Genomic DNA, 288,358 nt, shown 5'->3' with positions numbered 1-288,358 from the left:
TGCCAGGGTCCCAGGAAGCTAAAGGAAGCCTTTTCTCAGGACTCTGTTGAGCACAGGCCTCCCCTCTCTCCTCACCCCTGAGCATAGCCACTCCACAGACATTTTTATTTTGTAAATTCACCTAACTCGCTTTCAAGAGTGACTTCAAAAGAGATTTTAAGCATCTGTATTTACAAGGCAATTTTATCTCACAGTATCTACTTTTAAAAATGTCTTTTTAATAAAAACATCTGGCATATTTGATTAGTCAGTGAAGGGCACCCAGCTAGGTACTGATGAAGAATGCTGAAGATATTAAATGTGATTTCTAGCTTTTTTTAAACTGGAGAAAAATTCTGTGCAAAAAAAAAAGAAAAAATCAACAACATCTAATCTACACATCCAATATAGTAGTGTATGGAAGCTCAACTAAATTTCTCAAAGTGGATTAAATAAAATATTGCAAAATCAGAGCATAACATTCTATCTGGTGAGTGTCCAACAAATGTTGGCTTTTATTCTAATCAGCCTCATATGATTGTTACACATGATTTTAACCCTATGCTTGTAAAACACCTTCTTGCTCTCGTTCTCTCCTTTCCCTGACTCTCTTCTTTTCCTTTTTCTACTACTTTTATGGCCATCCTTCCTGTCAATAATTCCACCAGACAAGTAGTGCAAATTTGTAAATTAATTTTTTTATTCCTATAAAATAAGGAAGTATTTCCTGTTAAATATTGAGGTATATTATTAACTTTAAGCATAAATTATTTAAATTACATATCAGTTGAAACTAAGAGGTCCTATCTGCTAGTATAAATGCATATCACCGGGTTATTATGCCTTTAATGTTCATGGACTGACTGCCCAGCGAGGCACCAGGCCGCATCTGCAGCGCAGAGCAAGGCCTGCAGTGCTTTCCATGGTTCTGCCTTTATTCAAAGTAAGGATACTTCGGGATCACTTGGCATTTTCTTTCAGTCTACTTGACAAATGTGGAGCATGGGGGAGGACATCTTAGCTCATGCTCATCTTATTTCTTTGCTCAATCAAGAAGTTTCTAGGAAGAGTACGTCCAATACCCTTTTCTATAGCACTACGTTTCCTGGAAATAAATATGCACTTATATGGACTCAAAAATCAAGTCCCGTGCTGTTTCTGGCATCTGGGCCATCTCTCAAAGACACTTGGTGATTACTATGTGAATGCCTAAAAAATGGTTTAGAGCTTTTTTCCATGAATGCATTACCTTAACATGCAGAATTAAGATCTGCCTCTCATTCAAATATCAAAGTATAATCATGGAAACTACTTTTTCAGGAAATTAGAATTTCTTGGCTGAAACCATGAATCTGATTTTCAATGAAGTGTCTGCACATTGACAATATCCTAAAGGAGTACAGAGGTTTTATTTGGGTGTTAAAGAACACCGAGGGAAGGGATTGTTTAAGGTAGGTCTGATTTTGCCAATGAGTCTTTAATATATAAAAAAAGAGATAAAATATTTAGTCTTACTTCTCTGTTACCACAAGATAGCATCAATTTTCTCTTTTTAATGTTTGGCACTTCTCTGCTTTTGAGTTTTGCATTTGTTTTCAAGAGTACAATGTGTTGCATGGGATTCAGTTATAATCTTTTCTCAAATATGAAATCACAGACTATAAAACTGAGGTCACTGACTTAAGTAAGAACCCACAGGTGGAATAAGGTTTGTGATTTGCATTATTTATCCCACAGCTTCAAAGTAGAGGGAGTGACTCTAATGAATAAAGTGGAATACTGCAGTAATTTTGCTCACAAATCCGACATTACAGAGTAAGTTTCAAACTCAAAGCCACATATTGGCAATTTTGTTAGCCTTTTCTTATACAAATGCATCAGATTTGTGTGTGTGCATGTGAAGAGGAGAGAACAACATGACTACAATTATCCACAAGCCATTCAGTACAAAGTAATAAATATTAGAAATCAATTTGCATGTTTCAAATCCAGCCATATATCTACGTTACCCATTATCTAATGCATTAATGAGTCTGGATGTCCAATGTCCTTAAGCAAAGCAGATTGCATTCCAGTTATCCTATAAAGGGAATTTAGATTCCTCAACATGACTACAAAATAGAATTGGGCTAGACATTCCATGATCACATTTTCTGAGGTGTTGGTTTTTAAGGAACTCGGCACTGTAACCTCTTTTTGTGTTGGTTTTATAGCTCTGAGACTGACTCCTGGTAAGTGCAGGACAGGACCTGGCAATGATGGGGTGGCATCAGATTAAGCATGTCTGTTATCATTTTATTTCCTGCATCAATTTACAAGTGTTAGGACATCTGCTCCGAAGGACTTAAGGCAAAGGTGGAACTTATTTTCTCATTTAACTAAAGAGTCCAAAGGTAGCCTGGCTTCCAGGGCAGTTGGATTCTGGCCCTTCATGCTCAAATTCTCCCAAAGCATTGGGTCTCTACTTTGATCATTCTCAGTTTAGATATTTCTTCTCCTCAATAGCCAATCCCTCTGCTTGTAGTTTTTTGAGTATATTTTATTGATTATGTTGTTACAGTAGTTCCAATTTTTTCCCCCTTTGCTCCCCTCTGCCCAGTACCTCCCTTCCTTCCCCCAACCCCACACCCCTTAGTTCATGTACATGGATTGTGCATGTAAGTTCTTTGGCTTCACCTTTTCCTATATTATTCTTAACTCCATTCTGTCTATTTTGTACCAACCAATTATGCTTCTTAATCCCTGCACCACTTCCCCATTTCTCCCCCTTCCCCTTCCCAGCTGACAAACCTCCAAATGATCTCCACACCTATGATTCTGTTACTAATCTGGTTTGCTTAGTTGGATTTTTTTTTTTTTTTTAGATTCAGTTGTTCATAGTTGTGAGTTTGTTGTCTTCACGTCTTCTTTTATGCGTTTGCCGTACTCAAGCATATCTGTCAAGCCTGTGAGCATCTTTATCACCAGTGTTTTGAATTCTGTGTCTGTTAGGTTGTCTGTCTCCTCATTTGTTAGGTTGGCTATCTCCTCATTGCTTAGTTCTCCCACTGGAACCTTGATCGGTTCCCTCTTTTGGGCCATGCTTCTCTGTCTCCTCATCTTGACAGGCTCCTGCATTTGTTTGCCTCTGCGTCTTAGGTAGAGCTGCTGAACCTGTTATGTTGTAAGGGGTGGAGCCTTAGATATTCGTCAGTATGGGTGATCCATTTCTCCACGTTGTGGTGCTGTATGTGGGGGAGCGGTCTGAGAAGGAACAATGCCGCTTTCCCAGCATTCACCCCTTTTCCAGGAACTTTGCCCACTTCTGTATGGGACTGACACTCCTCTAGATGTTGCACTGGCCGTCGTTCGCAATGTTGATGGGTCTATGGATGTTCTAGAACTGTGGGGGCCCTTTAAACAAGCAGACTCAGCAGAGATTGGCAGTTTCTGCCTCTGCCCCAACCCCCACTGGTGTGCACCGTCAGAAGCAATGAGGCTTTATTTTCGCCAGGGCTGGGACAGTGAGCTGCGCGGTCTGGTGAGGAGCTGGGAATGCTCCCCAGGTGTCCCTCCTGACTTTTTAAAACCTGTATCTGTGCTTTCCGCCAGGCTGCCACTGCCGCCGCTGCAGCCGCCACCACACCATGTCCTCTCCGCCCCAGCCCTGCCCTTCCTACCTGTCTGTATGAGTAATTCTTCTTTATATCTTTGTTTGTTGGACTTCCATGCAGCTTGATTTTCTGGAACTTCTGATCATTTCTAGTTTTGAGGTAATTGTATCTCTTCTTATTTGTGGAGGGAGATGCAGCATATCTGTTTATGCCTCCATCTTGGCCGGAAGTCCTCATCTCCCCATTTGTATTTTAGATTTCATCTTTCTGTTCTTTCTGCTGTTTTTTACAATATTCATAAGCCGTTGTCTAGTTTTGTAACTTTAGGCTCAATTCTCACCAAATCCTCCCATTAGCTTCTAAGTATGTTAAAGAGTCTCCCCCTCATAAGTCAACTTAGGAGAAGTGAGCAAATGCAATGTTTGAGAATAATTTTATGCTGGGTTAGCCGTGAGGCACTAGAAAGCGGCAGCTCATTTCTTTCTTTCTTTCTTTCTTTCTTTCTTTCTTTCTTTCTTTCTTTCTTTCTTTCTTTCTTTCTTATTTTTCCTGTTTTCTGTTCTTTTTTTTTTTAATTGTTGACATTATTACAGATGTTCCCTATTTTCTCCCCATTGGACTCCTCCACACTGCCTCAACTGCCCCCATTTCCTAGCCTTCCCCACATTGTTGTCTGTGGCCACGAGCCATGCCTCTATGGATGTACATTCATTGACTAATCTCTTCCAGTCCTCCCATCCCCCCCCCCCCCCGATATCTATCAGTCTGAGAACAGTTAGATTTTAAAGAGATGAGCTGAGACCCAGTTACTCCAGAAGACCCTTAGATAATCACATATTTCAGTTAAGGGTCCTTTTGGAAATTTTCCAGGTGACAGTTTTTTTCATCTGAAAAGACATGAGATTGATAAACTGTCACTGTTAGTTCTGAGGTTACAAGACTCTGTGAGTCTCAAGTGATACTTGCTCAAATAATTCTGACATTTCCTTTATGGTTTCTGCCTTTTTATTCTGATATTTAGAATCTTTTTCATCCCAAAGTTATACCGATATTCATTTTTTTTCTTCTTTTATCTCTAGACTTTTATCTAAAATGTAAATCTTTAATCCGCGTAGAATTTGTTTGGGAATAAATAGTTTGGGATTTATTTTTCCAAAGAATTAACTGATTCTTTCAACATTTTCCTTGAGTAATCCATTGATTGTTAATGGTACCTGGTTTCTCCCTACCTTAAAGAGTGCCATCCAGAGAAGATCCCTTTCTGTCACTTTTTCAGACAAGTCATAAAATGGGACCTCAAAAGAATTTGTAGCATTCAGCTTAAAAATATAGATTTCATTCTAAATAGTCTATTCTATTCTGTTCCAGATATTCTAGGGGTGTGTGTGTGTGTGTGTGTGTCTGTTTCATTTTATAGATTAACTGGAAGTTTACTGAGGTAAAGCTACTCTTAGCCAGTTGCACAGCTAGAAAGAGAAGACAGCATGGGAATCGTGCTTTTCTTACTCACCCAGTATTTTTTCCTCTATATCCATGATTCAGGCAGGTACATGCTTCATGTGTGAAGAATTAAAATCTTGTTTTGTTCTATAGTAGCTTGCAGACACGTAAAACACAAAAGGAGTGAGGCTTTTTCTGTTTTCACAGAATTTCAGCTGAGGACAATGGGTGAAAGAATTCTTATTTCATCCTTAAGTTTCGGTGACTGTCATTTTCCAACAGTGTAAAAAGAGAAGGGTAGAGATTTATTGAAGTATTCTTTGATGGGAATGCATAGGTAGAAGCTCTGGCCCTCTCCTTTCTCCTCCCCCTGGTGGAGAGACTAGGGCATGACTGTTGCTTTAAGAATTCTAAAGGCAGGACTTTGGCAGGAGTTATCCACTATCAGGGCCAGGAAGAAAGGCAGCAGAAGAACATACCATTTGGGCAACAAGGATCTGTGATGTTATGGATCAAGTGAATATTGCAGAAAAGAACTATGCTTAAGTGAATCAGACAGGTCCCTCTCTGGATGGCAGACAACCTCAACTGGAGTTTGTGTGGCATGAACCATGATGGGTCAGCTGGAGAGTATCTGCATTAGAGAAAGAAAAAAAAAAAATCTATGGGATCCAAGAGGAGGAGTAAGAGAGCAAAGTAAAGAATGAACATAACTCTCTACCCTATTGCTCTTCTGGTTTCAGTGCCAGCATTTTCTTGCCTTTACAACTAATTTTGAGCAAAATGGTTTAAAAAAAACTACCTTAAATTTTATTTTTTTAATCCTCACTGGGGAGTTTTTTGGTTTGTTTGTTTTTTATTGCTATTAGGGAAAGAGGAAGGGAGAGAGAGAAACATCCATATGAGATAGAAGCATTGATTGGTTGCCTCCCATTCACACCCATACTGGGGATTATCGCCCAGAGCGAAGATTCTAGGTGTCTGGATTGGGGGTTGTATGTGCCCAGCCTGGACCAAAGACAAAACCTGCAACCTAGGTATGTGCTCTGACTGAGAGTCAAACCTGCAGCATTTCAGTTACAAGATGGTGCTCCAACAAAGTGAGCCACACCAACCTGAGTACAATTTTAATTTAATTTATTTTTTAAGTATATTTTATTGATTATGTTGTTACAGTATCATAATTTTTCCCCCTTTGCTCCCCTCTGCCAAGTACCCGCCTTCCTTCCAGCAATCCCACCCGTCTTAGTTCATGTCCATGGGTCGTACATATTAGTTCTTTGGCCTCACCCTTTCCTATATTATTCATAACTTTCCCCTGTCTATTTGGTACCAGCCAATTATGCTTCTTAATCCCTGCACCATTTTCCCATTTCTCCCCCTCCCCACTCCCAGCTGATAACCCTCCAAATGATCCCCATACCTATGTTCTGTTCCTATTCTGGTTTGCTTAGTTGGATTTTGTTTTTATTTTTAGATTCAGTTGTTGATAGTTATGAGTTTGTTGTCATTGTAATGTTCATAATTTTGATCTCCTTTTTCTTAAGTAAATCCCTTAGACATTTTCTATAATAATAGTTTGGTGATGATGAGTTCCTTAAGCTTTACCTTGTCTGGAAAGCACTTCATCTGCCCTTCCATTCTAAATGATAGCTCTGCTAGAAAAAGTAATCTTCGTTGTAGGTCTGTGCTTTTCGTCACCTTGAATACTTCTTGCCAGTCCCTTCTTGCCTGCAAAGTTTCTTTTGAGAAATCAGCTGATAGTTATATAGTTATCCCTTTGTAGGTAACTCTCTGCTTTTGTCTTGCTGCTTTTAAGATTCTCTCTTTATCTTTCACCTTTGGCATTTTCATTATGATGTGTCTTGGTGTGGTCCTTTTTGGGTCTAGCATGTTTGGGACTCTCTGTGATTCCTTGTCTATTTCCTCTGCCAAATTTGGGGAGCTTTCCTTCATTATTTTCTCACATAAGTTTTCAATTTCTTGCTCTTTCTCTTCTCCTTCTGGCACCCCTATGGTTTGGATGTTGGCATGTTTAAAGTTGTCCCAGAGGTTCCTAAGCCTCTCCCCATTTTTTTCAACCCTTGCTTCCTCATTCTGCACTGGTTGACTGTGTTTCATTCCTTATGTTCCAAATTATTGATTTGAACCCCGGTTTCCTTCCCTTCACCATTGATTTTGTGTAGGTTTTCCTTCATTTCATTTAGCATAGCTTTCACTTCTTCCCTTATGAGTTTGCCATGCTTAAGGATATCTGTCAGGTGTGAGCATCTCTATCACCTGTGTTTTGTACTCTGTGTCTGTTAGGTTGGCTCTCTCCTCATCTGTTAGGTTGGCTGTCTGCTCATTGCTTAGTTCTCCCACTAGAACATTGATCCATTCCCTCTTTTGGGCCATACTTCTCTGTCTCCTCAACTTGACAGACTCCTGTGTTTGTTTGTCTCTGTGTCTTAGGTAGAGCTGTCACACCTGTTTCGGTGTAAGGGGCAGAGCCAGAGGTATTTGTTAGTACAGAGAGACTGGTTTTACCTCTTTGTGGCACTATATGTGGAGGAGGGGTCTGAGAGAGAACAACGTCGCTTGCCCATCACTCGCCCCATTTCCAAGCACTTCTCCCACTTTTGTATGGGACTGGTGCCTCTCTAGCTATTGCCCTGGCCATTGTTTCCAGGGTGGGTGGGTCTTCAGATGTTCTAGGACTGTGGGGGTCTTATAAAGAAACAGACTCTGCTGAGAGACCAACAGTTTCTTCCTCTTCCCCAATCACCACTGGTTTGCACAGTCAGAAGCAATGAGGCTTTATTTTCCATGGCACTGGGACCGTGAGCTGTGAGGTCTGGTCTGGTGCTGAGAGCACTCCCCAGGTTTTCCTCCCGACTTTTTAAAATGTGTGACCATGCTTTCTGCCGGTATGCTGCTGCAGCCGCTGCTGCTTCCACCACACCACACCCTCTCTGCCCGGGTTCCTCCCCTCCTACCTGTCTGGGTGAGTATTTCTTCTTTATTTCTTTGTTTGTTGGACTTCTATGCAGCTCAATTTTCTGAAACTTCTGGTTGTCACTAGTTTTGAGGTAGTTGTATTCCTTCTCAGTTGTGGAGGGAGACGCAGTGTGTCTGACTAGCCCTCCATCTTGGCCGGAAGTCCACAACATTTAATTTTAAATGCAGTGTTTCTCATACTCAAATCAATGAGTTTCCAAATCTAAAGGGTCAAATTGTATTATCTAAGAGGTCAGGCTCCTGCCTTAGAAGTTTTGTTATTCACATGGTTCTTCATTTATTCACCTTCAATACACCTTCAGGATAATAATGTATTTAAAAAGTTATATCCTTTGACATTTGAACACTGTTAAGATATCACTGTTATAGTTTAAAATGAATACCACTGACTTTAGGAGAGTCTTACCTGTCGGAATAAATATCACACACACACACAAAATATGTCAAGGTCCTGTCTCACATTGTGTACAGGCATAATATGATTCTTCACTTTTGGTTTTGTCATTTTGTCCTGGGGCATTTGTTGTACTACCCCAAAGTTGCTCTACAACTTTTAAAAATAAAACACAGTCCCTGTGGCAGTAGATGCAATAATTTTTTTCTGCCGTCAACAGACATCATCCCTGTATAAAGTAGTATTTTTCTGTGCAAGTCCATGGCAGGTGATGACCAAGAGAGGAGGCAACTTAAAGGAAGGAAAGCTGCGATGATCATTCTTTCATAGGCTGGCCGCCTCTACTCTTTTCCATAGGCACATGAAGGATTATCCAACTTAGTACTTGGGTACTAAGACTATGTACCCAACTGATTCACAGCACAGCCAAATCCAGAATAATGTGATAAAGTAACATGTGGTGCAACGTATTTTAAGTTGATCTTGGATCTCATCTATGCACCTTTTCCTGCTGCCAGCCCTCAGGCATTTGAAGCTTCTTACTTTGGTCAGAGGAAGATGAGTTAGCCAAATGAGGCAAATAGCCACTGGTGATTAGAAACTTCCAAATCACCTTTTCCTGCTAAGAAATACCAGTGGAGACCAAACACAAATATGTGAGTAGAGCTTTATTCGAGAAAAACAATCTGCTGAAAAGCTTTTGGTCTCAAAATGTTGTTAGAAAAATGAATCAACTGGAGGCAAAATTCATACCAAGAAAGTAATAAATCTTTTCCTTAGAGAACAAAACATTTCTTAACATTCCTGAAGTTACCCTGAAATTGTATGCATTTTATCACATTTCAGCTGGAAAATAAGAAAGGGCTATTTGGCAGTGGTTGGTCTTGGACATATTTGTCTATGTGAGGATGAAATAGGCAACAGTTGTGTAGAAAATATGTAAATATTATTGAAAATAGTATTGAAGTTGTAGGTTACACTTATTCATGACCTACTGGCAAAGGAATTGTGCAATGTACTAGAACTAATTTATTTTATTATTAATAATTGTTGGTAAAGTCTTCAGGATTGTATTTTCTTGTAAACAACAAAAAACTATTGAAATGAAATGTTATTGTTTATATTTAAAGTTACTATATTTCTATTCCAGAAATATTATTACCTTCATTTTAAATAGTATTGCTAATATAGGAAATAAACTTTATTACTTAGACAACAATCTGAAAAATTCATACCTTGTCCCTGCTACAACAGTTGAGCCTAATAGCAGAAGTTTGCTCACACAGAGTTTCTACAAATCAGTTCAGTATTTTATTTTATCACATATGACATGTACATTTCTGTATGTATATACCATACATGTATATTTGTATATTTATCCTATATATTTACATATAGCTTTATAATACACATGATATTTCTATCACATACTTATGTAATATATAAACATCTTTAAACATGTATTTTGTATCCTATTCAAACATGCATGTCATATATTTGGTTTTTATCATAAATGTTCTATATTCTATTATACATAAACATATACATATATAATAACAGATATCGGTTAAGGATTGAGTTTCAAATCAAAGTAATAATTATAAATGCTTATTTCTTCACTATAGGTATAACTGTATTATAATTTCACTCTTTTTTTTTTTTTTACTGAAGTATAAGTAACATAAAGGACTATATTAGTTGGAGGTATACAACATAATGATTCAATATTTAAAAATATTGTGAACTGACCACCACAATAAGTCTAGTTAATACCAGCTATCACACAGAAGTACGTATTTTTTTCTTGTGATGATAACTTTTAAAATCCACCCTCTTAACAACTTTCAAGTATATGATACAGTATTGTTTCAAGTATATGATATGGTATTGTTAAGTATCATCATCATATTATATATTATATCCCCATGACTTACTGATCCTATAACTGGAAGTTAGTACCTTGGACCACCTTTATCTATTTCACTCATTCCCTCCTCCCCTGCCTCAGGCAACCACCAATCTTTCCTCTGTTATCTGTGAGTTCAGTTGTTTATTATTTTTGGGTTGCACATATAAGTGAGATCTTATAGTATTTATCTTTCTCTGACTCATTTCTTTTAGTACTATGTTCTGAAATTTCATGCATATTGTTACAAAAGGCAAGATTTCTTTTTCAGGGCTGAATAATATTCCTGTGTGTGTGTGTGTGTGTGAAATTATATATATGTAGTATATTTTAAGTACATTTTATTAATTATGTTGTTACAGTAGTTCCAATTTTTTTCCTCTTTGCTCCCCTCTACCCAGTATCCCCGTTCCCTCCAGCAATCCCACCCCCCTTAGTTCATGTCCATGGGTCATGCATATAAGTTCTTTGGCTTCAACCTTTCTTATATTACTCGGAACTTCCCCCTGTCTATTTTGTACCAATCAATTATGCTTCTTAATCCCTGCACTATATCGCAATTTCTCCCCCTCTCTCCTCCCGGCTAATAACCCTCCAAATGATCCCCATACCTATCTTCTGTTCTTATTCTGGTTTGCTTAGTTGGATTTTGTTTTTATTTTTTAGATTCAGGTGTTGATAGTTGTGAGTTTGTTGTCATTTTAGTGTTCACAGTGTTGATCTTCTTTTTCTTAAGTAAGTCCCTTTGACATTTCATATAATAATGGCTTGGTGATGGTGAACTCCTTTAGCTCTACCTTGTCTGGAAACCACTTCATCTGCCCTTCCATCCCAAATGATAGCCTTGCTGGATAGAGTAGTCATGATTGCAGGTTGCCTTTCATCACATTGAATACTGCTTGTCAGTCCCTTCCTGCCTGCAAAGTGTCCTCTGAGAAATCAGCTGATAGCCCTATAGGCATGCCCCTGTAGGCAATTCTCTGCCTCTCTCTTGCTGGGTGCAGGGAAGCAATAGGGAAAAAAGGAAGTGGTACAAATATAATAGAAAAAGAAACAAACAAAAAACTTTAATAGGGGGAAAAAAGAAAATATAAAGAATGGAAATGCAATTTTAGTGAATATTAGAAGGACAAGGATTTTCCTTCACACTGTATATTTTTCTCCCTACCTTATCCCTCCAGAATTTGGCATCCTGAAAAAGTAAGTAATGACATAAGGTTCTTTGCATGAAACTAATAAGACCAGTTGTTAATAGAGGTTTTGTTGACCAAGGCTTTGACTGAAATGTCATACCTAAAGGAGACATGCTTGGGCTCTGGTTGTTACCAAAAAGCCCTGAGGAACTAAGGTTGACCTTAGAAGGTAATAAAAGCCCATGATAAAAAAGGCCTGGTACCCAGGTTGGATGTGTGGTCCATGGCAATCTTTCCAGGAAAGGAATGAAGGTTGCTTTCCTAAAAGATGGCTAGGAGGGACCTTAAGGCACAATGGAAAACCAGAAGGACTTGGAAAGGACAGGTGTTTACAGGAAAGGATGAATAGTAGGTATGTGGCTCAGTTTCTGTGCCCTGAAGGGCAGGCTGAATGAAGGTCACCCTAAATGTTCCTTCTGTAAGTCCCAGCAAAGCAGACTTGAAGATCATAAGTGATCATTTGCTGCTCTTGTGTTTATGCAAATGAACAGGATAAATTAAAAATGGACCTAATGCAGTCCCTTTAATGACAAGGAGGGTAATCTTAGGGAGAAAAATCATGATCCAAAGAAAATCACAATGCTCAGTGGTAGACTATAAAGTAGTGCAGCTAACCATCTTCAAAGTTTCTTTTCATTTAAGGTTTCCTTTCATTTGTAAGTTAAACTAGGTCTGTGTCATCATCAAAAGTGCTTAATTTACAGGCAAGAAGAATGTCAAATGCCTTGCAACTGGATGTCTTTCCAATAAGACAGTCTTACAGATTTAGAGACTGGTTTGTGGGTTACGTTGCATAAATTAACATGTGTTTCCTTATTCAAAGGACATAAGCCTAGGATCTCATTACCTGAGTGATTATCTGTACATATAGGCCTCACTTAATCCTGTCTGCAGCGCTGCCTCCTGAGACTCAACGGTTTGGCTGAACTAAGTGGCTGGGTTGGTGAAGAATAAGGTGGTCTGTTGGCTTCAACTTAAAACGGGTTTCTCTTCTCTATCCTAATGGCTTGGACAGAAAGGGCCCAGAGGTCTGACAGGGGGGAAACCTAAAATAGTTCTCTCAGCCCAAGCTGAGTATAGTGGACAAAAGGGTTTTGGACAGGTATGATGTCCCTGGCACACCTTTCTCCAAAGAAGCCCTTCTTTTTCCCCTAATGTGGGGCATTGAAAAATTAATCCCTGCCTTTTGTCATCTAGTGGTTAGGGATTGAATGATGCCTTTTAACCCTGTTGCCAAATCTGTTGCCCCCAGAATACAACAAGGATGCCAGCATGTTAAGCCAAGCATGCTGTTCTCTGGGGACAGCCAACCGACCTGGAGTCTGCACAATCCTTCCCCATGTGGGAAGGCCACCCCCACTCTTAATAGGGATTTCTGGACCCAAGGGTTGGTAGGACGACGGCCATGTCCAGCTTGAAGCAGCTAGAGGAGCATGAGACCGTCGCCCATTGTCCTCTATAAGATTATAAAGGATCTCAAGTATGAGAGGGGGGAGTGTTATAAAAAATCAATTAATTAATTAATTAATTTTTAAAAAATAGTAGTATAGGAAAGGGAAAAACCAGAGAGCTTGTATCAGTGACCCATGGGCATGGACTGGTGGGGGGGGATTGCTGGGGGATGGGTGTGCTGGGCAGAGGGGAGCAAAGGGGAAAAAAATGGAACTATTGTGACAATATAATCAATAAAATATACCTAAAAAAAAAACTAGACATATTAAATATTATAAGGTGGTATCTCTGTAAATGAGATTCTTCTCCCTCCTCAGGTTTTTTTTTTTCTTTTAGATTGTAGCTGCTTGTTTACTGACTTTTATAAAATATTTTTATAAGTCTGTTATCTTTACCATGTGTGATCTCTTAAATTGCTGCACCTATAGATGTTTTTGCTAGTGTTTTAACATGAATTTACTTAAACATTAGAAGGCAAAAAATAAAAAGATATGAGAGAGAGAGGTTAAAGAAAATAAGAAAAAATAAAATGGCCTTTATGTGACCTTTGCATAATTGCTAGATAAACTTCAATATCAGCAAAAACTAATAGATGATCCTATTAAGGTTACACAATATAAGGTAAGTATACCAAATTCAACTCTAATACTAAAATAACAAGAAAGGGATTTAAAATTAGTATTATTTTAAGTGCCATAAAAATAAAAATACTCAGAAGTAACTCTAACCGAATTAATTAGATATTTTTGAGAGAAATTAAAGAAGACAACTAAATGGAGAGATAAACCATATTCACAGATAGAATGATTCCATGTCGTTAAGATATCTGTTTTCCTCAAATTGAACTGCATTTACCATAATCCAATCATATCCAGAAGGCTTTTTTAAGTTATATTTTATTGTTTATGCTATTACAGTTGCCCCAATTTTTCTACCGTTGTCCCCTCCAATCAGCCCCTTCAACTCTCCCAGGCAATCTCCACACTGTTGTCCATGACCATGAGTCCTGCATTATGTTCTTTGACTACTCTTTTTTCTATAACAGCCCCATGACTATTCTGTAACTATCAATTTGTACTTTTTAATCCTTTCACCTTTTCCACCCATCCCCCAACCTCCATCCCCTCTGGCAACCATCAAAACATTCTGTCTATCTACATATTGTTTCTGTTCTGTTTATTTTGTTTTTTAGATTCAATTGTTGACAGATATGTATTTATTACCATTTTATTATCAATATTTTTGATCTTCTTCTTAAAGAAGACCCTTTCACATTTCATATAATAATAGTTTGGTGGTGATGAATTCTTTTAGCTTCTTCTTGTCTGTGAAGCTCTTTATCCTTTGATTCTAAATGATAGCTTCACTTAATTGCAGGTTCTTGCTTTTCATCACCTTGAATATTTCTTGCCAACCCCTCCTAGCCTGCAAAGTGTCTTTTGAGAAATCAGCTGACAACTATGGGGGCTCCCCTGTAGGCAATTAACTGTTTTTCTCTTGCTTCTTTTAAGATTCTCTCATTATATTTAACCTAATTATGCTGTGTCTTGAAGTGGGCCTCTTTGCATCCATCTTGTTTTGGACTCTCTGTGCTTCCTGAACTTGCATGTCTATTTTCTTCATTATTTTTCATTCATTATTTTTTCAAATAACTTTTCAATCTCTTGCTCTTCCTCTTCTCCTTTCTGGCACCCTTATGATTTGAATGTTGGTGTATTTAGAGTTGTCTCAGAGGTTCCTAACCCTCTCCTCATTTTTTTTCAATTCTTGTTTCCTCTTTTTGTTCCAAGTGAATGTTTATTTCTTCTTTTAGTTCCAAATCATTGATTTGAATCCTGATTTCCTTCCCATCATTGTTGGCTCCCTGTATATTTTTCTTTATTTCACTTTGTATAACTTTCACTTCTTCTTTTATTTTATCACCATACTCAATCATTTCTCTGAGCATCCTTATCACCAGTGTTTTGAACTCTGCTTCTGCTCAGTTGGCTATCTCCATTCCATTCAGTTCTTTTTCTGGGGTGTTGTTCTGTCCTTCATATGAGCTATATTTCTTTGCCTCCTCGACTTGGAGGCCTCCCTATGTTTGTTTCTGTGTATTGAGTAGAGCCGCTTTGATTCCATGTCTTGGTACCATGGCCTAATTTAGTAGGTGTCTTGAGGATGCAGTAACACAGGCTCTCCTATAACCCAAGCTGGGTACTCGAGGTGTGCCCTTCATGTGGGCTGAGTACACCCTCCTCTTATAGTTGAGCCTTGGTTGCTGTTGGCACATCAATGGGAAGGACTTACCCAGCCAGTCAGCTTCAAGGATTGGCTGTGACCACTGACCAACAACCTATGCCCTCTGCGGAGGATCAGCTGTGCAGGGGTAGGGTGGTGGTTCTCCAGAGTGGTCTCTTGCTGTCCATTGGGTGCGCTGACCCTGGGTTTTTTTGGGTGGTGCAGGCTAAGGTCAGCCCCCATTTGTGTTTTGCCCAGGGCACCCTGCCTGAGCTATAAAGCATTCTGAGATGGCTGCTGCTTGTGCTGGGCTTGGAGATTCCCAGGCAAAGCCAAGCTATGAGTCTAAGTTGGTTGCTGCTAGTGCCAGGCCTGGAGCTCACTGAGGCCAGCTATTGCTTGTTCGAAATGATTTAGGAAGTTGTGAAGCATGAGCCAAGACCAGCCATTCATATGGAAAGGCAGCTTGGGTGGGCCCATAAGTTGGGTGGGGTGGAGTCTCTGGGCAACCTCCAAGGTGAGGCAAACAGTGTTAGCCAGGTTCATGGAGTCTCAGATATGGCACCAGCCATTGGCTCTGTCAGGGGAGCATTTATAAAAAAGACAATAGCCTCTGCCTTGATGCCAGACACTTTGGTTTCTCTCTATATCACTGATGCCTTTCAAGTTGCTACCTCAGTGCTTTAGTTAGAAGGAGTAAGTCTGAGTAGATGAGTCTGTGTGTGCGTTTTTTAAGAGGAACTGCTTAGGGCTCCAGAAGTTTCCTCCACCGACTCAATCCCCACTGGTTTTTCTAGCCAGAAGTTGTGAGGACTTACTTCCTGACACTGGAACCCTGGGCTGGGAGACCTGGTGTGAGGCTGAGACTTCTCACTCCTGAGAAATCCCTTCCAAATTTTTATCCACTACACGTGGGTGAGAGACCAACCAGTTCTGCATCTGCACCCCACTATTCATCTTGATGAATGTGGTTTCTTTAATTCCATAGTTATCAGACTTCCATTCAACTCGATTTCTGACAGTTCTGGCTGATGGTTTTTCTATATTTTAGTTATAATTTTTATGTGGTTGTGGGAAGAGGCAAGCCATGTCTTCCTACACTACCACCTTGACCAGATTCCCAGGTGTATGATCTTCTTAATATATTGCTGGATTCAGTTTGCTAATATTTTGTTGAAGATTTTAACATTTATGTTTCTCACTGATAGTGGCCTATAATTTTCTTTCTTTGTTGTATAATTACCTGGTTTTGGAAGTAGGATAATGCTAGCTTCATTAAATGAGTTTGGGAGTCTTTCCTCCTCTTGATTTTTTTAGAATAGTGTGAGAAGGATGGATCAGTTCTTCTTTAAATATTTGGTAAAATTCACCTGTGACTTTTAGTCCAAGAATTTTGTTTGCTGGGATATTTGATTATTTTTTGTTTTTATAAGTTGTAATTGATGTGTTCTGGTTATCTGTTTCTTCTTGGTTCAGTTTTAGAAGACTGTATATTTCTAGGAATTTATTTGTTTCTTCCAGATTTTCTAATTTGTTGGCATATAGTTGATATAATATTTTCTTATAATACTTTGTATATCTCTAGTGTTACTCGTTACTTCTCTATCATTAGTGATTTTATTTATTTGGGTTATTTTTTTTTTTTTATCTTCTTGATCAGTCTGGTTAAAGGTTTATCATTCTTATTTATCTTTCCCAAGAACCAGCTCTTGATTTTATTGATCTTTTGTGTATTTTTTTAAAACTCTATTTCATTTCTTTCTGCTCTTTGTTACTTCCATTCTTCTACTCACTTTGGGCTTTGTTGTTCTTTTTCTACTTTCATTAGATGTCAGATTAGAATGTTTATTTGAATTTTTTTCTTTTTTTTTGTTTCTTTTTTTTTTAAAGTATATTTTATTGATTATGTTGTTACAGTAGTTCCAATTTTTTCCCCTTTACTCCCCTCCACCCAGTGTCTCCCTCCCCCAGCATCCCCCCCAAGTCCATACCCATGGTTCATAAAAAATAACTATCCCTCCCTCTCAGATATTAAGACCATTTGTAATCTTGTAAAGGACAATGGGCGAAGGTCTCAAGCTCCTCTAGCTGCTTCAAGCTGGACATGGTCGTCGTCCTACCTACCCTTGGGTCCAGAAATCCCTAATAATAGTGGGGGTGTGGAGGGGAGGGTGGCCTTCCCACATGGGGAAGGATTGTGCAGATTCCAGGTCAGTTGGCTGTCTCCGGACAACGGCGTGCTTGGTTTAGCAGGCTGGCATCCTTGTTGTGTTCTGGGGGCAACAGATTTGGCAAAAAGGGTTAAAAAGCATAATTCAATCCATAACTACTAGGTGACAACAGGCAGGGATTAATTTTTCAATGTTCCACATTAGGAGAAAAAAAAGAAGAAGAAGAAAGGGCTTCTTTGGAGGAAGGTGTGCTAGGCACATCTCACCTGTCCAAAACCCTTTTGCCCATTATATTTAGTTTGGGCTGAGGGAAATAGTTTATGTTTCCCCCCTCTCTGACCTCTGGGCCCTTTCTGTCCAAGCCATTAGGATAGAAAAGAGAAACCACTTTTAAAGTGAAGCCCACAGACCACCCCATTCTTCACCAACCCAGCCATTTAGTTCAGCCAAACTGTTGAGTCTCAGGAGGCAGCGCTGCAGAGAGGATTAAGTGAGGCTTATGCATACAGACAATCACTCAGGTAATGCGGTCATAGGCTTATGCCCTTTGAAAACAGAAAACACATGTTAATTTATGTAACATAACCAACAAACAAGTCTCTAAATCTGTAAGACTGTCTTATTGGGAAGACATCCAGTTGCAAGGCACTTGACATTCTACTTGCCTGCAACTTGAATCTCTTTGGTGATATCACAGATATGGTTTAATTTTCAAGTGAAACCATTTTTTAAATGAGAAGAAACTTTTAAGATGGTTAGCTGCCCTACTTTACAGTCTGCCACTGATCATTGTGATTTTCCTTGAATAATGATTTTTCTCCCTAAGATACTCTCCTTGTCTTTAAAGGGACTACATTAAGTCCATTTTTAATTTATCCTGTTCATTTGCATAAACATAACAAGAGCAGCGAATGATCACTTATGATCTTTAGTTCTGTTTTGCTGGAACTTACCCAAGGAACATTTAGGGTGGCCCTCAGTCTGCTCTTCAGGGCACAGAAGCTGGGCCACATACCTGGCATTCATCCTTGCCTGTACACACCTGTCCTTTCCAAGTCTTTCTGGTTTTCCATTGTGCCTTAAGGTCCCTTCTAGCCATCTTTCAGGAAAACAACCTTCGTTCCTTCCCTGGAGAGATTGCTGTGGACCGCACAACCAACCATGGCAGCAGGCCTTTTATTTCGCGGGCTTTTATTACCTTTGAAAGTCATTCCCAGTTCCTTAGGGCTTTTTGGCAACAACCTGAGCCCAAGCATGTCTCCTTTAGGCTTGACATTCCAGTCAAAGGCTTGGTCAGAAAAAGGAACCTCTATTAACAACTGGTCTTATTAGTTCTATGCAAAGAAACTTAAGTCATTACTTACTTGTTTAGAATGCCAAACTCTGGAGAGATCAAATAGGGAGAAAAATATACAACGTGAAGGAAAATCTTTATCCTAATATTCACTGAACTGGCATTTCCATTCTTCATATTTTCATTTTCCCCCACTAAAAAATTTTTTTTGTTTGTTTTTCCATTACAGTTGTTTCACTTTTTTTTCCCCCTCTTGCTTCCCTGTATCCTGCCCCTCCCTTGCCCCACATTCAGTCCCCACTCAGTTGCCCATGTCTGTGGGTCATTTATACATGTTCTTTGATTTGACATTTCCCCTTCTTACCCCCTTTTCTCCCTCCCCCCTGCCCCCTTGTTACTGTTAGTCTACTCCTTGTTTACATACCTCTGGTTCAATTTTGCTCATTTGTTTGTGTTGTTCATTAGTTTCCTGTAATAGGTGACAGCATAACGTATTTTTCTTTTGTTGCCTGGCTTGTTTCGCTAAGCATAATTCTCTCTAGTTCCATCCATGTTGTTGCAAATGGTAGAAGTTCCTTCTTTCTTTCTGCTACATAGAACTCCATTGTGTAAATGTACCACAGTTTTTTGATCCACTCATCTACAGATGGGCATTTAGGTTGTTTCCAGCACTTAGCTATTGTAAACAGTGCTGCAATGAACATAGGAGTGCATAAGTTCTTTTGAATCGGTGTTTCAGGATTTTTCGGATATAATCCTAGCAATGGAATTGCTGGTTCAAAAGGCAGTTCCATTTTTAGTTTTTTGAGGAAATTCCAAACTGTTTTTCATAGTGGCTGCACCAGTCTGCATTCCCACCAGCAATGCACCAGGGTTCCCGTTTCTCTGCATCCTCTCCACCACAAGTTGTTTGTTGATTTGTTGATTATGGCCACTCTGACTGGTGTGAGGTGGTATCTCATTGTGGTTTTTATTTGCATCTCTCTGATGGCTACTGATGTTGAGCATATTTTCATATGTCTATGGGCCCTCTGTATGTCTTCTTCGGAGAAGTGTTTGTTCAGGTCCTTTGCCCATTTTTTAATTGGGTTGTCTGTCTTCTTGTTGTTGAGTCGTATGAGTTCTTTATATATTTTGGAGATCAATCCCTTGTCTGAGATGTCATTGGCGAATATATTTTCCCATATGGTTGGTTTCCTTTGCATCTTGCTGATGTTTTCTTTAGCTGAGCAGAAACTTTTTAGTTTGATGTAGTCCCATTTGTTTATTCTTTCCTTTATTTCCCTTGCCTTAGGAGATATATCAGTGAAAATGTTGCTATGTGGGATATCTGAAATTTTCCTGCCTATCTTTTCCTCTAGGACTTTTATGGTATCACGGCTTACATTTAAGTCTTTGATCCATTTTGAGTTTATTCTGGTGTGTGGTGTAAGTTGGTGGTCTAGTTTCATTTTTTTGCATGTCCCTGTCCAGTTCTCCCAACACCATTTGTTGAAGAGGCTCTTTTCACTCCATTTGATGTTCTTTCCCCCTTTGTCAAATATTAGTTGACCATATGAACCTGGGTTTATTTCTGGGCTCTTTATTCTGTTCCATTGATCTATATGTCTGTTTTTATGCCAGTACCAGACTGTTTTGATTACCGTGGCCTTGTAGTATAGTTTGATATCAGGTATTGTGATTCCTCCTACTGTGTTCTTCCTCAAAATTGCTGTGGCTATTCGGGCTCTTTTTTGGTTCCATATAAATTTTTGAAGTATTTGTTCTAGGTCTGTGAAATATGTTGCTGGTATTTTAATAGGGATTGCATTGAATCTATAAATTGCTTTGGGTAGTATGGACATTTTAATGATGTTGATTCTTCCCATCCATGAGCATGGTATATGCTTCCATTTATTTGTATCTTCTTTAATTTCTTTCTTCAGTGTTATGTAGTTTTCTGAGTACAGGTCTTTTACCTCCTTGGTTAAGTTTATTCCTAGGTATTTTATTTTTCTTGTTGCTATGGTAAATTGAATTTTTCTTTCAGTTTCTATCTCTGAGTTTTTATTGTTGGTGTATAAAAATGCCTTTGATTTCTTAATATTGACTTTGTATCCTGCTATTTTGCCGAATTCACTTATTAGGTCGAGTAGTTTTTTTGTGGAGTCTATAGGGTTTTCTATGTACACTATCATGTCATCTGCAAATAATGACAGTTTTACTTCCTCTTTTCCAATTTGGATGCCTTTTATTTCTCTTTCTTGTCTGATTGCGGTGGCTAGAACTTCCAAGACTATGTTGAATAGGAGTGGGGAGAGCGGACATCCTTGTCTTGTTCCTGATCTCAGGGGGAATGCTCTCAGTTTTTGCCCATTGAGTATGATATTGGCTTCAGGTTTCTCATATATGGCCTTTATTATGTTGAGGTATGCTCCCTCTATTCCCATTTTGCTGAGAGTTTTTATCATAAATGGGTGTTGTACTTTATCAAATGCTTTTTCTGCATCTATTGATATTATCATGTGGTTTTTGTCTTTCATTTTGTTTATGTGGTGTATTACGTTTATTGATTTGCGAATGTTAAACCATCCTTGCATCCCTGGGATGAATCCTACTTGATCGTGGTGTATGATCTTTCTAATGTGTTGCTGGATCCGGCTTGCCAATATTTTGTTGAGGATTTTAGCATCTATGTTCATCAGCGATATTGGCCTGTAGTTTTCTTTCTTTGTTGTGTCTTGACCTGGTTTTGGAATTAGGGTTATACTGGCTTCATAGAATGAGTTTGGCAGTCTTCCCTTTTCTTGTATCTTTTGGAATAGTCTGAGAAGGATAGGAGTTAGTTCTTTCCTAAATGTTTTGTAGAATTCACTTGTGAAGCCATCCGGTCCAGGGCTTTTGTGTGCTGGGAGTTTTTTGATTACTGCTTCAATTTCACTAGCTGTTATTGGTCTATTCAGACTTTCTGCTTCTTCTTGATTCAGTTTGGGAAGACTATAGGTTTCCAGGAATTTTTCCATTTCCTCTAGGTTGTCAAATTTCTTGCCATACAGTTGTTCATAATAATTTCTTATAATCCTTTGTATTTCTGTGGTATCAGTTGTGATTTCTCCTCTTTCGTTTCTGATTTTATTTATTTGGGTCCTCTCTCTTTTTTTCTTGATGAGCCTGGTTAAAGGTTTGTCAATTTTGTTTATTTTTTCAAAGAACCAGCTCCTACTTTTGTTGATCTTTTGAATTGTTAGTTTAGACTCTATGTCATTTAATTCTGCTCTGATCTTGATGATTTCCTTCCTTCTACTTGATCTGGGCTTTGCTTGTTGTTCTTCCTCTAGATCTTGTAGCTGTAGGGTTAAATTTTTTATTAGATATTCCTCTAGCTTTTTTAGGTAGGCCTGTATTGCTATGAACTTTCCTCTTAGGACTGCTTTCGCTGTATCCCATAGGTTTTGGGTTGTTGTGTGTTCATTATCATTAGTTTCCAGAAACTTTTTGATTTCTTCCTTGATGTCATTGTTAACCCATTCATTATTTAATAGCATGTTATTCATTCTCCATGAGTTTGAATGTTTTTGAGTTTTTTCCTTGAGGTTGATTTCCAATTTTAAGGCATTGTGATCTGAGAAGATGCTTGATATAATTTCAATTTTCTTGAATTTGTTAAGGCTTGTTTTGTGTCCTACCATGTGGTCTATCTTTGAAAATGTTCCATGTGCACTTGAGAAGTATGTATATTTTGCTTCTTTGGGGTGAAAACTTCTATATATATCGACTAAGTCCATTTGATCTATAGTGTTGTTCAGTGCCTCAATATCTTTGGTGTTTCTTTGCTTCGAAGATCTGTCCATTGTTGACAATGGGGTGTTAAAGTCCCCTACTATGAGTGTGTTGTTGTCTATATCTTTCTTGGAGTCTTTCAAAAGTTTCCTTACATATTTGGGTGCTCCTAAGTTGGGTGCATATATATTTATAAGGGTTATATCTTCTTGATGGATTTTTCCCTTAAGTATTATGAAATGCCCTTCTTTGTCTCTTTTTATGGACTTTGCTGTGAAATCTGTTTTGTCTGATATAAGTATTGCTACCCCGGCTTTTTTTTCATGCCCATTTGCTTGAAATACTTTTTTCCATCCCTTTACTTTCAGTCTGTGTAGATCTTTTGTTCTAAGGTGGGTCTCTTGTAGACAGCATATATGTGGGTCATTCTTTCTAATCCATTCAGCTACCCTATGTCTTTTAATTGGAGCGTTTAATCCATTTACATTTAAGGTTATTACCGATAAGTACTTATTCATTGTCATTTTTCCCCTTTGTACTCGTGTTCTTCTCTGTCTTTCTCTGTTTCTTTATCTTCTTAGAGCAGACCCTTTAGCATCTCTTGCATTGCTGGTTTGGTGGAGATGTATTCTTTTAGCCTTCTTTTGTCTTGGAAGCTCCTTATTTCACCCTCCATTTTGAATGAGAGCTTTGCTGGGTATAGTATTCTAGGTTGTAGGCCTTTGTTTTTCATTGCTTGGAATATTTTTTGCCATTCCCTCTGGCTTGTAGTGTTTCTGCTGAGAAATCTGATGATAGCCTTACTGGAGTACCCTTGTATATTATTAGTTGTTTTTCTCTTGCTGCTTTTAGGATCCTCTCTTTGTCTTTGAATGTTGCCATTTTAATTATGATGTGTCTTGAGGTGGGCCTGTTGGGGTTCATCTTCATTGGGACCCTCTGTGCTTCCTGGACTTGCGTGACTCTTTCTCTCGTCATGTTAGGGAAGTTTTCTGTCATTAGTTTTTCAAAGAGGTTTTCTATCCCTTGCTCTTCTTCTTCTCCTTCTGGAATTCCTATGATACGGATATTATTACGTTTCATGTTGTCCTGCAGCTGTCTTAGAACCTCTTCAGTCTTGTTCAGTCTTTTTTCATTTTGTTGCATTGTCTGGGAGTTTTTGTGTAGGTTGTCCTCCAGCTCGCTGATCCGATCTTCTGCTTCCTCTAGCCTGCTTTTAATTCCTTCTACTGTGTTCTTCAATTCAGAGATCGTATTCTTCATTTCCTCCTGGCTCTTATTGATAGCTTCCATGTCCTTTTTCATGCTCACGTAATTTTCTGTGAGTTCCTTGTAGTTTTTCTGGAGTTCTTTGTAGTTTCCGCTGAGCTCATTCAGCTTCTACATAATCCATGTTTTGAATTCCATATCTGATAGTTCGCTCCTCTCTATTTCATTTAGCACTCTTTCTGGGGATTCTACCTTTCCTTTTGATGGGAGGTTGTTTCTCTGTCTCCCCATTTTTTTGACTCCTATTGTTTGTTGGTGCTTCTTAGAATGATCTGCACTTCCTGGATCTGCCTCTGGAGGCGTCAGATCATGTACCAGTCTGGCCCTAGGCAGCCTGTTGGAGACTTCCAGGGATCTACTGCTGTTGTCTGTCTTCTTTGATTGTTAATCTACTCAATCTGTGATTAGCTATCAGGCTTAAGGACTGTGGGTGTGGCAGCTTAATTCCTGTAGGCAGGGCTTTTGCTTCCCCTCAGGCTGACGCCACTTGGAGGGGAATGGTCTACCCTCAGTACTGGGGATGAGTCAGCACTGGGACCCAGTCGGCCGCTTCCCCAGCTCTCCCTTTAAAGCCACCGCACCAAACTCTCCCCAAGTGTCTCCAGTCCTCTCTGCCTTCCCTCTGCTTGAGCCCAGGGTAAGTGGTGGCCAAAATATTTCCGTATGTGATCCACTTAAGAGCTCTTTTTCTCCTGCAGTTTCTCTCCGGCTAGCAAGAAACCCTGTGGCTTTTCGCTTTTCACAGCTGATACTATTTTACTTTCCACTCTGTTGCTGTAGGCTGGGAAGCCCAGCTGGGGGTTTAGACCCTGCCCTTCTCGGGGGGAATCCCCGGCTGCTGAGCTGTTTCTCAGTCCCTTCAGCTGCCACCCATGTGAGCCCAGCCAGCCCTTCCGCGTCTCCGCACTCCCTACCGGTCAAGTTGTGATGTAGCGGTCTTTTCTGTCTCTCCGTGGTTATAAGACTTCTTTCCAGCTAGTGTTCCGTTGGTTATTCCAGATGATTTCTCCAAAATTAAGTTGTAAATCCAGACTGGTCCTGGGAGGAGGTTAGTGTAGCTTCCACTTACTCCTCTGCCACCTTGGATCTCCCTTTTTTTTTTGTTTCCTGAGATAGGCCTGTATTGCTATACATTTCCCTCTTAGGACAGCTTTTGCTGTGTCCTATAGATATTATGTTACTGTGTGTTCTTTTTCATTTGTCTTAAAGTATCTTTTTATTTCTTTCCTTTTTTAAAAAAAATCTACTTGTTTATTTATTTATTTATTTATTTATTTATTTATTTATTTATTTATTTTTAGAGAGAGGTGAAAGGAGAAAGAGAGGGAGAGAAACATCACTGTGTGGTTGCCTCTCACGTACCCCCAACTGGGGACCTGATGTGCAACCTAGTAATGTGCCCTTACTGGGAACCGAATCAGCAACACTTGGTTCACAGGCTGACATTCAATCCACTGAGCCACAGCAGCCAGGGCTTTGTTTCTTTCTTGATCTTACTGTTAACCATTTTTTGTTTGTTTGTTTAGTAACATGTTATTTAGCCTCCATGTGTTTTGTGTTTTTAAGTTTTTTCTTGTAATAGGTTTCTAGTTTCATACCATTGTAGTTGGAGATGATGCTTGATATGATTTTAATCTTTTTAAATTTCTTAAGATTTCTTTTTTGTCTTAACATTTAGTCTACCTTGGAAGCTGTTTAATATGAAATTGAAAAATGTATATATTCTGATCCTTTGGGGTGAAATGCTCTGAAAATATCAATGAAGTCTATGTTGTCTAACATGTCCTTTAAGTCACTGTTTCTTTGCTGATTTTCTGTCTAGAAGATCTATCTATTTACATAAATGGAGTTTTCTAATCTCCTAATGTGATTGTATTACTGACAATCTCTGCCTTTATCTTCATCAAGATTGTTTTATATAGTTATGTGCTCCTATGCTTGGTGCGTAAATATTTACAAGAGTTATATCCTTTTTTTGGATTAATGTCTTTATCGTTATGTAGTGTCCTTCTTTGTCTTTTATTATAGCCTTGGTTTTAAAGTCTAATTTTGTCTGATTTATAATAAGTATTGCTATCCCATCAGCCAGGCCCTCCACGCTGCTGATGGGTCTGAGTGTGGACTGGCAAGTACATCTAATGTTCAGGTCATTTTCAGGTCTTCCCTGGTTTTGCTTTCTCGTGGGCCTTTCTGATTTTTCTTGTGCATATATGTAGTCTTTGGTAACCATGGGTTTGTGAATGGCCTGAACAAGCTTCAGGTTCTGTTCTTCATTCCTCTGGTAAATCTGGAGTATGTAAAGTGTTATCAAATCCAGATGGCATCTGACCTTCCAATACTGCCAGTGAAATAGCTAGCTACTCTATCTGTTGTTTGCTTCAAACAGGACAACCTCAGGCTATCAAACTCTGTTTGCTTACCATGGAGATCACCATTCTCAGTTAGAATGCATCGAGTAAAGTGGGTCTCCTCTGGCAATGGTAACAAGCCCTGGCATGGGTTGTGGGACCACAGCAGCAGAGACTCACACCATTTTTACCCAAACTTCAGAGGTTTTCACAAATAAACACTTCTTAGCTTGTTGTAGGTCTTCGGTAGATTTCCAGAGTGCTAAAACGTATTTTAAAAGAATTTTGTCTAACTTTATAGTTGCTTTTCAAAGGTAGAGATGCTTTGTCAAATTCATCACCTCATCAGGATGAAAGTGAAACTCCCTGACGAATCACACTCCAATAACAACAGTTTTATAGAAATGGACATTGGAAGGAGTTGTAAACTTTTCAAAGCTACCAGGTACAAGAGTTTCACATGTAAACTACATTTGTTGAATTGATTATTTTTTGTAATCAACAACTCTTATTTTTAGATATTCTTTGTATTTATTTAATCTACATTTTAAAGTAAACACTGAGTTCTCTTTGAAGAAGTGTCTATTCAGTTCCTTTGCTGATTTCTTTATTGCATTATTTGTTTTTGGTGTTGAGTTTTGTAAATTTTTAATAAATTTTGGATATTAACCCCTTATCAGATGTATCGGTAAGTATGCTATCCCATTCGGTGGGATGTCCTTTTATTTTGTTGATGGTCTTTGCTGTGCAAAAAGTTTTTAGTTTGATGTAGTCTCATTTGCTTATTTTTTCCTTTATTTGCCTTGACATATAAAAAGATGCTCAATGTCACTAAACATCAGAGAAGTGCAAATTAAAACCACAATGAGACTTCCGGCCAAGAAGGAGGCCTACACAGACATGCTGGGTCTCCACCACAACTAAGAAGGAATACAACTTCCTCAAAACTAGAGACAACCAGAAATTCCAGAAAATCAAGCTGCATGGAAGCCCAACAAACAAAAATATAAAAAAGAAATACTCATCCAAACAGGTAAGAGGGGCAGATCCCGGGTGGAGAGGATGCAATGTGGTGGCACTGGCAGTGGCAGGCTGGTGGAAAACACAGTCACACATTTTAAAAGTGGGGAGGAATACCTGGGGAGTGTTCCCAGCTCCTGACAAGACCACAAAGCTCATAGTCCTGGCGCCAGGGAAGATAAAGTCTCATTGCTTCTGACTGTGCAAACCAGTGGGGGTTGGGGCAGAGGAAGAAACTGCCAGTGTTCAGTGGAGTCCACATCTTGAAAGGGCTCCCACAGTCCTAGAATGTCTGCAGACCCACCCACTCTGGGAACAATTGCCAGGGCAACAGCTAGAGAGGCGTCAGTCCCATACAAAAGTGGTAGAAGTGCCTGGAAAAGGGGCAAGTGCTGAGAAAGTGGCATTATTCCCTCTCTGACGCCTCCCCCACATACAGTGCCACAACGTGGTGAAACTGGGAGCCCTGTACTGAGGAACACCTAAGGCTCCACCCCTTACAACGAAACAGGTACAACAGCTCTACCTAAGACATAGAGGTAAACAAACACAGGAGCCTGTCAAGATGGGGAGACAGATAAGTATGGCTCAAAACAGGGAACAGATCAAGGTTCTAGTGGGAGAACTAAGCAATGAGCAGATAGCCAACCTAACAAATGCAGAATTCAAAACACTGGTGATAAAGATGCTCACAGGCTTGACAGATATGCTTGAGTATGGCAAACGCATAAGGGAAGAAGTGAAGGCTATGCTAAATGAAACGAAGGAAAATCCACACAAAACCAATGGTGAAGGGAAGGAAACCGGGGTTTAAATCAATGGTTTGAAATATAAGGAAGAAACAAACAGTTAACCAGTACAGAATGAGGAAACAAAAATTGAAAAGAGTGAGGAGAGGCTTAGGAACCTCTGGGACAACTTTAAACATGCCAACATCTGAATCATAGGGGTGCCTGAAGGAGAGGAGGAAAAGCAAGAAATTGAAAACTGTGAAAAAATAATGGAAGAAAACTTCCCAAATTTGGAAAAGAAAATAGACATACAAGTCCAGGAAGCACAGAGAGTTCCAAACAAGCTAGACCCAAAGAGGACCACACCAAGACACATCATAAATGAAAATGCCTAAGGTGAAAGATCAAGAGAGAATCTTAAAAGCAGCAAGATAAAAGCAGAGAGTTACCTACAAAGGGGTGCCTGTACAACTATCAGCTGATTTCTCAAAAGAAACTTTGCAGGCAAGAAGGGACTGGCAAGAAGTATTCAAGATGTTGAAAAGCCAGGAGCTACAGCAAGATTACTTTATCCAGCAAAGCTATCATTTAGAATGGAAGAGCAGATAAAGTGCTTCCCAGACAAGGTAAAGCTAAAAGAGTTCATTATCACCAAGCCATTATTATATGAAATGATAAAGGGACTTATTTAAGAAAAAGAAGATCAAACTATGAACACTAAAATGACAACAAACTCACAACTATCAACAACTGAATCTAAAAATAAAAACAAAATCCAACTAAGCATACCAGAATAGGAATGGAATCATAGGTATGGGGATCATTTGTAGGATTATCAGCTGGGAGGGCAAAGAGGGAGAAACGGGGAAATGGTGCAGGGATTAAGAAGCATAACTGGTTGGTACAAAATAGACAGGGGGAAGTTAAGAATAATATAGGAAAGGGTGAAGCCAAAGAACTTATATGCACAACCCATGGACATGAACTAAAGGGGGTGGGGGGTGGGATTGCTGGGGGAAGGGGAGTAATGGGTAGAGGGGAGCAAAGAGGAAAAATTGGGACTACTTAACAACATAATCAATAAAATATCCTTTTTAAAAGAGCCAGAATGAAGTATCACCTCACACCTATCAGAATGACTATTATCAATAAATCAAAGAACAGCAAGTGTTGGTGAGGATATGGATATTAGGAAATGCAATTGGTGCAGCCACTGTAGAAAGTATTATGGAGTAACTCCAAAAAATTAAAATTGTACTGCCTCATGATCCAGAGAATTCACCCATGGGAATTTATCTGAAGAAACCCAAACCATGAATTTGAAAGAATATATGCACCCCTATGTTCACTGTTGCATTATTCACAATAGCTAAGATTTTTAAGCAGCTCAGTTACTCATCAACAAAGGAGTGGATAAAAAAGCTGTGGTACATTTTTACAATGGAATACTACTCAGCCATAAAAAAGAAGGAAATCTTACCTTCTGTGATAGCATGGATGGACCTGGAGAACATTATGCTAAGTGAAACAAGCCAGTCAGAGAAAGATAAATACCTACCTATGAGTTCACTTATATGTGGAATCTAATGAACAAAATAAACTAACAAACAAAATAGAAACAGACTCATAACTGTCAGAGGGGTGGAAGTAGGGGGGATGGGTGGAAAAGGTGAAGGGATAAAGAAAAAAATTTCATACACATCAGTATGGTCATTACTAGGGGTAAATGGTAGTGGGGGGAGGCAGGAAAGAGTAAAATGGGGATAAATGGTGATGGTAAGAGACATGACTTGGGGTGGTGAACACACAATACAACATACAGATGCTATTTATAGAATTATACACCTTAAACCTATAATTTTATGAACTACTATAACCCCCAATAAATTCAATTGAACAAATGAAAAGGGAGAGTAACTGAGCCCTAAGGCAGAAATAGGGAGAGGGAAATGGTTGAGTGCTTAAGGAAGTCCGAAGAGCTCTGGTCTAGTCATCTGTAAGAGTGAATTTAGATTCTAGCTACTGTGTGACTTTGGACCAATCACCAATCTCTCTGGGCACCAGTTTTCCCATTTATGAAATGAAGGGGATATAAGGGAGAGTAGCAGATGGGAGAGAGATTGCAGAAATGTCCAAGGCATGGTTTCTACTTAGCTGGAGAGACTAGCCTGAGAGAGAACTACATTTCTAAACTGTGGTAGCAGTGGTGGTGGTAGTGATAGCAGTGAAAATATGAGGAAGGAAAGGACCTTAACAGAGGTCTGAGCTAAAATTATGATCTCATTTAATACCTTCATTCAGGATCTAGACCTGTGCTGTCCAATATGGCGGCATTTAGCCACATGTGGCTACCGAGTACACAAGATGTAACTAATCTGAATCAAGATGTGCTGTAAGTGTAAAATACATTCAGGGTTTTAAAAACTTAGTACAAATAAATGTAAATATTTCCTTAATAATCTTTAAAATATTGATTCAATGTTGAAATGATAGTATTTTGGATATATTGGGTTAAATAAAACATATAAAAACATTTAAGTATATACTGAGTTAATTCAACCCAACTAGTTATGCACATATTTCTTAATGTAAGTATGTAAAATATAATAAAATATGTAGGAATATAGATATCATCTTTAGAATGAAGAAATAACACCTAGTCATAAAACTAAAGATTTTATTTCTGTGTAAGTTCTTTCCTCACCAATTTCTGTTACAGATGAATCCCCATTTTGTTAGGCAAAAATGTAAACACCCACTCCATTTACAATAGAAACTTAATTAGCATATATATACATGCTACACTGTTTTCAGTCTTGCATCATATGGTAACATAATGGTAATGGATCTGTTCAGAATTTGTATAAATTTGAAAATGCATTTTATGAAAAAATATATGCAAATATGCCATACGGAGAGAAGCAAAGGGTACTTATTTCTCATGAAATCTAGTTTGGTGAGTTTGATATGTATCTGCAGTTCTGGAAACTGGGGTTTGAATCACACAGCTAACCTGGAACCTGAAACAACTGGTAAGTTGCTTTGGCTGATGAAGGGAGAATAATTGCTAATAGTTTTAGACTTATCTGCATTCTTGGCATTTATTTTGACTAAAATTGCTTGAGCGTTTATGAAGGACCAGATGTTTGTCAAACATAAAAGAGTGAGCCCTTATGGGGAAGCCATTTTAGATACTGTACAAAAAATCTAGAAGTTTAAGGAGGCCTCTGAAGACAATGATCCAAAGTGGATATCTTTATTTCCTAAAAGCTAAGAAGAAATAAAGGCCAACAGAATGGGTTGCGTTCACTGAGGTTAAGGGAGTTCCAGATGAAAACAGCTATGGGTACAGAAGTAACCCTGAGAAGAAGAGCTAGCTTTAAAATAATCACCAGATCCAGACTGCTCAAAACCATTTTATAGTATCAGCCAGAGAAGAACTCAACTATGCACCCTAATTTTGATCTTGGTAAAATCACCTGGGGGTGGGGGGATGGAATTAAGCAGGAAAGAGGAAAAGTACTGCATCTTCCTTGAACCCCTAATGCAAGTGACCATGAAGTCTGGCCTAGCTGATCAATTTTGACTTTGGGCCTTTTTATAGTTATGTGGGGTTGGCAATTCTGTTTCAGTTCTTTGTGAGTTAAAGCAACCCTATGGACATTTTATTACTTGACAGTAAGGTTTTTCAACCTGGGTTGGGAGAAAAATATCTGAATATTTAAAGGATAGTAGGAAACAATGTTTCTTTCTAATAATATCCCAAGAATCAAAAAAGTGGTTACAAATATTAATGGGTTTTTGTTTGAACACTTTTTGGTGATATGATTGTTCAAAGCTGAAATATTTGCATAATTTATCACAATGCGTGAGATGTACGTGAATGTCACCTTTAAATTAACTTTTGGAAAGAAACTATTGTCTTTGTATTTTATATAATTTTGATTATACTATGTCATGGCTTAGTATTTTTCCCCTTAAAATTTCAATGTGTATACCAGTCAAGATGGCAATGTAGGTAAATGCGATACTCGCCTCCTCCAACAACCACATCAAAATTACAACTAAAGTACAGAAAGAAAAAAAAAAAAAATCATTCAGAACCACCTAAAATCTGGCTGAATGGAACTTCAACAACTACAGAATTAAAGAAGAAATGACCTTAAGACTGGTAACAGTGGCAAGATGTGGAACACGCTGGTCCCACATACACATGTGGTGGATAAAAATCAGGAGGGGGACATTTTGCTTGCCTCCTTGCACAACTAGAGAAAAAAATTCAACTAGACTACAAAACATATCACCCAGAATTGTCAGAAAATTGAGCTATTCACAAGTCCTACAACCAAAGATTTAAAGAAGCCACATTCATCCAGACAAGTAGGAGGGGCAGAGACGTGGAATGACATGGAGAGGTGCAGAAACATGGAACAGGCAGTCTCACATCCACATTTGGTGGATAAAAATTGGGAGGGATACCTTTGGAGTGAGGGATCCCAGCCACAGACCAGACCACCCAGCCCAGGGTTCCAGTGCCAGAAATAGAAGTCCCCCTAACTTCTGGCTGTAAAACCAGGGGGGATGGGACAGTGGAAAAAACTGTGGGATTCTCAAGAGACTCCTCTTGAGAATGGACAGCAATGAACTTAGGACTCACACAGACCCACCCCCTCTGGGATTCAGCACCCGGGCAACAGCTGGAAGGGCACTGGTGGCATACAGGGAGAAAGTGAAACGACTGGCAACAGGGCAAGGGTCAGGAGAGAGCTTTCTCCTGGGCAAAATTCCAGAGGCCAGGCAGTAGCATTGTCTCCTCTATGAGCCCTCCCTCACAGAAAGCAACAGAGCAGTGACATGGGTTGCCCCATCCAGGCAATTACCTAAGGCTTCACTCCATGCAAGTTAACAGATTCACTTTTCTATAATAGGTCACTCTACTAAGACAGGGAGTCAAAGCAGCTCTACCTAATACACAGAAACAAACACAGGGAGGCTGAAAAAATGAGGAGACAAAGAAATATGGCCCAAATGAAAAAACAGAAAAAAATGGCCCAGAAAAAGAACCAAATGAAATAGAGATAAGCAACTTATCAGATGCAGAGTTCAAAACACTGGTTACTAGGATGCTCTAGGAATTCATTGGGTACTTCTACAGCATAAAAAAGACTCAGGCAGAAATGAAAATTACATTAAGTGAACTAAAGAAAGAAACCTACAGGGAATCAACAGTGGGGAAGATGAAGCCAGGAATCAAATTAACAATTTGGAACACAAGGAAGAAAAAAGCATTCAATCAGAACAGCGGAAGAAACAAGAATTCAAAAAAATGAGCATAGGCTAAGGAGCCTCTGAGAACTTTTACCTATACCAACATCCAAATCATACGGGTGCCAGAAGGAGAAGAGGAAGAGCAAGAAATTGAAAACTTATTTGAAAAATAATGAAAGAAAACTTCCCTAATTTGGTGAAAGAAACTTAAATATAAATCCACAAAGCACAGGGTCCCAAACAATATGGACCCAAACAGGACCACACTAAGACACATCATAATTAAAATGTCAAAGGTTAAAGATAGAGAATTTTAAAAGCAGCAAGAGAAAAGCAGAGAGTTACCTACAAAGGAGTTCCATAAGACTGTCAGCTGATTTCTGAACAGAAACTTTGCAGGCAAGAAGGGACTGGCAAGAAGTATTCAGAGTGATGAAAAACAAGGACTTAAACCAAGATTACTCTATCCAGCCAAGCTATCATTTAGAATGGAAGGGCAGATAAAGTGCTTCCCAGACAAAGGAGTTCATCATCACCAAGCCATTATTATATGAAATCCTAAAGGGAATTACATAGGAAAAGAAGGCAAAAATGATGAACATTAAAATGGCAATATATTCACAACTATCAATAATTGAATCCAAATAACAAACTAAGCAAACAAGCAGAACAGGAACAGAATCATAGATATGGAGATCATTTGGAGGGTTATCAACTGGGAGGTTATCAGAGGGAGAAGGAAGGTGAGGGGATTAGGAAGCACAAATTGGTAGGTACCATATAGACAAGGGGATGTTGAGAACAGTATAGGAAGTGGAGTAGTCAGAGAAATTATATGCATGACTCGTGGACATGAACTAAGTTGGGGAGACTTGTGGAGGGAATGGGTGTACCAGGTGGAGGGGGTCTATGAGGGAGGAATTGGGACAACTGTAATAACATAATAAAACATATTTTTTAAAAATCAGCAGGGATATCTTAGCTGTGGAGTGCCCACCTAAGGAGCAAGGGGTCCCAGCCCCACACCGGGCCCTCCATCCCAGGGGTCTAGTGCCAGGAAGAAAAGTCCCCATAACTTCTGTCTGTAAAAATCAACAGGTATTGTGGCTGGTGAAATGGAGGGCTTCTGGAGTCCCAGGGATTTCTTCTTAAAGGGTCCACACACACACTTACTCGGACTAACTCCCTGTAAGTTCCAGTGCTGGGGCAGCAGCTCAAAAGGCACCGGAGGCATGTAGGAGGAACTGAGCTGCCCCACATCATAGCAAGACCTTGGGGGACAGTTTTCACCCAGACAAAAGTACTGACAGAGGCCATTGTTTCTTTGATGAGCCTTCTCTCCACAGAGTGGGCAGGTGGGTGCCATATCTGAGACACTATCAACCTGGCTCACACTGTTTGCTCCACCCTGATAATTCCCTAAGGCCCTGTCCTACCCCAATTTTGGACACACCCCAGCTGTTTCCTGTGACTTTTCCATACGAATATCCTGTCTTGGCTCATGCTTCAAACTTTTAAAAATTCTTTCAAACAAGCAGCATCTAACCTCAGCATGCCCCAGATCTCTTGCAAAGTGGCCCCAGGCCTTGCACAAGCAGAGTCAGCCTTAGTTCTCAGCTTAGCCTCACCTGGGCAACTCTAATCCCAGGACAAGTAGCAGTCATCTGCAAATAGTTTTATAGCTCATGCGAGGTGGCCCTAGGAAGAACACAGGCAGCAACTGACCTTGACCTGCACCTCCCAGGAGGCCCCAGAGCCAGAGCCCATAGTGGATAGCTTCAGACCATGTCAAAGCATCACCACCCAACAACTTTCACAAGTGACACACTCAGGGTGTGGACTCAGCAGGCAACAGGGACCTGCTAAAGTAAGTCCTGCTCTGTGGAGTGGGCCCCTGTACAGCTGATACTCTCTGGTGGTCAAAGTTTGGTGGTGGGTCCATGCACCTGATCATCCTGGGTATAAATCTCTCTCATGGACAGGCAAACAGCAAACTAAGCTCAACTACAATAAGAAGGTGTATACAGTCCACACAAGGGGTGCACCTCTGGTACCCAGCTCAGGTAATCAAAGAGGATGTGCCACTGGACCCGACAGGACACCTACAACATTAGGCCACTCGGAGATATAGCAGTTCTACCTAACACATAGCAACAAACAAAAGGAATCTGCCAAAATGAGACAAAGAAACACATCCCAAAAGATTAGAACAAAACTCAAAAAAATGGAGTAAACAAAGTGGAGACAAGCAATCTACAGGATGCAGTGCTCAAAACACTGGTTATAAGGATGATCAATGAATTTAGTGAGAACCTCAACAGCATGAAAAAGGACCAATCAGAAACTAAGGATACACTAATTGAAATGAAGAATAATTTACAGGGAATCAATAGTAGAGTAGGTGAAGCTGGGAATCATACCAGTGATTTGGAGTATAAGGAAGAAAAACACTGAACCAAAACAACAGAAGAAAAAGAATCCAAAAAAAGAGAAAGAGAGAGAGAGAGAGAGAGAGAGAGAGAGAGAGAGAGAATAATGTAAGAAACCTATGGGACAATTTCAAGTGTACAAACATTTGGGTAATAGAGATGCTGAAAGGAGATGAGAGAGAGCAAGAAATTGAAAATTTACTTAGAAAAAAACAACAGAAAATCCCCCTAACTTGGTGAAGGAAATGGACATACAAGTCCAGGAAGAACAGAGAGTTCCAAACAAATGAACCCAAAGAGGACCACACCAAGACACATTATAATTAAATTCCCAAAAGTTAAAGGCAAGGAGAGAATTTTAAAACAGCAAGAGAAAAGCAGTTATTACCTACAATGGTACTCCCATAAGACTATCAGCTGATTTCTCAAAAGAAACTTTACAGGCAAGAAGAGACTGGCAAGAAGTATTCAAGTGATGAAAAGCAAGGACCTACAATCAAGACAACTTTATCCAGCAAAGCTATCATTTAGAAAAGGACAAATAAAGAGCTTCTCAGTTGAGAAAAAGCTAAAGGAGCTCACCACCAAGAAACCAGTATTATATGAAATGTCAAAAGGCCTTCTTTAAGAAGAATAAAAAGACCAAAAATATGAACAATAAAATGGATATATATATGTATACATATATATACATATATATGTATACACATATGTATACAAACACACACACACAATTCAATCCAAAAAACAAAATAAGCAAGCAAGCAGAACAGAAACAGACTCATAGATACAGAGAACATTTTCATGATTGACAGATAGGAGGGGGGTTAGGGGGATGACTAAGAAAGGTCAAGGAATTATGAAGTACAATTGGTTGTTACAGAATAGTCATGGGGATGTAAAGTACGACGTAGGGGATATAGTAAACAGTATTCTAATAACTATGTATGGTGTCAGATTGTTAACAAAAAGGGATTGACCTGGAGCAGGTCTGCCTCATGCAGGCATAGAGTGTGTGGATTCTTCATGTGGGAAAGATTTTACAACGCAAGCCCTGTTGATTTTGAGAATATGTTTATTAAAGCTGGGGAGAGTGAAACAACGGAAGGACTTAGGATAGAAAGAGTAACAGGAGAGAGCCTAGGCAGTGCTCTGTTTTAACTTTCTAGAAACATATACGGACGGACGCAGTGAGCCAAGGTGGGGCTGCTGTTGGCTCACAGGGAAGTGAAGGTCACAGTTTCAGAAGTTAGCCCTGGGATGGGAGTGCTGCTTTTAGCTCACTCTGAAGTCAGAAAAAGAGACCCTTGGAAATAGGATCAGGGGGTAAGCCCAGGGTGAGCGCCACTGCCAGCTGCTCCCTTGGCTGCAAGTCCCTTGGGAACCCTTAGAGTTTAGGAGGAAAAATTTCATGCCTGGGAAGGGCATGGGTGTACTCCAGAGCAAGCCCACAGTGAGTCTTTGTCCTGAGGGCTCTCTCTCTTCTTTCTTTCTCTTTCTTTCTTTCTTTTTTTTTCTTCTTTCTTTTCTTTCTTTCTTTCTTTTTCTTCTTTCTTTCTTTCTTTCTTTGTTCTTTTCTTTCTTTTCTTTTTTTTCTTTCCTTCCTTCTTTCTTTCTTTCTTTCTTTCTTTCTTTCTTTCTTTCTTTCTTTCTTTCTTTCTTTCTTTCTTTCTCCTTCCTTCCTTCCTTCCTTCCTTCCTTCCTTCCTTCCTTCCTTCCTTCCTTCCTTCCTTCCTTCCTTCCTTTCTTTCCTTCTCTCTTTTTCTCTTTCTTTCTCTCTTTCTCTCTTTCTCTCTTCTTTTTGCTAGCAAGAATCCTAGGAGAGGGTTTGAGTAGACTCTTCATCAGCTTTCCAGGTACATTTTTAATATGCTGATGGAGTCAAAATGAATGTATAGAGAGGGTTGGGATTATTCTTTGATCTGCTATACTGTTTTACTTTTATCTTGGGTCTGTCTGGCTTTTAATGAGGTTTTTGTTATTTATACTCCTGACTTTATCTGTGCTTGGGTTTAGCTGGCAAAACAGCATTAACTGGGTCTCTGTTCTCTATTTGCCAAACCAAAGTGATTTCAGCTATGTATTTTCTGGTTAGGGAGGAGAGGTAGAAATCATTTGCGCTCAAGTCCTTAGTTAGGGGAGATAAGGTCTTATGATTCACCAGCTTGCTGTGAGTTCCTTAAGCTGTTTAGCCTTAATTTTCTTATCTCAGTTTCCCCATTCCATTTACCCAGGAATTTTCCTAGCTTTTAACTATTCTGTCACAAGATGGGCAAGAGATTCATGTAATGTCTAATCAATGAGATGTACACCTGAAACAAATATAATATGTGTCAACTGTAATTGAAAAATAAAAATGATTTAAAATGATAAAATAAAAAATAAAAATAAATATGCCCATAACATTTTTTTCAGTGAAATTTAGTGGTGGTATTTTTACATAATTATCAAAGTTAATACTGTTAAGACTGAAAGAGCTAATCCAGGGTTCTGGTAGAATTATCTGTTTGTAATACTGCTCAGTTAATGAAGACAAAAGAAACCCTTTCTGATGAATACTTTAGTTTGTTATAGCTCTCATTTCCTCCTTTATTCTGTTATAACAATTCTATGATGATGTTAAAATTTAGGAATTATATTGTGGGTTTTTATTCTTTACTTTTCCTTTCATATTAATAAACTCTACAATTGTATCCTTAGTCCTTTTAGTTTCTCTCCATATTTTTCTACCATCTGTACATTGGTGACTTCTTAGTCTTTCTCTCCCACCTTTTTCTATTTAAGCTCTATGTCCAACTGCTTTCTCTGTTTCCCTACAGCATTTGATTGGTACTTCTGTAATAAACTGTTCTCTAACTTATTGTTTCTAGGTCTGCATTCTCCCACCTGATGGTGCGTTCTAGGAAGAAATTGTGAATACTTTTGTATCTCTAGGACTAAAAAGAGTGTTTTCTAGGTCATCAGCTAACACTATTTCAGTGAGTTAAAGAATAGGTATTCAGTAGATTAATTATCCTAATTCTCCCACCATCAGGCAGAGCAAGGAATAGATGGATCAACTCACTTTAGAGGGCTTACTATGCTATGTAGATAATGAATATTGAATGACTCTTTCATCTCTGAAAATATCACAGTGAGAATAACTATAAAGGAGATATCCTTTAAATGACTGAAGTGTTTTTCTTATAGAGGAAAATCTGATTTCTTTTTTAGAAAATACAGAAATGCAAGGAAGGATTGTGTGTCAGTCTAACAGAGAACTATATCTGAGTGAATATGTTTCACTAAAATGTGCTGTATCTTTCATGTTTCCTACTTTCTGTTCCATAGAAATGATTTCAGGCTATCTCCTCAAATTTTTCTACCGTTCAGTTTTGAGGAATGTTAAAGACCAGTTCTTCAACCTGAGACATTAGTTACATCTATATAACTTTGCCAGGTAATGAAAAGAAGCAGAGGTAGGAGAAAATGGAGGAAAAAAGGGAAAAAACAAACAAAAAACATAGAACAACTGGAGAAACTGGTTGCAAAAAGATTTTCAGAAAGAACAAAACAGACTCTATTTTTATATTGTTTTAAAATAACCATCACTTCAGGTTTCCTTAATAGATACAGCAGAATGCATGGGAAGACATCGCAAAGAACAAATTAACCAGTTGTGGAAAAGTGTTTGATTGTTTTGTAGTAACATTAACATGAAGAAGACTTTAATAATAGCGTTTGAGTTAGAATTGGAAAACCTTAGCTATGGCATTTGTTAAGGCATCCACCTCCGAGTTGTTTTTCATGACAAAACAAATATCACTCTACCCATTATTAATTCCGTTAGCATAACTATTAAGTGAGAGTGCAGGAGAGCTCAACCAGGGCATTATCTGAGTGTTAAATAGGCATGAGAGTTCTAAGTAGCAACCTTCTACAGGTCATCTGCTGTGGATCTGAAACTAGTTTCCACAGAAGTCTGGGAACAGGCAATCCTAAATTCCTGTTGCATTTGACAAAGTAACACAGAAGCTCAAAGTTGGTCTAACATATACTCCTTAAGTATCTTTGGTCTGTACGAAAACACTAGTGTCAACCAAATCTCTAAAACTGACCTGGAGTCTTGGTGTGTGGTTCCTACCTCTCCGTAGCCTGGTAATGTCTTCGAACCTCATTACAGGCTGTTTCAAAAAATGTCATATTCTTCTCTTCAGATGTCACTACAGAGAGTCTTTACTGGTCTTACAGGTCACCCCAAGGAATACTGAAGGATTTACATAAGAAAAAGGCTGCCAAGAACTGATTAGGGAGATAAAATAAGAAATAAATTAAGAGACATAATATCTATCTGGATACACTGATTCAACAGATTTTCAGCTTAAATTAATTTTCAACCTAAAAAATCTCACTAAGATTCATCTCAAAAAATTTCGACGGAGCGGGGAGAGGGGAGGGAGAGAAGGGGGATAAGTAAGGGAAGGGTCTAGTCAAGGAACGTATATGAATGACTCATGGACATGGACAACGGGGAGGGATATAATTGTGGGAGAAGGGATGGGCTGGGAGGGGGGAGCAAAAGGGGAAAAATGGGACAACTGTAATTGAATAACCAAAACATAAATTAAAAAAAAAATTTCGACGTAAACATTGCCGGGAGAATACTGAATAAAGAGGGGAAACTTTGGATCTCTAATGTATATTAAAATACATCTTATAAAGAAGTTCAAATACTGGAGTACTTTTGCAAGAAGTATATCATTCAGTGGAATGGAACAGAAAATCCAGAAACAGAAAGAAGAAAAAAACAAAAACGAAACGGAATATTTAATGCAAAATAAAGTGGTACTTTAAATTAGGTGAGAAAATGTGGTTTGCCACATGTGAGTAGCTAATTTTTTAAAAGTTCTTGCTGTTGTTGCATCTACCTAATTCCATGGGGATTGGCTGGGGCCCAGAGGGATGTGGAAGAGGAATGAGCTGAGGGGCAAGGAGACATATAGATTTCTTTTAGGGGAGTTTCCTGGGGGAGGAGGCCTTCAGCACCCCAGATTTCCACACCACTCTAGCCCCAGACGTAGGCAAAGACAGCTTTTCCACTGGGGTGAAGCTAAGTTTTGTAGCTGTCTCAAAACACTGCCAAACTTCCGCTGACATTGAGACGGAACCCACACTACCCACAAGCAACGCTGAGATTTTAAAACGTCTGGACCTGGCACATGCGCTCTGGGTATCTCTGACTGCAGGCTTCCGTGCTCACTGTCTGTGATGTAATCCCTGAGGCGCGCACGCGCAGTTGTGTTTGCGGGGGCCGGGGGTGGGGTAGTTGCTTGGTTACGATTATTCTGAGCTGAAAGGTTCTGAGCCCTACTACCCTGCCGGGCTGTTGTTCCGTGAAGACGTTGGCTCGTCTGGAGCGGTAATGTGGCTCACCAGATGGTGAAAAGCGGAGGGGAAAATGAGGCTGTTCTAAAGCCCTTAGGTTATCCAAGATGAAGAAGATGTTTGGTTTCCGGAGTAGGAAGGGCGTGTCGCCCATTGTCAAGTCGGACACCCCGGGGAGCTGCGTGGGAGGAAGGCATTCCCAACGTAGGCACCACCGGGACAAAGATATGGGAAAGATCCACAAAGCTGCCATTGTGGGCAGCGTAACAAAAGTGAAGCAGATTCTGTTTTTCCGGATCAGTGGCGTGAATGACAGAGACAATATGCACAGGTAATAGGGACCGCGAGGCCCACAGCCAGGGGTGGACCGGGAGGAGGTGGTGTGGACCTGGGAGAAGCGCTCACCTGCTGGGGCTCAGCCAGGTGGAGCTCAGCCCTCCTGTCACCGAGGGCGCTGGGCTGTCTTCCCTCCCGCGGCTCCGTAGCACCTCGGTGGTGGAGACCTTAGGTGGGGTCTTGCACTCAGGCTGACTTTAGGAGCAGCAAAAACCAAAACTTAAAAGACCCATTCATAATTCCTCTCACAGAACACTTGAAGTATATGCAGCGTTTTTTATTTGATGTTCACATTTTTATACCGTAATGCTGTATACTATAGAAAAGTGCATAGTAAGAGAAATAATTTCCACAATAGGTCAACTTCTGGGCCAAAAATTCTTCGGATAAAATCCAATATCCGTTTTATATCAGTGTACAGTGGTGTATATATGTTCTTTGTTGAAGGACCTCAGAAGGGAGTTTTGAAATTGGAAGATGGCTGTGGTCTTAAATAGGGAGAATCGTTTTTTTTGAATGTGTGCTCTTCCGATCATTACCAATTTTACATAAATTAAATAAAAATTTTGAGTTACACATGCTGTCTGTTGTTGTGATGAAATTAAGAAAATTACTGTATACAGTAGTGAAGATTTGCCTTTCTAGACATCAACATGTGCTATCAATTTCCACAAATTATTTACTTACCAATAGATGAAAAGACAAAGAAAGGATTGGAACAGAATAGAAATGCCCAAACATCCAAATAGATTTAAGTCTTTAGAACTTGGTACTGTTAACATTTTATGTTTACATAAAAAGATGAATCATTCATAAATGGAGAAATAACTTAAATATTTGGAGAAAACTAGCTAAATTTTAATCTCAAAAAATAAGTTCCAGATGGGATGTAGACTAAAATTTTCAAATATACAAAATGCAAAAATTATCAGAAGAAGACAGAACATATTTATATATTTTTTCAAGTTGACAAAGACTTCAAAATTTTGCAAGACTTCTGGTGGTTGATTGAGCAATATAAAAAAATTAAAACTCAGAAATTAATATTAATAAAATAAAAGAAAATGTACTTGCAAAATATTTACAACATGCATATCAGAGAAAACATATATCTTTATTTTACATAGGAGATTTTGAAATCAACAAGTAAGAGAACTCTAATTTGAAATTGGACAAAGTACTTTTAGCATATCTACAAGTGACCAATGGACATAGGGGAAAAAAACAAAAGGAATTTATGTTGAAAAGTAGTGAAATACCGTTTTCCATCCACAAAGTTTGTAAAGGTGACCAGCAATAGTCCTTATACTGCTACTTAAAGTTTAAGTCACTTCTGACTTTTCAAATAGGCAATTTGTTTATAAGTACCACATTTAAATATATATTGTTTTTTATCTATCCTATTTATACTAAAATATTTCCATAAAATAATTAGATAAATTAAATGCAATTTGTTTTTCTCAGCACTACTTAAAGTAACAGTGTATTAAAAACTCATATAAATGGATTTTGTTTAAAAATTGCAGTGCATCTGTAGGATGGAATAATATGTGACCATTAAAGGTGGACTAGATAATAGACGTATGTTGACATGAAAAGATGTACTTTGGTAGATGAGAAAGGGAGACAAAAATCAGTTTGATTATATATACACACAGACTATGCCCTTATGTTAACCAAAAAATGTGCAAAATGTGATCAAATTTATTTCTGAGCATTTGAATTATAAGGGAAAATTTCTCTTCCTTTTTAAAAATTCTGATTTCTACAATGAACATGTATAGAAATTTTAGTAAAATTTTATTCTGAATGAAATAATCTTGGTGAAGAGCAGGACTATGAATCTTGAACGGATAAAAATAATTTCTCACTTTATATTTTTTTAATGTTTTTTGAGGAGTCATATATTTTGATAACTTTTAGCATCTTCAAAAGTAAAGGAAGCCCTGGCTGCTGAGGCTCAATGGATTGAGCGTCGGCCTGCGAGCCAAGTGTCGCTGGTTCGATTCCCAGTCAGGGCACATGACAAGGTTGGTTGCATGTCAGGCCCCCAGTTGAGAGCGCGAGTAAGAGGCAACCACACAGTGATGTTTCTCTCCCCCTCTTTCTCCTTTCCCCTCTCTCTAAAAATAAAATAAATAAATAAACAAATAAATTGATTAATTAAAAAAAAAGTAAAGGAAATCTTTTTATCTGTGCCTGTAGAGTTTATGCATATATTTAATTATATGCATATGGTTTTTATTTTATATAGTTTTATTATGCGTAATATGTAAATGATTATAATCATTTTAGTTGTGTTCTTATGAAAATAAAAAATCAAAGCTAGCAAGTATAAGAGATTATTATATTGCAGAAGGATTGCTTTACTTTATAAACATTTTCTTTAAGAATATTGAACTCTCAAACTATATTTACCCATTCTTTCAATTTACTTATTCATGAAATATAACCTGAATACCTTTGTAGCATGTGTCTTCTACTCAGGGCTCTTTCAGTCTATCCTCAGACTCTTTTCCTTTAAAAACTTCGTGTTGCTCAGTATTAGCAAAGTAAGAAATTTAAAACTGAAGTATTAGGACTACAGCTAAAGCTTTTTCTCCCTCCTTTCAAACAAAAGTATTTCTGAAGGTAGGAAATTGTAAAAGATAACCTTTACCTCCCCTTTTGAAATGTGTAATATTATTAAATACTAATAATGATCATTGGAAATATCTAATTTCCATACAGTCTGTAAGTCTAAATATTAAATAAAATGAGCCATCCTATTCACTTGAATCCATAGTTCCCTTTGGCTTAAAGTTTCTTAAACTTTAAAAAAAATTGTTCTCTTGTTTTGTCTTTCCCCATAATGCTTTTATGAACTAAAACTGATTTACATACCAACCATATGACTAGAACTGCAAAAGATCTGTTATGTTTATCATTACTTCACTTAATATAGGGCACCATGGATGGTATGATGCCTAATATTTTATGAAGGAATTTTTTTTAATGCTGCCAGTTATAGTTGTAAGACATTCTGAATTATAAATTGCATTCCAATATCAAAGTATGAGATGTTAAAGTGTGAGAAAATAACATCTTAGAATCACTGAAATACAGTATATCTTCTCATTCTTAAAACACATCTGCAAAGTAGGTATCATATTACCATTTTCTTAGTTGAATATCTTTGTAAAGTTATAGTAATAGTAATAATAAGAATCTAACAATTACTGAGATTTTTTTTGTGCTAGGTACTGTAGTAAACACTGCATAACTTTTCATTTAAGCAAACAGTGTTCTATGAGATAACTACTATTTTTAACCCCATTTTGTTGATGAGGAAATTGAGGCACAGAAAGGCTAAGTGATAGCTAATAAGTGACAGGGTTAAAATTGGATCAGACCCAAGCTGAGCTGAATTCCCAGGTCATGGTCTCTCTATTCCATTAAGCTGCTCCTTCATTAATGTGGTGAGTAACAAAAACTAATACATATTGTACTGTCTTCAGGAAAAAACTAAATATTTGTTTTGAAGGCATAGGGATAACTTTTTTAAAAATTTATTAATAGTTTACATATAATAATAAATGCTTACTTAATCATTTAACATAGAGCCTGGTAGATATTGTGAACTCAATGAGTGTATACAACTTTATTATTATCTTCATATTATAATTTTTAAACTATTAAGTTCTAAATGTAGATATTTATCATTGTAATGAAGGATTATTAAGTCATTTTGTTGTTGTACATCCCTGTTTACATTTCTTTTGGGGGGGGGGATAACTTTTAATGTTTGCAATTGCATGAATAATTGTATGTTTTGAGATAGTGCATTCTAGGTTCCTAAAAATGTCTCTCACTTGCACAGAACTGCTCTACATTTGGCCTGTGCCAATGACCATGCGCGAGTGGTCACTCTCCTAATAGACAGAAAATGCGAGATGAACTTCGGTGACATTGATGAAAGGACAGCTCTGATTACGGTATGGAGTAGCCAACTATGTCAGCATGAGATGGGTTTGATTTAATTACTTAGAATAAAAATGAATTTATCTCATTTAGCTGTAAGTTATTGTTGAACTGTTTACTTTGAACTCCTAGCATTTATGATCTATTTCTCGGCATACTACTGACAGGCCGTACGATGCCAGGCGGAGGAATGTGCGACTATTCTGTTAGAACGTGGTGCTGACCCAAATATAATGGACATCGAAGGCAACACTGCGCTCCACTATGCTGCCCTGGGTGACAATACAGAGATAGTAGCAGAGCTGCTTGCACATAATGCAGACATTGAAGCAAGAAACAAGGTATAGATCAACCGACTTTATTTACAAAATATTTGAAATACATGGTTTTATTTTTTTTTCTCACATGGATATTCTGAATATAATATATCAGGCCCTGTCACCATGGGAACAACTCCAAGCCAGGTCAGGGAGGGCTGGAGAATGTAGTGTCCAGGGAAAAGGCAAAGCACTGTCTCCAGCTACCCTTCAGCCCAGAAGGAAAAAGTTTCTGTTAGTGCCTGGGACTGGGTGATAGGCTGAGAGCCCACCCAGGACTGAAGGCCTGCGGGGAGTGAAGTGAAGGTGGGGCTGGCTCCTGTGCAGGCAGGGGCTTAGGAAACGGGGGCTGCTGGGGATGGGTGGGTGGAAGAGACCTAGTACCCAGCAGGGGGAGCTGGGTGAGTGCAAGTGAGAAGGGAAGCAGAAGTCCACAGGCCCTGAACATTCCAGAACACCAGAGTTTGGAAGGCTGTGGCAAGAGACTCAGGCCATGTCTTGACATTACCAAAGGCATCCACTTGTGCTCATAGCCACTCCGCCAGCCACACACCTCCTTGGGATTTTCCACGTGAGAGTGGACCTCCTGCTCAGCCTCGGGTGGCTCCTCAGTGGGGTTGTAGCTGTACACAGGGCGCACGTGATGGCAAAGCAGTCCACCCAGTTTTACTCCTGGACACACATTACCTCTCACCACTGCAACCCTGACAGGAACAGCCTCGGCGGACACAGGTGGGGTTGATTTTACATATTTGGAAGCTGAAGCATTCTCTGAATGAAAATATCTTGAAATAACTTAATTGTATAAGATTTCACTTTACATAATGATACTTTTGAAGAAGCAGTAGAGGATATAGCTCTCTTTTATGCCCTGCTGATATCTATTTATGAAAACAATTTATTAGAGGTAAAACTTCTAAAAAATTTTTTTCAGCCAAGTTTTTCCCTAATTAATGTCAAACAACACAGGAAAGCAAAATATCCCATGGAAATAGGCATTATCTTAAAACTCAAACAAAACAAAACATTTTATACTAAATATAAATCTTGCTGCTATTGACAAGTTTTTATATGATAAAGAAGTGATTTATATAAAAGTGATTTATCATTGGCCAAAGCCTAAGAGGGAAAAAGGAAAACGAAAGAGAAAGAGGAATTAAAAATACCGAGGCCAATTTGGAAATATGTTGATTGAGAGGAAATAACCAGAAAAGGGTTTTTTTGGGTTTTTTGGGATTTATTTTTTGTTTTTCCTCTCCTTGCAGTTTATGTGTTTGGATAAAGCGCTCTTCATTTTTCAGGGACAGTGATTTTTAGTTTGGGAGGGTGCATCAGTGAGTTATAAACTTGCCTCAAGATCAATATTAGGAGGCTCTGAGGCCACCAGACTGGCATTGAACAGTGATCATTAAGTGGGGCCCAAGAGGAAAGGACAGGTGATTAACTGAGCTATTATCCTATTCTGGCAGAAACAGTCACTTAGATAAGAGTCTGAAGTCTGTTCTCAAATCTAGAAGGTCTTGATGGGAAGTAAGGAGTTTATAAATAATGAAATCGAGTTGCATTTTGAGTTTAATAGTCCCTTTTGACCCCTACCCAGGAAATTAAATGCCGTTTTGATAAGTTATTTATATCTCTTACACTTTTAGTTGTCCCAGTCCTCAAGTGACAGAGGGGTTTGGCCAGGCAGGTGAGAGACGAGACTAAAGTGACTGTGTACTTTACTAGTTCTCAACTTGAAGTGTGCTGGTGAACCACAGTCACCTGATGGACTTTAAAAAGTTTTCAATTCTAGGCTCTTCCTTAAAGATTTTGCCTGAGTAAATCTAATAATCCTGGACATGTGTATTTAGAAATATTTCCTTGAGATTCTGATATAACACTTGGTTAAGAACTACTGAATGGGTAAGTGTAATGTGTAAATTCACAGATCGCACAAACTTAAGCAATCTCTAAAAGACTTGGAATTTGATAGGTGAAACTTCCTTAAACTCTCTCCTTTCCAGCAATATTGGCCTGACTTTCAACTGTTGCCACCTCTTCGCTTAAGAAGTTACTGGGACCATTATTGGCAATATCTACTGACTTAAAGAACACCTTTTTCCTTTCAACCATCCAGTCTTTAGATATTTGCTTATGGGTCATCTGTTAATTAGTAGAATCGGACCCTTTAAGAATTTTGCATCATTTGTTCTTGTTCAGATCCTTAGATCAGCAAATGTTTACCACAAGCAGGATTTTCCTGCAATAATATTAAGTCTTGAGGCTTCTTTTTAGTTGAAATAGTGTGATGAACTGTTTCAGTATGTGTTAAATTCATAGAACCCTGGCATAATCAGGATGGCAGCTTTAAACATTAAAACATCAAAAACCATGAATTTTAATAACAATGACGATGAGGATTGTTCCAGTAATTTAGTTTCAGCAGTTCTATCAACTAATTATCTATTTGATTAACAATTTCAGAGAATTAAATACAAACTGATTATAGTTTTAATAAGTATTGGCGAATTTTTGTAGTGGGTATTATTAGTCTAAATAATTATTTTTATTACATACATGGCCCGAAATATTGGTAAGACATATGATGCTAATGAAAGAAATGGGTTTAAATATAAATATTTGTTTTATACACAACCATTTAAAAACATAGCAAATAAAAACACAGGTGGGCTCTAGCCTAAATGTGGGCCCTGAATGTTTATTTTGCTTCCATAAATTGAGTCAACATTTAAATTTAGGAGACTCATGTGGAAATCTGGATTTCAAGCTTCTCTTAACGAATCAAATATGGCACCCCATAAGCCCATACTGCTGTTTGCTATGTTGTGGAGAATCTGACCCTTTCATATGAGACATGTGTTCTCTAGTTTGCTGCCATCCCTACCTAGATTATTTTCTTACTTGAGTTACCTACTTTACCTCTATAAGCACTTGAGTTTACAATTCCTGTATTATATTTTATTAAAGACATCAATATTTTCAAGACCATCTGCATTCATTTATAATATATATATATTTATAGTGATCTTTTAAGAATGGGATTGAATTTTTCAAGTTAGAATTTATGTTATTGTTTTAAAAAACTTTTCCTTTATAGGTCCTATAAATAATCATATTCTTGTTACTGCACAGGGACCAGCCTAGAGCTGGTCTGCATCAGGCCAGCTTGTAGTGTGTGGTTCTTGAGTTCATGTAGGAAGGATTTTGCAACAGCAGTCTAAGTGATTTTGAGAGTACATTTATTATAGCTGGGGACCGTGAAACAAAGGAAGGGCTTAGGGTAGAAGTGGCAACAGGAGAGAGCCTAGGCAGTGCTCTGCTTTGGTTCCCTGGAAACATTGTAGGGAGGAAGTGAGCCCAGGTGGGGCAGCTGTTAGCTCACTGGAGAGTCAAAGAAAAAGAGAGCCTTGGAGAGAGGGTCAGGGGATAAGCTCGCGTTAGCTGAGGGTTAGCTGCTGCTGCCCGCTGCTCCCCTGGCTGTACGTCTCATGGACACCCTTAGAGTTTAGAAAGAAGTAAAAAATTCATGGCCTGGACGGGGCATGGGTGTGCTCCAGTGCAAGCCCGCAGTGAGTCTTTGTCCTGAGGGCTTTTTCTCTTTTTTTTTTTCCCATGCTGGAATGAATCTTAGGGGAGGGTTTCAGTAGACTATTCAACAGCTTTCTGGGTGCATTTTTAATATGCTGATGGCGTCAAAATGAGCATATAGAGGGGTTTGGGATTATTCCTTGGTCGGCTATAGTATTTTACTGTTACCTTAGGTCTGACTGGCTTCTAATGAGGTTTTTGTTATTTGTACTCCTGACTTCATCTGTGCTTGGGTTTAGCTGGCACAATTAGCATTAATTGGGTCTCTGTTCTCTATTTTCCAGACCAGGGTGATTTTGGCTATGTATTCTCTGGTTAGGGAGGAGAGGTATACCATTTGCTCTCCGGTGTCCTTGGTTAGAGGCAATAAGGTCTTGTGATAACCAGTTTATTGTGAGTTGCTCACACTGTTTGGCCTGTCTCTTAATTTAGAGTCCATTTTTTTAGAAACCGTTTTGAAGCAGGAGTGACTGACGTTGACATCTGGGATCCTGATAGCTTTAGTAGAAGAGAGTCAAGCAACTGTGTATAACCTGGAGAAAACCTTCACCTCTGTTGCAAAGCTCTCAAAACTGTATCCATGCAACTCTGTAATTTACAAATGTTAATGTTTGCCACAGAAAACTATTGACAAATTGGGATTAAGCGAAGTTAAATACTTTTTTAGTACTGAGCATACAATGCACAGTTTTGTCATATTTTTTAAACACGGGTGATCCTTCTGGATCCTTTTTCTGCTGGGACATAGTGCTACAATTCTGGCAAAGTAGGGTACATATTCTTTGAAATACAATTTAAGAAACACTAGAGTTAATTATTTAGGTTATTAATTCAGTAAAAGTATTGAAAGCATTTACTACTATGTTTTATAGTTTGGAAATACAGAGATCAAAAAATAGCTTCAGCCCTCATGAAGCTCTTGTTTTAGATGGGGAGCAATGAAATAACGCCAGCATCCCATGATAGGTACTGTGATAGGAACACAGACTCTTGGAACCAGTACTGTACGTGTTTGAAGTGAGTTCTGGAGAGTGATGTTGCAGTTAATCTACTGAAGAGGGAGAGGTGGGCATTTTAAAGAGAAGCAGCAGCCGGTGACAGCACAGGGGTGAAAAGGAAGGGGCTGCTTTTTTTTCTTTTTAAAATACTTTATGTATTTGTTTTTAGAGAGAGAGAGAGAGAGAGGGAGAGAAACATCTCTGTGAGAAACATCAGTCTGTTACCTCTCATACTGCCCTGACCAGGGACCACCGCAACATAGGCATGTTCTCTGTCCGGGAATCAAATCAACTGAGTCACACTGGTCAGGGTGGAAGGGACTACTTTTATTTACTTTCTGTATTATGTGTTTAAGTTCAGAGGATCTTTTATAAGTTTTAAAATTTGGTTGGATATATGTTATTTCATAAATTATAAATTGTTTTTGCTGCTTTACAGGAGGGCCTCACACCACTTTCACTTGCTAAGCGTGAACACAAAGAGAAAATGGTGGAATTTTTAGAAAACAGAGATGCAAAAGTCCCTCAGTTGGAAAGGTACAGTTGTTCATTTTCTTTATTGTTTTTGAGTGGAACAATCACTCAAGTCAGAAAGATTAAATTAATAATAAGAAGATTAATTTATAATTATATAGTGAAAAATACCAAACATAATCAACTAGGTAGAAAAACAATTATTCCGACTAGGCAACTGGAAGGAGAGTATAACATGGTTTCATATTCATTTATAATATCGAGTGATGTCATTTGCAATCTGATTTTTTGGTTATATGATCTCAGCTAGAGGGGTTTCCTCTTGGTTTTATTAGTTTTATATTATATGGATTCTGTTAGTTTAATATTATGATACAATATTGGATTTAGTCTCCCTGAATAGTTTTTTTTTTACTTTTACTTTGCATATAGTTTTCCTTAAAAGATGTATATTAGAATTAAGTAGGAGTTGATTTTGTCTTTTGGATGACCCTGCTTTACATTTCTCTCTCTGATGAATACTGGTGTTATTAGATTATCCCTAAGTGGCTATGAATTACTGCTGCTAGATACTATGTACTCATCCTTTTTCATTTCTAGTATATTTTGATGTTTTTATTTCTAATTGGTATGGTAGAAGGAAGGAAGATAACTTTAATTGAATAAACTTTTCCTTTAATGAAGATGAGTCATAGGCGGGTGATAAAGGAAAGAGATAAGCTTTCAGGTCACTTGAGACTGGGTTTAATGGCTAGCTTTCCTTCTTGCCAGCTGCGTGACCTTGTCAACATTACTTATCATCCCCAGATATGTTCCTGATATGAAAAAGAGAATCCTAATGTATCCCTCAAGGCTGGTTGTGTGTAAGATTATCTAGCATTTAACTTCGTGCCTACCTCATGCTTGTCAGCATCAGTAACACTATGACTAGGTGTGGGGAGCATGTCGAGGGAAGTCAGGTGAGAGGGGAAAGAAGGGAGAGGGAGGGAAATGGTGCAGAAATTAAGAAGCGTAGTGGGAGGATGCAGAATAGTACGGGAGGATGTTGAGAAGGGCTTTATGCCCAACCCAAGGACATGGATTAAGTCAGGGGGACTGATGGAGGGAGGGCGGTTGCTAGGTAAAGGGGAGCAAAGGGAAAAGAAATTCGGACAGCTGTAACAGCATAATCAATAAAACATACAAAAAAATAACACTATGACTATTAACATCATAATTATTATTGATATTATTGTTTTAAGCCTGCCAAAAAGCTCTTACTTACCTGACTTCTAGCTGACTTTGAAGTACAATATAACAGACTAAGGATGAAACAGGAAATTCTTTTAAATCTTCACCTACTTCAGATTAGTGACCTCAGCATAGTTTCTTATCCGTTTGAGGATTTTAAATTAGCAAATTCTACTGTGTAATATCCAAGTGGTACAAGAGGCTTTCTTTTTGTCCCTTAATTTTAGCCTTGGAAGTAATTTACAAAGATAAACGCTTAAGCATGTGAATGATCAATTCTACACAGATAAACAGGGTATTGACTTGATAACATATATCAAATTAGATGTTTAAATGACTTAATTGAAGTTCCCGAGGGTGAAGTTTACCTCTTTGTTATAATAGAACAGCCCTCATGCTTGCAGTAAATGATGAGTCCACAAATAGAGTCAGGCTTTTTCTTCAGCACGGCACTGATTTCTTTTTTCAAGATAACTATGGATGGACTACAGAAGAATATGCTTTTGTTAGTGGTCTTCATTTGTAAGTGTTTACACTAAAATGCTAGGTATCGCTAAACGTAGGTTTAAAATAATTTAACCATTACTTCTTATGTAAAAGGTAAGATTTCATAGTTTGGTTCAGGCAGTCTGGGAATGGCACTGAATTAGTCTGTGCCAGCAGCCAGAAACCAAGCAAAAGACTAGACTAGTGAGAAGCAGCAATGGGCCAGATTCTTTAGCTCAGAACTTTTAAGATCTTTATTGTTTTGGATCCTAATATTACCCATTTCATTCTATGTAGAACCCTATGTATGGGGTAAAAATAATGTCACATCTCTGATTTTTCTAACTAGTTATTTGGGACCTTGAAATCTTAGGTATAGCCAAAGATTCTGTATTTTCTGGGGGCGAACTCTTATAATCTCATCTTTGAATTTTTCAACAACCTAAAGGGTTCCGTAAGTCCAAGGGAGCCAGTTATCTTTTACAGGTCAGATGGAGAAGTAAAACAAAGACACTAATCATTTGGTTGTTTCCATTGATTCTATTGCTGCAGACTTGCTATTGAAACTGGTCCTACAGTCATGATAGATCTATGCTCCTAGGTTACCCTTGCTGATCCAGATTCCCAAGTCTTCACGTTGATCCACACTTGGACTTGAAAGTTACAGCTTTTTTTTTTAGTTTACATACATATGCTTGTATGCTCAGCCCTTATTCTAATTACTCGTACCTTGTTCTGGCAGCTGAGCCTCCTAGCTTTAGACACCCACAGTCTTCCACACACATTTGAAAACCTATGGAGAGCTCACAACTTAGTCCAGACCTTTGTGCACTAGTTATCCTTTGAGCATCTTATTTGCTTTTTTCTGTTAGCAGGTATTTGTTGGAAGCATTCTAAGCTGTCAGAGAGGTTCAAATAATGTTGCAGGAAAAGATCAGACTTTCCTTTCTTTTTCATTATCAGATTTCTAGCCCAAGGCCACTTTCTGTCCTGTAGAGCATCTTTGTTTAAGTCAAGGAAGGTCCCATATCACCTTTCCTAGAATAATAGGCATCAACTTGCCTGAGATTCTGTAGTTAAGGTGGACCCCTCAAGTGGTCTGTTTTCCGTAACAATGAAATTCTCCCAACTGCTTGAATTTACCTCACATATCAAAATATTTTAATTATGCCTCATGTGGAAGTCAGTAAACAGAAAGCTCTTAAGTCAAAGTAGGTTATTGGGTATTAGAATTGCTAAAGCCCTATCCCTGACTCATCAGTATCCATGATTGACAAGTAGGATTTTATCTTCCAAGTCTATTGGGAATAAACAGGGAGATTAAGCATCGTTCTCATAAAGATCTGCTGGTTCAGAGTCTGAGCAGGTGGAGAAGGATGCTAGTAGTCCAGGCCAGGTCCTGACTTCTATTAATTTTCTGCCATTTGTATGATTAGCTACAATAAGAGGGGAATATTATGTTATCTGACTTAATGAAGTAATATATTTCTAAATAAATTTCATTGCAAGTTATATAATTGCTGAGATGCCCTGAATTACAAGCCACAAAGAAGGAGCAGCTAATAACTAACTTAATTCTATTTTCTGGAAACTGCAACAGTTAAATGTTAGAAACTATGAAAAACCCACTTTGGGGTTGATTTGCGATTTCATAGTAGGTTCAACAAATAAAGTTCATGAACAGATTTTACTTTTACTATGCTGTTTCCCTAAGCATCTCTTCTTGGTGTATTATCTCATTTAGTCAATCATCCTAACAACCTTGTAGAATAAGGCAGTAAGATTCTTATATTGCAGAGGAGGATTTCGAGCCAAAGAGAAGTACTGTCTTAGAACAAATAGCTATTGGTTACAGACCTAGGACTTCTGAGTTTAAGACACTTGCCATTATGTCAAGCTAACTCTAATTGATTTACAGAAGTGTATTGCCATCAAGTCATGACTGTTTCATGTTTTTATTTTCCTTAATAAAAAGTTTGTAGAATTTACAAATTTGAAATGTATGGTATGAAGTCTTGATATTAGCTCAAGATATTATCTGAAATACTCTTAAGAATTTAATATATTTGAAAAATATTTTTGATATCAGTATTAAGGTAGTAATATTATTTATCACCAATTTTATGCACAGCAATCATCAACTAAGTTGTGAAAATACGGAAGAAAGGAGGTCTAAAACGGGTTTCGAAAGTAGCAAAAGTCTTGGTAAGACATCTAGTAGTGAATTACTTTTGGCAGTCCTGCCATTGATAAGAGTGAAGAAGTTTTGATAAGAAAGAGCGGTGAAAAAAAATGTGTAAATCTCACGTACAGTTTTTCTTTCATAATTTCTTTCTTAATAGAATAGTATTCAGTACTGCTTAAACAGTTTATTGTAGGTAATTCAAAATCTGGGACAGTATTGTCTGAAAAGAAGTTCATTTCTTTAGTCATGACCCCTAAATTTTCATATTATATCCTTATGTAAAAACGAAAAAAGATTTTAAAGTTAGGATGTTGTATGTTTCCTCTATAATCACATGATAACAAATTGTACTTGTTATAAAAATGGTTCTTTTGTTTAGTTTTTACAACAAATGGATTATATTTAGTAAGTAAATACTTGTTATTATGTCCTGATTTGTCTCACTAAGAAAAGTAACTAAAACTGGGAACTCAACAATACCTTCCTAGTGCCATAAACAAATGGCAAGCGGTAAGAACTACAAAACTTAGCCAGTGTGCAGCATTCCCAATGAGATTGTTTTTTAAAGATATCTACCGATAGATAAGTCAGAAAAGCAATGCCTTGTTGAGAAGCGTAAGTTATTCTATATGTTGTTATACGAACAGGGTCTCACTGTTATCAACTTCCTTTCTCATAGGTCAAAACAGAATGAGATATTTTGACTTAATTAGAACAAGATGTTTCCTTCTGTTTGTTGGATAATTGTCATGATACTGTAATTTCTTTAGAACAAGATACTCTGTTGCCATTGGTCAAAAGATAATCAAAATAAATATTCAATAGCCCAAAGTCAACACATTTTTAATAAAAGTATAAAAATGCTTCACAGTAACAAAAATCGCTGGTGTGCTAGCTGGATGTGACACCTAGTGCATCGCGCAGCCTGAGCTGTATGAGGACGCCTTTGACTTAGTAGACCTTTATCAAAGGACTTGCGTAGGTTGTTTTGCGAGTTATAAGAAACACAAAGATGAAATAGAGTTTTGATATTTAAGGCATTCATAATGTGATAGAGCTGTCCTTGGTTTATTTCTGTGGTTTTTTTAAACGTACTTTTCAAAGAAATTTTCAAAGTTCATTTATTCATTTGTCTGCTTAATGGTGTGCCATTTAACTCTCAAGTGCCTTAGGTGCTAAGTATTACTCTGATGTTGCAAAATACAAATATTTTAAAAACACAGTCCCTGCCCTTCAAGAGGATGTTGTTATTGTCATTTGTATTACTTACTATACTTTATTCAGTGCTTACTAGGTACCAGAGCCCACTAGGAATTTATAATTATCATTATTTATTCTTTTCTATTAATGCATAATATGTCCCATACACTTTAAGTGCATAATGGGGAATTAGGGTTTTTAAAAAGTGGGTAGAATGTTTTTTCAGCTACCATCAGTTCTTTATGAAATTTTCACCTATCCATGTTGAAATAAAAAAGCCAGGAAGCTTCATTTATTCCACTTAAAATGTGCTCTGTTTCTAGGCCTACATGTTTTTTATTTATTTCCCTTAAAAAATCTTATTCATTTAAGAAATAGCAATAATAGTTGGTAGTGTTTTTTTCCCTTTGAAAACCATCTCTTAAGAGCCCATGATTGACTAGGGCAGAAGCAGTGGCAAAGTAAAGCAGAGACAGAAGAGGTCTAGTTAATATGATTTAATGATGACTGAATTTAAAAAGTTAGCAGGGAGAGAGAAATCTTAAGATGATTCATAGGTTTGCAGGTTGTGCACTAGTATTTTAATTGGACAGGAAGACTAGGACTTTATCAGATGAACAGGGAAGACCAGCAGGTCAACAGAGAAGACCAGTTTTCTTTTTCCATACGTGTTGAGATGGAATATCCATGGATAACTTATGTACATTTTGTAGACAATTATTTTTGACTTTTTGCCTTGTCCTGTCAACAAATGCCTGTAATAGTGAGCTATATTTTTAGCATAATAAGAAATTAAGAAAAAATTGGGAGCAAATAGAATGAGTAGCAGGGGGGAAGTAAAGGCAGGACTCTCACCATCGCAGTCTAACAAAGAACTTAATAGAGCAGGCAAGAAGCAGAGGGAGACATGTCTCACCCGTTGACCAGTAGTCGTGAGCCTGGTCCGATAAGGCTGCCAGGCATTCCAAACTACAGAAGTAAACTATGATAGTGCAGGGGGAGCCCTTGAAAGTCTGTGCGTATCATCTCCACTAGCTGGGAAAAGAAAAACCTTGAGACAGGTAGTCATCCCAAGGCCTGGAAGTGGGGAGGGGAGGGGTCTACGGTGTCCAGAGAAAAAGCCCATACAAGAATTCAGTTAACTGCCTGCCTTCTGTCACGTATGCAAAATGAACAAATAAAGTCTGCAGCGAGATAAGGTTTGGGACTAACAGACTCCCACTCATACCTACATTTGGGTAGTCACATCTCCCTGGGGGAAGCTGGCACCATCTTTACCCATCAATCAATCTGTAATTCCCTCACCCTCATCCCACCTGGCCACCGGGGCTCTGGTCACATGGGTGCTAGTCACCCGCCTTTGGCCACCCTTGTTTTTGCCACCCTTGCTTTGGCTTTCCCATTCACTGATAAACTTTGCATGCACACTTCCAGGCTCGCTGATCTATAATTCTTTACTGCATAGGTGAGAAGAACCAGGGTCCGGTAACCATACTACATATGATAACTATAGCTATCACAAGTGATTGATGCACAGTTATTATAAAAAGTTAAGCACTGCTTAGTTGGAGAAAATTAACAGTGGTGTTTTTATTTTCTTTATAGGAAGTTTCATACTATAGAATGTATTGTCAGTCATTAGAAGTCTTTATTTCTTATTCTGATTATAATAGGATTGTTACTGGTTTCACATATTTTCTGACATCATTGTTTCCTTTATTCCTTTTATGTCTTTATTCATGTGGATGTAGATCTACTGGAATTTCGAAAACAAGTATCAACACAAACAAATTCAAGGACAGGTATAACACATCAGCCCAAATAATGACTTATCATTATCACCCAAAGTTCATAGTTTACATTAAGTTTCACTCTTTGCGTTGTACATTCTATGGGCTTTGACAATGTCTGATGACATGTAGCCACTATTATAGTATCCTATAGAATTGTTTGACTGCCCTAAAAATCCTTCATGCTCTGCTTATTTATCCCACCCTCCCCCCTAACTCCTGGAAACCACAGATCTTTTTACTGAATGTCATATAGTTGGAATCATACAGTAGGTATTTTTTTGAATGTTTAAAAAATTAAAATTTCCAAGGTAAATAAATGTAGTTATCCAAGATGTTTTTTTGTCCTTTATGGGTTGTTGCTGCTGTTGTTGTTGTTCATCAGTATAGGATCTGATGATATATGCCTTACAAGCTGAGAAAGCATGATTTCTATAGGCATTTGTCACATACTGGGGAGAGTTGAGAAAAATTACATCACGCACTACTGCATAGCGCTAACTATTTGGACCATCCTTCTCTCTGAGGTGGGTCCAGATAGATTCTAGCCATGTAAGGAGACTGTCTCAAGGGGCTATACTTGATAAAACTGGAACCACAAAGTCTGTCATACTTATCCTGCGATGGGAAATAGGGCCAGAAAGTGTCTGTTTCCTATGTTTTGCCATGTGCAAAGTGTACTGCCTGTAGCCAGGCTCCCTTGTGATAGAGTGGACAGAGCTGAGAAATTGTATTGTATTACAGCAAAATAAGTATACTCTCTTCTAACTAAGGGTAGGAGTCTGGAAAAATTATTCATTTCAAGTTTGACATTGTTAGTTTATGATACTGATTCTACTAATGATACTATTTTCTGTCAGTTTGATAGGATTTGGTTAGAATTATGATCATTGTAAATAGCAGTTCACTTGTAGATATCAGATTATGATCTCCTTCTTTTTTTTTCTCCTGCATTTGATATATATAAAGGAGGAGAAGTAAATATTTTTAATGTATTAATTGCCTACTAATAGTATCATTCATATTCATTGTAGTATAATGTTAGGTCCCAAAGGACTACTTTCTAACAAAGCATCAGTCTGGTACTTTTAAAGTTCTGGATTTTTCCACTGTTGATTTAAAATGTATTTTACTTTTTTTTAACAGTGAGTGAGAAGTCTGAAGAAGACTCTTTGAACAGGTAGGATTTTATGGATTTTTAAAAACTATATGTTAGCTAAGGGAATGCACAGAAAAGAAACTTAACATTTCTTGAGCGTTCTGCCCTGGGCTGGACACTATACTATGGAATTAACATGTGTTATATAGTCACCGCAATACCTTTGCAAAGTAGCTATGCCCTAATAGCCTACTTTTCATTAATTAGGCAGCTGTGGTTCAGGGAGGTTGATGAGTTGACCCATGATTCCATAGTTAACAAGTGGCTGACCCATGGTTGGAGTGTCATTCTGCCTGGCTCCCAGATCCCTTCTGTTGTCCTTCAACATACACTGCCAAGTTTCTGTGTGGCCCTGGCATCAAGATACAGATACAAATCAGATCACCTCAGAATGTCAGATCTAGTTGTGTGTTAACTGTGATTTAGAGTTTTCCTAAGAAACCCAAGCATTTGTCTTAATATAGTCGACAATTGCAGTGGTAACTAGTACCTTGTTTTTCACAACAAAGACTTTAGGGCACATCATGGTTAGCTATGGCCACAGAACCATAGATTTGACCTAAGGAAAACCTAATCAGGCAAGTGTTTTTAAGTATAATAGTATCTGTTCTTCTTGATATGAATTATTTTTTGTAAGTGAAAAATATCTGTGTATAAACCATGTTATGTTAATTAAATTCAGCATCTATTTAAAAGATATTTCTCAATGATTTCTCTACTCACTGACTTCCCAGTCTGGTTTTCTCTTCAGGCCAGTAACTTGGCCTAGTTGTAGTTTTTTTCTTTTTCATAGAGTCCTTTTTTCTTTCATGACGTTTTAGATTTTTAACTTTCTTCTCTGCCTTTTTTGGAGTTTCTCTCATTGTGTTAGTTTTTTCCACTTTAGCCTGTTACGTGTTCTCCATTTTTCTATAGATAGAATGAAGAGCACATAGAATTGTAGGACTTTAAGGAATCTTAGCAATTAAATAATCAGAACACCCACTAGTACTTCAACCTGTGTTTAACATTCTGGCCAACTGGTTGCTCACATGGAGAATTTGAAACTCAAAGAAATTAGAGTGACTTACTTGGATGTGGTAAGTGGTGGAAGTGAGATGTAAATTCAGATTTCTAAGCCTAGTAGGATTGGGTTTAGTGAATGCAGTGAAAGAAGACAGAATAGAATTAGCAGGGAAATCAGGAGGAAAAACACTGGGTTGGGATAGGAATAAGGGTTTTAGAAAAGAGATGGGAGAGATCAGATAGGGGAAAGAGATCAGAGTAGAGGGGTTTATGACAAATTAAAGACAAGTTACAAGAAGGAAGGCCACAGGATGTTGGGAGTTTTCTAGAAAGGCAGATTAAAATAAAGGGTTCAAGAGAGTCCTGAAGATGTTCCTGTTCTTTTGTTTGTTTGCTTAATTTGGAAAACTAGCAAAATTCAAGGTTTCTGTTGAAAAGTATTAGAATAATTTAGAAAGATTCTCCTTATTGCAAACAGGACTATGGTATCATCTATCTGAACCCCTACTTACAGAGTGGGGCTTTGATCCCCTCGAGTCGTAGGGGGCTGGAGATTGCTGAACTATATAGATCTGTGGCCCACGGCAGGTGTCTCCTCACCTCTGCCCCTTTTCCCAATTAGCTGATAGCCTTCCCATGTAGGAATGGGGTAGGAAATGGGTAGGACTGGCTGTTAAATCAGTAATGGAGGTGTGTAGTTGATAACACGCCTATGTTAGATATGGATGGCAGAATCCATTTAGCTTGTTTTCCAGGAGCAGGGAAGTCGAGAGCTCTTACTCTTGGTTATTTGAACCCATTCTTGTTTCAAGAGTGTGTGCCTCTGTAGGCTGAAGATTTAAAGCTTGGAGATGGTCTTGGAGGCTGCAGAAGGGTAATCTGGGAGTGGGAAGGCTAATGTCATACACATTTGTTCTTTGACATTTGGACATTTAACTTTTAAACATTTCAAGAAACTCCCTGTAGTATTCTAGGGTAAAATGAAGAAATGTTGTCACCTTAGTAAGTTCCTTCCTAAAGAACCTAGATTAGTCCTTTGACGGACATAGTTTAGTTCTTGAACCAAGGACAATGGAGAAGAAACAGTCTGTCTTTCCACCTTGATTCAGGTCATCAGATCTTTTCCAGTTCAGGAGTCAAAAATTATGTCAGCAATTTATTGGATTTTTAATTCAGGCTTCAGGACTTCTGGTGAAAAATTAACTTCAGGCTTTGCCAGTATATTGGCTGTCACCCTTTGTGGGAACTTAGAGCATATCTCCATTGACTAGTTCATAGATTGGGAGAGGTGAAGACAGAAATAGAGAACTGACAGCTTTTCTAAAACAGGCCAAATTTTAATTATATCAAGAATCTTCATTTAATACACAGATAGCTGACCTTTCACTCAGGTTTTTGGTTGGTTTTTTAAAGAAATGAAAATTTTTGTTGCCTATTTTTACTCTAAAGGCATTCCAGCAACCCTGGCGCTGACAATTCATGGACTGTATCAGAGGATGAAGACTTCCGTTCTGATACCAAAGTAAGGTGCTCCTTCATGAAATTAATGTTCCTGCTCTTAAAATTTAGTAGTGGTCTAGCTATCGTTGTTTTATGTTTATAACGAAAAATTAGTCAAAGCAAACCATTTTGGTGGAAGTATGATATGTTGCATATTTTTTAACTTTAAGTATTGAAGGTGGGGGGGCTGCGAAATATATAGTGATAGAAAAATTATATTGGAGGAAAGTTTACCACAAAAGAGGAGGTAGGAAATTTGATCAGAGATAAGGATTTTTAATATGACTTCTAAATCATACCAGCATGATTTTTATAATACACATGTCTAAATGATTCTTTAGTGGATCCCATTACTTACTGTAATAATCAAGAAATCTTGGTGTCTCTCAGTTCCAAAACTATATATTATATAATATATAGTTTTTTTTCTCCTTGGACTGCTTTTATTTTGGTATCATATTGTTAGGAGAGAGTTTTATTTTGTTTATTTCTAACTTGGTTAGAAATAATATTTATTTGAACTGAAATAATATTACAAAATGTGTAATTTTAGAAATTTAAATTGTCTTTCTCAAAAGCTGTATTGCAGCTTTAAATCATTCCATTGTGTTTTAAATCATTCCATTGAGAGTCTTTTAAATTATTTATTTAATTAAAGAATACATGTTTTGCTTAAAATAATAACCAGCTCTAGAAGCAGAAATTCTTAATAACCAAATAGTAAAATATCAAATTTCAGAAAACTTGTTGTTGCTTTTTAAACTTTTTATTTCAGTTAAAATTAACGTTCAGCCATTGCTGACACCTCAACTGCCAATTAAGAGAATCACACCTTCCCAAATGGAAACTTGTGCTGTTAGGGTACAAACAATAACTTTCGAATTTATTTTACATCAGTGTAGAAAATCAGTAAATATTATTAAATTTTTATTCACTCTCATTAGTGAACATTAGAACACAAGATAACTATATCAGTACATACGCTATCATAGTATATTATTTGAATTAAAATTTAGGAATTTGCTTTTCTTGTTGATTGATGTCAATGATTTTGGCTCCTAATAATTTAAAGCTTGCCTTGTCTGGTTATTATTCTTTTTAAAAATTTTTTTTGTCTTTTAATTTTATTTTTTAATTGTTTACATTCATTATTTTTTACTAGTTTCAGCTGTACAGCATAGTGGTTAAATAATTATATACTTTACAAAATATTTCCTTTAATTTTTTCCAGTGTCCACCTGGGACCATATGTAGTTATTACGATATTATTGACTATATTCTTTATGCTATATTTTACATCCCTGTGACTATTTTGAAATGACCGCTTTGTTCTACTTAATTTCTTCACCTTTTTCACCCAGTCTCCCAAACTTCTCCCCACTGTTCTCTGTATCTATGACTTTGTTTTTCTTCATTTATTTACATTGTTCATTAGATTCCACATATATGTGAAATCATACAGTATTTGTCTTTCTCTGACTAATTTATTTCACTTATCGTAATACTCTCCAGGTCCATCAATGCTGCTGCAAATGGCAAGATTTCACTGTTGTTTTTTTTTGGCTGAGTAGTATTCCATTGTAAATATGTACCACCACTTTTTTATCCATTTGTCTATTGAGGAACTCTTGGGTTGCTTCCATAGCTTGGCTATTGTGAATAACGCAGCAGTAAACACAGGGGTGCATATATTTTCTTGAAATAGTGTTTTGGGTTTCTTCAGATAAATACCCGTAAGTGGAATTGCTGGGTCATGAGGCAAATCCATTTTTATTAATTATTTGAGGACAATCCATACTGTTTCTCATAGTGGCTTTACCCATCTGCATTGCCACCAGCAGTGCACATGGGTTTCTTTTTATCACATCCTTGCCAACACTTGTCATTTGTGGATGTATTCATGATCGCCATTCTGACAGGTGTGAGATGACATCTGCTTGTGGTTTTAATTTGCATTTCTTTGACAATTAGTGACATTAAGCATCTTTTCTGTTTGTCTGTTGGCTGTGTGTATATCTCCTTTGGAGACGTGTCTGTTTAGATCCTTTGACTGTTTTTTAATTGGGTTGTTTGGGGTTGGGATTTTTTTGGTTTTTTTGGGGGGGTGTTTTGATTAGGATGAGTTATTCATAAATTTTGGATATTAACTCCTTATCAGCTGTGTCATTAGCAAATATGTTCTCTCATTCAGTAGGTTGTCCTTTCATTTTGTTGATGGTTTTCGTTGCTGTTCAAAACCTTTTAAATTTGATGTCATTCCATTTGTTTATTTTTTGTGTTTTTTTCCCTTTCTCATGGAGACATATCAGAGAAAATATTGCTAAGAGTAATCTCAGAGATTTTGCTGCCTATGATTTCTCCTAGCAGTTTAATGGTTTCAAGTCTTACCCTGAAGTCTTTAATTCCTTTTGAGTTCATTCTGATGTATGGTATAAGAAGGTGGTCTAGTTCCTTCTTTTTTTTTTCTTGCATGTATCTGCCTAATTTTCTCAGCACCATTTATTGAGTAGACTGCCTTTACTTCATTGTATGTTGTAGCCTCTTTTATCAATGGCTCTCTATTCTATACCATTGATCTCTATGTCTGGTTTTATGCCAAATACCATGCTGTTTTTGTTACCATGGCCTTGTATTACAGTTTGATATTAAGTAGTGGGATACCTTCAACTTTGTTCATCTTTTTTCAAGATTGCTGAGACTATTTGGGGTTTTTTTATGGTCCCGTATGAATTTCTTGGACTATTTGTTCTAGTTCTATGAAATACACCTTTGGTGTTTTTTTTTGTTTGTTTGTTTTTTTTTTTTTTTTACTCTCCTATAATTATCTATTTCCTTTATGTCTACCATAGTGTTATAAAATATTTGATGCCAGGATTCTGCTTTATTCATGTTTATATCCCCAAGTATCTATCAACTGTCAAGAATGTAAAAAGTATTGAAAGTGCTGTTAAAGGTTCAATATCATATTAGATCTTTTCTATACTCTTCTAAACATCCATCTTAAGATAAAACCTTACTGAAACTGGAAATAGTAAAATCCTAGATTCAAATAGGATCTTACTAAGGTCAAACAGTCTAGTTTCACTTTCTTCATACTATATCCCTGGTAATATTCTCTCACCTCAAGAAAAATGTTGGAAAGAAAATAAGATGAAGCTTATCACTCATGAATTGATTATAAAGAAATACAGAATTCCAGAATTAAATGATGAGATTTATCAAATCAGATGGTATTGTAACCATCTGGCTTTAACCTTCATACCTAGGAATTTGTTAGGCTTAAAAAATATATAGGGAAACCTGGTAGTTTGTCAACCTGTAAATTCTTCAAATACGACAGCTAATGTCCATTCCCAAAACAGCAAATTTGATGTAATTTTTTTATAGCTACCAGCTGCAAGGATTTTTTTAAGCAGTTAAATTAACATGATATGAAAATGACCCGCGGTACTCCATGATATTGCAGAAGTTGAGTATAGTTAAGAGTATGCTAAATGTATCAATCAAACATATCAAAAACACCAGCAAAAAGAAAGATAAAATCTGTACATTACTTAAAATGTAAAGCATTCTATTAAAAAATCATCAGGTAAACATTTCTAAAAAGCCTAAAAACCTTTTCAACTCTAACACTGACTTCTCAAACATTAGTACATGCCAAACCTTGTAAGCAGTATGTACTATGAATGCTAGATCAATGAACAGGTTATATGAAGAAAATTCTGCTTCCATATTTACTAAGTGTCCATAAGTCACAACTGTGCCCTACTCAGACTAAATTTAAAATAGAGAAAGGCTGAGGAAAAACACTCATCATAAGGGTTCACAAATTAGGGTGTTATAACACTATAAGCCAAAAAAAGCTCTTAAAAATGAGCAGTGCACAGCAACACAAAGCTAGTGCCTGCCTCTACAACTCCAAGCAGAGTTGACTCTAAAAGCTTCAATTTACACCTCTTCTAAATCAGTCCATTTGCCTGAGTTTTTAGGATTTTAAAATATCAAGTCCCTTCTATAGTATATTATTAAAGAGATTTTTTTAAATCTATTTTCTTCTTTCAAAAAAGGAAAACCAATGTGTTTCTTCAGAAAGCAATCAACACTTCACTTGCACAACTGTGAAATTATTACCCAAATTCTATTTCCTTGCATTAACTGTACATATGACCTAACTATTGTTTTCCATAGGTCTTTTGCCTAGCTGGTTAAGCTCTTATTGGAGGTACAAATATTCTCTCAGGCCTTAACACAATTTAAGTCAAGATAGTAAAACTCTAAACACTTTTTCCCCACCCAACTGTAATCTCCAATCTTCCTTAATGAAAAACAACACACAAATTCAGTCTAGGATCTTGCATCAATTTAAAGAGGTAGCAGCATTAAGAATTGTTGTGTAGGGGAACCAAACATATGGGGAGTGGGGCTACAAAAAAAGAAAGAGAGGGGAGAGAGAGAGACAGAGACAGACAGAGAGACAGAGAAAGAGAGACAGAGAGAGACACAGAGAGACAGAGAGACACAGAGAGAAGAAAAAAGAAAGAAAGAAAGAGAGAAAGAAAGAAAGAAGAAAGAAAGAAAAAGAAAGAGAAAACTGTAGAAAAGACAACATGCTGTTTATCATCGTGTACTTGGTAAATCACAGCCATTCTCGGCGGTGCAGATAGACTCTTAAGAAGCTACACCATCGTCTCTCGAGACGGACGGCTGCCGACGACTTGGTAAATCAGAAACTTTCATTCCAGTGCTTGAAACATAGTGGTGAACTGCAGCCTATACGGGGCAGTCAATCTCTTGAAAACGTTGCCACCCTCATAACCAACCACCTGACACACCTACCCCAAACAGGAGTCTCTTTCTTCTAAACCACACTATCCAAGAAATCCGCACACATCCTTCCTTTTCATAAGTACTGGTAAGACTTCGGGTTTCATTTAAGATCTCATTACACACTGAAATCCAACAGCAGCCTTAAGTACCAGGAAAAAAGTCCTAGATAACCACACCCTGAGCAAACGTAAATTTTGCTTCTCCACCTTCGCAGGCAAGTAAGAGTCTTCGAATGAATAACGTCCGTCCTAAGGCGTTTCGGTATTACCCAAGGGCAAGTAGAGCCACTCCCCAAAGACTGGTGGCCTTATTTTGTCAAATCATCGCCTTCTGTTAATGATCACTTACGTCCACCTCTCTTGTATGAAAGATAATTTTTTATACAATCCTTAACGAGTAGGTTTTGAGTCTCTAGTACCTAGGAACAGAACTTACAAAGAGACTAGCTCCCAAATGTGACAGGAAAACTGTACCATAAGCACCAGGGAAGAGATGGGGAAGTGCCACGGGGTTTGTTGTGATCAGAAGACCTGGGCACAATCGATGCCATCAGTATTTAACACATAAATCGAAGGCCTGAGGACAAATAGTGTTTGCAAAACTAAACACTGGCAGTATGAGAGACGTCCCACAAACGAAAGCAGCGACGGGCTCAATACAAAGGCATCCAGAGGCAGCCAGGGCAGAACCAGGCCGGAGGAGCGGCAGAAACTGACTGTAGGGGATGCTGCAGGGTGGGCTAACATGGTACCTTCTCCAGGGTGGAAGGAACAGGGAGGTGGACCCGAAGGCTTCTTCATTCCGTCGGACTCTGGCCCCAAAGGTGTTTGGGCTAACAGCTCAAGTTTCACCGAGGAAAAGGGAGGCGACAAACGTGCTTCCCAGCACCTTAGACCAGAAGTCCGCGCTCTCGGCTTCCGGCTCCAATTAGCGAGGAAATAACGGTCTCCGGGGCACCCACGGAGGAATCCGGGCAGAAAGCAGCACCCACGCACCCGGGCCGTCAGCGCGGCCAGCTGCGCGGCTGCGGAGGAGGGCGGCCGGTGTCGCACTCGTGGGCCTGGTCCCGGCCCGGTCCCGGCCTCGCCCCGGGCGCGGCGAAAAGTTTCCAAAGTCCGCGGCACCCGCTCGCACAGCCAACCACGGAACGCAACCGCCTAACGGCTGGGGAGAGAGGCCCGCGCCTGCCCGACCACGGCGCCAGGACCCTGGGTCGCGCCTCCCTCAGCCCACACCAGCCGCCGAGGTTCACCCACCACAGAGCCGAGAGAAGAGCAGCAGCAGCGGCGGTGGTGGCGTCGGGGGCGCCAGCAGGAGGCCGGCCCCCGGGTGGAGAAGCGAAGGAAAGTTGTGCTTTGCCGCCTACGGGACACAGCGGAGCCGGTCCCGGGGTCCGCGCCATTCCCCACCCTCCCCACGGCCCGCTCGCACGCTCGCCCGCCCCCACCGGCTCCCCCGGACCCGGCGCCTTAGGCTCCGGGAGGCGGCAGCAGCGGAAGGACCAGCGCGCGCGTCCCTAACTCCTAGTTCTTGAGCCTCCGCGGCTGGCTGACACAGAGCGGAGCGCTCGCGGCTGCCTCGGCACTGCCGTCGCGGACGCCACTCCACCTTTGGTATTTTGATAGCAATTATGTTGACTCTAGATTGTTCTGGATAGTATGAACATTTTAATGATGTCAGTTCTTTTTATCTAGGAACACAGTATATGCTTCCACTTATTTATAACTTCTTTCATTATTTTTTTTCAGGATCTTATAATTTTCTGAGTACAGGTCTTTTACCCCCTTGGTTAAATTTTTCTTAGATATTTTTTGATGTAATTGTAAATGGGATTGTTTTTGTAGTTTTCTTGTCTGATAGTTTATTGTTGGTGTATAAAAATGCAACCTATTTCTGAATATTAATTTTGTACCCTTCTACTTTACTGAATTCATTTATCAGTTTTAGTACAATTTTGGTAGAGTGTTTAGGATTGCCTATGTACAGTACCATGTTATTTACAAATAATAACAGTTTTACCTCTTTCTTTCCAATTTGGCTGCCTTTTCTTTCTTGTCTTGTCCGATTGCTATGGCTAGGACTTTAGTACTATGTTGAATGATAAGAGTAGTAAAATTGGACATCCCTGTCTTGTTCCCAGTTTTAAGGGCAATGTTTTAGTTTTTCTTTTCAGTTAGTCTTCAGTTAATTATTCAGGTTGATTGTCCTGTAATTTATCTGTAATTTCACTTTGATCCTTGGAGGCAGTGAATGCAACTTTCACCTACTCTTCTGCCATCTTGAATCACCACCCTCACCCCAATTCTTAAATGCACTTTAGGGGCTCACTATTTATGATACACGCCAGTCAGGGCAGTGAGATGAAATATTTTAAGTGAGAAAGACTTTGTAACATTAAAATTTACCTAGTAATTTATATTGGATAGATTTAATATCTAATGAATTAACTAGTTCCAATAGTGGCAAAATTAGGTTTGCTGGATTTTTGTTTCTTTGTTTGTTTTTAAGTTTAGACCAAGGCAAGTTATTTCTCACTCTTAGTTACAATCTAGTGATTTGGGAGTAGCTAAACAAAGATTAAGAAGTTTAACAGTTAAATTTCAATTATAGTGATAGTGAGGATGTGGAGAAAAGGGAACCCTAGAGCACTGTTGGTGAGAATGCAGACTGGTGCAGCCACTGTGGATAACAGTATAGAGTTTCCTCAAAAAATTAAAAATGAAACTGCCTTTTGACCCTGCAATCCCACTTCTGGCAATATATCCTAAGAATCCCGGAAGACCAATTTGAAAGAACCCCAATGTTCATAGCAGCATTCTTTACAATAGCCAAGATCTGGGAATAGCTCAAGTGTCCATCAATAGATAAGTGGATAAAAAAAAAATGGTGGTACATTTTCACAATGGAATACTACATGGCTATAAAAAAGAATGAACTGTTACCATTTGCGACAGCATGGACAGGCCTGGAGATTATTTTGCTAAGTGAAATAAGCTAGCTGGTGAAAGACAAATACCATATGATGTCATTTATATCTAGAATCTAGTAAACAAAATACGCTGATGAACAAATTAGAAACACAGGCATGGATACATAGAACAGATTGACAGCTATCAGAAGTAAGAGGGGAAGGAGGGACTGGATGAAAGAAAGTAAAAGTAGTAACCAAAGAACATGTGTATAACCCACAGACACAAACAACATTGTGGTGATGGTCAGAGGAAAGAGGGGAGCAAACGTGGAGGATGAGGTGTGCAAAGTAGGGGAATACTGGGACATCTGTAATGGTGTAAACAGTAAAAATAAAATAAAATAATTTTCATTCTAATTTTTCTTTATTCGTACTTGCTTACTTAAGAAGAAAGTTACTTCACAAACATGTACCCCAACAGAAAAGACATCTGAAAATTAAACCAAGAAAATTAATCTTCCACTTTTACATCAGGAAAAGATGTCTCAAGAAGCAGAAATAGAGAATGTGACGAAGATAATATATCTGCATACTTGGGGCATCCTCTGTGCAACTGTGTGAGGAATATGGGTCAAACAAGGCAAATTAGAGTGGAGGAATAATTTACAAAGCTGAGTTAAAGCAGAAGTTTGGAGAAATTTGAGAAAAATACAAAGTACTGCTTGTTTGGAGCTGCTACATGACAGCTCTAAACAAGGAGCAAGCTTAAGACAAATACCTTCTACTTCGACAGATAATATACTTGATTGTGAGGGAAAAGATGCTTTTGGAGTGTTTCTGCAGTATTTCAGACATTTCCTGAACAAAGAGAACCCACTCTCAAGAATATCTTTCTCATTCATATTCTGGGCACTTGGAATACCCTTGCTGGTAATCTTCTAAGCTTTGTTTAAATGAATACAAATACACTATAAAAATGATAACAAACTGGATAGTGAATTGCTTTTAACACAAATGAGAAGAGTTTTTATAAGGATATAAAAAATACAAAAACATAAAAATAAAAAAAAACCCAGTAGTTAAGTTTGAAATGAAAAGACCAAGAGCTTGATACCCAAATGGCAAAAAATAGGAACCCAAATATTACTAACTGGAAATTATCATTGGACATACATCTCAGTCTTGTGATCTAAAACGTGTTTGTGATTTGTGGCTTGCCTGCTGCAGTGAACTGAAACATGTGCTTTAAATAAAAAGGCAGGATATTTCTGCACTTACAAATACTTATACAGAAACAAAACCAAAATCAAAAGTTGTCCTCAAGCCATTATATGAAGCTATTTGCTAATAACTGTAAAAGCATGGAACATGAATTAGAAAATGTGAGTTTTTCTCTACCATATAATGACAGGACATCTGAAAGTTATCTAAATGAAGAATCACAGCAAGATAATACAGAGTTTTAAGAATGAAATAAATATGTTAAAATTAAGAGTTTCTTTCTAGCTTTGGAAAAAGAAAGATCAATTTCAAAAAGAGGTAGAGGTTCACTTGCTGCTACTACTTTTTTCCTCTTATTAGTTATCTGATCCATTCTATTTTTTGCTTAAAAAAAAAGTTTGTAAGATGAGTTTGGTTGAATTTGTAATTGAGGCTAGAAGTTGATTATTTCTGCAATCTAAATAATAGGAGCTCAGGAAAACAGTCTCATAAGTTTTGTTCTTTAATCAACTTAAGTCTCTCTGTCAGTCCTCCATATGAACTGGGGCACTAATTTAGCTATGTACCATGTGACCTTCTGAATCAGAAAAAGTATAAGGAAAATTGTTTTAAGATGTAATAAGCACTAGAGATTTTTGTTGTTGTTGTTTAGTTTATTGGCTTCAGTATAAATTGCATTCCATAAACAATAAAATGAGAAGGAAGCCGTGACTGAGGGAAGCAATATTGAAAATATTCCCAGCTAAACTCATCTATTATTGTGCTTTAATGTGTTCAATTTTATATGCTTTACTTCCTTGGAGCATAGAATTCCAATGTGACCACTTTGAGATATTTTCAATAACAAGCACATACTTCCACATATATTTAGTTTATCATTACTGTCAGATGTTTTTGTAGAGTCAAACCTTTATATAATGTTGTTCAATAGTATGGTATATTTTGACATGTATAACATTATCATATAGAGAGCATAAACCCTTTGCAAAAAATTCAATATTTAACTTTAAAGGTGAAACTGAGTTTTGAGGAACATTGACTTTAAAAAACAAAAATTTAGATATTCTTCTTTAAAGGGAAAAGGTGGATGAGCCCTCTCCCCAAACTAAGGCATTAAATTACTTTGCAAAAGTCACACTTTTAATTTATCTGATTAATTCGACGAATTTTTCCATTCTTTTATCTGATTCAGCATTATAGAAGTTTATAATCTCTTTGGTACCATAAAATGCTAGGTAATGCATTTTTAGAAGCTTTGGGTAGATCATTTAACCTTGGTTTTATTCCCATTTTCAGCAAATATGGGGCTTAAAGTAGATAATTATTTCTATACCATACTCTCTAGCTATAAAATTTTATGGTTATTGAATGTGAAATTTGGGGAGCATTACTCATTTTCCAGGGTTGTACATTACCTAACAATTCATTACTTTTCACTCTGTCCCTGTATTGTTGTAAAAATTGGTTCATATATTTTATGAATACCATCACTTTTTTGATAACTCCAGGGTCTAAAACCAAGAAAAATTATAAAAGTCAGTGTGTGAAAAAATAGCTTGTTGCAGAAAGAGGAATGCTTCCTATTTGTTACTGAAGCACAGTGTCACATCCTCTAACTAGCTGTGTAATGCAAAATTCAGGTGGGAAAGACAGAAGAGGACATATTTTATGTCTTTGTCTTTTTATTTCTATGTCTCTGCTAGATAAATGGAACTGAGGGAGAAGGGAGATTGGATGTGAATAGAGCACAAAATTCAGAAAGCCCTTTGTGAACTCTTAGAAAATTCTGCTTTTTTACTGAATCAAATAAAACAGAATTTACAATTTCAAAGAATTGTAATAATGAAATTAAAGTAAGCACAAAAAAATTTTTTTTTATTAAAGTCATGAAAATTAAGCTAAAAGCCAAATGATAAAAACACAAAAGGTCTTTTTAAGGGATAAAGTAATAGCAATTATTTTTAATATCAAACTTTAATTAAAGGTTGAAGAAGAAAAAAGAAGGCACAACAGTAGTGAAATGGAAGTAATAAAAAACATTTGCAGTGCTGATGCCAATGACAGCGATGGATCGGTTCAGCAAAGGAAGAGTGAACAAACTGATAACCAACCATTCCCTGTTACAGAGAATGAGTATTCTGACTGGTAAGCTTATAGCAATATTTAACAGTAGGTTATTGTTACTTTCCTATAAAGAAAATTCTAATTTGAGCTAATATTCATGGTAAACAATTTTATATTTTTACTAGGGATATTCATCTTTGTGTGGTAATCAGAAAAATACAAACTAACAATGCGATACCATTTTTTGAGGTCATAGATGATAAATATTTTATTTAACAAATAACAAGCAGGGTTGGCAAATAAAAGTAAAAAGGGCATTTTCATACACTATTGCTAGATAAAATTGATAAATCTTTTTTGAAAGGTAATTATTAATAAATAACGTGTTTCAAAATGTCAAATGTGTCGTTGCTTTATCCTAACAGCTACACTTCCTGAAATAGACCCTACAGGAAAACATGTCTTGTATAAACACACCCACACATTCTAAAGACATTTATTATATATTACTATATATAAAAAGCATACAGGTCATTATATATAATATATGCAATATGACATGTTAAGGATATGTAATATACATATATGCATCAAGGATATTTATATAAATATGTTACATACAGGGCAGGACAGAAATCGGTTTGCAGTTGTTTGTATGGAAAATGCAATAGTTAATAAATAATAATACAAGAATATAAACTCATTTGTGTAGTCACAGCTGTAAAGCAACTTTTGATCCCCCCCCCATATATATATATATGTTAAGGATATTTTTCATAGCATTGTATATCAGAAAGTCGGAGATAGTCTAAATACCTATCTATAAGGAAATAAATTCTTATATCCATAAAATAACGTAGTATGTAACCACTGGAAAAAATGAAGTTAGGTCTACAGCATACTGATTATTTCATAATTAAAGTACATTTAAAGCATTTTGTTTGATGTCATATCTGAAGCAAATTTTGTTAGAATACTTTTAATTATAAGAACGGAGTTGCTCAGAAGGCCATTAAGACACAGCAAGCAGGAAAAAAGAAGTTTATTGGGAGAATCATCAAGTGGGGAGCAAGCCCTGCCACAGGCAGTCCAAGCTTAGCAAGCGGGGAGGGAGCCATGCCGCCGGTAGCTAGGTCTCCAAGCTTCTAGGGGAGAGAGGGGTTGCTTTATAGGGGGAAGAAAAAAATGGATTTTTGAGCTGAGTCAGCCGTTTGGTTGTCTCGCAGCTGCAGGTAAACGGGCTGATCAAAGAGGAACACAGTTTTAGTTTATTTTAAGTTTAAAACACCCCGTTATCTTCCAGGCAGTTGCAGGCAGGGAGCGCTGATACATCGTTATCTCCTAGGCAGCTGCAGGCAGGGGGGAGGGGGCATGGGAGCTGGGGATGTCATTAATATCTGGTGTGTTTCAAAAGGAAGCTTATTCTACACTGGCACTCTGCTTTGTTACCATCATAATTGCTTGTTATTAGATTTTTCTGTTTAGTTCTTAATATGTGAGTGTTCAAATATTGGACCCTCAAGTTAATTTGAAAGCAAGAGATTTCACAAGGCAATTTGTTCCATATCTTGTGTAAAAATTTCAGTATATTGAGTAAAACATTAAAACACAGCAGGGGATCAATCTGTTAAGTCAGGGGGGCACAGATCTTTTCTATAAAGCATTAGATAGTATTTTAGACTTTGTGGACTATCAGGTCTCTTTCATTGTAATCCCAAATCTTTCAAAGACAATAGGTAAATGAACAGCATAGCTGTGTTTCAATAAAACTTAATTTACAAACAGGCAATGGGCACGATCTGGCCTGCAGGCAGTCATTTGTTGACCTATTCACTATACATCAAGGTGCTGCTAATGGAGTGAATTTCCCTTTCAAAGGTACCCTGCATACATGCTTTTATCCTTCCTTTTTTATAGAGAATGTATTTCAGTATGCAGCACACCAAATTTTTCAACAGTGACATCATATTATACAATTTATAAAAATTCATTTTATAAAGAAAAAAATTATCTGCATGCTTCTCCCTTTATTTCAGTTACAGAATTTTAATATGACTAATTACTTTGTATATTTTAATAGTAGATATATTCTAGAGTTGAATGATTCTCATCAAGCAAAAAATCCTGTGATCTTTTTTAACTATAAGAAAAATGATAATCAGGTTATATAATATCACTATACAGGGTGGGGCAGAAGCAGGTTTACGGTTCATATTGAAACCAATAATTAATAATACAAGAATGAACTCTTCCTTGTTGTTTTTTTTTTTTTTTTTTTTTTGCTCCTCACAACTGTTAACCTACTTTTGTCCCATCATATATATCTAAAAAAATTTTGTGGCGGGGTCTTTTAGTTGTATGATTTTGTGAATTTATTATTTAATAAGTTGTCTGGCATTTTTTCAATTAAGAAACTTTTCTGTATTACAAAAATAGCACATAATCACTATGAAAGGATTGAAAACTATAGCTAAACAAGAAGAAAATCAGATCATCCACGATCAAGCCATTTAGCTACAAAGTCCTTAGAAACTATCTACACTCACTGATTGTAATTTCCCCTCCATGCACTCTTGAACCATCTCTAGTAATTTTCAGCCCTTTCTCTCCTCCATAATTGTTTTTCTCCAGATTACCACTGGTTTTTCACTTTAATAAAAATAGCATTCCTTAGCCTTCGTTTTACATAATCTATCAGCATTTTTTGACCCAATGGGAAACTATCTTCAAAATACTTTCTTCATTTGGCTTTCAGGACTTAGTTTTAAGGGAGCGGAAGCACACTTTCCTGGTTCCCCGCTGCCTGTCTAGTTTGTTCATCTCCGTCTATTTTACTTGTTTCTCCCCACCCCCCACCTTTTACACTTTCCAAGTGTTCCAGGATTCAGTCCTTGATCTGTTTTTCCCATGACTTTTACTACTTTGTATATGCTAATCCCCAAATTTATATTTCCGGCCCAGGTATCTCTCCTTAATTCCAGCCCTGTATATCAGACTGCCTACCTGAGAACTCTTTTTGGAAAGCTCTTGGGTATTTCAGACTTAAGATGTCCAAAATTGAACTACTGATTTTTTTTTTCACACCTGCTCTTCACATAGTCTTTCTGTTTGAGTTAATGACAGCTCTTCAGTTGCTCTGTCAAAAACTTGGTGCCATCCTCTCTTACGCCTCACATCTAATCTGTCAGCAGATCTTGCCAGGTTACCTTCAAAATATATTGGGAAGCATCTTTCAGACCCAAGCCACTATCACCTGCTGCTCAGATTAGTGTAATAGACAACTAATTGGTTTCCTTCCTTCCTTCCTTCCCTCGCCCTTCCTTTCTTCCTTTGTTTTTCCCTTTTTACTATTTTCATCAATTCTAAACACAGTGGACCTCTTAAATAAGTCAGATACATGTCAAAATTGTTCATAATACTATCTACAAGGCCTTATATAATTCCTTCGTCTTAGATCTGTGTCTCTGACTTGAACTTCTTTTTTATATCCCTTTCATTCTGTTCCAACCAGACAATTTCTCACTGTTCCTTAAACACTCCAAGCATAAGTCTATATTTGCTGTTGTTTCGATCTGGATGCTCTTCCCTCTGATATCCAGATGCCATGCTCTTTCCAATTTTTTAGTTCTTTACTTAAAAGCCACTTTCTTAGTAAGACCTTTCTTGGCCAGCCTAATATTTTACTGACGCCCTCCCCACACAACACATTTCTCTGCTTTAGTTTTTCTCTTCTAACATGCTGTATATTTTGCCATTTAGAGGACCCCCCACAGTCCTAGAAAATATGCAAACCCACCCATCTGGGAACCACCACCAGGGCAACAGCTAGAGGGGCGCCAGTTGCATTTTTCCCTCTCTGACCCCTCCCCCGCATGCAGCACCACAAATGATGAAACCGGCCATCCTGCACTGACAAAACCTAAGGCTCCCTTTACAATGTAACAGGTGTGCCCAGACAGGGAATCAAGAAGCACTACAAGTGATGAAAAGCAAGGACCTACAACCAAGATTACCCTATCCAGCAAAGCTATCATTTAGAATAAAAGGGCAGAAAGTGCTTCCTAGACAAAGTAAAGCTAAAGGAGTCCATCATCACCAAGCCATTATCATATGAAATGTTAAAGGGACTCATTTAAGAAAAAGATCAAAACTATGAACTGTAAAATGACAACAAACTCAACTGTCAAGAACTGAATCTAAAAAAAAACTAAGCAAACAACTAGAACAGGAACAGAACTATAGGTATGGAGATCATATGGAGGGTTATCAGCAGTGTGGGAGAAGGGGGATAATGGAGGAAAAGGTGCAGGGATTAAGAAGTGTAACTGGTAGGTAAAAAAAAGACAGGGACGTTAAGAATAGTAAAGGAAATGGAGAAGCCAAAGAACTTATATGCATGACCCATGGACATGAACTAAGGAAGGGATTGCTGGGGGGAAGGGGGGTACCAGGCAGAGGCGGGGAAAGAGGAAAAAATTGGGACAACTGTAATAGCATAATCAATAAAATATACTTAAAAAAAAAACAAGTGACCCTTAAAATAAGCAGTTTCTAGAAATAGTTGCCATGGAAGTCAGATTGTAGTAAATAAGTGTAAACCACTCCTTAGAGAATTTTTACTGGGAAAGGCAATAGACAAATGGATGATGATGGAAGAAGAATGTGGAGTTCCAAGGGAGTTTTCTTTTTTCTTTTAAAACAGGAGCTTGTAGAGTATCTCTGTATGTTGTTGGAAATCATCCAGTATAGAAGGACATGTCTATTAAATATGAGTTATTTGCATTTCCAAGTATCAGCTCATTGATTGTATTACATTATATTTTAAAAATTAGAGTGAACTAATTGTCCATACTATTTCTATCACATACACATATGTGGAGTTGGATCCACATTGGAATATTCTCATATATTGAATATGCAGAAAATTAAAAGTTACGTGATCATACACAGATTTTTTAAAATTATATAATTGTAAACATAAACACTGAGACCATACTGAATAGAATTTAATTATTTCTTAAAAATTCTGGATATTATAATGCCTTTGACAGTATTACCATGAATAGCTATGATTTTATAAGGTATTCGAAAGTATTAGGTTATATTAAGTCTCTTAGATTGTGGGGGAAAGAGGAAGATTTTATTTATGTGCAACAGAAAAATAAACCTGTAACAATCTATCGCAGATTATTAATTTTGGATTATAAAGTTCTAAAGTATTAAAACCATGCCTTCTATACCAATAGTGCCATTAACACATACTGTGTTCTCAGTAAGTATATTTTGAATGTGTCATTAAACAATTGAATGGATGAATGAATGCCTGTTGATGAATTTATCAAAAATATGTTTAGGTTATTAAAAGAATATTTTCAATATGGCCTAGGTACAAAATTCTTTTTATTTTTAAAAAGTATGTGTAGTATTCAGAAATGATTATTAGTAATTATAGCTAGAAATGGAATAATAATATAAATTCATTTGCTATCATGGTACTTAAAAACACTTAAAAATAAGTGTTACTTTCAAAGCATATTGTGAAACATGTTTTGAAGACAGATTTCCTGGGTTTGAATTCTAGATCTGCTATTGAACACCTCTATAGACTCTGGCAAATTACTTAACCTTTCTAAGCCTCATTTTCTTTCGTTGTAAAATACCTAATATATTGCCTACATCCAAGATTTTTTGCAAGGATTAAAATGTACCTAAGACATGTAAAATGCTCACGCTCATGTATACTAGTTGCATATTAAGTCCTCAAAAAGCTAGTATTGTGACTATTATAAAATGTTTCCTTCATATAAGGGTTTAAGGATTACCTTCCAACTAGGAATTAGTGCCAGTAAAAACTTGTTTTTATTGAAAATGACAATAAAAAAATATGGTATATTATTTCTTACTAATAAATAGTGCAAGTAACAAACATTATGTTTTCCTTTGGGCTTGACTATCAGCTTGATCTAAATTTAATATTTCATGTTATTATTATTAATATTATATTTTCTTTGTACCTTAATGTCAGTTTTTCTTTTTATTTGTTGTTTAATTACAAATACAGACATTTTATATAGGAAACAATAGGTTTAGATATTCTTTGTATCTTAAGTATTTAATATTTACCGGGAAGGATTGTTAATTTTCTTTTTAGGTCTGCAGAGAAAATGCCTCATGAAGAGAAAACGTCCAGTAAAGGGAACAAGGTATTGTGAAAAATAAATTATCAAAAATATTATTTGTAGTAAAAAAATTAGAACATAGTGAAACAATAGAAAATCTTCCTATGTTATAGAGACATACTTTCTGAAAGTAATTTAGACATACTAGTTATTGATAAAGGCACCTTCCTTATAAAAATCAGTTCTTTTAAAATACCTATGTTTTTGCTTTTATAAAAGTGGATTATTTATTACCTCTGTACACCTAATATATATTATCAACATTTGAAACACAGTATTATTTATTTGTAGGTCAAAGAGAAATTTAATCCCAGTCATCTGAATTTAACTCAGTCATCTGAAACAGTTTGTGAGTTGCCTGACTCCAATTGTAATAATTTCTTGTTGCTAATTGAACAACTTGGCATGCATTGTAAAGGTAGGACCATTGTATACATATAAAGCATTTTTATGTATACGGTAGTAATAATATATGTACAACTTGTCTAGTATTGAACCACAGAGCACTGACGTGTTGTATGGTTACTTATCTAAGAAATATGTTTTATATTACTATAAGGTGAGAGCAATTGTATGCTCTCAGCCAAAGAGCTATGGTAGTTTCCACTGTATTTTTCTCAGTGTGAATGGCAATGCCTAGTGTGTTTATTGACTGTTTCTCTCCAATGTCTTCACCCAAGGTTATGTCTGAAAATTCCCTCCTAGGATATTAAAATAACCTCATAACTTTTTCCTGCCATTTCACCTCCTGGAACTTTGGTCTACATTGCAGCTATAATTATTATATATTTTTTAAAAATTCCGATCTCATTATGTTTAAAACCCAGCCTTTACTTCTTATGCTCTCAGGTTAAAGCCACAATAGCCTCTAGCTTCATTTGGTATAATTTCCTATCCTCTTTCCATCTGTGTTGCAACCACTGACTTATATGTTTTTTCCTATAATAGTGCTTATTTTCCAACGGCTTGGTTAGGTATACTACACATATGTGAAGTTTATATTTTGATAGTTTTTTTAAGTATGTTTTATTGATTATGCTATTACAGTTGTCCCAATTTTTTCTCCTTTGTCCCCATCCACCTGGTATCCCCCTTTAGTTCATGTCCATGGGTTATGCATATAAGTTCTTTGGTATAAACCCCATCTGGTTATGACAAATTGTCCTTTTGATGTATTGTTGGATTTGATTTGCAAATGTTTTGTTTAGAAATTTAACCTCCATGCTCATGACATAACTTTTTTTCTTACAACATCTTTGTCTGCTTTTGGTTTCAGGGTATTAGCGAATGAGTTGGGGCATATTTCTGCTCTTCATTGTTTGAGAGAGTTTGTATTATTTTTTTCTAAAATGCTTGGTAGAATTCACCAGTATAGCCATTTGGACCTGGAATTTTCTCTTTTCAGAAAGGTCTTTAACTAGGACTTTAGATTCTTTTATGGATATAGGACTATTTAGCTTATTCTTTCTTGATTGAGTTTGTGTAATTTTTGTTTTTCAAGGAATCGACCCACTTCATCTGAAATGTCAACTTTATTTACATAAATTTTATAGTATTACTGTTATTTTCTATAAAATCTGTAGTAATGTCACATTACTTATTTCTAATTTTGGTAATTTGTGCCTTCTCTTTTTTTTTTTTTTATTGGCCTGCCATAGATTCTCAGAAAGCAATTGTTATATTGACTTTTCTCTACTTTTTATTTTCTCTCTTATTGACTTTGTCTTTGATATTTATTATTTCATTTCTTTTTATTGCTTTAGGTTTACTTTGTTCTTATGTTTCTAGTTTCTTTTTTTTTTTTATTATGTTTTATTGATTATGCTGTTACAGTTGTCCCAATTTCTTTTCCCTCTTCTCCCCTCCACCCAGTGACCCCCCTCCGTCCAGTTGCCCCCCCCCTTAGTCCATGCCCATTGGTTGTGCATATAGTTCTTTTCAACATCTTCCTATCTACTCCACTCCCTTCTACTGTGCTTCTTAATTCCTGTGCCATCTCCCTCCCTTCCCCCTCCTCCCTGTTGACCTCTCCCCATAATGTTCCCCATACCTATAATTCTTTTTCCACTCTCGTTGCCTACTTAGTCTGCCTTTGTTTCGATTCCCTAGCTTCTGTTGTTGGCTGTTGTAATACAGTTTTCATATTAATGTTCATAGTTTTGATCCTCCTTCTAAACCAGTCCCTTTAACATCTCATATAACAGTAGTTTGGATCTAATGAACTACTTCAGTTTTACTTTGTCCTGGAAGCATTTTCTCTGCCCTTCTATTCTGAATGACAGTTTCGCTGGATAGAGTATTCGTGGCTATAGGTTTTGGATTTTCATTACTTTGAATATTTCTTGCCAGTCCCTTCTTGCCTGCAGAATCTCCTTTGAGAAAGGAGACCCCTTTGTACATAATTTTTTTCTTCTCTCTTGCTGCTTTTAAAATTTTCTCTTTATCTTTAATTTTTGACTATTTGATTATAATGTGTCTTAGAGTGGCTCTCCCCGCGTCCAGTTTTTCTGCAACTCTCTGTGCTTCCTGGACCTGTAAGTCTATTTCCTTTCCCAAGTTAAGGAAGTTCTGCTTCATTATTTTTTTCACATAATTTTTCAATTTCTAGTTCTTCTTCTTCACCTTCTGGCAACCCTGTAATTCAGATATTCGCTCTCTTATAGTTATCCCAGAGATTTCTGAGTTTTTCCTCATGTTCCTCCCTTTTTGTTTCCTCTTTCTGCACTGGTTGACTGTTTGTTCCTTCCCTACGTTACGATTTGTTGATTTGATCCCTGGTTTTCCTTCCCTCATCACTTGTTTCATACGTGTTTTCATTCATTTCAGTAGGACTAGCCTTCATTCCTTCCCCATCTTGATTAAGTCCCACTGTTATTTCTGTAAGCTGTTTATAACTATAGCCCTGAACTGAGCCTCAGAAAGATTATCTATGTGCTCATCCATTAATTCGTGTATTTGCTTTCTGGTCAGCTGCGTGATTGGTATCTCTATCATTATCCCTGCCATCCTGGCAGGTTTGTTTACCTTTCCTTCTTGGGTGGGGCTGTCACACCTCCTACGCTATAGGGGGCAGAGCCCCGTGCTCTCATCACTAACGGGCAACCCTCCTCACCACACTGTGGTGCTTTGTGTGGGGTCGAGAGTCCAAGATGGATTCCTGCTGTTTACTCTCTGCTGAGAGATCGGGAGCCTCCGTCTCCGTCCCCACGCCCTCTGAGCCTCACAGTCCGAGGCAATTGGGGTCTGCCTTCCCCGGGTTGGAATCGAGAGCTGACGGGTCTGGACTGCAGCCGGGGGTGCTCCCCAGGTGCTTCTCACCTCCCCTTAAACACGGGTGCCTGTGCTTATCGCAGTCCCGTCGCTCGTCGCTGCTGCTGCCACTGACAGCACGGCTTGATCTCTCCACCCCAGCTTTGCCTCTTCTACCCGTCTGGACGAGCACCACTTGTTTATAACTTCATATGTAGCTTTATTTTCTGTAACTTCTGGTTATTTCTGGTTTTGCAGTAGTTGTAGTCCTTCTTAGTTGTGGAGGGAGACAGAGCGTGTCAGTCTAGGCCTCCATCTTGGCCAGAAGTCCTACTCTAGTTTCTTTTTTTTTTTTTTTTTAAGTATATTTTATTGATTATGTTGTTACAGTAGTCCCAATTTTGTTTGTCATTTCTTAATGTGGACACTAAGGTCACTGATTTGAGACCTTTTTTTTTTTTCTAATAGATTTTTAGTGCTGTAAATTTCACTGTTAAGTAGCATTCCACAAAGTCTAATATATTCATTTTTATTTAAATCCAGTTTAAAATACTTTTCAAATTTCTCTTTTCATTACATCTTTGACTTAAGGGTTCTTTAGATGTATGTTACTTAGTTTCCAAATACTTGAATATTTTCCAGAGATATTTTTCGTTTTGATTTTCAATTTGATATCTTTGTGGCTAGGGTGAATATTTTATATGACTTAAATCCTTTTGGCTGACTCTTTTTATTAAGATTTATTTGATGACCCAGAATATAGTTTCTTCTGGTAGATATTTCATAGGTACTTAGGAAGAGAAGTGTGATGTTCAAGTCTACTATATCCTGGATGATTTTCTGCCTACTTGTTCTATCATTTATTGAGTGAGTACATTTAAAATCTCAGACTGTAATTGTGAATTTGTCTGTTTTTCTCTGCAGTTCTATCAATTTTTGCTTCATGTATTTTGATGCTGTTAAGTGCGTGATCATTTAGGATTATTATACTGCTTATTAATTTATCATTATGCATTGATCTTTCTAATTACTGATATTATTTTTTGCTTTGAAATCTACTTTGGTGTTAAGATAGCCACTTACCTCAGTCTTCTTTTGTCTGGTGTTTGAGTCTTATTTCTTATTTCTAAGCTTTTACAGATTTTGTGTCTTTATGTTTAAAGTTCATTTCTTATAGGTGGTATGTAGTTGGGTCTTGGTTTTTTATCCAGTTGCGGTTTTTAGACAGTTTTAATTTAATGTGATTGGGAGTACAGTAGGTTTGAATCTGTCGTTCATGCTGTTTGATTTCTTTTTGTCCCATCTGCTCTTTGTTCCTATTTTTATCTCTGCCTTCTTTCAGATTAATCGAGTGATTTTTATGATTTAGTTGTATGTCTTTTTTTGGCTTATTTGCTATATAACTCTTGCTATTATAGTGGTTGGTTTAGGGTTGCTTTATGATAAATGACTAAATTATCACAGTCTACTTTCAAGTAATATTATAGCATATCATATGTAATACATAAGAACATGGTAATAAGTTACTTCAATTTCTTCTCTACTAGTCAGATCTGTCCTAGATCTGTGGAATTATATTTTTCATTGAGTTTAGAAAGTTTTTGGTCATTGTGTCTTCAAATATTTTCCATCCCTTCCTCCTGCTTCTTTGGGAATTACACATTAGGCATTTAAGTTTTCTCACAATTCACTGATGAGAAATTTACTAACTTTTATTTTGTGATGTCTAATATGCATTTATTTCCATCCAGTATATTTTTCATGTCTGACATTATAATATGCATCTTTTTAAGTGCAATTTATTTTTAAATAGCTTTCATGCCTCTACTTATCTTTTTGAGCTTTGTTTGGGATTTAGTTAAGTTCCTTATAAACAGTTTGATCCTTTCTGGTCTTGCTCTGTCAATGTTAGGTCAAAACAGAGCAGTGCTTTACCAATGGCTACTCTCCACTACTGAGGCAAGACTTTTCTGCCTGCTCTGTTCATTGGCCTGTGAGTTATGAGGTTTTTTTTTCAGCCTGGCTGATGGAAATAGATACCATTCTTGGTTCTTTGTGAACACCAGGTTACTGCTTCCTCCACTCTTTTCATATGTTTGTTTTCTCTGGTCTGTGGTGATTCTGCTCTGCTCCCTCTTCTCCAGGATTCCAACCTGTGACCTCTACCTGCCTGAGTTTCATCAGACCCTCAGCTTCATCACCCAACCCAAGGAGTCTGGTGGACTCTTGCCTCAGTTCCTTCTCCCTGTGTTGTGGCCTGTAAATTCTCTAAAGGCAGTGAACTGGGACATTCACTTCATTGGGCTCACTTCATTTGTTTCAGGCATCGTTGTCCTTCATTGCCTGAAGTTCGTTGTCTCGAAAGTAATTTTTTTAGTGTACTTTTTCTATTTTGTTTTTGCTTGTTTCATGTAGGAAGGTAAATCAGTACCTATTACTCCATCTTGTTAGAAGCAGATTGCATAGAACTTTGGCATGTGCTGTAGAGTGTCTAGAATGTTCTCCTTCCTCCTTTGCCTGATTGCTTCCTGCTCATCTTGCCTTTGTCACTGTACCCATCTCTTCTTTGGGGAAATCTTCTTGGGCCCAGTCTAGATTGAATTCTATTATATGATCATAGAACTCTAATTTACTTACAATATCTACCTGAATTTATAATTGTCATTTAATTTGTCTTTTTCCTCCAATAGACTTTAAACAAGAGCCAGGAGTCTTGTCTGCTTTATTTGCAGAGCTTAGTATATATAATCTCTTCCACATTGTAGGTACTCAATATATATTTGTTCAGTATATGAATGAATGTGAAAATGCACAGTCCTTTAGAAACAAAAAGTACTCAAATGTTTTTCTATTTTTGTTTTCTTGCTGATGCAGATTCTGTTACCTTATTGAAAATTCAAGCCTCATTTCTTTCATATAAAATGTTGCTAGAACAGAAGACGAATCATTGTGAACAACTTAAAGAAAATATTAAAAATATGGAAAATATGGTTAGTGTACTACAGAAGGAGCTCTCAGAAACAAAAGAAATGAAATCACTGTTAGAACATGAAAAAGTACAATGGGAACAAGAACTCAACAGCTTGAGGTATTGAATAGTTTATTTTTAAAGAAATATTTAAATATTTACTTTTATTTTTATATACTCTTCATATTTGTAGGAAAAGTTTTATAATTGCCTTCATACCAATTATGATTTCACAGGAAAGAACACGTCTTCACTACTATGGGGTATGACATTTTTGGAATAATATAACAATTTTTAACAGTGCATACTTCGAGTTACAAGATAATGTATATTTTTTAAATCATCATTTGAATTACCATATAGAAGTCCATCATATGGAAACCTCATTATTTATTTAACCAGTTGAATTTTAGTAGTTTTTCATTATTGTGTATTATAATTAATCCTGCCAGCAATGTCTGTTATATAAGTCTGTTCCTACATTTTTTGATTATATACTCTAAATAAAATTTTTAATAGAGTCTTATTTGGTTAAGTGTAAGAACTTTATAAAAGGATCTTTGTTCATATTCCTAAATTGTTCCAAGACAGTTATATTAATTTGCACTCACATCAACAGAGTATGAAATGGCCATTTTTATCAAGACAGAAAAAAAAATGTTTTTAACTAATGCAGTTTTAGTTTTAATATATGCATGGAATGGAGAAGGATGACTGATTAGTGTGTTCAGCATCTTTCTTACACTTAGATGACACTAACTTGAAGGTCTGTACTAAAAGCATATATTATTCTTTATTGTTGATTTAATTAATTCTATCTTATTCCAAAGGGATTTTAAATGGATGTATAAAATAGATAATAATGGAAAAGATACATTGAAAAGGTTACAAAAGAAGAAACATAAAAAGTGTTAAGCAACAGACTTCCTAGCCTAGTCTTAGATTACAGTATTCAGCAGATATATCTTGTGTAAAAGACTTCTACAGATGCTGTCCTACACTGTGAATCATTTTTAGGAGTACCCGTGATATTTTGTGAAGCTGAAATTGTATTTCTAGAGAATTTACAAACCTGTTTATAGAAAACCACTTCTCTTTCTAATTAGTAACTATATCATGTGTTGTCCTAATGGAGGAGTAATTATGATTGTGCAAAAAAGGATAATTTCAGTTCTACCTTTACTGAATAACTCCAAATTTTCTTTTCTACAGCATTTACCACAGTTACTTCTGACTAAAACCTACTAAGTAACAAAAAGGTTTTAATTCTCATATATATGTATATATATATATTCCAAAAATTTATATGGAACCAAAAAGGCCTCAAATAGCTTCAGCAATCTAGAGAAAGAAAAACAAAGTTCGGGGTATCACAATACATATCACACTGTACTACAAAGCCATTGTATTCAAAACAGTCTAGTACTGGCATGAGAACAGGCACGTATATCAATGGAACAGAATAGAGAGCCCAGAGATAAGCAAACAAATAAATATATATTTATATTATATATATGTATATAATTTCAGAAGAGATTGAAGAAATAAAAACATGAAACCTAGCAAGAAAAAATTTCAATAACAGGAATTTCATTATGATAATAAACCAGCATATGTGGAACCAGATCATAAAATGAACATTTTATTTTCTAACAAAATGAATTTTAAGATAAGTATATTTAACTGCAGACTTACATTAAAAGAGGAAAAAAAGAAGAGAAGAAGTATGCATTCATTATATGACAAAACAAAGGAGCAGTTAAGAAGAAGAGAAGAGCAATGTATTAAAGAAGTTGAAATGAAACAACAACTTGAAACTGCTCATAGAACACTACAGATGGAATTGAAGGTTGTTAGAATAAATTTCAATCAGGTAAATTTATCTTTTGTAAAAATGTCTTATTTCTGTGTGTGTTTGTGTGTGTGTGTATGTGTGTGTGTGTGCAATGGCTAAACTTTCCTTTGGGGAGACAGAGCTTTGCCTTTTTAAAAAATATATCAATTAGAGTTTAAATTCAAATTCAATATTATTTTGTATTTGTTTCAGGTATATAGCATAGTGATTAGACAATCATATACTTTACAAAGTGGTCCCTCAGATTTCAAGTACCCACTTGGCACTGGACATAGTTATATATCGTTTTTGACGGTATTCCCTATGTTGTACTTTATATCACCATGCCTATTTTGTGACTACTAATTTGTACTTTTCTTTCATTCTTTTTTCTTTATTTTTATTGTTGACACTATTACAGATGTCACATTTATCCCCACTTTGCCCACATCTACCCAGCCCCCAAACCGTCTTCCCTCTGGCCATCACCACACTATAGTCTGTGTCTATGGGTTATGCATATATGTTCTTTGACTAATCCCTTCACCTTCTTTTTTTTTTTTTGTATGTTTTATTGATTATGCTGTTACAGTTGTCCCAATTTCTTTTCCCTTTGCTTCCCTCCACCCAGCAACCCCCCACCCTCCAGCAGCCACCCCTGTTAGTCCATGTCCATGGGTCATGCATAAAACTCTTCTCAACAAACCTCTGTCCATTCCACACCCTCCTACTATGCTTCTTAATTCCTGTACCATCTCCCTCCATCTCCCCGCTTCCTTCTCCCCACTGACCTCCCCCCACATGCTCCCCATACCTATGATTCTGTTCCCACTCTAGTTGCCTCCTTCGATTGACTTTGTTTCCATTCCTAACTTCTGTTGTGATAATTGGTTGTGATAGTTGTGATACCGTTTTCATTTTAATGTTCATAGTTTTGATCTTCTTTTTCTTAAATAAGTCCCTTTAACATTTCATATAATAATGGCTTGGTGATGATGAACTCCTTTAGCTTTACCTTGTCTGGAAGCACTTTATCTGCCTTCCATTCTAAACGATAGCTTTGCTGGGTAGAGTAATCTTGGTTGTAGGTCCTTGCTTTTCATCACTTTGAATATTTCCTGCCAGTCCCTTCTTGCTTGCAAAATTTCCTTTGAGAAATCAGCTAATAGTCTTATAGGGACCCCTTTGTAGATAATTCTACTCCTCTCTTTCTGCTTTTAATATTTTCTCTTTTTCCTCAACCTTTGGCATTTTGATTATGATGTGTCTTGGTGTGGTCCTCCCTGGGTCTAGTTTGTTTTGAACTTTCTCTGCTTCCTGGATCCAAATGTCCATTTCCTTCCCCAAATTAGGGAAGCTTTCCTTCATTATTTTTTCACATAATTTTTCAATTTCTTGCTCTCCCTCTTCACCTTCTGGCAACCTTATGATTCAGATGTGGGCACATTTATAGCTGTTTCAGAGGTTTTAAGCCTCCTCATTTGTTTTAAATTCTCATTTCCTCCTGTACTGGTTGACTGTTCATTTCTTCCTTATGTTCCAATTTGTTGATTTGAACCCTGGTTTCCTTTCCCTTACCACTTGTTTCATATGGATTTTCCTTCATTTCAGCAAGGATAGCCTTCATTCTTTCCCTGTCCTATTTAATCTTTGCTGTCAAGTCTGTGAGCATCTTGATCACCAATGCCTTGAACTGTGCATCTGTTAAGTTGTCTGTCTTCTGATCTGTCAGGTGTGCTATCTGCTGGTTGCTTAGTTGTGTCACTGGGACCTTGATCTGCCACTTTCTCTGTGTCCTCATCATGACAGCTTTCTGTGTTCGCCTCTGTGACCTGGGTGGGGCTGTCGTGCCTCTTACATTATAGGGGGCAGAGCCTGAGGTATTCATTAGTGCTGGCAACCGTTTCACTGTTTTGGCGCTGTATGTGGGGGAGGGGTCAGAGAGGGAAATGTGCCGGTTGCCATCACTTTTCCAAGCACTTCTCCCCCTTCCGGTACTAAGCAAGCTACCTCCTTTTGGAGACTATTGGCTTCGTCCTCCATCCCAGCCCCCACCTGCTTTCACAATCGGAAGCAATGCGGCTCTCTTTGCCCCGGGGCGGTAACCGCCCGCTATGCGGTCTGTTTTGGCGCTGAGGCTGCTTCTCAGGTTTAAACTCTATGGCTGTTTTTCAGCCCAGGTACAGCTCCCCGCGCCTACCAGCCACTCGCCTGCCCAGCATCACCCCCGCAGCCCCTGCAGCCACTGCTCTGCTCCTCTTTCTCTCCATCCTGGCTCTGCCCCTCCAACCTTTCAGGCTGATTATTACTTCTTTATTTCTTTGCTGAACTTCCCTGTAGTTTCGATTTTCTGGATGTTCTGGGTTTTTTTTAGTTTTGACGTGGTTGTAAATTTCTTTTTAGTTGTGAGGAGACACAGCATGTGTAGTTACACCTCCATCTTGGCCAGAGGTCCCCCTTCACCTTCTTTTATCCAATTTCCCCATCTTTCCTCTGATCTGACAGCTCTCAGTCTGTTCCATGTGTCCATGCCTCTGTTTCTGTTTTGTTTGTCAGTTATTTTGTTCATTAGTTTTCACATGTAAGTGAAATAACATCATACTTTTCTTTCTCTGATTGGCTTATTTCACTTAACATAATCCTCAGGTCCTTCCATGCTATGACAAAAGGTAAGGTGTCCTTTTTTATATGGCCGAACAGTATTCCATTGTGTAAATGTATCACAGCAGTTTTATCCACTCATCTTTTTTTTTCCAATTCATTTTTTTATAGTTTATTTATTTGTTTGTTCGTTTATTTATTTGGGCGGAGGACCCCGCTCTGAGTCCCCGCTCTCAGACTGAAGACCCTTTATAATTTTATAAAGGACAATGAATGAAGGTCTCGTGCTCCTCTAGCTGCTTCAAGCTGGCATGGTCATCATCCTACCTATCCTTGGGTCCAGAAATCCCTAAAAAGAGTGGGGGTGTGGAGGGGAGGGTGGCCTTCCCACATGGGGAAGGATCTTGCAGACCCCAGGTCAGTTGGCTGTCCCCGAACAATGGCGTACTTGGTTTAACAGGCTGGCATCCTTGTTGTATTCTGGGGGCAACAGATTTGGCAACAGGGTTAAAAGGCATCATTCAGTCCATAACCACTAGATGACAAAAGGCAGGTATTAATTTTTCAATGTCCCACATTAGGGAAAAAAAGGGCTTCTTTGGAGGAAGGTGTGCCAGGCACATCACACCTGTCGGAAACCCTTTTGCCCACTATACTTAATTTGGGCTGAGGGGAATATTTTAGGTTTCCCTCCTCAGACCTCTGGACCCTTTCTGTCCAAGCCATTAGGACAGAAAAGAGAAACCAGTTTTAAAGTGAAGCCCACAGACCACTCCATTCTTCACCAACCCAGCCACTTAGTTCAGCCAAACCATTGAGTCTCAGGACGAAGCGCTGCAGACAGGATTAAGTGAGGCCTATATGTACAGACAACCACTCAGGTCATGAGATCCTAGGCTTATGCCCTTTGAAAACAGAAAACACATGTTAATTTATGCAGCATAACCCACAATCCAGTCTCTAAATCTGTAAGACTGTCTTATTGGAAAGACATCCAATTGCAAGGCATTTGACATTCTTTTTGCCTGTAAATTAAGCATCTTTGATTATGCCACAGACCTCGTTCAACTTTCAAATGAAAACAAACTTTGATGAAAATAAACTTTAAAGACAGTTAGCTGAACTTCTTTATAGTCTACCACTGAGTATTGTGATTTTCCTTGAATCGCGATTTTTCTCCTTAAGATTATCCTTCTTGTCATTAAAGGGACTGCATTAAGTCCATTGTTAATGTAGCCTGTTCATTCGCATAAACACATCAAGAGTAGCAAATGATCACATATGATCTTTTAAGTCTGCTTTGCTGGAATTTACACAAAGAACCTTTAGGGTGATCTTCAGTCAGAACTTCATGGCACAGGAGCTTAGCCACCTACCTGCCATTGAGCCTTGCCTGTAAACACCTGTCTTTTCTAAGTCCTTCAGGTTTTCCATCGTGCCTTTTTTTTTTTTTTGAGATATTTTTAAAAGTATATTTTATTGATTATGCTGTTACAATAGTTCCCATTTTTTCCCCTTCGCTCCCCTCTGCCCAGTATCCCCCTTCCCTCCAGTAATTCCACCCACACTTAGTTCATGTCCATGGTTCGTGCATATAAGTTCTTTAGCTTCACCCTTTCCTATATTATTATTAACTTCCCCCTGTCTATTTTGTACCAATCGATTATGCTTCTTAATCCATACACCATATCCCCATTTCTCCCCCTCCCCTCTCCCGGATGATATCCCTCCAAATGATCCCCATACCTATGATTCTGTTCCTATTCTGATTTGCTTAGTTGGATTTTGTTTTTATTTTTTAGATTCGGTTGTCGATAGTTGTGAGTTTGTTGTCATTTTAGTGTTCATGGTTTTGATCTTCTTTTTCTTAGGTAAGTCCCTTTGACATTTCATATAATAATGGCTTGGTGATGATAAACTCCTTTAGCTTTACCTTGTCTTGGAAGCACTTCATCTGCCATTCCAAATGATAGCCTTGCTGGATAGAGTAGTCATGGTTGCAGGTAGCCTTTCACCACATTGAATACTGCTTGCCAGTCCCTTACTGCCTGCAAAGTTTCCTCTGAGAAATCAGCTGCTAGTCCTATAGGCACCCCCCTGTAGGCAACTCTCCACCTCTCTCTTGCTGCCCCCAGGACTCTCTATCTTTCACCATTGGCATCTCAATCATGATGCATCCTGGTGTGGTCCCCTCTGGGTCCAGCTCGCCCGGGACCCTTCGTACTTCCCAGATCTGTATATGCATCTCCTTCGCAAAATTTGGGAAGTTTTCTTCATTTTTTTCAATTCTTGCTTCCTCATTCTGCACTATTTTACTGTGTTTTTCTTCCTTATGTTCCAAATCATTGATTTGAACCCTGGTTTCGTTCCCTTTGCCATTGGTTTTGTGACGATTTTCCTTCGTTTCACTTAGCATAGCCTTCACTTCTTTTCTTATACGTTTGCTTTTCTCAAGCATATCTGTCAAGCCTGTGAGCATCTTTATCACCAGTATTTTGAATTATGCATTTGTTAGGTTGCCTATCTCCTCAACTGTTAGGTTTCCTATCTCCTCATCACTTGGTTCTCCCACTGGAACCTGATCCATTCACCCTTTTGGTCCATACTTCTCTGTCTCCTAATTCTGACATGCTCCTGTGTTTGTTTGCCTCTGTGTCTTAGGCAGAGCTGTCACTCCTATTACGTTGTAAGGGATGGAGCCTTAGGGATTCGTCAGTACACGGCGACCTGTTTCACCACGTTGTGGTGCTGTATGTGAAGGAGGGGTCCGACAGGGAAGAATGCCACCTGCCCAGCACTCGCCCCTCTGCCAGGCACCTCTTCCACTTCCGCACCAGACTGGCACCCCTCTAGCTGCTGCCCTGGCCATCATTCCCAGAGTGGGTGGGTCTGTGGACATTCTAAGACCGTGGGGGCCCTTTAAATAAGCAGACTCTGCTGAGAGACCGGCAGTTTCTGCCTCCTCCCCAACCCGCACTTGTTTGCACAGTCAGAAGCAATGAGGCTTGATTTTCCCTTGTGCTGGGACTGTGAGCTGCTAGGTTCAGTGAGGAGCTAGGAACGCTCCCCAGGGGTCCCTCCTGACTTTTTTAAATGTGTGACTGCGCTTTCTGCGGGCCTGCCACTGGCGCTGCTGCCACCACACTGCGTCCTCTCTGCCCTCCTACCTGTCTGGATGAGTATTTCTTCTTTATATCTTCATTTGCTAGACTTCCATGCAGTTTGATTTTCTGGAACTTATGGTTGTTTCTAGTTTTGAGGTAGTTGTATTCCTTCTTAGTTGTGGACGGAGATGCAGTGTGACTGTCTACGCCTCCATCTTGGCCAGAAGTCTCAAATTTTGGCTTTTTGAAATGTTAGCATTCAGGCTAAGTTGCCTTGAGGCTATTATGGAAGTAGTCAGACGTCTTTTAAAAAAATTATTTCACAGTGCTTGTATTTTTCGCTCTTTGACCCATTTAGCTGTGATTTAAATTAAGATTTGAGTTTTTCATGGAAGATAAGATCCTTCTGTTTAAAAAGGCTACCTTCTTTTAACAGTATTTTAACGGTTCTGCTCTTAAGCTTATGGCTTTTTTTTTTTTTTTAATTTAATTTTTTTAGAGGGAGGGGAAGGAAGGGAAAGAGGGAGAGAAACATCAGTATGTGGTTAGGATAGGAGTAAGTTCTTCCCTAAATGTTTGATAAAATTTGCCTGCGATGCCATCTAGTCCAGGGCTTTTGTGTGCCGGGAGTCTTTTGTTTACTGCTTCACTTTCACTAGTTGTTATCAGTCTATTCAGGCTTTCTGCTGCTTCTTGATTCAATTTTGGAAGATTATATGTTTCCAGAAATTTTTCCATTTCACCCAAGTTGTCAGATTTCTTGTCATGTAGTTGTTCATAGTAATTTCTTACAATCCTTTGTATTTCTGCGGTATCGGTTGTGATTTCTCTTCTTTCGTTTCTGTTCTTATTTATTTGGGTTTTCTCTCTTTTTTTCTTGATGAGTCTAGTTAAAGGCTTGTCAGTTTTGTTCACCTTTTCAACAAAACAACTCCTGGTATTATTAACCTTTTGAATTGTTTGTTTAGTCTCTGTGTCATTTAATTCTGCTCTGATCTTGATGATTTCCTTTCTTCTCGCTCTGGGCTTTGTTTGTTGTTTTTCCTCTTAATTCTCATAGCTGTAGGGTTAAATTTTTTATTTGAGATTCCTCTATCCTTTTTAAGTAGGCCTGTGTCACTATAAACTTCCATCTCAGGACTGCTTTTGCTGTGTCCCATAGGTTTGGACTGTTGTGTGTTCATTATCATTTGTTTCCAGAAGCTTTTTGATTTCTTCCTTGATGTTATTGTTAACCCATCATTATTTAATAGCATGTTATTCATTCTCCATGAATTTTAGTGTTTTTGAGTTTTTTTCCTTGAGGTTAGTTTCTAATTTCAAGCCATTGTGATCTGACAATATGCTTAATATAATTTCATTTTTGTTGAATTTGTTGAGGCTTGTTTGGTATCCTACCATGTGGTCTATCTTTGAAAATATTCCATGTGCACTTGAAAAGAATGTATATTTTGCCTTTTTGAGGGTGAGAGTTTCTGTATTTATCAGTTAAGTCCATTTGATCTAGAGTGTTGTTCAATGCCTAAATATCCTTGGTGTTTCTTTGCTTCAAAGATCTGTCCATTGTTGATAATGGGGTGTTAAAGTCCCCTACTATGAATGTGTTGCTGTCGTTATCCTTCTTGAAATCCTCCAAGATTTTCCCTGTAAATTTGGGTACTCTTATGTGGGTTTATATATGTATACAAGGGTTATATCTTCTTGATGGGTTGTTCATTAAGTATTATGAAATGTCCTCCTTTGTCTCTTTTTATGGCCTTTGTTATGGAATCTATTTTGTCTGATATAGGTATTGCTACCCCAGCTTTTATTTTTCATGTCCATTTGCTTGAAATACTTCTTTCCATTCCTTCACTTTCAGTCTGTGTAGAACTTTTGTTTTGAGGTGGGTCTCTTGTAGACAGCATATATGTGGGTCGCATTTTCTTACCCATTCAGCTACATTATGTCTTTTCATTGGTGCAGTTAATCCATTTACATTTAAGGTTATTACTGATAACCTTACCATTGTGATTTTTTCCCCTTGTGCTTGTGTTCCTCTCTGTCTTGCTCTGTTTCTTCATCTTAAAGCAGTCCCTTTAGCATCTCTTGCAGTGCTGGTTGGTGGAGATGTATTCTTTTAGCCTTCTTTTGTCTGGGAAACCCCTTATTTCACCTTCCATTTTGAAAGAGAGCCTTGCTGGGTAGAGTAATCTCGGTTGTAGACCTTTGTTTTTCATTTCTTGGAATAGTTTTTGCCATTCCTTTCCTGCTTGTAGTGTTTCTGTTGAGAAATCTGCTTATAGCCTTATCGGAGCTCCCTTGTATGTTATTTGCTATTTCTCTCTTCCTGCCTTTACGATTCTTTATGATGTGTCCTGGAGTAGGCCTCTTTGGGTTCATTTTAGTTGGAACCCTCTGTGCTTCCTGGACTTGCGAAACTTTTTCTCTCATCATGTTCGGGAAGTTTTCTGTTATTACTTTATCAAACAGGTTTTCTGTCCCTTGGTCCTCTTCTTCTTCTGTTATCTGTATGATACGGATATTATTGTGTTTCATGTTGTCCTGCAGCTCTGTTAAACCCTCTTCATTCTTTTTCAGTCTTTTTTCATTTTGTTGCACTGTATGGGAATTTTTTTCTACGTTTTCCTATAGCTTGCTGATCTGATGCTCTGCTTCATCTGTCCTGCTTTTGATTCCTTCTGCTGTGTTCTTCAGTTCAGAAATTGTATTCTTCATTTCCTCCTGGCTTTTATTAATAGTTTCTAAATCCTTTTTAATGCTGGTGTAGTTCCCCAGTGAGTTCCTTTTAGTTTCCCTGGAGTTCTTTGTAGATGCCCTGTGGATCTTTGTAGTTCCCCTGGAGTTCTTTGTAGTTTTCTCAGAGCTTGCTGAGCTCATTGAGCTTCCTTGTGACCATTATTTTGAATTCCATGTCTGATAGTTTGCTTGCCTCTATTTCATCTATCACTCTTTCTGCGAATTCCTCCTTTCCTTTTAATGGGATGTTGTTTCTTCATCTTCTCATTTTAGGTGACTTCTTGTTTGTTTCTGCTTCTTAGGTTGATCTACTTTGACTTTCTACTCTCATGGTGTTACCGTCTGTGGTAGGAGTCCTGTGGGATTCAGTGGTGCAGACTCCTTGATCTCCTGAACCTGATGCTCTTGGGATGGCCTTGTGCCGTTTATTTGGACTCTGGTAGTGTTTTGGTTTCTGTTGGTATTGTCCTGCTCTCTGGTGGGTCCTTCCCTCCAGCTAGCTGACTGAGAGTCACTCCGCCCACTCTGTCTTGTAAACAGTTGTTGAGCTGCTGCTCAAACAAACCACCAGCCCAGGCAAGAATCCCACACTCACAAAGACATCCCCCACTTTCAGTCACCATATAAACTGCAGATGAACCAGTATGAATAAGGATGTAAAGAGATTAAGACTATTATAAGAAAAGAAAAACAAACAAGAGTTGAATAACTGAAAGAAAAATGATTTTGAGGAGGGGTGGGGAGGAGCAATAATAGTAGCGAGTAGGGATAAGGCAATGAGAGAGAAAGTAAAATTTATATCATATATAAAAAAAAGGATGGGAAGAAGGCAGAATGAAGAGAGGACAAGTGTATAGCATTAGGTTTAAACAGAAGTTATAATATTTATATATAGTGTGTGAGAGAACAAACGAAAAAAAGTAAGGAAGATGAATAAGAAGAAAAAATAGGAATCAAATTTGAGAAAAAGTTTCACCACAACACTATCAACAATCTATGAGCTAAGATTTATATAGGTGGGATGGGTGTAAGAGGTAAAAAAGAAAGAGAAACTTAAGAGAAGTCTGGAGGAAAGGGAAGTGATTTTGAAATGATGGAGGGAGAAGGAATACTAAGAGTGAGGAATCGAAACCAGGCTAAGGCAGGGTAAAATTCAAATTTAAAATTAAAGAAGGAAAGGGCTGGAGGAAGGTACAAATGGAGTAGGAGAGGCGGATGAGAAGGTTTGAGATTTGAAATACCAGAACAGTGAAGATCTGTGAATACAGTTGCAGAAATGCCACAACCACCACCATATCACACTCAATGGGCACAGATTGATCAAGCTGGAGAGAGAATAAGTGTATTTTATGAATGAGGAAAAAAATGCGGGGTGACTAATGACAAGAAAAATGGTATGGAGAGGCTGAAGAGGTGAGAAATAATGAGTGCAGATTGGAAACGAGTCGTGGCAAGAGAGAAGATAGAGTTTAAAACAAAAATAAGAAGAGGAAACCAGATGATACATTAAATGAGAAAGGGGAGGAGCAAAGTATGAGATTTTAAGTAAACTATAATATAAAAACTAGTTACTTATAATGCACAGACTGGGAGGACAAGAAATGACTGTTGAAAACATATGCAGGAGACAAATAACTCCTGTAGAAGATCACATGGAATTGGTTTCCATAGTATCTAGTTTTTACCACTTTCTTCTCTTTCCTGACCCACCCCTGGTGACGTCAGATCATATCCCAGTCTGGATCTAGGCAGCCTTATTGAAATTACCGGCGTTCTGCTGCTGTGTCTGTCTTTTTTGGTTGGGTTTTACTCTAGTCGTCCTACGTGTGATCTGCAATCAGGTGCAAACACCATGGAACAGGGCTGAGTTATTTCTTCAGGCGGGGCTATTGCTTTCCCTCTGGCTGATGCCACTTGGAGGAGAGTGGTCTGCTTGAAATATTTCTCCCGCAGCACATGCGATGAGTCAGCACTGGGATCCCATCCGCTGCTCCCCCAGCTCTCTCCCCGACACCACCACCCTGAACTCTCTGCAAGCATCTCTAGTCCACTTCAGGGCACAGGGCAAGCAGACACAAATGCAATCCTGCACACCCTCCTCTCAGGAATCTCACTGCACCTCCAGCCATTCCTCCTTGGTCTTAAGGGGTGAGGGAGATCCTGCTTTACGCATCGTGCAGCCAGGCACCACCTGGTTCACTGTCTGCTCTAACAGCAGACCCAGCCTGAGGTCCACCCCCACTCTTCTTGGAGAATCCTCGCGGCACTGAAACATCTCTCCGCACCCCCAGCTGCCACCCAAGGGAGCCCAGCTGGGACTCCTGGCACTCCTGCATCTCCTCCACGATCTGCTCCAGACAGGTCGTGACGAAGCAGCCTCCTCTGCCTGCTACAGCTACAAAGCTAACTCCAGCCTGTGTCCAGTTGGTCATCCAGATGATTTCTCCACAATTAAGCCAAAATTCCAGACTGGTCCTGGTAGGAGGCAAGCGCAGCCTTCACTCACTCCTCTGACATCGTGGAGAGTTATCTAATTAAGAGATTCTTAAAATTTCTCTTATGATTCCTTTTGTACTTTCATGGATTTATCATTTTATATTACATTTTTGAATTTTGGGGAATTTATACTTGTACAGATTTGGAAGTTTGGATCCAACTCTGTTTTTTCCAGGGGGATATCCACTTATTGCAACCTTTCATTCTGTAAACATATGTTACTCTTTTAATTTCAGAGGATATCATGATACGTCATTTCAATGAGTGTTAGTTACATGTCTCCTATGTTTTCCTTAGGTTTCTGCAAGTTACGAAAAAGAAAAAGAAAAATGGTTGCATTTTCGGGAAAAAATGAATCGTGATATCTCTGACCTAAAAAAAAGAAACGAGATGCTTTCTCAACAACTATGTAAAGCAGAAAGTAAATCCAATAGCGAAAGAAAACTGCAGGTATTTCTTGCTAGTGGTAGAAAAATAGGGCCTAGAATCCTACTCTGGGGTCTCATGGGATCTATCTTAAGTAGGGTTGTAAAGTTACTCCCTTTCTAGTCCCTGAAGACATGCTTTTTGGTGTTCAGCACTGAAGGAGGCATTGGAGGTGATGTTTTGCCATATCAGTAAAGCCCATACCCCCCTGTCCTATGGAAGAGTCTATACATTTACATAATACATCCAGCCAATTGGCCCTGTTGCGATCTACTATTCAATTAGGTATTTGGTCATGTCCTATTCTAGTCATAATAAAATCATTATAAAAATTTATAGAGAAATGCATTCTTCTTGGGCAGATGTTAGTTTTTTCAATTAGAACATTTCCTATTGCTATTAATTGTTTTACAGTGAAAATAGCACAAGTGATTAGACCAAATTATGAATCAGTCATCTGCCAAATTAAATTTTTAAAATCACCAGCGTTAGAGGTTATGGGAATGTGAAAGAGAAGCAAGCAAACCTAGGAAACATTAGAGAAAGAGGCTGATGTTTTCTCAAGTGCCTCATTGCCCAAACCACCTGCCTCTTTACCATTCTTCCAATGAGTGCTCATGCATGTACACACACATACCGTACATATATATATATATATATACACACACACATATATATATATATACATATATATACACATATATATATACTTACATTGCCCTGGCTGGTTTAGCTCAGTGGATTGAGCGTCGGCCTGCGAGCTAAGTGTCGCTGGTTCGATCTTCCAGTCAGGGTACATCAGAGAAGGAAAACTCTGACTCCAAAAAACCTCCGCTGCCTTGCGGCATACCTCTTCAGGGGAAAGGCTAAGGGAGTAAACCCCGACAGAAAATCCGGAGCCGGAGTCCCTAAGGCGGTTTGACGTTGTAGTCAACACCGGCAACTCCTGCGGCGCACCTGAACCCAAGCTGTATCGACTCCGTCTTTCCCTTGGACCCTTCAGCTGCGAAGAGAGGGGGGGTCTGCTGCATGGGCAACAGCAGACCCTCCATATTACCCTGCCCAGGCTCTGTAGCTTCAGCGTCATCGCAAGATGTCGATTCAACACGGGAGGAGACAGATACCATGTCACTCCCGAGTCGGACTGCACAGCCATTCTTGGCGGTGCAGATAGACTCTGAAGAAGCTACACCATCGTCTCTCGAGACGGACGGCTGCCGACGACGACGACGACGAAATCCAATAGCCTAGAAATTGAGCTTCATCACACAAGAGATGCTCCCAGAGAAAGAACACTGGTTTTAGAAGGTGTAGAAAGAGACCTAAGCCAAACACAGTGTCAAAAGAAGGATTCAGATCATTATAGTATGCACATCCACAAGAGAAAATTTTAAAAATTAAATTTAGATCCACCATTGGCTTTTTAAAAAAATTATATTGCTATAATTCACATATCATATAATCTGCCCATTTAAATTATGCATGCAATATATTTTGACATATATAGAGAGTTATGCATCTTACTATCACCTCAGTCAATTATAGAACATTTTCATCACTCCAAAATCAAACTCCACGTCTCCTAGCTGTCACTCCCAGCTTCTTGTCTTCCCCACCACCAGGCAGGCAACAACCAGTGTACTTTCTGTTTCTACAGACTTGCCTATTCTGGACACTTCATATAAATGAAATCACACAGTATGCAGCATTTGTGACTGGCTTCTTTCACTTAATGTCACACTTTCAAGGTTCAACCATATGATAGCACATCAGTATTTATGTATTTCTTTTTATTGCAGAACAATACTTCATTATGTGGCTAAACCACTTATCCATTCATCAGTTCATGAAACTTTGTGTTGTTTTCACTTCCTAGCTGTTAATAATTCTACTATGAACATTAGTTATTATGTAAACATATGTTTTTATTTACCTGCCATTGGCTTTAACCGTGCTGATTTCAGCATCTCTCGGCCTTTACCCATGCTGTCCATTTTGTCTTTTCAGTTTCTATTCCTCTTGCCTAATCCGACATCTATTCGGACCCAGCTCCCAACCTCCCTTTCTCCATGAAGCTTTCTCTGACTGTCCTCTCATTGGCCTCATTCTTTTCAGCACTTGTCATCTTGTCTGTGCTGAACAATCCAGTCCTTAATTTTACATTGCTTTAATTCTTTTTATGAGACATAATCTTGTCTTTTTAAGTATAAATTTGTCTATGGGGTGTATTATTCGATATGAAGGTACTTATCTTTGTATACGACTAAATTGAAAATATTTTAGCTTAACTATTTGGATAAAATTATTTTATATCACACCACTACTTTCTTCTTGGAGACATTGATATAATTAAGCTTTATTCTCAATGTATTTTAAGCAATTAAATATAAATATAATAGAGAATTATTTGATCAGAAGCGCATTTTTTTATCCCCAATGTAAGAAAACAAACAAAATAGAAACCAGCCTTCCTTCACTATGCAGCCAGACCTGGGATTTAGAGATTTATAGCACTTTACCATCTGTAAAGCTCTGGGAAGGGCTTTTCTGATATCGATATGCCATTCCGTCGTCGTCGTCGTCGTCGTCGTCAGCAGCCGTCCGTCTCGAGAGACGATGGTGTAGCTTCTTAAGAGTCTATCTGCACCGCCGAGAATGGCTGTGCAGTCCGACTCGGGAGTGACACGGTATCTGTCTCCTCCCGTGTTGAATCGACATCTTTACGATGACGCTGGAGTGTCCTCTCCAGTGAAGCTGAAGCTACAGAGCCTGGGCAGGGTGATATGGAGGGTCTGCTGTTGCCCATGCAGCAGACCCCCCTCTCTTCGCAGCTGAAGGGTCCAAGGGAAAGACGGAGTCAACACAGCTTGGCTTCAGGTGCGCCGCAGGAGTTGCCGGTATTGACTACAACGTCAAACCGCCTTAGGGACTCCGGCTCCGGATTTTCTGTCGGGGTTTACTCCCTTAGCCTTTCCCCTGAAGAGGTATGCCACAAGGCAGTGGAGGTTTTTTGGAGTCAGAGTTTTCCTTCTCTGATGTGCCCTGACTGGAAGATCGAACCAGCGACACTTAGCTCGCAGGCCGACGCTCAATCCACTGAGCCAAACCAGCCAGGTATTCTCCAAATACCTGTAAGATATTAATGGTATTCTATGGCCCTGTCAAACCTCTGCATATTCAAATCAAAATGGAAGACTCATCCCTCTCCCTGCAACCAGCTGGAACCCACTTCTCCTTCCTAACTCTATCATCAGCCAGAGCACCACATGTCTTCTTACCTAGAGTAACATGGTGGTGCCCTCTTTGCTTTCTGTTGTTTCATGAACATTCTGTCAGTGATGCCTGCACATTCTTTCCTGGATTTGTACCTTTATTTTTATCCCTGCCAGTCTTCATCCACTGATCTGACAAACATTTATAGTTTTAGGTTTTACATTTTGAGTTAATTTTTATATATGGTATGAAGTAGCAGTCTAATTTTATTCTTTTGCATGTGGATATTCAGTTTTCCTAGTATCATTTGTTAAAAAGACTATTCATGTCTTATTTAATTGTTTGACACCCTTATTGAAAAGCACTTAGCCATATGTGTGAGAGTTAATTTTTGGATTCTCCCTTTTAATTCATTGGTCTATATGTCTGTCATTATTCTATTACTGCATCAAATTTTATAAGAACTCTTTCCTGGTCATCTTGCATATTACCAGTTTTTTTTTTTTTTTTTTAATGTAATAATAAAAAGTCAGTGTAGTGGAATGTCCCTAACTCTACTTTTGTGGAGATTTATTGCTTCTTCATAAAGCCTGTGGCCACTTTATGTTTTGCTGACCTGACATTACGGGAAAGTAATCTTACAGAGACAATGTTCATTCCTTTTTTTCTCCACTCAAACCTTCAGTCTCTAACTCAACACCTCTCACTTCACTCCCATTTCCATTAAGTCCTGGTAACAGGATCTGCTGACTTAGGCATTTGCTCCACTGTGTTTAACTCATAATTCATAGACTCAGTGATAGATTTCACTACCTCTCTTCAATAAATGGTGTTGGAAAAATTGGACAGAAACATGTGGGGGGAAAAAATGAAACTAAACCACCAACATATACCATACACAAAAATAAAAGTCAAAATGGATTAAAGACTTAAATGTTAGTCAGAAAACCATAAGATTCCTAGAAGAAAACATAGGCAGCAGAATTTCAGACATTTCAAGGACAAATCACAACCGATACCACAGAAATACAAAGGATTGTAAGAAATTAGTACAAACAACGGTATCACAAGGAATTTGACAACCTAGGTCAAATGGATAGATTTCTGGAAACATATAATCTTCCAAAACTGAATCAAGAAGAAGCAGAAAGCCTGAACAGACTGATAACAACTAGTGAAATTGAAGCAGTAATGGAAAAACTCCTGACACACAAAAGCCCTGGACCAGATGGCTTCACAGGTGAAATCTACAAAACATTTAGAAAAGAACTAACTACTGTCCTTCTCAAACTTTTCCAAAAAATCCAAGAAGAGAGAAGACTCCTAAACTCTTTCTATGAAACCAGTATTACCCTAATTCCAAAACCAGGTCAAGACACAGCAAAGAAAGAAACCTACAGGCCAATATCGTTGATGAACATGGATGCTAAAATCCTCAACAAAATATTGGCAAACAGGGTCCAGCAACACATTGAAAAGATCATACACCATGATCAAGTAAGATTCATCCCAGGGATGCAAGGATGGTTTAATATTCACAGATCAATAAGCATAATACACCACATAAACAAAATGAAAGACAAAAATCACATGATCATATCAATAGATGCTGAAAAAGCATTTGATAAAGTACAACACCCATTTATGATGAAAACACTCAGCAAAGTGGGAATAGAGGGAGCATATCTCAACATAATAAAGGCCATATACGAGAAACCTGAAGCCAACATCATACTCAAGGGGCAAAAACTGAAAGCATTTCCCCTGAGGTCAGGAACAAGACAAAGATGTCCACCCTCTCCACTCCTATTCAACATAGTGTTGGAAGTTCTAGCCACAGCAGACAAGAAAGAGAAATAAAAGGCATCCAAATTGGAAAAGAGAAAGTAAAACTGTCATTATTTCCAGATGACGTCCTAGTGTACATAGAACACCCTGTAGACCCCACCAAAAAACTACTCAACCTAATAAGTGAATTTGGCAAAGTAGCAGGGGACAAAGTCAATATTCAGAAATCAAAGGCATTTCTGTACACCAACAATGAAATATCAGAGATAAAAACGAGAAGAATAAACCCCATTTACTATAGCAACAAGAAAAATAAAATACCTAGGAATAAACTTAGCCAAGGAGGTAAAAGACCTATACTTGGAAAACTACAGAACACTGAAGAAAGAAATTAAGGAAGATACAGATAAATGGAAGTAAATACCATGTTCATGGATGGGAAGAATCAACATCATTAAAATGTCTGTGCTACCCAAAGCAATTTATAGATTCAGTGCAATCCCTATTAAAATACCAGCGACATATTTCACAGACCTCGAACAAATACTGCAAAAATTTAAAAGGAACCAAAAAAGATCTTGAATAGTCACAGCAATCTTGAGGAAGAAGAACACAGTAGTAGGAATCACAATACCTGACATCAAATTATACTACAAGGCCACTGTAATCAAAACAGTCTGGTACTGGCATAAGAACAGATATATAGATCAATGGAACAAAATAGAGAGCCCAGAAATAAACCCAGGTCTATATGGCCAACTAATATTTGACAAAGGGGGAAGGAACATAAAATGGAGTTAAAAGTGCCTCTTTAACAAATGGTGCTGGGAGAACTGGACAGGGACATGCAAAAAAATGAAACTAGACCACCAACTTACACCATACAAGAGAATAAACTCAAGTTGGATCAAAGACTTAAATGTAAGCTGTAACACCACAAAAGTCCTAGAGGAAAACATAGGCAGGAAAATTTCAGATATCCCACGCAGCAGTATTTTCACCAATACATCACCTAAGGCAAGGGGAATAAAGGAAAGAATAAACAAGTGGGACTACATCAAACTAAAGATTTTCTGCTCAGCAAAAGAAAACATCAGCAAGATGAAAAGGGAACTAACTAACAGTATGAGAAAACATATTTGCCAGTGATACCTCAGATAAGGGATTGATCTCCAAAATATATAAAGAACTTACACGACTCCACACCAAGAAGACAGACAGCCCAATTTAGAAAATGGGCAAAGGACCTGAACAAACACTTCTCCGAAGAGGACATACAGAGGGTCCATAGGCATATGAAAGAATGCTCAACATCACTAGCCATCAGAGAGCTGCAAATAAAAACCACAATGAGATACCACCTCACACCAGTCAGAATGACTGTCACCAACAAATCAACAAACAACTTGTGCTGGCGAGGATGCGGATAAAAGGGAACCCTGCTACACTGCTGGTGGGAATGCAGACTGGTGCAGCCACTATGGAAAGCAGTATGGAATTGCCTCAAAAAACTAAAAATGGAACTGCCTTTTGAACCAGCGATTCCACTGCTAGGATTATATGCAAAGAATCCTGAAACACCAATTCAAAAGAACCTATACATCCCTATGTTCATAGCAGCACTATTTACAATAGCCAAGTGCTGGAAACAACCTAAGTGCCCATCTGTAGATGAGTGGATCAAAAAACTGGTACATTTACACAATGGAGTACTGTGTAGCAGAAAGAAAGAAGGAACTCCCACCATTTGCAACAACATGGATGGAACTAGAGAGAATTATGCTAAGCGAAATAAGCCAGGCAAGGAAAGACAAATACCATATGATGTCACCTAATACAGGAAACTAATGAACAACACAAACAAACGAGCAAAACTGAACCAGAGACAATGTAAACAAGGAGCAGACTAACAGTGACAAGGGGGGAAGGCGGAAAGAGAGAAGGGGGGTCATAAGGGGAAGGGTCTAGTCAAGGAACATGTATAAATGACCCAGGGACATGGACTGACTGTGGGGACTGACTGTGGGAGAAGGAGTGGGCAGGGTAGGGGAAAGCAATGAGAGGAAAAATGGGACAACTGTAATAGAAAAACAATTACAATTTTTTAATTAAAATAAAAATAAAACAAAATTAAAAAAAATTTAGACATTTCTTATAGCAGTGTTTTTGCTGCTATATCTCCTGGACAAGGGAAACAATGGAAAAAATAAACAAATGGGACTACATCAAAATAAAAAGCTTTTGCACAGCAATAGAAACCATCAACAAAATGAAAAGAAAACCCACTGAATAGAAGAACGCATTTACCCATGATCCATTTGATAAGGGATTAATGTCCAAAATATACTATGAATTTATACAACTCAACATAAAAAAGACAACCCAATTAAAAAATGAGCAGAGGACCTGCATTGACACTTCTCCAGGTGGCCAATAGGTACATGAAAAAAAACACTCAATGTCACTAATCGTCAGAAAGACACAAATTAAAACCACAAAGAGATATCACCGTACACTGGTCAGAATGGCTATCATCAATAAATCAACAAACAACAAGTGTTGGTGAGGATGTGGGGAAAAAGGAACCCTTGTATACTGTTGGTGGGAATGCAGACTGGTGCTGCCACTGTGTAAAGCAGTATGGAAAATATCTCAAAAAATCAAAAAGTGGAACTGCCTTTGACCCAGCAATCCCAAAGAATCTCCTATGTTCATAGCAGTGTTATTTACAATAGCCAAGAACTAGAAACAGCCCATGTGTTCATCAGTAGTTGAGTGGGTAAAAGATCTGTAGTACCTTTACACAATGGAATACTAAGCAGCCATTAAGAAGAAGGAGATCTTACCTTTTTGCAAAAGCATGGATGGACCTGGAGGTTATTATGCTAAGTGAAATAAGCCAGTCAGTGAAATACAAATACTGAATGATCTCACATGGAATCTAATGAACAAAATAAAGTCACAAAGTAGAAACAGAAGCATAGCTACAGAGAACAGACTGACAGCTGTCAGAGGGGAATGGGGTTGAGGGGATGGATGAAAGAAGGTGAAGGGATTTAAAATAAAACATACAGTGGTACATAAAACACAGACAAGATAGCAGTGTGGTGATAGTCAGAGGGAAAGGGGGATGGCAGGTCGGTGGAGGTGGGCAAAGGAAGGGAAAATGGGGCCAAAAAGAGACTGCTTGGAGCCGTGGGTGCACAATGCAGTGTGTAGATGATATTTTATTGAATTGTACACTTGAAACCTGTATGGTTTGCGAACCAATGTCACCCCAATACTCAGTTTTTGAAAAAAAGCTTGAAAATAGGTGAAAGCATCACCATCATGGATTTTTTTTTTTTTGCAGGTTTTGCTCTACTTAGTGGTGCTGCTTTCAAGGGGAGTAAGTCAGACACACACACACACACACACAAAATGTGGACTGTCCCCTTCTGAAATTTCAAAATTTTAAAGCTAATTTGTGTGCTGTGGAAAAACATTGTGGTGTAACATAAAGATGAGATGTTCTTACCTTTTCATACAAACAAGCTTGAAGTAAGGTAGAGGAGAAATTGTACGTATTTAATAGTGCCAAAGGACACTGCTTTTTTTTTTTTTTTTTTTTTAATAGTGGGATTTAAAATGATTTCAAACTTTCCTCTATTTCCTCACTGAAGGAGGAATGGAAAACTTAGTCCTAACCATGGACTGCTTCTCTATGGCCCTTGGCTGCTCCCTCTGAGCTCTTTGTTGTGCCCTTTTCATTAGAAATGACCTGGGATTGCAGCTCTTTTCTCAGCCTGCTTGCTCCCTGTTGAACATCTGAGATCCACAGGCCTCTTTACTGTGTCCTGTCTTGGTCTCCTTTAGTCCAAGCTAGCAAGCAGGGTTTCTGCTTCTACAATTCTGTCAGAAGCTTTGAGTTTCCTGTAAATTTTATCAGGTTCATGCCATTAGAAAAACCACTCTTATAAATTGTTTTAAGATAAGAACTTCACCTAGGGCTTCCTGGACCTATTATAAGACAGTGCCTTTAAAATTCTTATATTCTGAAGATCCTTAAAGAAATTGGAGGCACCATCTTAATCTTTCTGAGGCCTTAAGGGTTTTCCAGTCTTGGCTTCATCCTCAGACCATGTTTTCCTGGAAGCACCCTGGATTTTATCTTAGCCTAGAAGCCATTTGTTTATTTTAGCATTACTTGACAGTTGGACATGTGGGAGAAGCTATGAGAAATGGGTATTTGAAACCAGTAAGTCCTGGTTCTTTTATATTTAATAGTCTTTCTTAAGCTTATCTTTCACATCCATTTTACTTTGAGTTCCTTTATAGTAGGAGTCCCCTTTTGTCCAGGTTCCAGGGTCCTTTTGTTCACTTGCCTGGAATCCCTTGCTGTCAGCCTCTTCAGGGGCCATCAGGCCTCCACTAATCGTCTCTGGGAGGCCCTTCTGTTTTCCATTTTCACGTGTCTTCACATTATTTCAGGTTCCACCTGCCTCCTGTTTCAAAGGCACTCATACATTTGTCTGGGTTTTTGTTGTTTTTTTTTTTCTCTTTTTTTAGTGGCAGCACTCTGTTTTAAATATCAGAGTCTGTGCTAGTTATTTATTGCTGCTTAATAAGCCACTTCCAAACCTAGTGGCTCAACACAGCATTGTTTTGTTCACAAATCTGCAGTTGGGCCAGGCTCAGTGAGGCCGGCTCGTTTCTTTTCCACATGCCATCCAGCTGGGATGATGTGAAGCTGGGAACTAGAAGCAGCTAAGGACTTGTTCATTCACATGCTTGTCAGTTGGAGCAGGCTTTCGGCTGGGACGTTAGCTGGAACAATCCCAGCTGGAACACCTATATGAGGACTGACTCTGTGGCCTGGGTGGCTTCATTCCTGACAATGTGGCTGGGCTCTCAGGGTGAGCTTCCCTGGAGAAAGTCAGATAGAAGCTGTATCACCCAGACACAGAAGTCACACAGCAATTCCACCATATTCTATTCACTAGGAATAGTTACTTAACTAAGGCCAGCACCTGTTTCATGGGAGGAGTGCCAAAGAATTTGTAGACATCCTTTAAAAACTCTGCATCACTCACCTTGTCTTATCAAATAAAGGAAAGTAGTATTGGGTTCATTTGTTCTTTCCCATGAGATGGCTCTAATAGCACTTAGTTGTCTTGAACTTCATTCAAAACAGTTTTGTTAGATTGTATTTTGATAGCTGCTATATCAGCATACATTTTTAAAAAGCTGATCAAAATTGAATTTTTGTGTAGCCATTTTAATATTGAACATGAAAGAAAATACACAACATTTTTGGCATATTATGCTTTATTATTTCAAGAAGGGTAAAATTACAACTGAAATGCAAAAAAAAAAAAAAAAAAAAAAAAAGATTTGTGTAGGGTATGGAGAAGGCGCTATGACTGATCCAATGTGTCAAAAGTGTGAAGTTTCGTGCTGGAGATATCTCGCTGGACTATTAATACTCCGTGGTCAGGTAGACCAGTTGAAATTGATAGCTATCAAACGAGACGTTAACTGAGAACAATGAACGTTATACCCCACGGGGGACAGCCAACATACTCAAAATTTCCAAATCAATAAAGATATTGGTTAAAATGAAAAATACTTGTATGTCTTTTATTTTACTGGAAAAACTAAATGGACTTTTTGGCCAACTCAGTATTTCTCAACTCAGTATGACAGAATTTCCAGGGAGTTTTTGTTGTTTAGTATATTCTCTTTGTGGGAAGTAACAAAGAATTGCAAGACAGCACTACTGAATTAAGCCTTTTGTGGTTGATTTAAAAAATGTATAGCTCATCTCACTAAACATTTATAGTGGAAGCTTTGATTTCTCTTTAACCCTGGGAATCCTTTCTTCTTGGAATGCAATTCAAATTAGCATCAAACATTTGTAGTTCATTTAAAGCTCATGGTATTAGAATCTATATAAGATTCATTAATTAGAAAAATAGACTTCCGGCCAAGATGGAGGCTTAGACTGACATGCTCTGTCTCCCTCTACCACTAAGTAGGAATACAACTACCTCAAAACCAAAAATAACCAGAAATTCTAGAAAATAAAACTACATAGAAGTCCAACGTATGAAGTTATAAACCAGCGGTGCTCGTCTGGGTGGGTAGGAAGGGCGAAACCTGAATCGGGATGGAAAGCTTGGGCGTGCTGTCCGTGGTAGCAGCGGGACTGCGAGAAACACCAGGGGAGCAATCCCGGCTGCAGTTGAGACCCAGCAGCTCGCAATTCCAATGCTGGGGAAGGCAGACCCCTCATTGCCTTGGATGATGAGACCATAGGGAAGGAGGCTCCTGGTCTCTCAGCGGAAAGTAATGGCAGGAATCCATCTTGGACCCCTGCCCCCACACAAAGCGCCACAGAGTGGTGAAAAAGGTCGCTGGTCGCCAGGTAGTGACGAGTGCACATGGTGCCGCCCCCTACAGCCCGCCCAGGAAACAAAGGTAAACAGAAAACTGACAAGATGAAATAGACCATGACTGAAATCCCGGTGACGCAGCTCACCAGGCAGCAGATGAGGGACCTAACCGATGAGCAAATAAGAAATCTTTCTGAGGCTCAGTTCAGAGCTATAGTCATAAGGTGGCTTACAGAATTAACAAAAGAATTGGAACAAGACAGGGAAGGAATGAAAGCTAGTCACACTGAAATGAACGAAAACATACAAAACAAGTGGTGAGGAAATGAATACCAGAGATCAAATCAACGAATCGGAACAAAGGGAAGGAACAGAGTCAACCAGTGCAGAAAGAGGAAACAAAAGGGAGGAACACGAGGAGAGGCTCAGAAACCTCTGGGACCGCTATAAGCGAACAAACATTTGAATAATAGGATTGCCAGAGGGTGAAGAAGAAGAACTAGAAATGGAAAAATTATGTGAAAAAATAATGAAGCAGAACTTCCCAAACTTGGGGAAGGAAATACACTTACAGGTCCAGGAAGCACAGAGAGTTGCATAAAAACTGGACCCAGGGAGAGCCACTCTAAGACACATTAAAATCAAATAGTCAAAAATTAAAGAGAAAGAGAAAATCTTAAAAGCAGCAAGAGAGAAGAAAAGAATTATGTACAAAGGGGTCCCAATTAGACTATCAGCTGATTTCTCAAAGGAGACCCTGCAGGCAAGAAGGCTCTGGCAAGAAATATTCAAAGTAATGAAAATCCAAAACCTACAGCTACGAATACTCTATCCAGTGAAACTGTCATTCAGAATAGAAGGGCAGAGAAAATGCTTCCAGGACAAAGTAAAACTGAAGGAGTTCATTAGATCCAAACCACTATTATATGAGATGTTAAAGGGACTGGTTTAGAAGAAGGAGGATCAAAATTATGAACATTAAAATGAAAACTGCTTCACAACAACCAACAACAGAAGCTAGGGAATCGAAACAAAGGCAAACTAAATAGACAATGAATTGAGTGGAAAGAAAACTATAGGTATGGGGAACATACTGGGGGGAGGTCAGCAGGGAGGGGGAAGGAGGAAAGGGAGGGAGATAGTACAGGAATTAAGAAGCATAGGAGGGAATGGAATAGACAGAAAGATGTTGAGAAGAACTGTATGCATAACCAATGGACACGGACTAAAAGAGGGGGACAACTGGAGGTTGGGGGTGTCGCTGGTTGGAGGGGAGCAAAGGGAAAACAAATTGGGACTACTGTAACAGTATAATCAATAAAAGATATTTTAAAAATTAAAATAAAAAAATTATATAAGATTCATTAATTACACTATTATTTTTTAAGTCTTATTTTGGGAGGCATTTATTGAGTTAGGCCTAAATAACTCAATATGCTATCCCTAAAACTCCTTTAAAAATTATGGAGAATTCGTATTGGGGAAGAGGTAATAGACTTTCTACTAAGAGGTGACTCACGGTAATTTTGTGGAGGAAGACATGAAAACAGTCATAGGAAAAAAAGTATAAAATGAAATGCAGACATTCTGTGACAAAGACAATAACATTAAATATATTTTGTTGTGACTTCTGGTCTTTTTAACTTTGTTTTTTATTCTGAGTAATTAAAAATTTCACATTATAAGTCTCTACTACAGTACCAATAACTTTATTGCAACTGAATTTGTTTCAAAATTTGATACTTGTGTTGAGTTAGACTGTTCTCAGTCTACACCTTCATAACCAAACTATATTATTTTATTCATGCAGAATGATCACCTTACAGCAGAACTGGAAACTGCATCTTTAAGATATCTATGTCTGGATGAAAAAAATAAACTTCTTCAACAGGAGTTATTATCTCTGAAAGAAATGCAAAAAGAATATGAAAAACTAAAGGATGAAAAAATGAAGTGGAAACAAGAAATAAACTTCAAAAGACATATGGAAATGCATATGGTAGAAAACAGTGAAATAGCACAGTATAAACAGAAGATTGAAGAAAGACTAAGACAGGATATAGAAGAAAAATTTAAAGAAGTCTATCTATATTTACAGGTTAATTTCTTGATATTTAAAGTAATTCATTTCACTGCAGATTACGTTTTGGAAATAGACATTGTATGTTTCCTTCTTTTAATAGCAATTTGTTTTGTAAATTTAAGGAAGGAAGGTAGAATGTTTCTCCCTTTCAGTATTTCAATTTCTATCATTGTTATTACTAAATTGCTCTTTCAAAATAATTCTTACTAGAGGATAATTTTATTTTAAAGACCAGTTGATATAAAACAAGAATATTAGGAATAAAAAATAAATTGCAATTTTAAAATTATACCATTATTGTTATGCAATTCTTAAAATTTTACATTGATTCTGCTATTCTTTGAATTATCAGAATGCAAGAGTACTAATAAAAGATGTAACTTTATAATTATAATTTAGTTGTGACATTGTTAACAAATATTTTAAACTTCAGCTTTTTTATGTTTAAAGATGCTCTCTGAATCATTGACTCAAAACTAAAGAAAATAAGTATAATTATTCAGATTATACTTATTTTTAAAATATATTCTGCTTATTTGCTTTAGACACAAGCAACATCTCAAGAACATCGGGAGCAGTTAAGAGAGACTCATAATGCTTCAGTAATAAGGCAGTTGGAACTCAGAAATGAAGCTCTAGAATCTGGACTAAAGAAGTAAGTCAAAACATGGAATCAGGGAAAACAAATTTACCTCATTAATTAGTTTCAAAAGCATAATTTTTATCTAACCAGGTTTATGAGATTAGTAGGAAGTGGAAGCTCACTAAGTAGTGTCATTTGGAAAATTATGTTAGTAAATGAACTTATCTTTAAAATGTTTTTCCAGAACAGTTTGCATCTCTTCCCCCATTTTAAATTTTACATGGCTTTTTCCCCCCGTTTTCATATAGTTAACCTGATCTACTAGTCTTTAAGCTAGGTGTTTCTGAAGCTTTATAATTTAGACAGTGATATTATTATAAAATTGCTTGTTGCAATTTCCCTAAATAGAAATGTTAATGAGTTTAACTATTTTTTGAAAGAAAACAACTTAAACCCAAAAGGTTCAATACTGGGCACATTCTGGTGTTTGGCAAATTTATTTTCTTGATTGTGATCTTTGTTATTATCACTAGAGGGCGGCTTGAGACTAACTATCCTTTATAGTTTTTGTACTCTACATAAAGGCATACATGTTAAATAGGGAAAGATTAATATCGGGGTGAAGGGCAGCATCATAGACAAAGTGGCTAAAAATAGTAAGGTGGTCTGTCTGAGGGGGGTGTGAAAGACAGAAAGGGCAGATTCCCCTCCAGTGCCTTGGTAACAACGTTATAATTGCCTCTGGAGCTGTTCTGGTTCATTCTGATCACCAACTAGGCTACCTTGTTCTCCCTTAGAGGTTGTTGCTCTAAATCATGCCTCAGTGCCAAGTGGTTAAAATCTCCAAGGTAATGAGTGATTTGCACAAGGGTGGTGAAAGCAAACGCTTGACAATGTCTATGAAGGATTTTTTTAAGTCTCTAAACTTGTTTACTAAATATGTCCAAGGTAATCCTCAAGAATCTTGTAAGTACAGCCCTTCCAGAAGGCAGCAAGTATTACCTGTTAAGCCTCGTACATCACTGATAGCCATTTCTCTCCCCTCCCTGCTTTGGATTACTCATTCGTCGGGAACCCCCACAGTCCCCCCTCAAGCATATGTACTTCTTTAGAACAATTTAGGACTTAAACTTGTATATAGTAGGTCTACTCCTACACATTTTCAGTGTTAAAATGCTGTTTAATGGGAAATTCCATTTACTACTGCAGCAACTTTAAAAAATGCAAGTCACTTAGGGAAAAATGAAATACTAAGCATTTATTTTTACAATCTTCACAGGACTAACGAGAGGCTAGCTGAAGTCAACACTGAACTTCTCCTGCAGAAAGTGCGTAACAGATTTTTACTCAACACTCCTAATACAAGGCTAGTCCTGGAGATGCCTTGTGTTGGAAATCTTAGTAATAGTTCTGTACTCTATGGAAATTATACTCCAAAAGAAAACTTGATTCCTACTTTAAGGCCGCGGACTTCAAATAATAGCATGGAGACTTACTTGGCCAAGCTTAGTTATAGTATCTTTTTTCCCTTGGGCTTCAGATTTCTGATATAATTTTAGTGTTTAATTTGGTGAAATTCCAAGTTGTTTAATTGACTAATGCACACTGAGTAAAGGCCTTAATTATTTGTGCTAATATAGAAAGGAGACATAAATTCTACAATCGTTTTTAAGTCCCCAGATCTCTCATTTTAAAGAGATGCCTATCATTAACTTTACTCAACAAATGTAGCTAAACTGACACATTTAAAAATTTTTTTAAAGCTACATATAATTTCAATTTTAGAAACTAAATATTACTGCCTAATAACTTATGGTATACTGGGCGATGCTTTGGTTTACTTTGTAATGGGTTTTAGTTTGGTGACGCTTCATAACAAATTAAAAATTTTGCTGCACCCTGATTTTTCCACGCTTAAGAATAAGTGAATGATTGATATCCAAGTACTTAAGCATATTGGGTATTTATTGTTTAAATGAAACTGAGATAAATCCTTTTTATGAATTAAATAATCTTGTAACACTAAATGGATTAATTTCTATTTTTAAGTTAAAATTTTGGTCATCTTATGTGAGAGAATATTCTTAATTGCTATTTTTATTTATACAAGCTTTATTTAACATCTTGGACTGTTTATACTGTGAATTTCTTACCCAGCATTGTTATTCTAACTTTAAAGACAATAATTATAATAACATATCACCTAAGTCTGTGACTTTAGTTGCACTGGTTATTGAAGCATATTTTCTCATCTTTCATGATATTTAATTTGTTGCCTCTCTTACCATTACATGAAGTTTAGCATTGCCCACTTGATTCCATTGTACTGTAGATTACTCCATATCTGTTTTGCTAATTTTTACCTTGACTTTTCACATTTTAGTTAATGTTTGTCCAATACCTCAGAAGTAATTTATAATTTCTTTCAATTGTGTTATTTAATGATATTATAAAATACAGATATCATTGAACGGATATTCATTAGATCTTCTTCTTAGAACTGAAAACTTAAAAATTTATTTCAGACAATTTCATAACAGATGAGATTTCTCTGGTTTACAGTTTTTTTATGTTCAAGTGTTTGTCAGTGTTTGTATTCCTAACACAGTGCATGACATAATAGTTCCTCAATCTGTGTTCTTTAAATCTGTGTTAAATAAATTTTAAGACAACACCAGAAATTAAGTCAGGGCTATAGCTGCTGTGCAGAACAATTTCATACAGCAGGCCTAAGGCTGCTATCCTTAGAAAGTCCTGCTTCAATATCTGGCCTTGGTTGGTGTCTGGAAACCTGAATCTGGGGAGGGTTCCCACCATTCCCTAACTGATAAGAATGTTTCACTATACCCAAACTGTTTGTACAAACAGTGGGGTTCATGCTGAACACTTCCTTTCCTTCTGGGAATCTTGTATTTTGGCACATGCTATGGGGAAGATGCCTGTGTGATTAGTGTGCCATAAAAACCTTGGCACTGAATCTAACAAGACTCTTGCACATTTCACATGTGTTATAGGTCCTTGCTTTTCATCACTTTGAATATTTCTTGCCAATCCCTTCTGGCCTGAAAAGTTTCTGTTGATAAATCAGCTGACAGTATTATGGGAACTCCTTTATAGGTAACTACTTTTCTCTTGCTGGTTTTAAGATTCTCTTTTTGTCTTTAACCTTTGGTGTTGGTCTCTTTGGGTTTATCTTATTTGGGACTCTGTGCTTCTTGGACTGTATGTCCATTTCCTTCACCAAGTTTTGGAAGTCTCTGTCATTTTTCAAATAGGTTTTCAATTTCTTGCTCTGTCTCTTCTCCTTCCAGCAACCCCGTGCTGTGAATGTTTGTATGCTTAAAGTTGTCCCAGAGGCTCCTTATACTATCTTCATTTGTTTGGATTATTTTTTCATTTGCTGTTCTGATTGGGTATCTTTTGCTGATTTGATTCTCAGCTTCATCCACTGTCCTGTTGAGTCAACTCTCTGCAAATTATTCTTCATTTCAGTCTGGTTCTTTTTTATGATTTCCATGTCCTTTTTTATGCTATTGAAGTTCTCACTATGTTCACTGAGCATCCTTATAACCAGTGTTTGAAGTCTGCGTCTAGTAGATTTCTTGTCTCATTTGTTTAGTTGTTTTTCTGGAGTTTTGCTTTGTTCCTTCATTTGGTACATGTTTCTTTGTCTCCTCATTTTGGCAGCCTCCCTATGTTTGTTTCTATGAATTAGGTAGAGCTGCTACATCTCTCAGGCTTGGTAGAGTAGCCTTATGTAGTAGGTGTTCTGCAGGGTCCAGCGACACAACCTCCCTGATCACACAAGCTTGGCACTCCAGGCGTGCCACTTGTGTGGGCTCTATACTCCCTCCTTTTATAGTTGAGCCTTGATTGGTGTTGGCACATCAATGGAAGATATTTACTCTCAGGCCCATTGGCTGCAAGGACTGGCTGCGACCACCAACCACTGTGGAGGATCAGCTGTGCAGCGGCCCACCCCACAGCGCAGGACTTACTTCATTGGGGTCTGGTGCCAGTTGAGTCTGCCCCTTCAGTGTTTCACATGTTGAGTGGTCGGATGGTTGCTTCAGTGTGGTCTGGATATATCCAACGGGAGCGCGGGCTCTGGGGCCTCTTGGAAGGTTCAGGGTCAGCTGCCACCTGTGTTCTGCCAGGGCCAACTGGCATGAGCTACAAATAAATCTGTAAAAAGCCATCTATTTATGCTGGGCTTCAGGGTGCTTAGGTAAGGACAAGATGCCAACCAAGGCCAGCTGCTGCTAGTGCTAGGTTGAGGCCACTTAGTGATAGGTACAGGGCATACTGAGGCCAGCTGCTGCTTGTTTGAGGTATTTTAGGAAAGTCTGAAGCATGAGCCAAGACAGGCCATTCATATTTTTTAAAAAGCCACTATAAACAGCTTAGGTGGGCCCACTGGTTGGGTGGAGTGGGGTCTCAGGGAATAACCAGGACAGGGCAAACGGTGTGAGTCTGTCTGATTGATGGAGACTCAGATATGGTGCCCACCTGTCCTCTCTGTAGTGGGTCAGGGTCTCAGAAAAGAACAATGGCCTCTGCTAGCACTTTTGTCTGGCAGAAAACTGCCCCCCACCCAGCTCTTACCCAGATGCCAGGCAATTCAGTTCCTCCCTGGGTGTCTCTTGTGTCTTAAGCTGCTGCCCAGTACTGGGGCTCAAAGGGAGTGAGTCCAAGGAAGTCTGTGTGTGGGACAGTTAAGAAAAATGCCTGGGACTCAGAAGCCCTCCATCTCACTCAGCCTCAATCCCCACTGACTTTTACAGCCAGAAGTTATGGGGACTTTTCTTCCTGGCACGGGAACACTGGTCTAGGGGCCCTGGTGTGGGGCTAGGACCCACCTCGCTTCTCAGGATATCTGCAGCCAAGATATCCTTCCCGATATTTATCCACCATACATGGGTGTGGGACCAGCCCGTTCTGCATCTCTGCCCCTCCTGCCAGCCTCAATGTGGCTGCTTCTTTAAATCCCTTGTTGTAGGACTTTTATTCAGCTATATTTCAGGTGGTTCTGAATGATGGTTGTTCTGTAGTTTAGTGGCAATTTTGATGTGGTGGTGGAAGGATGTGAGTACTGCATTTACTTATATTGCCATCTTGAGCAGAGTCCCTGATTAAACTTTTACAAAGGGCAGTTTTCCTAACAATTGCAAAATAATGCATTCCTTGTAAAATATGACTTCACCTGTTTAAACTTTGTTGTACCAATGGGATCAAACATCACTTTCCTAAAGTCATGTTTACTCAATAGACCAATATCAACTGTACCTTTTATCAGATTAATCTAAGTAGCATTTACATATTCATAAAAGTTAGTGGGAATTGATTTTACTTATGTGATTGTTTATTTATTTATTTACGCAATCCCCAAGTTAGGGCTAGTCTCTAAAATTATTATTTAGCCCTGGCTCAGCTGGTTGGGTGTCGTCTCTCACAAACTGAAAGTTCACTGGTTGAATTTCCAGTTCAGGCACATGCCTGGGTTGTGGGTTCCATCCCTGGTCAGGGTGCGTGTGAGAGGCACTTGATTGATGTTTCTCTCTCACATTGATGTTTCTCTTCCTCCCTTCCCCTTTGTCTAAAAATAAATAAATGAAACCTTTTAAAAATAGATAGAAATTAAATAAAATTATTTAAAGCTCACATTTCATAAGCTATATGTCATTCTTATAATAATGTCTCTTGTTTAACTTCATTGTTATAAATTATACTTGACTTATTTCAGATGCGGCAGGAGTTCGAAAAAATTCTAACTAGAGAACTAGAAGAAGGTATGTTGCCATACTTTATTAATTAAATTTTGATATTATTGATTTCTGAAATAAATAGCAAATGGCATCCATTTACATGTTTGAGTAACCCATACTGTATTAAGTATTTTCTTATACATAGGGATTGAAAAATGTGAAAGCATAAACATTCACAAGGAAGAATACACTTATTTGCATTCATTTATCACATTTCATAGCTTTTTTAAAATCTCAAAAGTCCATGTATCTCTTTTAGTTTCTGGCTGTCCCCTTCCTTTCCTCTGCCATGCCTATGGGTCTGTCAACCTGCACACTGAACCTCTTGTCAGAAAAGTGGGCTTCATCCACCTCTCATGTTTTTGCTAGAGATATAAGGCCCAATAACCTGACTCATCTAGTAATGCTTAGTCAAGCAGTTACAGTTCATATAGCTGTCGCTGAGGGGCAACATTTAAATCTCCAGTCATCGACTTTGTCATTGGTTTACCCTTGACCCTCAGGAAAAACTCCAGATTCCTTTGCATGGAATAAAAACACAGAAATCCATTTAGTTCTTGCCAAATAATTCAGACTTATTTCAAAATACCACTTACCCTTCTCTGCCCCTTTGCTCTAGCATCTAGCCAAACTAGACTATTTCTAATTCCACAAGTGTTCTCCCTCACCTATAGCCTGGGCATCTGCTTCATTTGTTTCTCTGGCACACTCTTTCCTAATTCTTCAGCTACCCACTTACAGATATATATATATATATCACCTTCATCAAATAGCTGACAATATTGACACAAAACTTGGATGTCCCTTCTGTGTGCTCCAGTAGTGAGCGCCCTTAATATTTGTCATCTTATATATGACTCTGAGTGGAAATTGCACATTCATCTGTCTTTTGAGTTTATAATATATGATTGTTCAGGGGTGGACTGTGTCATCTCCACCTTGTAACTCCAGTGCTTGTCATACTCAGTGCATGGTTGTTGATTAAATGAATGAAGAACAAAAAAACCAGAAGCTCTGATACTTAGCCACAATAGCAATGAATACAGTCGGCAACCATGGACAAATTATATTTCATAGTAATCTTGTGTGTGTATTGTAGTCATATATAAATGTTTTCATTCTTCTTAACACATACTTATTTGTATTTTAGATAAAGAATATAATCCTTTAATTCTTTTTCCAGGTGCTGCGGAATTTAAATCTGAAGCCTGCACAGCTTATCCTATAGGTCAGGCAGATACATATGAAAATCTACTTCTGAAAACATCCCAAGAATATACACAAATGTTAAAGAAAAAATATATGATCTGAAAGATAATTATTTACTGGACTATTTACATAATATTCTAATTATTTTCCATTAAACACATACTATGTGGCTGCAGTCACTCCAGACTCAGCCAGGCCTGCTCAGACCTCCCCAATAAAGGCTTTGAGTTGGTTTACATGTCTCCTACCGTCTTCTTCGCACAAGCCTAACATTTTGGCTGAAACCTAGAATGAGATGTGTTCAGGGACACCCATTTGCCTTGTCCCTGCATCCACACTGGCTGATCTCTACCAGGGTAAGGAGTTTGCTTCTCCCCGCACTTCCAGCCCTCTCTCTGCTCCTGTTGTCACTGCACATCACTCCGAAATCCCAGTGCTGGGTGAGAGGCGCTACCAGGTTCTGGACCCTTGAGGGATAAGAGGACCGAGGTATACCCCTCTCCTTTCTCCTCTTCCTCTGTCACTGCTCTGATGGATCACAGGGCAGTACACCCCCTGAGAGGCCCTCAAGCTGGGAGACAGGCCTTACTCCTCACCCTTCTCACATTCAGGCCAATCCAAGCCCTAGTGGAACACCGTCCCTGGAACACCATCCCTGGAGTGACTACTGAGAAACCTCAAGGACTTAGGCCTTAAATGGCCCTCAAAACAAAAAGACTGATATTTCTCTGTAATACTGCCTGGCCTCAATATAAATTAGACAACAGGTCTGTTTGGCCCGAGAAAGGGACTCTTGGGCCCCGAATATCAACTGATCTCAACAACTACTGTCACCACCTGGGCAAGTAGAGTGAAATTCCCTCCATTCAAAGCTTTTTTTTTTTTTTTAAATAATTTATCTGTTTGTTTGTTTATTTTTTTATTTTTAGAGAGGGGAAAGGAGAAGGAGGGAGAGTAACATCACTGTGTGGTTGCCTCTCACTCGCGCCCCCAACTGGGGACCTGACATGCAACCTAGTTATGTGCCCTGACTGGGAATCAAACCAGCGACACTTGGTTCGGAGGCCGACTCTCAATCCACTGAGCCAGACCCATTCAAGGCTTTTTTGACCTACACAAGCACCCCTTCCTCTGTCAATCCTGTTCCACTTACCAAATCATCCTCCTTCACTCTACCCTCCCAAAAACCCATCCACCTGATCCTATTGATCCCATTACTCCATCTCTGACTCCTAAAACCCCTTCAGATGCCCTAGAAGACTGCCTCCTCTCCTCTTCTCCTCCCTATGCTCCTCCACCTCCTAATGCCCCAGGGGTGGCCAACCCAACCCACCGCTTTCCCCAGACTACATCGTGAGACAATTTCTCAGCCTCATCCTGTCCTCTGTCTTAGACAGCTTGCTGAGCTCCAGGAACCCATTCGGCTTCACATTGCTTTTTCCCTCTCCGACCTCTCTCAAGTAGAACAACGCCTTGGTTCTTACTATACTGACCCAACCCATTTCATTAAGGAATTTAAATATCTCACTGTCTCCTATTACCTGGCAAGATCTCTTTGTCATTCTGTCCACCTGTATAGCTAGTGAGGAAAGAGAGTGGGTGTGGCTGGCAGCCCAGCCTCATACCAATACAGTAGTCCTTCTCTGTATCCCGGTTCACTTATCGCGGCCTCACTGTATCACGGGATTTTTTTTAAAGTATATTTTATTGATTATGTTGTTACAGTAGTTCCAATTTTTTTCTGCCTTTGCTCCCCTCTGCCCAGTACGCCCCTTCCCTCCAGTAATCCCACCTCCCTTAGTTCATGTCCATGGGTCGTGCATATAAGTTCTTTGGCTTCACCTTTTCTATATTATTCTTAACTTCCCCCTGTCTATTTTGTACCAATTCTGCTTCTTAATCCCTGCACCATTTCCCCATTTTCCTCCCTCCCCCTTCCCAGCTTATAACCTTCCAAATGATCCCCATACCTATGATTCTGTTCCTATTCTGGTTTGCTTAGTTGGATTTTGTTTTTCTTTTTTAGATTCAGGTGTTGATAGTTGTGAGTTTGTTGTCATTTTAGTGTTCATAAGTTTTGATCTTTTTCTTTTTCTTTTATGCAAAATTGAATTTAATATAGCTAAAGAGCAAATTGATATATTTGTCACCACCTGTACGATCTTCTTTTTCTTAAGTCCCTTTGACATTTCATATAATAATGGCTTGGTGATGATGAACTCCTTTAGCTTTACCTTGTCTAGGAAGCACTGCATCTGCCCTTCCATTCCAAATGATAGCTTTGCTGGATAGAGTAATCCTGGTTGCAGGTTGCCTTTCATCACATTGAATACTGCTTGCCAATCCCTTCCTGCTTGCAAAATGTCCTCTGAGAAATCAGCTGATAGTCCTATAGGCACCCCCCTGTAAGCAACTCTCTGCCTCTCTCTTGTTGCCCCTAGGACTGTCTTTATCTTTCACCTTTGGCATCTCAGTCATGATGCGTCCTGGTGTGGTCCCCTCTGGGTCCAACTCGCTTAGGACCCTCTGTGCTTCCCGGACCTGTATGTCCATCTCCTTCGCAAAATTTGCGAAGTTTTCCTCATTTTTTTCAATTCTTGCTTCCTCATTCTGCACTGGTTGACTGTGTTTTTCTTCCTTATGTTCCGAATCATGGATTTGAACCCCAGTTTCCTTCCCTTCACCATTGGTTTTGTGTGGATTTTCCTTTGTTTCACTTAGCATAGCCTTCACTTCTTCTCTTATGCATTTGCCATACTCAAGCATAGCTGTCAAGCCTGGGAGCATCTTTTATCACCAGTGTTTTGAATTCTGCATTTGTTAGGTTGTCTATCTCCTCATCTGTTAGGTTTGCTATCTCCTCATCGCTTAGTTCTCCCACTGGAACCTTGATCCGTTCCCCCTTTTGGGCCATACTTCTCTGTCTCTTCGTTCTGACAGGCTCCTGTGTTTGTTTGCCTTCGTGTCCCAGATAGAGCTGTCGCTCCTGTTACGTTGTAAGGGATGGAGCCTTAGGGATTCGTCAGTACACGGTGACCTGTTTCACCACGTTGTGGCGCTGTATGTGGGGGAGGGGTCTGAGAGGGAACAATGCTGCCTGCCCAGCACTCGCCCCTCTTCTAGGCACCTCTCTCACCTTTGCACCGGACCAGCGCCCCTCCAGCTATTGCCCTGGCCATCGTTCCCAGGGTGGGCGGGTCTGCGGACCATCTAGGACCATGGGGGCCCTTTAAACAAGTGGACTCTGCTGAGAGACCAGCAGTCTTTGCCTCCACCCCAACCCCCACTGGTCTGCACAATCAGAAGCAATGAGGCTCGATTTTCCCCAGTGCTAGGACCATGAGCTGCGAGGTCCAGTGAGGAGCTGGGAACGCTCCCCAGGTGTCTCTCCTGACCTTTCAAAACGTGTGACTGGGCTCTCTACCGGCCTGCCGCCACCGCCGCTGCTGCCACCACCATACCACATCCTCTCCACCCTGTCTCCAGCCCTACCACCTGTCCGGATGAGCATCTCCTCTTCATATCTTTGTTTGCTAGACTTCCATGCAGTTTGACACCCTGGAACTTCCGGTTGTTTCTCGTTTTGAGGTAGCTGTATTCCCTCCTAGTTGTGGTTGTCTCTAGTTTTAAGGTAGTTGTATTCCTTCCTAGTTGTGGAGGGAGACTCAGCGTCGCAGGATTTTTAAAAATATTATATTTAATTATCGCAGATTTTTCGCTATATCATGGGATTTTGTGGTACTGTATACATAGGTTAAAGTTATGTAGGTTTAAGACTGTAGAATATGTTTAAGAACATAAGTAGTGTTTATAAAAGTGTGGAAAAGGTTAATAAGGGAGTGGGAAAGGTTAATAAGGGACTGGGAATGGTTTATAAGTGTGGGGGAAGGGTTTATAAAGCCTTAAAATATATATAAATACTAAAATAAATGTAAGGTTCCTACTTAGTGGATTTTCACCTGTTGCCGGGGGCATCTGGAATGTAATACCCACAATAAGCGAGGGAATATTGTACTCTAAACTGACAGGCCCACAGTCATATGATAGTGTGCCTCCTGGCCAGATTGAGGGAAGCCCTCCAGCGTTTCACTTACCTAAATCCTGATTCCCCAAGAACATTTTCTCCATATGCATTTTATTTCACAGTCAGCTCCCAACATACACCACAAGCTCCAAAAATTAGAGGCTAGCCCTCAAACCAGTCAGACCAAATGTGTTAATCTGGCTTTAAAAGTCTAACCATCAAGATGAGGAGCATGCCCAATTGTGAACTCAGGCTTTCCAATTACTGGCTTCTGTTCTGAAACAGTCCGGCAGACCTAACCCATCAAAAGGAAAAAGTCTGACCCCTCCAGGGCGCTGCTTCAAATGCGGCAAGCCTGGACTCTGGGCTAAACAGTGCCCAAATCCATGAGCCCCCCCCCCCCCACCAGGGCTGTGCCTGCTGTGCACACTAGAGGAGGCGCAGGGATATTGGTTACCCGCCTGGGACGGACTCCTGGCTCTGACCTCCCAGAGCTCCTGGGACTAGCAGTGGAGGACCGAAGCTGCCCAGGGGCTGCATGAGCCCCATGCCTGTATTCAGGATGGAACATTGGGTAGCTCTATCAGTAACAGGGAAGCCAATATCTTTTCTTATTGATACACTGGGCCACTTACCAGTTCCTCAATCTTGATTGTTTGGGTTGATATAAGAATAGAGAGATGTTAATAGTCTTATTTTCAGGGTGGTACAGTTAATGGAAAACAACTGGTGGTCAGCTTGCACAAACAGCATAGTAGGCATGCCAAAACCGCAAAATGTTGGTTAGAGGGTCTCTGAGGAAACTGAAGAACAAAAAAGGAACAGGATACATGAGAGAAGGTGTGACAGGAGCTGGGGATTTCTGCAACGTGCTGTAAATGCCTTGGAGAACAAAGAGAGGAGGGGATAGCCAATCATTTTTAAACACGATCAGAAAGATTGTACCTCCCACAGTACTCAGCCAATGAGAAACTGGGGGAAGAGACCCCCGCACTAGGGAATAAAAATCCTGCTGTGCCTCCACTGGGTGTGCCAGCATACCAGACAGACACCCGGTCTTGTAAGGCCTCCATTAAAGCCTCACTTTCGCTGTACTCTTTGTCTCCACGTCCATTTGTTGAGTTTTGGATGGGATGGAGGTGTTTCTCACAGTTGACTGCATAGTCTCGCAACCGTCCACTATTCCTGTCCTTCCGTGCTCCTTAGAAGAATATGTTTTTGCTGAGGTATTCTAGTCAAGCTTAAGGCCCAGATACTCCTTCCCTCTGCTCACCAATCACCTGCCACTTCCCACTCTCCTCCCTCCATTATTTAACAGAAATGCTGCCATGTCTCGGATTCCACTCTGTCTCTAGCCTTTTGGAACATAGTGAGTACAGTCTCTCACCTTTGGGGTAAAGGAGATGCTGCACTTTGGGGGTGGAGCATTCAAACGTGCTAGACCTGTCTTTGGAGGTAGAAACAATGAAATCTGAAATGAGTGCTCGGGTTCCCCCCAAGCTCTGAAGACAAAAGAGGCGCTTCCTTCATCCAGTCCAAGTTCTCTAGCATCCCTACATGAGTAGGGGCCTGGCAGAGGTGTCTAGCGTCAATCCCTAGGAGGTACGGGGGCCTCATAGGGAACTCCCAACACTGTAATACAACTGTGGCTCATCCGGGAACCCTCAAAATAAGGAGTGGTCTTCTGAGCCCCCTTGGCTGTTTTAGACAGGAGGAACTGAGACGTAAAAGAGTAAAAGAGTCGGGAAATGACCAAAGGTATAGCAGCCTTTGGAAGCCCTTCTCACAAAACAGCACATTTGACCCATCAAAGGGGTTCCTTAGCCTTTTCTGCCTCTAAACCTGGCCAGGAGAAAAGTCAGTTTAAATCATTGGTCTATTGTAAGCTTACTGCATTTCTTTATAGCCCAGATGACTTCTAGCAACTCAATTTGCATCCAAATACTCCTTGCAGGAGCTGCAAGGAGGGGCAATGTTAGTTTGCCAAGTGAATGTCTTCTTCTCAAGAAATTGCTGCACCCCGTGGGCACAGGTCAAGCATTTAAAAGCCACCAGGGTGCTCACTGCAAAGAAGGACATCCATGAGAGGATAACCTGGGACATGGACCAGGGCCGAATGCGAGGTTTCCTGCCAGCCACAGGCAGAAGCCCACGCAGTGAGAGGCACTCTGTAAAAGCAATCTCACTGTCCCATCTTTGTGGTGCATTCCCCACTTAGGTTTAGTTCTCAAGAGGAGAAGCAAGATTTTAGCCTGTAGTTGGAAAGTCCTGGCTTTTCCAGGTCCTGTTCTCCTAACTAGGCCTTTTTGCTCAAATTCCCTCACTCAGTCTTTTTTTCCCCCTTTCTCTGGCTGCTCCATTTACCTCTTTACCGCCCCCCCATAACTATCTGCTTTAAAAAGTAATTGTGTTTGTTTTCCAGCCAAGTGGCCGTCTAATCCCCTAAGGCCATGCTTTTGATCACTATCCCCCTAGTAGGAGGGGACGCTATTCCTTACCTGCCTGACCCAAGTCTTGCATTTAACTTCAGTTTCAAATTAGGCTTGGTCCCACTGCACCCACTTTAGGAACAAGAGTACAGAAAGGGAAAAATCTCACACCTCCCTCAATATACAGAAGAAAAAATCTGGTACTCTTAAACTGAAGTGATCAAAGTCATCCAAGCCTGATCTCTCCCCTTCTTCTCCAGCCCCTGCTGCTGTCAAGGTTATGACATTACAAAACATCTCACTTCTGAGCACTGTGTATCTCTGCCAACATAATAAAGTTTTTTTCTGTATTCGTTTCCTGATTAACTTTCAAAGAAAATTCATCTCCCTTATTTTAGAATGTTGCGTCTTGCACAGAAGACTATGTATATTGCAGAAGATTGCTTACATTGCAGAGGGTTCGTGTAAGTCATAGATGGTCAGTGTAAATGGAAGAAAGATTGTGAGGGAGCAGGAAAAGAAAGGAATTGAAAAAGAGAAGGGAAGGAAGAAAGAAAGAAGGACTTAAGGAAGTGACAGAAAGCAGGGAAAGAAAGAATATGGAGGTAAATCTTTGAAACACTGTAACTTCTAGACCTAGAAGCTACTAAGTCCTAGAAACAACAGGATAATTAACTCGCTATTCAAGCTTATTACTGGTTGAAGAAAGAGCAGGGTGCTGGCCTCTCCAACGCAGAGGAAAAAAAGTGATACTTCTAAACTCAGGCTGGTTTTCAGCGGATGCCTGAGGCCTGAGCGTGTAATCTCAGCCACTTTGCTCCAGCCCCTGCCCTAAGTAGAGCAGGGCGGGAGTAGGGGGCCCATTCTAGGGCAGGACAGCCTACTTCCACGCCCACCTCCCCCCACTGGTATTTTTAGAGAGAGAGCCTTGCCTCTCCTCCTTAACTACTGAAGCAGGTGGAACATGCACTTTGTTAAATTGATGTGCTGTTTTATGTCAACACTAGTGGGCAGGTTGTAAAAGATTTAAAAGTTTTAAAAAAACATTGACATCATAAAACATGCAGAAATAAATGCTGCCAGTGACTCCTCCTGGCTTGAGATCTTCTCCTATTTTTCCTCTCCCCTCTGAGCCTTGCTAATACCCTTAATAACCCCAATAATACTAACCTGTCTCCTACACCTTCTAATAAGTTTTCTCCTCAGGACAGTGCAAGCTGCCACAAACCAAGCTGTTGGTGACGTCCTCCTACTCCATACCCTTCCGTATCAACCAATACCTCAAGAAGAAATATAAAGGCAGCTCTACATCCTAACATCAGCCCAAAGAAGTTTCAGAAAACAGACCTTCGACCCAACTCCCCAGAAGCAGTAAAACGAAGGCAGGAATCTTAGGCATAAGACCTGGATTCCGGGAATTCACATCTAATTGCAGCAAGCCCCCCAATAAATCTGGCCCTAGTAACTGCCTATGCCCTGCAGTTATCCTATTTAACCAAGATATCTTTTTCTGCTGACAAGATTTTAGCGGTTTCCCTGTTCTCAGAGCCTACTTCCCTATCACTAGCTCCATTGGGACTTTTGAGAGTCCCGCCAACTCTCCCACCCCTTAGAAACCCTGCTCTGTTTCTGCTCGGGCCTGCAGTCACTCCAGACTCAGCCCACCTGCTTGGACCTCCCCAATAAAGGCTTTGAACTGGTTAAAATAAATAACTAAATAAAGGAATGAATAAACACATAATATGTGAAATTTATTAAAAATCTATTTTTGGATCTTACGTGTATGATGAAAAGTTCTATGGTATTTTAAACTATGTTTCTTGACATCTAAGTTTTAAGCAGATTTTATAAATGAAAGCCAGCACTATTGAGTTTTACATACTCAAACTGACCAAATACCAGCTATTTAAACAACACCCAAACAACCAAGTGGTCATTCATACTGTAGTGGTGTTAAATTCTTTATCAGACATGGCTATGGAGGGGGGGGGGCAAAAAACTGAATTTATTTACTAAAGATTATGTATTTATTCTTACATGCTTAAAACTCAGTCACCTCCAAAGTACTCTCCATTTCATACAATACACATATCAAGATGTTTTCTCCACTGCTCAAAACAGTTTTTAAACTCACCAATTTTGATGCCTTTTATTGCTTCTGCCATTTTTTGTTTCACCTCTTCCATATCTGCAAAACATTTCTTTCTGAGGATTTTTTTTCATCCTGGGAAACAAAAAAAAATGTTGCTGGTGAGATCAGGTGACTAGGGAGGGTGAGGCATGGGGGTCATGCCATTTTTTTGTCAGAAACTGCCGAACATTCAGTGTGGTGTGGGCAGGTGTGCTCATAAATCACGCATCATGAAATGGGCAAACACGATGAAAGAGTCTTCAAAAACATTCACTGAAACTGAACGCAGCCTCTCACAACAATGCCAGCTGGTGCACTGGTTCTAGGGTTCCTAGAACACTAACCCAGTGGGGGAAGCCTATACTACCAGAGGCCTGCCCTCCAGAAGATATTTCCAGGTTTTTGCCCCACATATGTATTTGTACTGCGGTGTATTTGTGTGTGTGTGAGGGTAAGGGGGTGCAGGTAGGGAGTTTCTCATGAGCTGACAATGTTATCTACATTGCTGGTCACCACTATTCCTTTTCAGCCTGTTCTGAGCTTGTTTTCATGCTCATTGTTCTACTGAAAATGCTTCACCAATGTCCTTTGTATTGCCAAACCCAATGACTATGTCTCTGATCTCAAATTTCTCTAATTTATTCTCGGTGCTTCTGACTTAGTTGACCACTGTCCTCTTTTCAGACTCTTCTCTCCAGTTCTGTGATCATTTACTCTCATTCTACTTTTTCTCCTACGTTACTAACCTCTCCTTTTAAGGCTCCTTTGCTAAGTTCTCCTTCTCTACCCAATCATTAAAATTTGATCCTCCTCAAAACATGGTCCTGAGCCTTCTTCTCTTCAGTGTCTTCTATCTCTAAATATTTTCATCCACTTTAATATCTTCACATACAATTCATATGCCATGTCTCCTAAATTAATGTTGATAGCTCAAATCTGTCCCCCTAGCTCCAAACTGACATATCCAACTGCACAACATAACATCTCCACTTGGCTATCCCACGGTTCTCTCTAAATCCTTATGTCCAGACAGACCTGATGCTTGTCACCTCAAAGTTCTGCTTCCATCTCCAATCCCATCCCTCATTCTCTCCCTACATGAACAATGACAACACATTCAAGCGGGAACCAAAATTAAAAATGGAGAAATTATTTTTGACTCGCCCCTTTTGCCAATCTCTTGCCTCCACTTAAACCCTTCAGCAGATTCTACTTCCAAATATATTTCAGTTCCACCTACTTCTCTCCATGTTTGCTGTCCTGGGGCCCGCCATAAAGTAGGGTAAGGGTGGGGGGAGGAGAGCATCATGGACAGTCCAAACTTCTACAACGCCAAGTTTGTGACCCTAGAAGGAGATAGATGCTCTCTCCCTGCATTAACAGGTAAAATCCCAGAGAAGAAGAGGCCAAGTTTGGGTCATGTGGAGGAGAAAGGGCAGCTTCCCAAAGGTATGGTGGTGCTGTTACCAGAAAAGCAAAAGGGAGCCAGACAGAGAGGAACACTCTGTGAAGAGCGGAGGCTGGTGACAGACTCTCACCTCCTTACTTGTCCTTTGCTGTCCTGCGTACATCTCCCAGGCAAACCAGATGCTTGAGGCAATTGGCTCTTAAATAAATTGTTATTATAATGCCCCCAAGCTTTGAGGATTTCCCAGAGCAGGTAACGCATAGAACTTGGAAGTAAAAGAGAGCCTTCTAAGGCTCTGAAAGCATGTGTCTACATTTTGTTGCATTAATGGGTATGGTAATAAGCAGAAGGTATCTACTTCTGTGGGGTTTTATTTTATTTTTTCAGTCTTTCAGGATGATTTCAGCTCTGGGTTCCAGGTTGGCAGGGTTCCAGGACATGTATATATTCATGTAAATATAACTCCTTAAATTTATAATGTAGCTACAATTATACGCCTGAGAAAATTTATACTTGAAGAACTAAACAGTAAGACCTATATAAAAAGAGGTCAAGGTGGTTTTCTTCCACCCCCATGCCTTATCTCCAAACACAGTAATTCAAATTAGTCAAATAAAACTCCCAGGGCTTCTTTTAATGTTTTTAGAATTAGGGAATTCAACTGGAATTTTGATTTTCCAAAACAAAAACAAACAAGAAAAAACTCACAGGGTCAGAGACAGTAGTTCTAATCATTCCTATTCTTCTTCTGAACAACCAGCAGAGGGCGAAACAGAACAAATAAAATAAGTGGAACCTGAATTTGTCCAAGTTCACACAAAACCTGAGTGACGACAATGAGTCCTAACTCAAGAACTTAGAAAGGGGTAAATATGGTTTTGAACACTCATTTGATTTATCCATGATGTTTCCAAGTTATTTCTATAAAATTTTAGTTTATGATAGAAGTTACATTTTTTTCATCCAGGACCCACTCATATCACAACCTGCTAGAGACCAATTTTAGAAAGGTAGGTACTCAGAAAATGTACTGGAGAAGGCAGAGAATACCAAGTATTTCTTAGTCTAATAACAGGACTTTTCATGCTTGTAGCAACTAGAATATAACCTCCCCTGAACACTTAATTTATAAGAAAGGGAATCAAGAGAAGTAAAACTTGTTCTCATATACCCTATGTTCAAAATGAAGGCACATAGAAGCACTATTGTAAGAAAAGGTAAAAAATTTATGAATCTTATGTTAGATAAGGGTGAGAACATTCTATTAAAATTTTAAAATATGTAATGTATGTGTGGTCTCTGCCCAGTTCAGTTGCCTTTTGGGAAAGCACTCTTTATACTATAAGTCAATGTGTCAAAGATCAATTATATTCACCTATTAAATTATAAAATACAGTTGGGAAAAAGTGTGGAGAAATGAACAGTCATGTACACTATTGGCTGGACTATAAGTTGCTATGACTTCTGGAGACCAGTTAGGCCAATCATAACTCCCTGTGAATGTTCTACATGATCCCTCATTCTCACTTCTTCTTTCCTGTAAGAACATTAGCAGAAGTGTCTGAAAATATCTGTATGAGAATGCTAATCATATTTAAATTTAAATGAATCAGTTTGTTGAGTAATATGCGTTTAAAAAGTATAATCACATATAAACTATCTGTTAATATGTATATTATGTTACATGGTTAGAAGTGGTTTCTTCTGGGAATAGAGAATGGTGGAGGAAAGGGAAGGATAAGCACTTCACATTTTACTGAATGAAGGAAGCACAAATTCCTTTATAAAGATGTTTAAGACCAAATTGAACACTTATATAGAGTTCCACCCAGGGACACCTAAGTCAGAGCTCCCCCTAGGGAGCTAAAAAAATCACTCAGAATGACAGGTCTAGAAGAACAAAGGATAGAAAAGCTAGTTTTCCATGGAACTGCTGTTGATTACCTAAAATTGTTGACTTAGTGGCTCTTTAGATCTCAATTTGAGTCAGCAATATAGAGTTAATTATTGACCTAATAATCCCTAGAATCAATTTTATATCTGAATGCTGATTCTCAACCAGATCATTGGGGGCATATCAATACGTAATTGCTGAAAAATGCAAATGATATTATCCCAATCTGGTTGATTAAACTATGCCACCCATGTAGCTTGATTTCTAAATGACATTGGATTCTTTGACACATATGCATTTTAAAGAAATATTCTACACCTGTTTTTCTTTTTCCCCATTAATGAGGCCATTGTGTCATTAATGTGGCTATTGTGATGATGACAATTGCCCTTTTCAAAAATTCTATTTGCTGCAGCAGGAAAGATGGTGGCTTTAGTAAGCTGACCCATCATGGCCCATACTTGGCCCATGATAGGGGTCATTTTTTAGAGTTGGTTGGCTCTGGCAAGGTCAAGATCTGGTCTGCCCTTTTGCTAGGCAGCCTTCTCAATAGCACTCTTCTCTGCTGATGTGGTATACTTTTATTTTATAAATCCTCACCTAGGGATATGTTTCTTGATTTGAGAGGGAGAGAGAGAGAGAGAGAGAGAGAGAAATCAATGTAAGAGAAACAGCGATTAGTTGCCTTCCAAACATGACTCAACTGGGGATTGAACCCTCAACCTTTGGGTGTGTGGGACAGTGCTCCAACCAGCTGAGCCACCTATTCGGGGCTTATGTGTTATGCTTTGCAGTAAAATTGTTTCTCTTTAGCATTCTATATATTCACCTCTTACTTTCTAGCCTTATCCCGGTTTTCCACCCAGCATGTTCCTCCAATCTCATTTAATTTTGTCTTAGTCTCTCCCCATATCTAATCTGACAAGAACCCATGAACTGAGGGAAAGAGAGCCAACATTAAGGGGTATATACCAGGTACTGCGTGAGTTGCTTTTCTGACATCTGTCACTTGATTCTGCTAACACTACAAGAGAGGACCTATGACCCTCACTATCCCAGTGAAAGAATAAGTTCATTTAGGCTTCTAGTAGGAAACAGATGACATATTCAAATTGGGTAATTTAAGGAAAGTTCAATAAAATCTGACTACTTACAAAGATGCAAGAAGGCTGTAAGAAAAACCACAAGGCATCTACAATACCTTGAGGCTAGTAACATGCCCAGTTACCCCCACTAAAGTAGCAAAAGAAGGGAGAGTTGCAGGAAGCAGGAGAGAGACAGGCTGTGTGGAAAGAACTTTATAGGAGCTATGACTTAGTCAGAGGGGACACAGCCAGCTCAAGGTGACCTTGCAAAGAGGGAGCTGGAGTGCTAAATGTCTTGCCCTCACAATCTACACTCCCTTCAGTCTCTGACCAATGTATCCCACTGGCCAAATACAATTAGAAGCTAAGGCCAAGAGACCCCAGTGGCTGTGTTTCATACAGGTTGGCTTCCTGGAGTACAGAGCAGAAAGACATCAAGAACTGGAGGCGCAAAGGGATAATATCTAATAAAATCCTCTTCCCCTCTAAGTAGGCAAGATTCTTAAACAGTTATTCTTCTCTTGAAGCTTCTTTAATGCTGTCATAAGTACAAACTATTTGTCTAGTATGCTCATGTAATATCCTGGATCCCTTCCAAATTCTGACTGTGTATTTAATGTTCAAATAATCTTTATTCTAACACTGAAAACCTATTAGAAAGCTCTAATGTTGTCATCTGGGATAATTTTAGATTTCAACAGGTTTTCACAAAGAATGTAAGCAAACCAATTGCTTAAATTGGAAGAAATGTCAATGCTAGTAAAGATTGATTTTCTGTACGCCCTCTCTCTAATTAGTTGCTTTGGACATCAATGAGTTGCACAAAAAAGAGCCACAATGATTTGTCTGATTAAGTAGCTCCAGCAAACCAGAAAGGCCAGAGCATAGCATTATTAACTCTTCGACGGGCTATGTATGTGAAGCCATGCTGAGCTGAAGAAACACTGAGATGCTCAAGGGGCTAACAGAATAAAAGCAGATAACAGGAGGAGGGCCTTCAAAGGAAGACTTGATTTAAACCAGTGGTCTAGAAAAGCCAAGGAGCATATTCATCAGTGTAGAAGAAAAACACTGCTAATTGGATACTTGCTACCATGTGACAGGCACTATGCTAAGTGCTTTCACATCATATTTCATGCAATCTGCAGGACAGCCCAGTGAGATATTTTTATTTGGAGCATTGTACGTGTGAGCAAAGTAATTTGCCTAAGGCACTACAAAACAAAATCAGAAAATCCAATAAAGAGGCATAGTTTTCAAAAGGTTTTACATCTGTTGTGACCTCAGACACAATCCCATCATTTCACCATTTTCAATCATTGCTTGTGTCTTCAAGAAAAGTGATAAGACACAAATGATAACTTATTCTGCCTATTTATCGCATCAATCTGGAAGAACAGAATTTCTTCTGAAACCAGCTCCTTTTGGAAAATATTTTAAATGATCATCACAGCACTGGGAAGCATTCCTGAGAAAGAGTTAGCCTGTAAACTCTTTTCCCCAGAATAGGCATAAAGGTTTCATACCAGACCTCAGCTCAGAATAGTCCTCGGTTGTAATCCTTACAGCAGCAAGCACATGAATAGGACACATAACTAGGATTAAATAAATGCTTATTCAATGAGTAGTCAGATAGCACAGTATGTAATGGCAAGAGACTTCAGAAGAGTAAACACTGGTTTCTTTATCCATAAAAAATAATCAAACTAATCTTTTTATCTCCACTAGTGCTATTGCATCTAATTTCATTTTAGTGTGGGCCAGTGACGCAGTATATAGTAGGTGCCTTTTCTTAGGCCTTTCCTACTCCCATTACTCATCCACTTAATATCCACCTCAGTCTAGAAAATTAATACAGGAATAACCAGGCTAAAATGTAAATCCAACCCAAACACAAAGTGGAAAGTGAACAAAAACTAATAAGAAGAAAGATAATACCTAATGTTAATTACGTGCCAGGCCAAGTGAACATATATTTTCTCATTTAATTTCCATAATAACCATTGTCCTCATTTTATAGATGAAGACAATGAAGCTTAAAGAAGTTAAGTAACTTGGCCATGGTCACATAAATAATAAGTGACAAGTGACAGAGTAGAAATTTAATTAAATTCTAGAAGATAATCATATAAGGGCAGCCCTTAATATCAACAAAGAGACAGGGAGTAGGGGGTGCCCCGCCTTTGCCTTGGTGGTGGTGGAGTCATTATGGAGATGACTAATGTATAAGAGACTCAATAGCTTCCTTACCCTGGTGAGGGGATCACAGTGAGCACCTGGCTTGCCCTGGAAAAAAATGGGGAAACTTGTGAAAAGAAGAGCTAGAGCTGACGTCCTGGCTCCATCACTTTCCTTATCTCTCACCTTATCTCTCTGAACCTCAGCTTCTCAACTTGTCATATGTGAATGGTAATGCTTCAAAAGGTGTTTATGAAGATCAGTCAAAGTGCTTCAAAATCCATAAAGCATTGTGCCACGAAATTTTTCAGTTATTTTCTTCTACTGATAATACTCCTAGCCAGCAAGACAGGAAATGCTATAACATAAAATCCTGGGCAATACACACGTTAGGAACGGTTTGTGTGTAAAGACAAATCTATTCATTCGCCACAGTTCACAGCTCAGGGGCTCTTCATTCAGTGATATAAGGAACCCCAAGGAAGAGATGGGGGTGGTGAGAGATGTCAAGTGGGATTAATGCTAATTTTGTGGGGCAAAGAAGGGCTTAGGGAATGCCTTTGAATTGGGAAGGACCTTTATTTTACTAGGGACAGAATAAGTTCAACTATAACACTATTGTATGGTAGTTAGGCATACCCTGCATTGTTGTTCCAAGCTGTATTTGAGGTAAGGTGCCTTACCTTTCTTTGTACCACTTTATGGTTTTCAAAGAATTTCATATTGATGATTTCAATTGATGGTATTTTTATGTTGTTGTCTTCTTAGTTCTATTAAGGAAGAGGGTGTATATAGACAAAGGCGATAAATTACTTTTATTATCTGCAAGGCTGTTGAACGATTTTAGACCCAAGTTGTTCTCCAATAGCTAATAATTTTTATTTTTTGTTCCTTTGTTTTTTTATCTGTAAATAGAGTAAAATGACCTTGTATTGTTTTTCATATCTAATAAGATTATGTACATAAGATGTTTTGGTAAATTCTAAAGAACTGTTATTATTGTTTATTATCCATCAACTCTGCAAAGTGAAGGCATAAGTCTTGTGATTCAAACCCATAGCAACTCCAAATCAAAGATGCAACACAAGGTAAGCCAAGAGAAACCCCTAGATCTAGGCAGCATTCACACATAAAGGAAGTTCACACAATGTGCAGAGAGAGGGAGCTGCATTAACTAGGGACCCCAGAGGGTCCGCCCAGATGCTTGGACATTCAAAGCTGGCACTGAGCAAATGGACTCCTAAAAATCAGAGCCAGCATCAGGGTACTCACCCAGCCATCTGACTCACTCACAGCACCTGGGCCCGAGAAAATGTTATTTCCCAAATCCTGCTTTCCTTCCCCCATCTTCCCCAGCCCCACATACAATCTGGACAGTCCATAAGGTAGAAGATAATTTTAGGGGCTTCCCCAGAGCCTGGATGGATGCTTTCCAATCATTTATTTCTGGCCTGTGAAATCAGATGCACTATTTCTTTATACATGAGGAAAAAATGAAATCAGTTTCTATTTGCAGAGTTGAGATGGGGAAAAAAACAAAAGAGAATTGCACACAGCTCTGTCACAGACTTGGAAAGGGCCTACCTAGGTGAGAGGAGAGCAAGGAGGCAAAAGAGAACCTCAAAAGGAAGAAAGTTCAGTTTGTTAACCCCTGAGAAGTGTCCCAGATGCTTGGCCTCACACATTTAAGTACACTTAAGGTTTTGGAGCAAAGTTGATATATAATATCAGTGAGATTTCTGGGTTCATTTTAACCACTGATTACATGATGTGATTTGATCATCATAGCCATTTCAGCAGCAAATCACTGTGTGTCTGTGTGTCTTTCTGGAAGTGTGTGACTCTGTATATGCTTCTGACCTCTCCCACACCACCCCACTTTCTCTTAACAGACACATAACACATTTTAATGTGTATAAAATTTGGTTAAAATGAACATCGAGAATAAGCTTGTTGGGGGAAAAAAGACTTGGGGTGGCTAGATTTCACACCGATTCAAGAATGAAATAGGGAAGAATAAAACTGACAAGATTACATGAACAAATTGTATATACCCAAATGTGGTTACAAATGAAGTCATCTTATCACTTACACCCACAACTCTGCTAGCCAGAGAACTCCATGCACATTCTGAGACATCAGATTCTCTTCCAAGAATCCCTTCTTCCTTTGGTATCAGTCGTTGTGCTCTGGGGAAAACTACATCACGTGAGCTCTTGAACCAGCCATTGGACTGTACTGTAGCCAACTACCCATTTCTGCTCTGCTCAGGACATCAGTGCTCCCCATGCACTGAAAGACTTCCTCCTCTGAGTTCTGCCCTTTGAAATGGCTCCATAGCAGAGTTGCTTGGATCATCCATCATGTCAAGCTCTTTTTCTTTTTTTGGCAGAGGGTATAGCTGGGCTCAGGGGACAAAGGGAGAGGAGAGGGCGTTCACACAACAACCACTATACCTTTTTGCAATCTGCAATCGTAGCCTCTCATATCCTCTTTCTGAGCCTGGTCCAGCAGCCCCTCCTTGTAATTCTCCTTCTGTCATGAATATCTGCACACCCATCCCCACCCTTAACCTTTATCTCACCCTATCCCAACCTCCCACCTCTACTCCTTAACCCCACCCTCCATCTTCCCAATGTTGATGGGATTCTGTCATTGATAAACCTAGTTCAAGTTTAGTTTTTACAAGATTTATTCCCTACCTAAATCTCTGAATACAAATAGATTCCAGGGGTTATTGCACAGGGGCTAAAGCTCTAGTTGTAAAATACAACTGCTTCATATTTCTTTCTCAACCCTTCAAAAAGAAGCATTTTATTCTTTACCATTCATACCATCCCTAAGGGTCCATTTGCCAGCAGGCTCCTGCATACCCTGGATGCCAGGATATACGTGCTGTTTCTGACCTCTTCATTACAATATCAGTGATGGCAACTCACATTTGTCTAATGCTTGACATTTTATAAAGGATGTTCACATTTATTGCCACACAGAGCCTCACATCATTTCTGTGAGTAAAGCAAATCAAATAAGGATACTTTTGTTTTAGAGCTATGAAAATTGGCACTCCAAGAGGTAAGAAGATTCCCCCAATAGCATTCAGCCAGTGAGGAGGTCAGCCAGGCTCAGAATGTAGATATTAAGACTCCCGGTGCAGGTTCTTTGCAATTCTTAATGCTGCTTCTCTTTAGTTTTCAGCCCATGTGCCTCTCTATAGGCACCCTCACTGGACTTTCAGCCAAGTCCAAATAATCTCCGTGAAAGTAAATTCCTATGTGTTCAGGCCTTCCAACAGAGTTCCTGGGGAAGCAGGGCATCACTACCCACTCTTTCCCACCAGAAATTCAATAAGGAAGCCCACTGGGTAAATGTTTTTTGGATTAAATTAATTTTGGAATAATCTAACCTAACCTCCAGCAAGAATTCTCCACCCACAGCATGAAACATAAAGGTCTGATGAATAAAATCTTGACTGATGGCATGAATTTGCTTCACTTGACTTATTTTGAGGATATGTGTTTGCAAACCATTTGAAAAATAAAAGAATACTCTGTGTTTAATTATATTGTAATCTATGGTTGAATTTTATTTAAATGGCATTTATAATTGGCACATTTTTCAAGTACTGCTTCTGCCAGAATTGTATGTAAAAGTACATTATCATCACATTTACCACTACAGGCTAAGTTAGCATCAGTATACATCCCATAGATAAGAGACAAGTCATTAAAGAACAGTGGGTGTCACATTTCCATGACATACAATTAAATATATCCGGATATAAATTGGTTCCCAGATTTTGCTAAAACAGCATATGGCATATGTTCAAAGTTAATAAATATTGATTGAGTACCTATGTTGTGCTCTGCAATGTGAAGAATTCAGGAAAATGTAAGGTATGTCTAAGGTAGTCAAAGAAGAAAGACAACTCAGGGATATTAGAATCAAGGAGAAAGTAGACAATAATAACCATAATAAACATCGTTATTATATGTTATTTGTCAATTACAACATGCCACATAATATGCTAAGTACTTTGTTTGAATTCTTATTTAATCTTCATAACATTTCAATGAAATAGCTACTATTATTATTCTAATTATACAGAAAAAAAGTGAGACACAAACAAGTAATTTACTTAAGGTCATATAGCTAAAAAGTGGGGGAGCCAGGATTGGAAGCCTAGTATCTCATCCTCCAGCCTGTGTACTCTTGGCCTCTTTGCTGTGACTTTGGGGAAGGGATCAGAAAAGGCTGGGTTTTTACTGTAGCCCTGAAGAGTGTGCAGTTAGGAAGAATGAAAAGAATGAGGATAGGTCATCATATTATAGGATAGACAAGGGCAAGAATTTGTATTTGACATGTGAGGATCAATGGAAGGAAATCAACGGCAGGAAGTACAGTTAGCTAGGCAGAGTAAGACACTTGAGAGAATACTTTAGAAATAACCTAGGCAGAATTTAGAGACTCTTACGTAGGAAAGTGACAATGATAAAGTATTGTGGTATTCTAGTAGCAAATTCAGGGAAAGTGGAGAGGAGGGAGGCTTCAGGGAAGCAAACCAATTAGGGGCTTATTGTGAAATCCCCTTTAGACCTTACTGTACATATTCAATAAATGTTTGTCAGATCAGTGGATGAAGACTGGCAGGGATAAAAATAAAGGTACAAATCCAGGAAAGAATGTGCAGGCATCACTGACAGAATGTTCATGAAACAACAGAAAGCAAAGAGGGCACCACCATGCTACTCTAGGTAAGAAGACATGTGGTGCTCTGGCTGATGATAGAGTTAGGAAGGAGAAGTGGGTTCCAGCTGGTTGCAGGGAGAGGGATGAGTCTTCCATTTTGATTTGAATATGCAGAGGTTTGACAGGGCCATAGAATACCAGTAATATCTTACAGGTATTTGGAGAAATAGGCCAAGAATAAGTTTAAGGTAGAAAGCACAATCCTTACTCATCACAGAATTCAGATAAGTAGCCATCAAAGAGATGCACGTTAAGACCACAATGAGATATCACCTCACACCCTTCAGAATGGCCATCATTAATAAACCAACAAACAACAAGTGCTAGCAAGGATTTGGAGAAACGGGAACCCTGGTGCACTTTTCTGTGGGAATGCAGACTGGGGCAGCAACTGTGGAAAACATTATGGAACTTCCTTAAACAACTAAAAATGGAACTGCCTTTTGACCCAGTGATTCCAGTGTTGGGAATATACACTACGAGTCCTGAATCACCAATTCAAAAGAACCTATGCACCCCTATGTTCATAGCAGTGCTATTTACCATAGCCAAGTGCTGGAAACAGCCTAAGTGCCCGTCAGTACATAAGTGGATCAAAAAACTGTGGTACATTTACACAACGAAATAGTATGCAGCAGAAAGAAAGAAGGAACTCCTACCTTTTGCAACCACATGGATGGAACTGGAGAATATTATGCTTAGTGAAATAAGCCAGTCAATGAAAGAAAAATACCATATGATGTCACCTGCGAGGAAATCTAATCAACGAAATAAACTAATGAACAAAATAAAACCATAGGCATAGAAACATGAAACAGACTGAAAGTGACTAGACAAAGAACATGTATGAATGACCCACAGACATGAACAACAGTGTAGGAACTGACTGTGGAAGCAGGGGTAGGGATGGGCAGAGGAGGGCAAAGGGGGAACTTTGGGGACAACGTAATAGAATAACAATTAAAAAATGATTTAAAAAATTTTTAAAGTAAAACAAAAACGTTGTCATTCTATATAGGCCACTTCAATAGGTAACTCTAAGTAGGTAGAACTTTCCTAATATAAATGTCACTACTGGACCTATTGTATTTCATCAAAGATTTACAAAGTAAAGAAATTCATAATATACAAGAACACCTACAAATTGAAAAGAACTAAGCAAAAAAATAAATCAATCAATCAAAGACCTAAGCTCTTATCTCTGCTTCCTCTGACATGGAAACCAGCACTGGCCATTTGACAGATATGAAACACCAGCCTTTCCTTATCAAAATACAGAAAAGAACAAATCATGTAACTGTTTCTCAGCAAGAAGCCATTAGACAGATGTAATCATAATGGGACCAAATATTCCTATAAATGAAATGCGTGCATTAGGACCACATGCAGAGTTTAAAAGCAGCTAACACAAAGAAAAAGAGAGTTGCCCGGGTGTATACAACAGTTCAGATGTGGTAGAGAAATTCAACTGGCCCTCAAACCAACTGAATTGGGAATTTAAAAGACAAATGCAGCATCCATTAGCTTAAAATTCAAATGGCCCAGCTGTGGTAACAGGAGCTATTATTCTCAAAGTCAGCTTCTCTCTTATGATCATCATCCACCAACATCTAATCACTAAAGTGAAAGCTATATACAAGCAAGTTATTTACTTTCAAAACAGACTGACCACATGGTTCACTTTTTAGATGCTTGAAACCAATCAGAATGACCAAGTGGATAAGAATGTGTAAGATTCTTTTAAACAGATAAAGAAGTTCGTTGTAATGGACAAAATCAAGATCTTTATCAAGCAAATTAGAGGGAAAAACACTGCTAGAAAGAGAAGAGATGGGCCTATTAAAATATAAAACTGGTAAGATCCAGTTGTAGCATGGGGAGTCAGTCCAACCAGTGGGGCACACTTGTTAGTGGATGCAAAGGACAAACAAATTGAAATACAAGTACAGCATTCAAAATAAAAAACTATGTCATAAAATATGCTCAGGTAGCATACCAAACGTTTACCCAATTTAGAGGCAGGATATTTATCAAAAGTTATTTGTTAAGTTAGTTGTTTAAAGCCCTGAAAATAATTTCCATCAAAAAATAGTGTTATGCATAGTAACTGTCTTCCCAAGACAGACCACAAAAGTCTCCTAATGTCACAAGGTATAAGGATACTACTGGATAATGAGGTAATACAAACTGGTCTGTAGAAATAGAATATTATCATCCTATATAGCTCTGCTTTTCAAATTATGAGTCACAACTCATGAAACCAATTCAGCGGGTCTTTCCCCCATTTAATTCTTACTAGGATGGAAGAGGTAGAATGCAAAGGAAAGAACAGAATTGCAAAAATCAGAGTCCATCCCCTGTCATAAGGGAAAGTACTATTCTTGAAACTTTATTCCAGTATAATATTAGTATAAATAGCTATGTGAATTCAGGATTGAAATGTAAAATATCTTTGTTATTGTGGGTCACAGTCAAAACAATTGAACGTCTCTTAGCAAGGCTTCTATGGGGTGCCTAGCACAAAGCCAATGCTTAATAATAATTGTTAAATGAATGAATGACTGAATGAACTGGTGAACACATGAAGAATGAATAAACAGGATTCCAGTAATATGCCTCACACAGTTGCAGCCCTGACACTTGCAGTGGAAAGCTTTCAATGGGGACAGACAGGTGCCCAGCTACAATTCCCTACAGGTGGCTCCTGTGTCCCGGGACAGGCTTTCTGGCAGAGTAGGGGCTATAGAAAGGAAAGGACAAGACAAGACTTACACAGTTGAGTGGAACTGAACTCTATGAGCTAGTTCTGAGGGAGGAGGAGGAAGGTAAGATAGGACTGCTAGATTTGGCAAGTGAAAAATACAGGGTGCTGCTTAAATTTGAATTTCAGATAACAAATAATTTAAAGCAAAGAAAATTATGGACCCTCAGGGTTGGATGATCAAGTCAATCGGACATATATTTGATGCAAACTATGTGCCAGATACTCTGCTACATGGTGTGAAAGGAAAAAAATATTTAGTTCTTGAGGCTGAAGATCAGAGACACACAAGGAAAGGACCTCAGGAATGACCACATACTGAAACTATTCTAAGTTCTCTCCAGAAATTAACTGCCCTGCATTTGGTCCTGCTATTATTCCCTATTGAAGATAGAAAACTTAAGTATAGAGAAATTATAAAAGAAAGTTGTACACAGTTTCACATGGAAACAAACATAAATAATATTCAGTGAGACTGTGGGAGAGGGTTGGATATTGTCCAAGGGGATCTGGAGGTGGGATTTGAACTGAACCTTGAATAAAGGGAAAATATCAATAGGAGAATATAACGGAAAGAGTATCCCAGGCAGAGGGACAGCTTGGAGGTGAGATCACTCAATCAAGAAATGGGGTAGTTGCTGGAATATTAGGAATACAGTGGGAGGAAGGAAAGACTGGACATGAAAATTAGGTAGTGACCACACTTCTGAGAGGAACTGCATACCCTGCTGAATCTATGTGCAGCGATGAGCTACCAAAGAATCTGGGGTATATAAATGGGCACAGTGTTGAGGTGGGCTCTTAAGGAAGATTATCTAACTTTGGCAATAGTCCAAGAGATAGAATGGATGAGATAGAGATCAGAGGCCAAGAAAAGATGGGGTAAGTCAATGCAGCTGGTTGGCAAAATACTATGGAATCAGAGTCCAAGATTTATCTCCCAGATCAGATCTTAGTAGGTGAGTGACCCCCGGCAATTTGTGCAATGACTCTGAGCCTCATTTTCCTCACTTCTGAAACAGGTATGACAACTCGACTTACCTCATAATGTGATTGGGGAATAAAACAGGACAACATACGGCAAATGCTCCACACATGGAAGCTCTCTATAAAGGGTCAATAGATTGAACTTGAATCTTTCCTTTAATATTTTTTCTGTGTTCAATCAGCCTTTGCTAGAACACTTCCAGGAGTAAGGTATCTCACCATTCCAAGGGTCACATAATGAAGGTGAAAGAATGAAAGAAAATATGAAAGAATGGGATTCCCTGTCCTACTTCCGAAGGGAAAGAGTACATCTAGGATTGAAGCTGAAGTAGAAAACCAAAAAATAAAGCAAAACAGAAGTTTAATGCACAGTAACAATAGTTGGGGGAAGTAGATGAACTTTGAGGTCCTCACTCTAGCACACATTACCAGAGTGACCTGAAGCAAATTAAGGTTGGTCTGAAACCACCAACCTGTGTGTGTAAAGTGTCCCACCTTTCTAGACATCCAGAATCCCCAGCAAGCTCAATCTTTCTGCAGGAGCTCTGTCTTGCTGTGGCACAAAAGTTATTCCAAAAGCCTAGCCCCAGTGCTCATGGCACTGACATGGCTGGGGTAAGCTTAGTATCCTTTGCTTTTTTTCTTGAAATTGTAAAGTTGTTTCTCAAAGACCTGGCTTGTAAATATAAATACTTTACTAAGAAAAAATGAAGCAGAGGTTAACAAAATGATCACAAATACCTACTCTCTGTTTCAGATGGACACCATCTGTCCTTAGCCTCTGAAGGTGACACAGCAGGGAATGCCCTGGGGTTGTTTTACAACCACAGTGGCCTTTTGTCCCTGGGTTCCCCGTACCTGTCGCCCATTCTCCCTTGTCAGGCAACTGCAAGCACACAAGAGGTCCTGTCGGGATTCAGTACTCTTCCAGGCAGAAGCTCCTCTGTGCAAACCTAATTGGCCTGTGTAGGAAGAAACTACATTCTTGGCCACCTCCTAACCAGAATGAAACCAAAGGCCATTCATTAGGAAAACATTCGTCTCTTCTCTTGACCTCCCTGAAACTAAAGTAACCTCCAAAGTTAGAATCAGAGCATTTGGTGGAAGTGAGAAGCTGCTTAAAATTTTCTCATGTCCTAGCAATCTCACTTGTAAGAAATTAGTATTTTAAAAGGTTTAAGTTTATCTTTCTTACACATTTCTCTCCCTACCAGATGTAGAGAACTCAACCACAGTGTGTTGAAGGGGTTACTGGTTTCTGCCTGAGAAGAAAGCATCCTCAAAACACGCCCTTGACTCAGTTATTCATCTCCTTGGGCACAGATTTTCCCCCACAGGTAGGAAAGGGATGGTCACTTAACTCCTCCAGCAACATTGATTAAAAGTGATACCTGCATGTAGTATTTTTGGTTGATTCAGCCAACACTGAATCAATAATTTGTAGAAAGGGAAGAGCTTGTGCTTCAGTAGCTCCTGCCTCCGAATGGGTAGGAAATTACACAAAGCAACTTTTGAGCTACCCAGGACTGAGGGAGTTCCCTTTCTCTGGAGCTCTTTCAAAAAAAAAAACAAACAAAAAAAAAACCAGCCACTCATTTTCTTCATTGTCTAAATATGTCTCTGATTAGATTTTAAGGCTCCCGCCAACCATCAATGATTGAGAGCCAATTATTCTGAGAAACTATGGTGGGCCATCTATTGACTGGAGGATAAAATGGGCTTATCTACAACCAAGACACAGTGCATACAACTAAAATCGCTTGGAATGGAACTTAAGAACAAAAATCCAAATACAAGTGACGAGAAAGCTGTAGAGAACAGCAGTTTTAAAGGAGTCTCTTAGGTGTCCCAAATGGCCCCCCAAAGCTTCCTAACAGTTACATCCCAGAGAAGCAAATGAGCAGAGATGTTATCCACCAAAGGAGACAGCTAATTTTAGCTGCAGGCCTGGAAAACTACTTTTTCAAGCTCTTCATTATTTTTTAGATTCTAGGCTACCAAGTAAGTGCTTAAACATTTCAATCTGGTTTCTTCCAGCCTACTCTTGTTGTCCCAGATCCTCTTTATTGCCTACTATGGGGGGTCTCCCTGCTTAAAAACTGATTTGCCACACAGCAAACATTAAGGGTTGGGCAATCTGAGCTCCAAAATCAAAGGAATGTGACCGACCATAAGACCTCAGAAGGTAAGAACACCTACAGTTGTCAAAGGCTTGTGAAGAGACTCACAAGCAGTCAAGGAAGAGACAAACAGTTGGAGTTCTCCAGAGCTGCCTTGCTGAAGGACAAGCTCCCACACCCAGAAGAGAAGAGACCAAGTTCTGCTCTCTCTGGCCAGTTGGAAACGCAGACAGACAGGGCTGATGCTGCTCCTGGAGCAACCCTGAGGCTGGTAGGGGAAGTTGTCAGGCCCTCAGGCTCAGTGAGGAGTGCCAGGTAAGCACAGGCTGCAGCACTGCTTCACCTGGCCAGGGCCACAGCAGGGGTGCTCTGGTCCAGGCCTTGCTGTCAGGCAGTCAGCCTGCTGGGGAGGGCAAGTGTGTAGAGACAAAAGACCCTGTGGCACTACAGAGGTAAGGGAGGGACTGTGCACAATGTAAAGCTGTTTCTCCTAAGTGGCCAATATAGGTTTCCTATTTTTAAAAGCTTGATGCCACCATTCCCCCAAGGAGGACGAGCAAGCCAGCCTTCTCAAAAACAACGCCTGGCCAAGATGCTTACAGCAGCGTCATTGCCATCTCTCGCAGGTGTGAGCAATTAGAAGTACCTGCCTTCAGAACTGAGATCTCCTCACATGACTTGGCAATCCCTATTTTAATCCTTCTCTTTCCCAACGTATCTCACTCACAGAAGAAGAAATGCATTAACTTTTTGAGTTTGCCGTGCACTGGAGGTTGGGGGAGGGCAGGAGGAGGAAGGAAGGTAGGAACTATCTGACCTAAAGATTTTACTGTTCATTATGTTTTCAGATTAAAAGGAAAAAGGAAGAAACAACGTAGACAGCAGAGAGGGACTGCAGGATGCTGCTCGTTTCAGGCATTCCCGGCATTTTAGGTAAAGGCCAACTCTAAAAACTCGTGCAGATGGACAGAAAACGTGTTTGCCTGTCAACTAGGGAAGAAGAAGAAGAAGAAAAAAGAAAAAGACTGAGGTCCGGGGAGACAAGAATTCAGGCTACAGGTCTCCTTCTCGCCATCCTCTCCCTGCCCCACCCCAGACATCCAGATGGAAACCAGTCAAGTGAGCCTGCACACTTATCAACTCCTGGGGCCCCAGGGCCGCGGTCACAGGTCCCCCGCCACTGCAGACAGCCGTGTCGCTGCGGGGACACGCCCTCTACCACCTACCTCAAACATGGGAGAGGCGCCCTTGCTCGGCAATGCGCAGCCCAGGAGCTCGGCGAAAAACTTGGCCATATACGAGCAGTGAGGCAGGGTGTCCTCCCGAAGCGCTGGATCCGTCCTTTCCCCGTGTAGGAGCCCAAGCGGCGTGGTCTTGCCCGCAGCTCACCGGCCAGCGCCGGCAGAGTCTCGGAGGCTGCCCTGCAGCGGCCAACGACCCGGGGCAGCGGGGCCAGCGAGCTTACTGCCCGGCCGCCGCACTCAGCGGGGCGAGGGGCGCGCAATCCTGTCCGCCGACCGAGCCTCCCGCGCCGCGGGATCCGGGGCGCCACGGTACACGCTAGCCTTTCCCGCTGAATGTCACTATTACCGTAGTAAGGAAAGGGCCCCGCCGAAGGGGTGGCGGGAAGGCCAACGGCGCCGCAGGTTGCACGGCCGCGTGCGGGCAAGGGCAGCCGGCGGGCACAGTGGTGCGGGCACGGGTCGGCCCAGCCCTGGGCACGGACACTCCAGCGACACCGCTCGGCTGGAGCCCAAGCCTGATGCTCCGCGGGAGAGCTGGACGCGAAGGCGGGGGAGGGTCTGCCCTGACGGGCCCGCCGGGCTGACCCACTTCTCCAGTTTCCCCTCGTCCGTGCTAAGGGAGGTGGAAAAGGCGCTGCTGCTAAGGCTGCTGCCTGACCCAGGCGACTTACCGCTACAAGGCGCCCAGAGGAACTCCTCCTCGAGCCAGCGCCAGCCTCACCCTCCCTTTGGGAAGGGAAAGGGCTCCTGAAGCCTGGGAGCAGGAACTCCCTCCCATTCTTACGTTAACACTCTTTACAGAAAGGGGCAGGCACAGGTAAGCCCCAGAAGAGGAAAGATGACTTTGTAGGCACAGCGGCTTGGCCAGATATGCTCCATCATCACTGTCACAGCTCCCTCCATGGCCTTGGCTGGAGTGCAGTTTGGGGGTGTGGGAGGATGGGCCTTGGGGCCAGGAGACTGATAACACACAGGTGGGACCCTGTTGTTCTTTCCAAACCTATAAGGCTTGTCCTTTATAAATAAGGGAGATACTTTCAGGACACAAGACCTATGTTATATATTTATGTCGCAACCCTATAACTGTACATCTCAAACTTTAATGTGTATAACACTAACCTGGAGAGCTTCTTTAAAACTAGACTTTTTTTTTTTTTTTTTATTAAGTACCACAGGAGATTCCGATGCAGGTAGTATTCAGACTGGACTTTGAGAAACATTGCCCTATATTGTCAGCACATACAAGCACTGTAAAAGCATTAGATTGGTGACAGAGACCTCAGAGAAATTCTTGTCAAATCACCTAATATCACACGCAAGAAAAACAGAACTAGAAAAGTTTCTAATAGTTCATCAAGTCACATTGTATTAGAGACTCCAGGTAAAAAGGAGCATTCTAAAGGTGCTTGTTTGACTGAATAGAAAGAAGATGGATGGGTAGATAAACAAATAAGCAAAGAGACTTGTTGCAGCATTATATGCCCAAATTTATAAACCATCTAAAGTTTAACAACAGGAGGTTGTTTTAACATACTATGGTTGATAAATATAGTAAGCTTTCAGTATGTTCTAAGTGACTATTTAGTGACCTAGGAAATTTCTTCTATGTAATGTTGGTGAGGGACAGCATATGGTACATGTAGTATGGGCTAACTTTGTAAAATGTTCACATGTACACATAGGAGGAAAAGAAAAGGAAATATATGAAGAGGCAATAATAGTTCTCTTTGAGTGATAGAATAATGGATTATTTTTATTTTCTTCTTTACACATTCCTGAATTTTCTATTCTTTGCAGTGAACCTGAGCAAAAAACACCAATTCTAATACTTTTTTAAAGATCCTATCATTAAGAACTTGGACATTAAAAAAGTTAGCAAGTTAATCTTAACTGATTTAAGATCCCATCCCCTCAATAAAACATTTAGAATGGACCAATTAATACAACTAAATCTACTATACTGATACTCTCTTTTTTAAAAAAAAATCTCTGTTTGTGAAGAGGCTCTACTAAGTCTCACCCGTAATTTGTTTTTAAAGACACTCATCCTTGCTAAAAGAGCTGATTGTCTATTTATTAACATTAACCATGACCTTGGGAATGGCAAACTCATAAAAAACAAATATCTATTTTTAAAGCTTACCTATTTTCTCTTTTCATTTAGTTTAGAAGCTAATGTAGAAGTTGAACAATAAAGCTCTGGAAATGTTCACTTGCCCAGAATGAGTAATATTTTTTCTATGCCAACCCATAAAGAATACTATCTTCATCTACCTTACTTCCTTTGTGGCTTTCAGGGACATTGGGTGTTATAGTTACCATAAATACGGTACAGTACTTGAGTCTGGTCAGAAAGTGAAGCAGTCTGATTAATCAACTATGTTGACTAATTATAGTCTCTACAACACATGAAATACCACTTTTCAAAAAATTAGACTGTCAAAAATTACAACCAACACTGGAACTCTACTGAAGGTTTCATAATTCTCTGATGATTCAGAAGGCATTTCCATGTCTCTCAGGTTGTCAGATTCACCAGCATAAAAAGCATTTATCCTGATAAGACAGATGAGGGCAGATACTTGTTAATAGGAATTTTCAGTTGAGAGCTATGTAAGCAAGCCAGGTTTTACTATGTTTACAAGGCTGACTGGGTGTCTATTGAGCTCTTTAAGCACCTCCTGAGAAAGGCTCTTTATTTGCCTGAGATTTTGTAATTATTATTCCACAGGAATACAATGGTAACATTCTATTTTACAACAAAAGAACTAGATTACAAGTTATCCTACAACGTCCCACCTCCAAGCTGAGATCACACACGTATAGAGTTACAATGGTGCCAATTATATTATCTTTTCATGCACTGTATGTTTCTATGGCTTTTGATGATCTGAATGGATTTCTTAGCAAATAGCAGCTACTGGCAGCAATAAAAACAATTTGGGGAAAATAGTTCCATCTTCTGTGTTCCGGTAGTGCTATTGATTGAAACTTAATATTTGTCTCACTTCTTTCTTGGTACAACAAGGAAGCCTGTGGCTTCAGTCTGGGCCCCCATCCTTCCTTACCAAGAAGGTGAGCAGGAAAGCCTGGCATATACCATGGCTTTTCCATCCCTATATGCTGGAAGCCCGATTCCATTAAATATATATAAATAGTTTTTTTAAGAATTTAGTCCAGTCCACCCTCCCCCTCCCTCACCCCACTTTATTTCAGAAGCATAGAAAGTGTAAAGTTTTTGCCCAAGTTTACAAAGTATATTGGCAGAGTCGGGGCTGGATTCTAAGTCTCCTCATGGCCCGCACTCTTTGCATTCAATCATGCCCTCTGTGTGAAACTTCGCATCGTGTTTAAATAATGCCAGGGCTGAGATTTTTCCCCTGAAAAATGTACTTTCCTTTGAGATAGGTGTAAAATGGGGAAAAAGGAGGGAAAGAGGGAGGGAGAGAGAAAGGGAGAAAGGGAAGGAGGAAGTTGGAGGGAGAAGCTAGCGTCATATCCTTGAGGTAACACTCCCACATCGCCAGCCAAGCTTGCTCCTCTGACGCAGGAACTTGGGGTTTCAGTGCTGCCACAGTGAGCTAGGTGCCAAAGTTTACTTACTTGAAAAGCTATAATGGAGCTCCCTGGAAAAGTCTTCTAGGATATTTGAAGCTGACGGCGAGAGGCTCTTTAATAAATAAAGAATTATACCTTACCCGCACAGCCCTGCCCTGGGCTGTGACATGTGGGGGAGACATATTCTAATGTGAGAGAGATTCAAAGTTTAGGCCAATATAATTGGCTGATAGCACAAAGCAAAGTTAGGGTTTTTAAGGGGAAAGTCATTCAATGAAGTATCAACATTCCAACTCAGCCCTGGAGGGAATGTATATTATAATTCACAAGATAGAAGCAGCCTAGATAAATTGAATCAATAAATGGAAAAGTTGCAATATTATAAGTGTAATAAGAGACTAAGAGAATAAGTTACACCTCCCCATAGTGTGGGGCTTAATATAAGAGTCATTATGCTTGTGGGAAAGGACCTGATTCATCATGGTGATGGTGGGAGTGCCTAAGTGAAGGCCCACGATAATGTTTAGACTGATACTGCATAACAACAACAAAACCCACAGTGGCATCAAGGCTCTGCCATAACCTTAGGAATGATGGTTCAAGTGTAGAGAGCCAAAGTCACCTGGAAAGTAGGGCATCGATATGGAGCCTTTGGAGCCAAATGCGCCAAAGGGCAGCTGCAAGTAAAGACTGTAGCTAACACCAGACGGAGGAACATCGAAGGTTGGGACCAGGACTCTGGCACCACCCATTAAGCAAGGGTGCTTCAGAGACCACAAACAATTGGGCAGAGAGAGGGAGCCAGCACTAAGAAGCAGAACTGCTGCGGGGAGAGAGCTGAACACATGACGGCCTGGATCCTTCATGGGAAACAGGGCACCAGAAAGCTGAAGATCCAAATGCTCCCCTGGAAGGCACTTGAGGCAAATACCATTTCTGTTTGCATTTCATTGCTTCACACCCCTCCTTTGACTGGTCCCTCACCCTCATTGGTGTGGCCGACATCTGTGAAACCTCACATGAAAGACAGCTGGGACAAGAGAAAGGAGAGGCTCTTGGTTCTGGTCAGAAGCACACTGCTCCCCAAAGGCTCATTCAGTTCCAACTATCCACCAAGGCCCAGATTTTCTCTGCATTAGATATTCAGTGAGATTAAGGAGTTCTAAACAAGGTCAGCCCTAGCACTCCATCAGTCTCACAACTAATACAGTTCGAAGATGACTCGAAGTCAGACCAAACCCAAACACCTGGTGTTAGGGGGAGGAGAGGGCAACCTGCACCACCCTCAAAGGAAGGGATGGCTCCCATCCAACCAAACAGCTTCATGAGTTCCACAGCAGTCACATATTTAAACCAAAGCTTTTTTTTTAAAGTACTATTTCTATTTTCTTTCTTCCTTCCCCTATCAACCTTGACCTCTCTATGCCCCATGGACAAAGATGTGTTTCAGAAACATCCTTCTCAGCTAAACAGCACTAGTCATGATGTGGAATCCACACTCCCATTTTTCTCCAACCTCCATTTCTGTGGAAATAACAGTAGCAATAGCCAACATGATAGTATGAGGGAGGCATTATGCTGAGTACTTTGCATATATTATTATGCATTATTATATTTGATCATTTCATCAACTCTTTCGGGTAACACTATCATAATCCTTACTTTACAAGTGAAGAAAATAAAGCACAGAGATGCTTATTACTAAGGTCATGTAGCTAGAGAGATGAAGGCTGGCCTGGCATCCAGGCAGTGCTCCAGGGCACACATCCTTCCTCTACCTGCCATCATCATTAGACTAGAAAAGCAGCAAGGTTTGGGCTCTTTCAGCATATCCCCCAACATACACCCACACCCCACCCCCGGAGGGAGAACTGAATGTGAAATGCATTTAAAAAGGAGGCAATTTTTAAATATACACTGCCCAATGCAAAACAATGCAAAGTGTGCTGACTAAATAAAAATAAGCAGAATGAAGAATTTTGACCCCTCTGCCCTCAAACCTGCACAAAGGGTATTTCAAGCGCACCTTCCATTAGCCACCTCCTGCCCAATAGTGTTCATACCAACTTTCCAAATCTCCTGCCAAATTTTTCTAGCTTAAGTGAGATTTTAAGTTAAGAACTCCATTTGATTATCTTAACTTATTTTCATCTCTTTCAGACCTTAAGATCCCCATATTTCAAGTACCTTAAATGACACAGGGTTTCAGGTCAGAGACACCCAACACCCAAATAATTTCAGTCCTACAGTGAGCTATAGCTACTAGGACAGGATCATCAATGGTCATAAAATTTATCCTGAATGGGAAAATAAGTTAAAATTTCATCAATCAGAAAAACAGCATTCAGATTTAGCCTGGTAAGAATTGTCAGATGTCCAGCATGTCATCTGTACCCTGTGAGAGTGCCTACAGTTTAAGCCTCACGGGTGCATAAGATATTATAGATATTTATTAATTTTAAGCACATAGTTCTGTTTGGGAGGGGCACATGGAGATCAGAAAGGGGGGAAACATTTATTTAAATATGCCAGAGGCATCAGAAAACAAAATTAAAGTCAATATAATTGTGAAGAGGGTGACCCTAGTAACCTACCCCAAAAGAGGGGGAAAACACAAATGATCCAAACTAAAAGACTTTGAAGAAAGGAAAAAGAAAAAGGAAAAAAACAGGCTCTTTGTGTTTGATTCTGCAAACATATATTATGCTCACACTGAGAGCTGGCGGGCAGATGGCTGAAGCTCATACAAGGAATATTAAATCTATTTGGAACCCTCTTGCCCTCCTGATACAACACGACTTATGCCTAGAGGGCAAGACAATCAGCACAAAAATGCCTACAAATCACTTAGATTCTGTCACTAACTGGGAAATCCTCACTGCATCTCTGAGCACAGGAGTGAGAATGGTTTGCCCACCTCCCTCACATCAGATCAGACAGAGGGTCAGCAGAGAAGGCACTCCCTCCCTCTCTCTCCCTCTCCCTCTCCCTTTCTCTCTCTCTCTCTCTCTCTCTCTCTCTCTCTCTCTCTCTCTCTCTCTCTCTCTCTCTCTCTCACAAACACACACACACACACACAGGGTAGCACACCTCTTTGTATTCAAACTAGTTTCTGTCACTAGAGCCAGATCTGAAATAGAAAGGTGCATGTAATGCACCCAGCATAAAACTTGGTCATGGGGCTTGGTGAGTTTCTGCCATCTTTTCAAGTGAATAAGAACAGATTATTAGAATGTAAAGGACCGGAGAAATGAAGAATCAGCAAACTCTCACCTTGCCCCATTGTCCTTCACTTTATATTTTCTGATGGGCAATCATTCCACAGTGCGGTGAAGGTCACACACAATCCACTATTTCACCTGGAAAGCAAACCATGAGACAGAATTATTCCAAAAAATAGAAATGCCATATCACTCTTTTTAATCTGAGCGTCTAAATCTCTGTGGCTTATTGAATATGTGGGCAGCAAGATGCTTGAGCACCCAGCTATACAAAGTATGGTTCACAAACCAATTCTATCGGCAGCACCTGGGAGCTAGTTAGAAATGCAGAATCCCAGGCCCCACAAAGACCAAATCAATCAGTCTTCCAGTTAACCAGCTCCCCAGGGGATTCATTAGCTCAGAAAAACACTGCTCTAGAACATTAATTTCCAGAGAGATATGTGCACACCAGGACACACACAAAATGATCTATTAGGATGTGCCAAGGTTTTACCACTTTGTTTTTTAATTTTTTAGTTGTATTTATTTTTACTTTTGCTTATGCTCATCTCACAAAAGAAAGTCAGTTTCTCTACTATTTGACATTTAGCTTGACCGAGGTACATGTACAAAGAAATAAATATACATATTTGAAAGTGTGGACTCAACAGTTTTTTAACTGATGGGACTTTCCATTTAAAAATTGGGATGATACATCTAGCTAAACTCTGGTTTAATAAGACTATCTCAAAACAAACACAGGAGCCTGTCAAGATGAGGAGACAGAGAAGTATGGCCCAAAAGATGGAACAGATCAAGGTTCCAGTGGGAGAACTAAGCAATGAGGAGATAGCCAACCTCACAGATGAGGAGGTAGCCAACCTAACAGACACAGAATTCAAAACACCAATGATAAAGATGCTCACAGGCTTGACAGATATGCTTAAGTATGGCAGACACATAAGGAAAGAAGTGAAGGCTATGCTAAGTGAAACGAAGGGAAGTCCACACAAAACCAATGTTGAAGGGAAAGAAACCAAGGTTCAAATCAATGATTTGAAAGAAAACAATCAACCAGTACAGAAGGAATAAACAAGAATTGAAAAAAATTAGAGGCTTAGGAATCTCTGGGACAACTTTAAACATACCAACATTCAAATCATAGGGGTGCCAGAAGGAGAAGAGGAAGAGCAAGAAATTGAAAGCTTACGTGAAAAGATAATGAAGGAAAACTTCCCAAATTTGATGAAGAAAATAGACATAGAAGTCCAGGACGCACAGAGAGTCCCAAACAAGCTAGACTCAAGGAGGACCACACCAAGACACATCATAATTAAAATGCCAAAGATTCAAGATAAAGAAAGAACCTAAAAAGCAGCAAGAGAAAAGCAGAGAGTTACCTGCAAAAGGGTGCCTATAAGACTGTCAGCTGATTTCTCAAAAGAAACTTTGCAGGCAAGAAGTAGTCAAGGTGATGAAAGCAAGGACCTACAACCAAGATTACTTTATCCAGCAAAGCTATCATTTAGAATAGAAGGGCAGATGAAGTGCTTTCAAGACAAGATAAAGCTAAAAGAGTTCATCATCACCAAGCCATTATTATATGAAATGTCAAAGGGACTTACTTAAGAAAAAGAAGATCAAAATTATGAATATTAAAATTACAACAAACTCATAGCTATCAGCAACTGAATCTAAAAAATAAAAACAAAATCCAGTTAAGCTAACCAAAATAGGAACAGAATCATAAGTATGGGGATCATTTGGAGGGTTATCAGCTGGAAGGTGAAAGAGGGAGAAATGGGGAAATGGTGCAGGGATTAAGAAGCATAATCAGTTGGTACAAAATAGGGGGAAGTTAAGAATAATATAGGAAAGAGTGAAGCCAAAGAACTTATATGCATGACCCATGGACATGAACTAAGGGGGGGGTGGGATTGCTAGAGGGAAGGGGGGTACTTGACAGAGAGGAGCAATGGGAAAAAAATTGGGACTACTGTAACAACATAATCAATCAAGTATACTTAAAAAAAAAAATGAATATCTCTCTGTCCAGGAGGCTTCTACTGTTGCAAGTTGACTAGATGTCCCCCGCTTCTTCCCAGTTACCTTATAAATGTATGCAGTGGTACATAGCAGGATCCTTCTTTAGGAGACCTTCCCACAACTGTGCCTAGGCTAGTGTTCCTCTCCGCTAGCTGACCAGAGGACAGGGGACACATGCATCACACTGACCCTTCTGCCTGTGATTTTCTTATAAACCTTACTTTATACCAATACCATGTGATACAAGTATGTTCAAGTTCTTTGCAAGACCCACATCTAAAAGATAATCACCCTCCAGTAAAATAATTAATTCATTTCATAATATGTGCCACAAAGGAAAAGTGCAGGTGAGACATGGACACCTCCATAAGGAAGTAACATTTAAGTGGGAATATAAAGGATGAACATGACTTTTAGGCAGGAAAAATGACTATGTGAGGAAGAAATTTGGAACAGGCTAGATTCTGAATAATGACTGGTATGGTTGTTATGTTAATTGGTGAAGAGAGCAGGGATAAAGCTAGAAGGGAAGACTTGGTCCAGATGTTTGAGGCCATGTGAGGGATTTTGGACTTTATCACATAAAACACTTAAGCCTAGGGTGATATCCCACTTTGGGCTCATCCAAAAACAGCCCCAGAAGCAAGGACCGGGTACAAAAAGTTTATTTGAAAAGTAATTTAATTGCTGTGGCTCAGTGGATTGAGCGTCGGCCTGAGAACCAAGTGTTGCTGGTTCGATTCCCAGTCAGGGCACATAACTAGGTTGCACGTCAGGTCCCCAGTTGGGGGCACGAGTGAGAGGCAACCACACAATGATGTTTCTCTCCCTCTCTTTCTCCTTTCCCCTCTCTCTAAAAATAAATAAATTAATTAATTAATTAACAAACAAATAATTAAATAAAAAAATTTTTAAGTAATTTAAGAAGCGTGGTGAGGGTTGAAGACAAGGTAACAAGGAAAGCCAATAAGAAGTTCACTGAAGAGCATTGTGGGCAATTAGGGCTCAATCATGGAGGGGACCCTCTGGGAGATTGCATGAAACATGCCTCAGAACATTCCCACTGAGAGGCAGGGAAGCTGGACACTTACCCACCAACTCTCCACCCTTGTTGTTTAAAAGATGCTCTGTAGTGTTAACTCACACCCTGTTTGTAAGGTGAGAATGTCCTCATCATAAGATGGTAAAAGCCCCAAGGTAGAGTGAACACCCCAACCCAGCTTGCCAGGAATTTCTTGGTCATAGCACCTGACCAAGTCTTGCATCCTGAGAATTCTCAAAGTCCTGGCAAAATGAGATGACTGCTCATTCTAATATAGGAACTACCTGCAGGTGACCTCTGGAATAGGTTAAGGGAGTATGGATGGTGCACTGACAGCATCTGCAAAAAGGCATCAGATAATTCCACAACTATACCCTGTCTAGATCCTGAAATATCAATGATGTTTTGTTCCTAGAGAGTCAATGACACACCTTAGCAATGCCCAAGAAGATTATGAAACCGGACATTAAAAAAATTAAGAATGTAACACATGTTATTGCCCCTAATAAAATGCCTATATTAGTTTCCTATAGCTGCTATAACAAATCAATACAAATTTAGTGACAAAACAATGCATATTTATCAGCTTACAGTTCTGGAGGTGGAAGTCTAAAATGGCTGGCAGAGCTATGTTCCTTCTGGAAGCTCTAGGGGAGAATGCATTCCCCTGCCTCTTTTAAGACTCACATTCCTTGGCTTGTGGTTCCACATGATTCTAACTTATACTTCCACCATCAAGTCTTCCTCTCTGATTCTAACTTTCCTACCTTCCTCTCATAAAGATTGGGTGCTAACCTGAATAATCCAAGCCAATATCTCCATTTTAGAAACCTTAACTAAATCACATGTGCAAAGTCCCTTCTGCCATGTAAGGTAACATATTCACAGGTTTCAAGGATTAGGATATGGCTATCTTTGGGGGGCCATTCTGTCCACCACAATGTTCTTGATTCTGGGGCACATTTAATTATAAGATCCACATCAAATGAGTAGCAGCTTTTATGGGTGATAATCACTACCTAATTAAATGTATATATTTAATGTGTATCCTGATTTAAGAAATGTTAAAATGTGGGGGAAAAATTGCACATCTTGGAGTAGTGTATCCGTGATAATGCAACAAGCATAGCAGAGCTCTGTCTCCATAGAGACTCAGGTTCTATATGCAGAGCCTAAGGTGAGAAATGAAGACATTAGTCCAATAAATATATTTTGAATCTCCACCTGATACTAGACCCTGAGGGTGTAGCAGTAAGAGACACAATCCCTGCCCTCATGGAACTTTTGCCTCCTCATGAGAGTGGCAGACGTTGAGCAGTGAACCAGGGATGATTAGTGACATGAGGAAGAAGAGAGCAGATGAGGAGACCAACTGAGGATATCACAGGGCAGGAAAGGGACAACCTAGTACAGCTGAGCAGGTCAGGGAAAGTATGAAATAAGGTCATGTTTACACAGAGATTTCTGTGAAGCTTAGAGAACAGAATTTTAGTCAAAGGACAGCCCAACTACAAGGACTGTGGGGCAGAAAGAAGCTTGATTACAGTCATTAGTTCTACAGGAAAGACGTTTCCCAACTACCCTATCCCCATTCTCAAACATAACACCGCTCAGATGGCATTAACTATAAAACTTTATAGAAAATTCTCTTCTCCCCCTTGGGTACATGATGTGGTAGCACAAGAAAGGGAACAAAGTTAGAGGGGAGAAAAGTATTTGCTATAAAACTACCATTTTGTTCCTAATTTAAACTTGTATCATTTAGCCTACAATTAGGTCCAAAAGAAACATAATGCTTTCATCTTCCTACTTTCTATTTTCTTAACAAATGGTTTAGTTATTTTAAAAGTTCAGATGGGCGTCTTCTTCTTCTTCTTCTTCTTCTTCTTCTTCTTCTTCTTCTTCTTCTTCTTCTTCTCCTTCTCCTTCTCCTTCTCCTTCTCCTTCTCCTTCTCCTTCTTCTTCTTCTTCTTTTCTCTTTTCAAATGTGCAGCGGTAAAACCCCAATACTTCTACCATCTCCAGCCTAATACACTCTACTCTTACCCTTTGGAAGCCTTGCCCCTTTATCAGAAAGCCAAAGCTCAGATAAGCCTGTGAACCTGTCCTAGGGAAAACAAGATACAGGCCTGTCCCCAGACCAGAGATGAGTCAACCAAATTCTGTCCCTACTGTGGGTCAAGGGGCATGACCAATGTTTGCATGATCAAAACCCCACCAAAGAGAATAAGTATAAGTCTTAGCCCTTCTCAAGAGAAAGGGAAAAGCCATCTGGAAAATCCCCACCATCATTATGACAGCTACAAATTGCCAATTATTAATGGCTCTCAATCTAACAGCCAGACTCTGCAACAGAGATTTGATTTGTCAGCAACATGCTGGCGAGGACCAGTTCCCAAACAAAAGGGCAAACACACAGGCACAAAGAATCACACACACACACACACACACACACACACACACACACACACACGGCAGTTCAGAGGTTCAGAATCTTATGGCTTTAGAGGAAAATCTGGAGGAGACTCATTAGTGATGGAAGGAGAGGCTTCAAGCTGTGGCTCATGACTAAATCATATAACAGAACACCTTCTTATTAATCTTGAATTATACATCTCAACTATGTTTCCTGACATTAAATTTATAATCAACGTAGACACAATTAATATAAACAACTATTCAGAGTTATGTAGAAAATAGATTTTTTTTTTGTCCTTTGAGTTTCTCACGACAGTATTTTAAAAATTGCTCATTTGCCCGCCTATGAATCTGAAGGTTATTTTACAAATCATTAGAATGACAAAAATATAACATGCTGGCAATTCAATTATCAAGAGTGTTTAACTTAAATCTTTAGATTCCCCAAGCAAATTGGTTCCATTACTGTTATGACAGTCATTGTAAAGTCATATTATTCCACATATAAAGTATGTTGACCCAAATACTACAGGAAACAATGAGGGCCTGGAAATTTATAACTGTATTTGACCTGAATGTGAAACTGTAATCAAGAAACCAGAAAATTTTCAATAACAGCCTGGACTACGCGGAATACCTTCCATACCATATATCATCGGTTTGTTGGACACCCTTACAGGTTAAATGATGCAAGCAATTTAGTGCACGCTGGTGTGATGACCACAGAAATGAAATGTGAACTGGTACCTACAGGGAGATGTTTAGCCTGATCCATGAAGATTTAACCATAAGTCACTCATTAGTGTTAATGGAGCATGGCTCTCAAATTCCAGATGACACCTTGGGATTTTAGTGCCCATAGAAAAGGTAGATCAAGGCAGCTGCTCAGCTGTGATCTGGGAAAATTGAAGGTTGATAAAGTGTTTTCACCTATAAGAGTTGGAGAGAACTAAAGGCTCAATTTCTACTTTTACTGAACTGTCAACACAGAGTATTTTATAGAGACATTCATTTGGCATTCATCATCAAAAACTACCTTCTACTATGGCTATTCTGTCCCTTTTATATGTAACTAACCTACCACACAGCTATGGAAGGAAGCAATTCTTAAACCTTTGGCACTCTCAAAATTTAGCTTAGTTTTTGGCCTTAATAAATCTTCAGTAAATAATTATTAATGACATGAAAAAGCAAAAGGAGAAAGCAAAGATTATAAACTACCTTCAATTGTAATCTGAAATAGGGAGAATAATTACAGGTTTAAAAAAAAAAAAAAAGAGGCCCCAAGTAAAGGAATCACTTTCAACTATTTTGCTCTTGTGATTTCGGGTAAGAATGCCCAAAACTCCTAATTAAACCCAGGTCTAAGTTTTGAAGTTTCCATCTTGTAATTCAAAATAAGCTGTTCCTCAGCTTTGTTTTTTTTAATTATATTTTATTGATTATGCTATTACAGTTGTCCCCACTTTTCCCCCTTTTGCCCGCCTCTACCCCAACCCGCAAATCCCTCGGGCAATCCCCACACCATTGTCCATGTCCATGGGCCATGTATGTATGTTCTGTGGCTACTCCTTTCACCTTCTTTCATTCAGTCCCCTGTTCCTCAGCTTTGATAGAGTGTTTCTTGGCCTTTTGGTTGCTCATTCAACTGAGGTTAGTGTAATACATCTAACTCGAATGGTGTTTACCCTACACTTGCTCCGCTAACAGCAAGGCATAACAACTGGATTTCTACTTGTGTTCTCTTGGATGTCATCCTCATGAAATAAGATAAAGCAAAAGAAATGATGTCTGCAGGCACCCATTACTAATGAGGGGCGAAGTTAATCGGTGTGTGGGCAACAGTCCTTATTCCTTGCTTGCAAAACCACTCAGTGTCATGAACAAAATTCTCACCCTGGGTAGTGCTTTGTAATACTTCATGTATTACAAAAGTTCTTAACTTCCTGTCAGAGTTGACAATTTTTCTTGAGAAAGGTTGATTTTCCTAAAGTAGGCAATCCGGGATAATAATAACTTGTGTGAGGATTTCCCACCAATAGGCAGCCTTCTCATGTTCCAAAAGTAGCTACATGTGCCAAACATGATGGCAAACATTTTATACACATTACTTGCCCAAAGCAACTTTGAAAGGTAGAAATTACCTCCACATTGCACAAATTAGGAAATTCAGAGAGGTTAAGTAATTTTCAGAGCTCACACAGCTATCCCGTGACAGGGTTAGGAACTGAACCCAGCTCTTAGCTTCTAAAATCTATATCCTTATTATGTATAAAACTCATGGCCTGAAAGTTCATCCCACACTCAGGAAGCCAGGCCTCAACTCTTTCTCCCATTTCATTTGGAACCACTTATCAAGTTTCTCCAATTCTTGGAGTAGATAATGAGGTTAAAAATTATACTAACAGGTAGAAATCCGATTTCTCGCAAACCTCTACCCCTACCCCAACACATGCACACACGCACACACACACATTTCATAAAGGCACTATTTATTATCACTATTCTGTTTTTATTATTGACATTGCACTCAATCACAGGGCAGCACTGTTTTCAAAATTGGACTAAATTAAAAAGGTGAAGCTGAATTCTCCATTGGATCAAATCAACTCAGAAAAAACCTGATGAGTTAGTGTTCTAATGAAATAAGTGAAATACCAATCTATAAAATAAAATAAACCAAAGGATGCCTCCATTTTAAAAGTGAATGGATTGTTTGAAAGGAAGTTGAAACCTGCCTTTGAAAGGAAAGTTCTATCTATGGCAGAAATCTCAATCCATGAGAGCATTTCACACTTGTTATTACTCTAGTTTTCTAAGTATCTTCTTTGCTGCTAAATTTGAGATGTAGAAATGTAGAAAAAATTAAATAGATATAAACCTCTTGATCTCACTATCCAGAGACAACCTCTATTAGCATTTTGCATAATTTCCTTCTTCCTATTTCGATACAGTTTTTATTTAGCCGATTTCATATCAAAATTTAGCTTTTAATTCCTGAGGAGATTTGCGGAAGCATATGGGGACTCAGTTTTAACCTTGGCATAGTAAAACAATAAACATTGGTCAGAATTTCTTATGAAAGCTTGACTTTCAGAATACATATTCATTTAAATTCATTGATTTAAATGAGTTGAACCAAAGGAACCTAAATTTTAAAATATTACTGCTGTAGAATTTCTTCAGGTTCCCAAAACAGCATAACTTCATAAATTTCTCTAATGACAGGAAAACTCCAGTGAGGATTACAGAATTCTGCAAAATCAAGAGTAAGCAAAAGAGAAATTAAAAATTTTGAGGAAAGGGACATTAAACAGACTTTGTTCACTTGTTTTAATTAGTATAGCTGAATCTCAATTATCACAATTCTTCACCAGACACTAGTAAATGTGCTGAAACCATCCTATGAAATTAACAAAGCTTTAACACCACAAGGCCTTGTTTAATTTTATCCTAGTCTGCATTTGTAAAATAAAAAGTGATTTAAGCAAGGAGATAGGACATTAGAAGCAGGCAAAAAGAACAGAAGATTTGCATCACTTACGGTAAGTCATTTATTTGACTGTAATCCCCGTGAAGGCAAAGATGTTGCTGCATCATTCATTGCTAGAGACATGGTATCTAGCATAGTTAATGAGTGAATGAATGTAAAAATGAATGAATGGTTGCATCTCTTGTCTCCTCAAAATGGCTATAAAATTCTCATACACAAAACAACAGCAGAAGGTTGAATAATTAACAATCAGTGAAGAGATACTCCTTAGCAAACACATTTTTCTGGGGAGCAACAGCTTTCACCAGGCCCCAATACTACAGACAGAACAATTCAGATTCTAAACACACTGTACAACCTTGCTAAACCTGTGTGATACCAGGAGCCACAGACTTCTGCTGCCCTTCCCCTACTGTAGGTAAAAGCCAAAAAAAAAAAAAAAAAGCAGCAGAATTGTCCACTGACTGTCAGATAAATGTCTTGTTATTCTCCATGGTAATGTATTTATGAGGTTAATACCTGAGACATAAATGCAATTGGGGTCAAGGCTTGTACTCCCTAATCTACTCAGGTATTTTCGTTTGTCTTTTCTCATGTACATTTGAGTAGATTTCTCTCTGTCATGAAGATTATTTTATCTAAAAATATGAAAGTTTGAGGAATGAGATGAAAGTTGCCTTACCTGGGACGATCTCCCAATTCCTTCTGACTCCTGATTCATTTCAATTCAGCCTTCATTGACCATCATCAAACTAGATCCCAGATTATGCTACTGGCCTGGCACCCTGATTTTGTCATCATTTGATTTGTAATATATTCACTTAATTCAACCTATCACTTGGGTTTGTTCTGACAGGTATATTAAACTCAGAGCCCATCCTCCTCTGATCTCTAACATTCCCTAACCTGCCTTTCTGCAGGTTTCCCCTTCCTGTGCATTTACCTACAAGCCTCTGCCTCCCACACCACCTTTCATTCAGAGCTGCAGCCACAATCATTAGATCCTGCACAGAAGTAAATTTACATTCTTGAAAATAAAAGTCTTTGAATTATTACAAAAGCAACACACACACACATTTTAAAATTTATATGGTACAGAAAACCACAAAATAGGATGTAAAGCTTCCTTATGATCAGGAACCCATGGAACAATCGAGCACCATCTCCTTGTGCATATTCTTCTGAGTTTCTTCATAATTCAACACCTCAGTTTTGGCAGAAGAATTTTGTTTCATCTGTGTTATCCATCAATTTGGATTGAGAGTCACAAGAAAAAGAGACCTTAGTGTTATGAGCACATAATGTAGTCAAGAATAGCTTTTGGCACTAATTATAGAGTAAATCAATTGCAAAAAACAAAATATCAGGGATGTGTTGCAATTCCACACCTATTTGTTTCCTGGGTTGAATGCTTTTACTTCAATAACACTTTCACTTACCATGTTTATGGGTGACAAATAACGAATATGAAAAGAGATATAATAATGTTTTGGTATAATGGTTAAAATCAAGTTGTGCTTTGCTCCAGTCAATTTTTTCAACCTCCTGGGCTTTCTTCCTAACAAAACATATTTCATTCTTCCTATAATCTGCTTGAATTACAGGCCTTGGTTTTTGCAAGTCAAGTACTATAAGGGTTTTTAAACCTTACTGACTATAACTATATGTCTGAAGTCAGATTAGTTTGTAAGCACAAAAAGCAAATTTAAGAGACTATTTCTATCTAAGTGCTTGCATTTCACAAGCAAGATTGAATTTTACATCTATGTCCAAAGACCCATAAGTCTTACAGAAAACAGATATAACCACTAATTTCATTTCACCTCTGTATATGCACCTCTAACCAGACTGAAAACCTTGTTAGATTAATAATTAACTCTAAAAACACAAGGGGAGACAGAAGTATGTTTAGGAACCAAAGAACAACGTTCAGCCCTTGGTGCATGTATCTAGATGTCTAGGGATGTGTGCAGGGACAAGCTATATACTTTTATATGTAATATATGTTACCATTCAAGGAAAATATATACCTCCCCCTTCTAAAATCAGTATATATTAGAAGGTTTGGAGTCACCGTCCCCCCCTTCAGGAAATCACTGCAGGATGTAAAGTAAAAGCACAAAGCTGTACCATTTTGCCTTTTTCTTTTAGGAACTTAGTTTGCATTATCCTTCTGCCATATGTTCAGGTAGCTTTCAATGGTACCTCATGCAGCTGTGTCATTGAATTCCCCAACCTTAATGAACAAACTAATTACAGTCTGAAATGAACTCTTGCAGACTAGCTATCTCCTGCCATAGATCAAGAAGAGAACTTTATTACCACAACTACCTGCTAATTTGCACTAACCATAAAAAGTGCACCAGAGCATCCTTTCCTACTCCAGCTAGGCAACCAGAACACTGGAATTAATTCTTCACAGCTCAAGTTTGCGGTAGTATCAATACCTTTGCCACGGCCACAATGATTCTCAAGTACAAATGCAACTAGGAAGCTACTGATTTACTTGAGTTGGGTGGCAGTGTTGCTTTAATTGTTAGTGTCACTGCATTATAATTTACAGCTGAGCACTATTATTCATCTGGGTCTTGGATTTCTGTTTGTTTATAAAATATTTCCAAAGCAAGGTCAAAATAAAGGTTTGTCCATTTGAAGCATTTTAAATTTGTAAGAGTCAATTTATCAAATACGAATATAGCTGAATTGATAACAAAAGTTATCAAGAAAACAAGCTAAGGAGAGAGAGAGAGAGACACTAAATGTAAATCAGCCTTTAGTATTTGAATTCAACATCTATCTTCTGCCCCAAGGCCCAGACAGGGAGTCTGCTGGACCCATTCATTATAACACTGGGTCGGATTCCAACTACATGGTTCTCAAGTGAACATAACCTTGTGGTGGCTCTGTTGCCAAGTTAACGCTTCCTCACCAGAAGCAAGCCACAAAATTTTGAGAGACTAACTGCAGAGTGCACCGGGCTCTTGGCTTCATTCTCCCTCAACATGCCACAAAATTTCCCATTACCGTTGTAAAACTCCAGAGTGAAAGCTGGGACAACCTGTTATAAAAGTGAAAGTTAGGAGAGTTAAATTCTAGCCCCACTTTTTATGCATACTAGCTCTGGGACCCAGTGCTTGTACTTTTTTTCCTACCGGGTGACGTGGAATGAAGCTCCATTGAGAACATGCACAGGCATGGACTCTGCACGCGCCTGAGGCCAACATGCATTTAAGACTCCAGGGGGATTGTTTCTATTTGACCTTCTCTGCCTATGGCAGACCTTCTGCTGCTTATTCTGTTCATAATGCTTTCAGATCCTCTTATCCAGAACATTCAAAAATTATCATTAGCATCATCAAAATGTGATGTTTAGAGCATATTTCAGATTTCCTTTCCAGAGCTAATGTACATCCTACATTACACAGAAACCTGAGATTATAAGGTAATTTAGGAGATCATAAAGTCCTTCCAGCAAAGGAGATGAATTGTAAGCCATCTTGAACAAAAAAATGCCCCTCATATTTTTCCTTAGAAGAATTAAAGTTAGAAGGTAAGACTATATGAAGAATCCTAATAACGGTATAATAATGAAAAGTAGGATAACTATTATAACTCCGATTTATATAGGATGGCAGAGTTTCACATATATTGCTTTCCTATTCAATGCCTACATTATATAACCACTTGCATATTCTCTTATCATGTGATGAGATAAATGGGTGTCTAGTTTTCACATAATACTTTATTTTATTGATAAATCCATATCTTTCATTCCACACTTAGGCTCATGTAACTTGCTTTCCTTCCAGTAATTTAGAATGCCCTAAAGTATACACTCCTGAACTACTTTCCATTTGTTTTTAATGTCTTCTCTAGTTTTATTTCATCTCTGACAAAATGAAATTTACAAGCCAAGGTAGTATGATGAAGACTCAGATGGCGCTGGATTAAGCATTTGGTCAATTTACCCAGTACCATGTTAGGCCACATCCTCTTGCACACCCTAGCAACTCTCAAGGACCTCTGATCATGTCACTTCACTGTTTAAAAATCTTCAATGGCTCCCAGTGGTCTAGGATAAGGTTTCTGAGTAGAGCGTTGAAGTCTATATCCCACTCTCCAATTCTCATCAACCACTGTTAGGCAGAGCACATGAACCTTATGTTTTAAAAAATGATACCATCATGCACTTGCACATATCTATGTCTTTTTCCACATTGTTTCCTTCTTACCCATTGTTTCTTTCCTAATGAACTCTTATTCATCCCTTAAGAACCAATTCAAATGCTCCCTACCCTATTATTTTTTCTCCAAGCTTTCTGGGGAGAGTTAACAACTCAGAGCCCAACAAAGCTATTATTCTACTTACTGTAATATAATTAATTAGCCTTTCACATATCTGGGTTGTGCACTCTTTTACAGGCAGAACTATCTTTAATTAATCTTTGGCACAACGCTGAACATGGAGTAAACTAAAAGTACATATTTGCTAAGATATATTCTCACTCTAGAAAAAAGAACTGTCTTGACCAATAAAACCTTGAGAAGATATAGAAAAGAATTGACCTGAGGTGTACAAAATTAACATTTATCAGTTAAGCTTGGGTTTCAGACAGTATGAGCATGAAGGTTAAGAGCATGGGTTTCAGATAAACAGTGAATACTTTTTTAGTGTAAGTATGGCCTAAATATGGCAAAAAGAAGGCAACTATTGCATAAGTGTAACATGTGTGTGTGTGTGAATTGCCTCCTGAACTTGGCAATTCTCTCTAAAGTCAAACCTCTCTTCTGTGGCTTCCTAGTGTGTGACCTCAGACAATTTAATTAACATCTCTGTCCCTCAGTTCTCATTTTTAAAGTTGGGATAATAACAATCTACCCTATAGGATTGTTATGAAGATTAAATGAGCTTATACACACATAAAGCACTTAGAACACAGACTGTCATATAAAAGTTCTCAATATTAACTACTGCTACTACATAATGCCCATTACTATTATTATTAGAAATTTTATACTTACCTAAAGCTCATTGCATTAATATAGGCTTTATGCCCATCTTAATGCTTAATGTTATTGAATATTATGTATCTTCTTCATTATTAATAAAAAAGATAGACCCACACTTACAGAATCATACAGGTATCTCTTCTACTGCTAATCCGTTTTACCACCAAAATGGTTCAAATATTTTTTTGTATGTTATTATGCGAGCTAACAGATGTATTAACCTGATTGTGGTAATCATTTCACAAAGTATATGTTTAAATCATCACATTGAACACCATAAAAAATCACCACCCTGTACAACCTAAATACATATAATTTTTGTCAGTCATTCCGCAATAAAGCTGAGAAAGATGAAGTTGGTTACAAATAAATATATTTTGAATGAATTAATGAAAACATGGTACAACTCTAACTGAAGTAGTAAGAATATCCTAAAGATCTTCATTTAAACAGGTATGTTAGCTGAGCACAATGATTATCAATAACACAAGCCAAGCAGTTCTGACATGGTTGTAACACAATTTATTTTTTCAAGTCTCTAAAATGAGTCAGAACTAACCAGTGAGAAATTCAACCCTATGCAATATAGTTCAAAATTTTAGTGACAGAAAAAAAAGAGCAAATGATAGAAAGATTATATTCTAATGTCAGAGGATGGGAATCTCGTTTTCAATAATGAAGAATAAAATGAATTTTAAAAATCAATCATTATTTACCCACATATAAATTTATCAGCGCCTTTACAGCAACACATTAGGTCATTATGCTGGACTTCAAACATATCCTGATGGTGATAACTAGAAATAATGTCACAGGATCAGTAACCAAGTGTGATATTGTACAGATCATTAGAGCATGTGTTTATTTCTACACTGTCCCTATTGTTTTGTCATCACTTACCCAATCTAAGTCCAAGTCCCCTGAAATAAATGCACAGTCAAATGAAGAAAGAAATATGTCAAGTACGAAATAGCTCCACAATCTCAAATGAATATGCTCTAGTGGGAAATACTATCTCATGCATTCGTTGTCGGCGGCGGCGGCGGCAGCCGTCCGTCTCGAGAGACGATGGTGTAGCTTCTTAAGAGTCTATCTGCACCGCCGAGAATGGCTGTGCAGTCCGACTCGGGAGTGACACGGTATCTGTCTCCTCCCGTGTTGAATCGACATCTTGCGATGATGCTGGAGTGTCCTCTCCAGTGAAACTGAAGCTACAGAGCCTGGGCAGGGTAATATGGAGGGTCTGCTGTTGCCCATGCATTACTATTAAGAATATGTACACACATACACACACAGAGGCACGTCTCAAAGCAATAAAGGGCCCACAGAGAAGGAAGGTAAAATAGGCTTGCTGAGCAATCATTACCGAACAGGGGGGAAGCCTGAAATCAACAAAGGACCAGTCATGGGAAATTTATAAGTTAATATCAGTCACACCTGCAAATTACTACAGTGAGACCCTTGACCAAATCCAGAACACCATTTAAAGGGATTTGGTGAGATATTTATACATCCCTTGGAGTCACTAATATGCACTGAATCTAAATTTTTCAGTGGTCCCAATTAAGTGCAGTGGAAGTAATACCTATCAAAGAGCAGATAAAGCAAACTGAACTGTACCATTCTTGGGAACCTATAATGCACTTATTCACAGAGCTTACGATTCAGTATATAAATTTATTGTTTGTATTGAATGGGCAATCAAACTTTTTTCTCATTGCTTAAAAATAACTCTGGAAGGCCTTAAAAAACCCCAAACACAAAACATTCCACTCGTACCTTCTAGGAGTTTAGCAAAATATGTATTTCAAGCTGTTAGCCAAAATAACCCCATGTGAGTGACAATTTATACACAGGTCACATCCTTTCATCTCCCTTGTTTTCATGGTAAAGGTCAAAGCCATCAAGCCAACGTGCTTAGCCAGAGTCAGGGAGAGTGATCATTTCACAACCATGAAGTGGAACTCACACAGCAAATGAGGCTAATCATTCAGCAGTGATAAGGAAAAGAGATTATGAGATCATAATTTTCTCACCAATTGAGAATCACTGTGCATAATTAATAGGAAAAAAAATTCAGACTACTTTCCAAGAAAATAAGAGTACTAAATAAAATAATCTCTCATCTGGGAAGTGACTTTCCATTTCAAGCAAAACAAAAAGCTATCAGATACACACAAGGTAAGATAGCAAGAAAGCAAACCATCCTGAAAACAATTTCTGGTGCTTTAGTCTCAAAATGCGATTTATGACACAGAATGCCCTGAATGGCCTTGCAAATGCCACTCACCTGGCGTCAGTAGCATTCTTTCTGCTGGCAAGTGGGAACTGATTCTGTCTGCATTTATTTGGCTATAAATACAGATGATCTCTTCCTAAACATGTTATACAAAGCGTTGTAAAGACTGGTGAGGTTAACTAATGGGAGCTCACTGGTGTGTATCTGCCTGTTAAAACCTTATAAAAATCCTGCCTAACTTTTTCCAGATGAGCATCTCCTAACAAAAAAGATTCTCTAGTTATGTAGGAAGAAAAGATTCTTTCTCAGCCTTTATCCATCCAGTAGAGCCTAGACAGAATTCATTTTTCCATGAAAGAAATATAAAATAGATCTTTGGAAGATATTATTGAATCCCCAAATAGTTTTTTTTTTTTTTTTTTTTTCCTAAGGATGATGGATTTTGTTAAAGAAAAGACTGAATGACACTTTTTCTCAGCCAAGGACCTTGGTCGGCATTGTCCCGGGGAGTGAGTTGGGGAAAAGGGGTTCAAGAGAGTTGATATTTTCTGAAGAAAAGAGTGAGAAGAATTTGGAGTTCCATGCAAGCCTGGAGAGATGGTTGAGACAAAGGAGAGAGGGGAGCCAGCAAGATGGAGAAAGACCAGGATATGATATGCAGTGGCTTGTCCAGTGAGACACATCTCTGTCGTGGTTTGTTCAAAAACACCTTTGAGGATGGGGATGTTTAAGACATGATTGTCAGTACTATTCTATGATGTGTGATGTGGTCATGTGACTCCTGCCCTTTGATCCCACAATCATCTGTAAAGATGCTGACTAATAAAATAACTCTTTGCTGCTGAGGGGTCAAAAAAGGGCTTGCCATACAGAACAAAGATAAAGGACCATCACAAGATGCAGAGCAGGACAAGGGGGTCCTCAAGGAGTAACCCCAAGAAGACAAGTTCCCTAACATTTGTAGAAATCTTGGAAAGAGCATTGACATTCCAGGGGCTGTAGAAGAAAGGGTTTGAGCCATCTTATTCAAACCTCAAGGGGCAGAGTAACCAGCTGACATTGGGTACAGATATCTGAATTATTCTTGCAGCTTCTCCTTCTAGCTGAATATCCATCCTGTGCTTCAATTCTGGCGGGAATTCTCTCCTCGTGTAATCCCCAGCTCCATACCTTAAAACAGCAATTTTCAACCAGTCTGCTGCAAGAATTTTTAAAACATGCAATACTTGACAATTTAATCACATTCACTGACCTCTTTTCTTTCAGAGTGTCAAATTTTCTTTAAAAATGACAACAACCAACACAACAACAGCCATCCAATGTGAATGAATCAAAATTATACCTATTTTTTCCAGATCAGCAAAAAAACATATTTTTTTGGTGTGCCGCAGAATTTTAGTAATTACCTTAGTTTATGTGTGCCATAAGATGAAAAAGGTTGAAAATTGCTGCCTTAGAACTTAACCTGAATACTCTGAGCCATAATCTATTTACCAGTTAATTGTTGGTTCTTTTAAAATGTGATTGTCATCCAGACACTGATTTTATACACAGTTTAGACCCATGTCCTTGCACACAATTCCAAAGGTACACTTGGAAGTCAATTGGTTAGAACCAGGAGTACATTTCCCCTATTGAAATAATGTTATAAATCAAATATTATCAAACTTTAATGCACAACTGAATAGCATAGGAGGCTTCTTAAAAATAGATCCCTGAACTCTACCACTGGAGATGCACATTCTGAGGTGGAATCCAACAAGCAGCATTTTGATTACACACCAGATGATTCTGATGCAACCGCACTTTGGAAAATACTGTTATTAGTAGTGGTAAGATTTTCTTGGCACCCTCACAAAAGCTAATTTAACCCATAATATAATGGAAATGAGAGTAATGTAACTTTCAGCTTTGAGTACCCCCTCCCCCTAGTCTCAGATCCTTAGGCTAACAGCTCAACAGCTTTGCATATGGAGAGAGCTGGTGTGAGGTCTGGCGAACCCAGGAGGTGGCCCCACTCATAGAGGCCAAGTAAGTGGAGCGAGACAGCAGCAACTGTCATACAGAAGGGTTGCCATAATTCCCAATTCCCCCCCCCCCCGAACTTGTCACCCCATACAGAATTCTAATTAAGATCCTAGTGGCTTAAAAATTTTTAGATAGCTCCCTAACTTACTTCACTTATAGCCAAGTAATAAAATTGAAAAAAATAAAAAATCTAGCTCCATTAATTTCTGTATGATAATAACATTTTCAGAAGAGCAGAGCTTATTTGGGGATTTCTTCCCATGGAAATTAATTGAAAGTAATATTTGATTACAGAATCCAAGACCCAAAACAAAGACTGAATTAAATATTATTTTCTTTATGAACAGGAAAATATACCAAAGGGCTTAAGAGCCTGACTCTAACACAGTGTCCAAAGTGATAAAGAAAAAGAAAAAAAAAAAAAAAGGACAAGAAATATTCTAAGTAGCTGAAATTTCAGAGATCCTTTGCATGATGGCCTTCCAGAATCTCAGTCTAGCAAAGGTTGCTAAAAGACCCTTGACCTGAACAGGCAATTTTTAACTTTAAAAAAATCCACCACACTTATAGCAGAGTAACTTCTAGACCTTAATGACACAACATGATAATTTTATTGACTGACCTTTCAAAGAGAGGAGATCTAATTAGACATTCTGATATGTAGGTTCTGAATTACGATGAGCAAGCAGGGGTCTCTAATCCCCCCACTGATGCAGCTGAACATTTGGGAGTAATATCGCTAATTAAAATGCAGCATTCCAACCTGAAAGCAGAGCTCCCTGCTCTAGTCCATAACGGTCAAGCCTGCTGTTTCTGCTACCTCTCCCCAACACACTATCTACTATTTTCTACCACAGAGAGTCCCCTTATTACAATTTTCAATGTATTTCTATAATAGATGCAATGTGTTTACTTGGGTGCCTGGAGACTGAATCTCTTCAGGTGGGTAATCATCTGAATGATGAAAGTCAAGAAATCACTGTAATTCCCACCTTACCTCCTGCACAAAATAAATTCCATGTGGCTTCAAGATTTAAACCTAAATACTAAATCCACAAAATACTAGGAGAACAAATGAGCATCGTTGCCACAGGGTTTATAATAGTAAAAACCTAGCGAAACATTTAAAAACCTGACTATCCATCAATAAGGCAACATGGAAACATAAATTATGGTTTATTCATGCAGTCGCATAATATGTGGCTACTAAAACAGCTTTCTAAAAGGAGGAGGTGGAATTCTATACTCTGACCTAGAAAGATGTCTATGACATTGATAAGTGGAAAAGGAAATTATAGTAAAGCATGAATTAAACAAGCAAACAAAAAAACAAAGTGTGTGTGTAAGTGCATAAAAGAAATCCTGGGGAGGAAAAATACGCAAACCATTGACCTTTGTTCTATCTAGGGGCAAGAATATGGGACATGATCTCTTCATACAGCATAGTTTGAATTTTTGCTACAGCAAAAATGTGCAATGGAGTCACAGCATTAAAAACATTTAGTGAAACATGTAATGAACATCTGAAACCAATATAATGCTATATACAAATTGTACCTCATTTTAAAAGTATAAATGAGATATTTAAATTGTTCAGTTACACCCTGCCCAGAGTGGCAATCCAAACTAATATGGAGACTCAAGATGCTTGTCCATCATCATCATGGACTTTTCCTTCCACAACCACCCAAGCAGGGTTCCTTTTCACACACATATTTCAACTTACAAATTACTTTTTCAGGATGTTTTCTCCATTTCCTTTTTTCTTCCAGTTTTAGTCTATTTCTTCCATATATTTTAATTGGGGAAGTAGCCAAATATGGCTTTGACCTTGAAACATCTACACCATGAAATTTATAAAATCTTCTTTTTTTAATGGGATCTTATAAGAACCTCAGATATCTCTATCCCATTTAACTGGATCTGAAATCCAAGACAAGAAGTTTTCTAAATCAATAATTGATCCAGTGTGCAAAGAAAAATGTAATGATCCACTTCTCTGGCTTTCTACCCCCAGAAAGTCATCTGTCTCCAGCGATGAGGTGAGGACATTAGACAGAAGGCCCAAACGGAGTGAAGAAATAATGGCAGTCTTCTCCTGACCTGCTGGCCTCACTAAACCTGAATAAAACATTTTAAAACCTATATTTTAAAACAGTGCTTGGGAAAGGTGATATGGAGTGGGGAAGGGTACTATTTTAGGTAGATGGTCTGGGAAGACATCTCTGAAGAGATGTCCTTTGAGCAGAAACCTATAGGCAGGGGGAAAAGAAATGTCTCGGGAAAGGAGAACAGTTTCCTTCCTGTGCAGGTAATTTTCTCATTTCTGAACCACCTTTCCTTCTTTTTGTCCCGTGATTCTGACAGCACCATTTTCTTCTGTTTCTTTCTTGCTTTTCTACCCCTGCTGTGCATGCTCCTCACTGCCTCCCTGGGGTTTCCAGAGAGCCTCCTCTCCTCCAGTTCTCAAAGTCTCTGGTGGTAGTGATAGTTTAAGTGCTGATTCTTTCTCAAGGAGAGTTCCAAGGACTTACTGGCCTTTCTACTGGTTATCTCACAGACAAGAACTTAACTGGACTTCCTACATACTAACCCACAGACACTTTGAATTTATCTTGATTATAAAAAAACTCATTATCTTCTCCCCAAACCTACACAACCCTAAAAATCTTTAGTACTTTCCACTTGGAGTATAGAAGTGTCACAGTTGGGTCTTTTCCCTCACATCTCTCCTGAAGCCAATTCATACTCCATGATGTTGCCACAGGAATCTGATCATGGCACTTCCCTGCTCAATAATTTCAATGGTTTCCCACTATCTACAGTATAAAGTCAAAATGTGTAAGCCCCAACCTATATCATTACAGCCACATTTCCGGTGATACCTGCCACAATCTCAAGTCTTTGCCCCACCAGGTTAACAACTATCCCCAAATCCCATTGTTATATTTGAATGTAATATTCTTTAACTCCAATGTAGCCACAGTCTCTGATAAACACTCCCTGGATGTTATAGGATATTCTAATTGCTATCCCCTTTTTGCACCCTATTAAAGGGTTTTGACTGTGTATATCGGTCTCTTCTTGTGGTCTCTGGAACTCTGAGGCAGAGAACCATGGTGACCATATCCAGCCCAGACACAGAGCAGGCCCTTAAAAGTACCGAATCATGCTTCACAGAGCTTGTTTAGAGTCAGAGAAACCTAGTGGTTTCAGTAGCTGCAACTCCATTCGACAAAAGCTTCGTATATATTTCCCAAACGCCTCTTCCTATCTTAAAAGCATTTTCCTAGGTCATGTTTTAAATGCAATAACATATATAACTCACTTTAACTGGACATTTTGTACAATAAGCAAGTCCTACTATATACCAAAGCAAATTAAGAGTCATTTGGTAGAGTTTGCCCTCCCACTGAGCCTGCTAAAATTATTTGGCCCATCCTTCTCACGAAACTCTGCCAGTTTCAAAGCATTTAAAATAATCAATTAGCTAATCCTTGCAAGCACCTCTCCGGGCTTAGCCAGGGCTCTCAAAACAGTGTATATCTATAATACAAGGACAGAAACAAAAAATAAGCTATTCTGTAAAGCAGTTGGAACGAATATGAATGATGCTAGCACTTCAGCAGTCAGCAGCCTACACTGAGTTAAGATGTCCGCAAAAGATTCTCCCTTCACCAGGACCCCCGACTTCTAGCACTCACCAGCTGAAGACATTCCACAGACCTGAGGTAAGATTACCAGAGCCGCCAGGAAATGAAGTGTCATTTAGATAAGCAGGAACTTGTGGAGCACTGGATGGGTGGCGGTCCGCGTAACTTGAAACACAGGGATCAGCAGCACAAGGTGTAGAGGAACTAAAAATAGCGGCTTTGTAATTGCCCAGGCCTTCCTAGTGAAGAGGTTATTTAAGGTAAATTGAAAAGAAATGAAAATTTCCAATATATGCATTCATGTGTATACAAACACACATATATCTATATTTGAACTAATATACTAATTAACATTTTGAGTATTCATATATATTCTTGTAACTATTCTGTGAAATGGGTAATATTTTCCCCACTTTAAATTAGAGAAAATGAAGGCCCAGAGTGGTTAAATAATGAAGTGATGGGGATGTACTGAAACCTAGATCAATTCTGACACCAAATGGAAAATAATCATCATACCATACTACTTCCCGGTAATAGAAGCATTCATTGTATTATTTATCCATCAAGGGCCCGAACAAGAAATGATGGCACATTCCATCTGAGTAACTTGAAGAAAGTTTAATAAAGGGGTGGGTAGGTGTAGGGAAACCTCAAGGGACAATGGGTTGGGATCAGCGGTTGCTGTTAATACCCATAAACCTAAAAGGGCAAGGGAGATGCTGAAATTCGGAAACAAAGAGGCTAAGTGGAGAGGGACATATCACAGAAACAGTAAGTTAGTCCAGAAATGCAGCCAAAGCACTGGGAAACACAAAGAGAGGGGAGAGTCCATAAATTCACAGACCTCATTCTCCTCCCTCCCTCTAACCCCTGCCAAAGCTCCCACTGGCCAAAACAACCAGGGCCAGACGATGAGGCAGCCTGGTGAAGTACTCCAACCACCAGGGCACAGAACTAGGTGGGAAAACTGCAGAGTGGATCTGAGAAAGAAAACAGATTCATCAAACATGAATATAAGTGAGAATCCTAGTGTCATGAGGTTTTGTTTTGTTTTTTTTTTTCAGTCAGCAAAAGGAAGTATAGAGAGTTATATTATCCCAAGGATGAGGATGGGACGTGGGAAGAGAGAAAGTTTGGCTTAAAGCATGATTTTTAAAGTCACACTTAAGACTACAGAAAAAATATATAATATACCCTTACATTTTTACTTTCTGATAAATCAAGAATTATCAAAGTATAACAGTAAGTTTGTTTTTTTCTGTGTTTGACCTGAAGGCTTGATGACTTCGAGGAAAAGCAAAAAGTTGAATTAAACTATCTGAGGGTGGAGGGAAACAGAATGAAAAAGCAGTCAATTTTTTTAATCCTTCCTCATATTTTCTAGTGAATAGTAACCTCAGACAGTGTCCAAGCACGTGGTCTAAGTGGCTTCCTTTTGGAAATGAGCAAAACCATGAGAACAAGAGAAGAGAGAACAAAAAAACAAAAAAAAAAGGAATATAAACAAAGGAACAAATGAGCGTGTCCTTTTATTAGAACATCAGACAAGGGATCTGCACATTCCTTGAATTCAGTGAGCAGGTGCCAATATTGAATACATCTCTATATCTATAAATTCTTTTTATAAGTGTCACTATACTGAGTGTCTGTGTAATGAAGAATACCTCTGCCATTAACGAATAAATAGACATTGAAACAAATGCCTATTATAAAATAATATTTAAATTGAGATTAAATATAGACACTCCTCAATTTACAATGGGGTTACAACCCAATAAACCCACCATAAATTGAAAATATCTAAGTCAAAAATACATTTAATACACCTACCCTACCAAACATCATAGCCTAGAGTATCTTAAGCATGACCATAACACTAACATGAACCTACAGTTGTACAAAATCATCTAACACAAAGCCCATTTTATGATAAAGTATTGAATAGCTCAGGTAATTTATTTTGTGTACTTCTTTTACATCATCATAGGGTCACAAAATGGTACATTAAACCATCGTAAGCCAGGGACACCTGTACAGGCATCAGTGCCAGAGCATTATAACTGTTAAGACAACCCTTGATATTCAAAGGCAGAATCTTTGCTGTCTTGAAAAAAATTATGCAACCTGCTGAGAATGCAGAACTCAATATAAAAGCAAAGCGGGGAAGATATGCTATACTCTTCATGTTGTTTTGGTCAATCACTGCATAAAAACTGAAGGAAGGCAGTTGAATCCCATGGATTCCCCCTTTGATGTACTTCCTGGTGTAAGGGATGCTTCGCCTATGGCAGAGGTTTGGCACCATCACCATGTATATCCATTAGTCATTATAGGAAGAGAGCTGGCTGGATCATCAAATAGTGACGCTGGAGTTCTGATTCAACATCATAAGAGAAAAGACCCAAAATCAGCAAGCCCTTTAAAATGCAGACCTTGATCCATTGCTTTACTTCACAGGCTGCTGCAGGTTTAGCTTAAGGTGTAACTGCTGGGACAAGAAAGACCATCTCAAATTATCAGAACTGTCAGGGAAGGATAAGCGATTGTGGTCCAAATCTCTCACTTTACAGGTGAAAAGAAGCAGAGCCCCAAAGGACTTGAGATGGAAGGCATTCCACATCAAGGGCAAGCTGGTCATTTTTTTTCTCTTTTGGCAGAGGATTAATCTTTCAGGTCAAAACAATGCATTTAGCACAATGGCAATAGCAAATAAAATAATGTAAATGATCAGTCAAAAAAGTAACTGTACCTTTTCATACACTTAGGTATTAAAAAGAGAACAGTCATCATAAGTGAAACTGGAGCATGAGTTGAGCTAGAAGTGGGAAGAAGTATGTAGCCAAAGGCAAAATCTGAATGAACTGAAAAATAGAAATAAGAAGGAGAGCAGCTGAGTTTACGGGCTTGCATAAGTTCGTTGCAGTTAAGTATCTATAATGTATGTACTTCAAAATGTTCAATATAGACAATGGGACACAATGAGATGTTAGTTGGCTTAAGTTTCATTCAAGGGGCAATCAGTTGTCCTAATCAGGATCCCACATTCATAAAGTAAAAGCTCACATGCCACAGGGTCTACAGTTCCTTGTGCTACAGGTATTCATATCTCAGTGCTTTCTCTAATGAGTATAAAAAATTCATTGGTGAAATCAGCAGCACCTTAATCAACACCATGGATGAAGAAATAGGCTCTAGTATTTAAGATAGTGTAGGCTGGTTAAAATATTCCTCAACCTTGCATGAATAGAATAAAAGAACAGATTGATGCCTGCATCTATGCTTAAGCATGAGGCTTCATACTTTAAAACTCCTGTGCCCCACTCCCTACTAGGTCAGTATAAATGTAGACAGAAATGGAAGGTGCTGAGGAGAGAAACAGACAAACTGACATTCTAGGACAGATTATGTGATGCTTTATTTCAAAAGCAGAAGTTCTTGAATCCATTTTTAATCTCTTGAATGCATTTCCTTCCAATACATATTATATAGAGTGACTACTGGTTACCCTAATGCCTGTATTGTACTTAAAAAAAAAAAAATTAAAGGAGACCACATGCAGGTCCACCCTTAGTCCCTACCCCACACAAAAATACACTGTCTGGCAACAAACACAAGATCTCCCAAATTATGCTATAACTTTCTTCTCTGCGTTTTACTGGATAATTTACCTTAAAGTAACCAAATCTGTTTTAGTTTCTAGTTTTCATTTGGTAGCACAATGCAGCAATCTGCTGAAAAATACATACCCTGCAGTGCTTTTAGATTGAAATTTAAAAATATACCTCTTGAGATTTTTAATCATTTCCTTCTAAATAATTCTCAGTCTTTGCAAAATCCCATTTGTAAGCATCTCCAACATATGGGGTTTTGTCTAACACTTTACCTCAAATATCTTCATGAATTATTTCAGTATTAAGTTGTATGTCCACTTTTCATGTGGTATATCCATTTTTCTTAAGATCTCCAGCTGATTGCTTTTTCAAACTCTATACTAAACAATGAGGAAGGCCACATTACAAATCGATGAACAGTAACACTGGCAACCACTGGGGCTCCTGTTATATGAAATACTGAAGATGAAGTAGCCAATTGTACAAACCCAGCTGAGGCTTCTTTGCATAATCCTTTAATGAAATGAGACTGCTGAATTAGAAGAAGTTGGGCATCCCTGACCCAGATCCTTAAAGTAAGGGTAGTTGGCCTAGATGCCTGTCAAGATTGTACATTAGAGTATATTCTTAATCAGTGAGCAATCAAGACAAATATTTTAGTCTGCTTCATAAATCCATGCCGTGTGATTGCATCTGACACATCTAGGAGACAGTAATCTCTTACGGTTCACTTCCTCCTCTTTCTAAATGTAAACTGTATTGACTTAAACAGGGCTCTCCATTTTACCCTGTACTACAGAGATACGTAGAGGGTTCAGAAGAACCATTGAAGCAAGAATTCCTAACTGGTCATTGGAAAATGAATTACTATAACTAGGACCCCTTGCCGAACCAAGACTAAGACGGCCAGGGTTGGTAGGATTCTCCCAAATAAAGCATAGGAAGAAATTAACATGGATCTCTTTTCAACAGAAAAAAAAGTGTCAGAATATATTTTAGTGTTGTTCATTTTGTGGTAGCAAAATAAAAAGAAAAAAAGGAAATCACCTCAATCACCTTCAATAAGGAAGTGATTGACTAAATTATTGCCCATTTATTCATGGACTATTACATAATTAGAGAAGCGATATAAATTAGAGGTTGAAAGCATGGTGTATAAAGCCAGGGTTTCTCACTCTACCACTTCCTAATCTGCATGACTCTTACAAACTATTCTATTTATCTGGACCTCGGTTTTCTCAAATTGCAAATGCTGGTAATAACAGTGCTTAACTCAGAGGATTGACAGGGGATGAAATGAAGTGTTAATAAGAGTGAATTGAACATAGTAAGCATCCAATAAAAGAAGTTTTTAATAATTAAAGAATTAATTGCCTAGTTAGAGCTAGTAACTGAATGGATGCCATTGGCAGAGTAATATCATGGTAAGATAATACTAAAAAGTGAACCCATATACTATATTTCTCACCGCAGAAAAGGCATGGAAGGATATATATCATTGAAAGGAGATAGGAAGAATAAAATTAACTTTTTCTTTACATACTTTCATGTTGTTTTATTTATTAAAATGAACATTAATTACTTACATGACTTGTTAAATCCAGCAAAGAAGAAATGTATGTTATTATCCAAGCATATATTTAGATACACAAAGTCAGGAGACATTTGGCCTTAGGCCTAGATGTGGGAGAAAGTGTGGCAGGCCAGGCCTGATTTGGTGTCTCCTTATTAACTCTTTATCTGTATAGCTGGACTTCAAACCCTTAGAGGACACTGACTGTTGGTCATTGACTGTGTCAGTGCCCACAGTTGCTATATTAATGGACAACTCCATCCCAAAGGCCATTGATCTTGCATGTGTCAGTGAAGATAGATTTGGTGATACTGCAGAAAGAACAATAAAGGTTCCTTTCTCATTCACATTACATCTCCAGATCAACCATAGCTCGACATCAGGTTGCACTGGGAATCCAAGCTGAAGGACCCCAGCCTTCATCTAAAACATTGTTGAGCTCATGACAGAAGGGAGAGAGAGAATGGAGAGCTATACATGAGCTTAATGCTTTGCCTGGAAATGACTCATCTCTTCTGCTCATATTTGCTAGAGAAAATCAATCATGTGGTTGTGCATGAGTTCAGCAGTGTGGGGATATGTAATCTCCCATTAGGAAAGGCACTCGTGTGAGTGAAAGGTACTGCGGTCCCCTGCTTGTGCTTCTCCATATTCTGTCACTCACACATCTGCCTTCTCTTCTTGAGAAAAGATTTACAATCCTTTATCTGAAATCCTTGAGGCTAGTTGCATTTCAGAATTAAAAATTTTTCAGATTTTATGCAACCATTATTAGATAATACACTAAATGGATCTGGGGAACATCTTGTATTAATATTTATATAGCAAAACACATAAATATCTACCCTAAATAAGGTAAATAAAGCCTAAACTTTGTTCATTTTAGATCTGGTATTTCCACCAATAAATTTGCACCTGACTTATGAAACAAATAAGATTTTCAGAACTTTCTGGAATTTAGAATTACAGGTAAGAGATTGTGGACATATATCATCAAGAATTAACTATAGAGTAAATCTGCTTAATGCCTCTTCTTCCAACATAAAAAAAAAAAAAAAAAGAGCAAAACTCATAATCAATGAAGCGTTTGAAAGGAAAATTAAATATTTTGGCAATGCCATGAGGCTTCCATTCCCCTTTCTGTCGGGACAGTATGATTTATGGCACTACTTAAACCCAACAGCTCAGGTCTAAAGAATCCAAAGAATGAAAACCAAATCCTTTGACCATGCTTCAAATTTCTCTTTATTGTCTTTACTATCAAAGATATTATTTATTTAAATAAACTCCAAGTAGGCTAAATATCAATATTTATTCAGGAATTTGGACCCAGTAAGCAACAGCATGCTAGGGAAATCATCCGGAATAAATATTAAAAGAAGAGACCAAAAACAAAACTCCTGAAAAGTCAATATCTCATACAAATTCGTCTTCAGACAATCCATGGCAAAGGAGATTATTAGTTAGCCTTCTCTTAGCTTCTGAAGAACATAGAGCAGTCACTGTTTCAGGAGGGGTGTATGGAAAAGAGCCTGATTTATGGTCAAAAGACGTAGGTTTGATTCTCAACCCTCTCGTTTACTTGCTGAGTGAGATTTGGCAACATTCTGAGCATCCATTTCTTATGTAGAAGACAAGATTAATGAACACTCTTGCCTATCCAACTATACCTCAGGGTTGCTGAGAAGCTCAGAGGAGGTAACGTTTGCAAACTGACAGCTCTGCACCAGCGCTAGTCACCACGTGCTGCTGGCCCCGTAAAGCCGTCCTGAGGTCAGTCAGGTATAAGGATCTCTTTCCTGTCCATTGTTCTTCCTCGTGAACACACACCAGAGATCAGCTTAAGAGGTCACTGGGCTTTTCTCGTTTTGAGGTACATTCTGCTCTTTTAAAATCTGTGTAAAAACAAATGATATTCTTATCCAGAGTTTGGCTTTGTCTTAAGGGTATGCTTCTTTTTTTTAGTTTCTTCTATTGGGGAAAAATAAAATTTTCAAAGAGAATGGTCCATGCAAATTTCTCATGGAAACATCAGCCCCAAGAGTTCATTTGACAATATTCCAATGTTAGGGAACATAGAGCCAAGCAGTTAATTTAGTTAAGGCACTATAAGTCACACTTGAGTGGTGTTTCTTCTTATTTTATGAATAAGAATTGGAATGAGAATATGTATATATTGATTCCATTCTGGTTCATACCATTTATCAAGAATTCTCAGTGGAAAAAGTTGGCATGTATGATATTTGAATTTAAGGAGGGAAAAAGAAAAGTAGTTGATTGAGAATCAGAAACACTAATTACAGTGGCCTCTTCTAGATTTTAGGCCTCAGAACAGTTCAGTTGAAGGCCCTGGTTTGAAGAAGTTTTTTGTACTTTTTCTCTGCACGGCCCATAACAGGAAGGAAATCCTGTTAGTCAGTATTTAGGAATAGCAAAGCAATTTTTACTTGTTAATCTTAAACTGAAAAGACTATAAGAAATATCTTGACAACAGCGGAAACTACAAGAATTATTAAGAACATAAGGAGAATTACAGCTTTCATGTTATCATTATTCAAATAATTTTCCTTCTGGGTTCCCGATCCTATAATGTATAGTTATACATTTTAAAATGTTAAAGTTTGTACGCAACTTCATTCAGCCTTTGGCCAGCATTTACTAGGTACCTGTTACAGGAAATACAGGAGTGAGCAAAGCAACATAGTGCCTGCTCACTACGCCCACAGAGCTTAAGTCCAGGTCTGGTTAAGTTCTAGATTCTGGTGGCAACAGAATCCAGAGAACCAGAAGGGGTCAGTACTAGAGGCCTGCTTTGCCAGGTGAGCCTCTAACAGGTAACTGGTGAGAGACACAAAGGCAGGCAGAGAAGGCTGCAAGAATCAGTCTTACAAGCAGTGCATTCCAGAGAGGTCAGCTAAGGCCAGGAGGCACTGGTAGGTGCCACAGCTCCTGACAGATAAGGTCCAGAATCTGGAAGTTCACCAATAAAAGCAAGAAGCCATGAACCAATGGGAAAGGATATCAGAGACCTTGAGTTAGAGGCCCTTTGCTCTCTCCCTTCTTTGGTCCTCCCTCCAGGCTAAGTGGGGGTAGCCTGCTGGAGCCCATAGAAGCATGTCATAAAACACAACAATCCTGACAATCACAAGATATGCGAGGAGGTTCTCACCTAGACTGCTGCAGGGGCAGAGCTGCTGGGCTCTCTGTGAGGTCAAGATGAGAGCACACTGAAGTCCTTGGGGGCACTGTAAATGTTTCACCTTGCAGCCAGATGGGAAGACCCAGAGCCAGAACAAGTGACCACAATCTACTTGGTCTGGTAATAATGAATCTGGGTGTTACAACAGAAAAGTAACAGCTTTTAGAATTAGGAGTAAATGTTCTCATACTCTGATGTTAGAATAACCTGAAAAATTCTTGGAATAAATCCAGTATCATTTTCCAAGATGTCATGTGTGTATATCGCAGACAGTAATGCTTTTATTAAATACAATAGAGGGTGCATTTTCAATGGCATGCTTTGTTAGGTATTACATTGCTAGGGACAGAAACATCATAATAGTTATAGCGATGTTCTAGATTATCAGAAAAGGGAGTGGATCAGAGCAGGAAAATATGTTTATATACTTCTGGAATACCATCAAATGGATTGAAAGCCATAAAGAGGGATTGTGATACGACTTTCCGTTCCATGCACTAAGATACATTGGGCCGGCTGCCCATGCATCTGGCCCTACAGCTTTACTGTGCCTGCTTTGCTGATGGCAGAAGGGCTGGCTGGTTGAAGTCTCAGGAGCTGTACAGAGCAGCAGATGAATTAGGCTGTGGCTTGGATGCAATTCACAGCCTACAAAACAGACCACTTCCCTGTGTGGTTTTGTTCAAGGTCAGGGTTATTCTCTGGAAAAAATCTCCCATGCATGAGTCAGGCAGCCAAATACAATTGTGGTTAAGACCCTCTGGCCAGGGCCCTCCAGGGTCACGGGCACTGTTCAAGCCACTGGTTAGTCATCTCACGAGGGAAGGGTTTCCCGTGGCCACAAAGGAGCTCTTGCTCACCATTAGGTCAGACCTTAGAAGCTCACCAGCTTTGCCCTTTGTTTCTGACTCCAGTTCAACAATTTCTGACAACAAACCACACTGGCCATCCGACATGACTTAGAGTTTACATGATGTTTCCTCACTTCAGTCCAGGCTACTTGATACTAACCATCACTTTCATAATGCACGTCAGTAGGCTCTATGTGGGTGTGCCACAGAAAATGGGCACTGATGACTTTAAAACAAACTGCAGAGCCCAGCACCTGCTGTCTGGTATCCTGATCTTGTAGATCTGAGGGGTGGGGGCCAGCAATCTGGACCAAAGCAAGCACCTCAAGTTATTCTAATGCAGGTCAAAGGCCATGCTGTGAGAAACAACAAGTAGAGAGGCTGAAATGATGCCCAGGCCTATGGGCTTATCTTAAACTAAACACAGAATACAATTCTTTTAAGCAAAGATACTGTAAATCCAACAGCACTGAAATTCCTCTGTGGTCTTACTCTAGCACTTGTCGGTTTCCCTGTGATATACACGCTCTGAAGTTTAGTATTTGTTTTCAGCTTCTCAAACTCTTCACAGGAAGTTATAACTAGCTTATGCAAATTATGGTCCACAAATGACCAAATAAACTTAATACCTTATGCATGATTGACAGGGGCAGGAGGAGATTAAGCATTGCGCCTTTTCACCTAACATTACTTATTTTCCTACTTTATCTCATAACCCAAGCATCCTGAACTTGTACTTTATTTTAGCAGCATTACTGTTAGCAGATTTATGCACCAAGGCAATATGCCTTCCACAATGCAAGTGCTTGATTTACAACTGATTTTAAAGCTGGTAATAACCAACTTAATGAATGAACCATTTTACTTGTCATCTCTTTAAGTTCCACCCTCCTTTTAAGATGCCTTTTATTTTGTACGCTTACATATTTTTTCTCTACCTTTTCTCTCTACACCGCTAATGTTAAAAGGTTACTTGGAATGTAAAATGTAATATACCTACCAAAACTAAAGAAAAGAGACAAAGGAAGAAGAGACATAAAAAGGAGGAAGGAATGAAAGAGAAGAATGGAAAAAGAAGAGGAGGGTGAAGAAGAGGAGAACAATATCTTCTGATCAGTCTCTTTCATGCAAAATTTCCTACTCTCCTTGTGCGGTCCTGTAATGCTCAGTGACATCTTGTCCCATCTACCATCTCCCCCTTCCACTCCCACTCCTCCAATGACATGAAGTCCATACTTTCTCTCCTAACTCTAGTGATCTAGCCTGTGTGGGCCCAAGAGGCTCTCAGAGATTCAGCAAAAACTCAAAACATACCTGGTGTCTAGTCCTCTGCCTCCTTAGAGAAGAGACCTCTGCAGGTGACCCACCTGTGTTCAGGATGCCCCAGCTAGTCACGCACTAATGCTCCACCCAGCAACATGTGGTCCACATAGTGGTTCAGCCTCTTTCCCAGCTGCACTGATTTGGCACTCAACAAACATTTAAAGCACTCATTAAATGCGGGTATTGTGTTTGATACTGGGATGCAGAGTTCAGTAAAATTTGAAGTTTCCAGGAAAGTGGGAGGGGAAGACATAAAAACAGGGAAAATTCTGCCCTGCTGGAAGAAATTGAGGAAGAGCTCCTAAAGAGAAGACACCAATACTGAGCCTTGAGTAGAAGTTAGCCAACTGAAGTAGTAGGAGCAAGATAGGGAAGAGGCCTGACCAAAGGCCTGGAGGTGTGGAATACTTAAATATTTGGTGTAGGGTTATATACAGCTCAGCATCACTAGAATATGAAGTGTAAAGCCTGGAAAGGTGCTATGTGAAGCTGGAGAATGTCGGGGGCTTGAATATCTCACAGAGAGGCTTGAATCTATTTTAAGAGCAGTGGGGAACTGCCAAGTAGTTTCTTTTGTTTGTTTGTTTGTTTGTTTGTTTGTTTTTAAGGAATAATATACCACATTTGCATTTTAGGAAAACCCCACTCATGGTCATGTGCATCCTGCATCTGAGGTGGGCTGGGACAGGTGGCAGGGAAGCAACCTGAAAATTTTGAAAACATTTATTCACAAAGATATATGCACTCCTGTATTCATTGCCATTTTATTCATAGTGGCCAAGACATGGGACCAACTGGAGGGTCTTTCTGTAGAGGATTGGATAAAGAAGATGTGCTACATGTATACAATGAAATACTACTCAGCCATAAGAAAGGATGAAATACTGCCATTTGAGACAACAACGAAGGATCTTGAAAACATCATGATAAGCAAAATAAGTCAGACAGAAAATGTCAAGAACCATATGATTTCACTCATGTGTCGGATGTAAAATAGAAAGCAACAACCAGACAAGACAGAAAAACAAAAACTCATGACAGGAAATAGCATGCAGGCAACCATCACCAGGGAAAGGGGGTGGGGAGCGGTAGTAAACAGTAAAAGGGGTCAAATATATGGTGTCAGGAGACTTTGGGTGGTGAACACACAATGCAATATACAGATGATGTATCATAGACCTGTACACTTGAAGGCTACATAATCTTATTAACCAGCGTTACTTCAATAAATTTAATAAAAACATTTAAAAATTGAAATAAAAATATTTTCTTTCAAAACAACAACAACAAAAAAGAATGATGCCAAATTTGCATTTTAGGAAGACCCCGCTGGTGGTAGTGTGAATCCTGCATCTGAGGTGCGGTGGGTCAGGTGACAGGGAAGGAAGCAAGGTTAAAAGAATCAAGACCAGTTAGGAGATCTGTAGCAGCCTAACCAGAATTGAAGAGATTTCAGATAAAGACAGCAGAAGAAATATAGACAAGAAGGAATGGATTTAAACAATTTCCTAGAAAGGTAAATGAACTGGGTGTGGCAGATAAAGAGAATTCCAGGAAGATGCCCAGGCTTCTGACTCATGTGACTAGGCAGGAGGTTTACTGGAACAAAGAATAATGAGGATGAACTTGTCTGGAAAAACAAGGAGTTATTTATGAATTCATCATGCATTCCAAACTCTTTTACACAAGCAGTTTAACCTCCACAAATTTTGAAGACTTTTAAAATGCTACCAGCTGTATTATAAAAAGAGCGATTTTTCCTCAAGCGTTTGTTCACTGAACCTTCACTGTCTGGAATTCAATTTGTACCTTCCTGACTCCACTATAGTGAATGTCCATGTATAGGGAAGGTGTGTTCTGCTCTCAACACAGTTCATCACTCTGCTCATTGGATGCTACCCAGCAACGCTTACACGTGGCTCCTGTCCACGTGTGCCATTTGTTGTTTTTGGTGTTAAAGATCTGCTGTCTGGCTGGTGATCCAGCCAAGCGCAGAGAGCAGGCAGGCCCGTGGGCTCTGTGATGTGGTTAAGAGACAGTCCTAAATGCTCTGCCCCTAACATTTTATTTCATACTTTAAAAGAACGATGATGACAATTTATTAACAAGTACTAATTCTGGGTAGTAGATACATGTGTATGTATTATGCCATTTTATTTTCTGCATCTTTTCTTTTTTTTAAATCCTGACTTAATTTCCATGAAATCAGCTCATAAATATTTCTCATCTTCTTATTCCCACCAATTATTCCTCTCTTCTTCCCAAACACAAAACTTGGGGAATTTTCTTCTCCTTTTAATAGTGACCGTGAGTTTGTTTGATGAAAAAGGAAGGAGTGAAAAAAATTAATAAGTTATATCTTTTCCAAATTAAAGTCCTTATTGAGATGCTGCAAGATTATCAGAGAAATATGGGTGTATTTGTATACAATGTACATTGTACACAATTATATGTATTACATATTCAAAGTTGAGACAGCATAACCACTTCACATATGTTTCTAAAAATAATGTATAAATAGTATGAAAAAATAAGACATCAGTTCAAACTTATTGCTACAAATTTTCTTAAAATACTCAACGATCCAAAATATCCCAAGATTTGTCTAACATCACAGTTCAGTTCCCAGAGAAGCAAATTCTGAAATGGAGTGAGTTTGATGCAGGACATTTATTAGGAAGTGTTCTCAGGATCAGTACTTGGAGGGAGGGGAAGGAAGCAGCACTGGCATGGGGAGAAATTGGGCCACAGTGCAGGGACAACAAAGTCTTCAGGTGATCCTACTGGCCCTTTCCAGTTGCCTTAGTTGGGACTGAGAGGGCCACGTCCTTATATCTCTGCATCGACCAGACAGACCAGTCATCAGATGGGAGCAGCCCTTGGCTAAAGAGGCTTCCTGCAGCCAAGGGCAAGCCCACGAGAGGGATTTAGTTCAGAATTGTCCACAGCCACTATCTCGGTAGTTGGGGTAATAAGGGTTTCAGCCGATAGGCACACCACACTATCTGCTTACTAGATCTAAGGAAGGAAGCAAAACTGTTATTAAGTACATATTGGGTTAATATATGCATGGTCACCTTCAGCAAGTCACTTAATGCTATGGGACCCATTTTGCTTCTCTGTCAATTGAAGCAGGATAAGCCATGTTTTAGTTTTGCCAGCTCCAAAGATCTAGATGTGGGCCAAATTTATCACACAAATTCATCTCACCATGTTTTTATAGTCTTTACTAACACTTTCTATGTACATTTGGGGCCCTTTGAATAAATAATACATGTCATAGATTTATGTTCACTTTATATGACCTGAATTGGTGGAACCACTTTGAATCTCTGATTGCTCCAAAGAAAATTTAGAAAACTTAAAGAAAGATATTTGTTTGTTTTAATGACATATTGTTTACCATAACCATGACTTGTTTGATTGCAAGTTAATTGGTAGGAATATATTGGTCTCCAATTGTGTTGTTACTCTCATTAGAAAACATGATATTTTTAAAAATCTGCTCGATGACAGAGTTTCCAGGAATGTGTTAGGGCAAAAAAAGCCAGAACTGTCTGTAGTAAATCACCAACACTGAGGATACACCCAGAATAACAATAAGAATAACAATGAGATAATGCTTTTTTGTACATATAATAAGAACTAAAGAAATCTCCTGGGGAAATACAGACTATTTCAGGAAATACACTGTTAAGATCATCTAACACCTCACAAAACAAAGAATCAAAGACTTAGATGTACATTTTGAGGATGTGGCTATTGTCTTGATTAGTTACATATTTCCAGGGGTTCCACTAATTGGGACCACAAACAACAGGGAGGCAGAAAAAAAGAGCATCCTAAACATCTTAGAACTCTGGGTGTCAAATGGAATTGGCAAAGCAATACTGAAGTTGAGTTTGTTCAGAGTTCTCTGGAACTGGTGTCAGTGCAGAAACCCAAGGGGAACATTTCCACTCACTTTTAGCAGCATTAGACCCTATAGTGTCATTTCAATTCCCTGTGGAGTCGTGGTCACCTGCCATAAAATTGACCTTCTTATACATCTTTCCAAAAATAGCATTTAAAAATAACATAATTTTGGCTCTGGTTGGTGTGGCTCAGTAGGTGGACTATCATCCCATAGTCGGAAGGATCACAGGTTTGATTCCCAGTCAGGGCACGTACCCAGGTTGCGGGTTTGATCCTCCATTTGAGGCACATACAAGCAAACAAAAAGGTGACCAATCGATGTTTCTCTCTAACATTGATATCTTTCTCTCTCTCTCTCTCTCTCTCTCCCCCCCACTTCCTTTGCCTCTGAAAACAATGAAAAAAAATGTCCCCAGGTAAGAATTCTTAAATTTTTTCAAATAAAAATAACAGAATTGTTATAGATATATGTACCAAGATGTTCATGAAAATTTCTAACCACCAAAAAGGATATTGTCTAAATTTCCAACAATAAAGAAACTTTTTAATAAAGTACAGAATATCCATTTTATGCCATGAATATTATCACTAAAAGTTACATGGTAAAGAATATGTATTAGTGTAGGAAAATTATCCAACCTCTTAAGAAGACAAGTAGGCTATAAAACTACCTATGTTATGATTTTATAAACGAAAATGTTTGTAATGGTGTGTTTTTCTTCATTTTCCAAGGTTCTGTTTGGGAGGCGTATTTGCTGTTGTGATTAGAAAAAGACGCCACATTTTAAAATATCCATATTCAGTGATGTGCAGAAGATGGGCGGAGAATGATCACAAATGAAGGTGCTCCACTTCCATCCTAATGGCAGCTAAACTTTGGGTTAGATATTGGATTACGGCTGGAAATACAGAAAAATACCTCACTCTCTTGCTGTTCTGAGGTCACACTGAGTCCTAATTACAAATTTCTAATCATTTCCAAGAAACATCACAGAGAGCACAGGCCAGGAAATGGGAAAAAATGACTCACCTAAATTGCCAAACTGAGTCACTCACCTGAGGGAGTCTGCAGGAGACATGCTATCTCCTGCAACATTACACCATGGGAAAGAAACATTCCCATCTTCTTCCAAGGGAGGATAAAATGTAAAGATGGGAGGTGGACGTGGCTTACTGAATGAAAATGTCACTAGGTTTAAAAAGTCTCGCATTTGGACAAAGCCAATAACTATCCAGAAAGAATGAAGAACATGAGTAACCTAAGAAACAGACAAGTCTCCTCTGCGTTCTCGTAGCCCATCCCATCTTTTTGGCAAAGGTCAAGAATATCTTTCTACCTGAGGAATAACCAGCAAGATAGAGACACAATAAAGCAGAGTGACGTCACTAAGGACCCAGGCGTGGGGCAGGGTCTGACCAGGGGTTCTGAGCAGAGACATTAGCCTCTCTTGGCCTCCCAGCAGGTTCCCCTTCCACAGCCTTTCTTGACTGCAAGATAAGCCTGAGGTGAGAAGAACTCTGAATTCTATGCCAGGGGCCCCAATACGAGACTTAAGATATGTGTCTAAAGGCATGTTATAAAGGAAATGTCATCTCATACCCAAGTAGGATGGTTACAAATGAAAAAAACAAAAAACAAAACAAAACAACAACAAAATAAAAACACAGAAAATAAATGTTGAGGATATGGAGAAATTAAACTCTTGTGCACTGAAGGTAAAATGGTGCAGGAACTATGGAAAACAGTATGGCAGTTCCTCAAAAACTTAAAAGTAGAACTATCCTATGGACCAGCAACTCCACTTTGGGTATATACCCCAAAGAATTGAAAGCAGAAACACAAACAGATGTTAGCATACCTATGTTCACAGCAACAGTATTCACCAAAGCCAAAAGATGGAAACAACCCAAGTATTCACCAAAGATAAATGAATAAACAAAATGTGATATATACATACAATTAAATGTGATTCAGCCTTAAAAAGGAAAGAAACTCTGACACATGCTACAACATGGATGGACCTTGACAACATTATGCTTAGTGAAATAAGCTTGTTCCAAAAAGACAAATACAGTATCTTCCCACTATATGTGGTACCTAGAGTAGTCAAACTCGGAGAGACAGGAAGTGAAATGGTGGTTACCAGCTGCTGCAGGAGTAGGGAAGGAGGAGTTATTGTTTAATGGGAACAGAGTTTCAGCTTACTAAAATGAAAAGCACTCTGAAGATTGGTTTCACAGCAATGTGAATGTACTTAACATCAGTGAATTATACACTTAGAAATGACCAAGATGGTACATTCTAGGTTATATGCATTTGACCACATTTTTTAAAAATTGTTACTTTGTGAAAAAAGAAAGAAAGAAATGCCAGCTGATACAGAGCTGAATCAGTTTTGCCACATTCCCTTATCGTTGGCAGGAGTCTGTGGTTAGGAGCCAGCACTGCTGAGTCCCTGGGAAACTTGTGCAAATCAGCAGGAACCCTGAGGAGCCCAGAGAGGCTCCAGTGAGGCAACACAGCCTGACTGATGACAATCACAGCTGATCAAGTTAGACAGTCAGGTTATCCCAGGTCCATCACTCTGTTATGTCGCCCTGAGCAAGTACTCAGCTAGAACTGAATTCTAATTGCAAAATGGGGTAAAAGCAGCTCATTCCACGTAAGTCTGCTGTAAGAATTAAGTAAAGACATGCATAAAGCAGAGAACAATGTATAATGTGTTACCATTTGTACCATGAAACAAGGGAAACTATATATATATATATATATATATATATATATATATATATATATTCATATTTTCTTGTTTATACACAAAAATTTATGAAAGGATATATAATAAATAAATAAATAAATTTTATATTTCTTCGGGAGGTAGTAACTCAGTGGAGGGGAAAAGGGAAATTTTTTCTAGATTTCTTTTATGATTTTTGTATTGTGAACCATGTAGACATATTACCTGTTTTAAAATTAACCAAAATGTCAAAGACAAGATATATAGTGTGAATCATTCAATGCATATTAATTGTTATGGTGATAATTGTCATGAAAGCCACTAGCTTCACATGTAAGTTTCTAAGCCACACAGCACTCCTAGGCTTATCTGAAAAAAAGTGAAACCCCTGGGAGGACCCCTAGAATCTTTCCAGAATCTTTTAGATTCAAGACTCTCCATGGTTGGACCAGAACTCCCAAGACATTTTCCAGATCTAAAACTCTGTAACGCTGAGGCATGATCCTGCTACTCTGAAAGCTGAAACCTAAGCAAGACAATCCTGGTGCCAGCCATTAAAACAAAAACACAAAATTAGGACAAGTGAACAAGAGGACAGGCAAGGATAGGAAAGAAAGGAAGAATGAAAGAGAATGGGACTGGATGGAAGGAAAAGGCAGGAAATATCCTTTAAATATAAGTATGGGTATGACCACATCCCTGTTTTTGCTCACCTAATTCCAGCCATCTTCCCTTCCCCTATACTGCTTCTAGCTAAACACCTGTTCTATCCAGTTTTGGCAGCTAACAACCTAAACCCCCTACAGCTAAGATTAAACGGCCTCCAGGCCTCCACGTAAAAAGCAAAATTACATGACACCAGGCCCTTGAGGCAGAGTATCCCCCTTCCCCAGCTGTCTGGCCTCTCAAGGGCAAAAAAGCAGGCTCCCCTTCTAAGATAGTTGTGGCATACTGGATTGTCCTGTGGGCTGGGCCACCTCAGTCACATTCCACAAGATCGCTGTAGGAGAGTGACTTTAATCAGGGCCAGCTGATTAAAGCCACTCTTTCCAGGCCTGTGACTTCAAGCAAGATCTTGCCAGCATCTATTATCTGGTCTCAAAGTGGCTGCCAGCACAAAAAGACACAAAAGTTACTAAACAGTATCACCGTCATAACCCAGAGGGCAATATGAGGCAGACAGCTGCTTCCAGCATATTTTCATGTACAACACAGATTGCCTTGTTGACAAGAAGTTATTCAAGCAAATCTGCATTTTTATATCTTACCCTGTGCAGAAACAATTGGTTCCACTTGGGTGCACGGGAATACAGAGAAAGGAAGGACCACGTCGTAATGTTAGTATTGGGAGCATTCAGATCATTATGGATTGATCAATAGAAACACTGTATTGGATGCAAAGTTCTTCCCACACTGCCAAGTTATTGCTCATGGAATTTTCAGCCCATATACCATGCTAACCTATTATTAATTCTCAAAGATTTATTTAATTATGGAGGATAAAGGCTTTCAAAAAATAATTAATTACAAAAGCTACTTAATATTCAGAGGTGTCACACAAGCAGATAACTGGCATTCTCTGTTGGTGGTTTAATTAAGACAAGAAGATGCAAAAAGCTGTCACTTGAGGGTGGGTGGCTGCAGGGGGGAAACCCTGGTAGGCACTACCAGTTGGCCATCTGTACCAGACACAAAAGCACGACTCCGAAGCTGGCCTCCCTTAGAGAAAGCCCCCATTTTTAGCATCTCATCCATTGGTAATTGCTTTCTGCAGTGCATAGCTGGAAGGCATAAGATATTCATGAACTGTAACTTCAAATTTGATGTTTCCGGGATGTGGAATGTTGGGAAAAACAATCAATTACTTGATGCCTCAGTTTCTCCATCTGAAGCACAATTCATAAATGCCATCCACCCATCTGCTTCCCAGAACAACAGCAACTGAACATTTTCTTTACAAGTAGCCAGAAACATGCCAAGAAACAAAACTGGTCCCATGTTACACATTTTGATATAAATAGGCTGGCAAGAAATAGAGAAGCTCCTTAATTTTACTGAACAATCAATTGTGATTATTTTGGAGTTGGTTTTTCAAATTGTGGCTTTTCTGTGACATTCCTCTTCCCCCATTAAAAAAAAAAAAATCATTCTTGACCATATGCTCTCTGGATAATTTTCTTTCTTTAGTATCTTCATTAGACTATAATTAATAATACCAACAATCACTACTACAGTTCATTTAGTCCTCACAACTCAGTGAGGTAGGTATTAGTTAATATTATTTCTATATTACCGATGAAGAAACAAGTTTAGAGAATTTAGAGCACTTGACCAACACCCCAAAATTAAGCAGCAAATTAGGATTAAAACTCAGGTCAATTTGACTTCAAATCCCCGATGTTTATTTTTCCTATTTTGCCATAGAGGAGAAAAAAAATACACACACACACACACACAGAGAATAGTCAAGACTTCTATTGGTCAGCAATAATTATAAAATATAGGAACAATAGAAATTACTTGATAAAATAAAATGCATTCTAAATACACCATGGTATCTTGGCTCATCTCCTGAAAAAGAAAAGAAACATTAGTGGAAAGGTAATTTAAATAAAATCAGAGTTGGGTTTTTTTTTAATCATTTCTAAAGAACTCTTCATTTGTATCGCAAACTGTAAATACTACCACCTTTACTAAGGTTAAAAGTCAATCATTGTTTATAAACTATTTAAATAATTTTTTTTTCTTGTTCTTTTTTTTTTTTTTTTTTTTTTTTCCCTAGGGGAGAGCACGAACGCAATCCCCCACTACCAAAAATTGTGCAGTCGAGTTTCCCACATTTGGGGAAATCGCAGGGGTCAGCACATCCGGAGTGCAATGGATAAGCCTCGCCCTGGGAAAACCACCTTCGTGATCATGGTATCTCCCCTGCCAGGTAAGTATTATTTAAATAATTTTTTAGTATTTGCTTTGAGTATTTATTTCAGAAAACATCTAACTCATAAACCTTTTCTGGAGAGCATTGGTTTTGTATATTCGTGATTTTCCTTACCTAAATAGCACAGACAACTAAAGGTTGATAAAATGACACAAAAACAAATGCTACATCAAAAAGGCTTTCATTGGGACTTCCGGCCAAAACGGAGGCATAGACAGACACACTGCATCTCCGTCCACAGCTAAGAAGGAACACAACTACCTCAAAACTAGAAACAACCAGAAGGTCCAAAAAAAACACAAACTGCATGGAAGTCCAGCAAACAAAGATATAAAGAAGAAATACTCATCCAGACAAGTAGGAGAGGCAGAGCCAGGGCAGAGAGGACGCAGTGTGGTGGCAACAGCAGCAGGCCAACAGAAAGTGCAGTCACACATTTTAAAAAGTCAGGAGGGAAACCTGGGGAGCATTCCCAGCTCCTCACCGGACCAGAAGCTCATGGTGCCAGCACCGGCGAAAATCAAGCCTCATTGCTTCTGACTGTGCAGACCAGTGGGGGTTGGGGTGGAGGCAGAAACTTCCGGTCTCTCAGCAGAGTCCACTTATTTAAAGGGCTCCTTCCACAGTCCTAGAATGTCGGCAGACCCACTAACTCTGGGAATGACAGCCAGGGCTACAGCTAGAGAGGCACCAGTCCGGTGCGGAAGTGAGAGAGGTGCCTGAAAAGGGGAGAGTGCTGGGCAGGCAGCATTGTTCCCTCTCCGACCCCTCCACACATACAGCGCCACAATGTGGTGAAACAGGTAGCCCCGTACTGATGAATCCTTAAGGCTCTGCCCCTTACAGCGTGACAGGAGTGACAGCTCTACCCAGGACACAGAGGCAAATAAACACAGGAGTCTGTCAGAATGAGGAGACAGAGAAGTGTGGCCCCAAATGGGGAACAGATCAAGGTTCCGGTGGGAGAACTAAGCGACAAAGAGATAGCCAGCCAAACAGACACAGAATTCCAAACACTAGTGATAAAGATGCTCACAGGCTTGACAGATATGCTTGAGTATGGCTAACACATAAGGGAAGAAGTGAAGGCTATGCTAAATGAAACAAAGGAAACTTCACACAAAACCAATGGTGAAGGGAAGGAAACCAAGGTTGAAATCAATGGTTTTGAATATAAAAAAGAAAACAACAGTCAACCAGTACAGAATGAGGAAACAAGAATTGAAAAAAAGGAGGAGAGGCTTAGGAACCTCTGGGACTACTTTAAATGTGCCAACATCCAAATCATAGGGGTGCCTGAAGGAGAAGAGGAAGAGCATGAAATTGAAAGCTTAAGTGAAAAAATAATGAAGGAAAACTTCCTAAATATGGCGAAAGAAATAGACATACAAGTCCAGGATGCACAGAAAGTCCCAAACAAGCTAGACCCAAAAAGGACCACACCAAGACACATCATCATTAAAATGCCAAAGGTGAAAGATAAAGAGAGGATCTTAAACGCAGCAAGACAAAAGCAGAGAGTTACCTACAAAGGGGTACCTATACAAGTATCAGCTGATTTCTCAAAAGAAACTTTGCAGGCAAGAAGGGACTGGCAAGAAGTATTCAAGGTGGTAAAAAAAATAAAATAAAATAAAAAGGACCTACAACCAACTCTATCCAGCAAAGCTGTCATTTAGAAAGGAAGGGCAGATGAAGTGCTTCCCAGACAAGAGTTCATCATCACCAAGCCATTATTATATGAAATGTCAAAGGGACTTACTTAAGAAAAAGAAGATCAAAACTATGACCTCTAAAATGACAACAAACTCACAACTATCAACAACTGAATCTAAAAAATAAAAACAAAATCCAACTAAGCAAACCAGAATAGGAACAGAATCATAGGTATGAGGATCATTTGGAGGGTTATCAGCTAGGAGGGGGAAGGGAAAGAAATGGGAAAATAATGCAGGGATTAAAAAGCATAATTGGTTGGTACAAAATAGACAGGGGGAAGTTAACAATAACATAGGAAAGGGTGAAACCAAAGAACTGATATGCAGGACCAGTGGACATGAACTAAGAGGAGTGGGATTGCTGGAGAGACGAGGGTACTAAGCAGAGGGGAGCAAAGGGAAAAGAATTGGGACGACTGTAACAGCATAATCAATAAAATATACTTAAAAATTAAAAAAGAAAAACACATTGTGTTTAAGATGTCATTTAATTTTTTAAATTTTTTATTGATTTATTTTAGAGAGAGGGCAATGGAGAGAGGAAGAGAGGAAGAGAAACATCAATGTGAAAAAAGAAGCATTAATTAGTTGCTTCTCATATGTACCCCAACCAGGGACCAGGCCTGCAACACAGGCATGTGCCTTGACAAGGAATTAAACCAGTGACCTTTCACTTTGCTGGACGACATCCACCCAACTGAGTTATGCAGTCAGGACATGATGTTATTTAATTTTTAAACAAAGTTATATGTAGTCATACTAAATAAATTTTTAAATATAAGTAAGCAGAAGTAGAAAATAGAACTCCCCATAACCCAGATGTAACAACTATTAAATATACTTACTACATATTTTTATTGCTGCTAAATCTCATTATAATATTTTTCATAAAATTATGAAAGCATGCCTTCTTCTAATAGACAAGCTCATTATACAGATTACTCCATAATATATAAAATGTAAAACTGTCAAATTGGTTTGAAAAATTATTGGCCCTTGCCAGGAATCTCAACTGATTAAAGTTTTCTCCCAATATGCCAAGGTTGTGGGTTTGATCCCTGGTCAGAGTATATGTAAGAATCACCCAAAGAAGGGATAAATAAATAGAACAACAAATCATTGTTTCTGTCTCTCTCTCTGTCTCTCTCTCTCGCTTTCTCTCTCTCTTTTTCTCTCTTTCCCACCCTTTCTAAAACCAATAAATAAAAATAAAAATCCTAAAATGTGTGTGTGTGTCTGTGTGTGTATGTATATATATATATATATATATATATATATATATATATATATATATATATATAAACATTGGGGAACACAATTTTCGTTGAGTTGTATCTGACACTTGTTTTTGACTAGCTTTTGGCATCTGAATCCAAAAATGACCCAGTTTTTCTCTATGACATCAACTTTTTAAGGTACAGGATACCCTCCCTTTGTCCCAAAATGCATACAAAATGTACATAACAAAGGAAAATAAAGAAAAAACTTACCTGAATATACTGTTTATTTGGAGTTATTTTATTCATATAAAGGCTATATATTGTTACTGTAAGTCCAAGTGTGTACAAGTAATAAGGTTTTGCTACCAAACATATATATTAAGGTATTTTATCTTTTCAAACCACAGGCTAGGAAATGCCAAAATGAGATACTTGAAACAGTCTCCTTCAGTTGGCAAAGCTTTAACAAATTGCTTCATGAAACCCAGTTTTATGTGCAGAGGTTGGAATAGAATGTTCTTCCTGTCAATAAGTGGCTCATGTAGAATGTTTGGATCACCAGGTTCGAGGTCAGATCTTGGAGGCCAATTTGACTCTACCCAGTGCTTCTCATGAACTCTGCTGTCCCACATACACAGAAAACAGGGATACATGGTGTATCCACATTGCTGAGGAAGAAGGAAGCAGACCATTTTAAGGTCAATACAGATGATCCAATTGTGCTTGTGATATTGCAACAGGTCAATGACTCACTTTATGTCTTCATATTCTTCACGAAAACAAACTGAATGGCCAATTGGGACTGCACCAAATAAATTGCCATGTGGCGGAGGACACACTTCAAGCTATGCTTTGAGCTATCGATGAACAGTTGCCATTCAGTTGAGTTATAGATTGTAATTCCCAACTCCTTCATTAAACCATGGATGTTATGGCAATATACAAAGCCACCGTCACTTCAAAAGTACTGGAGAAATACACTTTCTCTTGATCGAGAGTAGGATGCCTTTGCTCCTTTTTCAAGCAAGTTTTTCCCATGCAGTCTTGATGCTAGGAGTTCTGAAGCCCTTTTGGATAGTCGCAAATCTCATGCCAAATCATTCAACTCATGCTGATCAAATCCCTTACAAACTGAGTCATCTTCAACTTCAAAATCTTCATCGTTGCTGTCGCTTAGTTCTTCACCATACTCCTGTTTTGCAAAAGAGGGTAGTTCAATGAAAACTGGCACTGGGATTTCAGATTGTGAGAAATGCTCACAATAAAAACCGGGACACAGGACTTGAGCAGCAAAGCGACGCATTTATTCACGAGTCTGCAGGGCACACCCTCAGCCAGGAGAATGTGCGTGAAAAGTAGACAAAGAAAGCTGGTTTTATAGTAAAGTGCCTCGCCCTACAGTGAAATTGCCACCCTAAAGTGAAATTGATTAGCTTCCCCACCCCTTTCCTTCTTCCCAGTTTCTCCATTATTGGTTACTCTGGAGTTACAATCTAACTTGGTCATCTAAATGCCCCTATTGTGATTTGTAAATATGCTAATGCTGTCAACTCCCTTCTCAGAGATCCTCTAATTACATTTGCCCTTGAGATCCTTTAATTACATTTGCCCTTTGTTACTAATGACTTTCTACTGGTTTGGGAGTCACTATGTCCTTGTTTCTTACAAGGTGAATGAGGCACTGGGCACATAGCTGATGGTAGACTAGGATACTCTATTTTACATTTATTTTTCTTGTTCTACCCTGATGTTTTCACTGTATAAAAGTAACAGTCATTTGAATGATCTCTGGGTTCTTGCCAAACCATAGGTATACCAAATGGCAATTTATCACATGTTCCCTTCATCCACATCCATAAATTCTCGACACACTGCTTGCATTGCACACCTTGTGAAGGGCCCAAGACTTATCTTGATCACCAAGTTTTACTTTAAAGTATGCAAAATAGGCTTGCCTGACAAATGTGCTGATGTTTGTCCTTTGACTGGAAATGATGAAACTGCCACAGATATAGCAAAATGAATCAGGGTTGTTTAGGCACTTATGACAATAAATAGCAGAGGCAGACATGATCTGAAGGAAAGAAAATAAGTATATATGTAAATAAAAAAATAAATTCTGCTAACTCCTTGTATACAGACAAGAACTCAGACTACACCTCGGAATACAATTCACTATACAGAGCGGCACACAACCTCTCACCACATTGTCTCATGTGTAACTGAATAGCCTAGACAAGTATGAACCTGTTGCTGGTCTCCGAGGCTGTCCCCCACCCCTCCCCACTCGAGGGAGGTTTGCTCTCAGCCAGTAGGAGAACACTAGTGCTTCCCTTGATCCAGGCTCAATCCAGCCTCAATCCAGCCTAGAGTGGTCACATAAGATAAGCTGTACAGAAAAAACTTGGTGTGAGAGAAGAAAACTGACTGCAGTTTTGAAACCAGCATGCCTATTTAAGTCTAAAACAGCTGAAAAATAGAATTCAACAGGAATTGTGTTAAAAATTGTTCCCCTGTGTAATAAGTCACTAATATCTGTCAAGCAAAATCAAATCCTGAAACTGCAGGAATCCTGAAAGTGTCCTAGGGCTCAACAATGACACTGTACTTCTACAGGATTCAGAAAGGGAAGAGAGAATACAGACATCCTTTCTGCTTCCTCAGGTGGCATTAGCAGATGGATATGGACATTTCCCAGATGTGTCTTTACAACAGTCTCTTTGTTTTCTTGTCATTTCTACTATGCAGAGCTAGGAGAGGCTTTGAGGCCACCAGCCACGTTCTCTGCAGGTTCTTGATTCCGGGTGGGAGTAGCTCTCCACTTCTTTGTGGCAGGGAACCTCCATAATTTCCACTTTTCCAGCCTTTCCATAATTTAGTAAGCACCTCTGTCATGTATTAAACATCTTCATGTTTAAAATGCCTGTGGTGGTTTTGTTTTTCTGACCAACCCTGATGAGACAGCCTGGTTGTGGCCTGAGAGACTAATGCCATTTCTCCACATTAAAGGCAGCTACTATCAAGGTCTTAAGATGAAAGGATGTATGTGATGTCAGAATTTTATTTAAGATACTTTTAGAGATTCTTAGGAGGCTTCATCATATTGAATAATTCTCTAATTAATTCAGAAAGGACTTGGAACAAAGAACTCAGGGGAAATCACCACGGAGAAGTAAAACGGTCACAGAAACACGAACAGAATAGATTTTTCTTAGACATTTCAACCCTGGAAGTAGACCGCTTGTTTGTCTGGAAAAGACTATCACAGATTTCATCTAGCAAAGAGCAACATCAAGTCAAAGTCAACACAAGCATTCCAGGTAAATTATTATTGCAGAGAGATGCTCCTAAAATACCAGCTTTCTACTGGTCTGCCAAATCCCATGCTTTCCCACTCTCTCATGGCTCATTACCAAAGGATCTTCACCTGCCCCAGTCAATCCAAACACCCACTTCCTCCTTGTATTCTTTTTTTATCCACTCATCCTTATTTCTTAGTACTTACTTAAATGTTCTAAGTGTCAAAGAGGCTGGATATCCCCCAAACTCATCCAGCATCGTGAAGGATGAATATTTGCGATATACATAAATTTTCTAATAAACCAGAAGGGCAATGTTTTTCCCATTTTATTAAGGTATAATTCACATATAATACTGTGTAAGTCTAAGGTGTGTAATGTGATTATTTGATATATGTATATATTGTGAAGTGATTACAATGAAGTTAGTTAACACTTCCATAACACCCCAATTACCTTTTCTGTGCATGTGGTAAGACCACCTAATATCTCCTCTCTTAGCAACTTTCACCATGCTGTACATTAGATACCCAGAACTTACTCATTTTATAACTGAAAGTCTGTACCCTTGGATCAACATTTCCCCATTCCCCAACCGCCCCTCACCCCCTGCCCCAGCTCCTGACACACTAATCTACTCTCTTTCTATGAGCTTGGCTTTTTTGATTCCACATACATCTAAAATCATAGTGTTTGTCTTCCTCTGCCTGTTGTATTTCACTTAGCATAATGCCCTCAAGGTTCCATGTTGTCACAAATGGGAGGGCTTCCTTCTTCATTGTGTTTGTATCACATTTTCTTCATCTACTTATCCATTGATGAATGCTTGTTTCCAAATCTTAGTTATTATGAATAATGTTGCAATGAACATGGGGGTGCAGATATCTCTTTGCGATAGTGATTTCATCTCCTTCAGATATACACTCAGAAGTGGAATTGCTGGATCATATGGTAGTACTACTTTTAATTTCTTGAGGAATCTCCATGCTGTTTTCCATAGTAGCTCCACTTATTTACTTTTTCACCAACAGTGCACAAGGGTTCCCTTTCCTCAAGAGCACTTGTCACCTCTTGTCTTTTTCGATAATAGTCAGAATGGCAATGCATTTAATCCCAGGTATTTTGATTAAAATCTAAACTGTATTAAACCTTCTCTTAATTTTTTAAGGGAAAATCTGAGAAAACAGCACATAGTTGAAAAGCATATGGCTTCTTCTTAGAAGACCTACATTTGAGTCTGAAATCCTCCACCTGTGTGACCTTAGTTAAGTAATTTAAGTTCTCTAAAATCCCATTTCTTCCCATGTGAAATAGAGACAATACTAACACAAGAGGCCAAACATACCCTCTAAATCAGCTCAAAGTGTGGCCCTGAACCAGCATCATCAGCACATAGGGACTTAGTAGAAAGGCAGAGTTGGGGACCCCACCCCAGACCTACTGAATCAGAAACTGTAGGGTGGGGTCCAGCACTCTGTGTTTTAACAAACCCTGCAGGTGATTCTGATGCATGTTGCCATAGAGATTTTGTGCTGCCTTAATAAAACCAGTAATGTAAAGAACTGTATTTAAAAAATAAAGCTGTGCAAACATGAGCTGGTAGCCTTATGAACACTAATTATAGTGCTACTTAATGTGGTACTGTCCTCAAAGATTGTCACTCTTGTGGTTCTTTACTCCTAAACTAAATGGCTCAGACCATTGTGCTGAAGAATTAGGGTGAATTCAAAAAGAATTATTCCTTCCAGGGAGAGGCAGAGAGGTGGTAGCTCTAGGAGAACGAGGAGTTATCCATGAACGAGCACTAATGGAAGCCATATGAGCAGCCCAGTACCCCTAGAGAACACATGGATAGAAGGCAAGCGGTGTTCAAGACTGTTCTTTATAGTAGGTTCCCAGGAAACGCTTGGGGAAGTAGAAGAAGAGAGAGCCCTGGGGCCAAAGGACATTTCCAAGGAAGTGTAGGGAGTCCACTAAAGGTTCACAAGAATCCCCCCATGCCCTTAATGGCATTCTGCAGGAGGCCTCAGATCCATGCCATGTGTGCCTCTGCATAAGGGCTGACTGAGTGTCCTTTCCACATAGCAGCTGGCTTTTTATAGAGCGAATGATCTAAGGAGAGTGAGGAAGAAGCCACAATGCTTATGACCTAGGCTTGAGCCCTACAACCTTGCTTCCATCATATTACATTCATTAGAAGAGAGTTACTAAATTCAGCCCACACTCATCGGGAGGAGAATTAAGTTTCATTATTTGATGGGAGAAGTACCAAGGAATCTATGAACATGTGGTCTGTCTGGAAAAGTCCAGCCATTGTTAATGTAACAAGAATGATTTGCGCAACATTGGTGTAACCTGGCAGCCAAAGAGAGTGGACTGGAATGTGCATGTTTGAACAATGATGACTTCACTGCACTAATTGGTGGGGATGTTAAACGCCACTGAGTGAGTGTGTGTACTGTGTGGCCATCGCATTCAAAATGACTGAGCGAGCAGAGCAACGAACATGCATCAAATTTAGTGTTAAGCTTGAACATTCCTCCATGGAAACTATTCAGATGATTCAGAAGGCTTTTGAGGACAATGCAATGAGTGCAGTATAGATGAAAATGTGGTACAAATGCTTCAAAGATGGTGGAGAGTCTGTTGAAATGATCCATGTTCTGGAAGGCCTGCAACAAGAAGAACACCTGAGAATGTTGAACGTATACAGGCTACAATTAACAACGATAGGCAACCCAAGTGTCTCAGCCACCCAACAGCCCAGATTTAGCGCCCTACAACTTCTGACTTTTCCCCCAAACAAAAATCACCTTTAAAGGGGAAGGGATTTCAGACAGTCGATAAAATTCAGGAAAATACAACGGGGCAGCTGATGGTGATTCCAACAAAAGATTTTGCAGAGTGTTTTGAACAGTGGAAGAGATGCTGGGAGAACTGTGTGAGGTCCCAAGGTCTCTACTTTGAAGGGGACTATGTATAATGTTTCTTGTATCTTGTATCTTCTTCAATAAATGTCTCTATTTTTTCATTAAAAAACAAAACAAAAGAAATTATTTCATTTTTGAGGGGTTTTTTTTTTCTGTCTCCTCCCTCTGTTGTCAGCTCTCATTTCTCAGGAGGTCAATGAGTCCAGCTGCTGTCATCTGCTGCGTTATACACACAGTTGTTCTGAGCAACTGCCTGAGGGCAATTCTGTCTTTCCTACAGGATAAGTCTTCAGTTTGCAACTTCTAACCGCTCTCACTGCCTTTTTCCAATTTACGTTCTGAGTGGTTGAGGTTATTATCAGTATGACCTCTGGATAAGAGGTGATATTATAGAATAATAAACATATAGACATGTGACAGACTCTGGGTCCCTCGGAGTGGATGAAGAAACTACTCAGACACTCTGCATCTGAGGAAGGAAGGGAGGGGATTTTCTCTAGTGGAAAATCACCCCCATTTCTTTATTAGCCAATGTTTTTATCTACTTTCCACATGCGGAAGTACTTAAGGAAAATATGCAGCACTTCCCCAAATGGTAGGGAGTGAAAGGGAAATGCAGTTCAACACAGGGTTGAAATATCCAGGTATTTTACACAAGGTCAAACGCATTTCCTCTTACTTAATCTTTCTGTTCTTCACATTTTACTGACAAGGATTTGAGGCTTTACAGAGAAAAACAGAGCAGGTTCCCTTTTCCTTAAAAGCCACTTTGTATTTCTTTTTTATCTTTAAAATCCCCCGGAGGGTGGGATTCAGAGCAGGCCTGGAAGACAACCTGCCCGCTAAGGGCCCAGCTGGGGGCGGCTCCGCACAACAGTCAGAGTCTTTTAAACCAAGCCTGTCTGCTTCCCACACCTGCCCATGCCTGTCTGTCCCCCACATAGACATATCTTTTATATATAGAAATAATTGCATGTCTATAACACCAAAGCAGTGCCTGCTACCTAATGGGTGCACAATACAAATTTTTAGTTGAATTAATGAAGGTGTGTATGCATCTCACAAAAGTGTGAGTATACAGACAATACACAGTTTCACTCTGACACCTCTAGATCTTGTAGGTTACCAGGCTAAAAAATGTGTTTTAATCAACCTAAGTCCATAAATTTTTGCAAGAAAACAAAGCCAAGGAAAAGTATTAATGGAAAGCCATGAGCATCATCTTCATAGGGAAAGGGGAGAAGGTACTCTGAAGCATTAAAAGCACTAAAGAAATGAAGGTGCTACTATTATTAAGATAATTCCATCCCCGCTGCATATAGCAGGTTTGCTTGATAGAATGTGGAGCCCGTTAGCCATGTCTGGAGCCTCTTCAACCCTGAGGACAGGTTCCTTTAAGGAGAGGGCCCTCAGTTCACTGGCTTGTCTCCCAGGGATGTCCTGTGCAGCTTTTTGAAAAAGGTGGCACTGCACCTCACACCCTGTCTGCACAACTCACTCGCAAAAGAAATTCTGGCTATTTGCCTCTGACCTTGGTCTAACTCCTGTTCCACCATCTGCTCAGTTTTCACAGCTTTCAACCAAGGTTTCAGACTACAGGGCTGCCTCTTCTTGCTGTTGGCCACAGTACCGACCTTCATTCCTTGTTTTGTCCAATAAAGGGTGCTAACTTCATTCCTGCTCCCTACTTTGGTTTTCCTGTGATTACCCTCCCTCATGAACCAGCACTCCCAGCCCTGCAACCACTATGCTAGCTGAGCACTCATCAGCCCACCTTCCCTGAATCTATAAATTGCCCAGCCAGATAGGCTCATGTCAGAACAGAGCATGCCTAACCCAGCCCCAGCCTGGGACAGGACATCACTGGCCCTTCCACTTATTTTTAACTCTGCTGTGCACTGCTCAGTAGACAGCAGTGCTCAATTAATGTTGCCATCTGCATAAAATTTCGAAAGTTGAGAATGCTGATTCTTAACTAAAATCAGAAACCTGTTAAGAGAAAGCAAGTCAACGCTGTCCCGAAATAGTGATGCAATCAGCAGAAATTTCCACAACATCAATCAAAAGGGTTTACAGCAAGTAGTCAGTGAACCAAGTAAAGTGACCTTCGGACCCCTTCCCATTCTTGCCCCACTCCATATTCTTGTTAGCTGTTGTTGATTGATGGCTTCCCAGGAAAGATGATCCATCAGTGTTCAGATGAGCAAAGCTGCTGCCACAACTTGCAAGTTATTTCAGCATTTTGTAAAAGTGAGACAAAAAATTATAAAGTCTAAAAAAATACCAACTCATGAAAAAAAGAAAAAGCTCAAAACAGCCTGGTATTGCCTACCACCAATGAAATTAACATGAATGGAAGATGGATGAATTCATATATATATATATACACACACACAGTATATATATACTGTGTATACACACACACACATATATATGGTATAAAGAGATACACACATGGCCAGCTTCCATACGGGAAACTGTTCAGGACCAGGATAGTTTACTGGGAGAATTTAACCACAAGTATCAGTTACCACTGAAACCAAATTCTTACTCATATAGGCATTGTTCTAGCTGCTTTACATATGTTATCTCTTTCCATCTTTACTACAATAAAAGGTAAAAATCCCTGTTTTGCCCATAAGGACTTGCCCATAGTCAAATAAATGATAAATGAGACAAATTCAAACCAAAAGCAGTCTAACTCCAAAGTCCATACCCTTACCACTCTACATACAATTCTTCTCCCTACCTCCCAAATTTTCAGAAAGGTAGAATCAAGTCTAAATGATCGTGGCTACAAAAATAAGAGGGTGAGTCTCAAAACATGTATGTACCCTGGAAGTCATGTGTGAAATGAGAGGACGGCCTTACTCTTCACATTATATGATGATCTAATATTTTATAGACTACATAAAAAAGAAGGAAATCTTACCATTAGTGATAGCATGGATGAACCTAAAGGTTATTACTCTAAGTGAGATACATCAGTCAGAGAAAGACAAATATCATCTGATTTTACTTATATGTAGGATCTAAAGAACAATATAAAACAAAACAGAAACAGACTCATGAATACAAAGACCAGACTGATGGTTGCCAGAGGGGAGGTGGTTTGGAGGACGGGGTGAAAAAGATGTCGGGATTGAGAAGTACAGATTGGCAGTTACACGTAGACATGGGGATGTGAAGAGAAGCATAAGGGATATGGTCAATAACATTGTAATAATTATGTATGATGCCAGGTGGGTACTGAAAATATTAGGGGGAACACTTCATAAAGTATATGTTGTACATATACCACTATGCTGTACACCTGAAACTAATACAAAATAATATTGAATGTAAATGGTAATTGGAAAAAATAAATTTAAAAAATAATAAAGAAAAAACATTTATAGACCATAAAACATTCCTGATAGACATAGAGGTGGGCTCAAATGGATGGAAAGACACGTGTTTTTAGATAAATAAACTCAGCATCATAAAAATGTCAGCTCATCCTAAGTGACTTTGTGAATTTAACATAATCCCAACAAAAATAGATATTGTTTTTTCCCCAGAGCTAGCTAAGTTGATTACATATTTTATTTGAAAGAACAAACAAGCAATAATATCCAGGGAAATGCTTTAAAAAATAGAGCAGAGAAGATAGCCCTACTAGATATTAAAAACTATTTTGAAGCCTTCAGTGTAGGCACATGAATTGATAGATATAGCAAGAAAATAATAAATAAAAATTCAAAAATATATAAAACTGAAAATAAAAGTTTAAGATGTCATAAAAGCAGAATCTCAAATCAGTAAGGAAAAAAAATGACTGCCTAATAGAAAGCTGGTTGTTTACATAGAAAAATATAAAACTGAAACCATTCCTCACACTGTATGCCAGAATAAATTCCAAATGAATCTAAACATAATATATATATATATATATATATATATATATATATATATATATGAATGAATATTAGAACGGAACATTTGTCATTCTTTTTATGAGCTGAAAATAAGGAAAGCTTTCCTTGACTTAAAATCCAAAAGCAGTAAAGGAAATGGGTTACATTCGACCACATAAAAATAGAAACTTTCACATGAAAAAAAGTAACAAGCAAAAGCAAAAGACAAATACAAACTGATGGAGGCAAGGAGATTAACAGTTTATATCACTCAAAGTGTTAATATCTCTAACATAAAGAGAGGTCTTGATGATTCTAGAGGATGGAAATACATATAGAAAAATGGACAGATGATATTCACCGAAAAAGAAAAGCAAATGCCTCAAATATATGGACAAAATTATAAATGTTTAATAACATGTTCTATGGTGAGGCTGTGGAGAAACATTCCCTTGCTATAGAAAGTGAAAAATATTCAATAGTACAATCCTCAAGGAGAAGAATTAGGGTAATATCTAGACAAATTACACACACATTTACCCATTGACCCAGCAATCCCACTTCTAGGAATCCTGCCAAAAATACATTAGCAAAAATATCAAATGATATAGGCATCCCACCATTCACCACAGCACTGTAATAGTAAAAGACTGGAAACCACTTAAATACCTGACCATAGGAACTGCATGAAAAAACGATGATACACTCACAAAATGGAGTACAATGTTGTCATAAAAGAAAGGAGAAAGCTCTCAATATTGTTATGAAGCACTGATTCTCAGTGAAGGGTGATTTTTGCCTCCCAGAGGATATTGGGCAATGTCTGGAGACATTTTTGACTGTCTAATAGGTGTGTTACTGGCATCTAGTGACTAGAGGCCAGGGATGCTGGTAAACATCCTACAATACACTGAACAGTCCCAGGACAAAGAGTTATCTGGTCCATAGCGCTACTATTGATGAACCCTGCTATAGAGTATTCTCCACGATATATTAAGTGAAAAAAGCAAGTGAAGAACATCTATTGCTGAGATTACTTCTGTTCTTAGAACCTGACAAGATTGAATGAAAGCCTAAAAATTTGAGTGCCTTCTTTCTGTGAGACATTTTCATATAATGTGATGATGGACTAAGTAGTTATTTAATGACCGAATGGATTTCAGTAATGTGTCAGTACCTTTAGACTTTTGTGATCACTTTACTGCAAGGAATCAGTGTTCAAAAACCAGAGGGTGAAATGTGATACAAGAAATATATTTTAGACTTTATCACTAGTTCCAGAGACAGAGTATCTAAATCAACCCTTGCAATTTTCTCAGTGATAGTAGCGAGAGGGGCAACTTTTGTTATTAATAACAAGCCTGCTTTCAACCACACTTGAGTTTATGCTAATAAGGTGACTCTCAGAGGATGTAAGTTGGTTGCCAGAGGAAACAACTGTGTGGTTACAAGGTTGGAACCTTCACCCTCACCCCCAGCTACCAAGGGGAGTCGGCCTCCAGATTAAGTTCAATCACAAATAGCCAAAAATTTATCCAAGTGTGCCTATGTAAGGCAACCTCCATAAAGGACAGGGTTCATAGGGTTCCCAGGTCTGGGAACACATCAGCATGCTGGGAGGGTGGCATGCCCAGAGAGCATGTGGAAGCTCTGTGCCCCAACCCTATATCTTGCCTTGCATATCTCTTCCATTTGGCTGTTAACGAGTTGTGTCCTTTATAATAAACTGGTGATCTAGTAAGTAAAACATTTCTCCAAGTTGTGTGAGCCATTCTGGCAAATTATTGAACCCAAGGATGGGGAATCATAGGAACTCCCAATTTATGGTTGGTTGTTTAGAAGTACAGGTGGCAACCTATCTAGGACTTGCAGCTGGCATTGGAAGGGGGCAGGCAGTAGTCTTGTGAGACCGAGCACTTAACCTGTGGGTACAGAACTGTTCGGTAGAAATCCCAAATGTTTGGTGTCAGAACTGCTGTGAGCAGAGGAACACAATGTTTCTTCATTTACAGTGTAGTCAAATTATTATTGAAGAAACATTCTTTATAGAGGAATCCCAGCTAATAAATGTAGAAAGAATGACAAAATAAAATCACCGTTTTGCAATCCCTAATAAAATAATGGCCGTAGGCAATGATCATCAGTGGCTATTAAAATTCTTGAGTGAAAGATAAATGAGAAACTTCAGCATAGTATATGAATCAGGTAGACAACATTTGGACCCACTAATCAAAAAGAGAGCTAACCAGCCCTAGCCTGGTGGCTCAGATGATTAGAGCATTGTCCCGATACACCAAGGTTGTGGGTTTGATTTCCAATCACGGCACATCCAAGAAGCAACCAATGAATGCATAAATAAGTGAAAAAACAAATATCTCTCTCTCTCTCTCTCTCTCTCTCTCTCTCTCAAATCAATAAATAATTAATTTTTAAAATGAGAGAGCTAACCATTGATTTTGTACTTTGTGATGTGATGCAATAAGAAATATACAATATCAACTGTGAAATATTTTTGCCAAAAAATTAAACATGAATACTATATCAGTGGTTCTCAGCTGAGGCAATCTTTCCCCCAAAGAACATTATTCAATATTTGGAGACATTTCTGTTTGTCACGCTAGGGGCTAGTGCTATTGGTATCTAGCAGGCAAAGGTCAGGGATACTGCTAAATATCCTACAATGACAGGACAGTTCCCAGTCCACATTGTTAATAGTGCTGAACTGGAGAAACCTTGTCTCGGTCTATCACAAGAAATATAGAACCTATGGTGAATATCAAGTCTTGTCTGAATCCTGAATCAAACAAACCAATTGTATTTAGACATTTATTATTCAGAGAAGTTTGAACACTGACTGGATATTGAGGAACTGTTCATTTCTTAGGTATATTAGTAGGATTATGCATTATCTTACTAATATAAGAATTCTCATCTGTTGTTAGAAATACACACTGAAGTATTTACAGATGAAATAACGTGATATCTGGGACCTACTTTAAAATAATGCAGCTGGGAGGGAAGTAGAGAGGTGTGAAGATAATTGATCATAACTGATCAGCACTGAAGCTGGGTATGTATATGTTTGAAAATAGATAATAAAAAATAAAAAGTAATTAAATTAAAAATTCTAATAAAATTTTTAATTATGACCTTTTCACATGTACACAAAACTTAAATTAGTTTTGGAAAGTTACCTAACGCATTTTGCTCTTTCCAGAAGCAATGTATCCACAAAGCTTAATTCCAAGGTCATAATTTTGTATATTGTGGTGAAATGTTTCGAATTTTTCCACCAAAGCATGCTTTAAGGCATATGTTATAGTATCTACACCTTCTTTTAATATCCTTTAGCATAGACTGTGCGCTAGTTACAATCTCAATATTAGGGCAGGATACTGCCCTAATCAGAAATCCACATTCTGGGGATGATTAGCTAAACTTTATTAGAAAAGTTGCACACTAGAGGTAATGACTAAATGATCTTCAGTCATTATTTTCTCCTTTTAATGCCAGGGCTTTCCTAATCAACATAATGTTAGGAGTGCGTTTTCATTGGTGAAATTAGTGACTTGTTAGCTGATAAAATGGAACTTTCATTTGGGAAATTAGTAGCAGTGGAGAAATTTTAATTGGCTATGATATTTTATAGGTATGTATACTCCATGCTTGCTAAAACAGGAGGTAGATTCTAGTGAGCCCTGGAATCTTTATTTTTAAGAAGGGGGCCCTTGGCAAGATCCTTAAGTGATATTTACAGAACTGGTTTAAGATTGTTTCGCGCCTGCCTGCAGAAAGGTCTATATTAATACCAAAAATTGGTCTGAGACTTCATTTCCTAGTAGCCTGATCCAAGGTTATAAGAGTGCATTTACCTACCCCTCGTTACCACTAACCATATACAGCTCTCAAGACCCAAAAGGAACCTAATAGCTGTGCACACCTAACTGGCTTCGGTCAGCTCTCGCAGCAGAAAAAAAGTAAATGCTTTATCCAAAGTGGTTGAGTCTTGGCCCACCATAAAGGCAAAGTTATCTTGAAATTATTGTTTCATCTTCAAAATTGATTTAAATTTGGTATATTTCTCTATATGGTAGACTATTAGGTTGGCAGCTCCCAAATAAATCCTGCCTTCAGGATGCAAACCCTTTCATGCACTGGGCCACATGACTTACGTCGGCTAATGGGACATTAAGTAAACAGAATGCAAGCAGAAGCTTGACAAGTGATTTCACAATGGAGATTGTCCTCTTAGAATGCTCTCTTGGTGCATTGAGCCACCATGTAAAAAGATCCGGCTATCCTAATGGAAGGACCATGTGGAAAGAGAAAGAGATAGAAGCATGGCTAGCCACCAGCTCTTGCAGACTTTGTAGCTGAGGCACTAAACATGTGAATAAAGAAGATATCTTAAAGATTCCAGCTCCAGCAGTTGCCATCTGGAGCAGTAGAATAGCCCTGCAGAGCCCACTCTAAACTGCAGAAATTTAAGAAATAACAGCTTGACCTTTGGGGAACTGTGCCAAATTTATCCTGTGGTTTTATGTATCCCTTGGAACAATGTTAAATGTCTTCTCTGCACTCCAGCACCAACCACCAACAGCATCATAGATCAATTACTCTGATCCTGTGGGGAACTTCAGAAGCTGAGGGAAAGTTAATAAGAGAAGAGACAATGAGTAGAGGACACAAGTCACCTTGAAAGCATGTCTCCTCATTATTTAGGAACAAGCACAGGCACAGGGAAGAATACAAGAATTCAGAAAGTGCATATAAATTAGGCCAAGCCAGGGAAAGTTCCCCATGTGCTCTAGAGATGTTCTTTCTACCTTCTGGACAACGTGATCCCTTCTACCTGTTTTTCCAGGCAACTTAGGTCTCTTGAAAGTGGGCTGAAGGCCAAGTAAGAACATTTGGAAAAGTGGTCAAGGAAAAGGCAACATGCTAGTATTGGAATGAATCACAACATAAAAGAAGTAGTCATGAGTCATACTGGTAAGACATTGTGTCTGTATTAATGCATGCATATCCTCAAAGTACAACTGTGCCTAAATACCCAAACATTACTCCAAGCATCCTGTATAAGAACCTATCACTGCACCAGTAAGCTTATACCTACCAACTCATGAGTCCAAGTCTACCATTATAAAGCCCACCTTGTCCAGCATCAATCAAGGATTGACTTAGGAACTGGAGGGACAGGACCAATATTTTAAAGATATCAGCACTAATACTGATATAAGATAGAAAATATAAAGGGTAGATATCCCACAGCCTACTCCCTAGCAGATTTTCCTGGAGAAAATGAAGATATAAACACAGCAGTAAGATATTGCCATAGCCAATCTGTCAGGTGCAGAGTTCAAAACACTGGTGATGAAGATGCTCAGATAACTCATTGAGTATGGCAAAAGTATAAGGGAAGAAATGAAGGCTACACTAAGTGAAATAAAGAAAAATATACAGGGAACTAACAGTGAAGGAAAGAAATCCAGGGTTCAAATCAGCTATTTGGAACATAAGGAAGAAATAAACATTCAACAAGAACAGAATAAAGAAACAAGAATTCAAAAAAGTAAGCAGAAAATAAAAAGACTCTGGGACATCTCCAAAAGTGCCAACATCCAAATCATAGGGATGCCAGGAGAAGAGGAAGAGCAAGAAATTGAAAACTCATTTGAAAAAATAATTATTTTCTAATTTGGCAAAGTAAATAGATGCACAAGGGCAGGAGGCACAGAGAGTCCCAAACAAGTTGGACCCAAAGAGGACCACACCGAGACACATCATAATTAAATTGTCAAAGGCTAAAGATAAGGAGAAGATCTTAAACGTAGCAAGAGAAAATAAGAGTTACCTACAAAGGAGTTTCCATAAGTCTATCAATTGATTTCTCACAAGAAACGTGGCATGCACAAAGGGACTGGCAAGAACTATTTCAAGTGATGAAAAGCGAAGACCTACAACCAAGAGTACTCTATCCAGCAAAACTATCATTTAGAATTGAAGGGCAGATAAAGTGCTTCTAGAACAAGATAAAGCTAAAGGCGTGCATCATCACCAAACCCTTATTATATGAAATTTTAAAGAGACACACTTAAGAAAAAGAAGATCAAAACTATGAACATTAAAATGACAACAAACTCACAACTATCAACAACTGAATCTAAAAGCAAAAACAAAAAAACAAACCAGAACAGGAACAGAATCATAGATAAGGATATCATTTGGAGTGTTATCAGTGGGGAGGGGAATGGGGGGGAATGTACAGGGATTAAGAATCATAATTGATAAGTACAAAATAGACTGGGGGATATTAAGGATAGTATAGGAAACGGAAAAGCCAAAGAACTTATATGCACGACCCATGGACATGAACTAAGTGGGGAGAATTGCTGGAAGGAAGAGGGAGGGAAAGGGGGAACAACTGGGACAGCTATAATAGCATAATCAATAAAACATAATTTAAAATTTATTTAAAAACAAATACTCTGTAATTATTGGGGAATGTATGAATGATCCATTGGCATTTCCATCTGGCATAAGAAAAATCAGCCAAAATTTATGTTAAGTTACTTATTTCTCCTTTGGTTTTTAAAAAAATTTTCACATGGTATGATTCAAATGAGATGTTTTCCAGATTACCAAGTAATCTGGGCTATGCTCTCTGCTTTTTGTATGTTAATACGTCTTTTAATTACCTGAGGAGTAATAGGATGAGGCAAATATATTTGGCTATAAAAATTTGGGAATGTAGGACTACAGAAATGATGGAACCTGATCCATGAAAGGCCAAGGACCTCTATGAAGGGTCACCAATGTTTCCAGAAGTACTATATGTAATATGTCAGATAACAGAATGTGACATCCCTAACCTCCAACAATGGTGAGTCAGGCAAATGGTCCTACATAGCCATGCACACCCACATAGAAGAATCAACAAAAAAATGTCCATTTGTTTCAATCTGCATCTCTCCAGAGCAGTCTATTCACAGTCTCACTGGGCAAACTGAGGCAACTAAACATCTATTGTTATTTCAGTACTCTGATTTTCTTTTAGGACATTCTTGTTGCCACTTATTTTCAAAGTATTGTATTTCTATTAAAGAATTTTTCAATAGCAGCAGACAACAAATGGTGATTAAAAAAGCATTAAAATGTAATAAAGACAAAAATAAAGTCAACAGTCTTCATATTGCTGGAATTGTACACCAATAAATATACATCACACTAAAAGCATGTGTACCAGAAAATAGACAGTAATAGAAACAAAGACACAGACTGATATTTTATTAGCAGATTAAATATTTGCTATTGATAAGTGATGATCCTACCTGAAAATATCATGCAAAGAGCATATACTAATATTATAAATGCGTCCATCTAGAAAAGTAATTTAAACAACTATGGAACTTGAAAAATAACATCTTTTCTTACCTTGAGATATAGTCTAATCAATGAATACATGGTAGTCCTAACACAAGAATCAGAACATACAAAAAAATGCAGTAATGTCCTCTTCTTTTCCAATATTGTGCCTGCAAAGATAAATTATTCTATCTATTCAAAGAAAAAAAGAAAGTGACTTATTTGAGAGCATACACCAAACTCTTGTGTTCCCAGAAGGTTTGTGTTGCCAGGAAAATGGCATGACTTTCTCACAATGAAGGTATCACATGAATAAAGATTTACATATAAGTAAACAAAGTACAATTAGAAGACAAATAAGACAGAGGTACAATTTACTCCAAGATTGGCTTTCATCAATTTTTTGTTTATCTTAGAAACTCCTCCTGTTCTCTGATTATATGTCTGAAGAGAATCTTGGGTACAGTTACTTTCAGTTATTCTCTAAACTAAAAATGTAAGCCATTATGTGCATTTTTCATAAACAAGCATCATAATGGGGTTAAATGTTCATCTGAATTAGTTTTGATCTTTGTCCAGTGACCTTAGAAACCAAACCAGCTGTAACATATGCAGGATGCAAGAAATATGCTGGGGAGAGTTGATGTGTGAATCAGTCAGGTAAAGATGAAAAACTGAGTTAGGCTCATACATTGCTAAATAATAATAATGGCCACAAAAGTCCATGGGTCACGTTCACTTTAGCACACATGACTAAAAAGTGGGACTATGATTAAGTGGGCTGTTCTCAAATACGTCCTATTATTTTCCAAAATCATTAAAATGAGGGTGAACTGTTATGGATTTTTCATGAGGCAACATTAGACTGCTGCTAGAGCTGCCATCTAATAAAATCAGTGATTTGCAACGCAGGAATACTTCACACCCAAGGAGGTGTCTGCTAATTTATCACACCAGCAAGTTCATTGTTTTACTTGAGAGAAAACCTTTATGGAATGAATATCAAGGGAGCTCGTAGCTAAAAATGTACATTTTCTTGTCCCTCAGTTTTTAACATAATGTAAAGACTTTTTCTCTATTTGTCCTAATTTATTTTCCAGTGTTTTCACAAACACATGGCTTGTCTGTTTCCCGGTTTGTGCCACTGTTTGTTACTTCTTGGGGTGGAAAGCCCAAAGCCTCAGGCAAGACCAATGTGGCTTTGGTGGATCCACACATATCCTAATGATTTGGCTGATTTGCTGTGGCTTAAATACCATCTTTGGGACAGAAGAGTCCCAAAAATACTAATTCCTCTATTCATAGACTGTCTTAGCAAACCTTGATGAAGTGAGGTGCATGACCTCCCAATCATGCTAAATCCTCCTATAGGTATTTATTTATTTTATTTATTTTTATTGTGTTTTTTATTATTTATTCCCATTATACTCTCTTTCATCTCCATCTACCCCGTCCACCCACAATCACCACATTGTTGTCCATGTCCATAAGTCCTTTTCCTTTTTTGTTTGATCCCTGCATCCTTTATACTACCACCAAGCAGAGCTCTCAGCCTGCCCTATCTATAAGTTTGTCTTTATTTTGCTTGTTATTTTGTTCATAAAATTCCACAAATGAGTGAAATCATATGGTATTTGTCTTTCTCTGACTGGCTTATTTCACTTAGCATAATGTTCTCCAGGACCATCCATGCTGTTGAAAGGGGCTAAATTTTCTTCCTTTTCACCGCTGAGTAGTATTCCATTGTGTAAATGTACCATTGTTGTTTTATCCACTCATCTACAGATAGACACTTGGACTGTTTCCAAATCATAGTTGTTACAAATAATACTGCAATGAACATACGGGTGCATATATTTTTTTGAATCATTGTTTGGGACTTCTTCAGATATATTCCCAGAAGTGAAATCACTGAGTCATAAGGCATTCCCATTTTTAACTTTTTGAGGTAACTCCATACTACTTTCAACAGTGGCTGCACCAAGCTCCATTCCCACCAACAGTGCAAAAAGGTTCCCCTTTCTCCACATCCTCACCAGCACTTGGTGTTTGTTCATTTATTGATCATAACCATTCTGACCAAAGTGAGGTGATATCTTATTGTGGTTTTAATTTGCATCTCTCTAATGATTAGTGATGTTGAGTATGTTTTCCTATGTCTATTGGCCATCTGTATGTCCTTTGTGGAGAAGTGTCTATTGAGGTACTTGGCCCATGTTTTAATTAGATTGCTTTTTTGATGTTGAATTTTATACATTCTCTATAAATTTTGGATATTAACCTCTTATCTGATGTATCAGCAAATATGTGTTCCCATTCAATGTGTTGTCTTCCTATTTTATTGATGGTTTCCTTTACTGTGCAAAATTGTTTTAATTTGATATAGTACCATTTGTTTATTATTTTCTTTTGTTTCTGATGTAGTCCAATTTGTTTATTTTTTTTTCTTTTGTTTCCCTTACCTGAGTAGATATAGCAGAAAAAACATATTGCTACGAACCATGTCAGAGACTTTACTGCCTCTGTTATCTTCTAGTATATTTATGGTTTGAGGTATAACATTTATGTCTTTAATCCATTTTGAACTTATTTGTATGTGGCGTAAGAAGATGGCCTAGTTTCTTTTTCTACAGATATCTGTCCAAGCTTTTCAACACCATTTATTGAATAAACTATCTTTAGCCCATTTAATGTGCTTGCTTCCTCCATAAATATTAATTGATTATAAAGGCATGGGTTTACTCCTTTCAGTGTATTTATTTCAGATAATATATTCTTTATTTCTGACTGGTCCTTTTTATGGTTTCTATGTCTTTTGTCATGCTTTTGAGCACGCTTATAATCATTACTCTTAACTCTATATCTAATAAATTGCTTGCCTCCATTTCATTTAGTTCTTCTTCTGGTGAATTCTCTTGGCCCTTCTTTTGGGGCATGTGTCTTTGTCTTCCCATTTTGGCTGCCTGTTTGTGTTTGTTTCTATGTATTAGGAAGATCTGGAAAGACTCTGATTCAGACCCATGTCAGATGCTGTCTGTGACTGGCCTGGGAAACCTGTTTGGAGCTGTCAGTGATCCACAGTTGTGGCTCCTTCTCCTGGGCCTGGGTGTGTGCAAAATGATCCAAGCTGCACTCCAAGGCTGGTTTTTACAAGTCAAAGGCTGAGGGATTGTCATTTTTAAAATAGACCTCAAAACTGGACATTATTTTTGCATCAATCTTACATTATGGTCTTTGACAACATTAAGTATTGGGTTTTAGAACATAATTATATTTGCTATAGCTGTAATAAAAGTTGGGGATTGCTTAATTTTCTAAAGTGTATAGGTGGAGAAAACAGCTGCTGTAATTTTGATGCTTTGAATCCTTACACATGAGCTCCTGAGCTGATCTGCAGTGAACAGTTTCAGTGTCCTGTGCTCACCTTTTCCAAAAAGGCTGGAGTTTCTGAAAGAATGCAGACATGGACAATCATCTCACTGAAGGTGAGAAGAATGAAAAGTTGCAAAAGACAATTTTAGACTTTGAGTTGGGGTTTGGGACTTTAATTTCTTTGGATTAATAATTCACAAGGACATTGGGACATTTTTACACTTTAGCCTTTTTAATGAACTTTAACAGAAAGATTTTGGATTTTAGTTTGTCAAGATTTAAATCTTTTAAATTAAATTAACTAGCAAATTAATGAGAGGGGTTATACATACTTAATTATGGAGTATCACTATGTTTTGACATAATTTGGGGAATATTTTAATTAAAGTTGGCATATTTAATTTAATTTTAATATCACAATGTTATTTAACCTTATTGCAGAAACTCTGAGAGGCTATATTGGGAAATATGGCTGGACACAATTTGGGATAGGGAATGTCTTTGAATTCATAATCCAATTCTTTCAGCACAGAGAAAGGTCCAAGAAAGTCGCAGAAAAAATAACTAATTTGAATGGAAGGGCAGTCGTTTTTCATAACAGATATTTTCTTCATTATGGTGAAGATATCTACTATAGCTGTATGTTAATGGTGCCTCATGCGATACTTCTTTGAGGATATCTATAAAACAGTGATCCACATTAGGAATACATTTTTAAGAAGCAACACAATATAATTCTTCTATCCAAAGGTGAGAGCAAAGTACAGGAAACGATGACTATATTATCTCTTACTCTCTCATTTGGGAGATGGAAAGTTTCTTTTGCTGTAGATTTTTTAAGCAATTAGATTACAAAATTATTAAAATGTGAAAATAATACGACTGGATATTGTAGCTGAATCTTTGCTACTCCTATTGCCAGGTGTATAATAATGGTGATTACATTGGGCCCTAAGTGTCTTCTCCTTGGGCCAAAGTGGAGGATAAAGTTGGCAGCATGGGTCTGGGGTCCTTTACTTATAGCACGGAAAAGATATTCGGAACTCAGTATGTTCCTTCTGCCCCTGAACTGCACACACTGAGTGGGGTTTTACAGAATTTCCCCATTTGCGGCTGAGCATAGCCTTCTCTGCAGAGTAAGTTGCTTTCTCATTCCTGGTGTTGTATCTTAAGTTGCGTCAAAGTTTGTGGTATAAGATTGAACCTGTGTATAGATTCTGCAAGGAAGACATGTTTCTCACTCTTTTTACTTTCTTGAGGGGTCTGTCTGACTAATTTTATTTATATCCATAGAAAATAGGATATTAAGCAGGTCAGCATTCAAAAATTATGTGGTTAAGAATTCAATCAAATAAACCTGGCAGGTCCTAAAACCAAACAATGATATTTCCCGTACAGATAACCAGCAGAAATGAAAACAGCATTTCATCCCTCACATGAACAGATCTTCCAGGAACTCACCTAGACCCCCGAACTGTGGTCACTTCTGCGAGGAGCAGGAAGAAATAATCATTGCATGCTTTCATCCAATCGCCAGAGGCTGAACCATTCTCATTTTCTGAGAAGACTTCCAGTTCTGGTGCCTGTGTTTGGATCAAGTTCCCTCTGCCTCCCCATGTGTCAAAGCCCTAAGGCAGGCCCAACACTGCAGACTTTGCCTGTGACAGAAGAAGGCCTGGTCACCTACATGCCAGGGTCCCAGGAAGCTAAAGGAAGCCTTTTCTCAGGACTCTGTTGAGCACAGGCCTCCCCTCTCTCCTCACCCCTGAGCATAGCCACTCCACAGACATTTTTATTTTGTAAATTCACCTAACTCGCTTTCAAGAGTGACTTCAAAAGAGATTTTAAGCATCTGTATTTACAAGGCAATTTTATCTCACAGTATCTACTTTTAAAAATGTCTTTTTAATAAAAACATCTGGCATATTTGATTAGTCAGTGAAGGGCACCCAGCTAGGTACTGATGAAGAATGCTGAAGATATTAAATGTGATTTCTAGCTTTTTTTAAACTGGAGAAAAATTCTGTGCAAAAAAAAAAGAAAAAATCAACAACATCTAATCTACACATCCAATATAGTAGTGTATGGAAGCTCAACTAAATTTCTCAAAGTGGATTAAATAAAATATTGCAAAATCAGAGCATAACATTCTATCTGGTGAGTGTCCAACAAATGTTGGCTTTTATTCTAATCAGCCTCATATGATTGTTACACATGATTTTAACCCTATGCTTGTAAAACACCTTCTTGCTCTCGTTCTCTCCTTTCCCTGACTCTCTTCTTTTCCTTTTTCTACTACTTTTATGGCCATCCTTCCTGTCAATAATTCCACCAGACAAGTAGTGCAAATTTGTAAATTAATTTTTTTATTCCTATAAAATAAGGAAGTATTTCCTGTTAAATATTGAGGTATATTATTAACTTTAAGCATAAATTATTTAAATTACATATCAGTTGAAACTAAGAGGTCCTATCTGCTAGTATAAATGCATATCACCGGGTTATTATGCCTTTAATGTTCATGGACTGACTGCCCAGCGAGGCACCAGGCCGCATCTGCAGCGCAGAGCAAGGCCTGCAGTGCTTTCCATGGTTCTGCCTTTATTCAAAGTAAGGATACTTCGGGATCACTTGGCATTTTCTTTCAGTCTACTTGACAAATGTGGAGCATGGGGGAGGACATCTTAGCTCATGCTCATCTTATTTCTTTGCTCAATCAAGAAGTTTCTAGGAAGAGTACGTCCAATACCCTTTTCTATAGCACTACGTTTCCTGGAAATAAATATGCACTTATATGGACTCAAAAATCAAGTCCCGTGCTGTTTCTGGCATCTGGGCCATCTCTCAAAGACACTTGGTGATTACTATGTGAATGCCTAAAAAATGGTTTAGAGCTTTTTTCCATGAATGCATTACCTTAACATGCAGAATTAAGATCTGCCTCTCATTCAAATATCAAAGTATAATCATGGAAACTACTTTTTCAGGAAATTAGAATTTCTTGGCTGAAACCATGAATCTGATTTTCAATGAAGTGTCTGCACATTGACAATATCCTAAAGGAGTACAGAGGTTTTATTTGGGTGTTAAAGAACACCGAGGGAAGGGATTGTTTAAGGTAGGTCTGATTTTGCCAATGAGTCTTTAATATATAAAAAAAGAGATAAAATATTTAGTCTTACTTCTCTGTTACCACAAGATAGCATCAATTTTCTCTTTTTAATGTTTGGCACTTCTCTGCTTTTGAGTTTTGCATTTGTTTTCAAGAGTACAATGTGTTGCATGGGATTCAGTTATAATCTTTTCTCAAATATGAAATCACAGACTATAAAACTGAGGTCACTGACTTAAGTAAGAACCCACAGGTGGAATAAGGTTTGTGATTTGCATTATTTATCCCACAGCTTCAAAGTAGAGGGAGTGACTCTAATGAATAAAGTGGAATACTGCAGTAATTTTGCTCACAAATCCGACATTACAGAGTAAGTTTCAAACTCAAAGCCACATATTGGCAATTTTGTTAGCCTTTTCTTATACAAATGCATCAGATTTGTGTGTGTGCATGTGAAGAGGAGAGAACAACATGACTACAATTATCCACAAGCCATTCAGTACAAAGTAATAAATATTAGAAATCAATTTGCATGTTTCAAATCCAGCCATATATCTACGTTACCCATTATCTAATGCATTAATGAGTCTGGATGTCCAATGTCCTTAAGCAAAGCAGATTGCATTCCAGTTATCCTATAAAGGGAATTTAGATTCCTCAACATGACTACAAAATAGAATTGGGCTAGACATTCCATGATCACATTTTCTGAGGTGTTGGTTTTTAAGGAACTCGGCACTGTAACCTCTTTTTGTGTTGGTTTTATAGCTCTGAGACTGACTCCTGGTAAGTGCAGGACAGGACCTGGCAATGATGGGGTGGCATCAGATTAAGCATGTCTGTTATCATTTTATTTCCTGCATCAATTTACAAGTGTTAGGACATCTGCTCCGAAGGACTTAAGGCAAAGGTGGAACTTATTTTCTCATTTAACTAAAGAGTCCAAAGGTAGCCTGGCTTCCAGGGCAGTTGGATTCTGGCCCTTCATGCTCAAATTCTCCCAAAGCATTGGGTCTCTACTTTGATCATTCTCAGTTTAGATATTTCTTCTCCTCAATAGCCAATCCCTCTGCTTGTAGTTTTTTGAGTATATTTTATTGATTATGTTGTTACAGTAGTTCCAATTTTTTCCCCCTTTGCTCCCCTCTGCCCAGTACCTCCCTTCCTTCCCCCAACCCCACACCCCTTAGTTCATGTACATGGATTGTGCATGTAAGTTCTTTGGCTTCACCTTTTCCTATATTATTCTTAACTCCATTCTGTCTATTTTGTACCAACCAATTATGCTTCTTAATCCCTGCACCACTTCCCCATTTCTCCCCCTTCCCCTTCCCAGCTGACAAACCTCCAAATGATCTCCACACCTATGATTCTGTTACTAATCTGGTTTGCTTAGTTGGATTTTTTTTTTTTTTTTAGATTCAGTTGTTCATAGTTGTGAGTTTGTTGTCTTCACGTCTTCTTTTATGCGTTTGCCGTACTCAAGCATATCTGTCAAGCCTGTGAGCATCTTTATCACCAGTGTTTTGAATTCTGTGTCTGTTAGGTTGTCTGTCTCCTCATTTGTTAGGTTGGCTATCTCCTCATTGCTTAGTTCTCCCACTGGAACCTTGATCGGTTCCCTCTTTTGGGCCATGCTTCTCTGTCTCCTCATCTTGACAGGCTCCTGCATTTGTTTGCCTCTGCGTCTTAGGTAGAGCTGCTGAACCTGTTATGTTGTAAGGGGTGGAGCCTTAGATATTCGTCAGTATGGGTGATCCATTTCTCCACGTTGTGGTGCTGTATGTGGGGGAGCGGTCTGAGAAGGAACAATGCCGCTTTCCCAGCATTCACCCCTTTTCCAGGAACTTTGCCCACTTCTGTATGGGACTGACACTCCTCTAGATGTTGCACTGGCCGTCGTTCGCAATGTTGATGGGTCTATGGATGTTCTAGAACTGTGGGGGCCCTTTAAACAAGCAGACTCAGCAGAGATTGGCAGTTTCTGCCTCTGCCCCAACCCCCACTGGTGTGCACCGTCAGAAGCAATGAGGCTTTATTTTCGCCAGGGCTGGGACAGTGAGCTGCGCGGTCTGGTGAGGAGCTGGGAATGCTCCCCAGGTGTCCCTCCTGACTTTTTAAAACCTGTATCTGTGCTTTCCGCCAGGCTGCCACTGCCGCCGCTGCAGCCGCCACCACACCATGTCCTCTCCGCCCCAGCCCTGCCCTTCCTACCTGTCTGTATGAGTAATTCTTCTTTATATCTTTGTTTGTTGGACTTCCATGCAGCTTGATTTTCTGGAACTTCTGATCATTTCTAGTTTTGAGGTAATTGTATCTCTTCTTATTTGTGGAGGGAGATGCAGCATATCTGTTTATGCCTCCATCTTGGCCGGAAGTCCTCATCTCCCCATTTGTATTTTAGATTTCATCTTTCTGTTCTTTCTGCTGTTTTTTACAATATTCATAAGCCGTTGTCTAGTTTTGTAACTTTAGGCTCAATTCTCACCAAATCCTCCCATTAGCTTCTAAGTATGTTAAAGAGTCTCCCCCTCATAAGTCAACTTAGGAGAAGTGAGCAAATGCAATGTTTGAGAATAATTTTATGCTGGGTTAGCCGTGAGGCACTAGAAAGCGGCAGCTCATTTCTTTCTTTCTTTCTTTCTTTCTTTCTTTCTTTCTTTCTTTCTTTCTTTCTTTCTTTCTTTCTTTCTTTCTTATTTTTCCTGTTTTCTGTTCTTTTTTTTTTTAATTGTTGACATTATTACAGATGTTCCCTATTTTCTCCCCATTGGACTCCTCCACACTGCCTCAACTGCCCCCATTTCCTAGCCTTCCCCACATTGTTGTCTGTGGCCACGAGCCATGCCTCTATGGATGTACATTCATTGACTAATCTCTTCCAGTCCTCCCATCCCCCCCCCCCCCGATATCTATCAGTCTGAGAACAGTTAGATTTTAAAGAGATGAGCTGAGACCCAGTTACTCCAGAAGACCCTTAGATAATCACATATTTCAGTTAAGGGTCCTTTTGGAAATTTTCCAGGTGACAGTTTTTTTCATCTGAAAAGACATGAGATTGATAAACTGTCACTGTTAGTTCTGAGGTTACAAGACTCTGTGAGTCTCAAGTGATACTTGCTCAAATAATTCTGACATTTCCTTTATGGTTTCTGCCTTTTTATTCTGATATTTAGAATCTTTTTCATCCCAAAGTTATACCGATATTCATTTTTTTTCTTCTTTTATCTCTAGACTTTTATCTAAAATGTAAATCTTTAATCCGCGTAGAATTTGTTTGGGAATAAATAGTTTGGGATTTATTTTTCCAAAGAATTAACTGATTCTTTCAACATTTTCCTTGAGTAATCCATTGATTGTTAATGGTACCTGGTTTCTCCCTACCTTAAAGAGTGCCATCCAGAGAAGATCCCTTTCTGTCACTTTTTCAGACAAGTCATAAAATGGGACCTCAAAAGAATTTGTAGCATTCAGCTTAAAAATATAGATTTCATTCTAAATAGTCTATTCTATTCTGTTCCAGATATTCTAGGGGTGTGTGTGTGTGTGTGTGTGTCTGTTTCATTTTATAGATTAACTGGAAGTTTACTGAGGTAAAGCTACTCTTAGCCAGTTGCACAGCTAGAAAGAGAAGACAGCATGGGAATCGTGCTTTTCTTACTCACCCAGTATTTTTTCCTCTATATCCATGATTCAGGCAGGTACATGCTTCATGTGTGAAGAATTAAAATCTTGTTTTGTTCTATAGTAGCTTGCAGACACGTAAAACACAAAAGGAGTGAGGCTTTTTCTGTTTTCACAGAATTTCAGCTGAGGACAATGGGTGAAAGAATTCTTATTTCATCCTTAAGTTTCGGTGACTGTCATTTTCCAACAGTGTAAAAAGAGAAGGGTAGAGATTTATTGAAGTATTCTTTGATGGGAATGCATAGGTAGAAGCTCTGGCCCTCTCCTTTCTCCTCCCCCTGGTGGAGAGACTAGGGCATGACTGTTGCTTTAAGAATTCTAAAGGCAGGACTTTGGCAGGAGTTATCCACTATCAGGGCCAGGAAGAAAGGCAGCAGAAGAACATACCATTTGGGCAACAAGGATCTGTGATGTTATGGATCAAGTGAATATTGCAGAAAAGAACTATGCTTAAGTGAATCAGACAGGTCCCTCTCTGGATGGCAGACAACCTCAACTGGAGTTTGTGTGGCATGAACCATGATGGGTCAGCTGGAGAGTATCTGCATTAGAGAAAGAAAAAAAAAAAATCTATGGGATCCAAGAGGAGGAGTAAGAGAGCAAAGTAAAGAATGAACATAACTCTCTACCCTATTGCTCTTCTGGTTTCAGTGCCAGCATTTTCTTGCCTTTACAACTAATTTTGAGCAAAATGGTTTAAAAAAAACTACCTTAAATTTTATTTTTTTAATCCTCACTGGGGAGTTTTTTGGTTTGTTTGTTTTTTATTGCTATTAGGGAAAGAGGAAGGGAGAGAGAGAAACATCCATATGAGATAGAAGCATTGATTGGTTGCCTCCCATTCACACCCATACTGGGGATTATCGCCCAGAGCGAAGATTCTAGGTGTCTGGATTGGGGGTTGTATGTGCCCAGCCTGGACCAAAGACAAAACCTGCAACCTAGGTATGTGCTCTGACTGAGAGTCAAACCTGCAGCATTTCAGTTACAAGATGGTGCTCCAACAAAGTGAGCCACACCAACCTGAGTACAATTTTAATTTAATTTATTTTTTAAGTATATTTTATTGATTATGTTGTTACAGTATCATAATTTTTCCCCCTTTGCTCCCCTCTGCCAAGTACCCGCCTTCCTTCCAGCAATCCCACCCGTCTTAGTTCATGTCCATGGGTCGTACATATTAGTTCTTTGGCCTCACCCTTTCCTATATTATTCATAACTTTCCCCTGTCTATTTGGTACCAGCCAATTATGCTTCTTAATCCCTGCACCATTTTCCCATTTCTCCCCCTCCCCACTCCCAGCTGATAACCCTCCAAATGATCCCCATACCTATGTTCTGTTCCTATTCTGGTTTGCTTAGTTGGATTTTGTTTTTATTTTTAGATTCAGTTGTTGATAGTTATGAGTTTGTTGTCATTGTAATGTTCATAATTTTGATCTCCTTTTTCTTAAGTAAATCCCTTAGACATTTTCTATAATAATAGTTTGGTGATGATGAGTTCCTTAAGCTTTACCTTGTCTGGAAAGCACTTCATCTGCCCTTCCATTCTAAATGATAGCTCTGCTAGAAAAAGTAATCTTCGTTGTAGGTCTGTGCTTTTCGTCACCTTGAATACTTCTTGCCAGTCCCTTCTTGCCTGCAAAGTTTCTTTTGAGAAATCAGCTGATAGTTATATAGTTATCCCTTTGTAGGTAACTCTCTGCTTTTGTCTTGCTGCTTTTAAGATTCTCTCTTTATCTTTCACCTTTGGCATTTTCATTATGATGTGTCTTGGTGTGGTCCTTTTTGGGTCTAGCATGTTTGGGACTCTCTGTGATTCCTTGTCTATTTCCTCTGCCAAATTTGGGGAGCTTTCCTTCATTATTTTCTCACATAAGTTTTCAATTTCTTGCTCTTTCTCTTCTCCTTCTGGCACCCCTATGGTTTGGATGTTGGCATGTTTAAAGTTGTCCCAGAGGTTCCTAAGCCTCTCCCCATTTTTTTCAACCCTTGCTTCCTCATTCTGCACTGGTTGACTGTGTTTCATTCCTTATGTTCCAAATTATTGATTTGAACCCCGGTTTCCTTCCCTTCACCATTGATTTTGTGTAGGTTTTCCTTCATTTCATTTAGCATAGCTTTCACTTCTTCCCTTATGAGTTTGCCATGCTTAAGGATATCTGTCAGGTGTGAGCATCTCTATCACCTGTGTTTTGTACTCTGTGTCTGTTAGGTTGGCTCTCTCCTCATCTGTTAGGTTGGCTGTCTGCTCATTGCTTAGTTCTCCCACTAGAACATTGATCCATTCCCTCTTTTGGGCCATACTTCTCTGTCTCCTCAACTTGACAGACTCCTGTGTTTGTTTGTCTCTGTGTCTTAGGTAGAGCTGTCACACCTGTTTCGGTGTAAGGGGCAGAGCCAGAGGTATTTGTTAGTACAGAGAGACTGGTTTTACCTCTTTGTGGCACTATATGTGGAGGAGGGGTCTGAGAGAGAACAACGTCGCTTGCCCATCACTCGCCCCATTTCCAAGCACTTCTCCCACTTTTGTATGGGACTGGTGCCTCTCTAGCTATTGCCCTGGCCATTGTTTCCAGGGTGGGTGGGTCTTCAGATGTTCTAGGACTGTGGGGGTCTTATAAAGAAACAGACTCTGCTGAGAGACCAACAGTTTCTTCCTCTTCCCCAATCACCACTGGTTTGCACAGTCAGAAGCAATGAGGCTTTATTTTCCATGGCACTGGGACCGTGAGCTGTGAGGTCTGGTCTGGTGCTGAGAGCACTCCCCAGGTTTTCCTCCCGACTTTTTAAAATGTGTGACCATGCTTTCTGCCGGTATGCTGCTGCAGCCGCTGCTGCTTCCACCACACCACACCCTCTCTGCCCGGGTTCCTCCCCTCCTACCTGTCTGGGTGAGTATTTCTTCTTTATTTCTTTGTTTGTTGGACTTCTATGCAGCTCAATTTTCTGAAACTTCTGGTTGTCACTAGTTTTGAGGTAGTTGTATTCCTTCTCAGTTGTGGAGGGAGACGCAGTGTGTCTGACTAGCCCTCCATCTTGGCCGGAAGTCCACAACATTTAATTTTAAATGCAGTGTTTCTCATACTCAAATCAATGAGTTTCCAAATCTAAAGGGTCAAATTGTATTATCTAAGAGGTCAGGCTCCTGCCTTAGAAGTTTTGTTATTCACATGGTTCTTCATTTATTCACCTTCAATACACCTTCAGGATAATAATGTATTTAAAAAGTTATATCCTTTGACATTTGAACACTGTTAAGATATCACTGTTATAGTTTAAAATGAATACCACTGACTTTAGGAGAGTCTTACCTGTCGGAATAAATATCACACACACACACAAAATATGTCAAGGTCCTGTCTCACATTGTGTACAGGCATAATATGATTCTTCACTTTTGGTTTTGTCATTTTGTCCTGGGGCATTTGTTGTACTACCCCAAAGTTGCTCTACAACTTTTAAAAATAAAACACAGTCCCTGTGGCAGTAGATGCAATAATTTTTTTCTGCCGTCAACAGACATCATCCCTGTATAAAGTAGTATTTTTCTGTGCAAGTCCATGGCAGGTGATGACCAAGAGAGGAGGCAACTTAAAGGAAGGAAAGCTGCAATGATCATTCTTTCATAGGCTGGCCGCCTCTACTCTTTTCCATAGGCACATGAAGGATTATCCAACTTAGTACTTGGGTACTAAGACTATGTACCCAACTGATTCACAGCACAGCCAAATCCAGAATAATGTGATAAAGTAACATGTGGTGCAACGTATTTTAAGTTGATCTTGGATCTCATCTATGCACCTTTTCCTGCTGCCAGCCCTCAGGCATTTGAAGCTTCTTACTTTGGTCAGAGGAAGATGAGTTAGCCAAATGAGGCAAATAGCCACTGGTGATTAGAAACTTCCAAATCACCTTTTCCTGCTAAGAAATACCAGTGGAGACCAAACACAAATATGTGAGTAGAGCTTTATTCGAGAAAAACAATCTGCTGAAAAGCTTTTGGTCTCAAAATGTTGTTAGAAAAATGAATCAACTGGAGGCAAAATTCATACCAAGAAAGTAATAAATCTTTTCCTTAGAGAACAAAACATTTCTTAACATTCCTGAAGTTACCCTGAAATTGTATGCATTTTATCACATTTCAGCTGGAAAATAAGAAAGGGCTATTTGGCAGTGGTTGGTCTTGGACATATTTGTCTATGTGAGGATGAAATAGGCAACAGTTGTGTAGAAAATATGTAAATATTATTGAAAATAGTATTGAAGTTGTAGGTTACACTTATTCATGACCTACTGGCAAAGGAATTGTGCAATGTACTAGAACTAATTTATTTTATTATTAATAATTGTTGGTAAAGTCTTCAGGATTGTATTTTCTTGTAAACAACAAAAAACTATTGAAATGAAATGTTATTGTTTATATTTAAAGTTACTATATTTCTATTCCAGAAATATTATTACCTTCATTTTAAATAGTATTGCTAATATAGGAAATAAACTTTATTACTTAGACAACAATCTGAAAAATTCATACCTTGTCCCTGCTACAACAGTTGAGCCTAATAGCAGAAGTTTGCTCACACAGAGTTTCTACAAATCAGTTCAGTATTTTATTTTATCACATATGACATGTACATTTCTGTATGTATATACCATACATGTATATTTGTATATTTATCCTATATATTTACATATAGCTTTATAATACACATGATATTTCTATCACATACTTATGTAATATATAAACATCTTTAAACATGTATTTTGTATCCTATTCAAACATGCATGTCATATATTTGGTTTTTATCATAAATGTTCTATATTCTATTATACATAAACATATACATATATAATAACAGATATCGGTTAAGGATTGAGTTTCAAATCAAAGTAATAATTATAAATGCTTATTTCTTCACTATAGGTATAACTGTATTATAATTTCACTCTTTTTTTTTTTTTTACTGAAGTATAAGTAACATAAAGGACTATATTAGTTGGAGGTATACAACATAATGATTCAATATTTAAAAATATTGTGAACTGACCACCACAATAAGTCTAGTTAATACCAGCTATCACACAGAAGTACGTATTTTTTTCTTGTGATGATAACTTTTAAAATCCACCCTCTTAACAACTTTCAAGTATATGATACAGTATTGTTTCAAGTATATGATATGGTATTGTTAAGTATCATCATCATATTATATATTATATCCCCATGACTTACTGATCCTATAACTGGAAGTTAGTACCTTGGACCACCTTTATCTATTTCACTCATTCCCTCCTCCCCTGCCTCAGGCAACCACCAATCTTTCCTCTGTTATCTGTGAGTTCAGTTGTTTATTATTTTTGGGTTGCACATATAAGTGAGATCTTATAGTATTTATCTTTCTCTGACTCATTTCTTTTAGTACTATGTTCTGAAATTTCATGCATATTGTTACAAAAGGCAAGATTTCTTTTTCAGGGCTGAATAATATTCCTGTGTGTGTGTGTGTGTGTGAAATTATATATATGTAGTATATTTTAAGTACATTTTATTAATTATGTTGTTACAGTAGTTCCAATTTTTTTCCTCTTTGCTCCCCTCTACCCAGTATCCCCGTTCCCTCCAGCAATCCCACCCCCCTTAGTTCATGTCCATGGGTCATGCATATAAGTTCTTTGGCTTCAACCTTTCTTATATTACTCGGAACTTCCCCCTGTCTATTTTGTACCAATCAATTATGCTTCTTAATCCCTGCACTATATCGCAATTTCTCCCCCTCCCTCCTCCCGGCTAATAACCCTCCAAATGATCCCCATACCTATCTTCTGTTCTTATTCTGGTTTGCTTAGTTGGATTTTGTTTTTATTTTTTAGATTCAGGTGTTGATAGTTGTGAGTTTGTTGTCATTTTAGTGTTCACAGTGTTGATCTTCTTTTTCTTAAGTAAGTCCCTTTGACATTTCATATAATAATGGCTTGGTGATGGTGAACTCCTTTAGCTCTACCTTGTCTGGAAACCACTTCATCTGCCCTTCCATCCCAAATGATAGCCTTGCTGGATAGAGTAGTCATGATTGCAGGTTGCCTTTCATCACATTGAATACTGCTTGTCAGTCCCTTCCTGCCTGCAAAGTGTCCTCTGAGAAATCAGCTGATAGCCCTATAGGCATGCCCCTGTAGGCAATTCTCTGCCTCTCTCTTGCTGGGTGCAGGGAAGCAATAGGGAAAAAAGGAAGTGGTACAAATATAATAGAAAAAGAAACAAACAAAAAACTTTAATAGGGGGAAAAAAGAAAATATAAAGAATGGAAATGCAATTTTAGTGAATATTAGAAGGACAAGGATTTTCCTTCACACTGTATATTTTTCTCCCTACCTTATCCCTCCAGAATTTGGCATCCTGAAAAAGTAAGTAATGACATAAGGTTCTTTGCATGAAACTAATAAGACCAGTTGTTAATAGAGGTTTTGTTGACCAAGGCTTTGACTGAAATGTCATACCTAAAGGAGACATGCTTGGGCTCTGGTTGTTACCAAAAAGCCCTGAGGAACTAAGGTTGACCTTAGAAGGTAATAAAAGCCCATGATAAAAAAGGCCTGGTACCCAGGTTGGATGTGTGGTCCATGGCAATCTTTCCAGGAAAGGAATGAAGGTTGCTTTCCTAAAAGATGGCTAGGAGGGACCTTAAGGCACAATGGAAAACCAGAAGGACTTGGAAAGGACAGGTGTTTACAGGAAAGGATGAATAGTAGGTATGTGGCTCAGTTTCTGTGCCCTGAAGGGCAGGCTGAATGAAGGTCACCCTAAATGTTCCTTCTGTAAGTCCCAGCAAAGCAGACTTGAAGATCATAAGTGATCATTTGCTGCTCTTGTGTTTATGCAAATGAACAGGATAAATTAAAAATGGACCTAATGCAGTCCCTTTAATGACAAGGAGGGTAATCTTAGGGAGAAAAATCATGATCCAAAGAAAATCACAATGCTCAGTGGTAGACTATAAAGTAGTGCAGCTAACCATCTTCAAAGTTTCTTTTCATTTAAGGTTTCCTTTCATTTGTAAGTTAAACTAGGTCTGTGTCATCATCAAAAGTGCTTAATTTACAGGCAAGAAGAATGTCAAATGCCTTGCAACTGGATGTCTTTCCAATAAGACAGTCTTACAGATTTAGAGACTGGTTTGTGGGTTACGTTGCATAAATTAACATGTGTTTCCTTATTCAAAGGACATAAGCCTAGGATCTCATTACCTGAGTGATTATCTGTACATATAGGCCTCACTTAATCCTGTCTGCAGCGCTGCCTCCTGAGACTCAACGGTTTGGCTGAACTAAGTGGCTGGGTTGGTGAAGAATAAGGTGGTCTGTTGGCTTCAACTTAAAACGGGTTTCTCTTCTCTATCCTAATGGCTTGGACAGAAAGGGCCCAGAGGTCTGACAGGGGGGAAACCTAAAATAGTTCTCTCAGCCCAAGGTGAGTATAGTGGACAAAAGGGTTTTGGACAGGTATGATGTCCCTGGCACACCTTTCTCCAAAGAAGCCCTTCTTTTTCCCCTAATGTGGGGCATTGAAAAATTAATCCCTGCCTTTTGTCATCTAGTGGTTAGGGATTGAATGATGCCTTTTAACCCTGTTGCCAAATCTGTTGCCCCCAGAATACAACAAGGATGCCAGCATGTTAAGCCAAGCATGCTGTTCTCTGGGGACAGCCAACCGACCTGGAGTCTGCACAATCCTTCCCCATGTGGGAAGGCCACCCCCACTCTTAATAGGGATTTCTGGACCCAAGGGTTGGTAGGACGACGGCCATGTCCAGCTTGAAGCAGCTAGAGGAGCATGAGACCGTCGCCCATTGTCCTCTATAAGATTATAAAGGATCTCAAGTATGAGAGGGGGGAGTGTTATAAAAAATCAATTAATTAATTAATTAATTTTTAAAAAATAGTAGTATAGGAAAGGGAAAAACCAGAGAGCTTGTATCAGTGACCCATGGGCATGGACTGGTGGGGGGGGATTGCTGGGGGATGGGTGTGCTGGGCAGAGGGGAGCAAAGGGGAAAAAAATGGAACTATTGTGACAATATAATCAATAAAATATACCTAAAAAAAAAACTAGACATATTAAATATTATAAGGTGGTATCTCTGTAAATGAGATTCTTCTCCCTCCTCAGGTTTTTTTTTTTCTTTTAGATTGTAGCTGCTTGTTTACTGACTTTTATAAAATATTTTTATAAGTCTGTTATCTTTACCATGTGTGATCTCTTAAATTGCTGCACCTATAGATGTTTTTGCTAGTGTTTTAACATGAATTTACTTAAACATTAGAAGGCAAAAAATAAAAAGATATGAGAGAGAGAGGTTAAAGAAAATAAGAAAAAATAAAATGGCCTTTATGTGACCTTTGCATAATTGCTAGATAAACTTCAATATCAGCAAAAACTAATAGATGATCCTATTAAGGTTACACAATATAAGGTAAGTATACCAAATTCAACTCTAATACTAAAATAACAAGAAAGGGATTTAAAATTAGTATTATTTTAAGTGCCATAAAAATAAAAATACTCAGAAGTAACTCTAACCGAATTAATTAGATATTTTTGAGAGAAATTAAAGAAGACAACTAAATGGAGAGATAAACCATATTCACAGATAGAATGATTCCATGTCGTTAAGATATCTGTTTTCCTCAAATTGAACTGCATTTACCATAATCCAATCATATCCAGAAGGCTTTTTTAAGTTATATTTTATTGTTTATGCTATTACAGTTGCCCCAATTTTTCTACCGTTGTCCCCTCCAATCAGCCCCTTCAACTCTCCCAGGCAATCTCCACACTGTTGTCCATGACCATGAGTCCTGCATTATGTTCTTTGACTACTCTTTTTTCTATAACAGCCCCATGACTATTCTGTAACTATCAATTTGTACTTTTTAATCCTTTCACCTTTTCCACCCATCCCCCAACCTCCATCCCCTCTGGCAACCATCAAAACATTCTGTCTATCTACATATTGTTTCTGTTCTGTTTATTTTGTTTTTTAGATTCAATTGTTGACAGATATGTATTTATTACCATTTTATTATCAATATTTTTGATCTTCTTCTTAAAGAAGACCCTTTCACATTTCATATAATAATAGTTTGGTGGTGATGAATTCTTTTAGCTTCTTCTTGTCTGTGAAGCTCTTTATCCTTTGATTCTAAATGATAGCTTCACTTAATTGCAGGTTCTTGCTTTTCATCACCTTGAATATTTCTTGCCAACCCCTCCTAGCCTGCAAAGTGTCTTTTGAGAAATCAGCTGACAACTATGGGGGCTCCCCTGTAGGCAATTAACTGTTTTTCTCTTGCTTCTTTTAAGATTCTCTCATTATATTTAACCTAATTATGCTGTGTCTTGAAGTGGGCCTCTTTGCATCCATCTTGTTTTGGACTCTCTGTGCTTCCTGAACTTGCATGTCTATTTTCTTCATTATTTTTCATTCATTATTTTTTCAAATAACTTTTCAATCTCTTGCTCTTCCTCTTCTCCTTTCTGGCACCCTTATGATTTGAATGTTGGTGTATTTAGAGTTGTCTCAGAGGTTCCTAACCCTCTCCTCATTTTTTTTCAATTCTTGTTTCCTCTTTTTGTTCCAAGTGAATGTTTATTTCTTCTTTTAGTTCCAAATCATTGATTTGAATCCTGATTTCCTTCCCATCATTGTTGGCTCCCTGTATATTTTTCTTTATTTCACTTTGTATAACTTTCACTTCTTCTTTTATTTTATCACCATACTCAATCATTTCTCTGAGCATCCTTATCACCAGTGTTTTGAACTCTGCTTCTGCTCAGTTGGCTATCTCCATTCCATTCAGTTCTTTTTCTGGGGTGTTGTTCTGTCCTTCATATGAGCTATATTTCTTTGCCTCCTCGACTTGGAGGCCTCCCTATGTTTGTTTCTGTGTATTGAGTAGAGCCGCTTTGATTCCATGTCTTGGTACCATGGCCTAATTTAGTAGGTGTCTTGAGGATGCAGTAACACAGGCTCTCCTATAACCCAAGCTGGGTACTCGAGGTGTGCCCTTCATGTGGGCTGAGTACACCCTCCTCTTATAGTTGAGCCTTGGTTGCTGTTGGCACATCAATGGGAAGGACTTACCCAGCCAGTCAGCTTCAAGGATTGGCTGTGACCACTGACCAACAACCTATGCCCTCTGCGGAGGATCAGCTGTGCAGGGGTAGGGTGGTGGTTCTCCAGAGTGGTCTCTTGCTGTCCATTGGGTGCGCTGACCCTGGGTTTTTTTGGGTGGTGCAGGCTAAGGTCAGCCCCCATTTGTGTTTTGCCCAGGGCACCCTGCCTGAGCTATAAAGCATTCTGAGATGGCTGCTGCTTGTGCTGGGCTTGGAGATTCCCAGGCAAAGCCAAGCTATGAGTCTAAGTTGGTTGCTGCTAGTGCCAGGCCTGGAGCTCACTGAGGCCAGCTATTGCTTGTTCGAAATGATTTAGGAAGTTGTGAAGCATGAGCCAAGACCAGCCATTCATATGGAAAGGCAGCTTGGGTGGGCCCATAAGTTGGGTGGGGTGGAGTCTCTGGGCAACCTCCAAGGTGAGGCAAACAGTGTTAGCCAGGTTCATGGAGTCTCAGATATGGCACCAGCCATTGGCTCTGTCAGGGGAGCATTTATAAAAAAGACAATAGCCTCTGCCTTGATGCCAGACACTTTGGTTTCTCTCTATATCACTGATGCCTTTCAAGTTGCTACCTCAGTGCTTTAGTTAGAAGGAGTAAGTCTGAGTAGATGAGTCTGTGTGTGCGTTTTTTAAGAGGAACTGCTTAGGGCTCCAGAAGTTTCCTCCACCGACTCAATCCCCACTGGTTTTTCTAGCCAGAAGTTGTGAGGACTTACTTCCTGACACTGGAACCCTGGGCTGGGAGACCTGGTGTGAGGCTGAGACTTCTCACTCCTGAGAAATCCCTTCCAAATTTTTATCCACTACACGTGGGTGAGAGACCAACCAGTTCTGCATCTGCACCCCACTATTCATCTTGATGAATGTGGTTTCTTTAATTCCATAGTTATCAGACTTCCATTCAACTCGATTTCTGACAGTTCTGGCTGATGGTTTTTCTATATTTTAGTTATAATTTTTATGTGGTTGTGGGAAGAGGCAAGCCATGTCTTCCTACACTACCACCTTGACCAGATTCCCAGGTGTATGATCTTCTTAATATATTGCTGGATTCAGTTTGCTAATATTTTGTTGAAGATTTTAACATTTATGTTTCTCACTGATAGTGGCCTATAATTTTCTTTCTTTGTTGTATAATTACCTGGTTTTGGAAGTAGGATAATGCTAGCTTCATTAAATGAGTTTGGGAGTCTTTCCTCCTCTTGATTTTTTTAGAATAGTGTGAGAAGGATGGATCAGTTCTTCTTTAAATATTTGGTAAAATTCACCTGTGACTTTTAGTCCAAGAATTTTGTTTGCTGGGATATTTGATTATTTTTTGTTTTTATAAGTTGTAATTGATGTGTTCTGGTTATCTGTTTCTTCTTGGTTCAGTTTTAGAAGACTGTATATTTCTAGGAATTTATTTGTTTCTTCCAGATTTTCTAATTTGTTGGCATATAGTTGATATAATATTTTCTTATAATACTTTGTATATCTCTAGTGTTACTCGTTACTTCTCTATCATTAGTGATTTTATTTATTTGGGTTATTTTTTTTTTTTTATCTTCTTGATCAGTCTGGTTAAAGGTTTATCATTCTTATTTATCTTTCCCAAGAACCAGCTCTTGATTTTATTGATCTTTTGTGTATTTTTTTAAAACTCTATTTCATTTCTTTCTGCTCTTTGTTACTTCCATTCTTCTACTCACTTTGGGCTTTGTTGTTCTTTTTCTACTTTCATTAGATGTCAGATTAGAATGTTTATTTGAATTTTTTTCTTTTTTTTTGTTTCTTTTTTTTTTAAAGTATATTTTATTGATTATGTTGTTACAGTAGTTCCAATTTTTTCCCCTTTACTCCCCTCCACCCAGTGTCTCCCTCCCCCAGCATCCCCCCCAAGTCCATACCCATGGTTCATAAAAAATAACTATCCCTCCCTCTCAGATATTAAGACCATTTGTAATCTTGTAAAGGACAATGGGCGAAGGTCTCAAGCTCCTCTAGCTGCTTCAAGCTGGACATGGTCGTCGTCCTACCTACCCTTGGGTCCAGAAATCCCTAATAATAGTGGGGGTGTGGAGGGGAGGGTGGCCTTCCCACATGGGGAAGGATTGTGCAGATTCCAGGTCAGTTGGCTGTCTCCGGACAACGGCGTGCTTGGTTTAGCAGGCTGGCATCCTTGTTGTGTTCTGGGGGCAACAGATTTGGCAAAAAGGGTTAAAAAGCATAATTCAATCCATAACTACTAGGTGACAACAGGCAGGGATTAATTTTTCAATGTTCCACATTAGGAGAAAAAAAAGAAGAAGAAGAAAGGGCTTCTTTGGAGGAAGGTGTGCTAGGCACATCTCACCTGTCCAAAACCCTTTTGCCCATTATATTTAGTTTGGGCTGAGGGAAATAGTTTATGTTTCCCCCCTCTCTGACCTCTGGGCCCTTTCTGTCCAAGCCATTAGGATAGAAAAGAGAAACCACTTTTAAAGTGAAGCCCACAGACCACCCCATTCTTCACCAACCCAGCCATTTAGTTCAGCCAAACTGTTGAGTCTCAGGAGGCAGCGCTGCAGAGAGGATTAAGTGAGGCTTATGCATACAGACAATCACTCAGGTAATGCGGTCATAGGCTTATGCCCTTTGAAAACAGAAAACACATGTTAATTTATGTAACATAACCAACAAACAAGTCTCTAAATCTGTAAGACTGTCTTATTGGGAAGACATCCAGTTGCAAGGCACTTGACATTCTACTTGCCTGCAACTTGAATCTCTTTGGTGATATCACAGATATGGTTTAATTTTCAAGTGAAACCATTTTTTAAATGAGAAGAAACTTTTAAGATGGTTAGCTGCCCTACTTTACAGTCTGCCACTGATCATTGTGATTTTCCTTGAATAATGATTTTTCTCCCTAAGATACTCTCCTTGTCTTTAAAGGGACTACATTAAGTCCATTTTTAATTTATCCTGTTCATTTGCATAAACATAACAAGAGCAGCGAATGATCACTTATGATCTTTAGTTCTGTTTTGCTGGAACTTACCCAAGGAACATTTAGGGTGGCCCTCAGTCTGCTCTTCAGGGCACAGAAGCTGGGCCACATACCTGGCATTCATCCTTGCCTGTACACACCTGTCCTTTCCAAGTCTTTCTGGTTTTCCATTGTGCCTTAAGGTCCCTTCTAGCCATCTTTCAGGAAAACAACCTTCGTTCCTTCCCTGGAGAGATTGCTGTGGACCGCACAACCAACCATGGCAGCAGGCCTTTTATTTCGCGGGCTTTTATTACCTTTGAAAGTCATTCCCAGTTCCTTAGGGCTTTTTGGCAACAACCTGAGCCCAAGCATGTCTCCTTTAGGCTTGACATTCCAGTCAAAGGCTTGGTCAGAAAAAGGAACCTCTATTAACAACTGGTCTTATTAGTTCTATGCAAAGAAACTTAAGTCATTACTTACTTGTTTAGAATGCCAAACTCTGGAGAGATCAAATAGGGAGAAAAATATACAACGTGAAGGAAAATCTTTATCCTAATATTCACTGAACTGGCATTTCCATTCTTCATATTTTCATTTTCCCCCACTAAAAAATTTTTTTTGTTTGTTTTTCCATTACAGTTGTTTCACTTTTTTTCCCCCCTCTTGCTTCCCTGTATCCTGCCCCTCCCTTGCCCCACATTCAGTCCCCACTCAGTTGCCCATGTCTGTGGGTCATTTATACATGTTCTTTGATTTGACATTTCCCCTTCTTACCCCCTTTTCTCCCTCCCCCCTGCCCCCTTGTTACTGTTAGTCTACTCCTTGTTTACATACCTCTGGTTCAATTTTGCTCATTTGTTTGTGTTGTTCATTAGTTTCCTGTAATAGGTGACAGCATAACGTATTTTTCTTTTGTTGCCTGGCTTGTTTCGCTAAGCATAATTCTCTCTAGTTCCATCCATGTTGTTGCAAATGGTAGAAGTTCCTTCTTTCTTTCTGCTACATAGAACTCCATTGTGTAAATGTACCACAGTTTTTTGATCCACTCATCTACAGATGGGCATTTAGGTTGTTTCCAGCACTTAGCTATTGTAAACAGTGCTGCAATGAACATAGGAGTGCATAAGTTCTTTTGAATCGGTGTTTCAGGATTTTTCGGATATAATCCTAGCAATGGAATTGCTGGTTCAAAAGGCAGTTCCATTTTTAGTTTTTTGAGGAAATTCCAAACTGTTTTTCATAGTGGCTGCACCAGTCTGCATTCCCACCAGCAATGCACCAGGGTTCCCGTTTCTCTGCATCCTCTCCACCACAAGTTGTTTGTTGATTTGTTGATTATGGCCACTCTGACTGGTGTGAGGTGGTATCTCATTGTGGTTTTTATTTGCATCTCTCTGATGGCTACTGATGTTGAGCATATTTTCATATGTCTATGGGCCCTCTGTATGTCTTCTTCGGAGAAGTGTTTGTTCAGGTCCTTTGCCCATTTTTTAATTGGGTTGTCTGTCTTCTTGTTGTTGAGTCGTATGAGTTCTTTATATATTTTGGAGATCAATCCCTTGTCTGAGATGTCATTGGCGAATATATTTTCCCATATGGTTGGTTTCCTTTGCATCTTGCTGATGTTTTCTTTAGCTGAGCAGAAACTTTTTAGTTTGATGTAGTCCCATTTGTTTATTCTTTCCTTTATTTCCCTTGCCTTAGGAGATATATCAGTGAAAATGTTGCTATGTGGGATATCTGAAATTTTCCTGCCTATCTTTTCCTCTAGGACTTTTATGGTATCACGGCTTACATTTAAGTCTTTGATCCATTTTGAGTTTATTCTGGTGTGTGGTGTAAGTTGGTGGTCTAGTTTCATTTTTTTGCATGTCCCTGTCCAGTTCTCCCAACACCATTTGTTGAAGAGGCTCTTTTCACTCCATTTGATGTTCTTTCCCCCTTTGTCAAATATTAGTTGACCATATGAACCTGGGTTTATTTCTGGGCTCTTTATTCTGTTCCATTGATCTATATGTCTGTTTTTATGCCAGTACCAGACTGTTTTGATTACCGTGGCCTTGTAGTATAGTTTGATATCAGGTATTGTGATTCCTCCTACTGTGTTCTTCCTCAAAATTGCTGTGGCTATTCGGGCTCTTTTTTGGTTCCATATAAATTTTTGAAGTATTTGTTCTAGGTCTGTGAAATATGTTGCTGGTATTTTAATAGGGATTGCATTGAATCTATAAATTGCTTTGGGTAGTATGGACATTTTAATGATGTTGATTCTTCCCATCCATGAGCATGGTATATGCTTCCATTTATTTGTATCTTCTTTAATTTCTTTCTTCAGTGTTATGTAGTTTTCTGAGTACAGGTCTTTTACCTCCTTGGTTAAGTTTATTCCTAGGTATTTTATTTTTCTTGTTGCTATGGTAAATTGAATTTTTCTTTCAGTTTCTATCTCTGAGTTTTTATTGTTGGTGTATAAAAATGCCTTTGATTTCTTAATATTGACTTTGTATCCTGCTATTTTGCCGAATTCACTTATTAGGTCGAGTAGTTTTTTTGTGGAGTCTATAGGGTTTTCTATGTACACTATCATGTCATCTGCAAATAATGACAGTTTTACTTCCTCTTTTCCAATTTGGATGCCTTTTATTTCTCTTTCTTGTCTGATTGCGGTGGCTAGAACTTCCAAGACTATGTTGAATAGGAGTGGGGAGAGCGGACATCCTTGTCTTGTTCCTGATCTCAGGGGGAGTGCTCTCAGTTTTTGCCCATTGAGTATGATATTGGCTTCAGGTTTCTCATATATGGCCTTTATTATGTTGAGGTATGCTCCCTCTATTCCCATTTTGCTGAGAGTTTTTATCATAAATGGGTGTTGTACTTTATCAAATGCTTTTTCTGCATCTATTGATATTATCATGTGGTTTTTGTCTTTCATTTTGTTTATGTGGTGTATTACGTTTATTGATTTGCGAATGTTAAACCATCCTTGCATCCCTGGGATGAATCCTACTTGATCGTGGTGTATGATCTTTCTAATGTGTTGCTGGATCCGGCTTGCCAATATTTTGTTGAGGATTTTAGCATCTATGTTCATCAGCGATATTGGCCTGTAGTTTTCTTTCTTTGTTGTGTCTTGACCTGGTTTTGGAATTAGGGTTATACTGGCTTCATAGAATGAGTTTGGCAGTCTTCCCTTTTCTTGTATCTTTTGGAATAGTCTGAGAAGGATAGGAGTTAGTTCTTTCCTAAATGTTTTGTAGAATTCACTTGTGAAGCCATCCGGTCCAGGGCTTTTGTGTGCTGGGAGTTTTTTGATTACTGCTTCAATTTCACTAGCTGTTATTGGTCTATTCAGACTTTCTGCTTCTTCTTGATTCAGTTTGGGAAGACTATAGGTTTCCAGGAATTTTTCCATTTCCTCTAGGTTGTCAAATTTCTTGCCATACAGTTGTTCATAATAATTTCTTATAATCCTTTGTATTTCTGTGGTATCAGTTGTGATTTCTCCTCTTTCGTTTCTGATTTTATTTATTTGGGTCCTCTCTCTTTTTTTCTTGATGAGCCTGGTTAAAGGTTTGTCAATTTTGTTTATTTTTTCAAAGAACCAGCTCCTACTTTTGTTGATCTTTTGAATTGTTAGTTTAGACTCTATGTCATTTAATTCTGCTCTGATCTTGATGATTTCCTTCCTTCTACTTGATCTGGGCTTTGCTTGTTGTTCTTCCTCTAGATCTTGTAGCTGTAGGGTTAAATTTTTTATTAGATATTCCTCTAGCTTTTTTAGGTAGGCCTGTATTGCTATGAACTTTCCTCTTAGGACTGCTTTCGCTGTATCCCATAGGTTTTGGGTTGTTGTGTGTTCATTATCATTAGTTTCCAGAAACTTTTTGATTTCTTCCTTGATGTCATTGTTAACCCATTCATTATTTAATAGCATGTTATTCATTCTCCATGAGTTTGAATGTTTTTGAGTTTTTTCCTTGAGGTTGATTTCCAATTTTAAGGCATTGTGATCTGAGAAGATGCTTGATATAATTTCAATTTTCTTGAATTTGTTAAGGCTTGTTTTGTGTCCTACCATGTGGTCTATCTTTGAAAATGTTCCATGTGCACTTGAGAAGTATGTATATTTTGCTTCTTTGGGGTGAAAACTTCTATATATATCGACTAAGTCCATTTGATCTATAGTGTTGTTCAGTGCCTCAATATCTTTGGTGTTTCTTTGCTTCGAAGATCTGTCCATTGTTGACAATGGGGTGTTAAAGTCCCCTACTATGAGTGTGTTGTTGTCTATATCTTTCTTGGAGTCTTTCAAAAGTTTCCTTACATATTTGGGTGCTCCTAAGTTGGGTGCATATATATTTATAAGGGTTATATCTTCTTGATGGATTTTTCCCTTAAGTATTATGAAATGCCCTTCTTTGTCTCTTTTTATGGACTTTGCTGTGAAATCTGTTTTGTCTGATATAAGTATTGCTACCCCGGCTTTTTTTTCATGCCCATTTGCTTGAAATACTTTTTTCCATCCCTTTACTTTCAGTCTGTGTAGATCTTTTGTTCTAAGGTGGGTCTCTTGTAGACAGCATATATGTGGGTCATTCTTTCTAATCCATTCAGCTACCCTATGTCTTTTAATTGGAGCGTTTAATCCATTTACATTTAAGGTTATTACCGATAAGTACTTATTCATTGTCATTTTTCCCCTTTGTACTCGTGTTCTTCTCTGTCTTTCTCTGTTTCTTTATCTTCTTAGAGCAGACCCTTTAGCATCTCTTGCATTGCTGGTTTGGTGGAGATGTATTCTTTTAGCCTTCTTTTGTCTTGGAAGCTCCTTATTTCACCCTCCATTTTGAATGAGAGCTTTGCTGGGTATAGTATTCTAGGTTGTAGGCCTTTGTTTTTCATTGCTTGGAATATTTTTTGCCATTCCCTCTGGCTTGTAGTGTTTCTGCTGAGAAATCTGATGATAGCCTTACTGGAGTACCCTTGTATATTATTAGTTGTTTTTCTCTTGCTGCTTTTAGGATCCTCTCTTTGTCTTTGAATGTTGCCATTTTAATTATGATGTGTCTTGAGGTGGGCCTGTTGGGGTTCATCTTCATTGGGACCCTCTGTGCTTCCTGGACTTGCGTGACTCTTTCTCTCGTCATGTTAGGGAAGTTTTCTGTCATTAGTTTTTCAAAGAGGTTTTCTATCCCTTGCTCTTCTTCTTCTCCTTCTGGAATTCCTATGATACGGATATTATTACGTTTCATGTTGTCCTGCAGCTGTCTTAGAACCTCTTCAGTCTTGTTCAGTCTTTTTTCATTTTGTTGCATTGTCTGGGAGTTTTTGTGTAGGTTGTCCTCCAGCTCGCTGATCCGATCTTCTGCTTCCTCTAGCCTGCTTTTAATTCCTTCTACTGTGTTCTTCAATTCAGAGATCGTATTCTTCATTTCCTCCTGGCTCTTATTGATAGCTTCCATGTCCTTTTTCATGCTCACGTAATTTTCTGTGAGTTCCTTGTAGTTTTTCTGGAGTTCTTTGTAGTTTCCGCTGAGCTCATTCAGCTTCTACATAATCCATGTTTTGAATTCCATATCTGATAGTTCGCTCCTCTCTATTTCATTTAGCACTCTTTCTGGGGATTCTACCTTTCCTTTTGATGGGAGGTTGTTTCTCTGTCTCCCCATTTTTTTGACTCCTATTGTTTGTTGGTGCTTCTTAGAATGATCTGCACTTCCTGGATCTGCCTCTGGAGGCGTCAGATCATGTACCAGTCTGGCCCTAGGCAGCCTGTTGGAGACTTCCAGGGATCTACTGCTGTTGTCTGTCTTCTTTGATTGTTAATCTACTCAATCTGTGATTAGCTATCAGGCTTAAGGACTGTGGGTGTGGCAGCTTAATTCCTGTAGGCAGGGCTTTTGCTTCCCCTCAGGCTGACGCCACTTGGAGGGGAATGGTCTACCCTCAGTACTGGGGATGAGTCAGCACTGGGACCCAGTCGGCCGCTTCCCCAGCTCTCCCTTTAAAGCCACCGCACCAAACTCTCCCCAAGTGTCTCCAGTCCTCTCTGCCTTCCCTCTGCTTGAGCCCAGGGTAAGTGGTGGCCAAAATATTTCCGTATGTGATCCACTTAAGAGCTCTTTTTCTCCTGCAGTTTCTCTCCGGCTAGCAAGAAACCCTGTGGCTTTTCGCTTTTCACAGCTGATACTATTTTACTTTCCACTCTGTTGCTGTAGGCTGGGAAGCCCAGCTGGGGGTTTAGACCCTGCCCTTCTCGGGGGGAATCCCCGGCTGCTGAGCTGTTTCTCAGTCCCTTCAGCTGCCACCCATGTGAGCCCAGCCAGCCCTTCCGCGTCTCCGCACTCCCTACCGGTCAAGTTGTGATGTAGCGGTCTTTTCTGTCTCTCCGTGGTTATAAGACTTCTTTCCAGCTAGTGTTCCGTTGGTTATTCCAGATGATTTCTCCAAAATTAAGTTGTAAATCCAGACTGGTCCTGGGAGGAGGTTAGTGTAGCTTCCACTTACTCCTCTGCCACCTTGGATCTCCCTTTTTTTTTTGTTTCCTGAGATAGGCCTGTATTGCTATACATTTCCCTCTTAGGACAGCTTTTGCTGTGTCCTATAGATATTATGTTACTGTGTGTTCTTTTTCATTTGTCTTAAAGTATCTTTTTATTTCTTTCCTTTTTTAAAAAAAATCTACTTGTTTATTTATTTATTTATTTATTTATTTATTTATTTATTTATTTATTTATTTTTAGAGAGAGGTGAAAGGAGAAAGAGAGGGAGAGAAACATCACTGTGTGGTTGCCTCTCACGTACCCCCAACTGGGGACCTGATGTGCAACCTAGTAATGTGCCCTTACTGGGAACCGAATCAGCAACACTTGGTTCACAGGCTGACATTCAATCCACTGAGCCACAGCAGCCAGGGCTTTGTTTCTTTCTTGATCTTACTGTTAACCATTTTTTGTTTGTTTGTTTAGTAACATGTTATTTAGCCTCCATGTGTTTTGTGTTTTTAAGTTTTTTCTTGTAATAGGTTTCTAGTTTCATACCATTGTAGTTGGAGATGATGCTTGATATGATTTTAATCTTTTTAAATTTCTTAAGATTTCTTTTTTGTCTTAACATTTAGTCTACCTTGGAAGCTGTTTAATATGAAATTGAAAAATGTATATATTCTGATCCTTTGGGGTGAAATGCTCTGAAAATATCAATGCAGTCTATGTTGTCTAACATGTCCTTTAAGTCACTGTTTCTTTGCTGATTTTCTGTCTAGAAGATCTATCTATTTACATAAATGGAGTTTTCTAATCTCCTAATGTGATTGTATTACTGACAATCTCTGCCTTTATCTTCATCAAGATTGTTTTATATAGTTATGTGCTCCTATGCTTGGTGCGTAAATATTTACAAGAGTTATATCCTTTTTTTGGATTAATGTCTTTATCGTTATGTAGTGTCCTTCTTTGTCTTTTATTATAGCCTTGGTTTTAAAGTCTAATTTTGTCTGATTTATAATAAGTATTGCTATCCCATCAGCCAGGCCCTCCACGCTGCTGATGGGTCTGAGTGTGGACTGGCAAGTACATCTAATGTTCAGGTCATTTTCAGGTCTTCCCTGGTTTTGCTTTCTCGTGGGCCTTTCTGATTTTTCTTGTGCATATATGTAGTCTTTGGTAACCATGGGTTTGTGAATGGCCTGAACAAGCTTCAGGTTCTGTTCTTCATTCCTCTGGTAAATCTGGAGTATGTAAAGTGTTATCAAATCCAGATGGCATCTGACCTTCCAATACTGCCAGTGAAATAGCTAGCTACTCTATCTGTTGTTTGCTTCAAACAGGACAACCTCAGGCTATCAAACTCTGTTTGCTTACCATGGAGATCACCATTCTCAGTTAGAATGCATCGAGTAAAGTGGGTCTCCTCTGGCAATGGTAACAAGCCCTGGCATGGGTTGTGGGACCACAGCAGCAGAGACTCACACCATTTTTACCCAAACTTCAGAGGTTTTCACAAATAAACACTTCTTAGCTTGTTGTAGGTCTTCGGTAGATTTCCAGAGTGCTAAAACGTATTTTAAAAGAATTTTGTCTAACTTTATAGTTGCTTTTCAAAGGTAGAGATGCTTTGTCAAATTCATCACCTCATCAGGATGAAAGTGAAACTCCCTGACGAATCACACTCCAATAACAACAGTTTTATAGAAATGGACATTGGAAGGAGTTGTAAACTTTTCAAAGCTACCAGGTACAAGAGTTTCACATGTAAACTACATTTGTTGAATTGATTATTTTTTGTAATCAACAACTCTTATTTTTAGATATTCTTTGTATTTATTTAATCTACATTTTAAAGTAAACACTGAGTTCTCTTTGAAGAAGTGTCTATTCAGTTCCTTTGCTGATTTCTTTATTGCATTATTTGTTTTTGGTGTTGAGTTTTGTAAATTTTTAATAAATTTTGGATATTAACCCCTTATCAGATGTATCGGTAAGTATGCTATCCCATTCGGTGGGATGTCCTTTTATTTTGTTGATGGTCTTTGCTGTGCAAAAAGTTTTTAGTTTGATGTAGTCTCATTTGCTTATTTTTTCCTTTATTTGCCTTGACATATAAAAAGATGCTCAATGTCACTAAACATCAGAGAAGTGCAAATTAAAACCACAATGAGACTTCCGGCCAAGAAGGAGGCCTACACAGACATGCTGGGTCTCCACCACAACTAAGAAGGAATACAACTTCCTCAAAACTAGAGACAACCAGAAATTCCAGAAAATCAAGCTGCATGGAAGCCCAACAAACAAAAATATAAAAAAGAAATACTCATCCAAACAGGTAAGAGGGGCAGATCCCGGGTGGAGAGGATGCAATGTGGTGGCACTGGCAGTGGCAGGCTGGTGGAAAACACAGTCACACATTTTAAAAGTGGGGAGGAATACCTGGGGAGTGTTCCCAGCTCCTGACAAGACCACAAAGCTCATAGTCCTGGCGCCAGGGAAGATAAAGTCTCATTGCTTCTGACTGTGCAAACCAGTGGGGGTTGGGGCAGAGGAAGAAACTGCCAGTGTTCAGTGGAGTCCACATCTTGAAAGGGCTCCCACAGTCCTAGAATGTCTGCAGACCCACCCACTCTGGGAACAATTGCCAGGGCAACAGCTAGAGAGGCGTCAGTCCCATACAAAAGTGGTAGAAGTGCCTGGAAAAGGGGCAAGTGCTGAGAAAGTGGCATTATTCCCTCTCTGACGCCTCCCCCACATACAGTGCCACAACGTGGTGAAACTGGGAGCCCTGTACTGAGGAACACCTAAGGCTCCACCCCTTACAACGAAACAGGTACAACAGCTCTACCTAAGACATAGAGGTAAACAAACACAGGAGCCTGTCAAGATGGGGAGACAGATAAGTATGGCTCAAAACAGGGAACAGATCAAGGTTCTAGTGGGAGAACTAAGCAATGAGCAGATAGCCAACCTAACAAATGCAGAATTCAAAACACTGGTGATAAAGATGCTCACAGGCTTGACAGATATGCTTGAGTATGGCAAACGCATAAGGGAAGAAGTGAAGGCTATGCTAAATGAAACGAAGGAAAATCCACACAAAACCAATGGTGAAGGGAAGGAAACCGGGGTTTAAATCAATGGTTTGAAATATAAGGAAGAAACAAACAGTTAACCAGTACAGAATGAGGAAACAAAAATTGAAAAGAGTGAGGAGAGGCTTAGGAACCTCTGGGACAACTTTAAACATGCCAACATCTGAATCATAGGGGTGCCTGAAGGAGAGGAGGAAAAGCAAGAAATTGAAAACTGTGAAAAAATAATGGAAGAAAACTTCCCAAATTTGGAAAAGAAAATAGACATACAAGTCCAGGAAGCACAGAGAGTTCCAAACAAGCTAGACCCAAAGAGGACCACACCAAGACACATCATAAATGAAAATGCCTAAGGTGAAAGATCAAGAGAGAATCTTAAAAGCAGCAAGATAAAAGCAGAGAGTTACCTACAAAGGGGTGCCTGTACAACTATCAGCTGATTTCTCAAAAGAAACTTTGCAGGCAAGAAGGGACTGGCAAGAAGTATTCAAGATGTTGAAAAGCCAGGAGCTACAGCAAGATTACTTTATCCAGCAAAGCTATCATTTAGAATGGAAGAGCAGATAAAGTGCTTCCCAGACAAGGTAAAGCTAAAAGAGTTCATTATCACCAAGCCATTATTATATGAAATGATAAAGGGACTTATTTAAGAAAAAGAAGATCAAACTATGAACACTAAAATGACAACAAACTCACAACTATCAACAACTGAATCTAAAAATAAAAACAAAATCCAACTAAGCATACCAGAATAGGAATGGAATCATAGGTATGGGGATCATTTGTAGGATTATCAGCTGGGAGGGCAAAGAGGGAGAAACGGGGAAATGGTGCAGGGATTAAGAAGCATAACTGGTTGGTACAAAATAGACAGGGGGAAGTTAAGAATAATATAGGAAAGGGTGAAGCCAAAGAACTTATATGCACAACCCATGGACATGAACTAAAGGGGGTGGGGGGTGGGATTGCTGGGGGAAGGGGAGTAATGGGTAGAGGGGAGCAAAGAGGAAAAATTGGGACTACTTAACAACATAATCAATAAAATATCCTTTTTAAAAGAGCCAGAATGAAGTATCACCTCACACCTATCAGAATGACTATTATCAATAAATCAAAGAACAGCAAGTGTTGGTGAGGATATGGATATTAGGAAATGCAATTGGTGCAGCCACTGTAGAAAGTATTATGGAGTAACTCCAAAAAATTAAAATTGTACTGCCTCATGATCCAGAGAATTCACCCATGGGAATTTATCTGAAGAAACCCAAACCATGAATTTGAAAGAATATATGCACCCCTATGTTCACTGTTGCATTATTCACAATAGCTAAGATTTTTAAGCAGCTCAGTTACTCATCAACAAAGGAGTGGATAAAAAAGCTGTGGTACATTTTTACAATGGAATACTACTCAGCCATAAAAAAGAAGGAAATCTTACCTTCTGTGATAGCATGGATGGACCTGGAGAACATTATGCTAAGTGAAACAAGCCAGTCAGAGAAAGATAAATACCTACCTATGAGTTCACTTATATGTGGAATCTAATGAACAAAATAAACTAACAAACAAAATAGAAACAGACTCATAACTGTCAGAGGGGTGGAAGTAGGGGGGATGGGTGGAAAAGGTGAAGGGATAAAGAAAAAAATTTCATACACATCAGTATGGTCATTACTAGGGGTAAATGGTAGTGGGGGGAGGCAGGAAAGAGTAAAATGGGGATAAATGGTGATGGTAAGAGACATGACTTGGGGTGGTGAACACACAATACAACATACAGATGCTATTTATAGAATTATACACCTTAAACCTATAATTTTATGAACTACTATAACCCCCAATAAATTCAATTGAACAAATGAAAAGGGAGAGTAACTGAGCCCTAAGGCAGAAATAGGGAGAGGGAAATGGTTGAGTGCTTAAGGAAGTCCGAAGAGCTCTGGTCTAGTCATCTGTAAGAGTGAATTTAGATTCTAGCTACTGTGTGACTTTGGACCAATCACCAATCTCTCTGGGCACCAGTTTTCCCATTTATGAAATGAAGGGGATATAAGGGAGAGTAGCAGATGGGAGAGAGATTGCAGAAATGTCCAAGGCATGGTTTCTACTTAGCTGGAGAGACTAGCCTGAGAGAGAACTACATTTCTAAACTGTGGTAGCAGTGGTGGTGGTAGTGATAGCAGTGAAAATATGAGGAAGGAAAGGACCTTAACAGAGGTCTGAGCTAAAATTATGATCTCATTTAATACCTTCATTCAGGATCTAGACCTGTGCTGTCCAATATGGCGGCATTTAGCCACATGTGGCTACCGAGTACACAAGATGTAACTAATCTGAATCAAGATGTGCTGTAAGTGTAAAATACATTCAGGGTTTTAAAAACTTAGTACAAATAAATGTAAATATTTCCTTAATAATCTTTAAAATATTGATTCAATGTTGAAATGATAGTATTTTGGATATATTGGGTTAAATAAAACATATAAAAACATTTAAGTATATACTGAGTTAATTCAACCCAACTAGTTATGCACATATTTCTTAATGTAAGTATGTAAAATATAATAAAATATGTAGGAATATAGATATCATCTTTAGAATGAAGAAATAACACCTAGTCATAAAACTAAAGATTTTATTTCTGTGTAAGTTCTTTCCTCACCAATTTCTGTTACAGATGAATCCCCATTTTGTTAGGCAAAAATGTAAACACCCACTCCATTTACAATAGAAACTTAATTAGCATATATATACATGCTACACTGTTTTCAGTCTTGCATCATATGGTAACATAATGGTAATGGATCTGTTCAGAATTTGTATAAATTTGAAAATGCATTTTATGAAAAAATATATGCAAATATGCCATACGGAGAGAAGCAAAGGGTACTTATTTCTCATGAAATCTAGTTTGGTGAGTTTGATATGTATCTGCAGTTCTGGAAACTGGGGTTTGAATCACACAGCTAACCTGGAACCTGAAACAACTGGTAAGTTGCTTTGGCTGATGAAGGGAGAATAATTGCTAATAGTTTTAGACTTATCTGCATTCTTGGCATTTATTTTGACTAAAATTGCTTGAGCGTTTATGAAGGACCAGATGTTTGTCAAACATAAAAGAGTGAGCCCTTATGGGGAAGCCATTTTAGATACTGTACAAAAAATCTAGAAGTTTAAGGAGGCCTCTGAAGACAATGATCCAAAGTGGATATCTTTATTTCCTAAAAGCTAAGAAGAAATAAAGGCCAACAGAATGGGTTGCGTTCACTGAGGTTAAGGGAGTTCCAGATGAAAACAGCTATGGGTACAGAAGTAACCCTGAGAAGAAGAGCTAGCTTTAAAATAATCACCAGATCCAGACTGCTCAAAACCATTTTATAGTATCAGCCAGAGAAGAACTCAACTATGCACCCTAATTTTGATCTTGGTAAAATCACCTGGGGGTGGGGGGATGGAATTAAGCAGGAAAGAGGAAAAGTACTGCATCTTCCTTGAACCCCTAATGCAAGTGACCATGAAGTCTGGCCTAGCTGATCAATTTTGACTTTGGGCCTTTTTATAGTTATGTGGGGTTGGCAATTCTGTTTCAGTTCTTTGTGAGTTAAAGCAACCCTATGGACATTTTATTACTTGACAGTAAGGTTTTTCAACCTGGGTTGGGAGAAAAATATCTGAATATTTAAAGGATAGTAGGAAACAATGTTTCTTTCTAATAATATCCCAAGAATCAAAAAAGTGGTTACAAATATTAATGGGTTTTTGTTTGAACACTTTTTGGTGATATGATTGTTCAAAGCTGAAATATTTGCATAATTTATCACAATGCGTGAGATGTACGTGAATGTCACCTTTAAATTAACTTTTGGAAAGAAACTATTGTCTTTGTATTTTATATAATTTTGATTATACTATGTCATGGCTTAGTATTTTTCCCCTTAAAATTTCAATGTGTATACCAGTCAAGATGGCAATGTAGGTAAATGCGATACTCGCCTCCTCCAACAACCACATCAAAATTACAACTAAAGTACAGAAAGAAAAAAAAAAAAAATCATTCAGAACCACCTAAAATCTGGCTGAATGGAACTTCAACAACTACAGAATTAAAGAAGAAATGACCTTAAGACTGGTAACAGTGGCAAGATGTGGAACACGCTGGTCCCACATACACATGTGGTGGATAAAAATCAGGAGGGGGACATTTTGCTTGCCTCCTTGCACAACTAGAGAAAAAAATTCAACTAGACTACAAAACATATCACCCAGAATTGTCAGAAAATTGAGCTATTCACAAGTCCTACAACCAAAGATTTAAAGAAGCCACATTCATCCAGACAAGTAGGAGGGGCAGAGACGTGGAATGACATGGAGAGGTGCAGAAACATGGAACAGGCAGTCTCACATCCACATTTGGTGGATAAAAATTGGGAGGGATACCTTTGGAGTGAGGGATCCCAGCCACAGACCAGACCACCCAGCCCAGGGTTCCAGTGCCAGAAATAGAAGTCCCCCTAACTTCTGGCTGTAAAACCAGGGGGGATGGGACAGTGGAAAAAACTGTGGGATTCTCAAGAGACTCCTCTTGAGAATGGACAGCAATGAACTTAGGACTCACACAGACCCACCCCCTCTGGGATTCAGCACCCGGGCAACAGCTGGAAGGGCACTGGTGGCATACAGGGAGAAAGTGAAACGACTGGCAACAGGGCAAGGGTCAGGAGAGAGCTTTCTCCTGGGCAAAATTCCAGAGGCCAGGCAGTAGCATTGTCTCCTCTATGAGCCCTCCCTCACAGAAAGCAACAGAGCAGTGACATGGGTTGCCCCATCCAGGCAATTACCTAAGGCTTCACTCCATGCAAGTTAACAGATTCACTTTTCTATAATAGGTCACTCTACTAAGACAGGGAGTCAAAGCAGCTCTACCTAATACACAGAAACAAACACAGGGAGGCTGAAAAAATGAGGAGACAAAGAAATATGGCCCAAATGAAAAAACAGAAAAAAATGGCCCAGAAAAAGAACCAAATGAAATAGAGATAAGCAACTTATCAGATGCAGAGTTCAAAACACTGGTTACTAGGATGCTCTAGGAATTCATTGGGTACTTCTACAGCATAAAAAAGACTCAGGCAGAAATGAAAATTACATTAAGTGAACTAAAGAAAGAAACCTACAGGGAATCAACAGTGGGGAAGATGAAGCCAGGAATCAAATTAACAATTTGGAACACAAGGAAGAAAAAAGCATTCAATCAGAACAGCGGAAGAAACAAGAATTCAAAAAAATGAGCATAGGCTAAGGAGCCTCTGAGAACTTTTACCTATACCAACATCCAAATCATACGGGTGCCAGAAGGAGAAGAGGAAGAGCAAGAAATTGAAAACTTATTTGAAAAATAATGAAAGAAAACTTCCCTAATTTGGTGAAAGAAACTTAAATATAAATCCACAAAGCACAGGGTCCCAAACAATATGGACCCAAACAGGACCACACTAAGACACATCATAATTAAAATGTCAAAGGTTAAAGATAGAGAATTTTAAAAGCAGCAAGAGAAAAGCAGAGAGTTACCTACAAAGGAGTTCCATAAGACTGTCAGCTGATTTCTGAACAGAAACTTTGCAGGCAAGAAGGGACTGGCAAGAAGTATTCAGAGTGATGAAAAACAAGGACTTAAACCAAGATTACTCTATCCAGCCAAGCTATCATTTAGAATGGAAGGGCAGATAAAGTGCTTCCCAGACAAAGGAGTTCATCATCACCAAGCCATTATTATATGAAATCCTAAAGGGAATTACATAGGAAAAGAAGGCAAAAATGATGAACATTAAAATGGCAATATATTCACAACTATCAATAATTGAATCCAAATAACAAACTAAGCAAACAAGCAGAACAGGAACAGAATCATAGATATGGAGATCATTTGGAGGGTTATCAACTGGGAGGTTATCAGAGGGAGAAGGAAGGTGAGGGGATTAGGAAGCACAAATTGGTAGGTACCATATAGACAAGGGGATGTTGAGAACAGTATAGGAAGTGGAGTAGTCAGAGAAATTATATGCATGACTCGTGGACATGAACTAAGTTGGGGAGACTTGTGGAGGGAATGGGTGTACCAGGTGGAGGGGGTCTATGAGGGAGGAATTGGGACAACTGTAATAACATAATAAAACATATTTTTTAAAAATCAGCAGGGATATCTTAGCTGTGGAGTGCCCACCTAAGGAGCAAGGGGTCCCAGCCCCACACCGGGCCCTCCATCCCAGGGGTCTAGTGCCAGGAAGAAAAGTCCCCATAACTTCTGTCTGTAAAAATCAACAGGTATTGTGGCTGGTGAAATGGAGGGCTTCTGGAGTCCCAGGGATTTCTTCTTAAAGGGTCCACACACACACTTACTCGGACTAACTCCCTGTAAGTTCCAGTGCTGGGGCAGCAGCTCAAAAGGCACCGGAGGCATGTAGGAGGAACTGAGCTGCCCCACATCATAGCAAGACCTTGGGGGACAGTTTTCACCCAGACAAAAGTACTGACAGAGGCCATTGTTTCTTTGATGAGCCTTCTCTCCACAGAGTGGGCAGGTGGGTGCCATATCTGAGACACTATCAACCTGGCTCACACTGTTTGCTCCACCCTGATAATTCCCTAAGGCCCTGTCCTACCCCAATTTTGGACACACCCCAGCTGTTTCCTGTGACTTTTCCATACGAATATCCTGTCTTGGCTCATGCTTCAAACTTTTAAAAATTCTTTCAAACAAGCAGCATCTAACCTCAGCATGCCCCAGATCTCTTGCAAAGTGGCCCCAGGCCTTGCACAAGCAGAGTCAGCCTTAGTTCTCAGCTTAGCCTCACCTGGGCAACTCTAATCCCAGGACAAGTAGCAGTCATCTGCAAATAGTTTTATAGCTCATGCGAGGTGGCCCTAGGAAGAACACAGGCAGCAACTGACCTTGACCTGCACCTCCCAGGAGGCCCCAGAGCCAGAGCCCATAGTGGATAGCTTCAGACCATGTCAAAGCATCACCACCCAACAACTTTCACAAGTGACACACTCAGGGTGTGGACTCAGCAGGCAACAGGGACCTGCTAAAGTAAGTCCTGCTCTGTGGAGTGGGCCCCTGTACAGCTGATACTCTCTGGTGGTCAAAGTTTGGTGGTGGGTCCATGCACCTGATCATCCTGGGTATAAATCTCTCTCATGGACAGGCAAACAGCAAACTAAGCTCAACTACAATAAGAAGGTGTATACAGTCCACACAAGGGGTGCACCTCTGGTACCCAGCTCAGGTAATCAAAGAGGATGTGCCACTGGACCCGACAGGACACCTACAACATTAGGCCACTCGGAGATATAGCAGTTCTACCTAACACATAGCAACAAACAAAAGGAATCTGCCAAAATGAGACAAAGAAACACATCCCAAAAGATTAGAACAAAACTCAAAAAAATGGAGTAAACAAAGTGGAGACAAGCAATCTACAGGATGCAGTGCTCAAAACACTGGTTATAAGGATGATCAATGAATTTAGTGAGAACCTCAACAGCATGAAAAAGGACCAATCAGAAACTAAGGATACACTAATTGAAATGAAGAATAATTTACAGGGAATCAATAGTAGAGTAGGTGAAGCTGGGAATCATACCAGTGATTTGGAGTATAAGGAAGAAAAACACTGAACCAAAACAACAGAAGAAAAAGAATCCAAAAAAAGAGAAAGAGAGAGAGAGAGAGAGAGAGAGAGAGAGAGAGAGAGAGAATAATGTAAGAAACCTATGGGACAATTTCAAGTGTACAAACATTTGGGTAATAGAGATGCTGAAAGGAGATGAGAGAGAGCAAGAAATTGAAAATTTACTTAGAAAAAAACAACAGAAAATCCCCCTAACTTGGTGAAGGAAATGGACATACAAGTCCAGGAAGAACAGAGAGTTCCAAACAAATGAACCCAAAGAGGACCACACCAAGACACATTATAATTAAATTCCCAAAAGTTAAAGGCAAGGAGAGAATTTTAAAACAGCAAGAGAAAAGCAGTTATTACCTACAATGGTACTCCCATAAGACTATCAGCTGATTTCTCAAAAGAAACTTTACAGGCAAGAAGAGACTGGCAAGAAGTATTCAAGTGATGAAAAGCAAGGACCTACAATCAAGACAACTTTATCCAGCAAAGCTATCATTTAGAAAAGGACAAATAAAGAGCTTCTCAGTTGAGAAAAAGCTAAAGGAGCTCACCACCAAGAAACCAGTATTATATGAAATGTCAAAAGGCCTTCTTTAAGAAGAATAAAAAGACCAAAAATATGAACAATAAAATGGATATATATATGTATACATATATATACATATATATGTATACACATATGTATACAAACACACACACACAATTCAATCCAAAAAACAAAATAAGCAAGCAAGCAGAACAGAAACAGACTCATAGATACAGAGAACATTTTCATGATTGACAGATAGGAGGGGGGTTAGGGGGATGACTAAGAAAGGTCAAGGAATTATGAAGTACAATTGGTTGTTACAGAATAGTCATGGGGATGTAAAGTACGACGTAGGGGATATAGTAAACAGTATTCTAATAACTATGTATGGTGTCAGATTGTTAACAAAAAGGGATTGACCTGGAGCAGGTCTGCCTCATGCAGGCATAGAGTGTGTGGATTCTTCATGTGGGAAAGATTTTACAACGCAAGCCCTGTTGATTTTGAGAATATGTTTATTAAAGCTGGGGAGAGTGAAACAACGGAAGGACTTAGGATAGAAAGAGTAACAGGAGAGAGCCTAGGCAGTGCTCTGTTTTAACTTTCTAGAAACATATACGGACGGACGCAGTGAGCCAAGGTGGGGCTGCTGTTGGCTCACAGGGAAGTGAAGGTCACAGTTTCAGAAGTTAGCCCTGGGATGGGAGTGCTGCTTTTAGCTCACTCTGAAGTCAGAAAAAGAGACCCTTGGAAATAGGATCAGGGGGTAAGCCCAGGGTGAGCGCCACTGCCAGCTGCTCCCTTGGCTGCAAGTCCCTTGGGAACCCTTAGAGTTTAGGAGGAAAAATTTCATGCCTGGGAAGGGCATGGGTGTACTCCAGAGCAAGCCCACAGTGAGTCTTTGTCCTGAGGGCTCTCTCTCTTCTTTCTTTCTCTTTCTTTCTTTCTTTTTTTTTCTTCTTTCTTTTCTTTCTTTCTTTCTTTTTCTTCTTTCTTTCTTTCTTTCTTTGTTCTTTTCTTTCTTTTCTTTTTTTTCTTTCCTTCCTTCTTTCTTTCTTTCTTTCTTTCTTTCTTTCTTTCTTTCTTTCTTTCTTTCTTTCTTTCTTTCTTTCTTTCTTTCTTTCTTTCTTTCTCCTTCCTTCCTTCCTTCCTTCCTTCCTTCCTTCCTTCCTTCCTTCCTTCCTTCCTTCCTTCCTTCCTTCCTTTCTTTCCTTCTCTCTTTTTCTCTTTCTTTCTCTCTTTCTCTCTTTCTCTCTTCTTTTTGCTAGCAAGAATCCTAGGAGAGGGTTTGAGTAGACTCTTCATCAGCTTTCCAGGTACATTTTTAATATGCTGATGGAGTCAAAATGAATGTATAGAGAGGGTTGGGATTATTCTTTGATCTGCTATACTGTTTTACTTTTATCTTGGGTCTGTCTGGCTTTTAATGAGGTTTTTGTTATTTATGCTCCTGACTTTATCTGTGCTTGGGTTTAGCTGGCAAAACAGCATTAACTGGGTCTCTGTTCTCTATTTGCCAAACCAAAGTGATTTCAGCTATGTATTTTCTGGTTAGGGAGGAGAGGTAGAAATCATTTGCGCTCAAGTCCTTAGTTAGGGGAGATAAGGTCTTATGATTCACCAGCTTGCTGTGAGTTCCTTAAGCTGTTTAGCCTTAATTTTCTTATCTCAGTTTCCCCATTCCATTTACCCAGGAATTTTCCTAGCTTTTAACTATTCTGTCACAAGATGGGCAAGAGATTCATGTAATGTCTAATCAATGAGATGTACACCTGAAACAAATATAATATGTGTCAACTGTAATTGAAAAATAAAAATGATTTAAAATGATAAAATAAAAAATAAAAATAAATATGCCCATAACATTTTTTTCAGTGAAATTTAGTGGTGGTATTTTTACATAATTATCAAAGTTAATACTGTTAAGACTGAAAGAGCTAATCCAGGGTTCTGGTAGAATTATCTGTTTGTAATACTGCTCAGTTAATGAAGACAAAAGAAACCCTTTCTGATGAATACTTTAGTTTGTTATAGCTCTCATTTCCTCCTTTATTCTGTTATAACAATTCTATGATGATGTTAAAATTTAGGAATTATATTGTGGGTTTTTATTCTTTACTTTTCCTTTCATATTAATAAACTCTACAATTGTATCCTTAGTCCTTTTAGTTTCTCTCCATATTTTTCTACCATCTGTACATTGGTGACTTCTTAGTCTTTCTCTCCCACCTTTTTCTATTTAAGCTCTATGTCCAACTGCTTTCTCTGTTTCCCTACAGCATTTGATTGGTACTTCTGTAATAAACTGTTCTCTAACTTATTGTTTCTAGGTCTGCATTCTCCCACCTGATGGTGCGTTCTAGGAAGAAATTGTGAATACTTTTGTATCTCTAGGACTAAAAAGAGTGTTTTCTAGGTCATCAGCTAACACTATTTCAGTGAGTTAAAGAATAGGTATTCAGTAGATTAATTATCCTAATTCTCCCACCATCAGGCAGAGCAAGGAATAGATGGATCAACTCACTTTAGAGGGCTTACTATGCTATGTAGATAATGAATATTGAATGACTCTTTCATCTCTGAAAATATCACAGTGAGAATAACTATAAAGGAGATATCCTTTAAATGACTGAAGTGTTTTTCTTATAGAGGAAAATCTGATTTCTTTTTTAGAAAATACAGAAATGCAAGGAAGGATTGTGTGTCAGTCTAACAGAGAACTATATCTGAGTGAATATGTTTCACTAAAATGTGCTGTATCTTTCATGTTTCCTACTTTCTGTTCCATAGAAATGATTTCAGGCTATCTCCTCAAATTTTTCTACCGTTCAGTTTTGAGGAATGTTAAAGACCAGTTCTTCAACCTGAGACATTAGTTACATCTATATAACTTTGCCAGGTAATGAAAAGAAGCAGAGGTAGGAGAAAATGGAGGAAAAAAGGGAAAAAACAAACAAAAAACATAGAACAACTGGAGAAACTGGTTGCAAAAAGATTTTCAGAAAGAACAAAACAGACTCTATTTTTATATTGTTTTAAAATAACCATCACTTCAGGTTTCCTTAATAGATACAGCAGAATGCATGGGAAGACATCGCAAAGAACAAATTAACCAGTTGTGGAAAAGTGTTTGATTGTTTTGTAGTAACATTAACATGAAGAAGACTTTAATAATAGCGTTTGAGTTAGAATTGGAAAACCTTAGCTATGGCATTTGTTAAGGCATCCACCTCCGAGTTGTTTTTCATGACAAAACAAATATCACTCTACCCATTATTAATTCCGTTAGCATAACTATTAAGTGAGAGTGCAGGAGAGCTCAACCAGGGCATTATCTGAGTGTTAAATAGGCATGAGAGTTCTAAGTAGCAACCTTCTACAGGTCATCTGCTGTGGATCTGAAACTAGTTTCCACAGAAGTCTGGGAACAGGCAATCCTAAATTCCTGTTGCATTTGACAAAGTAACACAGAAGCTCAAAGTTGGTCTAACATATACTCCTTAAGTATCTTTGGTCTGTACGAAAACACTAGTGTCAACCAAATCTCTAAAACTGACCTGGAGTCTTGGTGTGTGGTTCCTACCTCTCCGTAGCCTGGTAATGTCTTCGAACCTCATTACAGGCTGTTTCAAAAAATGTCATATTCTTCTCTTCAGATGTCACTACAGAGAGTCTTTACTGGTCTTACAGGTCACCCCAAGGAATACTGAAGGATTTACATAAGAAAAAGGCTGCCAAGAACTGATTAGGGAGATAAAATAAGAAATAAATTAAGAGACATAATATCTATCTGGATACACTGATTCAACAGATTTTCAGCTTAAATTAATTTTCAACCTAAAAAATCTCACTAAGATTCATCTCAAAAAATTTCGACGGAGCGGGGAGAGGGGAGGGAGAGAAGGGGGATAAGTAAGGGAAGGGTCTAGTCAAGGAACGTATATGAATGACTCATGGACATGGACAACGGGGAGGGATATAATTGTGGGAGAAGGGATGGGCTGGGAGGGGGGAGCAAAAGGGGAAAAATGGGACAACTGTAATTGAATAACCAAAACATAAATTAAAAAAAAAATTTCGACGTAAACATTGCCGGGAGAATACTGAATAAAGAGGGGAAACTTTGGATCTCTAATGTATATTAAAATACATCTTATAAAGAAGTTCAAATACTGGAGTACTTTTGCAAGAAGTATATCATTCAGTGGAATGGAACAGAAAATCCAGAAACAGAAAGAAGAAAAAAACAAAAACGAAACGGAATATTTAATGCAAAATAAAGTGGTACTTTAAATTAGGTGAGAAAATGTGGTTTGCCACATGTGAGTAGCTAATTTTTTAAAAGTTCTTGCTGTTGTTGCATCTACCTAATTCCATGGGGATTGGCTGGGGCCCAGAGGGATGTGGAAGAGGAATGAGCTGAGGGGCAAGGAGACATATAGATTTCTTTTAGGGGAGTTTCCTGGGGGAGGAGGCCTTCAGCACCCCAGATTTCCACACCACTCTAGCCCCAGACGTAGGCAAAGACAGCTTTTCCACTGGGGTGAAGCTAAGTTTTGTAGCTGTCTCAAAACACTGCCAAACTTCCGCTGACATTGAGACGGAACCCACACTACCCACAAGCAACGCTGAGATTTTAAAACGTCTGGACCTGGCACATGCGCTCTGGGTATCTCTGACTGCAGGCTTCCGTGCTCACTGTCTGTGATGTAATCCCTGAGGCGCGCACGCGCAGTTGTGTTTGCGGGGGCCGGGGGTGGGGTAGTTGCTTGGTTACGATTATTCTGAGCTGAAAGGTTCTGAGCCCTACTACCCTGCCGGGCTGTTGTTCCGTGAAGACGTTGGCTCGTCTGGAGCGGTAATGTGGCTCACCAGATGGTGAAAAGCGGAGGGGAAAATGAGGCTGTTCTAAAGCCCTTAGGTTATCCAAGATGAAGAAGATGTTTGGTTTCCGGAGTAGGAAGGGCGTGTCGCCCATTGTCAAGTCGGACACCCCGGGGAGCTGCGTGGGAGGAAGGCATTCCCAACGTAGGCACCACCGGGACAAAGATATGGGAAAGATCCACAAAGCTGCCATTGTGGGCAGCGTAACAAAAGTGAAGCAGATTCTGTTTTTCCGGATCAGTGGCGTGAATGACAGAGACAATATGCACAGGTAATAGGGACCGCGAGGCCCACAGCCAGGGGTGGACCGGGAGGAGGTGGTGTGGACCTGGGAGAAGCGCTCACCTGCTGGGGCTCAGCCAGGTGGAGCTCAGCCCTCCTGTCACCGAGGGCGCTGGGCTGTCTTCCCTCCCGCGGCTCCGTAGCACCTCGGTGGTGGAGACCTTAGGTGGGGTCTTGCACTCAGGCTGACTTTAGGAGCAGCAAAAACCAAAACTTAAAAGACCCATTCATAATTCCTCTCACAGAACACTTGAAGTATATGCAGCGTTTTTTATTTGATGTTCACATTTTTATACCGTAATGCTGTATACTATAGAAAAGTGCATAGTAAGAGAAATAATTTCCACAATAGGTCAACTTCTGGGCCAAAAATTCTTCGGATAAAATCCAATATCCGTTTTATATCAGTGTACAGTGGTGTATATATGTTCTTTGTTGAAGGACCTCAGAAGGGAGTTTTGAAATTGGAAGATGGCTGTGGTCTTAAATAGGGAGAATCGTTTTTTTTGAATGTGTGCTCTTCCGATCATTACCAATTTTACATAAATTAAATAAAAATTTTGAGTTACACATGCTGTCTGTTGTTGTGATGAAATTAAGAAAATTACTGTATACAGTAGTGAAGATTTGCCTTTCTAGACATCAACATGTGCTATCAATTTCCACAAATTATTTACTTACCAATAGATGAAAAGACAAAGAAAGGATTGGAACAGAATAGAAATGCCCAAACATCCAAATAGATTTAAGTCTTTAGAACTTGGTACTGTTAACATTTTATGTTTACATAAAAAGATGAATCATTCATAAATGGAGAAATAACTTAAATATTTGGAGAAAACTAGCTAAATTTTAATCTCAAAAAATAAGTTCCAGATGGGATGTAGACTAAAATTTTCAAATATACAAAATGCAAAAATTATCAGAAGAAGACAGAACATATTTATATATTTTTTCAAGTTGACAAAGACTTCAAAATTTTGCAAGACTTCTGGTGGTTGATTGAGCAATATAAAAAAATTAAAACTCAGAAATTAATATTAATAAAATAAAAGAAAATGTACTTGCAAAATATTTACAACATGCATATCAGAGAAAACATATATCTTTATTTTACATAGGAGATTTTGAAATCAACAAGTAAGAGAACTCTAATTTGAAATTGGACAAAGTACTTTTAGCATATCTACAAGTGACCAATGGACATAGGGGAAAAAAACAAAAGGAATTTATGTTGAAAAGTAGTGAAATACCGTTTTCCATCCACAAAGTTTGTAAAGGTGACCAGCAATAGTCCTTATACTGCTACTTAAAGTTTAAGTCACTTCTGACTTTTCAAATAGGCAATTTGTTTATAAGTACCACATTTAAATATATATTGTTTTTTATCTATCCTATTTATACTAAAATATTTCCATAAAATAATTAGATAAATTAAATGCAATTTGTTTTTCTCAGCACTACTTAAAGTAACAGTGTATTAAAAACTCATATAAATGGATTTTGTTTAAAAATTGCAGTGCATCTGTAGGATGGAATAATATGTGACCATTAAAGGTGGACTAGATAATAGACGTATGTTGACATGAAAAGATGTACTTTGGTAGATGAGAAAGGGAGACAAAAATCAGTTTGATTATATATACACACAGACTATGCCCTTATGTTAACCAAAAAATGTGCAAAATGTGATCAAATTTATTTCTGAGCATTTGAATTATAAGGGAAAATTTCTCTTCCTTTTTAAAAATTCTGATTTCTACAATGAACATGTATAGAAATTTTAGTAAAATTTTATTCTGAATGAAATAATCTTGGTGAAGAGCAGGACTATGAATCTTGAACGGATAAAAATAATTTCTCACTTTATATTTTTTTAATGTTTTTTGAGGAGTCATATATTTTGATAACTTTTAGCATCTTCAAAAGTAAAGGAAGCCCTGGCTGCTGAGGCTCAATGGATTGAGCGTCGGCCTGCGAGCCAAGTGTCGCTGGTTCGATTCCCAGTCAGGGCACATGACAAGGTTGGTTGCATGTCAGGCCCCCAGTTGAGAGCGCGAGTAAGAGGCAACCACACAGTGATGTTTCTCTCCCCCTCTTTCTCCTTTCCCCTCTCTCTAAAAATAAAATAAATAAATAAACAAATAAATTGATTAATTAAAAAAAAAGTAAAGGAAATCTTTTTATCTGTGCCTGTAGAGTTTATGCATATATTTAATTATATGCATATGGTTTTTATTTTATATAGTTTTATTATGCGTAATATGTAAATGATTATAATCATTTTAGTTGTGTTCTTATGAAAATAAAAAATCAAAGCTAGCAAGTATAAGAGATTATTATATTGCAGAAGGATTGCTTTACTTTATAAACATTTTCTTTAAGAATATTGAACTCTCAAACTATATTTACCCATTCTTTCAATTTACTTATTCATGAAATATAACCTGAATACCTTTGTAGCATGTGTCTTCTACTCAGGGCTCTTTCAGTCTATCCTCAGACTCTTTTCCTTTAAAAACTTCGTGTTGCTCAGTATTAGCAAAGTAAGAAATTTAAAACTGAAGTATTAGGACTACAGCTAAAGCTTTTTCTCCCTCCTTTCAAACAAAAGTATTTCTGAAGGTAGGAAATTGTAAAAGATAACCTTTACCTCCCCTTTTGAAATGTGTAATATTATTAAATACTAATAATGATCATTGGAAATATCTAATTTCCATACAGTCTGTAAGTCTAAATATTAAATAAAATGAGCCATCCTATTCACTTGAATCCATAGTTCCCTTTGGCTTAAAGTTTCTTAAACTTTAAAAAAAATTGTTCTCTTGTTTTGTCTTTCCCCATAATGCTTTTATGAACTAAAACTGATTTACATACCAACCATATGACTAGAACTGCAAAAGATCTGTTATGTTTATCATTACTTCACTTAATATAGGGCACCATGGATGGTATGATGCCTAATATTTTATGAAGGAATTTTTTTTAATGCTGCCAGTTATAGTTGTAAGACATTCTGAATTATAAATTGCATTCCAATATCAAAGTATGAGATGTTAAAGTGTGAGAAAATAACATCTTAGAATCACTGAAATACAGTATATCTTCTCATTCTTAAAACACATCTGCAAAGTAGGTATCATATTACCATTTTCTTAGTTGAATATCTTTGTAAAGTTATAGTAATAGTAATAATAAGAATCTAACAATTACTGAGATTTTTTTTGTGCTAGGTACTGTAGTAAACACTGCATAACTTTTCATTTAAGCAAACAGTGTTCTATGAGATAACTACTATTTTTAACCCCATTTTGTTGATGAGGAAATTGAGGCACAGAAAGGCTAAGTGATAGCTAATAAGTGACAGGGTTAAAATTGGATCAGACCCAAGCTGAGCTGAATTCCCAGGTCATGGTCTCTCTATTCCATTAAGCTGCTCCTTCATTAATGTGGTGAGTAACAAAAACTAATACATATTGTACTGTCTTCAGGAAAAAACTAAATATTTGTTTTGAAGGCATAGGGATAACTTTTTTAAAAATTTATTAATAGTTTACATATAATAATAAATGCTTACTTAATCATTTAACATAGAGCCTGGTAGATATTGTGAACTCAATGAGTGTATACAACTTTATTATTATCTTCATATTATAATTTTTAAACTATTAAGTTCTAAATGTAGATATTTATCATTGTAATGAAGGATTATTAAGTCATTTTGTTGTTGTACATCCCTGTTTACATTTCTTTTGGGGGGGGGGATAACTTTTAATGTTTGCAATTGCATGAATAATTGTATGTTTTGAGATAGTGCATTCTAGGTTCCTAAAAATGTCTCTCACTTGCACAGAACTGCTCTACATTTGGCCTGTGCCAATGACCATGCGCGAGTGGTCACTCTCCTAATAGACAGAAAATGCGAGATGAACTTCGGTGACATTGATGAAAGGACAGCTCTGATTACGGTATGGAGTAGCCAACTATGTCAGCATGAGATGGGTTTGATTTAATTACTTAGAATAAAAATGAATTTATCTCATTTAGCTGTAAGTTATTGTTGAACTGTTTACTTTGAACTCCTAGCATTTATGATCTATTTCTCGGCATACTACTGACAGGCCGTACGATGCCAGGCGGAGGAATGTGCGACTATTCTGTTAGAACGTGGTGCTGACCCAAATATAATGGACATCGAAGGCAACACTGCGCTCCACTATGCTGCCCTGGGTGACAATACAGAGATAGTAGCAGAGCTGCTTGCACATAATGCAGACATTGAAGCAAGAAACAAGGTATAGATCAACCGACTTTATTTACAAAATATTTGAAATACATGGTTTTATTTTTTTTTCTCACATGGATATTCTGAATATAATATATCAGGCCCTGTCACCATGGGAACAACTCCAAGCCAGGTCAGGGAGGGCTGGAGAATGTAGTGTCCAGGGAAAAGGCAAAGCACTGTCTCCAGCTACCCTTCAGCCCAGAAGGAAAAAGTTTCTGTTAGTGCCTGGGACTGGGTGATAGGCTGAGAGCCCACCCAGGACTGAAGGCCTGCGGGGAGTGAAGTGAAGGTGGGGCTGGCTCCTGTGCAGGCAGGGGCTTAGGAAACGGGGGCTGCTGGGGATGGGTGGGTGGAAGAGACCTAGTACCCAGCAGGGGGAGCTGGGTGAGTGCAAGTGAGAAGGGAAGCAGAAGTCCACAGGCCCTGAACATTCCAGAACACCAGAGTTTGGAAGGCTGTGGCAAGAGACTCAGGCCATGTCTTGACATTACCAAAGGCATCCACTTGTGCTCATAGCCACTCCGCCAGCCACACACCTCCTTGGGATTTTCCACGTGAGAGTGGACCTCCTGCTCAGCCTCGGGTGGCTCCTCAGTGGGGTTGTAGCTGTACACAGGGCGCACGTGATGGCAAAGCAGTCCACCCAGTTTTACTCCTGGACACACATTACCTCTCACCACTGCAACCCTGACAGGAACAGCCTCGGCGGACACAGGTGGGGTTGATTTTACATATTTGGAAGCTGAAGCATTCTCTGAATGAAAATATCTTGAAATAACTTAATTGTATAAGATTTCACTTTACATAATGATACTTTTGAAGAAGCAGTAGAGGATATAGCTCTCTTTTATGCCCTGCTGATATCTATTTATGAAAACAATTTATTAGAGGTAAAACTTCTAAAAAATTTTTTTCAGCCAAGTTTTTCCCTAATTAATGTCAAACAACACAGGAAAGCAAAATATCCCATGGAAATAGGCATTATCTTAAAACTCAAACAAAACAAAACATTTTATACTAAATATAAATCTTGCTGCTATTGACAAGTTTTTATATGATAAAGAAGTGATTTATATAAAAGTGATTTATCATTGGCCAAAGCCTAAGAGGGAAAAAGGAAAACGAAAGAGAAAGAGGAATTAAAAATACCGAGGCCAATTTGGAAATATGTTGATTGAGAGGAAATAACCAGAAAAGGGTTTTTTTGGGTTTTTTGGGATTTATTTTTTGTTTTTCCTCTCCTTGCAGTTTATGTGTTTGGATAAAGCGCTCTTCATTTTTCAGGGACAGTGATTTTTAGTTTGGGAGGGTGCATCAGTGAGTTATAAACTTGCCTCAAGATCAATATTAGGAGGCTCTGAGGCCACCAGACTGGCATTGAACAGTGATCATTAAGTGGGGCCCAAGAGGAAAGGACAGGTGATTAACTGAGCTATTATCCTATTCTGGCAGAAACAGTCACTTAGATAAGAGTCTGAAGTCTGTTCTCAAATCTAGAAGGTCTTGATGGGAAGTAAGGAGTTTATAAATAATGAAATCGAGTTGCATTTTGAGTTTAATAGTCCCTTTTGACCCCTACCCAGGAAATTAAATGCCGTTTTGATAAGTTATTTATATCTCTTACACTTTTAGTTGTCCCAGTCCTCAAGTGACAGAGGGGTTTGGCCAGGCAGGTGAGAGACGAGACTAAAGTGACTGTGTACTTTACTAGTTCTCAACTTGAAGTGTGCTGGTGAACCACAGTCACCTGATGGACTTTAAAAAGTTTTCAATTCTAGGCTCTTCCTTAAAGATTTTGCCTGAGTAAATCTAATAATCCTGGACATGTGTATTTAGAAATATTTCCTTGAGATTCTGATATAACACTTGGTTAAGAACTACTGAATGGGTAAGTGTAATGTGTAAATTCACAGATCGCACAAACTTAAGCAATCTCTAAAAGACTTGGAATTTGATAGGTGAAACTTCCTTAAACTCTCTCCTTTCCAGCAATATTGGCCTGACTTTCAACTGTTGCCACCTCTTCGCTTAAGAAGTTACTGGGACCATTATTGGCAATATCTACTGACTTAAAGAACACCTTTTTCCTTTCAACCATCCAGTCTTTAGATATTTGCTTATGGGTCATCTGTTAATTAGTAGAATCGGACCCTTTAAGAATTTTGCATCATTTGTTCTTGTTCAGATCCTTAGATCAGCAAATGTTTACCACAAGCAGGATTTTCCTGCAATAATATTAAGTCTTGAGGCTTCTTTTTAGTTGAAATAGTGTGATGAACTGTTTCAGTATGTGTTAAATTCATAGAACCCTGGCATAATCAGGATGGCAGCTTTAAACATTAAAACATCAAAAACCATGAATTTTAATAACAATGACGATGAGGATTGTTCCAGTAATTTAGTTTCAGCAGTTCTATCAACTAATTATCTATTTGATTAACAATTTCAGAGAATTAAATACAAACTGATTATAGTTTTAATAAGTATTGGCGAATTTTTGTAGTGGGTATTATTAGTCTAAATAATTATTTTTATTACATACATGGCCCGAAATATTGGTAAGACATATGATGCTAATGAAAGAAATGGGTTTAAATATAAATATTTGTTTTATACACAACCATTTAAAAACATAGCAAATAAAAACACAGGTGGGCTCTAGCCTAAATGTGGGCCCTGAATGTTTATTTTGCTTCCATAAATTGAGTCAACATTTAAATTTAGGAGACTCATGTGGAAATCTGGATTTCAAGCTTCTCTTAACGAATCAAATATGGCACCCCATAAGCCCATACTGCTGTTTGCTATGTTGTGGAGAATCTGACCCTTTCATATGAGACATGTGTTCTCTAGTTTGCTGCCATCCCTACCTAGATTATTTTCTTACTTGAGTTACCTACTTTACCTCTATAAGCACTTGAGTTTACAATTCCTGTATTATATTTTATTAAAGACATCAATATTTTCAAGACCATCTGCATTCATTTATAATATATATATATTTATAGTGATCTTTTAAGAATGGGATTGAATTTTTCAAGTTAGAATTTATGTTATTGTTTTAAAAAACTTTTCCTTTATAGGTCCTATAAATAATCATATTCTTGTTACTGCACAGGGACCAGCCTAGAGCTGGTCTGCATCAGGCCAGCTTGTAGTGTGTGGTTCTTGAGTTCATGTAGGAAGGATTTTGCAACAGCAGTCTAAGTGATTTTGAGAGTACATTTATTATAGCTGGGGACCGTGAAACAAAGGAAGGGCTTAGGGTAGAAGTGGCAACAGGAGAGAGCCTAGGCAGTGCTCTGCTTTGGTTCCCTGGAAACATTGTAGGGAGGAAGTGAGCCCAGGTGGGGCAGCTGTTAGCTCACTGGAGAGTCAAAGAAAAAGAGAGCCTTGGAGAGAGGGTCAGGGGATAAGCTCGCGTTAGCTGAGGGTTAGCTGCTGCTGCCCGCTGCTCCCCTGGCTGTACGTCTCATGGACACCCTTAGAGTTTAGAAAGAAGTAAAAAATTCATGGCCTGGACGGGGCATGGGTGTGCTCCAGTGCAAGCCCGCAGTGAGTCTTTGTCCTGAGGGCTTTTTCTCTTTTTTTTTTTCCCATGCTGGAATGAATCTTAGGGGAGGGTTTCAGTAGACTATTCAACAGCTTTCTGGGTGCATTTTTAATATGCTGATGGCGTCAAAATGAGCATATAGAGGGGTTTGGGATTATTCCTTGGTCGGCTATAGTATTTTACTGTTACCTTAGGTCTGACTGGCTTCTAATGAGGTTTTTGTTATTTGTACTCCTGACTTCATCTGTGCTTGGGTTTAGCTGGCACAATTAGCATTAATTGGGTCTCTGTTCTCTATTTTCCAGACCAGGGTGATTTTGGCTATGTATTCTCTGGTTAGGGAGGAGAGGTATACCATTTGCTCTCCGGTGTCCTTGGTTAGAGGCAATAAGGTCTTGTGATAACCAGTTTATTGTGAGTTGCTCACACTGTTTGGCCTGTCTCTTAATTTAGAGTCCATTTTTTTAGAAACCGTTTTGAAGCAGGAGTGACTGACGTTGACATCTGGGATCCTGATAGCTTTAGTAGAAGAGAGTCAAGCAACTGTGTATAACCTGGAGAAAACCTTCACCTCTGTTGCAAAGCTCTCAAAACTGTATCCATGCAACTCTGTAATTTACAAATGTTAATGTTTGCCACAGAAAACTATTGACAAATTGGGATTAAGCGAAGTTAAATACTTTTTTAGTACTGAGCATACAATGCACAGTTTTGTCATATTTTTTAAACACGGGTGATCCTTCTGGATCCTTTTTCTGCTGGGACATAGTGCTACAATTCTGGCAAAGTAGGGTACATATTCTTTGAAATACAATTTAAGAAACACTAGAGTTAATTATTTAGGTTATTAATTCAGTAAAAGTATTGAAAGCATTTACTACTATGTTTTATAGTTTGGAAATACAGAGATCAAAAAATAGCTTCAGCCCTCATGAAGCTCTTGTTTTAGATGGGGAGCAATGAAATAACGCCAGCATCCCATGATAGGTACTGTGATAGGAACACAGACTCTTGGAACCAGTACTGTACGTGTTTGAAGTGAGTTCTGGAGAGTGATGTTGCAGTTAATCTACTGAAGAGGGAGAGGTGGGCATTTTAAAGAGAAGCAGCAGCCGGTGACAGCACAGGGGTGAAAAGGAAGGGGCTGCTTTTTTTTCTTTTTAAAATACTTTATGTATTTGTTTTTAGAGAGAGAGAGAGAGAGAGGGAGAGAAACATCTCTGTGAGAAACATCAGTCTGTTACCTCTCATACTGCCCTGACCAGGGACCACCGCAACATAGGCATGTTCTCTGTCCGGGAATCAAATCAACTGAGTCACACTGGTCAGGGTGGAAGGGACTACTTTTATTTACTTTCTGTATTATGTGTTTAAGTTCAGAGGATCTTTTATAAGTTTTAAAATTTGGTTGGATATATGTTATTTCATAAATTATAAATTGTTTTTGCTGCTTTACAGGAGGGCCTCACACCACTTTCACTTGCTAAGCGTGAACACAAAGAGAAAATGGTGGAATTTTTAGAAAACAGAGATGCAAAAGTCCCTCAGTTGGAAAGGTACAGTTGTTCATTTTCTTTATTGTTTTTGAGTGGAACAATCACTCAAGTCAGAAAGATTAAATTAATAATAAGAAGATTAATTTATAATTATATAGTGAAAAATACCAAACATAATCAACTAGGTAGAAAAACAATTATTCCGACTAGGCAACTGGAAGGAGAGTATAACATGGTTTCATATTCATTTATAATATCGAGTGATGTCATTTGCAATCTGATTTTTTGGTTATATGATCTCAGCTAGAGGGGTTTCCTCTTGGTTTTATTAGTTTTATATTATATGGATTCTGTTAGTTTAATATTATGATACAATATTGGATTTAGTCTCCCTGAATAGTTTTTTTTTTACTTTTACTTTGCATATAGTTTTCCTTAAAAGATGTATATTAGAATTAAGTAGGAGTTGATTTTGTCTTTTGGATGACCCTGCTTTACATTTCTCTCTCTGATGAATACTGGTGTTATTAGATTATCCCTAAGTGGCTATGAATTACTGCTGCTAGATACTATGTACTCATCCTTTTTCATTTCTAGTATATTTTGATGTTTTTATTTCTAATTGGTATGGTAGAAGGAAGGAAGATAACTTTAATTGAATAAACTTTTCCTTTAATGAAGATGAGTCATAGGCGGGTGATAAAGGAAAGAGATAAGCTTTCAGGTCACTTGAGACTGGGTTTAATGGCTAGCTTTCCTTCTTGCCAGCTGCGTGACCTTGTCAACATTACTTATCATCCCCAGATATGTTCCTGATATGAAAAAGAGAATCCTAATGTATCCCTCAAGGCTGGTTGTGTGTAAGATTATCTAGCATTTAACTTCGTGCCTACCTCATGCTTGTCAGCATCAGTAACACTATGACTAGGTGTGGGGAGCATGTCGAGGGAAGTCAGGTGAGAGGGGAAAGAAGGGAGAGGGAGGGAAATGGTGCAGAAATTAAGAAGCGTAGTGGGAGGATGCAGAATAGTACGGGAGGATGTTGAGAAGGGCTTTATGCCCAACCCAAGGACATGGATTAAGTCAGGGGGACTGATGGAGGGAGGGCGGTTGCTAGGTAAAGGGGAGCAAAGGGAAAAGAAATTCGGACAGCTGTAACAGCATAATCAATAAAACATACAAAAAAATAACACTATGACTATTAACATCATAATTATTATTGATATTATTGTTTTAAGCCTGCCAAAAAGCTCTTACTTACCTGACTTCTAGCTGACTTTGAAGTACAATATAACAGACTAAGGATGAAACAGGAAATTCTTTTAAATCTTCACCTACTTCAGATTAGTGACCTCAGCATAGTTTCTTATCCGTTTGAGGATTTTAAATTAGCAAATTCTACTGTGTAATATCCAAGTGGTACAAGAGGCTTTCTTTTTGTCCCTTAATTTTAGCCTTGGAAGTAATTTACAAAGATAAACGCTTAAGCATGTGAATGATCAATTCTACACAGATAAACAGGGTATTGACTTGATAACATATATCAAATTAGATGTTTAAATGACTTAATTGAAGTTCCCGAGGGTGAAGTTTACCTCTTTGTTATAATAGAACAGCCCTCATGCTTGCAGTAAATGATGAGTCCACAAATAGAGTCAGGCTTTTTCTTCAGCACGGCACTGATTTCTTTTTTCAAGATAACTATGGATGGACTACAGAAGAATATGCTTTTGTTAGTGGTCTTCATTTGTAAGTGTTTACACTAAAATGCTAGGTATCGCTAAACGTAGGTTTAAAATAATTTAACCATTACTTCTTATGTAAAAGGTAAGATTTCATAGTTTGGTTCAGGCAGTCTGGGAATGGCACTGAATTAGTCTGTGCCAGCAGCCAGAAACCAAGCAAAAGACTAGACTAGTGAGAAGCAGCAATGGGCCAGATTCTTTAGCTCAGAACTTTTAAGATCTTTATTGTTTTGGATCCTAATATTACCCATTTCATTCTATGTAGAACCCTATGTATGGGGTAAAAATAATGTCACATCTCTGATTTTTCTAACTAGTTATTTGGGACCTTGAAATCTTAGGTATAGCCAAAGATTCTGTATTTTCTGGGGGCGAACTCCTATAATCTCATCTTTGAATTTTTCAACAACCTAAAGGGTTCCGTAAGTCCAAGGGAGCCAGTTATCTTTTACAGGTCAGATGGAGAAGTAAAACAAAGACACTAATCATTTGGTTGTTTCCATTGATTCTATTGCTGCAGACTTGCTATTGAAACTGGTCCTACAGTCATGATAGATCTATGCTCCTAGGTTACCCTTGCTGATCCAGATTCCCAAGTCTTCACGTTGATCCACACTTGGACTTGAAAGTTACAGCTTTTTTTTTTAGTTTACATACATATGCTTGTATGCTCAGCCCTTATTCTAATTACTCGTACCTTGTTCTGGCAGCTGAGCCTCCTAGCTTTAGACACCCACAGTCTTCCACACACATTTGAAAACCTATGGAGAGCTCACAACTTAGTCCAGACCTTTGTGCACTAGTTATCCTTTGAGCATCTTATTTGCTTTTTTCTGTTAGCAGGTATTTGTTGGAAGCATTCTAAGCTGTCAGAGAGGTTCAAATAATGTTGCAGGAAAAGATCAGACTTTCCTTTCTTTTTCATTATCAGATTTCTAGCCCAAGGCCACTTTCTGTCCTGTAGAGCATCTTTGTTTAAGTCAAGGAAGGTCCCATATCACCTTTCCTAGAATAATAGGCATCAACTTGCCTGAGATTCTGTAGTTAAGGTGGACCCCTCAAGTGGTCTGTTTTCCGTAACAATGAAATTCTCCCAACTGCTTGAATTTACCTCACATATCAAAATATTTTAATTATGCCTCATGTGGAAGTCAGTAAACAGAAAGCTCTTAAGTCAAAGTAGGTTATTGGGTATTAGAATTGCTAAAGCCCTATCCCTGACTCATCAGTATCCATGATTGACAAGTAGGATTTTATCTTCCAAGTCTATTGGGAATAAACAGGGAGATTAAGCATCGTTCTCATAAAGATCTGCTGGTTCAGAGTCTGAGCAGCTGGAGAAGGATGCTAGTAGTCCAGGCCAGGTCCTGACTTCTATTAATTTTCTGCCATTTGTATGATTAGCTACAATAAGAGGGGAATATTATGTTATCTGACTTAATGAAGTAATATATTTCTAAATAAATTTCATTGCAAGTTATATAATTGCTGAGATGCCCTGAATTACAAGCCACAAAGAAGGAGCAGCTAATAACTAACTTAATTCTATTTTCTGGAAACTGCAACAGTTAAATGTTAGAAACTATGAAAAACCCACTTTGGGGTTGATTTGCGATTTCATAGTAGGTTCAACAAATAAAGTTCATGAACAGATTTTACTTTTACTATGCTGTTTCCCTAAGCATCTCTTCTTGGTGTATTATCTCATTTAGTCAATCATCCTAACAACCTTGTAGAATAAGGCAGTAAGATTCTTATATTGCAGAGGAGGATTTCGAGCCAAAGAGAAGTACTGTCTTAGAACAAATAGCTATTGGTTACAGACCTAGGACTTCTGAGTTTAAGACACTTGCCATTATGTCAAGCTAACTCTAATTGATTTACAGAAGTGTATTGCCATCAAGTCATGACTGTTTCATGTTTTTATTTTCCTTAATAAAAAGTTTGTAGAATTTACAAATTTGAAATGTATGGTATGAAGTCTTGATATTAGCTCAAGATATTATCTGAAATACTCTTAAGAATTTAATATATTTGAAAAATATTTTTGATATCAGTATTAAGGTAGTAATATTATTTATCACCAATTTTATGCACAGCAATCATCAACTAAGTTGTGAAAATACGGAAGAAAGGAGGTCTAAAACGGGTTTCGAAAGTAGCAAAAGTCTTGGTAAGACATCTAGTAGTGAATTACTTTTGGCAGTCCTGCCATTGATAAGAGTGAAGAAGTTTTGATAAGAAAGAGCGGTGAAAAAAAATGTGTAAATCTCACGTACAGTTTTTCTTTCATAATTTCTTTCTTAATAGAATAGTATTCAGTACTGCTTAAACAGTTTATTGTAGGTAATTCAAAATCTGGGACAGTATTGTCTGAAAAGAAGTTCATTTCTTTAGTCATGACCCCTAAATTTTCATATTATATCCTTATGTAAAAACGAAAAAAGATTTTAAAGTTAGGATGTTGTATGTTTCCTCTATAATCACATGATAACAAATTGTACTTGTTATAAAAATGGTTCTTTTGTTTAGTTTTTACAACAAATGGATTATATTTAGTAAGTAAATACTTGTTATTATGTCCTGATTTGTCTCACTAAGAAAAGTAACTAAAACTGGGAACTCAACAATACCTTCCTAGTGCCATAAACAAATGGCAAGCGGTAAGAACTACAAAACTTAGCCAGTGTGCAGCATTCCCAATGAGATTGTTTTTTAAAGATATCTACCGATAGATAAGTCAGAAAAGCAATGCCTTGTTGAGAAGCGTAAGTTATTCTATATGTTGTTATACGAACAGGGTCTCACTGTTATCAACTTCCTTTCTCATAGGTCAAAACAGAATGAGATATTTTGACTTAATTAGAACAAGATGTTTCCTTCTGTTTGTTGGATAATTGTCATGATACTGTAATTTCTTTAGAACAAGATACTCTGTTGCCATTGGTCAAAAGATAATCAAAATAAATATTCAATAGCCCAAAGTCAACACATTTTTAATAAAAGTATAAAAATGCTTCACAGTAACAAAAATCGCTGGTGTGCTAGCTGGATGTGACACCTAGTGCATCGCGCAGCCTGAGCTGTATGAGGACGCCTTTGACTTAGTAGACCTTTATCAAAGGACTTGCGTAGGTTGTTTTGCGAGTTATAAGAAACACAAAGATGAAATAGAGTTTTGATATTTAAGGCATTCATAATGTGATAGAGCTGTCCTTGGTTTATTTCTGTGGTTTTTTTAAACGTACTTTTCAAAGAAATTTTCAAAGTTCATTTATTCATTTGTCTGCTTAATGGTGTGCCATTTAACTCTCAAGTGCCTTAGGTGCTAAGTATTACTCTGATGTTGCAAAATACAAATATTTTAAAAACACAGTCCCTGCCCTTCAAGAGGATGTTGTTATTGTCATTTGTATTACTTACTATACTTTATTCAGTGCTTACTAGGTACCAGAGCCCACTAGGAATTTATAATTATCATTATTTATTCTTTTCTATTAATGCATAATATGTCCCATACACTTTAAGTGCATAATGGGGAATTAGGGTTTTTAAAAAGTGGGTAGAATGTTTTTTCAGCTACCATCAGTTCTTTATGAAATTTTCACCTATCCATGTTGAAATAAAAAAGCCAGGAAGCTTCATTTATTCCACTTAAAATGTGCTCTGTTTCTAGGCCTACATGTTTTTTATTTATTTCCCTTAAAAAATCTTATTCATTTAAGAAATAGCAATAATAGTTGGTAGTGTTTTTTTCCCTTTGAAAACCATCTCTTAAGAGCCCATGATTGACTAGGGCAGAAGCAGTGGCAAAGTAAAGCAGAGACAGAAGAGGTCTAGTTAATATGATTTAATGATGACTGAATTTAAAAAGTTAGCAGGGAGAGAGAAATCTTAAGATGATTCATAGGTTTGCAGGTTGTGCACTAGTATTTTAATTGGACAGGAAGACTAGGACTTTATCAGATGAACAGGGAAGACCAGCAGGTCAACAGAGAAGACCAGTTTTCTTTTTCCATACGTGTTGAGATGGAATATCCATGGATAACTTATGTACATTTTGTAGACAATTATTTTTGACTTTTTGCCTTGTCCTGTCAACAAATGCCTGTAATAGTGAGCTATATTTTTAGCATAATAAGAAATTAAGAAAAAATTGGGAGCAAATAGAATGAGTAGCAGGGGGGAAGTAAAGGCAGGACTCTCACCATCGCAGTCTAACAAAGAACTTAATAGAGCAGGCAAGAAGCAGAGGGAGACATGTCTCACCCGTTGACCAGTAGTCGTGAGCCTGGTCCGATAAGGCTGCCAGGCATTCCAAACTACAGAAGTAAACTATGATAGTGCAGGGGGAGCCCTTGAAAGTCTGTGCGTATCATCTCCACTAGCTGGGAAAAGAAAAACCTTGAGACAGGTAGTCATCCCAAGGCCTGGAAGTGGGGAGGGGAGGGGTCTACGGTGTCCAGAGAAAAAGCCCATACAAGAATTCAGTTAACTGCCTGCCTTCTGTCACGTATGCAAAATGAACAAATAAAGTCTGCAGCGAGATAAGGTTTGGGACTAACAGACTCCCACTCATACCTACATTTGGGTAGTCACATCTCCCTGGGGGAAGCTGGCACCATCTTTACCCATCAATCAATCTGTAATTCCCTCACCCTCATCCCACCTGGCCACCGGGGCTCTGGTCACATGGGTGCTAGTCACCCGCCTTTGGCCACCCTTGTTTTTGCCACCCTTGCTTTGGCTTTCCCATTCACTGATAAACTTTGCATGCACACTTCCAGGCTCGCTGATCTATAATTCTTTACTGCATAGGTGAGAAGAACCAGGGTCCGGTAACCATACTACATATGATAACTATAGCTATCACAAGTGATTGATGCACAGTTATTATAAAAAGTTAAGCACTGCTTAGTTGGAGAAAATTAACAGTGGTGTTTTTATTTTCTTTATAGGAAGTTTCATACTATAGAATGTATTGTCAGTCATTAGAAGTCTTTATTTCTTATTCTGATTATAATAGGATTGTTACTGGTTTCACATATTTTCTGACATCATTGTTTCCTTTATTCCTTTTATGTCTTTATTCATGTGGATGTAGATCTACTGGAATTTCGAAAACAAGTATCAACACAAACAAATTCAAGGACAGGTATAACACATCAGCCCAAATAATGACTTATCATTATCACCCAAAGTTCATAGTTTACATTAAGTTTCACTCTTTGCGTTGTACATTCTATGGGCTTTGACAATGTCTGATGACATGTAGCCACTATTATAGTATCCTATAGAATTGTTTGACTGCCCTAAAAATCCTTCATGCTCTGCTTATTTATCCCACCCTCCCCCCTAACTCCTGGAAACCACAGATCTTTTTACTGAATGTCATATAGTTGGAATCATACAGTAGGTATTTTTTTGAATGTTTAAAAAATTAAAATTTCCAAGGTAAATAAATGTAGTTATCCAAGATGTTTTTTTGTCCTTTATGGGTTGTTGCTGCTGTTGTTGTTGTTCATCAGTATAGGATCTGATGATATATGCCTTACAAGCTGAGAAAGCATGATTTCTATAGGCATTTGTCACATACTGGGGAGAGTTGAGAAAAATTACATCACGCACTACTGCATAGCGCTAACTATTTGGACCATCCTTCTCTCTGAGGTGGGTCCAGATAGATTCTAGCCATGTAAGGAGACTGTCTCAAGGAGCTATACTTGATAAAACTGGAACCACAAAGTCTGTCATACTTATCCTGCGATGGGAAATAGGGCCAGAAAGTGTCTGTTTCCTATGTTTTGCCATGTGCAAAGTGTACTGCCTGTAGCCAGGCTCCCTTGTGATAGAGTGGACAGAGCTGAGAAATTGTATTGTATTACAGCAAAATAAGTATACTCTCTTCTAACTAAGGGTAGGAGTCTGGAAAAATTATTCATTTCAAGTTTGACATTGTTAGTTTATGATACTGATTCTACTAATGATACTATTTTCTGTCAGTTTGATAGGATTTGGTTAGAATTATGATCATTGTAAATAGCAGTTCACTTGTAGATATCAGATTATGATCTCCTTCTTTTTTTTTCTCCTGCATTTGATATATATAAAGGAGGAGAAGTAAATATTTTTAATGTATTAATTGCCTACTAATAGTATCATTCATATTCATTGTAGTATAATGTTAGGTCCCAAAGGACTACTTTCTAACAAAGCATCAGTCTGGTACTTTTAAAGTTCTGGATTTTTCCACTGTTGATTTAAAATGTATTTTACTTTTTTTTAACAGTGAGTGAGAAGTCTGAAGAAGACTCTTTGAACAGGTAGGATTTTATGGATTTTTAAAAACTATATGTTAGCTAAGGGAATGCACAGAAAAGAAACTTAACATTTCTTGAGCGTTCTGCCCTGGGCTGGACACTATACTATGGAATTAACATGTGTTATATAGTCACCGCAATACCTTTGCAAAGTAGCTATGCCCTAATAGCCTACTTTTCATTAATTAGGCAGCTGTGGTTCAGGGAGGTTGATGAGTTGACCCATGATTCCATAGTTAACAAGTGGCTGACCCATGGTTGGAGTGTCATTCTGCCTGGCTCCCAGATCCCTTCTGTTGTCCTTCAACATACACTGCCAAGTTTCTGTGTGGCCCTGGCATCAAGATACAGATACAAATCAGATCACCTCAGAATGTCAGATCTAGTTGTGTGTTAACTGTGATTTAGAGTTTTCCTAAGAAACCCAAGCATTTGTCTTAATATAGTCGACAATTGCAGTGGTAACTAGTACCTTGTTTTTCACAACAAAGACTTTAGGGCACATCATGGTTAGCTATGGCCACAGAACCATAGATTTGACCTAAGGAAAACCTAATCAGGCAAGTGTTTTTAAGTATAATAGTATCTGTTCTTCTTGATATGAATTATTTTTTGTAAGTGAAAAATATCTGTGTATAAACCATGTTATGTTAATTAAATTCAGCATCTATTTAAAAGATATTTCTCAATGATTTCTCTACTCACTGACTTCCCAGTCTGGTTTTCTCTTCAGGCCAGTAACTTGGCCTAGTTGTAGTTTTTTTCTTTTTCATAGAGTCCTTTTTTCTTTCATGACGTTTTAGATTTTTAACTTTCTTCTCTGCCTTTTTTGGAGTTTCTCTCATTGTGTTAGTTTTTTCCACTTTAGCCTGTTACGTGTTCTCCATTTTTCTATAGATAGAATGAAGAGCACATAGAATTGTAGGACTTTAAGGAATCTTAGCAATTAAATAATCAGAACACCCACTAGTACTTCAACCTGTGTTTAACATTCTGGCCAACTGGTTGCTCACATGGAGAATTTGAAACTCAAAGAAATTAGAGTGACTTACTTGGATGTGGTAAGTGGTGGAAGTGAGATGTAAATTCAGATTTCTAAGCCTAGTAGGATTGGGTTTAGTGAATGCAGTGAAAGAAGACAGAATAGAATTAGCAGGGAAATCAGGAGGAAAAACACTGGGTTGGGATAGGAATAAGGGTTTTAGAAAAGAGATGGGAGAGATCAGATAGGGGAAAGAGATCAGAGTAGAGGGGTTTATGACAAATTAAAGACAAGTTACAAGAAGGAAGGCCACAGGATGTTGGGAGTTTTCTAGAAAGGCAGATTAAAATAAAGGGTTCAAGAGAGTCCTGAAGATGTTCCTGTTCTTTTGTTTGTTTGCTTAATTTGGAAAACTAGCAAAATTCAAGGTTTCTGTTGAAAAGTATTAGAATAATTTAGAAAGATTCTCCTTATTGCAAACAGGACTATGGTATCATCTATCTGAACCCCTACTTACAGAGTGGGGCTTTGATCCCCTCGAGTCGTAGGGGGCTGGAGATTGCTGAACTATATAGATCTGTGGCCCACGGCAGGTGTCTCCTCACCTCTGCCCCTTTTCCCAATTAGCTGATAGCCTTCCCATGTAGGAATGGGGTAGGAAATGGGTAGGACTGGCTGTTAAATCAGTAATGGAGGTGTGTAGTTGATAACACGCCTATGTTAGATATGGATGGCAGAATCCATTTAGCTTGTTTTCCAGGAGCAGGGAAGTCGAGAGCTCTTACTCTTGGTTATTTGAACCCATTCTTGTTTCAAGAGTGTGTGCCTCTGTAGGCTGAAGATTTAAAGCTTGGAGATGGTCTTGGAGGCTGCAGAAGGGTAATCTGGGAGTGGGAAGGCTAATGTCATACACATTTGTTCTTTGACATTTGGACATTTAACTTTTAAACATTTCAAGAAACTCCCTGTAGTATTCTAGGGTAAAATGAAGAAATGTTGTCACCTTAGTAAGTTCCTTCCTAAAGAACCTAGATTAGTCCTTTGACGGACATAGTTTAGTCCTTGAACCAAGGACAATGGAGAAGAAACAGTCTGTCTTTCCACCTTGATTCAGGTCATCAGATCTTTTCCAGTTCAGGAGTCAAAAATTATGTCAGCAATTTATTGGATTTTTAATTCAGGCTTCAGGACTTCTGGTGAAAAATTAACTTCAGGCTTTGCCAGTATATTGGCTGTCACCCTTTGTGGGAACTTAGAGCATATCTCCATTGACTAGTTCATAGATTGGGAGAGGTGAAGACAGAAATAGAGAACTGACAGCTTTTCTAAAACAGGCCAAATTTTAATTATATCAAGAATCTTCATTTAATACACAGATAGCTGACCTTTCACTCAGGTTTTTGGTTGGTTTTTTAAAGAAATGAAAATTTTTGTTGCCTATTTTTACTCTAAAGGCATTCCAGCAACCCTGGCGCTGACAATTCATGGACTGTATCAGAGGATGAAGACTTCCGTTCTGATACCAAAGTAAGGTGCTCCTTCATGAAATTAATGTTCCTGCTCTTAAAATTTAGTAGTGGTCTAGCTATCGTTGTTTTATGTTTATAACGAAAAATTAGTCAAAGCAAACCATTTTGGTGGAAGTATGATATGTTGCATATTTTTTAACTTTAAGTATTGAAGGTGGGGGGGCTGCGAAATATATAGTGATAGAAAAATTATATTGGAGGAAAGTTTACCACAAAAGAGGAGGTAGGAAATTTGATCAGAGATAAGGATTTTTAATATGACTTCTAAATCATACCAGCATGATTTTTATAATACACATGTCTAAATGATTCTTTAGTGGATCCCATTACTTACTGTAATAATCAAGAAATCTTGGTGTCTCTCAGTTCCAAAACTATATATTATATAATATATAGTTTTTTTTCTCCTTGGACTGCTTTTATTTTGGTATCATATTGTTAGGAGAGAGTTTTATTTTGTTTATTTCTAACTTGGTTAGAAATAATATTTATTTGAACTGAAATAATATTACAAAATGTGTAATTTTAGAAATTTAAATTGTCTTTCTCAAAAGCTGTATTGCAGCTTTAAATCATTCCATTGTGTTTTAAATCATTCCATTGAGAGTCTTTTAAATTATTTATTTAATTAAAGAATACATGTTTTGCTTAAAATAATAACCAGCTCTAGAAGCAGAAATTCTTAATAACCAAATAGTAAAATATCAAATTTCAGAAAACTTGTTGTTGCTTTTTAAACTTTTTATTTCAGTTAAAATTAACGTTCAGCCATTGCTGACACCTCAACTGCCAATTAAGAGAATCACACCTTCCCAAATGGAAACTTGTGCTGTTAGGGTACAAACAATAACTTTCGAATTTATTTTACATCAGTGTAGAAAATCAGTAAATATTATTAAATTTTTATTCACTCTCATTAGTGAACATTAGAACACAAGATAACTATATCAGTACATACGCTATCATAGTATATTATTTGAATTAAAATTTAGGAATTTGCTTTTCTTGTTGATTGATGTCAATGATTTTGGCTCCTAATAATTTAAAGCTTGCCTTGTCTGGTTATTATTCTTTTTAAAAATTTTTTTTGTCTTTTAATTTTATTTTTTAATTGTTTACATTCATTATTTTTTACTAGTTTCAGCTGTACAGCATAGTGGTTAAATAATTATATACTTTACAAAATATTTCCTTTAATTTTTTCCAGTGTCCACCTGGGACCATATGTAGTTATTACGATATTATTGACTATATTCTTTATGCTATATTTTACATCCCTGTGACTATTTTGAAATGACCGCTTTGTTCTACTTAATTTCTTCACCTTTTTCACCCAGTCTCCCAAACTTCTCCCCACTGTTCTCTGTATCTATGACTTTGTTTTTCTTCATTTATTTACATTGTTCATTAGATTCCACATATATGTGAAATCATACAGTATTTGTCTTTCTCTGACTAATTTATTTCACTTATCGTAATACTCTCCAGGTCCATCAATGCTGCTGCAAATGGCAAGATTTCACTGTTGTTTTTTTTTGGCTGAGTAGTATTCCATTGTAAATATGTACCACCACTTTTTTATCCATTTGTCTATTGAGGAACTCTTGGGTTGCTTCCATAGCTTGGCTATTGTGAATAACGCAGCAGTAAACACAGGGGTGCATATATTTTCTTGAAATAGTGTTTTGGGTTTCTTCAGATAAATACCCGTAAGTGGAATTGCTGGGTCATGAGGCAAATCCATTTTTATTAATTATTTGAGGACAATCCATACTGTTTCTCATAGTGGCTTTACCCATCTGCATTGCCACCAGCAGTGCACATGGGTTTCTTTTTATCACATCCTTGCCAACACTTGTCATTTGTGGATGTATTCATGATCGCCATTCTGACAGGTGTGAGATGACATCTGCTTGTGGTTTTAATTTGCATTTCTTTGACAATTAGTGACATTAAGCATCTTTTCTGTTTGTCTGTTGGCTGTGTGTATATCTCCTTTGGAGACGTGTCTGTTTAGATCCTTTGACTGTTTTTTAATTGGGTTGTTTGGGGTTGGGATTTTTTTGGTTTTTTTGGGGGGGTGTTTTGATTAGGATGAGTTATTCATAAATTTTGGATATTAACTCCTTATCAGCTGTGTCATTAGCAAATATGTTCTCTCATTCAGTAGGTTGTCCTTTCATTTTGTTGATGGTTTTCGTTGCTGTTCAAAACCTTTTAAATTTGATGTCATTCCATTTGTTTATTTTTTGTGTTTTTTTCCCTTTCTCATGGAGACATATCAGAGAAAATATTGCTAAGAGTAATCTCAGAGATTTTGCTGCCTATGATTTCTCCTAGCAGTTTAATGGTTTCAAGTCTTACCCTGAAGTCTTTAATTCCTTTTGAGTTCATTCTGATGTATGGTATAAGAAGGTGGTCTAGTTCCTTCTTTTTTTTTTCTTGCATGTATCTGCCTAATTTTCTCAGCACCATTTATTGAGTAGACTGCCTTTACTTCATTGTATGTTGTAGCCTCTTTTATCAATGGCTCTCTATTCTATACCATTGATCTCTATGTCTGGTTTTATGCCAAATACCATGCTGTTTTTGTTACCATGGCCTTGTATTACAGTTTGATATTAAGTAGTGGGATACCTTCAACTTTGTTCATCTTTTTTCAAGATTGCTGAGACTATTTGGGGTTTTTTTATGGTCCCGTATGAATTTCTTGGACTATTTGTTCTAGTTCTATGAAATACACCTTTGGTGTTTTTTTTTGTTTGTTTGTTTTTTTTTTTTTTTTACTCTCCTATAATTATCTATTTCCTTTATGTCTACCATAGTGTTATAAAATATTTGATGCCAGGATTCTGCTTTATTCATGTTTATATCCCCAAGTATCTATCAACTGTCAAGAATGTAAAAAGTATTGAAAGTGCTGTTAAAGGTTCAATATCATATTAGATCTTTTCTATACTCTTCTAAACATCCATCTTAAGATAAAACCTTACTGAAACTGGAAATAGTAAAATCCTAGATTCAAATAGGATCTTACTAAGGTCAAACAGTCTAGTTTCACTTTCTTCATACTATATCCCTGGTAATATTCTCTCACCTCAAGAAAAATGTTGGAAAGAAAATAAGATGAAGCTTATCACTCATGAATTGATTATAAAGAAATACAGAATTCCAGAATTAAATGATGAGATTTATCAAATCAGATGGTATTGTAACCATCTGGCTTTAACCTTCATACCTAGGAATTTGTTAGGCTTAAAAAATATATAGGGAAACCTGGTAGTTTGTCAACCTGTAAATTCTTCAAATACGACAGCTAATGTCCATTCCCAAAACAGCAAATTTGATGTAATTTTTTTATAGCTACCAGCTGCAAGGATTTTTTTAAGCAGTTAAATTAACATGATATGAAAATGACCCGCGGTACTCCATGATATTGCAGAAGTTGAGTATAGTTAAGAGTATGCTAAATGTATCAATCAAACATATCAAAAACACCAGCAAAAAGAAAGATAAAATCTGTACATTACTTAAAATGTAAAGCATTCTATTAAAAAATCATCAGGTAAACATTTCTAAAAAGCCTAAAAACCTTTTCAACTCTAACACTGACTTCTCAAACATTAGTACATGCCAAACCTTGTAAGCAGTATGTACTATGAATGCTAGATCAATGAACAGGTTATATGAAGAAAATTCTGCTTCCATATTTACTAAGTGTCCATAAGTCACAACTGTGCCCTACTCAGACTAAATTTAAAATAGAGAAAGGCTGAGGAAAAACACTCATCATAAGGGTTCACAAATTAGGGTGTTATAACACTATAAGCCAAAAAAAGCTCTTAAAAATGAGCAGTGCACAGCAACACAAAGCTAGTGCCTGCCTCTACAACTCCAAGCAGAGTTGACTCTAAAAGCTTCAATTTACACCTCTTCTAAATCAGTCCATTTGCCTGAGTTTTTAGGATTTTAAAATATCAAGTCCCTTCTATAGTATATTATTAAAGAGATTTTTTTAAATCTATTTTCTTCTTTCAAAAAAGGAAAACCAATGTGTTTCTTCAGAAAGCAATCAACACTTCACTTGCACAACTGTGAAATTATTACCCAAATTCTATTTCCTTGCATTAACTGTACATATGACCTAACTATTGTTTTCCATAGGTCTTTTGCCTAGCTGGTTAAGCTCTTATTGGAGGTACAAATATTCTCTCAGGCCTTAACACAATTTAAGTCAAGATAGTAAAACTCTAAACACTTTTTCCCCACCCAACTGTAATCTCCAATCTTCCTTAATGAAAAACAACACACAAATTCAGTCTAGGATCTTGCATCAATTTAAAGAGGTAGCAGCATTAAGAATTGTTGTGTAGGGGAACCAAACATATGGGGAGTGGGGCTACAAAAAAAGAAAGAGAGGGGAGAGAGAGAGACAGAGACAGACAGAGAGACAGAGAAAGAGAGACAGAGAGAGACACAGAGAGACAGAGAGACACAGAGAGAAGAAAAAAGAAAGAAAGAAAGAGAGAAAGAAAGAAAGAAGAAAGAAAGAAAAAGAAAGAGAAAACTGTAGAAAAGACAACATGCTGTTTATCATCGTGTACTTGGTAAATCACAGCCATTCTCGGCGGTGCAGATAGACTCTTAAGAAGCTACACCATCGTCTCTCGAGACGGACGGCTGCCGACGACTTGGTAAATCAGAAACTTTCATTCCAGTGCTTGAAACATAGTGGTGAACTGCAGCCTATACGGGGCAGTCAATCTCTTGAAAACGTTGCCACCCTCATAACCAACCACCTGACACACCTACCCCAAACAGGAGTCTCTTTCTTCTAAACCACACTATCCAAGAAATCCGCACACATCCTTCCTTTTCATAAGTACTGGTAAGACTTCGGGTTTCATTTAAGATCTCATTACACACTGAAATCCAACAGCAGCCTTAAGTACCAGGAAAAAAGTCCTAGATAACCACACCCTGAGCAAACGTAAATTTTGCTTCTCCACCTTCGCAGGCAAGTAAGAGTCTTCGAATGAATAACGTCCGTCCTAAGGCGTTTCGGTATTACCCAAGGGCAAGTAGAGCCACTCCCCAAAGACTGGTGGCCTTATTTTGTCAAATCATCGCCTTCTGTTAATGATCACTTACGTCCACCTCTCTTGTATGAAAGATAATTTTTTATACAATCCTTAACGAGTAGGTTTTGAGTCTCTAGTACCTAGGAACAGAACTTACAAAGAGACTAGCTCCCAAATGTGACAGGAAAACTGTACCATAAGCACCAGGGAAGAGATGGGGAAGTGCCACGGGGTTTGTTGTGATCAGAAGACCTGGGCACAATCGATGCCATCAGTATTTAACACATAAATCGAAGGCCTGAGGACAAATAGTGTTTGCAAAACTAAACACTGGCAGTATGAGAGACGTCCCACAAACGAAAGCAGCGACGGGCTCAATACAAAGGCATCCAGAGGCAGCCAGGGCAGAACCAGGCCGGAGGAGCGGCAGAAACTGACTGTAGGGGATGCTGCAGGGTGGGCTAACATGGTACCTTCTCCAGGGTGGAAGGAACAGGGAGGTGGACCCGAAGGCTTCTTCATTCCGTCGGACTCTGGCCCCAAAGGTGTTTGGGCTAACAGCTCAAGTTTCACCGAGGAAAAGGGAGGCGACAAACGTGCTTCCCAGCACCTTAGACCAGAAGTCCGCGCTCTCGGCTTCCGGCTCCAATTAGCGAGGAAATAACGGTCTCCGGGGCACCCACGGAGGAATCCGGGCAGAAAGCAGCACCCACGCACCCGGGCCGTCAGCGCGGCCAGCTGCGCGGCTGCGGAGGAGGGCGGCCGGTGTCGCACTCGTGGGCCTGGTCCCGGCCCGGTCCCGGCCTCGCCCCGGGCGCGGCGAAAAGTTTCCAAAGTCCGCGGCACCCGCTCGCACAGCCAACCACGGAACGCAACCGCCTAACGGCTGGGGAGAGAGGCCCGCGCCTGCCCGACCACGGCGCCAGGACCCTGGGTCGCGCCTCCCTCAGCCCACACCAGCCGCCGAGGTTCACCCACCACAGAGCCGAGAGAAGAGCAGCAGCAGCGGCGGTGGTGGCGTCGGGGGCGCCAGCAGGAGGCCGGCCCCCGGGTGGAGAAGCGAAGGAAAGTTGTGCTTTGCCGCCTACGGGACACAGCGGAGCCGGTCCCGGGGTCCGCGCCATTCCCCACCCTCCCCACGGCCCGCTCGCACGCTCGCCCGCCCCCACCGGCTCCCCCGGACCCGGCGCCTTAGGCTCCGGGAGGCGGCAGCAGCGGAAGGACCAGCGCGCGCGTCCCTAACTCCTAGTTCTTGAGCCTCCGCGGCTGGCTGACACAGAGCGGAGCGCTCGCGGCTGCCTCGGCACTGCCGTCGCGGACGCCACTCCACCTTTGGTATTTTGATAGCAATTATGTTGACTCTAGATTGTTCTGGATAGTATGAACATTTTAATGATGTCAGTTCTTTTTATCTAGGAACACAGTATATGCTTCCACTTATTTATAACTTCTTTCATTATTTTTTTTCAGGATCTTATAATTTTCTGAGTACAGGTCTTTTACCCCCTTGGTTAAATTTTTCTTAGATATTTTTTGATGTAATTGTAAATGGGATTGTTTTTGTAGTTTTCTTGTCTGATAGTTTATTGTTGGTGTATAAAAATGCAACCTATTTCTGAATATTAATTTTGTACCCTTCTACTTTACTGAATTCATTTATCAGTTTTAGTACAATTTTGGTAGAGTGTTTAGGATTGCCTATGTACAGTACCATGTTATTTACAAATAATAACAGTTTTACCTCTTTCTTTCCAATTTGGCTGCCTTTTCTTTCTTGTCTTGTCCGATTGCTATGGCTAGGACTTTAGTACTATGTTGAATGATAAGAGTAGTAAAATTGGACATCCCTGTCTTGTTCCCAGTTTTAAGGGCAATGTTTTAGTTTTTCTTTTCAGTTAGTCTTCAGTTAATTATTCAGGTTGATTGTCCTGTAATTTATCTGTAATTTCACTTTGATCCTTGGAGGCAGTGAATGCAACTTTCACCTACTCTTCTGCCATCTTGAATCACCACCCTCACCCCAATTCTTAAATGCACTTTAGGGGCTCACTATTTATGATACACGCCAGTCAGGGCAGTGAGATGAAATATTTTAAGTGAGAAAGACTTTGTAACATTA

The 288,358-nt window shown here is 38.6% G+C and overlaps 4 long non-coding RNA genes and 1 other non-coding gene across 5 annotated transcripts; 3 read left to right on the top strand and 2 right to left on the bottom strand.

The window, feature by feature from the left end:
• Positions 1-58,526: 58,526 nt before the first annotated feature.
• On the top strand, positions 58,527-270,635 carry LOC150019913 (uncharacterized). Its single transcript, XR_016509099.1, has 3 exons — positions 58,527-58,580; positions 61,014-61,086; positions 270,545-270,635. It is a non-coding gene; the product is annotated as an uncharacterized LOC150019913 (long non-coding RNA).
• Positions 110,872-113,097, top strand: LOC150019917 (uncharacterized). Its single transcript, XR_016509309.1, has 3 exons — positions 110,872-111,156; positions 111,687-111,796; positions 113,004-113,097. It is a non-coding gene; the product is annotated as an uncharacterized LOC150019917 (long non-coding RNA).
• LOC150019916 (uncharacterized) lies at positions 114,743-118,934 on the top strand. Its single transcript, XR_016509308.1, has 3 exons — positions 114,743-114,841; positions 117,468-117,513; positions 118,673-118,934. It is a non-coding gene; the product is annotated as an uncharacterized LOC150019916 (long non-coding RNA).
• LOC150019915 (uncharacterized) lies at positions 152,539-174,564 on the bottom strand. Its single transcript, XR_016509307.1, has 2 exons — positions 174,450-174,564; positions 152,539-152,625 (listed from the first exon to the last, which is right to left on the bottom strand). It is a non-coding gene; the product is annotated as an uncharacterized LOC150019915 (long non-coding RNA).
• On the bottom strand, positions 194,391-194,554 carry LOC150019914 (U1 spliceosomal RNA). The gene has a single exon (XR_016509422.1). It is a non-coding gene; the product is annotated as a U1 spliceosomal RNA (small nuclear RNA).
• Positions 270,636-288,358: the final 17,723 nt, after the last annotated feature.

This window comes from Furipterus horrens, unplaced genomic scaffold (genome assembly GCF_987537825.1).
Source record: "Furipterus horrens unplaced genomic scaffold, mFurHor1.1.pri manual_scaffold_2, whole genome shotgun sequence".
Taxonomy (NCBI): domain Eukaryota; kingdom Metazoa; phylum Chordata; class Mammalia; order Chiroptera; family Furipteridae; genus Furipterus; species Furipterus horrens.
Note: the sequence above shows the minus strand (reverse complement) of the source record. Positions and strands in the feature narration are given on the sequence as shown.